Source organism: Schistocerca nitens, chromosome 6 (genome assembly GCF_023898315.1).
Source record: "Schistocerca nitens isolate TAMUIC-IGC-003100 chromosome 6, iqSchNite1.1, whole genome shotgun sequence".
Lineage (NCBI taxonomy): Eukaryota > Metazoa > Arthropoda > Insecta > Orthoptera > Acrididae > Schistocerca > Schistocerca nitens.
The window spans coordinates 489,978,985-490,206,245 of NC_064619.1; the positions used below are offsets into that span (position 1 = coordinate 489,978,985).

General features: G+C 40.5%; 2 protein-coding genes across 2 annotated transcripts; one reads left to right on the forward strand and one right to left on the reverse strand.

Moving 5' to 3' along the window:
* Nucleotides 1–96,613: 96,613 nt before the first annotated feature.
* LOC126263207 (dolichyldiphosphatase 1-like) lies at nucleotides 96,614–144,223 on the reverse strand. The gene is made up of 6 exons (XM_049960273.1): nucleotides 143,966–144,223; nucleotides 108,356–108,456; nucleotides 104,601–104,779; nucleotides 102,538–102,636; nucleotides 98,458–98,586; nucleotides 96,614–98,371 (listed from the first exon to the last, which is right to left on the reverse strand). The coding sequence occupies exons 1-6, from the start codon at nucleotides 144,099–144,101 to the stop codon at nucleotides 98,242–98,244; spliced, it is 774 nt and encodes a 257-aa protein (XP_049816230.1). The 5' UTR covers nucleotides 144,102–144,223; the 3' UTR covers nucleotides 96,614–98,241.
* On the forward strand, nucleotides 144,087–197,602 carry LOC126263206 (queuine tRNA-ribosyltransferase catalytic subunit). The gene is made up of 8 exons (XM_049960272.1): nucleotides 144,087–144,251; nucleotides 158,272–158,361; nucleotides 162,513–162,666; nucleotides 187,269–187,401; nucleotides 187,567–187,728; nucleotides 193,096–193,264; nucleotides 193,598–193,792; nucleotides 197,315–197,602. The coding sequence occupies exons 1-8, from the start codon at nucleotides 144,111–144,113 to the stop codon at nucleotides 197,462–197,464; spliced, it is 1,194 nt and encodes a 397-aa protein (XP_049816229.1). The 5' UTR covers nucleotides 144,087–144,110; the 3' UTR covers nucleotides 197,465–197,602.
* Nucleotides 197,603–227,261: the final 29,659 nt, after the last annotated feature.

A 227,261-nucleotide genomic window follows, 5' to 3' on the forward strand; every position in this document is an offset into this window, starting at 1 on the left:
TCGCACGTCGCTCAGAGTTAGTCCACTGTGTATTTTATATCCTTACAGAATATAACTTGCATTTTGTAAGAAATAAAAATAAATTGATCGCTTAATTTCTGCACTTTTAAGTAATCAAAGCAATTACTTTTGATGCAAATACAGCTACATGCAAACACAGTTTTGTAAAGGCCTCGTCGCTACTGATGTGGAGGTCGAGTTGCCACTGTCCTTACGGTAGGCCCAGTTTGTGACTTCGTGAAACGGCTTCTGTTGGAGTACACCGCTAATACAATTTCTCTCTGTCACTATTACACAGCTATGCCCCAGGGTCAGGTAACAGGGTAGGAGAAGTAAGGTTCTGATACTAAAATGTAGACTTTCACGGCCGGAAATGTCATGTCCATTTTAATTATCCGGGCTGTTAGGCCGTGGTCGGTTGATCAATTCTGTGTCAATTCCCAACGTTTCGTCCCCGTCTGCGGAGGACATCTTCAAGGGGGTCTGCAGCTCGATGGAAGGTCCAACGCACCCACTGGCTCGCTACTGACTGAGCCAGTGGGTGTGTTGGACCTTCCATCGAGCTGCAGACCCCCTTGAAGATGTCCTCCGCAGACGGGGACGAAACGTTGGGAATTGACACAGAATTCATCGCCGGCAGGGGTGGCCGAGCGGTTCTAGGCGCTACAGTCTGGAACCGCGCGATCGCTACGGTCACAGGTTCGAATCCTGCCTCGGGCATGGATGTATGTGATGTCCTTAGGTTAGCTAGGTTTAAGTAGTTCTAAGTTCTAGGGGACTGATGCCCTCAGAAGTTAAGTCCCATAGTGCTCAGAGCCATTTTTTTTCGAATTCATCAACCGTCCACGGCATAACAGCCCAAATAATTATAATGGACATAACTAACGTTCTGCAACACTCCAACAAATTAGTAACAAAGTCATAAAAATGAATTAAAAAGGATTACTTACCTTTGTGACTTGTCGAATAATGAAGTCTGCAACACTGCATGTAATATACCGCAAAATAGGCCCTCAGTCGCTAAGTGCAAATAATCGTAGGTAAATTTCACGGTACTTAGCAAATGCAATTTACAACTGTCCTCTTCTAAGAGTTCCCTAACGACGTTCCCTATGTCAGCCCTGGTCAATTATCCATAACCAAGTGGGCGAGGACTGCTCATCTGTCTTCCGAGTAGGTTTCTGTCCGTTGTCGTCCAATCATTGGCGGATTGTACTCGGCCGGCAATTGGCCGAGGCGAAGTCGATATCTTCATCCTCAGCGCCGCCCCTGGTGCTAGTGAAACTCGTGCAAGTGGCGAGTCTCTATGGCACTGGCACCAGCTCGCATCTTTACGCCTGTGCTGCTTTTGCCCTGGCTGTGTCCAGTTTGGACGGAACAGCACTATTGTTATTATTTTGTACTGAGCAGAATGTTCTTCATCACGATAAAAGGCAGGAGTTTCCTGTTATTAGCGATGAATGCGAAAGTTGTATATGAATAACAGAAATATGTTTTGTATGAGGTTAACGAAGTATTGAAGCTACGTCTGATACATTTTTGTTTTGCAATTTTTTTAATTTTACGATTTTTTGAGTAAATTACATTTTCTAGCGCTGTTTGATATATCTGTATTGTTTTTAGCGTTCTGTATCTCAATCGCTAAAAAATGGAACTTTTATAAGGATTACTTTGTTGTCTTTCTGTCTGTTGTGTCTGTCTGTCAGACTATTAAAACCCCTTTTCCTCAGGAATGGGAAGAGGTACCAAGTTGAAATTTATGTCACATCCTAAGATCTAAAATCCCTTGGTAGTATAAAAATGTTAAGCTTCTAGGTCAACAAAGTCAAAAGATACGGCCATTTTTTGACTCTCGCTAACTCACTCATCAAAATCTGTAGCGTACCTGCCGTTGAGCCAGAATCATGAAATTTGGCAAGAAGCAAGGTTTCAAAGTAAAAGTAAAGGGAAAAATCCATAAATTGTTAATCTGTAATTATATCACATAAAAATGTCTTTTTTTCACTACGAAATTACAATGAATTCTTAACCCGCCAAAAATCTCCGAAACTATGGTAGGGATTTTGATCTAGTTTCAGTAGTACGTAGAGTGATTCACGAGGAAGGTACGTGTGTATAATTAACGCATATTTTGCGCTAATTGGCTGAGCAACGATGAAGTGATGTCCCCTGCCTCTACCATCTAGAAGTGATACGTAAAGAATTATTGTGGGAGTTTAAGGATTTGTCTTTTCCACAAGGGCCGTTAGCAGCAACTCCATTAGTTCAACATGTTTACCGTAAACCATACAGAATACCGAGGAATTTGCAGCCGATTGTGGAGGATTTCATTGATCAGCAGCTTGCGGGCAGTATTATGCAGCACAGTAATAGTTGCTGGGGAGAGGGCATTGTAGTTGTGCCTAAAACTCTATGGATGGAACTAAGAAATACAGGTTCTATTGTGACTACCGATACCTTAATAATAAGACAGTAACGGACGCATAACCCATTCCAAACATATCGGAGACTTTGGATCACTTAGGGCAGTGCCAGTACTTTCATGCGATGGATTTGACAAGTGGTTATCATCAGAGGATCGTCCAAAAACTGCTTTCTCTACTCCTGGAGGCCATTACCAGTACATTAAAATGTCAATCAGTTTGAAAAACGCTCCCGTAACGTTTCAGATGTTGCTAGACAGTGTCTTGAGGGGTTTGAAACCACGGCAGTGTCTGGTCTTTTGGATGACATTATAGTGTTTTCAAGTAGTATGGAGTAACAGACAGCAGTTAAGGGAAGTCTTTAAGAGGTTAAGAGCAATTCGTTTGATGCTCAGGTTGGAGAAATATCATTTTGCATTAGAAGAAGTACAATATTTGGGTCATCTTATTAGTAAGGACAGAGTGCGAACAGATCCGAGGTTGGTACAATATGTAAGTGATTTTCGGGAACCGAAAACATATAAGGAAGTGCAGTCGTACATCGGTATTTTCAATTTCTATAGAAAATTCGTGAAGGATTTTGCAGATTTAGCACAGCCGTTGACGCGATTGTTACAGAAGGGTGTGAAATTTGAGTGGATGGAGGAGTGTCAGAAAGCGTTTGACAAACTGAAAGAAGTGTTAACATCAAGTCCGGTTCTCGTGTTTCCAGATTTTGAAAATGAGTTTGTATTAGTATGCGATGCATCGAATCAAGCATTAGGGTGTGATTTTAGTCAGGAAACTGATGGGAAAGAACATCCTGTAGCCTATGCGTCTAGGCAGTTGAATGCAGCAGAGAGGAGTTACTCAACAAGTGAGACGGAGATGCTTAGTGTAATCTATGGAATAACAAATTTAAATGTTGAAACTTTCTGGCAGATTAAAACTGGGTGCCGGACCGAGACTCGAACTCGGAACCTTTGCCTTTCGCGGGCAAGTGCTCTACCAACTGAGCTACTCAAGCAAGACTCACGCCCCGTTCTCACAGCCTTACTTCTGACAGTACCTCGTCTCCTACCTTCCAAACTTTACAGAAGCTCTCCTGCGAACCTTGCAGAAGTAGCACTCCTGAAAGAAACATGACATGGCTTAGCCACAGCCTGGGGGATGTTTCCAGAATGAGATTTTCACTCTGCAGCGGAGTGTGCGCTGATATGAAACTTTCTGGCAGATTAAAACTGTGTGCCGGACCAAGACTCGAACTCGGGACCTTTGCCTTTCGCGGGCAAGTGCTCTACCAACTGAGCTACCCGGGGCGTGAGTCTTGCTTGGGTAGCTCAGTTGGTAGAGCACTTGCCCGCGAAAGGCAAAGGTCCCGAGTTCGAGTCTCGGTCCGGCACACAGTTTTAATCTGCCAGAAAGTTTCATATCAGCGCACACTCCGCTGCAGAGTGAAAATCTCATTCTGGAAATATTTAAATGTTATTTATATGGGAGAAGATTTTGGGTAGTGACAGATCATGCGGCATTGAAGTGGTTGTTGAGGTTGAAGGATCCGTCCACTAGACTCTCTAGATGGGCTGTGAGGCTTAGTGAATTCGATTACGAGGTGGTGCACATGCCTGGGAAGAAGCACGGTAATGTGGATGCACTAAGTAGTAAGGTAGCAAAAGTAGAAGTCATAGGTTATGACCTAGCAGTATGGCAAGAATTACATTACGCGGACAACGATTGTAAATTGTATCTGACTCATCCACAATTTAATATGTACGACGGTCTTCTGTGCAGGGAAACGAAGTTAGGGCCAAGGGTAGTTGTGCCAGCGAAGTTGAGAGATGAGGTTTTAAAGGAAACACATCATCACTTGTTATCTGGTCATGGAGGGTGTATAGGTACTGATGGAGAGGTAGGAAAGTAGTTGTGGATCAGTATGTCAAGAATCGTATATCATGTGCACAGAGAGCAGATTTGAGCCGGAAACAGATACAGCTATAACGATTGCAGTAAGCGACATGTCCATTCTCTATGCTGGGATCGATGTCTTAGGACCTTTCAGGCGAACACCATCGAGGAACAGATTCGTTCTGACAATAATAGACCATTTTTCGAGGTATTTGGAGATGGTGGCTGTGCCAAATCAACAGGCAGCAATGGTCGCACTAGCTTTAGTAGACAACTGGATTTTGAAGTTTGGTGTAAAAATGTTCAAATGTGTGTGAAATCTTATGGGACTTAACTGCTAAGGTCATCAGTCCCTAAGCTTACACACTACTTAACCTAAATTATCCTAAGGATAAACACACACACCCATGCCCGAGGGAGGACTCGAACCCCCGCTGGGACCAGCCACACAGTCCATGACTGCAGCGCCTTGACCGCTCGGCTAATTTCGCGCGGCGAAGTTTGGTGTACTGGAGACTATAATTACTGACCAAGGGACCAACTTCATGTCGGATTTAATGAAGGAACTGTGTGAATTGTTGAACGTAAAGAAGTTGAGGACGAGTGCGTTGCATCCACAGGGCAACGGAAGGACAGAACGGGTATACAGAATAATCGGGAAGATGCTGAGTTTTTATGTGGATTCTCATCATGAGCATTTGAAGCATATTGTAGGCGCATACAATGCAAAAGTCCATACAGATACCGGTTTGTCTCCATATAAGGTAGTGTACAGGCGAAAAACGCCATCACTGTTTGATTTGGTGAGGTTACAGAAAAGAAGGACCGGTGAATATGTGCGTCACTTCGCAAGGACAATTCTGTATGTTTGGAAACGGGTACAAAAGGCGAATACAAAGACTTTGGAAAGGCAGGAAGACGCAGTAAAGCAGAAAGGAAGTTTACCACAGTATTGAGTGGGGCAATGGGTAATGCTGTCGAGCCCCTGTACGCAAAAGAGGAAAATGAAGAAGTTCCTCACGAGGTTTCAAGTGCGATACCAAGTTGTTGAAATCACATCCCCCGTTAGTGTTAAGTTTCAGCTGCCAACTGGAACAACGATAGTACACATTGGGTCGTTACGGCCATTTATGGGATGTCCAGATGTGATTCCAGGTGGGTCACAGGAAGGAAAGAGGAAGAAAGAGAGGGTGAAGAGAAGTGCTAAGTACAGAGAAAACCTGGAAGATAGAGTACAGCATGAAGTACCGTATGCTTTGTGATCCAGAAACTAGTGGAGTATTTGTAGTTTTTTTTGTTTTCTTGTTATGTATCATTAGGTTTGTGTCGATCAGGGCTTAACAACTGGCCGGTTTTGAGCGCGAGTACTCGCGTCTGCTCAGGCACGTGCTCGAGAGCAGGTGCAAGGTCGCGGAGTAGGGAGGGAGGGGAGGGAGGGGAAATGCGCGCGCACGTTTGAATAGGACCTATTGAATTCGCGCCGACTGTGTAACGTTTAAAGCACTACGATCAGCTCTAACAGTCACTTCTCTGGTTAAGAATCATGTCAAGTCGCCGTTGTGTAACCCCAACCATGCTTTCGCAGTTCAACCCCCATTGGGAGGAATTGTATCTGTTTACAGAAAAAGAGGGTGTTGCAAAATGTTTAGTATGACACAAAACGCTGAATTCTTTTAGGAAATTTAATTTGCAGCGACATTATATGTCGTACCACGCGAAAGACTACGGAAGTGAAAAATGTGATGGACCAGATCGTGCACAGGAAGTTATTAAACTTAAAATGAAGCCATCCGAAGAAGATCTGGACGACGAAGAAAAATCAACTGAGGCAACTCTCAGAGTGAGTTACAAAATTGCTTTGCTTTTAGCAAAATCCCTTTGCCCCTTCATTGATGGCGATTTAATAAAAGAATGTTTGGTAGTTGCAGCGGAACATTTGTGTCCATCTAAAGTTGAACAGTTTCAGATTGTGCCATTATCTAACATGACCATTATGCATCGCATACAGGATATGGCAGACGACGTCCAGAGCCAGCTTGCAAATATCTGTAAAGATTTTATGGCGTATTCTCTAGCTCTGGACGAAAGTGTTGATATACTGGAACAGCGCAGCTTGCCATATTTATTAGAGGTGTTAATAGAGATCTTCAGGTGAGGGAGGAGCTCCTCGTTGTAGTAGCCATGAAGAACACTACAACCGGAGGTGATATTTTAAGTAGTGTTGAAGAAAGTGTTGAAAATATAGGATTGTCGTGGAATTCTTTAGTTTCTGTGGCTTCAGACGGTGCACCAGCAATGACAGGGAAATGTCAGGTTTCTTTGCGCTGTTGAAGGATAAAATGCAAAAACTGACCATGCCGAATGAAACAAGGGGCGTTCACTGTGTGATCCACCAGGAAAACTTATGTGCAAAGAGTATCACTCTAAAAAATGTTATATAAGGAAGCAAGGGCTACAACACAGGCAATCTAAAAGCTTTCTTGAGGATGTAGAAAGCCAGTATGGTAGCCTGCCTTATTACAGCGAGGTCCGCTGGCGAATTATTAAATAGATTAGATGAGATAAATATGTTCATGGAAATAAATAACATTAGCGTTCCTGAATTGAAATAGCCTTCATGGAAATGTGATCTCGCGTTCTTAGCAGATTTAACTAGCCATCTGAATGCTTTGAACATTTCACTACAAGGTAAAGATCTGCTAATTACTCATTTCATAGATCGAATATGAGCTTTTAAAATGAAATTGACACTTTAGGTGAGTCAGCTGGAAACAGGAAATCTAGCTCATTTTCCTAAATTATCATCAATGCAAGATGTTCACAAAGACTGTGAACGTTATTCACATAGTTTAGTTGCCCTTAGGGAAGAATTTGATCAACGCTTTCAAGATCTGACAGCACTAGACAGTGATTTTGATCTGTTCTCCTCTCCATATTCAGCGAATATTGAAGAGATTCGTCCTGAGCTGCAACTAGAAATTATTGACCTGCAGTGTGAGAGAGAATACCGAGACAAATTTTGGAATTCTACAGACACTTCCCTCAGGATAGATTTCCTCGCTTGCACAAACTGGCGGCTACAATAATATCAATGTTCGGTTCCATGTATGTTTGTGAACAACTGTTCTCTGCAATGAAATGTAACAAGACGCGCCTGATAAACGCATTGTCTGATCGAAATTTAAACTGCACGCTGCGCCTACAATGCACAAGAACAATTACTCCGAAGATAGACGCAATTGTAAAGGGCAAAAGTACAAGATAACCGAGAATCCCACGCTTCAGTGACACCTTTTATTGTGTAACAGTTCACAAATTAATACGAATGTAGAGGTATACACTAAGCTAATAAAATTATGTGGCATGTGTACATTCTCCTTCATTTGTTTCATTTGTCGCAGTAATAATTCGTGAGGGATATCCCTGCAGGTGGCCGCGGTTTTACATTGACTGGCGGCAGCTGTTGTGTGCCCCACGTGACTGTGACTCTCCCCACTCTCCGCTCTGGTCCGGTAGTGGGGGTAGCGTGCTCGCGCTGCTCTGTGCTCGCGCCTTGCTGCTCACAGCTTGCTCCGCGAGCACGTATGTTGTGAAGCCCTGGTGTAGATTAATTTGGCAATGTATTTTCAGATGTTGTGTGTATTTCCGAGTATAGCCTGCTGCGGACAGCAGTCCTTTTGATGAGGGAGGAAGGGTGATGGTGATCCCTGACTTCAGATCACTGAAAGGGGGAGCATTGGTGGTGATTCATCTCTTCATCATTGGGATGGATGCCTTACAGTTGCAGCACTTGGATGCGGGTGTGCTGTACTCAAGTCAGGAATATGTGGTGGTTTCGAGTCTGCAGCGGGCATTAAGATTGCTATGGAAAACGCGGAATGAAGTAAGGACGGTTGAGGAAGTGTTCGAAGAGCTTACGCAATGATGGATAGAGGAAGCGGTGCTACGGGTAAGACGGAAACGATGATGGCTGAACGCAGGAAGTAACAACGAATCTGCATCACACATTGCAAGGCCAGATAAGTACCGATTGTTACCGTTGGACCAATATTTACGCGAGTTGGGCAAGGCATAGGAGGAACTACCGTTAGGGTTATATTTAGTAATGGAGCCCAGCGAGCAAAATTTGCAGTTTTTCTGCCATGTTGCAACAGTAAGGGTAACAACTGACCATGCATGAGTGTATATTTTGGTCCTGTTCCCGGTTATGGGGAAGAACGTGAGGTTTCAGTGTTACACGGTCCACCCATATCCAGTGAAGTTGGGAGCGTTGATCAAGTTTGTGGAAGTGAAAACTAAAGAGGTATTGCTGATCCTGATAACTAGAAACCAGCATGCCGAGATGGCAAGGGAGGAATTATGAAGCTGTCGTAGAGGAAAGGTAATGCTATATTCAGCCAGGGTGGTAAGTACCACCTGGATACATGCACGATGCAGTTATTTTTAGCCAGGGGAAAAAAGGAATATACTGTCCAAAGGACATTGTAGAGCCAAAATTGAGCTTGCAATGGGTCGGGATGCATTGGATCTTCTCCACCTACGAGAATTTGGTAGTAATAGCAAGTTGTTTTGAGCAGGTAGTATTTGCAGAAGGGAAACGTGTAGAGCTCGAGGGGAGCGGAATTTTTATCAATGGAACTAAATGTAACTAATAGGACCAACCTTCCACCTGTCAGCGTCAATTTAAGGAGTCGCACAATTGAATGTTACCCAGCCACAGCTGTACTGGCCAGAAGCTACTTTAGAGTTTTTGCCAAGGCAGAATCTGACCTTGTTAAATAAAACCCTGGAGCCAGGTCTATTGGGATCCGTAAACCAGTCCATTTTAGAGCAAGAGGGGCGCATTCAGCCAAACAGCTTGTGCAACATGTCACTCAGTATAGGGAAAGGCAACCGCAAATAATGATCATTTTGAGCACCTCTGTGCCATGTGTCATCGCAGCCTTAACTTTCTGATCAGGCGGAGAGCTAATTCCAAGAGGGAACCAAGGGTAGTCCAAGTCCCAGTGGATTGGATACCGAGGTAAGGGGTTGATCAAGCAGTGGTCGTCCAGTAAGGAATTTTTACATTTTGTTTCATGTCATGGTCTTAATTGGCACTAGACCACATTTAAGTTTTCTAATAGTAAGGAAATATGCCATAGGTGCCGACTCAAACAAGTTAATAGCTAGGTAAGGGTCAACTCGGGGACCGGGTCTTTCCAAAGAGGGGAATAATCTAGTGGCAACACTTTTTAGGATACGGAAAGTTAGTTTTGTGCAATATTCTGAGCAGAAGTTACAGCCAGGTGCGGGCCAGATTTCATCGAGTTACGCATACCAACAGTTGCGAAGTAGGATAGAGGCCACAGGGCCGTCAAATTGTTGAAAGAGTATACGTAGCGGTTATGCATGTCACAAATCACAGGCACAGCCAGAAGGGGCCCAATGGCCAACCTAGCGTGTTACGAGTACGTGAGGTGAAATGACACATATGGCAAAACAGAGGTGCACAGCCATGTATAAATAGGTGCGGGCTTCTAATGAGATTCATTCAAGTGTGGCAGCTCTCCTGGATGGCGGGGCATGTCACACCACCAGCTACACGCAGCAGCAGATGGGGCGCCAGTGTTCCAGTCCATGGCGGGTTGATGGTTCAACCCTCTGAGGCTGACGCGGGGTCCATAGCCAGCCAGCGGTGGGCCATTCCCCAGCCGCTACCACGGGCAGTCGTCCTGGCTTCCAACATACACCGGAGGCATCCTGAGGTGAGGGCTGCAGATTCGGACTCCGGATCATGGGCACTTGTTGTCACCATGATCTTAGCCACACCTGCAAGAAGCACACAACTGGCCACCTGCAGCTCATACCAAGCGGCGCTGAGTCGGCAGGGTCGCAGATTGCTGAGTCAACTACTGGCATCCTGATGATGCCGAAACTCTGCTGTCTTACAAGGCCGACACACTGCAGGGCATGCACGGGTCGCTGAGGCAGCAATTCTGCGGCCAGCCATTTCGCAGACAGCAAAGTGGTGTCCTCAGCATTGCAGGACCTGGTGACACAGACCAAGAGGAGTGGGGGCACTGTATCTGGAAACATTAAATCACTTGGAAATCTCAGACGAGTCTTAATATGCTGCCTTCTACCTTTTCCCGCTACATTTGGTGTTGCTGTTACATTAGGTGGCAGAAGTTGCCACTGCAATATAAAGACAATATTTGTAACGAAATCACCACGGTTAATGATGGTCCCCTGGTTATTACAAAAGGTGGGGCATGCTTCTTAATAGTATGTGTGATCCCCATAGGCAATAGATGGCAGTGCATGCTCTGCAAAATGCTTGCATGCTGGCTCACAAGACTGGTAAGGAGATCTTGTGGTAGGGAGTTTCATTCCTTCAACTGCACGATTGACGTCTGCTATATGGTCGTTGGTTGACGTGGGCATGCTGCAGTACGTTTCCACAACGCATCCCACATGTGCTCGACGGGATTTAAGTCGGAGGAACAGGCAGGCCAGTACGTCCGCCGAATATTCTGTCGTTTCAAGAGCTCCTCCACCTGTGCAATTCCCTGCGGTTGCGTATTGTTATCTACACTCCTGGAAATGGAAAAAAGAACACATTGACACCGGTGTGTCAGACCCACCATACTTGCTCCGGACACTGCGAGAGGGCTGTACAAGCAATGATCACACGCACGGCACAGCGGACACACCAGGAACCGCGGTGTTGGCCGTCGAATGGCGCTAGCTGCGCAACATTTGTGCACCGCCGCCGTCAGTATCAGCCAGTTTGCCGTGGCATACGGAGCTCCATCGCAGTCTTTAACACTGGCAGCATGCCGCGACAGCGTGGACGTGAACCGTATGTGCAGTTGACGGACTTTGAGCGAGGGCGTATAGTGGGCATGCGGGAGGCCGGGTGGACGTACCGCCGAATTGCTCAACGCGTGGGGCGTGATGTCTCCACAGTACATCGATGTTGTCGCCAGTGGTCGGCGGAAGGTGCACGTGCCCGTCGACCTGGGACCGGACCGCAGCGACCCACGGATGCACGCCAAGACCGTAGGATCCTATGCAGTGCCGTAGGGGACCGCACCGCCACTTCCCAGCAAATTAGGGACACTGTTGCTCCTGGGGTATCGGCGAGGACCATTCGCAACCGTCTCCATGAAGCTGGGCTACGGTCCCGCACACCGTTAGGCCGTCTTCCGCTCACGCCCCAACATCGTGCAGCCCGCCTCCAGTGGTGTCGCGACAGGCGTGAATTGAGGGACGAATGGAGACGTGTCGTCTTCAGCGATGAGAGTCGCTTCTGCCTTGGTGCCAATGATGGTCGTATGCGTGTTTGGCGCCGTGCAGGTGAGCGCCACAATCAGGACTGCATACGACCGAGGCACACAGGGCCAACACCCGGCATCATGGTGTGGGGAGCGATCTCCTAAACTGGCCGTACACCACTGGTGATCGTCGAGGGGACACTGAATAGTGCACGGTACATCCAAACCGTCATCGAACCCATCGTTCTACCATTCCTAGACCGGCAAGGGAACTTGCTGTTCCAACAGGACAATGCACGTCCGCATGTATCCCGTGCCACCCAACGTGCTCTAGAAGGTGTAAGTCAACTACCCTGGCCAGCAAGATCTCCGGATCTGTCCCCCATTGAGCATGTTTGGGACTGGATGAAGCGTCGTCTCACGCGGTCTGCACGTCCAGCACGAACGCTGGTCCAACTGAGGCGCCAGGTGGAAATGGCATGGCAAGCCGTTCCACAGGACTACATCCAGCATCTCTACGATCGTCTCCATGGGAGAATAGCAGCCTGCATTGCTGCGAAAGGTGGATATACACTGTACTAGTGCCGACATTGTGCATGCTCTGTTGCCTGTGTCTATGTGCCTGTGGTTCTGTCAGTGTGATCATGTGATGTATCTGACCCCAGGAATGTGTCAATAAAGTTTCCCCTTCCTGGGACAATGAATTCACGGTGTTCTTATTTCAATTTCCAGGAGTGTATAAAAATTAATATGATATTGCAGTGCCTGCATGCGGATCCGAAGAAACATTACGTTGTACTTCCGAACAACAAAGGCACGTCAATAGCGCAATTATCCGTCGACACCTAGCAAGCGATTTTCAATTAAAATGTGTCCCCTGTACAGGAATATACATAACTAGCTTAGCGCCCGCTGCTTTGTTCGTGTGGACTCTATGCTCTGCACAGACTTTGTGTTTTGTTTGTCTTTAATCGCGTTTTTGTATTCACTGATTTCATCGCCTTCTAAACTTTTCATGGTAATTAAGGCCGTAGAAGCGTCGTCTTTTCTGAAGGTACTTCTGAGCAAAACGCGATTCTGGTTGCTGGATTCTATGGTTTTTGTTAATCTTACCTTTTACGTTTTGTGGCGATTTTCCCATAGAAACTTTCATCCCCTAACGCATATTTCTTTGTACCTAACCGAGAAGTCCCAGTTTTCATAGATTTAGCTTTAAAAATTTTTTAAAATAACGAAATATTTTCTTAAGAATTTTCATCCCCTATTCCCCCCCTCCTCCCCCTAGGGGATTAAATTTCTAAAAATAGTGAAACATCTGTGTTTTTTTTTTATTTCGTACAGAGAAGCCAAATACAAATTTTCATAGATTTAACTTTGAAAATGCTTTCATATCGAAATAATTTCGTAAAACATTGCATTCCATATTTAATCGTATTAGATGTGCAATTTCGAAAAATGCTGAAACATGTATTTTTTAATTTCTCGCTGAAAAACCAAATATCAAAATTGTCTTAATACCGATATATTTTCAAGAAGCCTTTCAACCCGTATTTCATCCCCTTAGCAGTAGAATTGCGAAAAACGGGATTTTCCAGTGCTCATACCTCTGGTTCTACTCGTGATAAAAACCTAGGGTCAAGTGTTTCGGTTAGCCGTTGGGCTAGGGAAAATTTGTACACCCTACAGAAAGATCGTGTTAGTATCATTGTGCTAAGCAGAGGCTCAATGTATGGGCTGTTAGTTCATGGGCTCTTCCTCGGAAAACCCCAAAGGGTTTTTTATTATACTTTCGCCGTCACCAGCGGACCAAAGTTCAGCCAACCGAGGATTCCAAAGTAGCTATGGACAGCAAATGGTCGAAATTTTTACGATCCTTTCCTAGGATACCGATCTCGAGCAATCTTGAAAATTTTCTTTATATCTTTATCCTTTCCACAGATGCAGAGGTTCAAAGTTACCCTACACGTGCACGTAGACTATACACGTAAAAAATGAAATAGATTGTTTGATGACGGGTACACTAGTGACGAACCCGTGATGCACTTAAACTGACGGCTACACGCGTGAATGAATGAATGCATGGTGCATTCGCGTAAATTCATGAGCGGTTCCTGAGGAAACTTTTTAAAAAAATTTCACCATTTTTTCGCCTTCAGTAGCGGACCAAACTCCAGACGCGAATACCAAGACGACTATGCACAGCAAATGGCTGAAATTTTTACGATATATACCTAAGATCCCGATCTCAAATCTCTTTGAAAATTTTCTTTATGTCTTTATCTTTTTCCAAAACACAGAGGTCGAAGGTTACACTACTCGTGCACTTAAAATACACACGGAAAAATTATTAAATAAATTGATTGCGGATGACAGCTATATCCGTGATATCCCCTGATTAAATTGACGGTTATACCCGTGATGAATCAATGAATGAATGATCCATTTGCGTAAATGTTGCGGGTACAATTCGTTGACTAAAAAACTGTTGAAATTCCAGCCACGGATCCCAAAATGGCTGTGCACAGAAAGTGGCTGTAAATTTTACGTCGCCTTCTTAAGATTCCGATATGAAACAGCCTTGAGAATTTCGTAGAAATCTTTATCCATTTCCGAGATACCGAAGCTGAAACATGACATTTTTGTACGCTTCAAACACGAGCGCAAAATGCGGTGTGAGGCTAAAACGTAGTTAATAAAGTGACGTAGTACGGAGAAATATGATGTAAAGTGTCTCTATTATCATCAAAAGGATTCTGGAAACTCCAAGTTATAGTACTGAAGCACATGAAAAATTGTTGTGCGCGTGATATCCGGTCTGAGGTGTGAAATTAATTTTGTGTTATTTCAATTTCACTATAAAAATTTTACTGACTCATCAAGTTCTTTTCATTTGAGTAACATGCCCTGCTGTGGCAGGGAAAAGAAGGGAACCAGCGGAATATGCTCCCATTGGAGCACAAAAAAAAAGAATATGCTCCTCTTTATTAAAAGACTGTGAATGAAAAGTAAGGTACTAGGTGCCTCGTTCTACCTTCCTCAGCACCTTTAAAATTTTCGCAGAAATATTGGCATGTGATTCGCGCTTTTTTTATGTTGAGAGAGAAGGAGACAGTAGCAATGGGGAAGAGACGGAGAAGCAATAAATACTGGAAGATAGTAGACAGTGGTTATAGTATAAATAGAACGAAGTAGACAATGGCGTGTGAGAGAAAGAGAGGGACACAGTGACAGTGGAACGTAGCAGACAGTGAGAGAACAGTTCCAGAAAAAGAGTGAAGGAGACAGTACCAGTGGGAGAGGAATAGAGAGAAGCATAAAGTGTGAGAGGGTGACACCCAGTGATAATGAGAGACAGAGTCTATGACGATGACAACAAAGAAGAGAGATAGTGACAGTGAGAAGAGACAGCTGCAATGGGAAGGAATGACTGAGATACTAGCAGTAAGAGAAAACAAGAGGGGGTAGGGAAGACGTTAGTAGTAGGACAGAACGAAGGTAACTGCGGCTGTGAGACAGAAGATAGTGACAGTTGGAGAACCACAAAGAGATAATGACATTGCGTTAGGCCGAATGTGTGGGCAATTGGGAGTGGATGTACATGATAGACTTACAGCAGTGAACTAGTGGGTGTGAGCAAGTTACAGTGAAGGCAGCTTGTGAGATTGAGAAGTGAGTTGCATTTTAATAAGATTGCAAATGTGTTTACATGCCATTAGTTTTGCGAAAATTTTTGAAGGAGCTCAGGAAGGTAGCATAAGGCTGCAGGCACAGTGCACGCAGACTAACGCTGCCAGGAGATGCGCAGTCAGCAGAGCATGTGGGGGGAAAGCATTAGTGATGGGTGCAGTGGGCAGCCTCTGTAGGGGAAATGCCAAGCATTAGAGGGGAAGTGCTCTTGTAAACTGAAGCTTACATTCATATTTTTTGTAAATATTAAGTGGAGTCCCTTCACGCTCGCACTTGCATGGTGACCTTCATCAAGAGCTGCTTTGATTAGTACCTGAAAGGAATTCCGCTGAAAATCCAACGATAGCAGCTATTTATTTTCGCATCTCGCGGTTCTAGGCGCGCAGTCCGGAACCGTGCGACTGCTACGGTCGCAGGTTCGAATCCTGCCTCGGGCATGGATGTGTGTGATGTCCTTAGGTTAGTTAGGTTTAAGTAGTTCTAAGTTCTAGGGGACTGATGACCAAAGCAGTTGAGTCCCATAGTGCTCAGAGCCATTTGAACCATTTATTTTCGCATCTCCTGTGAATAATTTGTAAATTTCGGAGGAGCGTCATTAGTGGCGAATTTTGAGTAAAACCTCTATTTCTCTTGTACCATGTTAAAATTTGCATCGTTTTCAAAAACACAATGGAGTTCACACAATGTCACTTCACTAACATATTTTGCAGACGAAACTGCGAAATAGTTCTGAAAGAATGGTTTATTAAGTAAAAGTAAGGTACATAGCTTATGAAAAAGTACATCTACATCCGTGGTACAAAAATAAACGTTTAATGTCTTGAATTACGTTGTTCCAGAGCCCACAGCATTTCTCGACTTACCAACTATCGATGACCATTAAAACTTACATTCTTTCATCGAAAATGTCTGTAGTTAGTGGAATAACATGGTTCATAATGAAATTTTGCCTAATAGCCATATGGCAAAATTCTTGAATACTATGATTTGTCAGAATCTCATTTCGATATGTCAAACCTTTTATGAAATTTGAGGCATGTTGTGGGTATTTCACTCTGGCTTTATCACAGGCGTGCATGATCGCAAATGAATAAAATACACTAGATATTTTTTTTCTATTTTGTTGACAGGTAAAGACCTCCTCCCAAATCTAAAGAAAAATTCAATATGTAAGCTAAATTTCGTATGCAGCAATATATTATGTAATATGCATCAAACGCAAAATCATAGCGACCCGTCTTTTTCATTTCAAAATCTTCTAATTTCGCACAGTTTCTTATTTAAATGTATCACAGTAACTATGGCCATTAACGAAATGATGGCCACGTCATCATGATGCTGACATATAAAGCTATTAAGTGACACAAAAATGATTTTTTTCTACCAAATAGTTTTTATAAAATCGTTTGAGAGAGACTGCAGATCGTGCATCTCGATTCTAGCGTCGCTAACTGACCGAAATCAGGAAAACAATGTCAGCCTTCCATTATGTACAAACGAATGAAATCGTGCAGCACTTTGGATGAAAGCTGGTCACTTTGCATCGGTCACCGTATCCTGCGTGGACTCTATTCCACTTTTCAGCCAGAGTCTTTTAATAAAGAGGAGCATATTCGCCTTTCCTGTACTCCGATGGGAGCATGCTTCTGCTGTTTGAGAATAAATTGAGGGGGTTGGGACTTACTGGTTCAGGCATTTACCTGACAACAAAGGGAAACCTCCCAAAATCCTTTGTGGGAACCAGAGGATTGCAACTGTTTTAATTACAACTGAGAATATGTGTTTTGAGCAATAAAAACGAGACAGATTGAAAAAAGAAAGCAGGCGGGTCCACAAGTTGGACGTTGGATGAAGAAGTGCACGCCTGGGTACATTCATGGTTTCATAGCGAACCGCAAACATTTTTTGATGAAGGCATTGAGCATCTTGCCTGACAGTGGTTCAAAAATGGTTCAAATGACTCTAAGCACTATGGGACTTAACATCTGAGGTCATCAGTCCCCTAGACTTAGAACTAATTAAACGAAACTAACCTAAGGACATCACATACATCCATGCCCGAGGCAGGATTCGAACCTGCGACCGTAGCAGCAGCGCTGTTCCAGATTGAAGCGCCTAGAACCGCTCGGCCACAGAGGCCGGCTCTGACAGTGGTATAAATGCATTAACAGCTCGGTGATTACTTTTGAAATAATAAACACTTTACTTACTTTTCTCCATTTGTCTTTTTTTCATTTGTCTGCTCCTTACATGCTGTGTAGGAAAACGTTTATCATTGCAGGTGTTGTGTTTGTGTGGTGCCTTGATTGTAGTCAGATTAATTTCTTTTTTGTTTCTTTATTGTTATTTCATCCTTCTCGCCTCATATGGATACGGGATGGGCTGCCAGCGGTAGAATATTTGGCTCTTCAGCTAAAGGCCTTTACGATACAAATAAGAGACATGACAACAAAAAATTAAGGGTGCTCACTTGAAAAGGCTTTTAAAATCTACGAGAAGAGGATTGTGTGATGCCATTTACGTATACGTAGAAACTGTTTTTCTTTATGTTTAAAAAAATTGAAATAAAGAAAACTAACAGTCAAAGATAAAAAGAAAAGACAGACATTTCAAACATGTTGAAATAGGACAGTGATGCTCATTAAAAAGGAGCACTACTTTTTAATTAAACAGCTGAAGATTCTGTACTAGTTTGAGGAGAGTGGGTATTCTGTAAAGGGGGGGGGGGGGGGGGGGAGAGCGTAAAGCTAGGTCGTTGTGTGTTATGAATGAACATGAAATTAGGTGCTATGGTGGATAGTGGGAACATGGTAAGGGAGGAGTAGTTTTGTGAGAGGGCAGGGCTGTGTTATCGAGAGGGAAAAGGATGGAGAGATATGGGGAGGGAAGAGGGAGGGAGAACCTTATGTGGAATGGATTTAGTGAGAGATTATAACTGACAAGGCGTATAAATGTTGGGGCGACTTTCGTTGCCTGTGAGAGGGAGATGGAGTATGTGTAGGTGTAGAGTCAGTGGGACGTATTTGTAAATGCGTGACGGCTTTCCAGGATTGGTGGTCAGGGGGAAACATTGAGGTTACTGGAATCTAGCTTATGGATGAAGTTCAAAGATTTGGAAGGGCTGATAAAACTCAGTAGGAACGGATATCCACGCAACATTTACATAACAGAGAATGGGTCGGGTCAAGCTTTTGTAAGTGTCAGGGATATTGGACGGGTGTTGTATCTAAGTCCGGCCAGTTAGTAGTTCTAGCAGTTTTAGTCCATTGTAGGCTTTCTGTTGGATGGTTAAAGTTTGGTTGCTGGTTGCCATTCGAAGGCTAGTCCGAATATTTTAGCATATTAGTTATCTGGATAGGAAGGCTGAAAATGGTGAGACAGAAACAATATAATTGTGACACTTGGTTGTATAATGACTCGTAGTAGCAGACGACCACGAGTAGTAATTCCGTTTAGCCGGCCGCGGTGGTCTAGCGGTTCTGGCGCTGCAGTCCGGATCCGCGGGACTGCTACGGTCGCAGGTTCGAATCCTGCCTCGGGCATGGATGTGTGTGATGTCCTTAGGTTAGTTAGGTTTAAGTAGTTCTAAGTTCTAGGGGACTTATGACCTAAGATGTTGAGTCCCATAGTGCTCAGAGCCATTTGAACCATTTTGAAGTAATTCCGTTAAGCATGATAAACATTAGCTATTATTTTTTGGTTCTGTTTTTGCTATCTGTATGAAATAATAAGTGATACTGCAACTCTATTCAGTTTGAAATATTAATCGAATGCTGTACCATGCCGTCAGTCAAATATTCGGTCTCGGCAAAATTTCAGTGTTTACATTACGTAATCTCCTATCGTTGTTCTGTTATTATTTTTATTATGTGTATTTAAAAATAAGTTCTTCGTTGTAAGTGATAAATTTTTAACTTTTTACTAGCTTTAATTCTAATTCAGCTTAAGCAGTTATAAAGTGCATGCTGATAAATACACATTGACATACAGGGTTCTCAATAGATGCTTCACATTTTCGTCTCACCGCTGTGCTTCCTTAAAGACGAGAGAGATGTCGGACAGGACATACCTTGGGATGGCGTAGCCTCGCTGATGCTCCAATAAAATGTGCGACTGCGGTTACACCAGCGGTGGATCTTGGTAACGGCGTGTAGACAAAGTTTAATATCGATAAACAGCAGATCAGAAATCAACTTGCTGGAGTTCTGCAAATGTTCAAATGTGTGTGAATTCCTAAGGGAACAAACTGCTGAGATCATCGGTCCCTACACTTACACACTACTTAAACTAACTTATGCTGAGAACAACACACACACACACACATACATGCCCGAGGGAGGACTCGAACCTCCGGCGGGAGGGGCCGCGCAATCAGCGACATGGCGCCTCTAACCGCTCGGCCACTCCGCGCGGCTGGAGTTCTGTCCTGGAAGCCAACTGTTCGAAGGTTTGCGACAACAGTCATGGACGGGTGCTAGAATGGGAACTGGATGTCCAATTAGGGCAAAATACGGTTAATAGAGTCAAGTTTTTTTTTTTTTTTTTTTTTTTATCAGCGCATGCGCATTTGATTTATCCCGCACACACAAGACGTAAAATACACGAATGCTTTCTGCTCGCCGTTGTCTAAGGGTCCCAGGAAAATCAGTGCAATCAAATTGTGTCCAGACTTCGGCTCATGGTGTCAACGGCATCGATACCCGCCCCGTGACGTCACCTGTTTTCTGCGCCGCAAACTAGCGCGTATGGCAAGTGTCTCCCGCCGGAGAGAGACAACAGCCGTCAGAGCACTGCACGCTATCTTGCCGGTGCCAATAACAGCAGACGAGACGCAGAAGCACATGTTACAGTCGGAAATTAGTGGGGGAATGGCTGATTTCCAGTTGGACACTAGCATGGACGTGTCCCTGATTAATGTGCACGCGTGCCGACGCATTGGCTCTCCACAGATGTGGAACCCTCAGCGCAGAGTGGCGATGTAAAATGGACAGTCGATCCGGTTACGGAGTCAGATCGTACCCCTAATCCAAGATAACTATATAAACTTTGCTCGGTCATTAACCCCGATAGCAAAAAACTTTTAGACGATAGTTAACATTTTTCGCTTCGGCACTTTTGCGCTGGTATCCAAATTCAAGACTAAGTGAATCTAGTTTCAACTGCAACTCCATTTGCAGAACGTGATACGTTATGTGCGCAATTTAAGCAGTTGTTTGAACCTACTTTAGGTTGTGCAGCACCAGGCCCACGTATGTTCAACGCAATGAGTAGTGCCTACGTTTTGCAGAGTACATCCTGTGCCTTTTTCCACGTGAAAGGGAAACTAGACAGATAGATTGCAAAGTCTGGAACTAAGTTTCCCAGTATCGCTTATCAAATGAGCAACATCCATAATAGTAGTTCAGAAGGGCAATTAGAATTTGCAGTGATCATAAGTCCACCATTAATGTCGATCTGTATCCAATTACCAGGCCGGAGAAATCTCTGTCAGATTTGGCTGGGGCCATTATTTTTCAATGACAAAGCTCGCTGGCAACTACTTTCAGTTGCCTGTAGATGATCAGACACAACAGTTTTTAGAGATTAATACACAAATCGGCGCGTATCGTACCATTTGAGGCCACAATCATTCCAACAATTTTTCAGATATACCTTTAGCAACTCATCCAAGGTATCCTCAGCTGTAGGAATTAATTAGATTACTTACTGATTACTGGAGTTATGATGGAGATGGGACCTGGATAAACTAACTAAACCAGAGGTTGTACAGAGTTTAAGTGAGAGCATAATGGATCAATTGACAGGAATGGGGGAAAGAAATGCAGTAGAAGAAGGATGGGTAGCTTTGAGGGATGAAGTAGTGAAGGCAGCAGAGGATCAAGTAGGTAAAAAGACGAGGGCTAGTAGAAATCCTTAGATAACAGAAGAAATATTGAATTTAATTGATGAAAGGAGAAAATATAAAAATGCAGTAAATCAAGCAGGCAAAAAGGAATACAAAAGTCTCAAAAATAAGATCTACAGGAAGTGCAAAATGGCTAAGTAGGGATGGCTAGAGGACAAATGTAAGATACTGCCTACAGGATAATTAAAGACACCTTTGGAGAAAAGAGAACCACTTGTATGAATATCAAGAGCTCAGATGGAAACCCAGTTCTAAGCAAAGAAGGGAAAGCAGAAAGGTGGAAGGAGTATATAGAGGGTCTATACAAGAGTGATGTACTTGAGGACAATATTATGGAAATGGAAGGAGATGAAGATGAAATGGGAGATATGATACTGCGTGAAGAGTTTGACAGAGCACTGAAAGACCTAAGTCAAAACAACGTCCTGGGAGTAGACAACATTCCATTAGAAGTACTGACAGCCTCGGAAGAGCCAGCCTGACAAAACACTACCATCTGGTGAGAAAAATGTATGAGACAGACGAAATACCCTCAGACTTCAAGAAGAATATAATAATTTCAATCCCAAAGAAAGCAGGTGTTGACAGATGTGAAAATTACCAAACTATCAGTTTAATAAATCACGGCTGCAAAATACTAACGCGAATTCTTTACAGACAAATGGAAAAACTGGTAGAAGCCGACCTCGGGGAAGATCAGTTTGGATTCCGTAGAAATATTGGAACACGTGAGACATTACTGACCCTACGAATATCTTAGAAGCTAGATTAAGAAAAGGCAAACGTACGTTTCTAGCATTTGTAGACTTAGAGAAAGCTTTTGACAATGTTGACTGGAATACTCTCTTTCAAATTCTGAAGGTGGCAGGGGTAAAATACAGGAAGCGAAAGGCTATTTACAATTTGTACAGAAACCAGATGGCAGTTATAAGAGTCGAGGGACATGAAAGGGAAACAGTGGTTGGGAAGGGAGTGAGACAGGGTTGTAGCCTCTCCCCGATGTTATTCAATCTGTACATTGAGCAAGCAGTGAAGGAAACAAAAGAAAAATTCGGAGTAGGTTTTAAAATCCATGGAGAAGAAATGAAAACTTTAAGGTTCGCCGATGACATTGTAATTCTGTCAGAGACAGCAAAGGACTTGGAAGAGCAGTTGAACGGAATGAACAGTGTCTTGAAAGGAGAATATAAGATGAACATCAACAAAAGCAAAACGAGGATAATGGAATGTAGTCGAATTAAGTCGATTGACGCTGAGGGAATTAGATTAGGAAATGAGACACTTAAAGTAGTAAAGGAGTTTTGCTATTTGGGGAGCAAAATAACTGATGATGGTCGAAGTTGAGAGGATATAAAATGTAGACTGGCAATGGCAAGGAATGCGTTTCTGAAGAAGAGAAATTTGTTAACATCGTGTATAGATTTAAGTGTCAGGAAGTTGTTTCTGAAAGTATTTGTATGGAGTGTAGCCATCTGTGGAAGTGAAGCATGGACGATAAATAGTTTGGACAAGAAGAGAATATAAGCTTTCGAAATGTGGTGCTACAGAATAATGCTGAAGATAAGGTGGGTAGAGCACATAACTAATGAGGAGGTATTGACTAGAATTGGGAAGAAGAGAAATTTGTGGCACAACTTGACTAGAAGAAGGGATCGGTTGGCAGGACATGTTCTGAGGCATCAAGGAATCACCAATTTAGTATTGGAGGGCAGTGTGGAGGGTAAAAATCATAGAGGGAGGCCAAGAGATGAATACACTAAGCAGATTCAGAAGGATGTAGGTTGCAGTAGGTACTGGGAGATGAAGAAGCTTGCACAGGATAGAGGAGCATGGTGAGCTGCATCAATCCAGTCTCAGGACTGAAGACCACAACAACAACAACATGATGGAGAAGCACCTGCGCACTCTAAAGATGTTTTTTGAGGACTCCAAACCCATGGTCTGGGTTGTCACGACGACAGATTGTGAAATAAGTGGCATGTACTTAAGACATACATTATAAAGTAAATTAGGTTTCAAATCCACACAGTATCATGTGAATGCAATCGTAGACTTACTAGCTCCTACGAACCTCAAAGAACTATAGTCATTCCTGGGCAAAGTAAATTATTATGTAAAATTTATTCTTAATATGGCTCAGATTTTCAACCTGCTTAATCAGTTAGGTAAAAAAGGTGTTGAATTCGTGTGGCCATAGGTACCACAAAGCTGTCGCCTTAGGTCTGCTCCTTGTTTAGCAACGCGCCACCTGGGCAAACGCTTGATGCCTGCCACCAATGTGTCAGACTGTGACACTGGTGCAAGGCATTTAATCGTCTTGCGCGATGCAGCAGTTTTCGCTAATCTCAGTATTATGATGTCGTATCTTCTGAACTATGTGCCGAACAATGATGTAATTTTACAGATAGATTCAGTGGTATTGTCAATACTGTTTGTGAAACATGTACCAAAAAATGGTTCAAATGGCTCTGAGCACTATGGGACTTAACTTCTAAGGTCATCAGTCCCCTAGAACTTAAAACTACTTAAACCTAACTAACCTAAGGATATCACACACATCCATGCCCGAGGCAGGATTCGAACCTGCGACCGTAGCGGCCACGCGGTTCCAGACTGTAGCGCCTTTAACCGCTTGGCCACACTGGCCAGCGAAAACATGTACCAAATACTGTTGGTAGTGAAGAGGTAATAAATTAAAATCTTATACCTAATGCGGCAGTTTTACTGCATGAACAGCGAAAACGTAGCAAGCTATAACTTTTCTTGCTTTCATCAATTTGTGGATGGTGTCAGCGAGAAGAAAAGTTTGTTGCTAATGACTGGGTACTCTGATTCTCAAAAGCTGGATGAATATACTCCAGGTATTTCCGTCTCATAGACTACACATCTGCTTCGCCCGCGCCTACTTCCATTTATTCCTACAGTGGTTCCTTCTATACAGTAAGTCATATATGTACCAAGTTTGGCTGAAATCGAACCGGAGAAACATACATACATACATCAATTTTTATAATATAATGGATACTAGCCTTTCCCCATGGTTACACTCATGTACCGTTTCCATTTGCCCATTACCACTCTACACGTTTCACCTGCCTCCTGCATCTCCCCTCCTCTTCCCTCTCTTTGATAATCTCCTCCTCCCTCCCTCTATGTACAGTCGTGGACAAAACGAGCAAAACCCCTCGCCTTTTCGTTATGCTGATCTGCATAGCTTTAAAGTCTGCTACACACCATTACAGGCAAGGCGACGAAGTGCTGCCAACATACTATGCACAGGCGTAAAATTGAAAAACAATCCGAACTTCATCAGACTGTTTTCAATCGCGTGTAAGACTATATTAATGGTGATCAATGTGTTAAACATAACACGTAAATATAAGATATAAATGAAAGAAGAAACGCTAATTAGTATGAACAGTACTAATAAAAATGAATTTCAGCTTATCAAGATATCATAACTGTTTTAGTAAGATAAAGGACCCCAGATCGTTAGCAAAATATTATGCGCGTTCGGCCGCGAAACGGTCTGTGTCAACGTTCAGAAAAGTCGTACTGCATTACCGTTGCTGACCTACCATGAAAGTGTGCAAATTTAGAAATGCGTGAAGATTCAAAACGAAATTCAGTTAAAAAACATTCACTGCCACATTTAAGTCAATTCAGTTATTGACAGAAGTGGAAAAAGTAGGCAAGAGTTTCATATTGACATCCAAAGCGCGCCAGTACAGAATAAAGGTAGCAAGAAAATGGTTTGGGAGCCCAAGAATTTCTTGATATTGCTTTACTGATAGTCTATCTGCCTCCAACGAGATTAGAACTGAAAACAAACCAGACCTCCCTTGCAGTAGCAAACACCTTTCACTACACTAGCAGACAACCCAGGCAAACAATCCTATACAGGGTGTTACAAAAAGGTACGGCCAAACTTTCAGGAAAAATTCCTCACACACACTCGCCCTATTTGCCCAAGAAATTCACAGTGCCGTAGACACTGGCGAGCAGATTGATGCCGTATTCCTGGACTTCAGGAAGGCATTTGATACGGTTCCGCACTTACGTTTAGTGAAAAAAATACGTGCTTACGGAATATCGGACCAGGTTTGTGATTGGATTCAGGATTTCCTAGAAGAAAGAACACAACATGTCATTCTTAACGGTTCAAAATCTGCAGATGTAGAGGTAATTTCGGGAGTACCGCAAGGAAGCGTGATAGGACCTTTATTGTTTACAATATACATAAATGACTTAGTTGACAACATCGGTAGCTCCGTGAGGCTATTTGCAGATGACACGGTTGTCTACAAGAAAGTAGCAACATCAGAAGACTCGTACGTACTCCAGGAAGACCTGCAGAGGATTAATGAATGGTGCGACAGCTGGCAGCTTTCCCTAAACGTAGATAAATGTAATATAATGCGCATACATAGGGGCAGAAATCCATTCCAGTACGATTATGCCATAGGTGGTAAATCATTGGAAGCGGTAACGACCGTAAAATACTTAGGAGTTACTATCCGGAGCGATCTGAAGTGGAATGATCACATAAAACAAATAGTGGGAAAAGCAGGCGCCAGGTTGAGATTCATAGGAAGAATTCTAAGAAAATGTGACTCATCGACGAAAGAAGTAGCTTACAAAACGCTTGTTCGTCCGATTCTTGAGTATTGCTCATCAGTATGGGACCCTTACCAGGTTGGATTAATAGAAGAGATAGACATGATCCAGCGAAAAGCAGCGCGATTCGTCATGGGGACATTTAGTCAGCGCGAGAGCGTTACGGAGATGCTGAACAAGCTCCAGTGGCGGACACTTCAAGAAAGGCGTTACGCAATACGGAGAGGTTTATTATCGAAATTACGAGAGAGCACATTCCGGGAAGAGATGGGCAACATATTACTACCGCCCACATATATCTCGCGTAATGATCACAACGAAAAGATCCGAGAAATTAGAGCAAATACGGAGACTTACAAGCAGTCGTTCTTCCCACGCACAATTCGTGAATGGAACAGGGAAGGGGGGATCAGATAGTGGTACAATAAGTACCCTCCGCCACACACCGTAAGGTGGCTCGCGGAGTATAGATGTAGATGTAGATGTAGATGAAAATATGTTACGTGGACATGTGTCCGGAAACGCTTACTTTACATGTTAGAGCTCATTTTATTACTTCTCTTCAAATTGAATGAAGCCTCATCCGTAAAGAGAACATTTGTACTGAAATGAGGATTGACACATTGTTGAATGAACCATTGGCAGAAGTGTACCCGTGGAGGCCAATCAGCTGCTGATAGTGCCTGCACACGCTGTACATGGTACGGAAACAACTGGTTCTCCCGTAGCACTCTCCATACAGTGACGTGGTCAACGTTACCTTGTACAGCAGCAACTTCTCTGACGCTGACATTAGGGTTATCGTCAACTGCACGAAGAATTGCCTCGTCCATTGCAGGTGTCCTCGTCTTTCTAGGTCTTCCCCAGACGCGAGTCATAGGCTGGAATGTTCCGTGCTCGCTAAGACGCCGATCAATTGCTTCGAACGTCTTCCTGTCTGGACACCTTCGTTCTGGAAATCTGTCTCGATACAAACGTACCGCGCCACGGCTATTGCCCCGTGCTAATCCATACATCAAATGGGCATCTGCCAACTCCGCATTTGTAAATATTGCACTGACTGCAAAACCACGTTCGTGGAGCCGGCCGAAGTGGCCGTGCGGTTAAAGGCGCTGCAGTCTGGAACCGCAAGACCGCTACGGTCGCAGGTTCGAATCCTGCCTCGGGCATGGATGTTTGTGATGTCCTTAGGTTAGTTAGGTTTAACTAGTTCTAAGTTCTAGGGGACTAATGACCTCAGCAGTTGAGTCCCATAGTGCTCAGAGCCATTTGAACCATTTTTGAACCACGTTCGTGATGAACACTAACCTGTTGATGCTACGTACTGATGTGCTTGATGGTAGTACTGTAGAGCAATGAGTCGCATGTCAACACAAGCACCGAAGTCAACATTACCTTCCTTCAGTTGGGCCAACTGGCGGTGAATCTAGGAAGTACAGCACATACTGACGAAACTAAAATGAGCTCTAACATGGAAATTAAGCGTTTCCGGACACATGTCCACATAACATCTTTTCTTTATCTGTGTGTAAGGAATGTTTCCTGAAAGTTTGGCCGTACCTTTTTGTAACACCCTGTATTATTACCCAAGACATGAAAAGCCAGCAATTTCGGTATGAAAATGGCAATAACAAAATAGAGTTATTAGCGAGTAAATGTAGTAGGATAATTCTACATCTACATTTAAACTCCGCAAGCCACCCAACGGTGTGTGGCAGAGGGCATTCTGCACCACCCCAGGAAATAAACGGCGACATAGCTGCCAAACGTATTCTAATGTTTTGAGTTCTCCATTAGACTCGCCAGAGCCAGAAAACGTTCATTAACCGAAGTGTATCTTAAGCTAGCAAGCAATGGGAATGCTCGCACTTCTAAAACGCGGTGGTATTAATACTGGGATCTGAATTAGCACGTGTATAGGCAAATTGATAATATGCTGATGTATCGATTGCAAATAGAACATTTCGAATAAAGGATAGGGGGAATTATTTATGCAGCCCTCATCTTCACGAACTGTCGTAGCTATTTTCGTGGTTAGGATTTCGTCACCTAAATCGGTAAAAATGGAACCCTACTAATCTCACTTTCTTGGCCGTCTTTCTGTCTACCCAACCCTTAAAACCCGCTTACCTCGAGTACGGGTAGACATAATAAGCGGAAATGTATCGCACTTCCTGCGGTATACGGTCCCTTGGTGGTGTAAAAAAGCGAGCTTCTATGTCAACGCAATCTAAAGATATGGCCGTTTATGTAAAGAAAACTTACGCGAAAGGTCAAAGAATGGCTCTAAGAACTATGCCTCAAAACTGCTTAGGTAGTCAGTCCCGTAGACCTAGAACTACTCAAACCTACCTAGCCTAACACATATCCATACCCGGGGAAGGATTCGAACTGACGGCGCAAGCAGCCGCGCGGTCTGCGATATGACGCCGTTGAACGCACGGCTAACCCGCGCCGGCAAGCTGTTAATATCATCTGGTGTTGCTAAAAAGTTATTCACTTCTGGTGAATGATTTTCTGCACAGTTCAATTAAGATAGAATAACTAAAATATATTTGATGTTAAGGAAGAGGAAGGGCGCCTAATTCATTTCCATTCTCTTTGTTTATGATGTTAGCTTCGCAATCTGAGCATACATACTATCCATAACCACACTTTAGCGCCAAGTCATAGTCACAGGTATGCGAATACAACACATTGGCTTATACTTGAGGTATTTCGTTTCCCAAGAAGTGGTGGCAGACGATGCTGTGGCGTCTTCGAAGCGCGAGCTTCGCCAGCGCTAGCTATCTCAGCACATCAGCTGAGCGAATGTTTTCTTCCTGCTGCTACTGTAATGGACAATGGGAACCTCTTAGAATACGTCTAACAACTATTTGACCATCGATTTACGTTCTTGAGTGGTTCATAATTTTGTTTGTAAATGCACTAGATATTTTATGTCCTTTAAATCACATTTGCTACATGATTCGCCCTGAAGACGTAGGAAATGTATGTTATTTGGTTCAGGAAGCACGTTCCAAAAGAAATTGCTGCTTACATTGACATTTATGTTGCGAATTAGTCGTCTTATCCATCACATGGACAACGAGGATGTTCTGTTTTGCTACAGTTGATTCACAGCTTAGTGGTATTGTGTGTTGGTGGCGTTGCCAGTTTACATACTGCGCTGTAACATACAATAAAAGCGTTGCATGCCTACAGTAACCAGTCAACTTGAAAAACGTTTGTTTTCATCGTAATTTATGTAGCTCGTTCTTCGACTTCCAATCTGACAGTTTGTTGAAAAATGTTTTACCTTGATAGTCCTTGTTTCAAACATTGTCTGACAGAAAACGTAGGCACGAAGGAGTCAGTGAAAGCAATTTTTCGCTAGTATAGAAAACTTTTGAAACCGCTGGACACTTGAATTCTCTGCATTGATTCTGAGAATTTTGTTATTGCTTTCGTTTTTTACTGTCTCAGTGCCAGCCGTGAGAATAAAATTAAAGGCAGTGGGATTAGGTTCCTGATCTATACACTGTGTATTAATATTCTGCGCTGCTACGTAAATTTTTAAGGCTATATTCTTTACGTAAAACAGAGTATTCGTTTCAGTCCTAGGATCGACGATAAACTTCCAAAATACAATTACAGCATAGTGGCATATCGATTATGGCTCCTCAACAGTAGTTGTTACCCATAGTTTTGTATTTGCTATTTGACCGTCGTCACCCTTTAGAGACCAACCTGATCTTTCCACAATGCCATTTTGACTTGCTTCTTAATATGTAGTATAACTACAGATTTGTTGAAAATATGAACTGTTAAATACGCTATTCCACGAAATGGCTCTAAGCACTAAAGGACTTAGCATCTGAGGTCCTCAGTTCCCTAGACTTAGAACTACTTAAACTTAACTAACCTAAGGACATCACACACAGTCATGCCCGAGGCAGGATTCGAACCTGCGACCGTAGCAGCAGCGCGGTTCCGGACTGAAGTATTCCACAAATTAAAAACTTCCAGTTATTCTTTATATCTTGAAACTTACTGCCGTTCACTTTCAGTGAAGGAAAGATACATAATAATAAAATGAAATTATAGATTAGAGTCTCAAAGCGTGCTGTGAATGGTTAAAATGAAATTAACTAAAAATCATCTCCTTGTCTAAAACACGTTACTGTTCCAGAGCAGTTCGGCACCTCTCAAAAGTTTTTACACCTCTGATGTTTAGCCACATGTGGACAAATAGTGGGTCTCATGAAGCAGCAGTTTTTAGCCGTCACAAAATAAAGCCTCAAAAATCAGTAAATAAAACTATTTTTCTACTGTTGCTCCGAATCACTTATACCAACAGCTCTTGGCTGCGACAACGACTCGAAGTCTATTGGGTATTTGATTTTTCTCTTCTTTTTCGGGCCTCCTTACCTCCCATTCTAGCCTACCCTTCGCTCCCCAATTACGCCTTCATCGGCGAGCTTCTCCTCAATAATTTTCATTTGTGCTGAATTGATTTTTATCCTTTTTGCATATACACGTGTCTCATGTATTTTTTAGAGACTGCTTGAATATATAACGTGAGTATTTCTTCTCTTAGCAAATTAAATATTACATATCTTGTTGTGAATTAATTTGTTTGTCCAGATTCCACTTACTGCGTTTCCTTAAAATTATATAAAATATACATCTGTAAAAAAAATAACTTCGAACATCTGTTGCAGCTGATTGATTGAGGGCTGAAAAAAAAACACCTCTGCTGATGCTGCTTAGTATCGCTTATAGCCTCTGTTGGGCGTTGAGCCCACAACTCTAGCCACATAATTAGGAGAGTCAAGTAACTCATTCCAAGCGTCATGAATCACATCAGAAAGCTGCCGGCGAGTCAACGGTGACTGTTCCTTTTCCCGTATTACTCTGACAATTTTTGCCCAAATATTCTCAATGGGATTCATGTCAGCTCCTTTAGGTGCTCATTCCATCACAGTAATATTACTATGGTCGTCGAACCACCTCTTAACCACGCGTGCCATATGAATAGGCGAGCGATCTTGTTGGAACATGATCTGATCATCGCCAAATTTTGCTGTCACAGAAGGCAACATCACGTTCTCCAGAACTGATATGTAACTGGGCGCATTGAGCCTTCCTTCCACTTCCCACAGGAGCCCACACCCTTCGGCCGATATCCATGCACATACCGTTATCGACTCCCTGCCACTCCTTCGGCAAATGTAAATATATTTTGGATTATACCTAGCAGATTTTGGCCGGGAAACAAGTACTTTTCCGGTTAATGCCGTCGAGAAAACTTTTTCGTCCGTGAAAATCATTCGCCTCCAGAACTGGAGAGGTTTGTGGACATTTTCAGCAGCAAAAGCAAGGCGGGCTTCTCTGTGGGAAACAGTCAATGTCTCTTTCACAGCAGGGCTTCTTGCTCTCAGTCCACCTTCCCTTAAGCGACGAGTGACGGTCTTACTGCTAACAAGGAGACCCAAAGTCTGCTGAATTTGTCGTGCGTTGACAAATGGGTGGTTCTCACTGAAACGGCGTATCTGCCGATCCTGAGTTGCTGTTGTTTTGAGGCGGCGGCCATGAGGCCTCCCATTCAGGTTACCACTCTCTTTCTTCAGTCTAATCCACCTGGCTACCGTCAACTTGTGAAGATCCATAGTCCTTGCTATAAAGCCATTTGAAAATCCCTCTGCAAGGAGTGCTATTATAGCGACCTTGTCTGCCTCAGCCCGATGGGCCATTTAGCGTTGACTGAATGATTCGTCGCGGTTAATATCTGCTGCGGAAACAGCGCTAATGGGAGACAGACTGCCCGCATCTCGTGGTCGTGCGGTAGCGTTCTCGCTTCCCACGCCCGGGTTCCCGGGTTCGATTCCCGGCGGGGTCAGGGATTTTCTCTGCCTCGTGATGGCTGGGTGTTGTGTGCTGTCCTTAGGTTAGTTAGGTTTAAGTAGTTCTAAGTTCTAGGGGACTTATGACCACAGCAGTTGAGTCCCATAGTGCTCAGAGCCATTTGAACCATTTTGGAGACAGACTGCCTCCTCCATAATTGCAGCCACAACGCAATGGCCAAGTATTTGTAACACGGAAATCGATGGCATAAACGAGAGATCGCAAGCCCGTACCCGTGTCATTTCATAGTGGAGCAACGTAGAACCTGTAATTTTTCTCAGAAGGGACTGGTCCGCTCTTGTCATGTCTTATCCTGATAAATATTACATGAAATGAAATGTTTAAGTGTCATTTCATAGTGGAGCAACGTAGAACCTGTAATTTTTCTCAGAAGGGACTGATCCGCTCTTGTCATGTCTTATCCTGATAAATATTACATGAAATGAAATGTTTAAGTTTTGCATTTACGGCAGGCCTAACGCAAGAAACATTTCTGAAATATTTGAGGCAACCTAAAGAACACTCCGTGAATTTTAGCTGTAGAAGGTTGCCTTATAAGAAGGAAAACGTGTTTAACCTCGCTCGCCGTGTTTCCAAGTGGCGCAGTTTACTCTGAGGCATACATAGTTCTCGCCGGGCGTAAGAAGCGACTCGACTAACGAGGGGACCTCGCCAGGTGTCATACGCTGATTGTCCGGAAACTTTGCTCAGTGAAGGAGAGGACAAAATAAGCGAACATGTGTTTCGGCTTATCTGCACACACTTGACCGTTTTCGAGAAAACGACGGTCAAAGTTATCAACGCGCTGTTGCTGTAGTGTAGACACCTTTGGCGCCCGAGAATGCAATTGAAGCGGTGGCTCAGTGGCTGCCGTCGTTCCTTCGTAACTTTCTGTAACATCTGTTCTGAATGCCAAAACATTATTTCCTCGGGAACTAGCACAGGAAGAAATGGCCACAGTAATAAGGTAATTCAGGGCTCGTGAGAAAAGATTTAAGTGGTCCTTTTTCCCGCACGCTGTTAAAGAGTGGGACGGTAGAGAAATAGTCCGAAGGTGGTTCGATGAACCCTCTGCCAGGCACGTAAGTCTGGATTCCTAATAAATCCTAAATATGTAGTCATCTAGATGTAACAACGAAATTATGTTGTAATTGCGACATGAGAGTTACATTTGATTTGAACATCGAAGTTGTTTGCTGTTTATTTATATTTTGTTCATTATTTTCAGCCATAGACAAACACCTAGGTGCGGAAAATTGATGCTGAAATAAAGTGTCATGCATGGACCAATAGCAATAAATTCTTAACAGTTTTTATGGTACTGCAGTATCTGCCAGCGTCTTCAGAAGTCAATATCGCATACGACGTTACTAGGGCGTTTATAAATGGATATTGCAGACGACTTCCAAGAAAATTTGAATGTAGCTTCTTAAAAGTTCCGCGATAAAACGATCTGAGTTGCTGGCGAATACAGTTTATCCTCACTAGACAGTACATATTACCATTGTACATGAGGTGAAAAGGGTTTCGCCGGGTGCTGTGACGAGCGGTTCTAGACGCTTCAGTCACGAACCGCTCGGCTGCTGCAGTCACAGGTTGGAATCCTACCTCGGGCATGGATGTGTGTTAGGTTAGGTAGGATTAAGTAGTTACAGGTCTAGGGAACTCATGACCTAAGCAGTTTCGTCGCATAGTCCTTAGAGCCATTTTTTGACCTTTCGCGTAAGTTTTCTTTACATAAACGGTCGTATTTTTAGATTGCGTTGACATAGTTCACTTTTTTTTCACCGCCAAGGGACCGTCTACTGCAGGAAATGCGATGCATTTCCGCTTATTATGTCTACCCGTACTCACGGTAAACGGGTTTTAAGGGTTGGTTAGACAGATAGACGGTCAAGAAAGTGAGACTAGTAGGGTTCCATCTTCACCGATTTAGGTGACGAAATCCTAACCACGAAAATAGCTACGACAGTCATTGAAGATGAGGGCCGCATAAATAATTCCCCCTACTGTTTATTCGAAATATTCTAGTTGCAGTCGATACATCAGCATATTACTCGTAGCTTAGCTTTCGATCCCAATCACGTTTACAGGAATGCAAATAAAATCCATTTGCCTATACACGTGGTAATTCAGATCCCAGTGTTAATGCCACCGCCTTTTAGAAATGCGAGCACTCCCATTGCCAGCTAGAAACACTTCGGCTAATGAACATTCTCTGGCTCTGGCGAGTCTAATGGAGAATTCGAAACATTGTATAATACGTTTGTCAGCTATGTCGCCGTTTATTTCCTGGGATGGTGCAGAATGCCCTCTGCCACACACCGTTGGGTGGCTTGCGGAGTATAAAGGTAGATGTAGAATTATCCTACTACATTTACTCGCTAATAACTCTATTTTGTTATTGCCATTTTCATACCGGAATTGCTGGCTTTTCATGTCTCGGGTAATAATATAAGGCCCGCATCTCGTGGTCGTGCGGTAGCGTTCTCGCTTCCCACGCACGGGTTCCCGGGTTCGATTCCCGGCGGGGTCAGGGATTTTCTCTGCCTCGTGATGGCTGGGTGTTGTGTGATGTCCTTAGGTTAGTTAGGTTTAAGTAGTTCTAAGTTCTAGGGGACTCATGACCATAGATGTTAAGTCCCATAGTGCTCAGAGCCAATAATATAAGGCTGTTTGCCTGGGTTGTCTGCTAGTGTAGTGAAAGGTGTTTGCTACTGCAAGGGAGGTCTGGTTTGTTTTCAGTTCTAATCTCGTTGGAGGCAGATAGACTATCAGTAAAGCAATATCAAGAAATTCTTGGGCTCCCAAACCATTTTCTTGCTACCTTTATTCTGTACTGGCGCGCTTTGGATGTCAATATGAAACTCTTGCCTACTTTTTCCACTTCTGTCAATAACTGAATTGACTTAAATGTGGCAGTGAATGTTTTTTAACTGAATTTCGTTTTGAATCTTCACGCATTTCTAAATTTGCACACTTTCATGGTAGGTCAGCAACGGTAATGCAGTACGACTTTTCTGAACGTTGACACAGACCGTTCCGCTGTCGAATGCGCATAATGTTTTGCTAACGATCTAGGGTACTTTGTCTTACTAAAACAGTTATGTTATCTCGATAAGCTGAAATTAATTTTTATTAGTACTGTTCATACTAATTAGCGTTTCTTCTTTCATTTATTCTTATATTTACGTTTTGTGTTTAACACACTGATCACCATTAACATAGTCTCACACATGACTGAAAACAGTCTGGCAAAGTTCGGATAGTTTTTCAGTTTCATGCCTGTGCATAATATGTTGGCAGCACTTCGTCGCCTTGCCTATTATGCTGTGTAGAAGACTTTAAAGCTGTGCGGATCAGCGTAACGAAAAGGCGAGGGGTCTCGCTCGTTTTGTCCACCACTGTACATCCCCTCTTTCCCTATCTCTGTACATCTTTTCCTTCCCCAGCCATGCCCATTCTCACTTTTAGCCACTGAAAAACAGGTCGATAAAGCAGGCTGCTACTCCTCCAACTGCTTGTTGTACAGGGTGCCTCACACAACAGGGGCTTGATAACCGTTTTACAGCCAATGATTTTTAGGTTGCATGTAAAGCAGGTCGTTAAAGCAGGCTGACATTAGGATATTGGAGTGGCTGTGTTATTTTGATTACGACGCAAAGTTCCGTTGGACATGCGTGCATGCATGGGTCTTGCCGTGAGTCTTTCACGGATTGGCAAATGGTAAGGCGACCACTTACGATAAGCGGGAGGTTCGGGTTCGAGTCCCGGTCTGCCATAAATTTTCATTGTCGTTATGCCATTCTACAGCTGATGGTTTCTCTCATTCGCAATTGCAAACTCATGTAAGGCTAATATTACTCCAAACAATACCCCTGTCATGAATGTAGCCTACACATAAGGCGCAGGAGAACACCTTTTTCCCCGTATCACTGCTCTTATTGGAGCCAATAGGTTGTAAACACCACAATGGTGGTAATTGTGAAGTTTGCTGTTTGTATAGCATATTTGGTTGAAACTGATTCAGTGACTTGCGAGAACATCCCGTATACACATACCTACATGCTGCTTAATATATGCAGGGTGATTTGTAAATACTTTTACAAATTTTGGTGACAGGTTCCTTACACAAAGAAGAACAAGGAAAGTCACATTAACGTTCGCCAAAAAAACCTTCGTTTTCAAGCAATTGAGGAAAGCTGATGTTCAATGGCTTTCCAGGTACAACCCAACACCTTCACTTATCTATGCACCTGTTTCACTCATTGTATCCTAGATGGCGTTGTATTGCCAGGACGACTTGTTTACAATCGTCATTTGTCTGTCTTCAGCCCATCCATTGTGTACATGTACTTCATGTAGTGTGTTAACTGAATATTCTTCGTTCAGACATGGAAGGATATTCATTTTGTGAGCAGGAAGAGGTGATTTTTATAAACAGCCGCGTAACTAGTAATGGATATGAGGTGCATGGCTGTATCTGCGGCGTTTCCAGACTAAAGACAGCCAAGTCATCCTACTTTCGTTGCCGTGTATCGTCGCGTTGCCAAGACAGGATCTGTCGCACCATAGGCTGTTGCTCTTATGCCTGAGCAGGAAGAGCACGTTCTATGATCTTCTGAAGAAATCAGCAATCAGTGAACGGAAAGTGGTCCTGGCATGTGGTACATCTCCAAGTTCAAGGTGGAGGGTGCTTTACGGGCTACTCATGTATTTGTATCATCTACGTGTCGTGGCCTTAAGCCTGCAGATGACCCAGAAGGAGATAAATTCTATCTATCGTTTGTGCCACAAACTGCTAAGCCATTGCTTGCTTCTTCACTTTTGTTTACAGATGAGGCAACGTTTGGAAGAGATGAAATAACAAATTTCCACAACCAACAGATGTGGGCCAATTGAAGTCTTCATGCTACAGTACAGGCTACACATCAGCATCAGTTTAATGTGTGGACTGGAATTCTAGATGACTGTCTGGTAGACCAACGTTCTCCCAGCACATCTCACATGTACTGTCTACAGGGACTTTATTCGAAACACCCTCCAAGACCTACTAGAAGAAGTTCACCCACCAATAAGAAGAAATGTGCGGTTTATCCGTGATAGAGCTTTAGCACATTTCAGTATCTGTGTGTGAGCTGGCTGTTATCTACCATGATAGATGGATAGGCAGAGGAGGAGGCCTGCACGTTGCCCTGGCCTCAATCCTTTGGATTATTATCTCTTATGGCAACTTAAACGACTGATCTGTGCAGTATAGCTCCTGGATCCAGATACTCTGCATAGCCGTGTGATGGAATGCTGCAAAACCATTCAAAACCGCCAGGGAGCATTTGAAAGGATGCAAGAGTCCGTGATTCGACAAACGCGTGTGTGTTTAGAAGCTGGAGAAGGACATTTAGGTCGTTCAGTATGAGTTTATGCGCTGTTGAGCTCCAGTCACCTAAATTGTAAGCTTTCATTAATAACTCGAAAACAAAGGATTTTTACATATGTTTATATTAACTTTTTTCCTTGTTTTGATGTAAGTTTGTAGAAGTATTTATGTAACACCCTGTATACAGGGTGGCGCGAAAGTCACTGGACACTGGGCACTGATTTAAACACGGAGTGAATTTATGTTTTATTGCAAATACAAACAATACTTAGAATTATTTTTTATAATCAAACTGTTTTCCGTCTTCATTAGTACATCTCTGAAGTCTTTTTGGAACCCTGTTACATCTCTATGGCACAGTGTGGTATGACTGTGCAAATCGTGAAATGCGTCGCGTATGTAATCTTTTAGTTCAGCAAGAGTCTGAGACTTTTTTGAATAAACAGAGTCCTTGACGACAATGTCAATATCTGCCCTTCGATCAGTCAGTTTTCTTTGGAACGTTTGGATTAAATAATCGCGGGCGGCAGTGGCACAATGTGGTGGAGCACCATCGAGTTGAAAGTAAATTTCTTGAAAGTTTTTCGGCACACGTCATAAATCCTGGCACCACGTAATTCTCGAGCGTATCCAAATAGTTATCGATTGCCAGTGTTCCTTCAAAAACAATTGATCCGAGTACGCCAAATCATGATATTTCCCCACAAACACTCACACCAGGTTGATTTAGTTGTTGTTCTCACAAAAGATCTTGATTGTCAGTATACCAGTAAGTGCAGTTATGTCTTTTAGCTTGTCCGCTTAACTTAAAACTGGCCTCGTCAGATCACACAGTTTTATTGACTTGGTCAGGATCACGATTCTGTTGGCCAAGAATCAATTCACAAAACTGAAGACATCGATCTGGATCATCTTCAAGGAACCCATGTCGTAAACGTGGAATGTAAGCTTTACAATCCTGTTTGTGTAATATTCCTTGCACTGATCTTCGTGATAAATACAGCTCAGTTGCTAAGCGTCTGGATGATTTTCGCGGACTTTGGATCACACCTAAACATACTCGCAGTTGATTTCATTCTTGTCAATTATAGTTGTATATTCCATGGAAAGCTCTGATAGCCTACACTGTGTCTCGTAAAAGATTAATAAAAACTAATTTTCCTTTAACCATTTATTAATAATTTAAATATTTCATTCGCCAGTAAGATTACTTGTACTTCAGTTAATTCTTATTTTTGAATCATTTCCATAAAGGAAAAATTATGCGTCTCGTGGCAGTTCAAGTCGAAGATAGTTACGTGTATTGAAACACCAAGAACTATAGATGCTGCAGAAGAATGTAACGATCCATTTTGAGGCATCATTTACTATGGCTTCGCACTTAAGCATATCTATGGAATTAAAGAGATAACACAACTGTTTTGCATGCTAGCAGTTTATATTCAAAACAGTGACTGCATGTGAATAATGCTTCTAAGCAAAATGTTATATGTAAATAGATGTGAACAGTACAGTCGTTTGCCTGTGATCAAGTGGTGACGAGAATGTCGTGCCATCTAGCTGCCATGCCAAGAATCCATGACTGAGGTGTTCTGAGTCACGAGTCGATAAAAATACTGTATAACTAGCGTTCAGTTGAAATCGGTCGAATTGGTTGTGATGGTAGACTGTTCTGTAGCATAGCCCGAGATCTAGTTTAGGTTGAAAGGGGATAATCTAGTTGCGAGCAAAGTTGTAAAAGAACTCTAGACTACTGTAGACTATCGTAAGTATGTGTAGTCTACAGTAGTTTTTCTAGAGGACTTGGACAGTTCATATGCTAAGCACACAGCCTGTACATTAGGTGTGTCTCCAGCAAGTGGATCCTCTATGATCTGGTCCCCTTCCCCCAAATCCTCCTGTTCCTAGAACGAATACGAATCCTATATGTCTCCTGCAAAATGAATCCTCCCCATCCTTTGGTTTCCCCTATCATCACCCACCCCAGCCTGCTGCAGCACCTGTACCACAGTGTCCCGCCGGGTCTCCATCTTCACATGCTCCATACTCTCACCCAAGGTGGCTTCCACCAGCTACCCCTCCCGGATAATGTCCTCGTGCCTTCCATGTATCCCTCCTACCAGATACAATCCCCCCTTCTTCCCCCCACTCCTCAGAGCTCCCTCTCTTCCTCCCTCTCCCCCTTCCCTTCCATCTCCTTTTCCCCTGCCACCCACATTCTTTTTCCGTTCTCCTTCCCGGGCTTCCGGCTCCTTTTCTTCTCCCCTCCACTGCCCCCTCCTCCCCTCTCCTGGTTTCCCCCTACCGTCTCTCCCCCCTACCCTTCACCCAATGGTAGGTCCCCCCCCCCCTTCGATGCACTGATATTTCACGATTTTGTTGTGGTGTCAGTGTTTCTCCAGTGCCGTGTGCATTGCTATGTTTCATCGCCACCAACAGTGTCACTCATTTGTGTTCCCACTATGGTGCTTCTTTGTTTTCGCTTCGGTCTACAGTGCTCATTCTCTGCATGTGTGTGTGGCTCTCATCTATGTTTTTTAATATCCATTTTATACTCATCTGTTTTTGTTATTGTTTATTCACCCATTTTTACCATTCTCATTTATGTATTTATTTTCTCATGTGCTTATGTTTTTTGTAACTCTCTTGGCTGAAGAGTGGCGTATTGTGCCGCTGGCAGCCCACCACGTTGTGGGGAGTGAAATAAAAATAAAGGCAAAAAAATTAGGTGTGTTGCATACCTATCGGGTGTTATTTCAATTATATCACTTTGTTTACACATTAGATTTCCCTAGAAACTGAGTGAGGATACATAAAGGGCCATGTTGCCTACGGAACATTAGTACATGACTAGTGTTCTTTTGAATATGTCATCGTTTGGAAGTGTGGGAATTGTACAATACAAAGACCATAGGAAACAAGAAAGATACCATGTGCAAGTACTGCAGGAACATATATCACAAGGCAGTGGTTACTCTTCTAAGAGATCACCTCTGAAAGTGTAGACTCTGTCCACGATCTGTCAAACATGTGGCTCAATATGTTTGTGGTTCAGTAACCTTTAGAGAGATCAGAAAAAATTTCGAGGGCCACTTCTGAAACAATTAATGAAACATCAATGTCTACTACAACTGCGACCTCACCGGATGAGCAAAGTAGTCTCTCAAGCTTCACATCATCAGTTTCATTGGGCACCCCTACAACAGTTTCTAACAGAGATGACATCATCGCTAGAGGTGTTTGTGTTATAGGGCCTCATTACCAATGCTAGAGGCCCAATACTGGAGGAAAGTTTTGTATTTAATTAGTCCTGGCTATGAGCTACCTAAGCACCACGGTATATGTATAACGTAGTTCAGTGTTGAGTATGGACATGTTCACTCTGTTGTTACAGATAAGATTGAATGTTCAAATGCTGTCACTTTAATTGCTGATGGGTGGATAGATGTGTCTGGATACCAAGTGATTAATTTCATTGTCACGACATCGGAATCAATTTTCTTCAAGAGTATTGGTCCCGATAAGTGCAGAGAAACAGCATAATTTACTGCCTCGAGCCTTATCACAGTAATTCAAGAGATACGGAAGGAAAAGTTCATTGTGGTGATCAGCAATAATGCAAGGAATATGCAGGCTACCTGAAGAATAGTGGAAGAAAAGTACCAGCATACACCATGTGCATCTTTTAAAACTGATGCTGTTTATTCTAATTCCAGTTGCTTCTTTGTTAACAGAATTCCAGTATGGTGGGGTTTGATCCAAAACTTGTTTTCTCAAATTGTATTTTATGCTCATTTTCTAGGCAATGTTCAGCCACTGCCGACTTCTCAAGTTTCCTTTGTTTAACGTGTCGTGAATGCTCTGCACAAAGCTCGGCAACATTGCGAATGGTCTGACCTCTGTATGAATACTACCACATTCACAGGAGCACCATACATGCCAGGAACTCGAAGACCTATGTTGTCTTTAACGGGGTGCAGCATATCTCTTATCTCAGAGGTGGGCCAGAACACTGATTTCAGTCCATGTCTCTTTGGATGAAACTAAGGTCATATACTGAAAGGAAACAATGTTAATTACATTACATTTAAACGCAAATAAAGTAACATTGATGAGTAATTTTCATAATCTTTAGACACATTTCTTTTACTTCATATCAAGAAATGTGTATCCATATTAGTTATCTTTTTCAATACCACCGAACTGCAGCAAATGAAAAACTGTAACATTTTTGTTTTACGTAGTTATCTTCCTGCCTGGGACTTAAAAATGAACAATATTTATATCAACATTAAATTGTCAATATTTAATTCTGGTTTTATTCGAAAATTGTTGATCTTTAATGCAAAACAGAGGGATGCTGCAGTAAAAATAAAAGACCGGACAAGTTCGAGTAAAACTCACATACTCAGAGTTCTGTACAAATTTAATTTTGTATGTAGATACCTCATCCACCATGGGAACAGAGAATCTCGACCATTTTTGCGTATTATCTATATCGATACTGGCAACATATCAGCCCCAGGGATGATAAGACTTCGAGGAATCTTTGAATTGTAAGTTTAAGTTCTTTGTGTAATTTTGTATTCACCATTGTAATTTTTCATTTATTTTATTAATTTTGGAGCTATATTAACGTACATCTCCCCCCATGAACCATGGACCTTGCCGTTGGTGGGGAGGCTTGCGTGCCTCAGCGATACAGAGAGCCGTACTGTAGGTGCAACCACAACGGAGTGTTATCTGTTGAGAGGCCAGACAAACGTTTGGTTCCTGAAGAGGGGCATCAGCCTTTTCAGTAGTTGCAGGGGCGACAGCCTGGATGATTGACAGATCTGGCCTTGTAACACTAACCAAAATGGCCTGGTGCTGCGAACAGCTGAAAGCAAGGGGAAACTACAGCCGTAATTCTTCTCAAGGGCATGCAGCTTTACTGTATGGTTAAATGATAATGGCGTCCTCTTGGGTAAAATATTCTGGAGGTAAAACAGTCCCCCATTCGGATCACCAGGCGGGGACTACTCAAGAGGACGTCGTTATCAGGAGAAAGAAAACTGGCGTTCTACAGATCGGAGCATGGAATGTCAGATCCCTTAATCGGGCAGGTAGGTTAGAAAATTTAAAAAGGGAAATGGATAAATTAAAGTTAGATATTGTGGGAATTACTGAAGTTCAGTGGCAGGAGGAACAAGATTTTTGGTCAGGTGAATACAGGGTTATAAATACAAAATCAAATGGGGGTAATGCAGGAGTAGGTTTAATAATGAATAAAAAATAGGAGTGCTTGTAAGCTACTACAAACAGCATAGTGAACGCCTTATTGTGGCCAAGATAGACACACAGCCCACGCCTACTACAGTAGTACAAGTTTGTATGCCAACTAGCTCTGCAAATGAAGAAATTGAAGAACTGTATGATGAGATAACAGAAATTATTCAGATAGCGAAGGGAGACGAAAATTTACTAGTCATGAGTGACTGGAATTCAATAGTAGGAAAAGGAAGAGAAGTAAATGTAATAGGTGAATATGGATTGGGTGTAAGAAATGAAAGAGGAAGCCCCCTTTTAGAATTTTGCACAGAGCATAACGTAATCATAGCTAACACTTGGTTCAAGAATAATGAAAGAAGGTTGTATACACGGAAGAAGCCTGGAGATATTAGAAGGTATCAGACAGATTATATAATGGTAAGAAAGAAATTTAGGAACCAGGTTTTAAATTTTAAGACATTTCCAGGGGCAGATGTGGACTCTGACCACAATCTATTGGTTATGAACTGTATATTAAAACTGAAGAAACTGCAAAAAGGTGGGAATTTAAGGAGATGGGACCTGGATAAACTGAAAGAACCAGAGGTTTTACAGTGTTTCAGGGAGAGCATAATGGAACGATTGACAGGAATGGATGAAAGAAATACAGTAGAAGAAGAATGGGTTGCTTTGAGGGATGAAGTAGTGAAGGCAGCAGAGGATCAAGTTGGTAAAAAGAGGAGGGCTAGTAGAAATCCTTGGGTAAGAGAAGAGATAATGAATTTAATTGATGAAAGGAGAAAATACAAAAATGCAGCAAGTGAAGCAGGCAAAAAGGAATTCATACGTCTCAAAAATGAGATCAACAGGAGGTGCAAAATGGATAAGCAGGGATGGCTAGAGGACAAATGTAAGGATGTAGAGGCTTATCTCACAAGGGGTAAGATAGATGCTGCCTACAGGAAAATTAAAGAGACCTTTGGAGAAAAGAGAACCACTTGCATGAATATCAAGAGCTCAGGTGGAAAACCAGTTCTAAGCAAAGAAGAGAAAGCAGAAAGGTGGAAGGAGTATAAGAGGGTCTATACAAGGGCGATATACTTGAGGACTATATTATGGAAATGGAAGAGGATGTAGATGAAGATGAAATGGCAGATATGATACTGCATGAAGAGTTTGACAGAGCACTGAAAGACCTAAGTCGAAAAGGCCCTGGGAGTAGACAACATTCCAGTAGAAGTACTGACAGCCTTGGGAGAGCCAGTCCTGACAAAACAGTACCATCTGGTGACAAAAATGTATGACACAGGTGAAATATCCACAGACTTCAAGAAGAATATACTAATTCCAATCCCAATGAAAGCAGGTGTTGACAGATGTGAAAATTACCGAACTATCAGTTTAATAAGTCATGGCTTCAAAATACTAATGCGAATTGTAAATACTGACCCTACTACTTATCTTAGAAGCTAGATTTAGAAAAGGCAAACCTACGTTTCTAGCATTTGTAGAGTTAGAGAAAGCTTTTGACAATGTTGACTAGAATACTCTCTTTCACATTCTGAAGGTGGCAGGGGTAATATATAGGGAACGGAAGGCTATTTACAATCTGTACAGAAATCAGATGGCAGTTATAAGAGGCGAGGGACATGAAAGGCAAACAGTGGTTGAGAAGGGAGTGAGACAAGGTTGGCCGGCCAGGACGGCCGAGCGGTTCTGGGCGCTACAGTCTGGAACCGCGTGACACTACGGTCGCAGCTTCGAATTCTGCCTCGAGTATGGATGTGTGTGCTGTGCTTAGGTTAGTTAGGTTTAAGTAGTTCTAAGGTCTAAGTTCTGATGACCTTAGAAGTTGAGTCCCATAGTGCTCAGAGCCATTTCAACCATTTTGAGACAGGGTTGTAGCCTACCCCCGATGTTATTCAATCTGTATATTGAGCAAGTAGTAAAGGAAACAAAAGAAAAATTCGGAGTAGGATTTAAAATCCATGGAGAAGAAATAAAAACTTTGAGGTTCGCCAATGACATTGTAAATCTGTCAGAGACAGCAAAGGACTTGGAAGAGCAGTTGAACGGAATGGACAGTGTCTTGAAAGGACAATATAAGATGAACATCAACAAAAACAAAACGAGGATAATTGAATGTAGTCGAATTAAGTCGGGTGATGCTGAGGGAATTAGATTAGGAAATGAGACACTTAAAGCAGTAAAGGAGTTTTGCTGTTTGGGGAGCAAAATAACTGATGATGGTTGAAGTAGAGAGCATATAAAATGTAGACTGGCAATGGCAAGGAAAGCGTTTCTGAAGAAGAGAAATTTGTTAACATCGAGTGTAGATTGGAGTGTCAGGAAGTCGTTTCTGAAAGTATTTGTATGGAGTGTAGGCATGTATGGAAGAGAAAAATGGACGAAAAACAGTCTGGACAAGAAGAGAATATAAGCTTTCGAAATGTGGTGCTACAGAAGAATGCTGAAGATTAGATGGGTAGAGCACATAACTAATGAGGAGGCATTGACCAGAATTGGGGAGAAGAGAAATTTGTGGCACATCTTGACTAGAAGAAGGGATCGGTTGGCAGGACATGTTCTGAGGCATCAACGTATCGCCAATTTAGTATTGGAGGGCAGTGTGGAGGGTAAAAATCGTAGAGGGACGCCAAGAGATGAATACACTAAGCAGATGCAGAAGGATGTAGGCTGCAGTAGGCACCGGGAGATGAAGCTGCTTGCACAGGATAGAGTAGCATGGAGAGGTCCATCAAACGAGTCTCAGGACTGAAGATCACAACAACATCAACATTAACGTGCTATGCTAACTGGCAATTGCAGCTTCGTTGTTTTCGTCTGCTCTCGTCCCGGTTGCAATTACTGTAAAGTTTTGATGGACGTCAGCAGAGAAGAATGTGGCACAGCCAGCCATAGGCTACCGTTGGTACGAAAATGTTGAATTGTTCTGTGGAAAGCTCCAACGGATATTTTATGGGATATCGGAACCTCTTCCAGTCAATGGAATTGCAATCTTACTTCAGTTATCAGTATTACTTTGTTCTGAACATTACAGATGCTGCGTGCGTCGTAGCCATAGACGGCCAGGGAATGTTTGTATATAGACTGTCAAAGGGACCTCTAGTGGCGTCGTAGCACAGTAGTAGGGAGGTTTACTATCTTTGGCCCGAAAGAAGCATGTTCTTTGAGAAGTTTTTTCTCAGGCTGTGTTATAGATATCGATGACAAATTTGGTCAAAATGTTTATTGATATTTCCTCTAAAAGCTGGAATCTTTTCGACCGGAAATGTAAAAGAGCAAAGGCGGAAGTGCTGTCAGAACGAAACAAAATTTCGACGCAGACGCACGGTATGTCACAAGTCAGCCAACTCATCTGAAATCAAAATTGAATTGACGTTAGCGAAGTACATAAGATTCTTTAGGAGTTGTACCTCGCTTGAGTTATTTGGACCACAGGAAACAAAATGGCGGCCATTTGAAAAAAGATAGGTTTTTTTTCATCCATTTTTCAACTTCGTCGGCCAAGTAAAAATATTTATAGTTGATGGATTGGAACACTGATAGTATGAAAGGAAAAACAGAACGGATACCACTTCTTGTTGTAAATGTATAGATTAATGTTAACGAAATTATGCTTTGAGAAACATGAGAACCATATTTCATGCGAAATAGAACACAGTCGGACATGATTCCTCTACAAATGCTTTATAATAGTATGTATGTGATGTGACTATCCCATGGGGAGTTATCATGTTAATTAATTTACATGTTCTTGATTTGTTTTGGGAACAATGCGAGTGCATGAGCTAATATGTTGGTAAATTTTATTTAATAGATAGTGGTTGGAACCCAAAAGGGCCCCACTGTCATATTGTATGTGTATGTGTGTGAGTGAGAATGTATGTTGGTGAGGAAGTTACCAAGAGATCCATGACACACACATTGTGAATGTTAGGGAGGTACACAGGTGAAGCTATAGCAGTTTGACAATAATGCTGAATGGAAACTGTATCAAAGTGTCCTTATGTCTCAAGCCAATCATGAAATCAAAATTAAGACCTTGAGCTACTAATCACTACTCAGATTTACTTCAGAAGATAGATGTAAAACAGTAAGGCGAGGAGGATAAACGTGTTTGCTTACACAGAGCCATGGCATACTACTGTTATACTTAATACAACTGAATAAGATACAATGTAAAAAATAAAATAAAATGAAAAATTAAAATTAAAAGAAGCACTGACTGTAATGTGCCTACAAGGTGGATTGCCCTTCCTTAAGTATGATAAGGAAATCTGTAAATGTACATAATACACAAGTATTAAAAGGAGGCTCAGCCAGTAATACAAGATAATGTGTACTTCTCAGAAAAAAAAATTTTGTTTTAATTAATCAAATTCATGATTCGTGTTGTAAACTAATTTACATGGTTCTAAACTATTGAGAGTATATATACATAGTGAACATAATACGAGTCCTATAGGAATTTTAACATGTTGCACAAGCAACACAATGTGATGAAAAATGATGAAAACCAAGCTTGGTCATCCCATGACGAATGATGAATCAAGTGTAAAGAAGGTTACATGGTAACTTATTTGACTATGTTCATGCCACATCTCTCATGTCTGTGCCTCTTCGACTTTCATTGCAAGATTTGAGGGTTGTCATAGTCTCCCTGGAAGTGAATTTATTAACACACAAGACAGTTCAATAATGGCTGTGCCACTAAGTATGAATCACTGCACTCATGCCTGCTTTATGTGGCAACATCATATCACGTGACAATAACCCTCAACACTGGTATTAGTCACCTATAGCAGCTGATAACATTACCAACCTTGTAGCACAAATAGGTCACAGTCTGAGAATGAATAAATAAATTAGACAATGAGACTTTAGTATCACTCACTGATGACCTGCACAAGCAAAAGAATAAATAAAGAATATGTTGTTAACAGGGAACTACTTGCAAGAGTTGTGTAATTATGATTTTCCTTTTTAAAAGAGATTTGTATTACCTTTGTGTTTATGTTCTTACCTACCACTTGATTGAAGGCAAGAGCCTTAAACGCAATAAGAATTGTTGTATTGAGTAGAATAAGTATTTATAGTAATTTCTTGGTTTTTTTAATGTAATTGAAAATCTGAACTTTATAAACACTGTGCAATGCCAGACCAAATGTAAATAATGACAACAAATGGACTTATCACTTGTAAACGTATGCGAGGTATTTTCCTCACAGAATATGAAAGGTGAACTGACAGTAGACTCCTGGCTGCTGTAACCATTCATTAACAAATTCCTTTTTCCAGCAGCCAGTGTGAGAGAATGTTGTGTAACAAATAAACAGGGAGCAATAAAAGATGAGAATATTTTCTTATATGTTCATCTGAATCTTTTGTTATTTACTTTTCCTTTGTAACAGTAAGATTGCTTCAATGTTAATATAATGGCAAGGATAATGGTACAAGTGAATGTGTGCCTGTAAATGCCAATGAGGCGCTTTTTGGAGAAAACATGAGAGAAACCACCTTCAGATTCATTTTTAGATCAGAGTTCTACTATCTGTCTTCTTCTTCTCCTTCTTACCAACACATCCAATCTCAGATCCAAAAGAGGTACCTGATAAACTCAGTGTGTAATTTGCTAATACAGCAAATCAGTTAATTCAAAATCAGTATGAAGACAGACTTATGAGCCTATCGAATTATTTAAATGCTAACCATAAGTCTATGTTTCTTCAATCTGTCACAGAGACAGAGATGAAGTAAACAATGTCTCTCAAAACCAAATATTCATGTGAGCCAGATTATGTATTTAAAAAGTCCTCTTCCTGAGTCACAATTATTGAACTATATGAAATAAAATCATCATAACTTCTGAACAGTTAGTGTTAAGATGTTCAAACTGCGCAGTTGGCCAAAGGGCATGATGGGAATTAGTATGCACATGCAAGGTTTGGTTTAGCAATTAAGCCCACATTCATTTGCATGGGTTCATCAATAAGCAAAGTTGGAGCATTTGAGGACTGAGATCTGTATTTCATGATGTAGAAGTCTCTTCACCATCAACAGGTGACTAGGAGGTGTTCAATGTCCAGTCATGGAATAATCGGTGTGATATTCTTTGATTGCACAGTGACTACTGAATGTCACGTGAAGGTTTTGGAAGATGATTTCATCCCCATTATCCCAAGTGACACCCATTTCGACAAGGTATGGTTCATGCAAGACAGAGCTTGACCCCATCGAAGCAGGAGAGTGTCTAATGTCCTGGAGGAGCACTTTGGGGACTGCATTCTGCTGGCTCTGGGGTACCCAAAGGCAACTGACACGGTCCTCGAATGCCCACTGTATCCTCTGGATCTAAACACGTTTGACTCCTTTTTGTGGGGCTATATTAAAGACAAGGTGTAAAGCAATAACACTAAAACCATTGCTGAGCTGAAAACAGCCATTCAGGAGGTCATCAACAGCATCAATGTTCTGACACTTCAGTGGGTCATGCAGAATTTAGCTATTCATCTGCACCATGTCAGCATCAATAATGGCAGGGATATCAAATATGTCATAACCCAAATCTGAACATCAGTAGTGACACTTAACATGTTGAATAAAGTGTGTGCAAGCCACTGTTTGTAAATAATTTACATTTTTTCATGTAGTTCAATAATTTTCACCTTTTATATGTAATAAATTTACTAATGTATGTAATATACACATCCTTATTAACTGTAACCTGTCCATTGAGCTTAAGAACAGCTAAAGTAACTCCTCTGTTCAAAAATGGGGACACAGAAAATGTAAATAACTATCATTCAGTACTCCAATTCCTGCTGCTCCCATGCCACACAATGTCATCGCCAAGCTGACTGCACATCTCGAAGAACTGTTACACTGCAGTGTCAACCTGCATGTGCCACTCATGTGACATAAATACTGGTGTCCCAGCATCTGGTGCCAGACTCCACTGTCACCAGCACTACCACTGCTTCTGCCACCAGCACTAACATCCCTCCTGGTCTCAACACCCGATCCTCTATCACTCGGCCACTCCATCCAGCTGTGCCACAACTCATCTCCCCCCCCCACATCCCTCCCTCCCCCCAATTTATTGTGCAGGACTCATACCTATGGTTTTCTATGACAGATGCCGTCTTCATCAGCTGCGGCATCACCCAGGACATCATAAAGTTCACTATGGTGGTCAGCCAGCTAATGGAGGTCTACAATGTAATCTCATCATCCTCACCACTGACTGCTACAAAACACTCCACCGCTGCCTCATGACGCAACTCGTGTCATCCAAAATGCAGTGCATCCAGGCCCTCTTTGCCCTCGAGCAGCATGGGGGACCAGCAACCATCACAATTTTCACACCACCTCCAAAGCTTGACAGAGCCACATATGGTTTCTAATGGCTTCCTACACAACATCTCATTAGCACTCTCCTGGCTCAGATACAGATGGCTGTGGCATCACTTGCCGACGTCTCCTTCACTGATGCCACTTGCCTTGCTGTTAGAGTGCATGAGATGCTGCAACTGTAACCACCGGATTCCAGTCTCACCTCCACCTGGATCAGTCAGCTCGCCATCACTCAGCCACCCAACCCGCCATGAGGTCCCCTTCATTTCTCAAAGCCAATGACATCACTGGCTGCTCCCTTTCCCACCAACCCACGATGCAGTGCCCAGTAGCAGAAAGTATATGACATGCTTGTCTGCCTCACTAGCAACATGGCAACACTACAAACAACCGTGCCCTACCTTGATTCTGACTCCCACCCTCCATGCAGCCCCAGCCACCAGTGCAACAACAGCTACCTCTGCCGCAGCTCTAGCCAACCTGGTGACATCTCTGGTGACATGGCCAACGTCTGCTGGCACCACAATCAGTTTGGCCTGGGCACTGCAGACTGTAGGGAGCCCTGCTCATGACAGCCAAATGCCAATGACTGCCGGGATCAGGCACACCTGGCTGTTGCTCAGTCTCCCAGAATCTGTTCATCCACAACACTTATTCTGTCACGTCATTCCCGATTGTCATCAGCTCCGAGTTGTCTATCTTCTCACAGTGGCCCTGGTGTCACCTCAGCCATCCTACTGACAGTGGCGAATAACTCTATCATTGCCACCAGCTGCATATATCATTCTGTCCTCAATATTGGCCTGCACCAAGACCTCCCCTGGACCTTCACTGTTATCAGTGTCACTGACCCCATTCTTAGAGCAGACTACATTGGGCACTAGTGGCTCCTTTCTGCTTTCGCCAACTGTTGCCTCATTGACAGCAATACTAAGGGATCAACAAAGTGCACCACTCATTTCACTGTTTTCTTTGACGTGAAGCAGGTGGCATATTCCAGCCCATATGTTAACCTCATGATGCAATTTCCTGCTCTTACATACCTATCGAGCATACCTCAGGTGGTCTGCCATTCAACTGTCCATCACGTTGACACTAACCCTGGACCACCTAACTTCTGGTGGCCACTGTCCCTACCACCACATAAAATCAAGATCGACAAGGCTGAGACTGATAAGCGTCTCGTCACCAGCATGCTGTGTCCTTCGAAGAACCCATGAGCATATGCCCCTCACCTTGCTGAGAAGAAAGATGACTCCTGGCGCCCATGCAGAGATTACTGGAAGCTAAATGCCCTTATCATCACTGATCTGTACCCGTAGTCACTCTCACTGGCTGGCACTATCATTTTCAGCATAATAAACTGCACCAAGGCTTTCACCCTTATTCTGGCCACACCTAAGAAAATCCAGAAGACTGTCATTATCATGCTATTTGGGCTCTATGAGCGCATGTTCATGATCTTCGGCCTCTGTAATGCTGCCCAAACATGTCAGTGCTTCTTGAATGGCATCTTGAGAGGCTTGCCTGCTGTTTCGCCTACTTGGATGATATACTCGTCTTTTCCATGATGCCCTAGGAACACTGTGAGCACCATCACAGTATATTTGAATGCCTCCAGAACACCAGTATGAACATCAATACAGCAAAGAGCGTTCTCAATGCAGCAAGGTATTCCTGGACCACGTTGTCTCTGCTGCTGCTCCATGTCCTCTGCCCAATAAGATGCAAGCTATTCCTGAATTCCCAGGCCCAGACATATTCAAGGACCTCCACCACTTCCTCAGCATGTTAAACTTCTTCCATCACAATATGAGGAATGCTGCTACTATGCAGGAGCCATTCACTAGTTTCCTTCATGGTGCCAAAACTAACAGGAACAAGCCATGCCATGGATGCCACAAATGGAAGACAGCTTCTCTGCCACCAAGCGTGACTTGGCAGACGCTACCCTGCTCTCCCATCCCCACACCACCACCCTGCTTGATGTCATGGTTCACACCTGCCAGATGGCCATTGGTGCTGTCCTGGTACAACACACTGGCACACGAGATTGCCACTCACTTTCTTCTCCAGCAAGTTCTCTGACGCTGGAGCAAATATTACAGAGAGTTCCTCACCATCTAAGAGATAATCAAATACTTTTGGCTTTCGGTGGAGGCCTGTCAGTTCACGGTTGTCACCAACCGCAAGCCTATAACATTTGTTCTCACAAAAGACTTTGACCAGTACTCCCCATGTCAATTCCAGCAGCTCCAAATTCAATACTGACATATGTCATGTTACCAGAACTGATAACATCATCTCTGACTGCCTAAGCCACATCTGCGCTGTCACCTCTTCCCTGAACTACGAGGCACTTAGCGCACCTCAAGAGCATGACCCAGACCTTGGCCACCTGGTCCTCTATGCTACTTCCACACTTTGCCTTCAATGCACATCGCCTCCCAGTTCAAACAGAAGTACTTGGTGTGATGTAATCACTGGCTCACCATGCCCATTCCTGCCTGCTGCCTTCCACAAGGCCACGTTTGAGTAATTACCCAACCTGGAACCCCCTAGCTATGTGCGTCTGCCCCTCTAGTGACGCAATGTTCCATGTGGCCAGATATTTGGAGGGACTGCAAAACCTGGGTCCACACCTGCCTCACCTGTCAACACACCAAGGTTGTTTGCCAGGTACATGGCCCCATTGCTACCATCCAGACATCAGGCATTTCTTTGCCCGTGATCACATGACCATTGTCGGCCCTCCGTCTTCCTCTGATGGCTACCACCACCTCCTCACCATGGTAGATGGGTTCACACTCTGGCCTAGGGCAACGCCAATTCCCAGTGTCACTACACCACAGTAGCCACTGCCTTTATCTCCGTGGCAATTTCCCATTTTGGCTGCCAACACCATGTTACTATGGACCGCAGATGCCAATTTGCATCTGCCCTATCTGATTTGCTGACAGACCTATATGGGACTGACTTGCACCTGTCATCGAGCTACCATCCAGTCACCAATGACATGGTGAAACAGCTCCACTGTACCTTCAAGGCCCTCCTCACCTCCCACAGCAATGGGTGGTCCACTGCCCTGCATCTGGTACTCCTCGGCTTCTACGTCATCCACAAGGCTGATCTTGAGGAATCTGCAGCAGATCTTGATTGCAGCCAATCACTCACTATGCCAGGCAACTTCCTGCAGCCTGTTCACCTACCCATGCATGACATCATCCCTGAATTCATAACCAGCTTGCAGGACTGCATGGCTCACCTGCAGCCAAACCCTCCCTAGTTATGTTGTGTCACGCACCCATATTATGCTACGCATCGATGCTCACCAGCCGCCAGTTTGCTCAGACTACTCCAGCTGCCACCAGGTCCTGAAGTGGGGAGGTCCTCTTTCTTTTTTGGCTCTGTTGAGCACAATCAGTGGCTGACTGAATGAATGGTAACCCCCTTACATAATCCTTATTCTCTAAATTTTGCACATTGTTTAAATTAATTTTTGAAGTGACATTTCCAAAAGTAGCAATTTGAACTACAACAGCTAAGAAAAATAGATTGATAACTGTAGATGCTAGAAAGTCCTCACAGACACTTAAATTTCTCAGTTCTTTGCAAAAGTGCTGCACTAATCCACAGTTCCTCGAATAGGCCCTACTACGACATGTAATAAAAAAAAATAAATACAAGAGGGTGCACTTGTAGCAAAAAAATCATTCAATGAAAAATTAATATGTAATGCACAAAATAAAAGCAAAGTGGTGTGGGATGTAAAACACTAAACTGAGTAAGGTAGATACATGTATAATACCCTATAAATCAAAGATAGTGAAAGGGTAATAATAGAAAATTCTCAAGAGCTAGCAAATTTTATAAATGATTATTTCTCTGGTTTTGCAGAAAAGATGAAGCAAAATCTTCCTAAGATACATGTAGCACCTACAATGACTTACACACCAAGTACAAGGTTGTTTATTCCCACAAATTTTGTAAATGATTATTTCTCTGGTTTTGCAGAAAAGATGAAGCAAAATCCTCCTAAGATACATGTAGCACCTACAATGACTTACACACCAAGTGCAAGTTTGTTTGTTCCCACAATGGACCTGGAAGTTAAGAAGACAATACAATAACTAAACAGTAAGAAGTTAGCAGGCATAGATGAGGTTCATGTCTCTGTTCTAATGGGGTACATAAATAGCATACATGCCGCATTAATAGAGATAATAAATTAATCATTTACTTCAACAAAGCAGAGTGCTACTTATTGTAAAGAAGACAGACACAAGTAAACACAGCTACTGCACACATGACCACCAACTCCAGCATCTCGGGCCAGGGTGCAACTATCACGTGGGATGCAAGGGTCAATCTGGAGAAGGTGGGGAAGGGGAAGGAGAAGGGGTAGTAGTGTATGGATGGGAAGACGTATGATTTCAATTCAATTCAATTCAATTTTTATTATCACATAACATGCCTTATACAATCAAAGATTGTGACATAGGTGACTTGTCAGTTTTACACTATATACAGGGTGATTCAAAAAGAATACCACAACTTTAGGAATTTAAAACTCTGCAACGACAAAAGGCAGAGCTAAGCACTATCTGTCGGCGAATTAAGGGAGCTATAAAGTTTCATTTAGTTGTACATTTGTTCGCTTGAGGCGCTGTTGACTAGGCGTCAGCGTCAGTTGATGTTTCAAAGATTGTGTTTAGTGATGAAGCAACTTTCCACACTAACGGGAAAGTCAACTGTCACAATGTCTGTATATGGGGCACTGAGAATCCGCGGGAAACAACTCAGTATGAACGTGACTCGCCTAAGGTGAACGTTTTCTGTGCCATTTCAGCTAATAAAGGTTTTGGTCCCTTTTTCTTCGAAGGTGCTACTGTAACTGGACTACAGTATCTGGAGATATTAGAGAATTGACTGTTCCCTCAGCTCGAACAAGAAGCAGAACAATTCATATTTCAGCAGGATGGAGCGCCACCACATTGGCACTTATCTGTCCGTAACTACCTGAACGTCAACTACCCGAGGCGATGGATCGGCCGCCAGGCAGCCCGTGACAGAGCACTTCATCACTGGCCTCCAAGAAGCCCTGATCTTACCCCCAGCGATTTTTTCTTATGGGGGTATGTTAAGGAAATGGTGTTTCGGCCACCTCTCCCAGCCACCATTGATGATTTGAAACGAGAAATAACAGCAGCTATCCAAACTGTTACGCCTGATATGCTACAGAGAGTGTGGAACGAGTTGGAGTATCGGGTTGATATTGCTCGAGTGTCTGGAGGGGGCCATATTGAACATCTCTGAACTTGTTTCTGAGTGAAAAAAAAACCTTTTTAAATACTCTTTGTAATGATGTATAACAGAAGGTTATATTATGTTTCTTTCATTAAATACACATTTTTAAAGTTGTGGTATTCTTTTTGAATCACCCTGTATAACAATACTAAAAATAGACAATAAACTAATAATATACCTGGTGTAACATCTTCAAAGAGGTATTTTAATTACAATTATAATGCATTGTTACCATTCATGAAATCTTCTACACTATAGTAACATTTATCTTTCAGATATTTTTCCAGGTCGCTTTTGGTACCTTTTACATTTGGGTCATCCATATCTTTACATATTTTATTTACAAATTCCATGCCCATATAGTATGGGGTTTTTCATATGATTTTAAACAGTGGGTAGGTAACATGTAGCTCGTTCTATGTCTAGTATCATATTGATGCAAGAAGAAGTTGCCCTCAAAAAGTTGTGGGTTTCTTTTCGTGAAAGTGAGAGTTTCATAGATGTATATGCTTGGAATGTTCATTTGATCCAGTTTTACAAATAAAGGTTTGCAGTGTTGCTTTGGTTTTGTTCCCACCATTGCTCGGATGATTCTTTTTTGTAGTCTAAAAGCTCTAAGTAAATTTGTTTTTTCAGACCCCCAGAAAATTATACTATACCTAATGACTGAAACAAAGTATGCATTATATACCGTTTTTCTTACAGCTAAATCAGTAATACTATACAAGTTATTCATAATATATACAAGGCTATTCAGTCGACCCAGTATGTCGTCTACATGGTGACTCCATAATAGGTTTTTATTGACTAACACGCCAAGGAATTTGACACAGTCTGCAGTCTCTAATTTTTTGTCCATATATCTTATTTCACTTATAGACTGTGCAGATTGTTTTGTGGTAAAATGAACAATTTCTGTTTTTGTAAAATTTAATGTCAAGTTATTGTTTTTGACCCATGCCTCCACTTCCCCAAGTTTTTGTTCAATATGACGAATTAGGTCTACCTCATTTTTACAACAGACTACAGTTGTTGAGTCATCTGCATAGAGGATAGTATCAGACTGGACCTGACATGGGATATCATTAATATAATATAGAAAAAGCAGTAGCCCTAATATTGAACCTTGTGGAACACCTAATTGAGTGTTTTTCCAGCCAGAGAGAAATTTCTTGCCGTTGATGTTAATAAGTACTCTTTGTTTTCTGTTTGCCAAGTATGATGACATCCAGCTAAGAGATTTGCCCTGAAAACCATAGCGTGCCAATTTTTGGAGAAGCAGGTCATGATTTACCGTGTTGAAGGCTTTGGACAGGTCACAAAAGATGCCTGACACACACATTCTATCATCAAGACATCTGCTGACTTTTGTGACTAATTCATTTATTGTATGGACTGTGCTGCGGCCTTTTCTGAAACCATATTGATTGCCTAAGATAATGCTGTTAGATGAATTGTGATTTTGAATCTGATCACATGCAGCTCTTTCAAATATTTTGAGAAAATTGGTAACAGTGAGATTGGCCTATAGTTGCCCATTTCATCTTGTTTGCCTTTTTTATGTATGGGCCGAACTTCTGCATATTTTAATCGATCTGGGAAACATCCCTCATCAAATGATTGGTTGGTTATGAAAGAGAGTGGATATGCAATACTGTGACGGACTGTTTTTATTATTTCAGTGGGGACCTCATCCCACCCCGCAGATTTTGAATTTTTTAGGGACATTATGATTTTGATGACATCTGAGATGGAAACATGAGAAAACTTAAAACATGTGCAATTGCTATCTGTCATATTGGGCTTTGTGAACAGTCACCAAATTTGTTACAGTTTATGAAAAAGTCATTGAATGATTCACAAATGGCACTGGGTTCTGTAACAGCTCTACCATTTATCACTATTTTAGAAGGGCATTTTCTCTCTGCCTCACTGCCAACTTCACTTCTTATAACAGACCAAACAGCTTTTGATTTGTTTTTTGCATTTGAAATGAAGTCGTTATTTGCAGTACGTTTTACTAGTTTAACTATTTTGTCAAGTGTTTTTTTGTATGTGCTTACATAATTAAGAAATTAAGGGCTTCGATTTACTTTTGCCTCCATATGCAGTTTCCTCTTAGTAGCACTAGACACTCTAATTCCTTTTGTTACCCAGGATCTACTTTTTTGGGACCTGATCCTCACTGTTACAAAAGGGAAGCATTCATTGAATATACCCAAGAATTCAGTTAAAATGTTATTGTAATTGTCACTTGTGGAAGTGTGTTTGCTGACTGTCCACTTGATTTGGCTTAGTTTTTTGCAAAATACTTCCACATTTTCTTGACTGAAATTCCTACATCTTTTTGTTGTGCAGACTGGATTTTGCCTCGGTAGTGATACAAATAGTGCTTTATGGTCTGATACTCCTAAATCTAGAAGAAACGTTTCTTTTACATAATAATTATAGCTACTTACAATATTGTCAATACATGTTGCAGAGCTTGCTGTAATTCTTGTATACTGATCGAAATTGAGATTTAGCCCATTTGTGGCTACCAGGTTCTTTAAGTGTGAAGAAAATTTGTCATCAGTCCTTACATCTATGTTGAAGTCAGCACATATAACCACTTTCTTGTACAGTTTCTCACATTTTAATTTATGTAGCAATGTATCAAACTTATCTAAAAATACAGAGCTTATATGGTACCCAGGGGTGCGATATAAGCTGATAATTAGTGTGTTATACTCTTTAAGTTCTATACAACAACTTTCAAATGTGCCTTCTTCATTCAGATGACTAAAATTCTGTCTGATATCATAGTCTACCGTGGAATGAACTAGTATGCAAGAGCCTCCATACCCATTGGTCCTACAAAAGCTGGTAGCCAGTTTATAACCTGTATGTTTATTTAGGAGACTGATATTTTCAGATTTTAGCCAATGTTCATTGAGGCATATTACTTTCACAGATTGTTTCACACTTTCTAGCAAAATTTCTATATCATAAAGCTTCCTGATCATTCCTTCAGAGAGACCTCTTATGTTCAAGTGCATAACGAAATTACTACTGCATATATTATTAGGTAGAGGGTCTTTAAAACTAATTTGACTATAAAGTAACGGAACGTCCATCTGAGTGTTGAGTGCTTGTTCTGGATTCGTTGTATTGAGCCAAATTCGGAAAGAACTGGCCCCCTTCATCAGTTTCCCTGTGTATGAGCATCTGGATGATGAGTAGGTACAGTTTTCTTGACGACAATTTCAGTCTTTGCTGTATGTTCTGCGGCTGGTTCTGGCACCGTCTCATCTTCTGGACGTGATGTTCCTGTTTGAGCTGGCGCTGTGGCTGCGATTTTGAAATTGTTTTCCCGTTTATCCATTTCCTTGGTCGATACTGGTTGCACAGCAATTGGTTTTCTTGCAACGTCGTCGTCTTTTTGTATTAATTTCGCTAGCATTTTGCCAACGTATGACTTGCCAGCGTTATTATAATGTAGTCCATGTTTCGTAAACAAATCTCTTGCATCTGGAAGATCAAAAAATGTTACATTTTGTTGGGACTTGCATATTTTGTAGAACTATCTGTTTACTTTTGCAAGCTCCAGATTTGCGATGGAATTGTCTTGCAGGTCGTATCTGTGAGGCAAACTAGTAACTATTATGTTCGGAACTTTCAGATCAAGTAATGTAGTTTTTAAACACTAGGTCGCATGTTTACTCTCATTTCTGTATACATCATTACTTCCACCCATGATTATGACGGCATCATTCTTAGATAGCTCATTAAGTGAGTTGCTGCTCTTAATTATCTCAGTCAAAGGTGCACTGGGGTTCGTCATACCTGTTGCCGTGAATAACGTACTGTACTCATTTATTTTTTCGGCAATTTTCTTGGCGTGGCTATCACCAAGTACAACAACTCGTCGTTTGATGTTCACTGGTTTATTTTTCGTATTAGATGTTTTCTTGGCTGTGCACTCGATTGGAAGTTTCGTCACTGATTTTTGTTCGTCATTGTTCGTTGTCTTATCACAGTCTTCGTCTAGTGCTGTGAATTTATTTGCTAGCGGTATCGCCGGAACTGTACTCACTGTCTGTTTGTTTGTTTTTTTCGGCACACGCCACGTTTTTTGCGCAGAACGACGGTTAACAACACTGTCTTGTGCTAGACGATGATCTCGCTCTATCTCTTTGTATTTCGTTTCCAGTTCTTGATATTTCTTCCGAAGTTCTTCATATTTCGTATTCATAGTCATTAAATCCTCTGTAAGCACACTTATTATTTTTTCTTTTGATTTTATCGTGTCCATTACCTCGTTTCTCGTGACACTCACAAAGCACTGACGGCATGTCCAGTCATGTTCGTCTTTTATATATTTTAGATTCACTTTAACACATTTGTCGTGATACCACGACCTGCACTGGATGCATAGGATACCTCTCTTTACCTTTTTTACGCAGATTTTACACACGTCACTATCACTTTTTAAGGAAACTGAGACATCGTTACAGAACAAAGTTTCATTCGGCGCCATCTTGTAGCCTCAATATATGAACACTGTCTGGTGGAGTGTGCAAGGACAAGACTACTAACAGGTGCAGCATCAGGAGGTTGTGTGGTAGGACAGTGGGGAAAGGAGCAAAAAAGGAGAGAAGCAGGCAAAGATGGGCAGGTGTGTTGGCAGACTGCTGAAAATAAACAGGGTGTGAGGTGAGAATGGGAGGGTGTGGGTGAATGGTGTGTGTCTCTCTTTTACTGATGAAGGCTGTGGCCAAAAGCTTTATCTACGTGTCTTTTAATTGTGCCTGTTTGCAACGTGACATGTCTTCTTTTCTGTAAGTAGCAATCTGTCTTTTCCTCCATTGTTGATATTCCTACCTGTAGTTTCCACTGTTTAATCCTTTAGTTCAGCTGTTTTCATAGAGTACATAAAGCCTGCTTAGAAGCTTTATGTAAGTGTCTTTTAATTGTGCCTGTTTGCAACCTGACATGTCTTCTTTACGGTAAGTAGCAATCTGTCTTTTCCTCCATTTTTGATATTCCTACCTGTAGTTTCTGTTGTTTAATCCTTTAGTTCAGCTGTTTTCATAGAGTACATAAAGCCTGCATTAATGGTGCACCATTAACAAACATAATAAAATGGTGCAAATGGCTCTGAGCACTATGGGACTCAACTGCTGAGGTCATAAGTTCCCTAGAACTTAGAACTACTTAAACCTAACTAACCTAAGGACAACACACACATCCATGCCCGAGGCAGGATTCGAACCTGCGACCGTAGCGGTCGCGCGGTTCCAGACTGTAGCGCCAGAACCGCTCGGCCACCAGTGGCCGGCCCAACAAACATAATAAATGAATTCTTTAGTTCAGATGTTTTCCCAGAGTGCCTAAAGCTTGCTAAAGAAAGGTAATGTGGAAAGCATTGAAAACTGCATGCCAGTTTCACTGCTGTCTTCATTTTCAAAAATAACTGAATCAGTCTTGAAATAGAGACTGATAAGTTATATGAATAAATACAACCACTTTAATGAGGTACAGTTTGGTTTCAGGAGTAGAGGAAGTACAATATCACTCATTGAAAAATTCACAAAAGTAGTACTTGAAGCTCTTGATAGGGATGATTGTGTTACACGCATTTTCTTATACTAGTCCAAGGCTTTTGACACTGTCGATCATAAAATATTATTAAGCAAGCTAGAAGCATTAACTATAAGAAGAACAGGGAATGAGTTATTTCAGTCTTACTTGGAAAATAGGAAGCAAACGGTGGAGATTGTTCATCCTTCCGCTGATGATAAATTTTTAGTAACACAATTGTCAGACAAGAAATATATAAACATAGCTGTTCGTCATGATAGTGTATTGGGTCCAGTCCTGTTCTTAATATACATCAATGACATTCCAGACAGTGTAAGACATGGAGAAAAGGTTCTCTTTGCCGATGGCAGCAACATCACAGTCACTCATAAAACATCCTGACACCTGTTAGGGAAAGCAAATGAAACCCTCAAGGATGTTCACAATTCAGTGGTATGAAATAAATTGCAACTGAACATAAATAAAATGAACAGTACACACTTCAGCATAAAGAAAGGAAACAAGCCTGACATTTTGAGCATAGATGGTAAATCTATAGATTGTATAGCAAACACAAAGTTTTTAGGAATGAACATTGATTGCCAGTTAACATTGAGTGAACATACAAAGATACTGGCAACAAGAATGTCATCAGCATGCTGTGCTCTGAGGTTGTTAGCATCAGTTTGTAATAGCCAAGGTCTTGTGGAGACATACTAAGCCTATTCAGTTCTTAGCTACGTGATTATTTTCTAAGGACAGAAGGCACAAAACATGAACATATTTTTAAGCTGCAGAAAATGGCCATAAGAATAATAACCAGAATTAATAGTTGGGCTCATTGTAATGAGCTATTTAATAAACTGGGCATCCTTACTGCACCAGGTGACTACATATACCAATTTGTGGTGCACATCAGGGAAAATATTAATAAATACTGCACTAATAGTCCTATACATAACCATGGAACAAGCGCCAGTTTGGAGTAATATTTACCCAAGAAAAAAAAGAACAACAACAACTCAAAAGAGAATTTTATATCAGGGGCTAAAATTGAAAAGTAAGCTACCAAAAGAAGTGAAAAAGTTTAGTAAAACAATTTGTTTAAAAAGGCACCTATACAATCTTCACAAGTAATTCATATTACAGAGTTTAAGATTACTTAGAGAACCCAGATTGGTAGATAATAATGAAAGGGTATAACTACAGCAAATTGCTCTAAGCACTATGGGACTTAACATCTGAGGTCATCAGTCCCCTAGACTTAGAACTACTTAAACCTAACTAACCTAAGGACATCACACACATCCATGCCCGTGGCAGGATTTGAACCTGTGACCATAGCAGCCACGTGGTTCCGGACTGAAGCGCCTATAACTGCTCAACCACAGTGGCCGGCAACTACAGTATCTTGCTTCGTTTTAGTACTTGATTGTGGTTGACTGCTTTCTCAAGAAATATGTCTCAGGATGTATTATGCACAATACTAATGTCTATTGGCTCAGTTTTTCAGGTGGCAATTAACATATTGTTGAAAATGGACCCCATAATTGAGTCAAGGAGCACAGCAGCATCTTCTCAGTCCAGGAGTTATTGGTGGGTGTCTTAGTGTGGGTGGCAGTGAAAAGTGAACTGTATTTTAGATAGCAAGTGAACAGGAACAGTCCAGGAGTCATCAGGAGGTGTTCTTAGTGTGTGGGCAGCAAAGAAGAAAACTATGTTTTACTTTACAAGTTACATGAAGTAATTTGTATGTAAATGAAGAAGCATTATTCATTAGAGAATTAAAAAATGAAGCAGTGCAGCTGTTAGTACACTGACTTCATATTCAGGAGGATGGAGCTGCTCTGTCCGGCCAACCTGATTTAGGTTTTCCTGGATCGCTAAGGCAACTGCTGAGATGGTTCCTTAACCAAGGCCACATCTGTCCTATCCTCTTAAAGTATGTTATATATGCTGTGCGTTAAAATTTGGCCCACTGATTGGCATTATAGTATCGTGACAAATCCTATATCACTGATGAGATGATCCTTGGACGGATGACTAAATAAATAAACAATATTCACTAAGTATTCATAAAACATAATGTTTAGACAACCTTTTTCTCAATAACTAAACATGGTTTTAGAGATGGTTTTCCTGTGTTAAATATCTAATGTCACCCTAGCAACTTTGTGCAACACACTTTTTTTAATGCTACAGCCCGAAATACTACCTTTATATTGCTTCTGACTTTTGTTCTTCTATCTCTAAAGCTCATCCACATTGTTTTCATTTCATTTGCCTCCATAAAGCTGTCTCTAAAGCATCTTTCTGCTGCTTCTTTTAGCACAGAGACCTTGTTTTCGTTAAAAAGTAGTAGTAGTAGTAGTAGTAGAAGCAGTAGCAGTGTAGCAGTTGTAGTATCGTCTGTGAACAACACTTACTCTGCACCTGACCAGTGTTATGGAAAATCATTTACAAAAAAGGTCAAAAATAACAGAGTGCCCAACACAGAGCATTGAGATGCTTCATAACTACATTTCCCATATACTGATTAAGTCATTTCCAGTTTCATGATATACTTTTATCATCAGTTCCCTGACAGAAAGATACAACTTAAAACCAGCTGTAGGAGATTCGCTTGATACAATATCTGTAACTGCAGCAGATAATGGTTGCTTAGATCAAACACTTTAAATAAATCTAGAATAGCCCATAGTTTAATTGATGTTGTTTCTGTCAGAGTTGTATTTGTGACTCATCTGTTTGATAATTGATTTATTTGTTAACCATTCTGTTGCTTCTATAACTATCCATTATAATCCCTTGCATCTTCTGAAGTAGATTCTTTGTGTAAATTTAAGTTTTTTGTTAATTTTATTATTTTTGGAATTGTTTACCTTATACAGCTTCGAACTTTGGTCCATTTCTCAGATTTGGCCTTCACACAGTTCTAAAAATTTAGTTAACTTGCCTTGTTTTATTTGTAGGTTCAGCATCCCTGCCAGTAAACACTGAGATGGATCCGTATGAGCTGCCATGGGTATGATTGCGGAGTAGTGCAGAATGCTACCACGTAGGGGAAAGCACTGACCCGTATGTTTGGCTGCTAACAACAATAGGCATGGTCCAGCAGTTTTTGTATATAGACATCAACTACCTCAGAACTGGCCTTCACTTCATGCCATGTGCTATTTTCTGTGTGCTAAGTTACCCTGTCACTCACACTGGTCCTGTTGTGTTTGCTCTGTGCTCATCCCTACTTTGCATTTAGAAGCTCTGCTCCCCTGTAGATTGATTTTCAAGTTCAGTTTCTCTTCCTCTTCTCAGCTTCAGCTCTCCGGGCTTCTAGTTGAGCCGCCATAAGCTAGTATAGTAATATTATGGAGTGAAAGGGGTGGTTTGCTCTATTGTCAAGCCAGTGCAGATACAAAAGTAAAGCTGTAGGACATTCTCGTGAATGTAATGCTTTTCTTTTCATAGTGTTAAATTGTGACTAGCATGGTGGTGGGAGCCACTGTCCCTCCAACAGTGCAGGAACAGATGCAGGAACTACACAAACAGGATGCGGAATTCCTCAATGGCAAGCCAGGCACCTATCTTTGCTGCTATGATGTATCCTCAGTCCAGCTGACAAGACTGCCTAGTTGTAGTTCAAAGTGAGGGATTGTATGAAATCATGCAAAATTTGGAACCCTCACTGACCCTGAGAGATTCAACTTTGAGGATGTGTATCAGTCTCTCATATGGTATTTTGATCATGAAACCCCCATGATGGCAACACAGTTACAGTATAACAAATATCACAAGTGCCCCAGTAGGTGTATGCAGCATGGATAACTGACATGCCAGGTCTCTCACACAAATGTTCGTTTGAGTCTCCATCTTGTATGCCGGCTCACTAATTAGGGATGGGATCATTAGATTAACACCTGATTCTGAGGTCCAAACAAGGACACTGGTGTTATCTGACACTTCTTTTCCTGAAGTTGCTAAAATTGCAGAATCACATGAAGTTACAGCAACAGTAAAGGACGTACTGGCTGACAACTGGCAAATGGCAAAGTTAAACAAGTGTTGTAAACAGGTCCCACTGCCTGTGGGGAGATCCAAGCGGCTTTGCCTTCTGCTGAGCCACCATTGATGATTTGAGCATAGTGACATCACAGCTATAGGTCTGGTCCAGCAGTTCTCTTATGTGGACATCATCTACCTCGGAGCTTGCCTTCACCTCATGTCATGCCCGGTTTTCTGTGTACTTAGTTATCCTGTCAGTCACACTGGTCGTTTTGTTTGCTCTGTGCTTGGCCGTACTTTGCATTCAGAAACACTGCTCCCCCATAAATTGATTTGTAAGTTGAGTTTCTCTCCCTCTTCTCAAGTTCAGCTTCCCAGGCTGCCCTCCTTTGCCCACATTGGACTTGAAGGGTTCGACTCAGTCACAACATCGTAATCCCTGCTTGCAGCATTTTTCGAGTTCTCAGGATCACTCTGCAACATAGATATGTACATGCTCTTGGGCTGCCCTGTGTTGCTATGATCACTATATCAAGTTCTGTCTTCTGGTAAGTAGCTTATCCCTTTGAGGAGACAATTCTCTGTCCCCAAATTTTATAAGAATGTTGACTGGAAACTTTCATTGTTAGTGTTTAATTCCCATTGGAGCAAAATGTTTTTAGATTTTACATCTTCAGTTTTTGGTTTCCAATAGTTGACAAATGCATTTAGCATCTCAAGCCATTCGTTTTCAAGGCTTGGACTCTCTATTATTGTTATAACACCACTAGGTTTGAGGATACCCTGGGACAGGCAACAAATTTCAAAGCACGTCTCCCGTAGGCTGTCAGCAATACCTAAATTTTGTCAGCCCTGCCCCATTCCCTTCACCAAGCATGACAAGGACAAGGCAAAACCTTCGCATAATTTCTCCATTTTATCGAGCCAGTGGACCACCCTTTTGGTTGTGATTCAGAAGCCAGACAACACCATGCCCCTTTAGGATGATTTTAAACAGATGGTCAACGTACAATGTACCATGGACTCATATCCACTTCTGCAGCTGGAGGAGTTGTTGGGGAAGTTGTCAGGGTGCTAACAATTTTCACATATCTACTTGTGCAATTCTTACTGTAACTGCCAGTGGACACCACTTCTTGGAATTTCTTAGTGCTCAATATTGCCTTTGGGTTTTACCAGATTAATTACGTTCCCTTTTTTAATTTCATCTGTGCCAGGAATTTATCAACAATATTTGGAGCAGTTGATTCAGGACATTCCCTGTTGCACATGATAGGGGCAGTATCTGCACGTGGTTTTCCAATGAGTTTTGGCAAACAGTCTACATTGAAAACTGGAGAAATGTAGTTTTTTCACTCAAAGATGCATTTTTGAGACATGTGCTTAGCAAAGGTGGCCTTATCTCTACAGACAGGTATGTCAAAGCCGTCGTCAACCTGTTGACACCCAAGAACCTGTAGGAGCTCCACTCTTTTTGGGCACAATTTCTTATTATGCTAAGTTCATTCCCCAGGCTGCACACATCTATGATCCTCTTAACCCTGGACACCGATAGGTCCCAGTATGATGTTGATGCAGTTCTGTCTCATTAGAACCCAGATGACACTGAGCAGCCCATCGTTTATGCATCGAAGACATTTCGCACTGTGCAACATAACTAGTCGCTAGTGGAAAAGATGGTGCTGGTCATCATTGTCGGCATTAAAAAAACTCTCATATTTCTTTGAATGGAGCAAAGTTCTCACTTGTTGCTGGCCACAAGCCCCTGGTTTCTTATTTGATCCTTGCTCTAAGTTACTGGATAATTACGAACCAGTTGCAGAGATGGGTCCTCTTTCTCAGTAATTACTGCTACCAGTGCACCAATTAGAATGCTAAAGTAGGTGCACTTTTGTGGTTGCTGGCAAGACCCCCCACCTTGCAGCAGACAATGCCGGATTCTCCTGTGGTGGTGTGTAAGGTTGCAGCTGTCCTGTCCGCCATTCCACTTTTCTGGAAAGTTGTCTCAGCAGTCCAGTTAGGATGACCCAAGCACACTCCTTAGAGAGCAGATTCGCAGTGGTGAAAGTGTTTTCCACTGTGGGATTGGCTCAACGCAGTCCAGGGGCTACTTACGTTGGCCACAGAGGAGTGAAGTGGTCATTCCTCCAGCATTGAGTCCTCACACACTCCAGACCCAGCATGTGTCACACTGGGGTATGTTCTGTATGAAGGCTTTAGAGTAGCTTCACATCTACTGCTCAGCAATCAACGGTGATACTGAACATCTTGTGCAGGCTCCAGTGGCCTGTGAACGAAACCAGGCTGTACTACCACAGTAGTTTTCCCTGGCTGGTTCCAGAACACCCATAGGACATGGTGCTTGGCAACTTTGTAAACTCTTTTTTGGGAGACACATGGTTGTTGCTACTCTATGCACTGCCAAATTTCCTGTATGTGATCAAACTGTACTCCATGATCTCACCTGCAACTGTTCACATGTCGTTGGTCATTTTTGCTATCACAAACACACAAAACTTTTCAGTCCTGGTCACACTTATTTCTGATTTTGATTACATGTTTTGGCTAACCTCCATCATCAGAATTGTCATGAGTCAAAATGTATAAACATGGGATATACAATTCTTTGCACATTTTGCAAAACATTTTCATAAGAAAAGAAAATAATCATGGGATGCATGTTATTTTATAGGTCAGAAAATGAGACGTGTGCACAATTAATTTTATTCATGTTTGCACTTACACAGATAAGCTAAAACATTATGACCACTGCCCACTGCGACATTGGATGCAGTATGGTGGCATTTCGAGCACAAGATGTGGTAACAAAATTATGTGAATGGAGCAGAGAGGAACAGGGTATTACCCTAGCAAAGATATGAGCTACAAATGGCAAAATCAATTGAGCTGAGCAACTTTGACAAAAAGCAGATTATTATTACGCAGGGCCTGTAAATGGGTATCTCAAAAACAGTGAAACTGGTTGAATGTTCATGTGCTACTGTCGCGAGCATTTGTGGAAAGAGGTAGAAGGACAGTTAAACTACAACTAGGCACTGAATGGACATCCATGACTCTTCGCAGAACGTGGGGTTCGGAGGATTGTCTGATCTGTAAAGTATGATCGATGGTGATCTGTGGCATATCTGCCAAAAAAGTACATTGCTGGTGCATGTCCAACTGTTTCAGAGTACACCATTCATCATACATTTTTAACATGGAGCTCTGCAGCAGTCCACCCCTATGTGTTCACAAGTAGACCCAACATCATCAGAGACGATTGCAATGGGCAAGCAACCATTGATCAATGTAAACACATCGGCTCTTCAGGTTAAACACATTTTTGCTGTACTAGGTCAATGGTCATCTCCACAGGCAACATCATCAAGATGAACAGCGGCTAAAAATGTGCAGCATCCCACAGATGCAGGCTGGTGGGAGCAGCTATGGGAGACATTCTCCTATGCTTGCATGGGACCAGTGGTGGTAATCATAATGTTTTGGCTCATCAGTGTATCTGTCATCTATCAAATAGAGAGTGCTGTTAATGTGCTTTGAGCCACACCTGATGGTGGTTAAACAATTTACTTTCTTACTGGGGATGGTGCCAATATGAGTAAGTACTGTTTGATGATACACATTGTCTCATGTATATTACAGGTAAATGTGAGCACTTCTCATTTTGTGATTTATCACAGTAATGTGCATCCCACAGTTATTTTCTTTTCTTATGATAAAAAATTTGCAGTACGTGAAAAGAATGTTAAATCCCACTTTCATGCTTCATGACAGGTCCAATAATGCCAGTCAAAATGGGAAATAATGAAGTGGGACCAAGACTGAGAAATTTTGTGTTTTTGTGCATGATTATGGCCACTGACCTGTACAGTGTGTTTCAAAAATACTTTTACAAACTTTTGGAACAGTTTTCTTATCAAACAAGAAAAAAATTTCATACAACCAGATATCTGAAAATTCTTTGTTTTAAAGTTATTAATGAAAGTTTAAAATTTAGGTGATTGGTGGTCATCAACAAATAAACTCACTGTAAATGCTCAAACTTAAAAGGAGGATATAAGATGAACATCAACAAAAGCAAAAAGAGGATAATGGAATGTAGTCGAATAGGGTCGGTTGATGCTGAGGGAATCAGATTAGGAAATGAGACACTTAAAGTAGTAAAAGAGTTTTGCTATTTGGAGAGCAAAATAACTGAAAATGGTCGAAATAGAGAGGATATAAAATGTAGACTGGCAATGGCAAGGAAAGCGTTTCTGAAGAAGAAAAATTTGTTAACATCGAGTATAGATGTCAGGAAGTCATTTCTGAAAGTATTTGAATGGAGTGTAGCCATGTATGGAAGTGAAACATGGATGATAAATAGTTTGGACAAGAAGAGAAAAGAAGCTTTCGAAATGTGGTGCTACAGAAAAATGCTGAAGATAAGGTGGGTAGATCACGTAACTAATGAGGAGGTATTGAATAGGATTGGGGAGAAGAAAAGTTTGTGGCACAACTTGACTAGAAGAAGGGATCGGTTGGTAGGACATGTTTTGAGGCATGAAGAGATCACAAATTTAGCATTGGAGGGCAGCGTGGAGGGTAAAAATCGTAGAGGGAGACCAAGAAATCAATACACTAAGCAGATTCAGAAGGATGTAGGTTGCAGTAGGTATTGGGAGATGAAGAAGCTTGCACAGGATAGAGTAGCATGGAAAGCTGCATCAAACCAGTCTCAGGACTGAAGACCACAACAACAACAAATGCTCAAAATGTCCTCCTCTTGCTTTCAAACATGCATGCACTCGTCACGGACTGCCACCCCTTTCAAATACTCCCTGACAGATCCAAATGGTTTCACAAGGCTTAGATGGCAGGTCAATTAAGAGGTTCCGCATCTGGGTGGTCTGCTGCATGAAACAATTGTTTAAGGTGACCCCACAGGTAATGATCTACAGGACTGAGGTCAGGGGAATGTGCAGGCCATGGGACAGGTCCTCCTATCTATCTGCCATGGCAGATAACAGCTAGTGCATCTCAGACACTGAGACTGGAATGTGCTTGAGCTCCTCGTGCAAAAACTACATGTTTCTTCTTCTTTGCAAGGGCACATCTTCAAGTAGGTCTTGGAGGATATTCTGAATAAAGTCCCTGAAGACAGCAGCTTTAAGACAAGCTGTGAGAATGTATGGCCCTACTGTAGTAAGTGTACACAATAGATACACTGATGACAGATGAATGACAAAAGTAAACACAACCATATTCAGGACACAGTGAATCAAACAGAGGCATAGATAAATGAAGTTGTTGGGATGTAACTGGGAAGCTGCTGAAAATCAGTTTTCATTAATAATTCAAAAATGAAAGATTTTCGGACAAATGTTTATATGATTTTTTTTCTTGTGTTGGTGCAAGAAACCTGTTCCCAATGTTGGTAAAAGTATTTTTGAAACACCCTGTATAAATACATTCTGTCTGCCATTTTTACTTTCGAGGGCTCTTTGCATTTGCACTGGTATAGAGCATCTAACTATTGCACCATTTCACTCGGCTTCTAACTCAGAGTGGAGTGATTCGAGTCCATGTCTGCCTTGTTCCAAGATGATGTACTGACTAGCTTTATTGCCACACACCAGACAATACTGGTTAATGGGTGCAGTCCACTAGACGATTTGCATGGCCATCAGCTACAGAGTCTTTTGGATCTGTTGTGCCCATAGTCACATGCCCTAGACCAGGGCTTCCCAAACTTTTCAGCTGGTGGATCCCTTCTTCAGTTGAAAATCCATGGCGGACCCCTAGTCGGTCAAGAGCACAGTAACTTTAAATTTCAGAGCAAAATCCCTGGGAACTGAAAGCTTCGTAATGCAAGTGCCATGTTCCCAATGACCCCCCTCTCCCCGAAGTATCAATAGTCTCTGGTTTAGAGATGAATGAAAACAACTTGAAATTAGCGATCCAATTTGAACTTCCACTGTATCCAGTCACTTACTAGTGCTTTTACTCCCTTTGTTCAAAACACTATAGCCTGATTAAAATTACTTGGTAATGGAAATTTCACACGATGGAGCTGTCTTCCTCCAAGAGCAGTCAACGTCACATCCAAACTGTTTGCTGTTGACAAGCTGCCGCTTATGGTCTGTTCAGTTCCACTATTTGGCTACTGTCGTGTAAGGAGCATGCATATTTCGTAACAGGTGTGTGTGTGTGTGTGTGTGTGTGTGTGTGTGTGTGTGTGTGTGTGTGTGTGTGTGTGTGTGTGTGTGTGTGTGCGCGCGCGCGTGTGTGTGTGTGGTTTTTTGTGAAATCCAAAGTAAAATGTTCAAATGTACGTAAAGTCTTCCTTTGGTCGTCCTCCCTCCTCATTCATTTCAACTGGAAACTTCCCTTGTTGTGAAGGTGATTGAGAAACTGCACCCTACTTCAATGATCCTGACTTCAGCCACCGATCCACGTTAGAAGTAATAAACTGGTAAAAAATCGACTTATGAAATAGGTAGTGCACTGACAAAGCAAGTTTAACATTTAATGATGCCTGGGGCTGCATACGTGCCAGCCAGCGCTGTGATTGGTCGACAAAGCTCACTCCGCACATGCGTATTCTCACTTAGGAATCGCAAAGGCTGCTTCGGGATATGACCTGAAGTAAAAGTACACATGTTTTTCACACGAAAAGAAATAATGATGAATTTGATTTTCACATTTTTATTCAATAATTTTACTCATTATTTTACACGATTTGGTGAAAGGTGGCCACAGACCCCCTAGAAAGAGGTGGCGGACCCCTAAGGGGTCCGCGGACCACAGGTTGGGAAGCCCTGCCCTAGACCATCATGGCCTGCCACATTTTCCTCTCAGGGCAGCCATTTTGGACTGGTCTTTCAGCCAGCAGCAGGGTATGGCTGTCGGGTGTCATAGTGGGGCACAAAGGTCAGCGTTTATTTCCAGTGGATGCTGGTCAGAAGCAGGTGACCCATCATTCCAGTTAGTTGCTTCCATGATCTGTTGGACTATTGACACTGCTGTCTCCAAGCAAACTGGGTAATGAAGTGGTTGTGCCATTGTGGTGGTGGTAAACTGGGAAGCTCCCAATTATGGCAGAATGGTAACTCAACTGCTGCTCCCAGCCTGCCCTCCACCATCCTACCTTCAGCTGCATAATAGGTTGGGGCGGGGATAATTTCCCATCTCCCAAGATGGAGACCACAGAACCTGAACCAGCACCTCCTCCTCCACTCATTGATGGACGAGGTCTTGCCACTGCTGACATTGGTGGACCAACCATTACCCCAGCCTCTGCAGTATTCTGCCCCTTTAGTGGAGCCACCTGCATCAGCATTGTCTCCAGTGGTTGATCCACAGCCACAAGAGCTCATGCCCTCTCCATTTTTGTGCTGGAGGTTGCAGCACAAACCTGAACATCTTTGGTCCAATGTGGCCTTTTCAAAGGGGAGGGGAGTGATTTACGAGGGTGGTTTGAAAAGTTCCCAGAATCACCATGAGAAGTCAGCACTAGCACATGATATTCATTGGACTGTTGCCTATAAACATGTGCCACGTCAGTGCTCTTGGAAGAGAGCTCTGTTGTTGTTCCCACAGAGTGATTTGTGAAGATGGAAAACATCGAAATTTGAGCAGAGATTAAGCACTTCATTAAGAAAGGTATGAAAGCAAAGGCCATTTATGCCAATTTCTGAAATACATGGGGGGACTCTGCTCCTTCGTATTCAACTGTTGCCAAGTGGACAAATGAATTTAAATTTGGTCAGGAGAGCTTAGATGATGATCCACACAGTGGTCGGCCAAGATGTGACACTACTCTAGAAATCATTGTAAAAGAGCACAAAATGGTCACGGAGGATCGCTGACTGAAAGTGCATGAAATTGCTCACCCTTGTCAGATGTCATCTGAAAGGGTATATCACATTTTAACTGAAGAATTAGAAATGAAAAAATTATCTGCAAGATGGGTGCTGCTACTCATGATGCTGGATCAAAAACGCCTGAGAATGGACATATCGGAACAATGTCTGACCCATTTTAGGAGAAATGAACAAGATTTTTGGTGCCAGTTTGTGACCACAGATAAAACTTGGGTGCTCTACTATACCCCAGAGACAAAACAACAGCCAAAGCAGTGGAAATATGCCGATTCCCCACCAACACAGAAAGCAAAGACAATTCCTTCAACAGGAAAGGCCACGGCATCAGTGTTCTGGGATGTGAAGGGGATTCTGTTTGTAGATTATCTCCCCACTGGGCAATCAATTACCAGAGAATACTATGACAACCTCCTGGACAAATTGTAACAAAAGATATGCGGGGGAAAAAAAAAAAAAAAAAGAGCAGGTTTAGCAAGGTAAAAAGTCATCTTTCATCAAGACAATACGCGCTCGCACACATGTGCCATCGCCATGGCAAAATCACACGAACAACAGAATGAATTGTTGCCACACCCACATTATTCACCTGATATGGCTCCATCAGACTTCCACCTCTTTCCAAAACTGAAAATTTTTCTTGGTGGTCGAAGATTCACTTCAAACAAAGGATTGATAGCCAGAGTTGACAACTATTTTGCAGGCCTAGAGGAAACTCATTTTCGAGATGGGATCAAGGAACTGGAACATAGTTGGACTAAGTGGATTAATCTACAAGGCGACTACATTGAAAAATAAAAAAGTTTTAGTGATGTAAGTACTTTTTATCGATTCCGTTCCAACAACTTTTCAAACCACCCTCGTAATATCCCTACCTGCGGATACAGAGATCGATGCAGATTAGATGGTATGGGTAATGAAGTGGAAAAGTACAGAATGCTACCATGGAGAGCATCCAAGAGGCATTTCATGGGCAGAGCCACTGACCCAGGTGTTTTCCTGCAGGCATCAACAACCTCAGACCTGATCTTTGCCTCATGATGTGGTTTTTACCTTCTACTTATTTATCCTGTCTCTCATGCTGCTCACATTGTATTTTCTCCATGCTTGTCCTTAGGCAGTCTTCAGACTCTCTGCTCCCCCATAGATCGATTCACGTGTTGAGTTTCATCCCTCCTCCCACATTCAGCTCCCTGGGGTCGTAATCGAGCCACCACTGGCTAGTATAGTAATATTTTGTGCCAACAATGATAGTTCGTGGCTTTGTCATGCCTGTGCAGTCACTAAAGTGGGATATTTAAATTATGTTCATTGCAGTGTCTGAATATAATAAGTTATTATTCACTTCTTGTCCAAGGTATAATAATTAGATATATTATTCTGTTATTTTGGGCAAAGTGCGAGTCCTCTCTTCGGATGTTCAAGGACTACCAAAACAACATTTCTAGTTTCCATACAAATTGTCCCCAATATCTTGCCTTATAAGGATTTCATGTTGGATTTAGTGTCATTGACATAAACCTGCTTTCCTCCATTTGTGCTTAAAATTTTTATAAATAAATATGTTACTCTGTTGCTTTGAAAAAAAAAAAAAAAAAAAAAAAAAAAAGATAGAGAGAGAACCTTCAGGTCACCATACCAACAACTGACAAATGTGCAGTGGCACCTCACATAATTTACACATAGTGGGGATTGCACTGGTAAATTGTCTACTTGTATTTGTATTCCATGCACTGTACCGTACATTATTTGAAATAAACTTGGAAGATCATGCCCTCATTAAATTATGCCACGTTTCTGAACACCGATGCCCTAGGATGTGGAGGTATAGGTTTTCCTCCCACTGTGTTTCTTAGGAACATTTTCAGCATACAGAAACCCTGTTTAAGTACACTTGTTAGAGAAAGCATTCTACCTATTTTCAAAATTTTCACCAGTCATAAGAAAGTAGAAGTAAGATTATAAATTTAGAGCGACAGAAGCCCTACTTACTTTGTGTACTTCACATAAAAAATCCCTACAAAGATTTTACTTGAAGTTTGGAAATAATTTAACTTTTTTTTTTAAATATATTTTTCAAATTTAATTTCTACAGTTCTGAAACACAGGAACAGCTCTGTAAACCAAAAGTATGAAGTGTGTCCAAAAAGTACCAACCCTTCTCCTTTCTCATCTAAGATAATGAACTGCCAGAGTCCTTCTACGGTGGAGATAGGGTGGCAAGTCATTCATGCACTGCCATGAATTCTTCCGACCAGCAGAAAATGTAGTTGCTGGCAGTCATTCTTCGAGTGATGAGATAAAGAGAGCACTCATCAGATTAGAGTAAGTTGTAAAATGACAGAATAACACTGAGCATCAATATTAAATCAAATTTTACCAAAAGCTTGGTAGTACTCAATTGCAAACCATTCACAAGATTCAAAGGGCTTTCAAAGACAATGCCACAAGCAACTCAGGGGTAAAATAACAAAAGCTTCAACAATGGCCATGCATCAGTGAACAGCAAACAAAGTTCAGGCATACTCTCAACAGAGACGACAGTGTCACTGGGCAAGTGGGGACTTATGTCTTTGAAGACCATTATATCACAGCACAAGAGCTGGTGAACAAGACAGAGATAAGTATTTGATCAGTACATTCAATTTTGACTGACAAGTTATGCATAAAGAGTGTGTCCTTGAAATTTGTACCAAAACTGCTGATAATGGAGCAGACGCAACACCATATGGAAATCGCACAGGACATGTGCAGCGATGGAAATAGTGAACCCAACTTTCTGAACACCATAATCACAGATAATGAGATATGGGTTTATGAGTCACTTCTGCAGCAATGTCAAGGTCATGTCGACTGTTTTTGTAAACTCTGATGAGGTGATGCATCATGAGTGCACACCACAAGTCCAAAGCATCATAACAGAATACTACTATGAGGTTCATCATCTGCGTAATACTGTGCAGTGCAAATGACAGAATTTGTGGGCAGCAAAAACTTGGCAGCCCCTTCGTGATAAAGCACCTGCCAATTCTGCACATCTGATTCAGACTTTCCTCACAAACACAACATTCCCGTGGTTAGTCAGGGTCCCTACTTCCATAACAAGGATCCATGTGACTTCTGGCTATTTCCAAAAATGAAACTGCCCTTGAAAGGAAAATGGTATAAGACAAGAGAAGATATCATGCAGAATGCTGCAGCCTGGTCAATCACTATTCCAAAAGATGCATTCCAGATGTGTTTCCAAAAATGGTGAGAGTACAGGGAGAAGTGTGTGCATTACCAAGGAAACTACTTTACGTGGGAATGGAGTTCGGTACCTCCAAATCAATAAACATATTTCTGCCAACCAGAGGTTTGATTCTTTTTTAACACATATCACATATGTTTGTGGCATAATAATATGTCACACTTCATGCACTGTAACTTCCCTTGACTGTTTTTTTTCTTTTATTTTCTGTTACTATTTAACATGATCCTAGAGCTTCATTCACTCTACTGAGTTCAGAGTTGAAATTACATAGGTCTATCTGAACTTTACATGTATCAGTGTCATATAATATTATAGGAGTAAATGATTTTAATACTGTATTATGAATACTGTAGAATAAGTTCTCTCTCTCTCTCTTTCTTTCTTGCTTTCATGGCTGGTAATTTCAGTGTATTGACATTTGTGTTACAGCTATTGCCTGGAAATGGAATCTGACTGATATCATAGTTTTTACCTGTTGTATATTTATTAATGTTCAGCTTCTTTTTTTAAACTCAAAAAGCCATTTAGTCATACATAGTGCAAGCAACTGCTTTCTCTATAATGAGTGAAAAAGTTACACAAGACTGCAAGTGATCTCAATTTATAGACTGAGAATGTGTCTTCTCTATGCAAAGTACTTCAGTTCTCCCCTTAATAGGTCAAGGATGCAGTTCACAAAGGAGGCAGCTCTTCGGCTAGCAGAGTACTTGTGGAGTGCACATGAAGACTTTTAGGCTAGATGGTAGTTTGAAGTACTCTGATGAACACTCACTAGTCGATATGCAGCAAGGGAAAGTAGACCACATTCAGAGTAAAAACACTTTGACTCTCAAAATTTTATCAGTAAATTATCAGAGTGTTTGTAACAAAATTCCCAAATTTACTGCTCTCCAGGAACGTTCCCACACTCATATTATTCTTGAGACTGAGAGCTGGCTGGAACTCAAAGTGGAAAGCTCTGAGATATTTAACGAGTCATGGAGCATATATCAGAAAGACAGAGTAGAGGCCACAGGAGTGGGAGTGTTCATGGCAGTTGACAAAAATATTGTCTCTATTGAGGTTCAAGTTGAGTGTGACAGTGAAGTTATCTGGTTGCGTATAACAGGTGTTGGTGAAAAAAAGTTAATTGTTGGATGTTTTCACTGGCCACCTAATTCTACTGTGACAGTTTTAGTCATTCAAAGAAAGTCTATGGTCAGTAGTGTGTAGTTACCCAGATCATGCAATACTACCAGGTGTACCGGTATGAAATGAGCGTTAAGAACAAATGTGTCGATAGGGAACATTTGTTGTGAACGAGCCTTAATTTTTTTTGTTTGGTTGGTATGACATCTGTCAAAGATATTTAGTATACATCAACTCATGGAGCAAACAACGTCATATGTTTTCATCATGTTAACAATGTCGAATTTTGTACCAGAAAGTGATGATTTGCAGAAAGCATTAATTTTTTATTTACATTTGAAAAAAAGTGCTGCCGAGTCGCATCGAATGCTTGTCGAGCCATATGGTGATCATGCTCTATCAGAAGCAACATGCAAAAGATGGTTTCAACAGTTCAGAAATAATGATTTTGATGTAAGAAATGAAGAACGTAGAAGACCACCAAAAAAGTTAGAAGATGCCAAATTGCAAGCAATATTGGATGAAGATGATACTTTGAGTCAGAAGCAAATGGCAGCAATGTTAAATGTTGCACAACAAACAATTTCTGACCGTTTGAAAGCCATGGGAAAGATCCAAAAGTGTGGAAAATGGATGCCACATGAATTGAATGAAAGACAGATGAAAAACCGAAAAACCATTTGTCAAATTTTGCTTCAAAGACATGAAAGAAAATCAATTTTGCATTTTGCATCAAATTGTTACTGGCGATGAAAAATGGATTTATTTTAAGAATCCTAAATGGGAAAAATCATGGGTTAATCCGGGACAACCATCAACATCGACTGCAAAACCAGATCGATTCAGCAAGAAGACAATGCTCTGTGTTTGGTGGGATCAGAAAGGTGTGGTGTATCTTGAGCTTCTAAAACCCGGTGAAACTGTGAATATTAATCACTACAGACAACAAATAATCAATTTGAACTATGCATTGATCGAAAAAAGACCAGAATGGGCCAGAAGACATGGCAAAGTAATTGCTTTTACACGACAATGCACCTGCACACAAAGCAAAACTGGTTCAGGATACAATCAAAACTCTTGGCTGGGAGCTGCTATCCCACCCGCCGTATTCACCAGACTTGGTCCCTTCCGACTACCATTTGTTTTCATCAACGGGACACACATTGGCTGAGGAACACTTCGATTCCTACGAAGAAGTCGAAAATTGTGTGTTCGATTGGTTTGCTTCAAAACACGAACATTTCTATTGGCGTGGTGTCCACAAATTGCCAGAAAAGTGGTCAAAATGTATAGAAAGCAATGGTCAGTACTTTGAATTAAATGTTTTTACTTTTCAATTCAAAATTAGTGTTTCTTTTCACAAAGAAACGCTCATTTCATAACGGTACACCTGGTAAATGGAAACGAGAAGTACTTCTGAACAAATTTTCTGAAAACTGTCTTTAGCAGCTAGCTCAGCAGCCCACACACAATGGAAGTATCCTAGACCTTGTAGCTACAAATAGGCCGGACCTTATTGACAACGTCAGTATAGAAACAGGGATCAGTGATCACAATGTTGTTATAGAAACTATGGTTACGAAAGTTAATAATTCAGTCATGAATGCTACGAGAGTCTTTCTGCTACAAAGACGAGATAGGCAGTTGTCAGTATCTCAGCTAGGCAGTAAACCAACATCACTTAGTTCCAGCAAGAATTATGGGCAAAGTTTAAGCAGATTGCAAATTGTGGTCTGGAGAGTTATGCACCTAGTAAGTGGATTAAGGATGGAAAAGACCACCATTGTTTAATAAGGAAATTCAGAAATTTCCGAGGAAGCAGAAGCACTCTCAGTTCAAAAGAGAACGCACAAATGATGATAAGTTAAGGTTATTGGAGTTTCATGTGTCTGTGAAAAGATCTATGTGCATACAACTACCACCATTGTCGTAACTTAGCAAAAGATCTGGCAGAGAACCGAAGAAACTTCTGGTCCTATGTAAAATCGCTAAACAAGTCTTCTGTCTTCCATCCAGTCATTTATTGACCAGTCTGGTGTGGCAGTCAAAGATAGCAAAACAAAACCCAAAGTTTTAAATTTGTTGTTCAAGAAATCATTCACACAAGAGAATCGTACAAACATACTGTCATTTGACCATCAGACGGATTCCTGTATGGATAACATAGTAATAAGTATCCCTGATGTAGAGAAACTGAAAGATTTGAAAGCAAATAAGTCATCAGATCTTGATAGAATCCCAGTTCCGTTTATACTAAGAGTACTCTATGGCATAGGCCACTTACCTAGCTTGCATTTATCATGAATCTCCCACCCAGCACAAAGTTCCAAGCAACTGGGAGAAAGTGCACATTACTCCTGTATGTAAGATGGGTAAAAGAACAGACCTCCAAAATTAGACCACTATCAATAACTTCATTTTGCTGCAGAATCCTTGACCATATTCTCAGTCTGAATATAATAAACTTTCTTGAAACTGAGGCTTGTGTCCACAAATCAGCACAGTTTTAGAAAGCATCGCACGTGCAAATCTCAGCTTAGCCTTTTCTCACACAATATACTGAAAACTATGGATGAAGGGCAACACGCAGATTCCACATTTCTAGATTTCTGGAAAGCACCTGACACAGTGCCCAACTGCAAGCTGTTAACAAGGGTATGAGAATACAGAAAAGGTTTGTAGATATATGAGTGCCTCAAAGACTTTTTAAGTTATAAAATGCAGTATCTTGTCCTCGACGAGGAGTGTAAATCAGAGACAAGGGTATCATCAGGAGTGCCCCAGGGAAGTGTGATAGGACTGCTGTTATTCTCTATATACATAAATGATTTGGCAGACAGGGTGGGCAGCAATCTGCAGTTGTTTGCAGATGATGCCATGGTGTACGGTAAGGTGTCGATGTTCATTGATGTAGTAGGATACAAGATGACTTAGACAAAATTTCTAGTTGGTGTGATGAATGGCACTTAGGTCTAAATGTAGAAAAATGTAAGTTAATGTGGATGTAAAGGGGAAACAAACTCGTGCTGTTCAGATAGCCTTTGTAGTTTCCTGCTTGATACAGTCAAGCCATTTAAATAGCTAGGTGTAACATTACAAAGTTATATGATATGGAATGAGCATGTGAGGATTGTGGTAGGGAAGTGCGAATGGTCAACTTTGTTTTATTGGGAGGATTATAAGAAAGTGTGGTTCATCAGTAAAGGTGACCGGATGTAGGACACTTGTGCGACCTATTCTTGGGTACTGCTTGAGTGTTTGTGCTCTGTACCAGCTCAGAGTAAAGGAAGACATCGCAACAATTCAGTGGCAGACTGCTAGATCTGTTACCAGTAGGTTCAAACGACACACAAGTATTATAGAGATGCTTCAGGAACTCAAATGGGAATCAATGGAGGGAAGGTGACATTCTTTTTGAGGAGCACTACTGAGAAAATTTAGAGAACCAGCATTTGAGGCTGACTGCAAAACAATCCTACCACCACCAGCATACATTTCGCGTGGGAGGACCGTGAAGATAAGATTATAGAGCTTAGGGCTCGTATGAAGGCTTACAGACAGTCATTTTTCCCTCGCTCTATTTGCGAGCAGAACGGGGAAAGGAAATGACTAGTAATGGTGCACGATACCTTCCAACACGCGTCGTACAGTGGCTTGCAGATTATCTATGTAGATGTAGATGTCTATGGAATATGTCAGAGTCCAATGCAAATAACTTTTCTAGGTGCCTTTAATCAGTATTCTTAGACAGAACACACAACATCAAAGTCATGTTCTACAAACATAACAACAATTTGTGACTGCTTCATAAAATTAAAAATAAATATTGTAGGTGGTTTGCACAGCAACAGTATAGCTTGTTCTCTCTCTCTCTCTCTCTCTCTCTCTCTCTCTCTCTCTCTCTTTTCTAAGCACACTAGCAGAAAATGAAATCTCTGCAGGTTAGAGGAACAAAATTTAGCCTGAGCAATTGTCTTGGTAACATATTTCTTTGATTCTTTCTGCATGCTCGGATTTCACTTTCTGCCAGTAACAATATGGAGTAGAAAGTTTTTGATGACTCTGAGCCAGTCATCCAATACTTTCTAAAAAGAGTTAAACCACCACTTGACCATGTATTATTAAATTTATCTTTGTACAGATTTCAGTTTTTATGCCATTATCAAGTACAATGCTAAAAGTTGTTAGACCAGTAATAAGTCATGTCTTTTAAGAGACTACTTTAACAGACATGATAAAATAATGGTCTAACAACTTTTAGCATTGTACTTGATAATGGAATAAAAGCTGAAATCTGGATAGCACAAAAGATAAAATTAATAATATACTGTCAAATGACTTTTTACTCTTTTCCAAATAAAAAAAAATGGAGTGTGATTGAATTTTTTAAATCCTCATGGTTCCTTAAACAAGGCGACAGCTAATTTCCTGCCCCATCCTTGTACATGGGGAAGAATTCTAACCCAGAGAATTTTAAAAAATGGGGTACTGTCAGTTGTTGCATGTTAAACAGAGTTTGTCTTCTGTTAACTGCAATGACACCAACTCATGAACAGTATGCACAACACACACTTGGGGGGGGGGGGGGGGGGGGGAAAGAGAGAGAGAGAGAGAGAGAGAGTAAAAATCCAGAACAGATGAGCATCGTGAAGAATTCTTATCATCCCATGGGTTGAAAGATGTTGGAGGTTAAACACCTTGCCAATGTCATGGTCATTAATGACAGAGCCCTATATCAATGGACAAGGTGGGGGGAGAATATCAGACTTGAGACTTGTCCCAGTTAAAGTGTCTGAGCCACCTAACTAGGTCAGTTATAGTGCTATTTTACTGACTCATTAACACTCACTTTCTGCCACCCACAAACACTTTTGACTGCCACTCTTTATCAAAAGTGGACTGATAAGAAGGGACTATAAGGTTTTACTGTAGGCATCCTTAGCTGCTGTGTTCACCATCTTCTTTCCCTCAATTACTACTTGTTCACACACTTCGTTATAGCATCTCTTTGCATTATCAATGCAACAAAGAATGAGATCCTTTACATTCTAGGCCACTGTTTTTATAATAAGTGGCAAACAACTTAAAAATGCACAGAGTTGACTTGAGTGGTGATGAGTTTTTAAGACTATAATTAAATATCATGTCCATGGGTGTCCCAAAGGTTACATCTGTGTGTGTGTGTGGGGGGGGGGGGGGGTATGGATAAGAGTGAAACAAGCACATTTTGTGGATATATTCTGGGAGTATCACCAAGCAACTACTGTCGCCTCCTGCTTGGACTCATCTGTGTTAAGTACAAAATTGTTAAAAGTTGGCTTTAAAAACATATGCTCAGTAAGTCCTCGTGGTACTCCACGAATTCCAATGAAGTCTGGGTCCCTTATTCAGTAAAACAGGTGATAAGACTGCTTTGTTAGCTGAAGACTGTGATATGCTAGATAACTACTACCATAAATAGGAAGTACTTTACTTATATCTGAATATTTGTTAAAAATTTCTTCCACGTTTTGCTATATTTCTAGTTTTCATTTGCGAATTTAATTTCCAAACTGTATTTCAAAAAAATCATGTTTAATTCAACATTACACAACCATTTTAGAGACAACAACATTAGAACACACAAATTTTTCTTTTACAGCTGAGTGAGAGAGGGAAGAAATATTTAATAGTGAAACTTTTGGCATTGTATTATCGAACCCATTATAGGTAAAGGATACGAGAATACACTACAGTTTATACAAAACAATTCAAGCCATCTACAGCTATGATCTAATAAGGAATTAATATTTTTCTGTAAGTTAAACACGTTGTGCGCTTCTTTTCCAATAGAGCGAAGTCTTTGGTATTTTAACTATGCACAAAATTTGGTGTCAAAGCTATGTGATACACTTGCTAAAATATATACAGATAAATGCACATTTTCAAGTATATACAATCTTTAAAAATAGTTCATTAACTATTTGTATAAAATCTTTGCTGTTTGTCATTAACTTGGATGCAAAAAATTGATTTATTCTGTTATGAGGTTTTAACCTTCATTATTGCTTGCCTAAGAATGAAAAAGTTTTATAGAAAGAAAAACTATGTCTGCTTTTCAGCATACAAATATATTCTTAATTATCACGTGGCACAAACTGAATACCTGTCTAAAAATACTGTAAGTACAACCTTAATACAAATCCAGCTGAACCTAAACTTAAGCAAGTCCCCCCCCCCCCCCTTCTCTCTCTCTCTCTCTCTCTCTCTCTCTCTCTCTCTCTCTCACACACACACACACACACACACACACACAATTCTTTTCATTTATGAATATGTCACTGATACTATGTAAAAAGAGGGAGGGAGGGAAGGATGGAGCAAGAGACACAGAGAGAGAGAGAGAGAGAGAGAGAGAGTAATATGACAAGAATACTTTCTACTGTATGTTTTTGTTCTTCACATCCGTTTTCTTTAATTTTCTTATTAATTCAAAAGGAAGGACTTGTTAATACTGAAAGGGCAGGCTTAAGTTTTATCCATATTTTCCCTATCAAATCCCTCTTCACTGAATAGTTGTTAGGACATACTAGATGCAATACATATTTTATTTCTTCAAAATTACTTAAAGTTATAATGTGTGGAAAAACATCATGACAGAAAACAATGGGAATTAATTGTGTTATCAGCACACTTAACTGACATTTTTGCTGAGATATTCATGAATGAATAAGACATGTATTCAGCAACATACAGCTGAAATTTAATACATTTGTAAAAAATGTAACAGTAAAGAGGTAATTTAACAGCAATGACATAATTACAGTCCTCCTCAGTATTCAGTCTACATTAATCTCCAGTCAAGTCACATCAAAGAGTGTAATATACGTTACATACAAAACTACGTTTATATATCTCCATGGGCAATAACAGCAATGATCCTTCAGTCATTCGCTCACCATGTTGATAACATTTCAGCCCATCCCACAATATTACTTACAGCCACCCACTATGCAGTGTTTTCTGTTTCAGCTTGCTAATACAGCTCGTATCTACATTAATCTCCAGTCAAGTCACATCAAAGAGTTTATTATACATTACATACAAAACTACGTTTATATTATCTCCATGGGAAATAACAGCAATGATCCTTCAGTCACTCACTCACCATGTTGATAACATTTCAGCCCATCCCACAATATTACTTACAGCCACCCACTATGCAGTGTTTTCTGTTTCAGCTTGCTAATGCAGCTCATACAAAGAACAGTGGTATTCACACAAAACTTGCAGATCCAAGGAGGCACAGCTTCAAATTTACTGTCAAGTAGGCAATATTCCTACAGTTATCTCTTATTTGACTTAAAATTTGTAACAGTTTCTCTTTTAAGACAAAAATTCAAACATTTACAAACCAGGCCTGTAGAACAAAAATGAAATTTGGTTCATCTACAATGTAAATGCTTAGTCTCTTACCAGTCAAAGCTATGAATATGCAATGATTATTTTTCAATGACTGTGTTACAGTGTCCCTCTGATGAATTGGTCTCTACAAATTCTCTGCTATACATAATGCAGTTCCCGTGCAAATAATGGTACCTTTTCAATTTATTCCTGAAAGCTTAAATTTCAGTATCTATAGCTTTCAATTGGTTCTAATTACAATTCACTATCTTCCTTCACTGGGCTTCTAGTGCAGTCCACACCACCATCAAATTTTTGAGATAGTCCATGTAAATAACGTTACTGTAAACTGAAAGGAATGGCTGGCATAAAGGACATGAGGCCTAATTTTACATTTATTAATTGCTCTTAAACATATATAACATATACTATTCCACTGAAAGCATTTAATGTTCTGCTTTATCAGTCAAGCTCAGCTATATAGCCTATGACTCACCCCCACCTAACTCTTATATTGCTGTGTGAAATGGAACACAGAGTGTTGTATCATTGGCTGGTTGGTTGATTTGGGGGAGGGGGACCAAACAGTGAGGTCATCAGTCCCATCAGGTTAGGGAAGGATGGGGAATTAAGTCGGCCATGCCCTTTCAAAGGAACCATCCCGGAATTTGCCTGAAGCGATTTTAGGGAAAACCTAAATCAGGATGGCCGTTTTGAACTGTCATCCTCCTGAATGAAGAGTCCAGTGTGCTAACCAATGCACCACCTCACTAAGCAGTTGTATTATTCTGTTGTATCATTTTTACTGTTAATGTCTGTCAAGGTGAAATAAGTAGAGCACCCCTTACATTATTATGTAGTTATTTATCAGACCTGAAGTATAACAACAAACATGATCTGATTACTAACAAAAGTATGTACACAAAAAAAAAACATGAAGATTAGTTCATTAATGTGTCACCTCTTTTATGTTCCATTGAATAACAGCAATGTAAGACTGGATAACACAACTGGCATTGAAAAACTCCTGTATCAACAGAGTAAAAGACAAAAATGACAAATCTTAGAACTTATTAACTAAGAAACAGTGACATTCAGTAACAGTATTTTCATTGTGATTGTCTGCAGTTCAACATGTCATCTTTATGGTGAGTAGCAATCTATCCTTTTCATAATTGCTGATATTCCAACCTGGACTTTCCACTGTTAAACAACTAAGAAAATGTATGAAAGAAGAAATGGCAAATATCAGAAGTCCTCCAAAATATGAAGGGCATTAATCAGTACTGTTGTCTAACAACCATATTTCTCTACATCCCAAGTATGTATCACATGTTCTCAACTTCAGACTTGTTAAGTTCACATTTCATGCTTGAATTTCAATTATTCAGCATCAGAACAGAACAGAACAGATAGTGCCTTTCGTTTGATGTTTCTGTTCAATAACTGAAGCAATCTCCAGTGCTCTATGAACTGCATTTGTGTTCGAATACTTTTGATGTTGGTTCATTCTGATACTGTTGCCTTGCTCCAATACTATATGCATACATATGACTAGTGAAACTGAAGTTATATTACCCATACACATTACTTTTCAAATTTCGATGTGTAAGGGCTTTACAGTAACTCAGTAATATACACTTACTGACACACGAAAGTCTTTATAAAGCTAATAATGTTTCCTGGCGTTAAATGAATAATTAAACTTGTAGAGGGAGGGAGGGGGGAAACACCTGATTGTGAAGATATCAACTCAGGAGCTACTCTCCTTTTAAGCTGGCTTCAATTATCTGAGATATGTAAATCAATGAAATTCAGGTTACTATTGTTCTATTCAATAGAATATCATCTTTCACAAGACTTTTTTTTGAAGCAACTAAATTAAAATTTCATGTTCAGAAAAGAACTAAGTCATTTTTTGAATGGAATACAGGGTAATCCACGAAACATGTCAGTTCATAACACTTTTTTTGTAAGTGTGCTGTAAAAGGAGCCCAAATGGAGATATTACTTCTACGAAAAACCCTTTGCTGCTGTCACTAATTGCAACTCAACTGCTATCAAAATCATTTTTTATCTAAATTCAGGAGACAGCAACTGTGTGTCACCAAGAACTTCCACATCGCTCCTAATGTACAATAATGTACGAGATTTTTTAAAAAGATGCAAAACAGTTTTTTTGTACAAAATGAAAGCAGCTAGCAAACCTTTCTGGGAGGGAAACAGATTCATTTTAACATGAACAATGCATCAAACTGTGTGGTATAGGTATGTTTAATTATCTGACATATGGTGGTGGAATTTATAGTGCAGCAAGAATAATTGTTAACAATTTTCCTACTCTTATTAACGATGACAACCTGAAGTTTGGTGGACCTAAAACGACCATGGTGAAGAACACACTGACAATCTTAACAGTGATGAAGACTAAGACAGGTATGCCAAATGATGAAGTAATTCAACAACTGAAAGAATAAAATCATTATATAGTTGCACCATTTTTTTACATGAAGGAATGTAGATTTGGATTTAATGCCTTTGTGATAATGAGGTCACTGGAGACTGAGCACAAGCTTGTTGTGGATAAGAACGGGCTACGAAAGCTTTTAAACGAAACATACCAGCATTTGCCTTAAATGATTAGGAAGACCCAATGTGTAGCCAGATGGAGATTTGAGCCATGTTGTACCAAAAAAGCAAGTCTATGCCACTTCATTCAGTTTTTAAAAAAATTGAAACTGAGTATTTAGCATGATATATACATCTAGATAACTAAGACCAGAATGTCTGTTTAACATAACATCAAGGTATTGTAAATATAATAATAGTTTAATTCTCTCTCTCATGTATAAACACTAATGTTATTTCAAAAAGTTTGTATTTGCCATGATTACTTACGAACAGAAAATCAAATGGTCTTAAAACCACAAACCAATCTACATTATGCGAACACTAGTGGAACAAGGAAAACATGCAATTCGTTTGGCAAGAAAAGATGTAAGGAAAACTTGCAGTTCATACGGTAAGAAAAGATGCAAGTTACTACAGTGGCTGTTTAGCGTAGACCTCTGTTGTAGAGCATAAAAAAAATTAAAAAAAAAATGAGACATAGTGAGTTACTTTCTCCATATTGTAGAAATGAAAACTTAATCATTTTAAAGTAAAACATGCTCTTCATAAACTGAATCTTCATTTCTCTGTATCCTGAGTGATTTATACTTACATTTGCACATATTTATGTATGGCATGTAACATGCACTCTTCCTAGTGGAAGTACTGTGTATCATGGAAAATATGAGAAACAAAGCTGAAACTCTGTCCTTACATATATGTCTGCAAACTCCAATATAATTTGAAATATTCATTTTAACATAGAAATTTCTAATAGCCTTAGTTCCTCAAGAGATTATTAAATTTAAATAAAAATTATAAATTCAACATTATTTATACCACATCTATGTTTCAATTAGATTCCCAAACCTCCAGCTCCAGTGTTGATAGTTCCAACCCCGGTGAATTTACTTCCAATTTACAGTAATCATATTTTAGCAATTTTCTATGATACATATGCAACATTTCAGAGTTAAAATTATCATCATCTTCGAAGCCCACCTATTACAGGTGGTATATCATTGTCTTCCATTGACCTCTGAAATTAAACACTCAGCCAGCTGTCTGGGGATCTACTGTCACACATGGGCTCCAACCCCAGCACACTTTGCCTTTTTTCGTGTGTACAAATCATTGCCTGAAGCGAAATAAGCTACATATGATTCAAAAGTCGTAGGTCCAAATCAAGACTGAGCCCCAAACCTTTGGGATTTCCGACATGCATTTAGTAATTTAGTTACACAGATAGTCGCAAGTCAGCAATTCTAGAACATATTTGTCAATAGGAACTGAAGGGATCAACAGAAGAAACCGCTAACCTTCAACTTAGCAAATTATTAGTCTGTTCACAGTACAAACTGTTTTTATGAATGCACCACATGCTGGTAAAAAGTAGCTCCGTTTATACCACCAGAAAGAGCTGTCTGCTATGTAAATTGTTTTGTTTTATTTGTGTTCTTACACTTGAATTTATCTAGCCTATAAAATGCGAGTAGCTCAAAATGACACTCTGGTGGGTTATCATTTTCTTCTGCCACCTCATTCAATCGTTATAACACTACTGTGCCATGATACAATGGATTTTCTAGAGAATCCCAATGTTTCATCCCCCTTCTGCACAGGTATCTGTCAGTAGGATGGGGATTGGGGGGAAGGTGGGGGGGGGGGGGGGGGGGGGGGGGTGACTGGCACACAGTGGCTGAGTGTGACATTCAGCAAAGAGCCACTGTGTGCAATAAATCAAGGCCACTACACCCCTACAAAAGTCCTTCACAGAGACATATGAAATGTTGGGTTTACTAATAAGATCCATTCAACCATAGGATGACAAGTCACAAATATCTATGACTGTAACATTTCCATTTGAAAAGGTTTACACTTTAGAACTATCAGCAGCAGTTCCAAAACTTATAGGTGAAGCTCTGTGTTTGGAGAATAAACTCCAGGAGAATTATTTCCTGTTCCTCGGAAGTTAAACACTGTCTTTTTCCTCACAACAGGGTGTAAACACATGAGACCTGCCCACATAGCTGAGTGCATTCACGTACCACTGCTGAGATTCACAAAGGCACGCCAACCCCGCAAATTTACAGTGACATTCTATGTGCTGACCAGCCTGAATGTGGTTTTTATGCAGTTTTGTACTTCCATCTGGACAAATATCAGGCTGGTTTCCACATCCTGCCTCAGATACATGATGTGCAAATATTTTGAAAACATTCTCACATTTGAACATGTGCTTTAGACAAAGACAGATGGCGGTCCATGAATTCCACTCAACCACTGTCACTAACATTGCTTTAACCCTTATAGCAACGCCAACTGTGTTGCAAGGAAGAAGAAGAAGAAATGAACATTTGATAAGACATGAAATGCACTTGTTTCTTCAGGTAAAAAGTGTGAGGTAAGAAAGATGTCTACGAAAAAATTACCTGGAAAAGAGTAGAAATAACTGTTACTGTACGTGTTGATTCCAGAGTGCAATGCACTAATACGTTAATGGCACAATTGGCATAAAGCAAAAGCATGACAATTATAGTTCCATCTGAGAAAGTTTAACCCTTTCACGGTTACAAACATGCTCTTTGCAATCTGTGCTCAGGCGGCTTTTGTTATGGCTGCACCGTTCGCCAAATGCTAATGCCGTGGCGAAAGATGGTGTTCTGGCTGATAGTAAATACTTATCAACTGATATTTCAAAAACTATTATTAGGTGAAAAATATTGATTTTTGCACATTGATACCTTCATCACTCGATAAAGAATGGAATTTCTTTCTGTTAGCTTTCATTCTTACTGTGCTGCATTAAATTAAGTAAAACACTGCACAAAATTTTACAGAGTTAGCAAAGGTGAAAACGCATTGCGTAAACTTCGTGTGTGGTTGATTTTAGCTCACACACTGCAGTGAATGAAATGCAAATAAGATATTAACATTTTATTTAAAATTTATAGCAAAACGATTTCTCATTCTGTTCTTGAGTCATTGGGTTTTATATCCGATGGATGGTCAGGAGTGACATGGCCAGTTGTCCAAGTGGACTTGGCAGCTGCTATGAAATACTTATAATACATTTTAAAGAAAACTATTACGTGAAAAAAAAATTATTTTTGCACATCTTAAGTCTAATATCTTCACCTGATAAAGGACTAAATTTCTTTTCATTGTATGCCATAGTTACTGTGCTGCATCAAATTAAGTAAAACATTGCGTGAAATTTGAAAGGTTTTGCAGAGGTAAAAAAGCATTCGTAAACTTTGCATACAGTTGATTTTAGGTCAAACACTGCAATAGATAAAATATGAATAAGATATCAAAATTTTATTTAAAACTGAGAGCAGAAGGTTATCTCATTTTGTTCTTGAGTTACTGGGTTTTTATATCCAAAGGACAGTCACGTGCGACACACATTCACGTCCTTGCACATCATCAATCATGTAGTCATAACTATTACCATATCTCATAAATTATTCAAGGTATCGAAATGATGTTTTTTGCAAATGACAGCACACAATGAGGCACATATGTTGTATGATAAATACTAGATACTTTTTAATTCACCAAGATATGGAAGTAACTCATCCACAGCAGTGACGTTGGTGGCTGAGGACGCATTCAGACATGCACAACACTGCAGGAAAACCCAAGTGGCATGTGTATACACATCCACAACACCAGGGGAATGGCATAGCAAGATGTGTATACACACCCATAGTAGCTAAAGGCTTAAATAATAATTTACTCGAATATGTTTATGAAAATGTGAGGGTCATAAGAGTGACTAGCTTGCACTTCATCGCCAGATCACCATCAATTCTACCAGTTTACTTGAGGCAAAATATGTGGAGACAACACATCTACATTAAACAATGTTGGCAGGATCACTGAATATAGCCTTAAAATTACTTTGACAAATAACTAAGGAAACGGCATGAACATACAGGAAAACACATCATGATGAAAAATTTTGTAAGTGAACTAAAAAGTTAGATTGTTAAGCTCTTTAATGCGCCTCCCCCCATCCTGGAATCATCATCTAACACTTACGAAACTTTTTACTAGCAACACAAGAATGCATCTGATTGAAATTCAGAAATCTTACTAACCACTAACCACGAATCCTTCTCCAAAAGTCAGTTTATCTAGCTTAAGGAGAAATTCCACACTTTCTCTCGGCAAGAGAGCACACACAGGCGATAAAAGGGTCTCTATAACAAGCATTCTTTCCATTAGCAAACTGCATATCGTCATTTCATATTGTCCGCCCCTGGTGGCTGAGTGGTCAGCGTGACGGAATGTCATACCTAACAGCCCGGGTTCGATTCCCAGCTGGGTCGGAGATTTTCTCCGCTCAGGGACTGGGTGTTGGCCGGCCGAAGTAGCCGTGCGGTTAAAGGCGCTGCAGTCTGGAACCGCGAGACCGCTACGGTCGCAGGTTCGAATCCTGCCTCGGGCATGGATGTTTGTGATGCCCTTAGGTTAGTTAGGTTTAACTAGTTCTAAGTTCTAGGGGACTAATGACCTCAGCAGTTGAGTCCCATAGTGCTCAGAGCCATTTTGACTGGGTGTTGTGTTGTCCTAATCATCATCATTTCATCCCCATTGACGCGCAACTCGCCGAAGTGGCGTCAAATTGAAAGATTTGCACCAAGCGAGCGGTCTACCTGACAGGAGGCCCTCGTCACACAACATTTCCATTTCCACTGCACAACACATCAAAATATTTAATAAACATTGAAGCCAATGATAATTTTAGTATGCAACACTTCCTCACTCAGAATTAAAAATTAAACCTGTCTTCAATATGGACACCCTCGGGAGAGCCTGTAACTCCTAGAGGGCGCGTCCCCAGGTGGCGGATCGGGGAACGCCTCCCAGATATGGGTGGTAGGAGGGAAATCAAATACCTCCCGCGGACCAACAGGCCGGGCAGAGCAAGTTCGTTAGCTGAAGTGAAAGCAACTGCTCTAGGGGTAGGCATCCCCGAAATCAAGACCCTGGTCCTCCAGGTTGGGGGTTGTGCTTAGGGCCAGCGACCCTATCACAGGATCCTGTAGGAGAAAATGGATTGCTACGAATCAGAATGACAAGAATGCTGGGCCACCAAACTTGATGACGAACTTGCAAAATTTAAAGGTTATGAATATGGGAACATGGAATGTATTAAGTCTCTATAGATCAGGATCACTGACAAATGTCATACAGGAACTTGAAAGGTATAAAATGGATCTAGTTGCAGTACAAGAAACCAGATGGACGGGTAATGGAAGTATAAACAAAAATAAGTATACAATAATGTATGGGGGAAATGATACACAAATACATGCACTAGGGACAGGATTTATAATAAACAACAAATTGTTACCTTTTATTAGGAAATTTGAGGCAGTGAATGAAAGGATATCTCACATTACGATTCAATGCAAATATAAGACTTTAAATGTTATAAATTGCCATGCTCCAACAGAGGATAAAGAGGACAATATTAAAGAAGAATTTTACAACAAATTGGAACAGGTATATGATACATTCTCGAAAAATTCAATTAAAATAATTCTAGGAGATTTCAATGCCAAGTTAGGACATGAAACTCATTATAGACCTACAATTGGACCTCATAGTCTACATCAGCAGAGTAATGAAAACGGAACAAAACTTATTAGCTTTGCCACTTCCAAAAACATGTTGATCAAAAGTACATATTTTGCACATAAAGATATATATAAACAAACATGGGCTTCAAGAGATGGCATCACAAAAAATCAAATTGATCATGTATTAATCGAAAAACAACATCATAAATGCATACATGATATCAGAAGTCAAAGGGGAGCAGACTGTGATTCGGATCACTTTCTTGTAAAAGCCAAGTTCAAGATCTCACTCTCAAGACATAAATGGTCTAAATTAAATGGTGTTCCTAGGTTTAATACAATGAAACTGAAAAACCCAAACATTCTCAACCAGTACATTAGAGAATTAGAAACACACAAACCTGAAGTGGAAAGTAAAATTAACAATGATGATACTAATCAAGCTTGGAACGCTCTGAAAGAAAATATCATACGAGCAACTACCTCAGTTTTGGGACATTTTACTACAACTAAGAACCCCTGGTTTGATGCCGAGTGCTCGAACGCTATCGAAGATAGAAAATTAGCAAGGGAAAAATTCCTACAAAAACCAATAACACAAAACAAACTTATTTTTGAAGAGAAACAGAAACTTGCCAGGAAACTCATTAGGAAAAAGAAAAGGGATTTTATGAATTACAAATTAAAAAGAGCTGAGAATGACCGTACCACAGACTCCAGAGGATTTTTCAAGAGCATAAATATTTTTAAAAGTGGGAATATAAAAAATTATGGACAGTTCATAACAGACCCAGATGGCTCCTTGCTAACAGAAAGAAGTGACATTGCTAACAGATGGAAGGAATATTTTAATGAGTTACTAAATGCTCCAACTATAAACGTCTCTCAGGAAGATGACAATGAATATCTTACTGCTGACCCATCGGACGAAGAGCCCAGCTTAGCAGAAATTAAAGAAAGCATCAAGAAGCTGAAGAGACATAAAGCTCCTGGAAGTGATGGTATAGACACAGATATATGGAAGCTCAGTAAATTTCCTTTTGTAAACTGCTTACACAAAATCATCACCAACATCTGGAAGCAGGAACAGGTCCCACATGATTGGAAAGAAGTAGTTGTGTGCCCTATATACAAGAAGGGGGACCCAACAAATTGTTCAAACTACAGAGGAATTGCATTACTAAACACAACATATAAAATTCTGACAAATATACTGTTAGCAAGGATAAGCCCTTACGTTGAAGACTCCCTAGATGATGCCCAATGTGGATTTAGACCTAACAGATCGACTATTGACAATATATATGTCCTAAGGATGTTGGGTGAAAAGAAATATGAATTCAATCAAAATGTACATATGCTTTTCATTGATTTTAAAAAAGCTTTTGACAGTATCAACAGGGAATATTTATGGAAGTGCATGAGGCAGATTGGCATCCCTAACAAATTGATAAATTTAATAAAATCTTGCACTTTAAACTCAAAATACAAAATAAAAGTAGCCAGCAAACTTTCTGAAGACTTTGAGGTTAAAACTGGAGTCAAACAAGGGGATTCACTCTCACCAGTTCTTTTTAACATAGTAATCAATAGAATAATTCAAAAAGTAAAGCTACTACAAATTGGAGCACAACTGGAAAGCAAAATTAATATTGTAGCATACGCTGATGACATTGCATTATTATCTGACAGTGAGAATGATTTGAAGCTTCTTACAGCACAATTAATTAAAGCCACAAATGGCACAGGCCTCCAGCTGAATACAGACAAAACAATGTACTTTATCTTATCCCGCTATCCATCAAATAATAATGTACTGCAAATTAATAACACAGCTTTCACAAAGACAAATGAATTTAATTACCTTGGTACAATAGTAACCTCTGACAACTCCATAAAAATTGAAATAGAATCACGAATTCAGAAGGCTAACAAATGCTACTATAGTCTCTTGACAGTTTTCAAAAGCAAGTTAATTTCTAGGAACACCAAACTACAAGTATACAAATCATTGATTATACCAGTACTCACCTATGGATCTGAAACCTGGACTCTCACAAAAAAAGAGGAAAACAGATTAAGAGTATTTGAACGAAAAATTTTGAGAAAAATATTTGGACCCATAAGAGATAGGATCAGTGATGAATGGAGATTGCTATATAACAATGAAATTTACAAATTATATAAAGACTCCGATATAGTGGCCAAAATTAAAGCCAAAAGACTGAAATGGATAGGGCATGTCATCAGAGCACCACCAAACAGGACCATCAAGAAAGTGACTGAAGAGATTCCCACCGGAAGACGACCTCTTGGACGCCCACGCATGAGATACTTGGACAATATTCAAGACGATCTCAGAAAACTAGGACATGACAGACAGTGGCAAATTACTTGTAAAGACAGAGCAAAGTGGTTCAACATTGTCCATTCTGCAGCAAAAAGCCTTCATGGATTGTAATGCTTAATAATAATAAATAATAATAATTCAATATGGACAGCTGTTTCACACCACACTGCTTTACTAGGCATAATTCTATCGAATGTGGCACATCCTTGTCTTCCTCCACATTGTAAGCTAACTTACCCAAGCAATTCGAGGTGGACTTACAGTTAAGCATGTCAATCGAATTGTGATGTGACTTGGTATTATTCTCATGCAAAATATTTTGAAAGGTGAATGAATTGATAAGTGATGGGAAAAGTCCTAAGCCTAATACGAATACATAAAAAAATTACTCACTACGTGGTGGTAGAAGAAACCAAACATAAACAGAGATAGAAACGTATGTTACTATCCTGTTCACCACCACCATCATATAAATCATTCAGCGTCTTTTGTGGTGTCTTTGTAGTTTTTTAGCTAAGGCATGGTAGGGAGGTTTAAGTAACTTTTCACTCTTTGGAAGAATTTCACGTGCATATTGGGCACCTTCTTTATTTAGCCTCGGAGACCACCTCATGGATGGAATTTGCTTTCAGTGCGTGGAATGCAATTTTTCTCTGAACACACAAATTATTAATCAGAGATGACCTGAATTGTTTTATAATTGACTGTTCATGTGTTCCCATGTAACTGTTGAGGCTTCAAAAGACTTGACTCGTCCACTAATTTTTCTTCTACATCAACATTGAGGAGATTAGAGTTTTCCAAGATTGCAAGGCCTCACAACCACAGACTTTTTTGGTTTTACAAGTGGTACGGTACTTTAAAAGCTCCTGGTGGTCTTTGCATCAAGGACTACAGCCCACGTCTTGGTAGAAATGATGTCTTTCATGCACTTTTCCAGTTCTGAACATCCTTACATCATATTTTTTCTTGGCGCAAAGCACTGCAGTTACAATTGTCTTAGAAGAAAGTCCACCTCATATACAAGCTAAGCTCCTTGACACGTTTGTGAAAAGCTGGGTGAAACTCAAACTGAACTGACAGAGCTGAAAGACATTATTAAAAAATCTGTCTGGAAACCATATGTATAACTTGTTGATGTCACAGTATGGCAACAAATACTTTGGAACATAAAGTAGTTCAGGTCACCTCTTATAAACAATCTGTATGTGCAGAGACAAGCTGTGTTCCAGGCTCTGAAAGCAAATCCATCCAATGAAGGGGTCTCCAAGGCTAATTAAAGAAGGTGCCCAATGAGCATGTGGAAGATACTAAGAGCGAAAAGTTATTTCAATCTCCTTTATATGGTTCAGCTAAAAAAGCTAAACAGATACCAAAAAAGACACTAAATGATTTATAAGGACGACGAGGATCAACAATAGCAACAAGCATTTCCATACCTATTGTGTGTATTTTATTCTGCTGCTGCTGCTTGGTGAGTAGATCTTTTATCTATCCATATTACACTTTTACACAATGATTGTTTTTGAGGAAAAATACTAAGACTGGCCACAGATTGAACTTCAGAGCTTTGGATTTACGGCTTAACAAGCACTCACTTATCCCATCAACTCACACCACTACATTTATGTGATTTAATACCTACACAGTAAAACTGATTCTGGGAAAATGTCTTCACATTTCAACTCTTAAGCTAAAAATTTGATTTGCATTACAACGTCATACCATCCCAAAATGAGGAATATTTATCAATTGTTGGCAAGCTGACCTAAAAAAAGAAATGTTTTTGTGCCACAGGTTTCAATTTTTTGCACCCAAGAAATGATTAACAGACAGTTCATTTAGGAATTATGTTACCAGTAAACACATAACAAACAAATAAAGATTACACCTACCGCCTTTACATAACAAAATAGCTTTGGTTTACATATGACAATTACATAAAAGAGTATATAAATATAAAGAAAACAATTTCATCATAATGTACAAATGCATATCAGTAGAAGAGTTACATTGTCACTGTTAGCCACTGTCACAATCTGAGTATTGAACATACTGAAAAAAATGTGGAACTAATTTTAATTACAATTCATATCTAGTGCTGTATGTTATGGTAGTAAGTGTGGTTCATCAGTCACAGAGGTGATGAATGTACAAAAATATAAAAGTTTGGTACAGACTGTCAAAAAACTTCATCAAGCACTTACAATAAATATCCAATAATAATTAAGTACTTAAGTATAACAACACACTAATTTCTGCAAATATCAGTAATTAATTGAAACAATGGATAAATGCGAGTGTTCGAACTGAGCATTTGTTGAAAATTTACACATAATTTTAAAATTGTCTTTTAATTTCCTTACAGATAATTTCAAAACTTTACAGATGGCACATTCAAGTAAAATTTCTGAGTAAATGCTCATCTGATTATTTTTTTGAGTATATCTACAAAAAAAAATCACTGTAGTTCAGTAAAAAAGTCATCGTTCACACAGAAAAAATTATTTAAAATTGAAGCTAATTCATACTAAACACAAAAAATTAAACCTGGATGTAAACTATTTGGAGATAGAGAATGTAACTTTATGGGAAAACAAACATGGAGTCTACAAATCTTGGTTTCACTGCATGGTAAATATAATCACATTGTTCACTAAAAAAAAAAGAAAATTTAAACACAAAAATAAACTACAAAAATTCAGTCATTCATAAAAGCTGCCATGATCACATTTTTATTACATGGAAGTGTTCTGAATTTGAAATTAAACACACTATTCATTACTTTGTACATTTTTTGACAATGCTACAGATGGTTATATTGTCCCACTGCTCACGTATAAAAATATGTACCATTCAAAACTTGTAATACATCACTCCAATTTAAAATAAAAAAAGGACAATATTACAAACTCAATGCACCAATGCACAGTAGAAATCATCACAGAGTTATGGCCAACAATAATTTATACAACAACATGGCTAAAGGAACATACTTGTGTAAAGTTTTGTACATTGTCACTTGTAAGAGTGTTACAACAAAAAATGCAGTTAGTTCAATACAAGTTGGATAAACCTTATACTTTGTAAAAATCTCTGGTAAATTTGTGGTAAACACAATGTGGGCAAGACACATTAAAGACACCATCTTACATGTAAAGGGCAGATATTAGTTCTAAAATAATGTTATTACTGATGACTGGCATCTGTCAACAATCACAAATACAGTCTATTTTAATGCAATAAATTAATATTATTACTTATAAAAGCTATGGAGCTGCTGCTTCAGGCTGCACTGTTCATGATGATCTGCTCTGTCTATCAATTTCATCCATGTCTGTAATATAACAACAGCATATTGAAGTATCTTGTGTCCAGGAGACTGAACTTTGTAACACATACTTACTTGCACCGTCCACATTATCTTTTCCGTAACCAATAGAAGTGAATGAGGCTACTTAGTAAGCCACCATGGTGCAAGCCGCCGCCTCCTATGCCTAGCAGCTGTCATTGTGACTTCATGGATACCAGCTTCCTGCTCCTTGCCCTTGCCTCCTGCCTGCTGTTTTTGTATTCAAACCAAAGTACGTTTGGTATCAGTGTTGTGTCTCGCAGAAGCAAAAATTCCGATATTCTCCTACAAATGTGGAAATAAGAAACAAAAAATATTAACCACAATTCACAGATAACTTATGATGTAATGAACAATTTTCAAAAACTCACCATGAAGCAACAAGTGGAAACATAGGCGTGAATATCAAGTATGTGAGTGCAAACCAGAGAGATCCAAACAAGAAACCAACTAAAGCACCACTTAGCACCTGTTTCCAGGTATGGTACTGCAGGTATACTCTGGAAAGAAAAATACTTTTGCTTTAAGAACCTTCAACATCGCAGCGCATCATCAATCGTTGGTTAATACATTAAAAAACTAAAAACCCGCCTTGTAAGGTAACAGGGGATAATATGGAACTCTTTCAAGTAATTTAAAATTTAAAGCACGGCAGCAGAGATAATATGCTGGGCAAAATAGAGCGGAAAATACTTGTTTGTGTTTTGATGGACGTTGTAGTTCCGTTGGATAGTGTTTTGGTTTTCTTTTAATTGCAACGAATTATATAAGTGTGGTGATAATTTGTAAAATTATATAATGTATTTAGATTTAAGTATTTAAATATTATAAAATATTGTAAACGAATTGTGGCCATGTTTAGCAATTATTTTGACTACTGTGGTGTCATGTGACCCGACTCAGGACTGTGGATGTGAGCGGAAAAATCGGGGTCATTTTGTCGTTGGCCATTGTGGTGGTGAGTTGGGAGCGGCAAAGTGCCACGAGTGCAAGCATGGACGGCAGGGTATGCGAAGGAACAAAGTGAAAGTGTATGGGTGTGAGACAAACAGTGTACGAATTGCACCGATTATTATTTGTGAACTTAAAAATGCATGGCCACAACGTTAAAGTGTTTCTTTTGAATAAATAAGTTTCAATCTGAAAGTGTATAGTTCAATTCACTGCTCTTCAAAAGCCAGCCAATATCAGAGTCAATAATAGGGGCGCAAATGCAACCGTTTACTACCAACCCCCTTTACAGATGAGCCACGTGAAAAATAGGTAGTAAACAAGTCCGAGTTCAGTTGCAGCCTCTCTGCTTTTTTCGCAATCGAGGCGGGTTTTTAGTTTTTTAATACTTTTGCTTTAGATTTTGCACAACAGACTAATCTGTTTCACTAGTGTTCTGCAACTAGCAGTAAGTGGACAAGAATACATGTATTTTCAATTAATGGAAACACTCACTGAACAAGACGTTATCTATGTTGTGATTACTGATCATTCATAAATTGTAATTATTATTACTTCTTTTTACAATCAAGGATGTTGGTTCTAAGCTGGTACAGCTGGCGACATAAGGTGAGACACACAAGATAACATTCTTACTTTCAGTGGTCTCTAACTGGTGGACAATGACGAGTTGAAATAAGTGTAATGAGGACCGGTGATGTCATTCTTAGTGCACCTAACACTCGTATGTAATACGGCATGATTCTTAAGCAAAATGTCATTAGCCAGGTTTAATAGATTATGAAAATGAATTCTCAGTGCAACAGTCCCCTTCATGGATGAGTTGACAACCAATTACTATGCTCAATGTGAAGTTGATTGAGTGCCTGCAATGTTACAACTGATAATGGCTAACAAGAATGTCTCATTCTGTAGAGGTAGTTTTGCATCTATAGGATTTAACACATCTCTGGTCGAAATTCAGCATTCTTGTGTGTCTTCCTTATCACCATACATTAACATTATCATGCATTTCTATTTGACAATAAGAATGAATAATCCCATGCAAAATTCTTATGTCATGTCATACCTACTGTACGAGGAATGATACATAATTCCTCTGGAAGCAATTCATTTGTTGTACACATCCATTCTATGAAAAAATTAATCAGTGCTATCGAACAGAGGGAAATCAACCAACACAAATGCCACCAACAATTATCCCTTTATCCCAATGTGGATTCTAGCACAGATGATTGCTTTATTACTTTCAATCACTGTCTCAGTAATTTTATGCAGCTGTATTTTATTTGCCTTTAACCCTCTGCTTACCAGAAAATCTGTATAATGTTTCCTACCAGTCAGGCCTCTCAGGCCCATGTTGCTCAAACTGACATAAATTGACACAGCTTTAAAATAATTTTATATATTTAAATTTTACATATTAAAAAACATTGTTTTATACTTTGACTGGTGGCTTTTCAAGGCTATACACTTTATTCTCATTCTACACCAAATCTTTTTGTAATCTAATTCTTATTGAAAATTTGTGCAGAATCCACAGACAATACCAGAATATTCGTAGCATTCAGTTTTGGTGCACTTGTAACACATAATTTAACTTCTTCTATCTTTCTTCTCTGTACAATACACAAATCTTCTCCTTTTCTTAGTTCCCAACTTTGTGTTAGAAAGATTTCGCCCACGTAGAGCTCAGGCTGATTTTCTCGACACATTAGCTACCTATCGCTAAAAAAACTGGACTCATTTTGTGTGAAAACAATGTACAGAAGTCCTGGTGCTGCCTTCTGTTAATTTCTAGAATTATTTCACAACTAATGTCAGTGAACATAACAGCTGCCATTGTGAATGGCTGCACTAATATGATCTCACTGACTAATTAATACATGCACTCAATGAGTTTCGCAATCTAAGGTATTTCTGCAACAAATACATCTAGTCTGTTGGGTAAGCAAGAAATTTTGGGAGCTCTTGAGGAAAAAATTGCTCAACAACTCACCTTGCCCTTTTTTCTTGGGAGTATAATTATACTTCTAGTCATTATCATTTTAAAATTTGTAATCTATCACAGAACTAAAGCAAATACTGAAAATAAATTTTGAAGCTTGGTCCTTTTTTTAGTATGTATTACTCTCGAAGATACATCAATTACATATGTGCCAGTAATGCTTTAAACAACTGTGCAGATGACCAGTTTCCTAAGCTGGTCTCCAAAGTGTTAACACACTGTTTCTGTTCGAAGCCCGTACAGTCTTTGTACGCAAATCAGGCAGAATCACCACCACTGGCACACCAGATTGAAGATACCCAGTGATAAAACACCTCGTTTTGCTGCTCGAGTCTACTGCCATCTACATACATTTGGCATAAGGACTATGAAGATAAGATACAAAAAATTAGGGCTCGTTTGTAAGCATTCAATCACTTTTCCCTCGCTCTATTTGTAAGTGAAACAAGAAAGGAAAAAACTATTGGTGGTACAGGGTACCCAACTTCTATGTTACAATATTTGCAATATAGGGGTGTGTGTTATCATGAAGCAGCAACCCCTTGACACAGTTTTCCCAGATGTCTCACCTTAATTGCTGCCCCCTATACATCATTCATTCTCTGATGGATGTTTTCTGGTTTTCGCCCTTCGGCAACCAAGAACAGAACAGCAGCACGTAGGTCCAGTTTGGACACATTTAGTAATAATATTGCCATAGTTCACACTTCCGCATTTACCTCATGCACACCAGAAAGACACGAATGTCACACTAAACCCTTGCCTACATGTTGGTGTCTACAGACCTGCATTAGAGTCGTGCTGGGTTGCTAATATGTTGCAGCAACACCATCAAATGGAAACATTTTGGTTGTCCATAATTTTTTTATAATTATTTTCCAGAATTATGACTAAGAAGTCAAATCAGGCAGTCCTAAAATTTCATTAAAATAAAATGTAAAGGGAGTAACAGAGGAGATAATAAAAATCACAGATGGGGCTCTCAGACCCAACAGTAATTGAAGGGTTGAACTGTGACCAGTTACTTCTACCACATCTTATAGCTCCTATATTAGCTGCAAGACAATGCCGAGGAATTTGTTTATCTTGTGAAGATTATAGTCTGCTCTGAAAAAAAATTTTCAATAAAATGTCTGTGTACATTCTAAAGATATATTTCAGTAAATTATCAGTATTTAGTCCACAATAATTAATGTTTGAAAACTTCAGGAATTTACTTCTTGGCATAGGGCTACATTATAGCATTTTGACATATCTGAAATGACTAGTGATAACTTTAATCAAACATGTACAAATGGAAAGAAAACAAAAACAAATCACATTAAACACTGAGGTAAGAATTATTGCCATTAAGTATTAAAATTCAATGCTTTTATTTAATGGGCATGCCAACAACAAAAAGCCAAGTTAGTGCTTAGTGGTGAGAATCATTAAAATGTAAAGGGAACTTCCACAATTCATACAAATCTAAAGAAGTAGTTTTAATACATACCTGCTGACTGTAACGAGAGCTGCCAGAAACAGACTAGAAATAATTATTGCTGTCTTCCAGATATTTTCCAGTAGAGTACTATTATTCATATGGTGTAATCTGTGTAACACATTTGATTCGACATTAGTCAAGAAAATTCTACATAAAAATATAAGCTAAAGAAATAATAAACTTCAACATAAACATACTTGTGAACAGGAAATAATGTTAATGGATTCATCGAGCACTGCTTGGTAGAAAAATTTGATACTACAAAAATAGTGGACAGTCAGTCATGGGTGGAATACAAATGATGAAAAGAGTAAAGGTTGCCATTAATTGCATTACTGACGTGTTGCTTGTCAATTGGCACATACCCAGATTAAAAATAATGCTAAGTTTTCAGACAATGTCTCTCTACAGTGTTATTCATAAGCATCGACAGTATGTGGTTTTTCACTGCTAAACAGAAAACAGTTATTCTAAAAACAGTACTTTCAAAGTAAAAGGAAATTTTTCTTGCCAAAATGCAATTTATCTCATTTTAACTCTGTGGGTGCCAAAAATTTTTTAGGTTCTTCGCAAGAGAAGTTTTTCGGTCGCCCTTCTATTCAATATAAATTTTCTTCCGTCAAGCACTTCCTTCACAACTGAACACAGAAATAAGAGTGTTGGATGATACAGTAATTCATACCACAGTTCAACACATTTTTACCCACCACCTGACAAATGTCACTCGCCACTTATCCAGGATCCACGAAATCAATAAATGTCTTTACATGTGAATCCTCAAAATTACTGCCGTGGCATTTATAGCATATGGGATGGATATGTAATGTGCAAGTCACAATTTTGATAGTTCCTTGATCTGGTACTGGGATTAATGTATCCACATTTCAGCAAGCATAGAGCAGTTAACACAAATATTCACTAGTATGCTACTTGGACATGTCCAATCCATCACTGAGAAATGGTTAAGGCTTCTTTTGATCAGCTGGCAGCAACTGCACGACCCATTTTGCTGACAGTGAGCCTATTCCCAAATTTTGTTTGAAAAAATGAGGTGCTTATGAGCTTTACTATCTTGCAGACTTCTATTCACCTACTGTTCCAGAAATATTTTCACTTTTTACTTCCATTAGAAGGTCTAGATGCCTCACATCACATTCAATCAACCAATCATGACTTTTTTTGTGGCATACAATTTGACAGAGCAGAGTAATACTGGATCAAAACATGAGCTGTCATAGAAGCTTCCCAGCGTATGCTCTTCCGATGTCTGATGTGACAGCGTGTCCAATCGCATGTAGTTACCTCCCTGTGTAACTGTGATTAGCAGGAGAATATCTGCTTGGCTGACTACATTGCAGTAAGCCAAGACAAAGAGCCATACAGAGGTGTGTGTGTGTGTGTGTGTGTGTGTGTGTGTGTGTGTGTGTGTGTGTGTGTGTGGGTCTCTTTCTTTTGGGGAGGGATTGCGCACTTCAGACTTTACATAATAATAATAATAATAATAATAATAATAAACTGAAGACGAAAATCATTACAATGTGGTAACAGTGGCCTGCATAATGTGCTGATATTTGAAAAATGCAGTCACCAGATAATCACAAATGCAATTATGGCTTCAAATCTTTCATTCACTTTACACAATACCGGCTGAAATAAATCAATAAGAGTACTAGAGGAATGAAGGGCATTTGGTTTAAAAAAATTATAATGATACCAAAGGAAGTGAGAATGTAACAACCGAGTGTTCAAGGGTGACGCAGTAACTGTACTCAGTTCTTTAGCCACTGACTGTGAAAATAAGTCTGATCAACCGCTCATTTTCTTCCTATAACTTGCTAAATATCCCTTCCTAAGCAACTTTATAATACTAAGCACAAACACAAATTATCGACTGAGACAATATCAATAGAAAGCTTTATCATCAGTCATCATTTGAAAATTACACCTTACAGTTTCAGAAAATAAATCATATTAATTATATCTACACCATCAACAAAAAATTCACAATTGTGATGCTAATTACAAGCTGGAAGCATGCCTGTTAATAAGAAATATTCACATATCAGGCTCACCTTATACACACGAAGTATGCTATGTAAGTAGCAAAGAACCACATAAACTGTGAATGTGACGACGGCATTCCATATTCTGTATAAAGTGCATTCCTCTGCATAGGTCTAGCTTCACAAAATGTGTGCTTTAAGATGAGGTTCAGGAGTTCATTCAGTGTAGTGCCAAAGAAGAATGTTATCTACAAACAGAAAACACAAATGATTACCAAAATTATTTTAAAAAAGTTTGCTAGTGAAACTGTAAAGGTGTGTAATTTAATAGTAGTTCATCTTCTGCCACACAAATTTACAAATGGTCGTAGGAGGTTCTGCTGCTGATAAGAATAAACTGTACAGTTACTCTCTGCCAGATAAAAGAAAAAGGGGCACTAATATTTTTTTTCCTTGTTACTCTGTCAAATTTCAAAAGACTGCTGGGTAAGGCAACCCGAGGAAACACAAGCCAAAAATCAGTATGCAATCTTACTTTTCTGTCTTACTGTGTCACAACTAGCTGAGGGTCATGGATTACTTTCCTGCTTCATCCCAAAAAGTCTTGCTATCAAAACATTTCCCCCAGTTTTCCATACAAAAGAATAATGGGTTTTTTTGTTAGTATTTGTGTTCACTGCCACTTGGCTAATCAATTTTTTTTTAGTTCCTACAATTTCTAGTTATTTTCTTAATCTGCCTGACACAACTGCACAGTGGAAACTACTAGCAAAGCTAATTTGATATTCAGATCATAATTAACATTAAGTTTGCTCTTTACCACAAAAGAAGGAAAATGAAAGAAAGACAACTCTCCAATTTATATTATTAAACAACTAATCCAGTTCACGGCATCCGGTTTCAGTTGCAGAGGCTTCCAGGAGGGGAGGGGGGGGGGGGGGAATTGATTTTCAGCATTTCATAAAATTGATTAGAAAATTTAAAAATTGCTGTCATAATAAGTTCATTAAGGCATATAATTTTACATTAACAATTTAATGCAGCAGACAAGTATTACAGTTAGAATCTGTGTGTATGCCTTGAGGCAGCAGAACTCACTGCATGCCGGTACCTAGGCTACATTCTCACAATATTTGAGAATGAGAACACATATCAACTTACAACAAACTTTACACATCATTTCTAGCCTTTTATAAAAGTTTTCTCTGTAACATGACACACTAACTTATTTGTAAAGCAAACAGAAGTTTGAAACTGTTCTATATATGGGAGTTTGATCCTTTAAGGAATCTGGGGTTTACTGGTATATTGCACTAAATAGCTATAATCATACAGGCACTATGCTTATCTTCACGAAATACTGAAGTTGTTATGTTTAACAGCTAACATCATTTGCACCACACTGGGTAAATGTGAGAGACAAAACCTCTGCAATGGTACTCTGACACATGTATTCTTTTCACAAGTACAAAATGCAATGGACATTGAACATTTCTGAAAGAAGAGTTTAATGGAATGTTTGTCATAACACAAAAATTTAATTATTATGACACTCCTCCAAACAACGTCCTAGTCTAGCTGAGAAAATATTCCCCTTACTCAACCTGAAAATAACATCATTGTCCACCTACTGTTTTTGTAGACATTAGACATCAGGGTACACTAATATTCAAGTTAATACGGAATTTAATGCAAGGATGAATTCTATGAAATAATGGTGTGTTTTCTTACTTACATCAAAAGAGAAATTCACTTGAGAAAACTACAAAATTACAAAGGGGCAATGGTAGGACAACAATTACCTTTAGGAGGAGAACTTCTGAGTGCTGCTCAGATGCACATATTGAAGTATAAGAAATATCCTAGCATTTGAAATTATTAGTTCATTCCTTACAAAGGAAAGGCTTATAGATTAGGGAAAATTAGAAAGTAAGGGTACTTTATTCCAGTCCCAGTATGACAGTGAGACACTTGACATGAGGGTGATGGGAAACAAAGATTAAGACGGAGGCATCAGATAGAGAGGTGGTCAACGATAGCACGTTGGTATGCACTGTGCCAGCTTCAGTATAATATACAAGATTCACCTCCAAACAATATATTTGCAAACAACAAAAATGGCTACCTTGCACATCTTCCTTCTACTGACATAGGCAAAGGAAACTGAACATGTGTTTTGAGCTTTGTACACTGCAAAGTCAACTATACCAGGCAGAAATAATGAAAATTTAAAAGCACCATAAATATAATCAAAGTTACAGTTACTTTCACGATTACGACTGTGGAGCAACATACCAGAAAAATTGTAACTGTTTTTCAGGTCATGTATATGCAGAAGCACACTGAACAACATGTGGCCAACAACTACACTATGGCTACTACACTATGGTTTAATATTTTGGATGATTAAAATTGCTGATAAACACACCATATGTCAGTTTTTTACCAACAACCACCACCCAACCGCAGGTATAAAAATGTTCTAGTTGCTATTGCACAATGAAACAAAATCATGAGATAGTTGATGGTAACAGCAACTGCTTTCCTGTTCCTTTTTTCCTCAGTTTTCTCTCCATTTGGCTTGGTCATGTCACTTACAACTCACTCTTTACTTTATTTTTGCAGTGCATTTAAAATTTCTTGACTATCCCATCTGGCTTCATCTTTTGAGCCCAATTATACTTCCCTTAATAATGACTTCTCAAGCATTTGAATGGTGTTACCACTTTGCAGCAGAATATACTGTAATTAAAGATACTGGCAGATTACAACTGTATGCAAAACCAGTACTCAAAACCTGGACCTATCTTGTGTACTGTGTATTAAACCAAGGACCTAGAAGCGATGGAGAGGCTTCGTCCCACCGTAACACTCAGTGATTCACAACCCTACAACGGGCCACACCCGTCCATCCACCTCACCGCCGCCCCACACCGAACCCAGGATTATTGTGCGGTTTGCCCCCAGTGGACCCCCCCCCCCACAGGTGAACATAATATGCTTGATTTCAATGGCTTCTTCACAACCCATGCCATCAGGATCCTCTCCTCCACCATCATATTTTCTGAACTGCGCAAATGGAAGTTATACTTACAACACATTCTCTGCACCCGAAATTAGCCTGGCCTCAATATATAGTAACATTCTGTTCCCACACCCTTGACCTAACAGTTTCGTCCCCATCTGTCCTATCACCTCCTCCCACATCACATCCACTCACCCTCACTGTGCTCTACACTCTGCCAACACACACACACACACACACACACACACACACACACACACACACACACACCAGTCTTTCCTCCTTCCCTGTTCCTTTCCTTTTCTGCTACCCATCTCCCCTCCCCTCCCTCATCTGTATCCTGCTATCCCTCCCCATTCTCCAGCCTCCTCCAGATTGCTGCTTTTGTTCAATGCAACAGCTGCAATCTGGGCAGAGTGGCTAGAGATAGTGATTGTGTGTGTGTGTGTGTGTGTGTGTGTGTGTGTGTGTGTGTGTGTGTGTGTTTTCTTTTCTGAAGAAGGCTTTGGTCAAAAGCTCCTCATGTAATAGTCTTTTTGTTGTATCTGTCCGGAACCCAATGTGTCATCTTTATGATGAGTAACAATCTACCCTTTACATAATATTATTTACTTTGGATCTTTACCATAGCAGAATGTAAGAGACCCACATCACATCTGATTCTTTTTCTTGGCTGAACAACTTTTGAGCATTATTTCATTACTCAGACTCATCTTTAATTTTTGCAGTGCCAGTATCTTATTTTTGCATATTTTAAACATTTTGTTGGTCATAACTAAATCTATAACAAAAATCTTACCGTGTGCAAATCTCTCCTGAAGAGAATGAGAGCAACAAAACCAGATATGATTCCAAATGGTAGAAGACTTGAAAGGGCTAAAAATTTACCCAGCCAATCACCTGGAAAAGAAAGAGACAATGTTAACATAAAATTACTGCACAAGTACATGAACAATCTTATTTACTAGAACCATTTCTGTCGTTATAAGGATGACATAGCAAAAGAAAACAAAAACTATGGCATGAAATGACTAAATCATGTTTAGAGTTCAGCTCTGTGATAATATCAAGAAGCAACAACAGAACATAAACGGAGTTAATATGTACAAAATAGTCTCAGATATTTGGCACAATACTATGTGATAGAAAGATCATGGTGTGAACTCAGAGCATATGGGAATAAACAGTCGGAATATCTGTGGTGCACTGTAGATGAAAGTGGACTTTTAAAAATAGAGCTACTTTGGCAACTTCTTGTGTTTCAGTAACAACAAACCGTAAGTCATTCAGTTATTCTTCTTAGGCATTTAAGCAAATAAGTAAGATTATGATCTGGTAACACATTCATAATGAAATGATTAGCTATGTAGCATAGGTAATGACACTCATTAATTTGGACAGTGTGTCACTAAGGTGGTCTTAATATGCTTCCTTTGTTGTTCATCAACCAGTCATCAACATATTTTATTATGCAACACATTTATAACAACCACATCTCTCTTCTGTCACAGAGTGTTTCACACACACCACACACTGCACAAACACCTAAAACTGAACAAGATTAGTTGAAACCAGTATCATCCACAAAAGATTTGAGCCTCAGATCAACATACAGTTTTAATCTGTCAGTCTGATGTGTGCAGCAGTTTCACGAGTGTTGTATGTAGAAAATGACAGTAAACTGCTCCACTTAAGCCCGATGGCAGAAGTACAGTTCCTAGAAGATGATTAACAACCCTTCCAGAGCCAAAGTACATGCTAAATCTCTGCCAGTGAGATATAGAAGCAAACATGTGAGAGTTTTACAACTGTTAAAAAAAATAAAATAAAATAAAAATTTAAAAAAAACTGCATGCATAAAGTAGGCTTCACTCATGAGTAATGTGTGCATAACTAAGTATCATTACAACAATGGAAATTCCTGGATGGAACCACTCACCTGATGACTCATGTGTGGTGCACAGAAATACTCAATACAATACAGTATTTGCACTCGCTTTTGAGTTCTTGCTCTTGCTAGAGAAAGTGCAAGAGCTCAAAAGCCAGGGCAAATACAGTATTCTGCTGGGTGTTTCTATGCACCACACATCATCAGTCAGCTTAAGGTGAGTGGTTGCCTTTCTTTTCTTTTTGTTTTTCTTTCTTTCTTTCTTTCTTTCTTTACATATTATTCCATCCAGGAAGTATCATTAGTATTTTGTCACAGAGACTGCTGTTTACGCACCTCTTAAAGATTGTATTGCAGTACAATGCAAATGGTTACATGGTCTGTGTCCACAATACATGCCTCTATAAGAATCAACTGAAGTTTGCTGAATCACCACTCTGATTTGATCCTTGATGTAACTGTGTCGTGTTGTGTGGCATTATGGTTGTGCAGCACATCTGAAATGGTTCACATTTGCAGAGGGAATGTTGAAGTGTATGATGGTGCTCTCTAATGTGGGATGTTTATGTTTCAAAATTGTTTGTGAGTGAAGTTAGTGATTCACTGGATTACTTTGTTGCAGTTTGTAAGAAAAATATTGGAAGTGTTTGAGGTGGTTTGCTAGTGAGTTAGTTTGATTTAAATTTTTTTGGAGCATTGTTCCACAAAAATAGCAATTTATTCTAATACTGTAACTTATTTAATAAAAAAGAGTCTCAATCGCGTTGACGTTTTTATGTTTTAGATGACCAGTTTCACTCTTCTATAAGCCCATCATCAGATCTACATTCCTTGATGACAATAGGACTCTCTGGCAGACACACTGGTGTCGAGCAGGTCCGTCCCAGCAGACACAGAGAACACAGCATTTTTCTCCATGCCTGCACGGACCTGCTCAATGTCATAGATTCTTGCAATCATCAAGGAATGTAGCTCTGACTATGGTCTTATAGAAGACGAGAACCAGTCATCTAGATGTTGGCAATTATGAGAACAGATTAATTTTTGGATTTGGAATTATTAGTGCTTTGCATTGTTTATGGTTGGAGATTCAATTTATATATAATTTTTTGTTAGTTGCAAATATAATAGCAAAGTTTCCAAGTAGGCTGTGGGGAACAACATGCTGATCACTATCATATTTGTACAGTTGTTCAGTCTAACTGCCGAATACGTGAAATATCATCTGAGACTGACCAATGTTGGATGGACCATGGCGAGGTAGGCGGGGAAAACATATGGTGTTCTATCTGGAGGGTTCGTGGTTTGAGAATTCTATGCTGACCATTCAAGAGGTCATGTTGATGACATACTAGGATCATTTTGAAATTCCTGCACGTTGTGCATGTACAACCATTACAGTGGCATGATCAAGACGAAATTTGTGTCGGTTGTGAGTGAGTGAGACTTTAAATACGCTGGTCATATATATATGTTTGCTGGTTCGTGTGGCTGCATCAAGAGCAATTCAATTTTAAAATGGAAGCTTAAACCAAATCAGGTTGGACTACACATTTCTACATAAAAATCTAATCCTTATGTGGAAGCATGTGATTCCTGAAGAGGGGCAGCAGCCTTTTCAGTTGCTGCAGGGGCAACAGTCTGGATGATTGACAGAACTGGCTTGTAACATCAACCAAAATGGCCTTGCTGAGCTGGTATTGTGAATGGCTGAAAGCAAGGGGAAACTACAGGCGTCACTTTTCCCGAGGGCATGCATCTCTAATGTATGGTTAAGTGATAATGGCATCCTCTTGAGTAAAATATTCTGGAGATAAAATAGTCTCCCATTCGGATCTCCAAGCAGGGACTATTCAAGGAGAATGTCATCTACAGGAGAAACAGAAATGGCATTTTATGGATCGAAGCACAGAATATTAGATCCCTTAATTGGGCAGGTACATTACAAACTTCAAAAAGGGAAATGGATACGTTAATTTAGATATTAAGGAATTAGTGAAGTTCGGTGGCAGGAGGACAGGAGTTCTGATCAGGTTAATACAGGGTTATAAATACTAAATCAAATAGGGGTAATGAAGGGGAGGGTTTAATAATAAATAAGCAAACAGGAATCTGGGTAAGCTACTATGAACAGCATAATGAACACATTATCGTAACCAAAATAGACATGATGCCCATGACTACCACAATAGTGCATGTTACATGTCAACTATCTCCGCAGATGAAGAGATTGAAGAAATGTATGAGGAGATAAAAAAATTTCAGATAGTTAAAGGAGACAAAAATTGTGATGGAGAGCTGAAACTCAACAGTAGGAAGTAGGTGACTATGGATGGGGGAAAGGAATGGAAGAAGAAGTCGCCTGGTAGAATTTTGTGCAGAGCATAATTTAATCATCATTAATACTGTACTTGGTTTAAGAACCATAAAAGAAGTTTGTGTACATGGAAGAGTCCTGGAGACACCAGAAGGTTTCAGATTGGTTATATAATATGATAAGACAGAGATTTAGAAACCAGTTTATAAATTGTAAGACATTTACAGGAGCAGATGTGGACTCCGACCACAATTTGTTGGTTAACAACAGTAGATTAAAACTCAATAAACAGGAAAAGGATAGGAAATTAAGAGATGGGGGCTGGATAAGTTGAAAGAACCAGAAGTTGTTGACAATTTCAGAGGGAACAATAGGCAATGGCCAGCTGGGGAAAGAAATACAGTAGAAATGAATGAGTAGCTTTATGAGATGAAACAATGAAGGTAGCAAAGGATCAAATATGTAAAAAGACAAGGTTTAGTAGAAATCCTTGGATAACACGAGATATATTGAATTTAATTGATGAAAGGAGAACATATAAAAATGCACCAAATTATTCAAAAATGAGACTGACAGCAAGTGGAAAATGGCTAAGCAGGAATGGCTAGAAGACAAAAGTAAGGATTTAGAAGAATATTTCACACGGTGAAAAATTAGAGAGGCCTTTGGGGAACAGAGAAGCAGCTGTATATCAAGAGCTCAGATGGGAAACCAGTACTAACAAAGGAAAGGAAATCTGAAAGAACTCTTCCATCTTGCATGCATGATGTATGAGACACGCAAAACACCCTCAGACTTTAAGAACAATGCAATAATTCCCTTTCCAACAAAAACGGTTCCTGATATGTGGAAATTACTGGATAGGTGGAAATTACTGAACTATCAGTTTAATCAGTGAAGGTTGCAAAATACTAACATGAATTATTCGCAGAAGAGTAGAAAACCTGTTTGAAGCTGACCTCAGAGAAGATCAGTCTGGATTCTGGAGAAATGTAGGAACATGCGTGGCAATACTGACCCTATGACTTACCTAAGAAGATAGGGTAAGGAAAGGCAAACCAACATTTATAGCATTTGTAGACTAAGAGAAAGCTTTTGACAATGTTGACTAGGATACTCCTTTGAAATTCTGAACGTAACAGGGGTAAAATATAGGGAGCAAAAGGCTATTTACAACATGTACACAAACCAGATGTCAGAGTCAAGGGGCAGGAAACGGAAGCAGTGGTTGAGAAGGGAATGTACAGGGTTTTAGCCTATCCTGAAAGTTATTCAATCTGCACACTGAACAAGCAGTAAAGGAAACCAAAGAAAACTTTGTAGTAGGAATTAAAGTTAAGGGAAAATAAATAAAAACCCTGATGTTTGCTGATGCCATTGCAATCCTGCAGAGACTGCAAAGGACTTGGAGGAGCACCTGAATGGGACAGACATTGTCTTGAAAGGAGGATATAAGTCGGACATCAGCAAAAGCAAAACAAGCCTAATGAAATGTAGTCCAATTAAATCAGGTGATGATAATGGAATTAGGCTAGGAAACATACTTAAAGCAGTAGATGATTTTTGCCTTTAGGGTAGAAAAATAACTGATGATGACTGAAGTAGAGAAGATATAAAATGTAGACTGGCATTGACAAGAAAAGCAAAACTATTTGTATGGAGTCTAGCCATGTATGAAACTGAAACATGGATGATAAACAGTTTAGATGAAAAGAAAATAGATGCTTTCAAAATGTGGTGCTACAGAAGTATGTTGAATATTAGACGGGTAGATCACTAGATCACGTAACTAATGAGTAGGTAATGGACAGAATTGGGGAGACAAGAAACTTGTGGCACTACTTGGCCAACAGAAGGGATCAGTTGATAGGACACATTCTGAGATGTGTCTCCCCTGGTAGCTGAATGGCCAGCATGACGGATTGTCAATCCTCGGGGCCCAGGTTCAATTCCCGGCTGGGTCGGGGAATTTTCTCCACCCAGGGACTGGGTGTTGTGCTGTCCTCATCATCAACCTATCATTCTCATCGACTGCAGGTCGCCGAAGTGGCATCAAATTCAAAGACCCGCAGCACACGGCGAACGGCATGCACGACGGGGGGCCCTAGCCATACGATTAAATAAATAAAATTCTGAGATGACAAGGGATCACAGTTTTAATAGTGGAGGGAAGTGGCGGGGGGGGGGGGGGGGGTGAAAGAGGGAGACCAAGAGATTCAGAAGGATGTACGTTGCAGTAGCTCTTTGAAGATGACGAAGCTCACACAGGATAGAGTAGCGCAGAGAGTTGTATCATACCTGTCTTAGAACTGAAGACCACAACAACAACAACAACAACAATGTGGAAATAAACCAACAGAAATGTACACTTTGAAAGCGGTGTATGGAAATAGTTTGTAGCACAGAATAATCACTGTGGTCTGCTTGTTTTCGTAAAGGTCAGGTAAGTGTTGAGGACAATCCAAACAGGTCACAAAAGAATTTCAAAATTGCTTCAATGTTATGGAATAGAAGAAGAGTTTGACAGAGCACTGAAAGACCTGAGTCGAAACAAGGCCCCGGGAGTAGACAACATTCCATTAGAACTACTGACAGCCTTGGGAGAGCCAGTCCTGACAAAACTCTACCATCTGGTGAGCAAAATGTATGAGACAGGCGAAATACCCTCAGACTTCAAGAAGAATATAATAATTTCAATCCCAAAGAAAGCAGGTGTTGACAGATGTGAAAATTACCAAACTATCAGTCTAATAAGTCACGGCTGCAAAATACTAACATGAATTTTTTACAGACGAATGGAAAAACTAGTGGAAGTCGACCTCGGGGAAAGTCAGTTTGGATTCCGCAGAAATGTTGGCACGCGTGAGGCAATACTGACCCTACGACTTATCTTAGAAGCTAGATTAAAGAAAGGCAAACCTACGTTTCTAGCATTTGTAGACTTAGAGAAAGCTTTTGACAATGTTGACTGGAATACTTTCTTTCAAAGTCTGAAGGTGGCAGGGGTAAAATACAGGGAGCGAAAGGATAGTTACAATTTTTACACAAACCAGATGGCAGTTATAACGGTCAAGGGACATGAAAGGGAAGCAGTGGTTGGGAAGGGAGTGAGACAGGGTTGTAACCTCTCCCCAATGTTATTCAATCTGTATATTGAGCAAGCAGTGAAGGAAACAAAAGAAAAATTCGGAGTAGGTATTAAAATCCAGGGAGAAGAAATAAAAACTTTGAGGTTCGCCGATGACCTTGTAATTCTGTCATAGACAGCAAAGGACTTGGAAGAGCAGTTGAACGGAATGGATAGTGTCTTGAAAGGATGATATAAGATGAACATCAACAAAAGCAAAACGAGGATACTGGAATGTAGTCGAATTAAGTCGTGTGATGCTGAGGGAATTGGATTAGGAAATGAGACACTTAAAGTAGTAAAGGAGTTTTGCTATTTGGGGAGCAAAATAACTGACGATGGTCGAAGTAGAGAGGATATAAAATGATGTAGACTAGCAAATGGTAAGGAAAGCGTTTCTGAAGAAAAGAAATTTGTTAACATCGAGTATAGATTTAAGTGTCAGGAAGTCATTTCGGAAAGTATTTGTATGGAGTGTAGCCATGTATGGACGTGAAACATGGATGATAAATAGTTTGGACAAGAAGAGAATAGAAGCTTTTGAAATGTGGTGCTACAGAAGAATGCTGAAGATTAGATGGGTAGATCACATAACTAATGAGGAGGTATTGAATAGAATTGGGAAGAAGAGGAGTTTGTGGCACAACTTGACCAGAAGAAGGGATCAGTTGGTAGGGCATGTTCTGAGACATCAAGGGATCACCAATTTAGTACTGGAGGGCAGTGAGGAGGGTAAAAATCGTAGAGGGAGACCAAGAGATGAATACACTAAGCAGATTCAGAAGGATGTAGGTTGCAGTAGGTACTGGGAGATGAGGAAGCTTGCACAGGATAGAGTAGCATGGAGAGCTGCATCAAACCAGTCTCAGGACTGAAGACCACCACCACCACCACCACCACCACCACAGAACTGGAATCTCAATAGTCACAATTGAAAAGATCCAATTCTCCACATCAAAATACCCTCCGCCACCAAAAATCAAAGATGAAACTGATGATGATCTTTGTGTATGACATGAATGGAGGCATAGCTACCAGTAGAATGTCCCAGGGGACATCTCTATAACAGGCACATACTACAAGCTGTTTCTGCAAAACGTTTTGTATTCAAATATTTGTCAAAGGAGGCCTGACATGCTTGCAACTGGTGCCCACATTTTGCACGATAGTGCAAGATCACGTATTGCCCAACCATTGAGAGAAACACTTGACAAATATGGATGGGAAACATTTCCCCACCCACCCACCTTACAGTCATGATATGACCCTCCCCCGACTTTAATTTGTTTCCCGAATTGAAGGAACAACTCCATGGAAAATGTTTTGATACAATTGACAAAGCTTTCAGTGAGGTGACCCAATTAACAAGACAGCAAAACAATGAAGGTGACCTATCTGGAATACAATAGTTGTAAAACAGTGGGAATCTGTCATATGCAAGTACTTTCTTCAATTCTCTCTTAAAGTGTGCAGAACTTCTGAAACAGCCCTCATACTGTTTTTACCAGCACTTGTCAACTGGGCACTATCCAGTATTTCTACATGCAACCAAGACTCATTTCAGGCCCAGACTATGAGTACGCACCTAACGGCCATATACCATAGTGACATTACTCAAACATTCAACAACTCAGACACAAAATACTGAATATCTTTTTTCCAGGCAAATGGGAGCGGCTGTGGCAGCACAGACAGTTCAAAGCTATCTCAACAACAAATGTGGCCTCTAGGTGTCCATTACAAAAGAAACTAGTATCCAACCCAGGCACCATGATATGAGAAGAAAATAAGGTAAGCAAAATGAAACACCTGGAATGGAATCTGGATAGAGTCAGCTTTTCTTCACCGTCCAGTGCAGGTTTTGCCTGTTGCCCGATGATACTCATAAAAGAGTGTGGAGACAACACAGTAATAATGCACGTTTAAGGCATCAGTCCACAACAGGGAGTTGATACATTCACATATTGGGCTAGCGCCATGTGCAGGATCCTCCAGCCTATTATCCAGCCTTAGTTGCTGTTCACACTGTGACTCAGGATATGATGCAGGTGCAACCAGCATCAGCAGAGTGCATAGAAAGATAGTGGAAGTGAATTAACCGCATACTGGGATGACAGTCATACACCACCATCACATATCTCTGTCGTATCGCCCAGCACAATACGGAGTGCTGACAGCTCCATGCAACTTGTGTTGTATGATACATAGGTAGGGATATTTCAAGTCATCTGATGTGCCTCAAAAAAATGTTTTATGTAGGTGAAGGAAAGTTACATCGATCTCTGGTGTTAATTTCTCAGTAAAACTTTTACTTTTCATGTTAAAAATTTAAAAAAAGACACTGTTCTGGGATTTATGTTTGTTCTCTGCAATTCAATCTTTTTCGCCTGAATTTGAGTAAACTATTTGGTAAAATGCAGTCATTTTTCTGCATCTTATAGTCTGATGTCACAGCTTGATAACAAACTGGTTTTGTTTTCATTATTGCCCAAAGATATTGTGACACTTCGAAGTAAAGTAAAACATTGCACATAGTTTTAAAAGTCTGCAATGAAAAATGGTGTAGCTGGCCAGTTTACATTTGATGTGAAATATAGCAAACAAATCGAAATTGCTTTTGGCAGTTGAATGAGAGTCATAACTACTTCCATTCTTGAGAAAATACGTGAGGTATATTGGAGGTTGTCTGTAATAAGGATGGCAGCCATGCAACCCACACCAGGCTATTGCCACCACCTACGTGGAATGCGGAGCTGCCTCGTTTATATTTGCTGCTGATACGAGCTGAAGCTAGAAAAGAAAAACTTGTTGTTGCTGTGGTCTTCAGTCCTGAGACTGGTTTGAAGCAGCTCTCCATGCTACTCTATCCTGTGCAAGCTTCTTCATCTCCCAGTGCCTACTGCAACCTACATCTTTCTGAATCTGCTTAGTGTATTCATCTCTTGGGCTCCCTCTACAACTTTTACCTTCCACACTGCCCTCCAAAACTTATTGAAATGGAAAGACAACAGGAATAAACAGCTGATGATGCTGACTGGATGTTTTTTCAGTCGAAGCAACCCAATTTCAGGAATCTTTGTGACAGGCAAACAAAGAGTTCTGAAAGGTAAATTCATGTTACTTCTGCATGAGCAGTTGGGTGAACCAAAGGTGGACACCAGTATCCTCCTTATCATCATGGGCTTCTTACATTTATTCAAAAAATTGTCTGCCCCTACAAAGATTCCACCACCCACTGCTACACCACTGAAGGTAACTGATCTTACTTGAACTCCAGCAATGTTTCTTCTGAGAACTCATCAAACTGAATCTATACTACTCTGAAAAACTGAACAGTTATAGAAATACTGTAATAGCTTTATCAGTCTGTAACCATTATTTAAGTAATTACCACACTGAATGAAGAACCATACTGGGTGGTCTTATAAAAAATAAACTTCTGACGGCATTACTTTTAATGTCATTCACAAATTTACATTACTGTAATGAGTAGCTTGTTTCTGAGCACGAAAAATAGCAAGTAGAAAATCTGAGTCCAGCTTTGTCAGAGTATCTAACACCAGTTACTCAAGAAAGTGGAAACTGTATGGTGTCATTCTGCAGAATCCATAGAATTTGTGTTTGTGTTTGGAGATCTCATGAGAAACAACAGCATTGTAGAGGTGCTCCCAAAGCTTCTTTTTCTTTTTTAGTTTCTGGAGGTTTAAATAATGAAAGCCACAATAATGTCCTCTCAAAAGAACACATGACTGAAACTAAAACTGAAATGTGATCCATGCTATCTGTTGCTTATAGTATGCCAAGTCCCACTGTGCATTGTATCGCATATTGTACCATTCCACTGGGAACATAAACAGTAATGCATGAGCATGCTGCCCCTATCCGTGAATGCATTCCTCCAGGAGACAGGAATCCAACAAATGGAATGGTCTACACAGTACCTGCTGACATGACCCCCAACTATGCATGTTTGGGACCAGATGAAACTTGCACTGCATCATTGCAGGAACCCACCTGACACATTGGATTACATCAGAAGGGGCATGTCGAAAAATGAGAAAGGCTTCACCACCACATCCGTATCATGTTGTGGACAGCACACCAAAGAAAATACATTTATGTTGCAATGAATGTGGTGGATCATTATGGTATTGAATGTTACCAAACAGCAGATTTTGATTTCACAGATGTGAAAGACTTTATGTTAGTTATTGTTTAATTTAATTGTAAAGTTACCTGTTCCCACTGAAGCTAGGCTTGCTAAGATATGCAGTTAGTGCAAAACTTTTTTTTTTCTTCAGTTTAGCTTACAAATCTTGCCGTAGAAAATTACATGTTTCCATTTTCACACAGATAACCATGAACCTGCTGCGTTGACTATTCCATAGTATTTTAACTTTTGCAAGAGAATATCTTGATTCACTCAAGCCAAAGCCTTAACAAAGAAATCTGACTGATTAGGGTAGAACTGCCTTCAGTGATGAGCTCCACTTCAAATTGAGCCCCAATGACCAGTGAAAACATGTCTGGAGAAACCCCAGGCAATGGTGAGATAGCAACCTAATTGTCACCCACCATGTGGCCGGACAACCGGGGGTGATGGTCTGAAGTGCCATTTCATTATAATTTCATAGCAGTACCCCTTTGGTTGTCATCCTTGGCAGCACAGCAGTACATCGACAATATTCTACACCCTGTTATGCTGCCCTTTATGGCAAATTACATTTGACGTACATTTCACGAAGATAATGCCCACCCACAAATGGCAGAATTTCTACTGCCTGTTATCACACTTGCCAAACCCTACCTTGACCAGCAAGGTCATCAGATCTCACCCCAACTGAGAATATTTGGCGCATTAAGGACCAAGTCCTCCAATCAGCTCGAGAGTTTGATGATCTAACGCACTAACTGGACAGAATTTGGCAGCATGCTATCCCTCAGGAGGACATCCAATATTTCTGGCAATCAACGCCAAGTCGAATATCTGCTTTCATAAGAGCCATAACTGCTTACATAAGGGTCAGAGGTGGACCAACACATTATTAACTTGCTCAATTTGTGAAGCTCTTTCTCTTGAATAATCATCCTATTTTACTAAACTTGTAATCATTTGTTGGTCTCTACATGTACATCACATCTATTAATTTCCATTCCATTCAGATAATTCCTTCGTGGGATGTTGCTTCTTTGTGTTAGAGTGTATAATATAAATTGTAATTTGACTGCCCAGTAGGCCGCCTCAGTTTTGTATGATATTCTGATGTCATTTGTTTCCCAAGTTTAAAATCAATTTATATGACTTGGTTTATTTTTTTATGAGATTAGCATTCACAAAATATGGATAATAGAAAGATAAATTATATTTTCAAAGGTAATAGCAAATTAATTATATTTTCAAGTAGCTGGAGTGGACTGCTAATATCTTTCTCTTCACTTTACAAATAATTCTGAACTTTTACTTTCAGTCCCAGTCATGGGCACCTGCAGGGGAAGGGGCAAGGGGGCAGTTGTTCCTAGAGATAATTCATTGCGTTTACAAATATGATAAAATGACGTAATGTCACAAACATATTAAAGTGAGTTATAAAATGAACTAGAATAATGAAAAAGTTTGAAGAAGGTTCAAAAGTTACCAAAAGCGTAATTAATTTAAAATCGCTACACTGTTCTTTAAGAAATCTCATTCTTTACATATGTATGTAAATTGTTGTGTAACCGTCTTAAAGCTACTGCAGTGTATGACGGTCAGAATTCATAGGTTCTCGGACGTGAAGGAACATCTATTGACCGACAAATTGTGCCTATGGATAGAAACTTTAAAATATTTGCTCATACCAAAGAGGAGTGTGTGTGTGTGTGTTTTTTTTTTTTTTTTTTTTGGGGGGGGGGGGGGGCAATCTTATTGGCGCCCAACAAGGAGGTTTTCAGCGCCCTAACAGTGATTAAAATAAACGAATGTGGATAAGAATGATAACTGTCGTACACGCATGCACACAAAATGACCACACAATCACTCTATCGCACAGGCACTCCCACATGCACTAAAACCAATGAGGCGGCAAAATAGCTAATCAAGAAATTAAACAGAGGGAAAACAAAACACAGAAGAGCTAAAAGGACAGCACAGGGAAATGTAACTGGCTGACCACTTACAAAAAACTTGAGTGAGCCAGCCACCCTGTTGACACATTAAAAACATCTCCCCAAAATCTTGTTAAAAACGTGGGACAATTCACAAAATTTTAAAACGCGAACCACATTTGTTTGATCATTGCATAAAATTGACTGCAGATCTACTGGCGAATCCGCTGCAGTCCGCTGGTCAGCAAATAAAATGCAGTCCAATAAAATGTGGTGCACCATGATCTGCATGCCACAAGCACCACACATTAGAGGGTACTCTCGCCGGAGTAAAAATCCGTGCGTCATAGGGCTGTGGCCAATGCAAAGACGAGTAAGGAGGGGCTCGTCCCATCAACATGGCTGGAAGGAAGTATGCCACAGCCGAGTTCTGGGCTTGACAACATGGGGCTAATTGTCGGTCACTTCTAGCGACTCATGTTCCCAGCGACACAGGACTTTATACTACAACAGTGAGGTGAGGGCATGCAGAGGGATAGCACACTGACGGTCACAACACGCCTCCTTGGCTGCTCGATCAGCTGTTTCATTCCCCAGAATTCCCATGTGCCCTGGTACCCAGCAGAAAGACACCTCCTTCCCCAGTCGCAGTAGTTGGAGGAGGGCTTCCTGGATAGTCTGGGTTACTTTAGGATAGTCTGGGTACAAACATTGGAGAGAGTAAAGGGTGGTCACAGAATCTGAACAGACGAAAACTCTAACACTGGGAGAATGTCTCATCTGCTCCAGTGCCCGCAAGATTGCATATAATTCTGTGTCAAAGATGGTAAATTCGGGAGGCAGTCTGACCTTGAGGACACGATCCGGGAAGACGACAGAGCAACCAACGGAGTCACCCTGCTTAGACCCATCCGTAAAAACAGGTACATGGTCGTGGTGCTCAGATAAAATGGCAGAAAAGACCGCAGTAAAAACGGAAGCAGGAGTGCTATCTATCCTGTACCGCATCAAATCTACAATCACTCTGGGCTGCTCCAGTAACCAGGGTGGCAGACGGTTAAAACTCTGGACTTCGGGTCGCACTAGCGTCACACCGAGTGACTCCAACACATATTACACAGGAATCCGAAATGGCATCATGGCGAGTGGACGGTTGGAAAAAAGGTGCTCCAGATGTGGACAAACAACAGTATGGTGTGCAGGTGAAGTTGGAGCTGCGAGGAACTTACATGCTTGGCCCACAATGAGCAGCTGGCGCCGGATAGTAAGTGGCGGTTTCCCCACCTCAGCACAGAGGCTGGGTATGGGACTGGTCCAATAAGCACCAGTGGCCAGCCGAATTCCCTCACGGTGGAAAACATCAAGGATCCGCAAAGAAGAGGGTCTCGTTGACCCATACACCGTGCACCCAGTCCAGCCGCGAGCGCACAAAAGCCTGATAAAACTGAAGGAGACGTGCCCTGTCCACTCCCCAAGATCAGTGGCTAAGGCACTTGAGAATGTGCAGCACCTTCAGGGTTCGAGCTTTTAAGTCTCGCAGGTGTGGCAACCACGACAATCTGGAGTCAAAAATGAGGCCCAACACCCTATCAGCAGAAAACCGAAAACCAGTCTTTGCAGCCCACTCCTCTAGCCACCACACTGTAAGTTGCAGCTGACGACTCGCCGTTGCAACACTGGAGGAGGAGCAGGAAACAGCAAAATCTTGTACAAATGAGGAGCCCTGTACAGGACTCCTTACCGTAAATGTAATACTGTTGATAGCAATGGCAAAGAGGGTAACGGTTAAAACACTGCTCTGAGGGACACCATTCTCCAGCTCAAATCGATCAGAGAGTGTGGTACCAACTCAGGTCCAAAAAAGCCGCGGAGACAAGAAAGACCAAATGAAAATGGGGAGGTGCCCACGAAAGCCCTGCTAATGCAGTTGCGCGAGTATACAGTGTCTCCAGGTGTTATCGTATGGCTTACTTATATCGAAGAAAATGCCAATACAGCGATGTTTACGGAGGAAAGCCTGCTGAATAGCCACCCCCAGGAGGGTCAGGTTGTTGACTGTGGTCCGATATGGACGGAATCCACACTGAGAGCAGCTAAGGAGTTGCCTGGTCTCCAAGGATAGCACTTAGATATTTTCATTTAGTTTCAAAAACTAATCTACAAAATTGGCACGTGAATATCGATATTTACATTCCTGAGTAACATTTTTGCGTTATTTCTAGATGCACGTGCATCGCTCGTTCTTTTCTACATTATAAGTGTTAATTATCATGTCACAAATGGATGTTTAACAAAAACAATGGAAAAATGCAATAAAATCTTAAAAATGACATAATCTTGAAACATTAAATGAAGAAAAACGCTAAATTAAATTTACATTCTATTCCCATGGTGTTCGCGATTTTAGTTAATAGTCAACAACGTGCAGCTCTTACGGACATAAAGATTACACGCCAACATACTCCGAGCATTACTAAAAGGCTATAACAAAATAAATGAAGTTGCCGATCAACTGCGTGCTGGAACAAGTAAGTGTACACGTCCCTTTAAGGATACTCACAATGGGAGTTCCATATCGAAAATCACTATACTTACATGCGACACATCTTCCGAAAGACGAAAGCCGGATTTCGGAAACCGGTTTTCGCTGTCGTGTTTACATGTTAAGGTCTGAAGCGCATTTGCTAGCCCAATTAAATATGGCGCCTGGAAAACAGCTGTTACAGTTTATGATTTAGTCAGAACAATCGGTATTTCCCTTCAGTTGGACGAGGTATAAACAGCTTCAGTGTACTTATACATTCACAGTACGAAAAACCACTCCGTCCATATCAGCCGAAAATTTTTACAAACAATACACAACTTGCCAGCCCAAGCAAGTTCCAAAATCAATTGTCGTGGTGTAACGTCCGTTTGTAACGTCGAGGTGTAAGGTATGGACCTATAATGACAGCTGATTCTGAACTACTACTCTATTAGCAGCCGAAAGAAAGTGACATTTGATGATAGGGCGAAAAGGCAACCGATTCCTCCAGCGGAAAGCTCGTCTAGTGTGTCATACACAGCAATAACGACAGTAAGTGTGACATACGATAGTAATCTCTTATCAACGTATCTAATTTTTTACGCCTGGTAGGTGAATGAGATATGCCTCCATGCCCGATTTAGCTGTTCGTATGAATGTGAATGCGATCGTTTCCAATGAAATGGTGAAACATAATAGTTTGTCACATAATCTGCAACAAATGCATGCAACAGTTTCACAATCACACAGTTTTTCTGTACTCTGGCAAAACATATGTTTTTAATGGTTTTGAAATAGCATTCCGTTTTTAAAGTCTTGACTCTTGAATTCGTTTGTTGTAACATAGTTCATGCCCGTTTATTTATTATTTTCATTTCTGTGAGACGTCTATGTGGTATCTCGCCCGCTCTCACTATTCATCAAGTTTACTTGCGACAGTAACGTATTCTTACCACATGATTCATATTCTATATCCAATGTACAGTATGACAGTTGCGAAGGCTACAGAAAGAGAACAAACATTTCAGTGAGCAGATGGACAGTTCATAATGTTGTGAAAAGAAATAAAATAAATAACACGATGGAGTTTTGAACACGGCTCGTCCAGTTTACCCTGAAGGGGAGTTTCCCTGTATTTCAGGAACCACTGTAGCCATTGACATGAAACTTTTACAGGACATTAAACTATATGTTCTGAGTTTATTGAAATACAATAACTGATTTCAGCCACTGCTTTCTTTCGGAAATACAATTTTTTAATTAGATGGTTAAAATTTTGTGTACTTTTTTGTTCGTTATCGCAAATAATTTTAATTACAAATAACATAATGTTCTTCTTTTAGCTCAGTAGTCTTAGGATATGAATGTTATTACTCCCTAAAAATTTGAATACATACATTATCCTAAATAATTTTAATTATACATAACATTATGTTGTTGTTTTGGTTCAGTAGACACATGATATGTATGTTATTACTCCCTGAAAATTAGAATACTCTACTCGAAGTGGTTTCTGAGATTTAGGGAAAAATGCAACAGAAAATGTAAGTTTTCAGGAACGGCTTCTAAAGTTCCAAAAGACTGTAAATCACTTAATATATGCTAATTTTTTTATCACCCAGAAGCACCCTGCACCATATTTTATATCATCCTCTTGACCTTATTCCAAGTTTTTTCTTCTTTCTGGACTCCTTACTGACCAACTGTGTTGCATGCTCTGCTTTATCAATGCGAACCTCATCCATCCGCTCAAGTTCTCTGATGCACTTTGCCCCACGATTAATTCCCATATGCCGTAGCACTTTCACCCCACCAATGTTGCCATCATTAAAAGCAATAACATCATCACTGACCCCCCACTTTAGTGTCTTCATTCCAACAAAAATATTTTTTGGGAAGCGAGTCCATATAAGATTATTGAACGAATCATTGGGATTTTGAGTCTGACCATGCAGACACTTCTTCAGTAATTCAGGATTCGCTAGGTATCTGTGAATAGGTTTTGTGATAACCATGACTGCTGCTGGGACGGAATGTTTATGGCTGTATCCACTGTTTTGAGTACTGGGCATTGCAGTAATCGCACCATGAATCAGGTCCAAGAGGGCAAAGGTGCTGTACTGGTTTTTCATCAGGTGACAGTTTGTGGAAGAAGTTAGCCCATACTGCCTGCTTCATTTTCAACAAATCGTCAGTATTATTTCTAATGGCCACCCCACAACACTGCTGTAGTTCATCAATCATTTTGTCTGTCAGCCTGTCTCTTATGGTTTTACCATCAGAAAGTTTCTTTTCTCTCAAACTTTGTTTCAACTTCCTCAACCTGGTGCCCATCCTCTTCTGGACATGACCAACACACTCCAATTTGGTGATAAACCTCTCACCACAAAGCTGGGTGGCTACTACACTGTTATATGCTTTTGAGTCTCCATCACCTAAGAACTTAGTGTAACACACTCCCCTTTCGTTCACACATCGACAAAAATTTCAATAACTGCAGACGCTTCCATACCACCGCTTGCTCCTTCATAATTTCTGTGACATATATGCCCTTTTTCATTCCCTGATTTACACTTATAGCAATGTTTGGTTAAAATCGGGAAAACTGTTACCTCTCCAGTATCCACACTGACACCGTAGCAACAGAATTCTTAGAACTGTAGCCACACTTCTGCCAAGTGCCATCAAAAGCTACTGGTATGTCAGTCATGCCATCATTTATTTCAACAGCTTCGTTTGCAGCACACTTCATTCATTCTCATGCATCATATTCCACAGCAGCTCCAATGAATCCAGCATACTTGTCGATTTTATAAGGTGGGCGTGGCATATTCATCAAGGCACACATTGTTTCTGCTGCAGTGCCAATAGCTCTCAATCCATAAAACCATAATTAGCTTTAGACTTATCAGAATTCCAAAATGAATGAGACATACGGGAGAAGACCTGGGCTGCAGAAGGATATATCAATGGCCAAGAAAGTGCCACCAGCCACATTGAAATGTGTGGGGGCCCCAGTATTCAAGAGGCACAGGTCGAGTTGAGACAGGAAAGTTTCGACATCTCTACTTCGACCAGTAATCATGATGCCATCCACATGGGGTTATGGGCGTTAAAATCTCCCAAAAGTAGAAAGGTTTAGGGAGTTGATCAATCAGTGCAGCCAATGCATTCAGGGGTACTGCACCATCTGGAGGACGATATACGTTGCAGACAGTTATTTCCTGTGTCGTCCTTATCCTAACAGCCACAGCTTCATGAGGGGTTTGAAGGGGCACAGGTTCACTGCATACTGAATTCAGGACATAACACAAACTCCACCTGACACACTATTATAGTCGCTACAGTTCTTGTAATATCGCCTACAGACGCGGAGGGCAAGGGTCTGCATTGTTGGGAACCAGGTTTCCTGGAGAGAATGCTGAACGCAGGTGTAAAGCTTAACAGTTGCTGTAGCTCATCCAGGTGGTGGAAAAAACCGCAGCAATACCACTGGAGGATGATGTTATCATTAGGCTGGGAAGGCGTGAAGCGCGCAAGGAGGCAATTACACCTCAAGGTTACCTGCTGCCGCCGACTGAGAATTTGTCTCCATTCCTACTGTGGATGAGGCATCAGTGAGATCAAGGTCCTCAGGAGACGTTAAGATCTCCACCTCATCCACAGGAGAATTGGTAGGAAGTGGTGGTGTTGGGGCCTCCAGAGAGTCCTTTTTCTTAGCAGACTTCTTGGTTTGCTTGCTGGGAGGACTTCTCCGAAGAAGCTTCAGGCAAGGAAGAAGACCACGAAGCTCTTTGTCCAGCAGCTTTTGGCTCCTTTAACCACTGGTGAGTGTCCACTGTGGCATTAGTGGAGACCTTGGGAGAGAGTGTCCCAAGAGTCCCCTTCCACACAAGAGGAGCCGGAGGAGGCTGTTGCTTCTCTAGCTGGGGAGAGGGGACCAATGTCGCCTACGTTTGAGGGGGGGGGGGGGCGGCTTGTGCCTGAAGTAGGTACTTTGGGAGCAACAGAAGGGGATTTTCCCCCTACCACCAAGGGGGCGAATGTATTCTGGAGGTGTGGAGGGCCAGACAGAGTGGACACTGGAAGAATAAAATTATGAGAAAACATGTATGACAGGTGAAAGAAAACATGAAAGTATTACTGTGCCTAAAAACACTAGTTTTTCAACAAACTCGTTTATCTCGTGAATGTTCCTCTTACAGTTCAAGAGAAATCTCTCCTTTCAAAAGGATTAAACTATAATCACAAACCTGCTTTAGGTCAGAAAGATGTAAAGGGAATAATAGCAGATGTCAAACGCGCAAGTGGTGTGGCAAAGCTTTGGAAGCAAAATTATCAAAGCGTTGGAAACACAGTTGTGGTCAGAAAGTAGATATAATAGCAAAGTACGATTATATACGATTTAAATAAGTTAGCGTTAATTATTTGGCAAGATAAAGTAATACTTCTGTCATTATGAGTGGCGAAGAAAATGTAAGGGAAACTGAAAATTTTTTCTCCGGAACGGGGATTAATGGGGTGACAAAAGAGCCAGCAGAAAGTTTCCTGCACAACTAAAATGCAAATTTGACACTCTGATTTTGTTTTCGGATAAAGAAAAAAGCGACATATAGTCAGCGACCAGGAAATGCCGGACACGAGCGCACACTTAAAACTTCACAAAAAGGAGAAATACATGATTCTTAACGTCGAGCATGAGGCAGAGTCTTAATTTTCTGATAAATACTTGACTTCATTCCTTTGGCCCCTATGGGGGCAAAGGGCATCCAGGAGAACTCGCCATCTGGCTCTTGTCTTTGGCCATTTGCCTCAATTCTGGCCAGGTCTAGCCAACTCTTTTTGCTTCCCCTTCCACCGTCCTCTTCCATGTGCCCCTAAGTCTTCCTCTCTTCCTTATTCCCTGGGGATTCCATTCCAACGCTTTTTTCTCGATGGCTTCATCTAGTTTTCACAGTGTGTGCCCCAACCACCCCCACTTTCTCTCTCGTATCTGGTCTTCTATAGGTATCTGGTTTGTTGTTCGCCAGAGCTCCTCATTACATTTTTTTTCTGGCCACCATATATTCATGATGCATCGGAGACATCTATTTAGGAAGCTTTGTAACTGGGATGGTATCTTTTTATCTATTTTCCAGCTTTCACTGGCGTACAGGACAGCCTTCACATTGTATTAAAAATACAAATTTTTATTTTTTACCTGATATTTTCCATTTTCCCATATTGGATACAATTGTATGAAGGCAGCATTTGCCTTTTTAATGTGGTTTTGCACGTCATCTCCATCTCCACCATCTTCCGTCCCTATACTACCCAGATACAGGAATGAGTTGACTCTTCACCTGCTGCTCCCATATTAACAGTGGCACCTCCATGTCCCTGAATTCACTCTCATTTCGTTTGTTTTGCCTATATTTATCTTGAGGCCAGCAGTCTCTGCTTCTTCGCTCAGTAAGTTTAATTTAGCTTGCATATCAGTCAGCCTTTGAGCTAATAAAACTATGTCGTCTGCAAAATCCAAATCCTACAGACGTTCGTGGATCCCCCATTGGATTCCTCATCTCCTGCCTGCTGTGACTCTTCTCATGAGTGTAGAACAAGTAGAAAAAGTGTTGGTGATAAAATGCAATCCTGCCGGACTCCAGTTGTTACTTTTATGGGTTCTATCATATATCCCTTGTGGAGCACGCAACATTTGTAGCCATCATATAGATCTCTTATGATGTTTAAGATCTTCTTTGGTATACCATACCAGGTACGTGGTTGCTTGAAATTCTTTGCTTTGCTCTTAAATGATCCTAAGCGTGTTAATAAGATCAGCACAATTGCGTTGCGCCCTAAAACCGGCCTGTTCTTTACGCGGTCGATTTTCAATAGGCTCCATAATTCTGTTTAATAAATACTGCGCAGGAACAAAGGTTAAAATACTACACAGCGGTACAGTTTAAACAATACACATGAGTTTGTAAATAAACTGTTAAGGGTACGGTCATACAGCCGATTCTGTATTTACATTTCTTGATGTGGTGATTTATACACTTGACTGAGAGACAGTGGAAATAATCAATAACAAACTTACAGAAAACAAACAAAATGGCTATAGGAGAAATATAATTAATGGAATGATTAGAACTGACGTTATCCTACAACTATTTCACTTTGAGCGGCAAGATGGTTCACCAACCCGAAGGGCTAGCCTTGGAAAATTGCCTATCCAGCACTAAAGCCGAGATTTACCTTAGACATTTGGAACACCAAGTTTCATGGAAAACTTTGCAACAGCCAGCAAAATTCTCTGCTGTTGTCACAACATGAATGATGCCACTGTGTTAATGAAAGAGCAGGGAAGATGGGTGTTATTCACAGGATTAAAAAAAAAAAACGTGAATTATTATTTATTAAACTTGCAATGCTTTTCAATGGAACTGTAAGTTATTTCACAGAATGTACTACATTTTACACAGCTGCCAAGTGGTTCGTGTGTCTCTTTCTTATGTGATAATAAAATTAATCTTTCCTTTAATAGTCATCAATTCCTTTTTATTCGTAGGTCTTATAGTACAGGGTGACACGGAATAGCGGGAATGTTCGAAATGAGTAGTGGCAGCCATGGGCAGGTGGCAGCACTGTGGGTTCGTGGCAATTAGCGAGTAAACAGTCCGCCATTTCAGTAATCATGGATCTGTGGAACAGACAACAGCGCGCGTTAACCATAAAAATGTTTTATAAAAACAATGATAGTTTGACAGCGGCGCAGAGGGAGTTTCGACGTTTTTATAATTTTGGACGAGTTAAAATTGAGAATTCGGGATGCAATTCACCGTATTCCAGCTGAGATGTTGCATCGGTCAATGAGGAATCTCAATAGCAGATTTCACGAATGTATTCGTACCGGAGGACGCCATCTAAAGGACGTCATTTTTAAAAAATGATAAATGCTATCAATGCTTCATAAACGGCAAAGTTGTAAGGTTTCAATTACTATGAATGCAATTTCTTTCCTTCATCACTTCTAGTTTTATTGGACTGTGGAAATGTTCCTGTTTTTCTGTGGCACCCTGTATAACTTCAGGTACTTACAGTACACAATTTTTTTGCAAACTCGATGTGTCTATATAAGTGTTGTCAACAGCAGCACTGCTGATTACCATAACTCCTGTTATAAATTGTAAGAGGAAGGGTTTGACTATGGTACAGGGAAATGCCAGAGTAGTTCGTGATCCCTAAATAACTATTAATTCTAACATGAAGATCTTAATTTGGGCAAAGCGAAGCGAAACGACACAAAACTGCACAACCACGCTTAATAAGTAGAGAAACGTGTCGAAGCTATATTGCCACATATTGGTGCTAACCAGGCAGGCAGGCAGCCATGATGCATTCGCGAATCTCATGCTATCCATCAGACTGCCTGGGTTTCCATGCGATCATCGATCAACGACCGATCACTGATATTTGCTCACGTACGTGTGGTACACAAAGCGATCAGTTGCCTATGCGATGGCCCGCTCCGATCCGTCGCTCGTGTGTGGGTCCCTTACGGGACGTCATCTGACAATGCTGAAAGAAACAGAGATTTTTTATGTTGAACGAGCCTACACCGCCGTGTACGTCCCTTCCCACATCGCCGTATTCCGAGAACAGATGGTCGTTCGCGAACTAACGGGTCCAAAGGAACGGTTCTTCAAGATGAACGGAACGAGCGAGGAACGAATTCTAAGGAACGGTCGTTCATAGTTCGTTTCGGTTGCGGCTTTCTACTTCTAGTTCCCGGGAAAGGGAAACGGTCGATCTCGTTCCCGCAACGGCACGTCGCCCGGTCTCGTTCCAGTCTCTGTCCCGTTCCCGCCTGTCTCGGTCTCGCCCGGTCGGACTACTCCTTCGCGTGGCCACTCGTCGCAGTTCCACTGCCGACTGCTCATGGTTAGTTCAGTATCGAGGTGTTGGTCATTTCGTTCGCTACGCGCGCCTATTCCAGATCTGCTTCAAACCTTTTTTGAGCTCTGAACCTCTGGCTCTTTGCGTATTCTATTCAACGTCCATTACTGGTAATTAAAATGTATTTTATAATTACGTTAATTACGTAAAAATTACATGGTATGTAATACCTACAACTTTTCAGGTAACAAAACGGCATATCAGTTTACTTCACTATTTCGATAAACAGCAGAAGAAATATTTATAAAAAGGCAAGGTTTTTTTGTTTTTACACATGCAAAGGAAGTCGGCACGGCACACAGGAGTGGCTATTTTCCGTCTTTTTTTGATCCAAGGTAAAAGAGCATGTTCATTGTTATGGAAGGCAGACCGACTTACAACCGAATGAAGGCCGCGCTCCATAATCGAGTGTCTGGTGTCACATTTTGTAAAGAGAATACGATAACTTCTACAATATTATTTCAGTGGTACAGGGTGGCGCACGAAAAATCAGCCCCGAGTACTAGACTGCTCATTGTCGCCCACCCATCGTCATTCTATTGTTTCGAAGTTGTTGTTTGCATTAGCTTATTTGTTATTTCTTCACTGCCTAATTATTACATGTTTATCTATTCTGCTCGTAGCAGTCAACAAATCGTGCTTAATTGGAGAGCAGTCTCAATTCGGGGCCGGTTTTTCATGCACCACCTTATATTATTTCACTGTGATCAGCCGCATAACGCTACAGTTCGCTAAACGAGAGGTTTTGTAGAATCACGAAAATTACAAGTGTGTGAGAATTCTGTTATGAATAAAAACTATGTACTCCAGGGGGGAGGCAAGTGCCCCCTTTTGGCGCCTTCCATCTTCAGTCACCTATGCTACTAATTTTCAATTTTTCATAAGAACCATATACCAAGTGCAAATGACCGGTGAACGAGTAAAAATGAACGGTTCCCAAAAAAAGAGCCATCACCAGTGAACTAGTTCCCAAGGATGAGAGAGTATGCCCATCTCTAGTTCCGAGAGGCCGGCCGTGCCTGGGACGCAGGGACCAGCGCCATTCCAAGAACTGTTCAACAGGGATCATTTTGGGCGGAGGAACTACTTTGGCCGCAACTCCTGCGGTGTCAATACCATCACCCAGTCAGAAAAGCCAACCAACGACGGTCTCGCTATCCCTGATACCGGCGACCAATCATGTGAGTCTACTGTATTCACCCAGTGCGGTATTATAACCTTCGACCAAGAGTTGCAGTGGCAGTCCCATCACGGATTCAAATCCTGTAGTTACATCATGAATTCGCGATCGGCAGTACTTCAGTCACCATGGATTAATTGCGTCGCCATTCTGGATACGTCGTACCCTTGACGAACTTGTAATCAGCACAGTCAAACACTGTATCGCTATTTCGACTCGGCCTCAGGCAGAGATTGTACTAATGGAAGTATTATTACTTGTGTTTACAGTTGTTATCAAGGCAGTTATGAGTTACAGTAAACTAGTTTCTTCTGGACTCAGACTAATTTATTGTGTAATGATTTCAGAATACTACAATGGCAGTCAGACAGAGTGCTGTACCTCACCTGAAATCATTACCTTCACAATAGTGGCGCAGTCGGTATTGTGATTTCACACTTATGCATCCACAACGTTTCTTCGGATATCTGAAAGATTGCAGATTCCCATTGTCGTAATTCTGCTTCATAAACATTGATTGGATCTTGTGAATAAGGTATGGGAGACGTCCAGAAAGTAAAGTTACAATTTTTTTTTTACACATACACAAATTAAGATATTGTGAAGCCTACAGGAACACGACAATATGGGATTTGTGAATCCGCCTTGACGCAAAACATTTTTTTTTAAGTTGTTTACGTATTTATTCCCCAAATTAGATTCAGCGACAAACATCATCAGTGGGCTCTTGAAATCTAAAGCATGCGGGAAATAGCAGTTATATAAACACAGTAACACATTATCAAACTTTCACGGTTTGTTTTTGAATATAGTTTTCTGTGGATACTTTCATACTACCTTATTTATTATTTACGTTTCATGGCCTTCATTGGACCACTCTAGCCAACTTCATACACAGAATTTTTCAGTTTCCTGTCAGCCCAGTACTTCTTCATTCTCTCTGATCTCATCCTTCTTTCTTCATCGGAAATCACCCTTCCTACTGTCTGTTTGTTGATTCTCGTTTGCAGCCTGGTTTGTTTCTCTGTGAGTTTCCTGATTTATTTATTGTACGTTATAGCTTTTTTTAAAGAATTGTTGTCGTTGTTTGTGGCACATTTCTGTGCTTTTCCTGTTGCCACTGTTCTCGGTATACATCATGTCATCTGCAACTATGCAACTATGTGAGTGGCTGTTAATAAACAAATACTAAATGGTGAACGTCACACCTTAGCGGTGTAAAAAAATTGAAGTTTCAGAGTCAAAAAAGTTAGGTCCCTTAAAAAAAACTTCGAAGTCAATGCAATAAAAGGGTACGGCCATTTATTTCACACATTTTGATACTAGCAAACTCACTCAACAATACCTACAGGATACTTCCCGTCGACCTAGAAACACGATATTCGGCAATAACTGTACAAGTAAAGGAAAAGTCCGAAAAGAGATAATTTGCAATTATATCACACGAAAAAAATTTCTTTCGTCATTTGTTATGTGACTTCGAAGTTAAAATTAAAACATTCTCGAAAGTCTACAATTCCCGCGCTCGATATCTTGCTAGTATCAATGTCGATTGCAGGCAAAGATCATCGAGATTCTCGATTCCCGTGATGAACTGTCTGTATATCTAATTAAGTTTGTACTGAACTCTCAGAGCGTCAGTGCTAGTCCTACCGCACATAATCAACATTTACTTCAATGCATTTTGTCAATCGTGGGATAAGTTATTTAGTACCAGCGTCGCAAATTTCTCTCGCAAACCCCTTAAACCACTATCAGAAATGTGTTTTCATCTACGTATTCCTTCAAATTAGAAAATAAATTATAGTCGCTAGGTATGAGATCGGGACACTGGGAGGATGGTTTAGCTGTTTAGCATATTTCAACTAAAAGAGCTCTCTTGCGCTGCTAGAGCAGCGGCGACCTAGCGTTGTCACGAAGGAGGCAGACTCCCTTCGTCAGTATTCTATGGGGCCAGAAAATGGTTCAAATGGCTCTGAGCACTATGGGACTTAACATATGAGGTCATCAGTCCCCTAGAACTTAGAACTACTTAAACCTAACTAACCTAAGGACATCACACACATCCATGCCCGAGGCAGGATTCGAACCTGCGACCGTAGCAGTCGCGCGGTTCCGGCTGAAGCGCCTAGAACCGCTCGAACACCGCGACCGGCTCCATGGCATCAAATCGTTGGAAAAAAAAAGCCTATGCCATGCAAAAGGTGGAGTAGAAGATTTTTTTTTACAGCTGTTTCATATGGTCGGAAAGACTGGAAAACCAAGTGTTGCCAACAAAATTTATGTTGGCTTCAACTTTCTGTAATCAAAAAACTTTGAAATTTTCGAACTTTGACCTCAGTTTCTTGAGCTCCTAGCGCCTTGACGCCTATTTCTTTTTTTTTTTTTTTAAAGCGCACCAAATTCTCTATAAATTTGATTACTACAATTCTTTCCTGCGCCCAATACGAAGGGCCCCTATATTTCGTCCAAAAATAATGACTTTCAAACTTAGTGCAAAATGATAAAACACAATTTATTTCAGTTTCCGTTTATATAGTACAAATATATTTCATGTTATGTTACACTAAGGAACTGAACAACTCACTTTGCTGCACGATCAGCTGACATGTTTAATGAAACAAAGTGAAGAATTAAAAACGTTTCTGAAATACGAACTTACTCCTTATCCAATGTGTCTATCAGTAAAAGACACCTGAAAAGAAACAAATTCTTCATTCTACAACGCCTTTGTTCCAGTGAACAATGTGAATTCAGTTGCACAGAATAAATTTTTTGTCGCTGATGGAGGGTATTTTATACACCTTATACCTTTGCTTTGAAATGTTTCCTTCAAATCAATAGCCCAATGTTAAGTTTCTGACCTACAGCGTTAGTCCGGATCTCAATTTGCTATTGTATTTGATGGACACCCACGTGTGGGAGAGTAATGTAGCACAAAGAGGGCTGACAGAATTCGTAGGTCGGTTTGAAGTAGTTGTTGAATCACAGTAAGTATTCATCCGCCAAACGAAACAAGATCAGGAACAAGAAGATGGCGCCATTATGATTGTAACATGTACAGTTTCAAGAAGTTTGAAGTTCTCAGTCATAGTGAAACAAGATACTGACCTCCTTGTGCTCATGCTTTATTTAACACAATGCATCGAAAACTTATTTTTTCTAATACCTGGAAGAGGAAGTGTAGACGACAAATGGTTCTGCAATCCAATCTGTAAGTTCGTCAGTGGGCATATGCTCATCGCTCACGCCGTTGGTGAATGTGATACAATAGCAGATTTTTTTCTTTTTTGTCACAGAAAAATGAATTTTTTCAGTTTAGTAAGAAACACGAACACTTACTCAGCACACATGCAAGAAACCAGACGCTAACCGTGAGGAAATAACAGCTGGAGAACAGTTTATCATCACACTGTACAGTGGAGGTGTCAGCAGTTTCCAGACGACAGACGATTTGTCAGCCATTCACAAAGACTGCCACAAAAAGCAAGTTCATTCTTGCAAGGCTGCCACTCGCAAAAGATGCTGCGCAACATCACTCTTTACGGACTTGCCAGTAAGTCCAAAATCGAATGGGAAACTGGAAACTCCTGAGCAATGGAGCTGGACTGACAGTAACCACAGGCCGAGGCCTGTTGTAATGAGCCAAGCTAAAACACCTGAGTCAGTTCTTCACGTTGTTTCATGCTCATGTAGCGAAGGTGTGGCGAAGCATACCTCTGCAGAAAAGCAGGTTTGAATTGTTCTATTTGCAAGAACTGCAGTGGAGTCGCCTATGAAAACGTGCCAGAATTCTTATATGAAGAAAGATAAGAAATGTTTTATGGATTTTTTATTAAGGGAACAGGCACCAGAGTCAACAAACTGGAAGAGGCTGAGTCACTGTTGAAAGAACAGGTCGATGTAGCACCCACTAGATCTGCTTACCCTGACCCCACTACTAAATGCATTTCTGGTGACAGAAGAACGTTGACCATCTCAAGTGCACCGAACGTTGAAGTAGGCCTACGCTGTTGTAAGTGTTCCGCATCCAGAAGCAGTAATAGTGAGTGTTAGCAAATGTTAATGTCTTTTTAATTATAATAAAACTACCTAAGTTTCATTTGTATTGCATGATTTTTTTATACAAGTATAATTAGCTGCCTATTTTGGTTTGACTATATCATCTAATTATAATTCAGTTTTCTGGTTATTTTATATATAACACAATGAGTAAGAGCTGTAGTTTTATAAATGTGCATGAGTCAGGGCTGAAATGCCCTGAAGCTTAAATTCGACAAATAATGTACGTATCACAATAACACATGGGGTATTTTGTCATTTTGCACGAAGTTTGAAAAATCATTTTTTGACGAACTCTGGCACCCGTCATACTGGATACAGAAAAAAGTGTAAGAATTTTTTTAGAGAACCTTGTTCCCCTTTAAAATGAAAATCGACGTCAAAGGGCTAGGAGCATAAGAAACTGAGATTTTTTTTGAAAAAACTGAGAAAGTCCTATATTCTCAGTTTTTTTACTACAAAATGTTTGGCCGACATAGGTTTTGTTGGCAAAACTTGGTTTTCCAATCTTTCCAACCATATGAGCAAGTAAAATAAAATCTCGCACCTCATCTTTTTCGAGTTTTATCTGTCTGGGCTATTTGTTCCACACTGCTCTGCGAAGTTTCTTGTGGGTCTCTCAGTATCGTGCAGAGTTGATTGTTTCGCCTCTTGGTAAGATTCCAACCCCTTTTATGTCACAGAAAACGGCTGACAGGACTTTTCGAGCTGAATGCTGAGTTTTGAATTTTGTTGTTGTAGGGGAATGACTGTGGCACCAATGCACTGGGTATTGTCGTAAACCAATGTTTCATCCCGTCACTGGTGTCGAGAAAAGTAAGAGTATATCTTATCATTCGAAAAACGACCAAAAAACTCTTACGCGACTCGGACTCTGTTGATTTTGTGTTCTGCAGTAAGCATCTTTGGAACCCACCACAAACATAAATTTGGATATCCAAGTCGATCCCTCCCGATTTCATGTTCGAAAAATTTGTGGCAGTTCTTGCAGGTCATCAATGATCACGCGGTGATCCGAACGGATAATCTCTTCAAGATTTTGCACCAACTCGTCATGGAAAGGCATCCAAATCTCTCGTCATCGTGATTTTCCGTTCTTCCGAAAGTGCAATTCCGTAACCATTGTGTCACGTGTTGCCGTGACATAACCTCCTCCCCATGCACTGACACGATTTCGCGACGAATTTCGGCAGCAGTCACACCCTTTGCATTCAGGTAGCGCATCACAGAGCGCTCTTCGTCTTTGATGGGGGGCAATATGACAACGCTCTTCTTCAACCGTCAACCGTGGGAATCGGGACGCTACTGATGACCGTTAGTCCTTTTCCAGTCATTCATTTCAGTCTGTGCTACCATACGTAAGTGGTACCGACTATGAAAATCTCAATTCCCTGGCAGAACTAATGGCCTCGTAAACTTGCTTTCCGGATATCCTTCATATTTTCTGCAATATAGTGCCCTACGATTCCTCTGCCTTCTCACATTGTTCTTGGAACATTCAGTGTGTTTTTGGGCAGAGTTGCCACCATTTCTCTGCACTTGGTTATTTCTGAAAAGTTCCTTGCATTCTAGCCTCATTGGTGGACATTTTGGACTAAATTTTTTAATTGTCTTGTGATTCTTACTGAATGTGTAATTTTCCGGATGACCCACCAAGTTGATTTAACGGTTCTACTTTTTATTCATCTCCATTCCTTCTGGTCATATAAAAAAGCAACCATTTCTCTTATTACTAACGCTAGTGCTTCGGTTTTTAAACTAGTTCAGAAACTTTTCCAGTATAAGTATCTGAGTGAACTTATATAATATTGTCGAAATCAAATTAGCTCTCTATTTTCAGAGTTCCTGCTCATGGCGACGGCGTATCACAGTTCCCATTGTACTTAAGGCACCTGGTCAATCGTACACTGACTGGATTATAATCTCGCAGGGTCTCTCCCACAACTGTAATTTTAAATGTGAAAACAAAGATTGTGCTCTTTCTTATGTGGTCGGTGCTGTGAGGAATATGTCAACTGAGTACACCTCAGATGCTGGGCTACACAATGACCTCACCTGTCTGGACAGTTCGACATTACAGGAATGCTTATCAGCTGTGCAAGCCTTCGAACAAGTCAAACTGCCAGATCGGATGCTTCACTGAAAGGAATGTGAAGTCTTTCAGACGATTTTTCAGTGTTCTGTGTCTCCCTCTGGTACAAAGACCAGTTACCACATCAAGCACCTAGACATTGAACTACATTCCCCCCCCAAGACCAGTGCTCACCCCCGTCAAACATCGTTCTCAATGTTTTGTAACTCATGACAGAGTCTTGCTATTACATATGCACAAAACTCTTATTTTACCGTAAGATGGGTCATAAGGCACAAAGAGTGCCTCAAGAAATTATGTCACACTGACAAGTGCTCCATTTTCATCACAATCATAGATAATTCAGTGCATTCCAAGGAATTACCTCGCACCAACAAGTGTTCCATTTTTACTACAAATGGAGACAATCCCGTGATTCCGTTACCTCACAAGACATATCTCCTTGTGAAAATTTTGATGCTAATGCATAAAGTATTTACTCTAAGGATAACTGTGACTTGATGTAGTTAAATCTAGCAGTGGGGACCACGTTTCTTCACATTCTGCTAACATTATGTTTGTGGATATCATAATGGTCAAATGATTCAGTTTCAAATAGAAACTGGTGCATCTAAGTCTCTTATCAATGCTGCTACTTATGCTTCCATTGGATCTCTCAAGTATTCAAATTTACTAGCACTCTCTAAAATTAGAATCAACATGCAGTGACAATCAAAGTTATTTGTCATGTACATGTCAGTATAAATAAACTTGAGTGCCAGCCCACTTCCTCGTGATGTGTCACCAAAACAACTGTCAATAGCATGGGCCTTGATCTCTTCCAGCATCTGCATTTCAGGATCCACAAGTCTGATCCCTTCCCACGCCACTGTTATTCAGGTGGCCGACCATGCCTGCAATGCAGTGAGCAACACCAGCCCAACAGTTGCTCAATAGGGGTGATTTTCAGCAGAGGAGCTATTTTGGCCACATCTCCAGCAGGAGACATTTCAAGACTATGATGGCAACAAAACTAATCAGTGACGTTTCGCTATCACTGATATCAGAGGCCAATCATGCATCTCCACCGTATTCATCTGCGCGGTATTATAACCTGTGACTGAGGGTTGCAGAGGCAGTCTCATCAGAGTCAAATCCTGGAGTGGTATCACTGCCACAACTGCCAGTTCTTCAGTTACCATGGATTAATAAAGAAAACCATCCTGAAATAGACCACAGCTGTGACAATCCCGCCGTTTAACCAGCACAGTCAAATACTGTGTCATTATTTGGACTCAGCCTCAGATAGAGATTGTTCTGTCAGAAGTGTTGTGTAGTTGTGGTCAGAGTTTATATCAACGTATTTGTACTTTCAGAACACTAAATTGGACAGTCATTCAGAGTGACACACACTCATCTTCACTGACAGCATGTCACAAAAGCTTACAAGAACCTGCCAATACATTAAATCAGCAGAGCCATTTTATTGACAGTGCATTTTTTTTTTTAGAAAAAGGCCTCTTGCAATCATCCACCTTGACATATTGCTCATATGAGAACAACCTTACTCACTGGGGAGAGATGACAGTGCCACTTCCACTCGCACACCATCCTAGCAGAAAACCAGTTACCTTCCATACTCACTGTACTGCATGCCATAAAATGTCATCAAGAAGCAGCAAATGCAATTAACTATGACTATCACATTCTGTTCCCTGTAACTTAAGTTGCATCACAAGAGTTCATTTTTATAATTTTATTGGTTTCTGCCTCTTACAGTTCTACAATTCCAATAGTTTACACTTTTACTATTTTCACAGCCCACTACACTGTCAATTAAAAGTGAAACTGACCAAGAAAAAATTAGACTGCATCTATGTCAATTAAAGTTAATCATGGGAGTTGATCGCTATTAAAGTCGGCCGAAGTCGGAAGAGATCGATTATCTTGAATTGATCACGATTAAAATAAACACATTCCTTCTCAAACAGAACCACACTCCCCATGGCACAGTAACAATACAATAAAAATCTGAAGAGGGCACATAAGTATCACAGACCAAGGAGGTCACGGTATTTTGACCTCCTTGTCACAGACAGACAGTAATTACCATTATCTTTGCATGTACAATGGGCAGTTTTCTTTGTAACACACGGAGTTAACCATGGTCAAATTCCCAGTTACCTGAATGGGTTTTGATAATAATCATTTAATACTGGTGCAGCACAGACAATTTTAACGCAGTGAAGCTTTGACTACGATCACAGGACTTTTTGTTATCTTGCTTATTTAATTGACAATGATGCAGCCGGCTCAAAGCTATTAAATTCAATTTTAGTTACTGCACTTAATTCCACTTTCACTTTCATAATTTTGCTATTTTATACCTTAAACTGTTTACACTTTCACTGTTCGTTACCCATAACATTTTATGCTATTTTTTACACAGTTTTACTTTTTATAATTTTAATATAAGACACTCTTTACACAAGTTACTATAATGTTTACCAAATGTAAATCCATTATGCTCATGACATCCCTCCCATTCCCTGTCTTCTTTGCCCTTTCCCAAGCCCCCCTCATTCCAATTTTTCTCCCATACCCCACTATTACCTCTTCTCCCCTCCCTCAACCTGTTGCCTATCTAAAACTTAGACCACAGTTACATACCACAGTGTGTTGATAGACATACAATGGACTACTGACATCCATTTTGATAAATTCAACAGCTGTACAACACACTTGTGTTTTTGCAAAGTATCTGACAGTAAAGATTTTGCTTTACTTTATTTTGGATCTGGCGGTGATCCAGGGAGATAGAAATTAGTCATACTGCACTGGGACTAAAATATAAACAATATTAACAAAGTTTTAGATATCAACTGCTGAATGTTCTCACAATGAATAAGTCAGTCATAGCGACTTCAATTCCTTAGTTGCCTTTTCAATTACTGCCTTGTCATTTTATACTTAACCATGTCAAGATCAGTGACATTAACAGGCCTCAAGATTTGAAAGTAATTTGTGTCAGGATTTAAATATAACTATCTTTCAATACTGTTATGAATAAACATTTAAAGATTTTATGAGTTATTAGACACCTATTCACTGTTCAACGATTGCCAAAAACTCTGGAAGAGGATGAGGACTGAAACAGCTTCCAGTAAATTACTTAAAACCATGTGAATTCTTCGAAATCAACTAACTCAGCGTTGCAAGCACGTGCTTGAAGACCCACCCCCACAAACACACAAATATCCACAGTCATTGTGGCACAAGCCTTGTAGCTCTGTGTCAAAGCCCTTGCAGCCTATCTTCCAGGAAATGTGGATCAAATATCTGAAGATGGGCAATGCAGTTCAGAACAATCTGCCTCCATTAAGTACAAAAAGAGAAACTGTCAGACACAGAGCAACCTTCAAATGGTTCAAATGGCTCTGAGCACTATGGGATAATATAATTTGCAGTGTAACAAAGGATCAATCCTCCTCTCCCCCCCCCCCCCTGAAATCAATAAATAATTAAATTTACTTGGAAAATTAAGTTTAATGATTGTTAGAAGACTGTCAAAACATCCAGATCTTAATAGAAAAAAATTCCTATGAACCAACTGTGTTCACCATTCATCCATGCATAGCTTACGATAGCTTAATATCAAAAATTATCTCAAATACCCTAATTTAAAAATTTCAGAAGAAACAACCAGATTTCTGTATTAAGATCCTTCAAATTTGAATTCTCTTATGATTTATAATGGATGCAGCAATAAATCAGAATCATTGGCAGTCATCAGAAATCTTAAGAGTGCCCACATTAAATCACTCTTAATGTACAAGCACAAAGAAGAAAAATGTTATCAAAAACTGTTCAACAACGTGTTCAAGGAATTTGGATGAAAAGAAAACTTTGCAGAGTATATAACAAGAAAAAAAAAAAAGAAAAACCAACAACAGAGAATTTAAATTCAAGTCCTACAAGGTAAACGTGAAACTTTGTACACACAGGGGCACCTGATAATTGAAAGTGAAGCATACTTTAATTCTTTTTAAAAAATCATACACATCACATAAGAAACCTAATTTCAAAAACTGCCCTCAATCAGTTTGCATAACTCAGTATTAGGATCAATAAATCCAATGGAAGAATGTAAAAGAAATCAGAGAAGAATAAATCTGAAAAGATGACTCAGAACAACAGCTAAACAAATCAGTCACATCACTTGGACATGATAATGAATGTAATGAATAAAATGCTGTTTCTTTCTGCAAGTTTTAACTTGATCCAGATCCCATTATTGTGGAATTCACATCGGTTATTACTTCTGGGAATACGAGAGGAAAGAAAACTGTTGCTCACGATAAAAATGAGGCAAACATCTCATCTCAGCTAAGACATAATACTGCAAAAAAATTGTGTGCAATTAAGGATTATCGAAGGAAAGGTACAGGGCACAGAGGGGAGGAAAAATATCTGGAAAGCTGAATGATGTTACAAAAGGGTAAAGTTACCTGCAGGTTATTGAAGAACACAACAAAGTGGGATGTGTCCTCTCAATACTTGTTATTAACATAGCTATATCAAAAAAAAAAGAAGTTGATTACTTTTAGTAGTATTCTTGGCTAATAACACTATTTTAAATTTGTGGGTTAAGTAAATTAAATTGTAGTTCTCAGATTCGAAATTTTCCGTACTGTGTGTGTTTTTTTTTTTTTCCAGTCTATTAAGCTAACATATAACTTGGAGCCTATGTGAAACTCGTGTAAAATCTCTTAACTGAGAATTAAGGCTTGTACAGACTTTCCATCCAGTTCTTACAAGGCTACTGGCAACACAGTGTCAATCTCCACGCTGTGTCAGATCCTTAAACGCGCATGGACTGTAACTGAATGCCACTAAATGCTATGTATAATTTAATTTATTGTTAGGCAGAGCCCCAAGTGTCTTACAATACTGCTGACCCACAACAGCACTCCAGTTCATGAACATCAGTAACCCGAATTAAGTAATCTATTTTACAATGAATTCCCGATGTAGGGAAAATACTATCATTTGCATATGCTAAAATATGTTTAATTTGACAATAATCACTGCATCAACAAACTTATTTGGTACACGAGGCAGATGTCTTCACAACAGTTAATATTCTTCGATAACGTTTGTTAACGGAGATAGTGTTAAAGAAATGTTTTAATATATATCTCGAAACGAAGTTACTTGCCTTGTGGATATTCAACTAGAGTCAGCGAAAGAGGAACCCAAACAAGCTTGTCATCCGTCGAGAGTTTGGCTGTGTGTATTACATGCTCTTCTTCTGAAGCTGCCATCTTTGTTGCTGTGTATTCCCGGCATTCCATACTGGCAAAATGTCAACATGTGGCACAAGCAAGCCGGCGCTGTCTTTCAACATACTTGCAAAATGTGAAAAGTCAAAGGCACGGACAAGTATAATGAGTTTACCACACTATGACGTTGAAACACCAGTCTTTATGCCGGTCGGAACGCAGGTAGGAAATGTTGTAAACGTTTACATACGTTTTGCCACGTGCACTAATCCATCGAAGCTAGGTTATTGCAGCACCGACGTGCGCAATGTATGAAGTTTGTTATAGATTTTTTTTCTAGAAAGATATACAGCGTACCCAGAATACTGGAGTGTCGACTTTTGCATGTACCAGAATGATGCAAACAGGGTATTTTTGCCATTTAAAGTAGTGAAAAACGCATCGGATTAAAACTAATGTGTTTCATAATGAATGTGAAGCCAACAGCCCATCAGTAATTATGTGAGCAATTTTGTTTTTGCGCAGAAAACATATCAGCAAAGTAAACAATGCAAGAATTACATGTGTCTACTAAGAGAATTATACTTTTATAGTTGTACCATTATAGTACAGTAATAATACGTTACTATTCAAACAGAAAGTGATATGGCTCTATGTTTAACATTTGTCTGTTCTGCAGGGTCTCTCTTGCGGCAACACTATCTTTGCCGATGTGTTAGGTTAAATGGATTATATAGCGAAGCGTTCGATACCGCGTCTCGTATTTGACCTGTGATGTCATCAAAATGGACACAGGCGACTTCTAAATCCAATATGGCGCCCATAACTTGACGTCACCCATATTAGACTGGAAGGTGACAGGGTTTGTTTGTTTTTTTAGCTGTCGAAGTCAGCAAATGTGTCATAGCCCATCTGGGGGGGGGGGGGGGGGGAGACAGAGACAGAGAGTAGCCGCTAATATTATGGTACAGTCATGTAGCTTGCACATTTGTCGCATGATTCCCATGTCACTGGTCACGACCGACGAGTACTATCGAAAGTTCCTCTTTATTCCTCTTTTTCAATATGAAAAGGGATGGAGAGCATAAAAAAGTTTCTCCCTTGATCATGCTCTCCCCCACCCAACTAACCATAAAGCATATGCTATCAAATAATATATAAAACAGGTCTTTTAAAATTTTCACATTAGATTATCTCTCTTGCACTTACCTCAGTAAAATCCTTGTTCCCTTAGCATGCAGCAGTATGGACATCAGGTGTTATCTTAGATATATTAGAATTTGAAATGCAAAATTTGAAACTAGTGTAACTTTCTCACAATTGCCAGGAGACACAGCATAAGTGCTACACTCTCTCAGATAGATATAGCTGATGAACTATACCTAATTGGTTCATGCTTCAACACTCTCCTGCTAGTTTTGTCCAGTGGAGTTTCCAAACATGGTCAGTGAAGGCTGGTGCTACAGTTCACTGATCAGAGACAAACTACCACGCATTTTGTGCTAGCTTAGAAATTTGGACACCATCACTTTTTATTGCCAGTGAGATGCTAGTCATACAAAATAATAGAATCTAGTGAAAATTGACAGCCATCTATATAGTGTTTGATGTGTGACGTTATGTGTTATGCAGATGGTGTCTGGGATGTATTTGTTTGTATGTTTCATTGTCTATGTCCACCATAAGCTCTGTTTATAGTCATTTATTTCTTGTGCATGGTGTATAGGTCCAGTGAGACAGCAGTTCATTGAGGGAAACATTAATTTGAATTGTGTGTATTACACCTCTCATTATTATTATTCTCTTACTTTTTTTATATACATTGAGCATCCTGTAGACACATTTGTGCCCCTGATCGAAATCCCATGCTTTCTCACTCTGATCCGATATCTTCAAGTCTTTAATATACTTAAAGGCATCGAAAAGGGAAAAATTCATGTCCCAAAATGTAGTATTCCTGTTGAAGTTCCATTATTTTGCCAAATTTTACTTACTACCAAAGAAAGAAAGTGAGTCAATAAATAAGTTGCAAGATATGGGAGCACATCAGTTCTGCGACTACCACCATTCAATTTACTTTCTATAATATTTCCACTGGAAATACATACATTATCCCACTATTTCACAAGGCGTTGAAATCCTATAGCTGTTGCATCAAATGAGTGACCTCTTGGGCTACTGTCACGTTGCCTTCAAATTGCTGCCCATCAAGATGCTTTTTAATGGGTGCAAGCAGATGGAAATCACTGTGGGGCTACAGTCAGGGCTTTACAGTGGATGATCTAGATGGCCTCAGTGAAATGTTTGTAGTAGCCCCTATGTTTTTCTTTTGTGAGGTGGGCATTGTCATCCAGAAGAATCACACCCTCTGTAAAGATTCTATGTAGTTTCCATCATATGCCCTGTTTCAGTTGCTGCACAGTGCTACACGATTAACAGTCTCACTACAAGGCTGGAATTTCAGTGAGATAACACAATCACCATAGCCCTGTGTGCCAGTGGAACAATAATATGAAAGCTTTTCACACAAATTAATACATTATAGCATTAATGACAACTGTCTTATGTTGTTAGCATTTCACCTTTGTAAAAGAAATCAGACTGGCTGTCGCAAAAGAATGAAATTAACCTCTGATTGAGGGAGCATAACATTTGGACCCCCACCAAGATCACTACTGGATTCACTATCATTCTTAACCTATACAGCTGATTCTCTAATGGCTTTAAAGTATCATTCAGAAACTATAATGTTTGCTAATGATACTAGCATACTAATCAAGGGTCCAGTTCAGTGTAAGGAGAAACAAATCTAGTGATAGCTGAAGGGTTTAGTTCTAATTTCCCAAAAACTCACATTTTACAACTTCAAAAAAGGTGTATTACCAATATACTGTCATTTGGAACAGCGACCAACACAATCAGTAAAAAGTATTCGCTTGAGTCTGCATATTTGGTTACACAGCACAGTACCATCGTCAGACCATCCGTTGGCGAGCATTTGCCACACTTGCTTCCCAAATAGGTTAATAATGAAAACGCTTCAGCTGAACTGTGATTTGCATAGTCACAACACTAGATATAAAATTAATTTTGTTCTTTATTGTCGAGGGTTCAGTGTAGAGTTGTGTACCCTAGAGTAAAGATGTTCCACAAGCTCCCAACTAACATTGGAAAGCAAGTGCTCTCACTAACCCAAAGGTTTGAACACCACAGTTCTGTTCTAGTTATCCTGCTGGAAACAGTATGCCCTTGCTTTCCTCTGACCTTTGTACTGAGTTACCAAATTAGTTATAGAAGGGCATACTCTTTAATGTGGCTTCAGACCATAATGTTACTTGGTAATTTTCACATTAACTAGTAGTTGCCACAAGTGAAAGAAGCCACAGATAAAAGTGCTAGGGCTGATTGGGGATCAAATCCCATACCTTTTGAATTAGTAGTCTGGCATTGGCCCCCTTTACAAGGTAAAGCAAAAAATGGGATCCCTTCAAATTCAAAAGAAAGTTATTAACTTACTTCATTAGACACTTCTTTGTCACGTTACTATTGTCTAGATTCATAATCATCAGTATTTGCCCAAAGGCAGGTTTTCACACGATAACTTGTCATACTCTTTTTCCTTCCGCCATCCTCTCCAGGTCCGCATAATCTCCACTTCCCTTTATGTCATCTATCATCTCTCAATCTCTTCCCATGAATTAGACCTTGTCTCAGTGAATGTCACAGCCAGTTCTTCTTCCTTTGTCCTCTCACCAGCGTTTTTCAACACTCTTTCTTTACTCATTCTTTCCACATCCACTATTCCTTTTTGGTCTGGACTCATGTTTCCACTCTCCCTTTTGTTTCTGGTTCACCTTGTGGTTTGACCTCCCTTTCTAAATTGTTTCCATAGTGTGAGCCATTTGGGAAAGAACTTCCTCTTCTTCTCCCTTCCTTCCCCACTGTAGACAGACACCCCCCCCCCACCCCCCACCACCCCCCCCGTTCCCCGGCCACCCCAACCAGGTGATAAGCACATGTAGCCGGTCATTGTGATGGGGCTGATATGTACCCTTCTGGCTGAGGCCCCAGACAACATGTAAATCGCACTTTTGGTACCAGAGCTGTCACCGCCTCTTATGTGCCAAGTTGTGGTCGCTTGTATTTTTGGGGAATTGGAACCCCCGGGAATGACCGTCATGCCACACAGCCCTTGTGCCGACTGGGTTGTGCCTACGGGTTGAGCCCCTGATCAAATTGGGAGGCACCAGCGTGTATGCTCTGCACATAAAGTGTACTAAGCTCCATACTTCTGGCTGCTCTTCTGCAGTCATCTCTTCAGTCAGGAATGGTTCTCTCTCTCCTCCTACTTTTGCTTCCTCGGCTTTCACTTACCTGGTCGCCTGCCTGAGAGGAAGGCCATTTGTCAGCATGGGGTGAAACCCTTTCCCCATTACTTAGTTGGTTTTAGGACAGATGGAGAGACTTTCACTGATACCAAACTGCTCTTTTTTGTAGAACATGTCAGAGATAAGTTAGGTGAAGTTGACTCTCTAATTAAAATACAATCTGGTTTCATATTGATTAAAATCTCTTCTGCCAGTCAGTCGGCGTCCCTTTGTGTGTGCGAGCACTAAGGAGACATCCCAGTGAACATCATTCCTCACCGGTCTTTAAATATGACCCAAGGCATTATCTTTGACAGGGACCTCCTCCCTCAATCGGACGAGGAACTTGTACTTATATGGAATGGCATGGCATTTATTTCATCTGGAAAGTCCAGAGAGGACATTACGATAATCGTGTTGATACTGGTGCTTTCATCGTGGCTTTTGAGAGGAATACCCTTCCAGAAAAGTCAGAGTTATGGTTTACCATTACAGTGTGAAGACCTATAGCCCAACTCGCATGCGCTGTTTCTGGCGTCTACATTTTGGTCTGATGTTTTCACAATGTGAAGTGAATCCTGCTTGCAGTGACTCTGGCCGCCCTTGCAGGGAGGGATTCCTTGTACCCCACCACCCCAGTGTGTGAACTGTTGTGGCCCACATTATCCTTACTTGCCAGATTGCCCAATCTATAAAAAGGAAAGGGAGATTTAGGATTTTAAAACTCTTGACTCTCAGTTATTTATTGTCCTCTGAGGCCTTATAGAAATTAGATCATCTCCATCTGGTACTTTTAACATCTACCTTTGCTTCTGTTATTCTTTTCCTCCTCCTTACCTCCATCCTGTCCTGCTTTCCCTGTCCTCATCCCTGGTGGTTCCTGTTCTCTCCTCTCACAGAAATCCTCCTTCACCTCACCTAGAGAAGGAACCCTCTTCTCTGGCACCCTTTTGGGATAAAAGAAGCGTGTTGCTTCATGTCAGATAGACTGCCCATGCTCAGTGGGCCACAACGACGCTTGTTCTCTTTTGGATTCTGGTATTGCTGCAACTTGCTTTCTTCCCATCCACACCTCTTCTCACCCTCAAAAGAGGAGGAGGAGCAGAATAAGAAGAAGAAGAAGAAGAAGAAGCAGCTTAAGTCTTGGGATGAGCCCCCCCTCCCCTCGACGTCCCAGGCCATGTGGCTCCCTACCTCTCAATCAGGGTCTGATCTTACATTCATGCATATCATTCCGTCATTACTGGTGACAGCCACTTATCGCCAGTGCAACTCTAATGGTTATTATCGTCATCTTCCAGAATTGCATTCTCTTCTTCCTCTCTACTCTGTAGCTTCTGCTGTTTTTCAAGACTTACATTTTTTGGATACTCTTTCACCAACTCTTCACAGTTTCCAAGTCTTCTGCTGGAACCGGGTCGGCCCTTTGCGAGCTTCCGGTGTTGTCTGTACATTGGTCTGGCATGGATGTTATTAGTCCCCGGGTTCTTTGTACTGCACTGGTAGCGGCGGCCATTCAGATTCCTTTAGACTCTGCACTAACAATATGTAATCATTATCTCCCCCAGATCTAACGCCATCTGGAATGACTCCCTTTATCTATCATTCCCCACCACCTGCTGCCTTATAATGCCCCATTTCGCAAATGGGAATTCACCGGCACCTTTGCTCTCTTCCATGACAATGCTTCTGGACCAGACCGGATGTACAACTAAATATTTCAACATTTATCAGTGGCCAGCCAACTTTATATACTTGCCCTTTTTAACCGTCTCTGGAGCAAGAGGGTATTCCCTTCCCAATGGCAAGAAAGTTCATTATTCCAGTTTTGAAATAGGGTAAACCGCCTCTTCAGATGAACAGCTAGCATCTGATCAGTTTAACCAATGTCCTCTGCAAGTTACTTGACTGTGTGGTGAGTTGTAGGCTGTATTGTATCTTTGAATTCTGGGACCTTTTTGCTCGATCCAGGGTGGTTTTCACCGAGGCCACTCTACTTAGGTAATTTAGTCCATCTGGAGCCTGTTATCTGAATGGCTTTTTCCCATCAACAACACCTTCTCTGATCTGCTTGGTGCCACAACATCCTCGCCACCTTACATGAGTGGGGCTCCAAGGCCGGCTCCCATTTTTTATCCGGAACTTACTTTCATGTCGCATTTTTCAGGAGCAGGCTGGTGCCTCCCATAGATCTCTCATATGCAAGAGAATGGGGTTATGTTTGGAGCGTCCCTCTCTTTTTTGTGGCTATCAGTGATCAGGTAGTGGTTGCGGGGCCTACAGTGTCCCAGTCTTTGTGTACTTATGATTGTTGCATTTATTTTTATTCAGCCGCGATGGGAATTGCTGAACACAGACTGAAGGGAGCAACCGAGCACAGTATTGGGCTCTCACTCATGGCTTCCATTGTTTGCCTGCCAAGACTTGTGTAATGCACTTCTTCCCTCACTGTAAAGTCCATCCCCATCCAGATCTGTACCTTGATAGCCAGTCCCTTAGTGTGATGGACTCTTATCATATGATGCCCTGTTGACATGGTTTCCCCATTTTTGTCAACTAAAGCAGACATGTTGGTCACACCTCATTGCCCTTCTATGCCTCAGTAACACCAACTGGAGGATGGACTGCTCTACTGTGATATGGCTCTATACTGCTTTGGTCCAGTCCTGTCTTGATTACTGGAATCTCACATACGGCTCGGCCTGTTACAGAGGCTGGACCCAATATACCATTGTGGGGTGAAGGCAGGGGTTCCACCATTGTGGGTTCTGTGCCAACAACAGTTGTCATTTATACATTATGCATCATCTGCTCCCTGAAGCACTCAAACTACCGTCTACTCTTTCCAGATACGGAGATCCACCTTCTGTGATGGCAGCCCAGGTCTGGGGTTATGATCACCATCTGTATACAGTTCCTTTTTTTCTGAATGCCAGCTTTCCCCTCTACCATCCATTCTCCAAGCCCACTCCTGTACATGTCTGTGGTGCATGCCTCACCCACAGCTCTGTTTTGACCTGTCACATGGCTCGAAAGACTCAGCTCACCCTAAGTCCCATTGCCACCAATTCTTCTCCATTCTCGGCTCGTTTCAGGGTTCGGAAGTGGTCTGTAGTGATCCCTATATGGTTGCTGGTCATGCTAGCTTTGGTTACATTATTGCAAGATGTAATGAATGCCACTCCTTGCTGGATAGCTGCATTATTTTCACTGCAGAGTTGGTAGCCATATCTTGGCTCTTGAACATATCCATTCCTGCAATGTTGAGTCCTTCTTCATCTCTAGCAACTCTTTGAGCAGTTTACAAACTCTTACCTTTGCCATCCCTTAGTCCTGACTGCCCATGATTCCCTTTTCTTCCTTGAACAAGGTGGACACTCTGTGGTCTTTGTCCAGACCCCGGCTCATGTTCGGATCTGGGGGGATGAACTCACTGACAGGCTGGCTAAATGTCTCTTTAGATCAGTATTCTGGTATTGGACCTTCGATTGGTAGTATGCTGTCAAGTTCTAAGGATTTGGAATACAGAATGGCATACTCTGAGTCTGCTAAACAAGCGGGTGATAAAGGAGACCACGACTTCGTGGAAGCTCTCCATGCAGGCAAGGACCTCATCGTCCTCTGTTGGCTCCACATCGGCCATACTTGACTGACTCATGGTCATCTACTCCGTCACTGTAGTGCCCGTTTGATGGTGTTCCCCATTCTGCTGGACTGTCCTAATCTAGCCACTCTGTGGCGGATTCTTAATGTTCCTGACTCGTTACTTCTGATGTTAGCTGACAATGCCTCAGCGGCTGACCAGGTTTTATAGTTTATCCATTCTCTATAAGGGATGGCGCCTGAGGCTTGTCAGCCCACAAAGGGATTGACTGGACACTGTGTTGCCTCCTCTGCCCTGAAAGAGCAGCAGCTTGCTGGGTTTGGTAGTCCACCCCAGCCCTCGCCCTACCCCCCTATTTTGCTCTTGTTCTACCTTTTTGCATGTTCTGTATGACTTGTTGTTCTTCCTCAGTTTTCCTGTCTCACCCTGTCCATGTTACTATTCTGTTTTGGATGTTGTTGGTTGTGGTGTCTGTGGTATTTGGCAAGCTGTCTGCTTTAGGGGGCCCCGGCTGCTCCCTGGAAGGGTACCTCACGGGCCTTTCTTCCTTTCCCCCTTTTCTTCTTCCTTGTTCTTTTCTTAGGCTTTGTTGACCTTTGGTAGACTAAGTACCTGGGTGTTAAAATTACGAACAACTTCAGTTGGAAAGACCACATAGATAATATTGTGGGGGAAGGTGAGCCAAAGGTTGCATTTCATTGACAGGACACTTAGAAGATGCAACAAGTCCACTAAAGAGACAGCTTAAATTACACTCGTTCGTCCTCTGTTAGAATATTGCTGCGTGGTGTGGGATCCTTAGCAGGTGGGATTGACGGAGGACGAATATTGCTGCGTGGTGTGGGATCCTTACCAGGTGGGATTGACGGAGGACATCAGGAAGGGTGCAAAAAAGGGCAGCTCATTTTGTATTATCATGTAATAGGGGAGAGAGTGTGGCAGATATGATACGCGAGTTGGGATGGAAGCCATTAAAGCAAAGACGTTTTTCATCGCGGCGAGATCTATTTACGAAATTTCAGTCACCAACTTTCTCTTCCGAATGCGAAAATATTTTGTTGAGCCCAACCTACATAGGTAGGAATGATCATCAAAATAAAATAAGAGAAATCAGAGCTCGAACAGAAAGGTTTAGGTGTTCGTTTTTCCCGCGCGCTGTTCGGGAGTGGAATGGTAGAGAGATAGTATGATTGTGGTTCGATGAACCCTCTGCCAAGCACTTAAATGTGAATTGCAGAGTAGTCATGTAGATGTAGATAGACAACTACATCAGTTCTATTAGGCTTGCCCAGATAATATGGGCACTGTATGTGTTGATGCTTATTTCCACATATTAGCTGTTTATTGGAGTGAAATTATTCACTATTTACAGCCTCCTAACAAGTTACGTCTGAAAGTTTAGCTGCAAATGGCTACTTCCCTTCAAATGTAGTAGACCCATAATGCCAAACTGCTTGGCAGCAACATAAATGGAAGCTCCTTCTTTTGTATGAGTGATTTACATGCAAGCCAGCATGAACTTGTCCCACTTTATTTACAAGAGATATATACAGGTTATATCTCAGAAACAGGGCTAGCTAACTTGTGTCTGTATTCCACAGCAAAGTCCAGTCAACAGTGTATAAAAGTTCTGCTTATGACCAACAGAGTCCATGAAAATAGCACCTAACCCAAACTGCTAGCACACTCACAGCACATTCCACAGCTTGCATAATTTTTGGGACGTGGATTCACCATTGCCTGAAGCATCTGGTGATGAAATTCATAACAGCATGTTGTGGCATCTCACTTCATGTGTTAATGAAATTCCCCTTCTAGAACTTCCATAACTTGATATATAAAGCAGAATAGTTCTCAGACTTCTGGAAGGAAGCAGTTTTAATTTCCGCATCACACCAGGGAAAGACTATCTGCCCCAAGTTGTTGTCATAATGTTGTTCTCACTGCTCTGTGAGAGGAACTCCTAGGAATTTTACAGTAGTTACTGTTTCCAGTGATTTATCACTGGTATTGTAATGATACAGTAATAGATGTCTTAGCCTATTTATGTGCAGTACATTACACTCCGTAGTAATTTTCAATATGGTTCGTGTCAGCTTATATGCCAGATTCTGATGTGGTCCGATCAGAGGTAATGGTGGTGAGCAACTGTAATGACATACCAGCTGATCGTTTTCCATAAAGGCATCTGTTGGTGCTACTGCACTTTCAGTTCTAGCAAGGATATAGGGGGTGAAAGAGATTTAATGAGTATTATGTTACAAGCAACAAACAAAGAGTGGATATCAGGAGGATTAAACTTGAAAAACACCAGGAAGCAAGTGGATGGCAATCTCATTAAGACAGGTGCATTTATTTTCACCTTCAGTTCTCTATCATTGCCTAAATATTAAACAGCACTGTTTATTTACGCTAAAGTGACACCATACATGCCAAACCTTACGCACTATTCCTAGTTCTAGCACTATGCTCTCACCACCAGAGGCTTTCAAGAGATGTGTACAATGTCGAAAATGCAGCCGACCAACATACAACTAAAGAAACGTATATAACATAACCTCACCATTCTGTCTGAACTGGTTGGTCAGTCACACCACTTGAAGTCGCGACTGTGCATTATTCTTTGATAAAAATAAATTAAGGTTTCAAGGTGAATATCATACTTTGAAGCAAAGAAGTCGTGCATGGCTCAGAAACTGCCTACGTTTGCCTAATTGTTTGCATCAGTGGCCGCATCAGAGAAATGGTTACTGTTACACAAATTTTAGTTGCTAAAAGATCTATCTGCAATTATTCCGGTTGGAGCTGCCAATGGTAGCAGTCATGAGTGTGATTTGTGCTTGCTTGTGTGAATGGGTGTGTGTTTTCTATGCTGAAGAAGGCTTTGGCCAAAAGTTATAACAGTCTTTTCATAGTGCCTATCTGCAGCTCAAGCAGGTCACTTTAATGGTGAGTAGCAATCTATCCTTTCCCTAACATTAACATTCCAACCAGGAGTTTCGATTGTTCAATTGAATAGTATAGTTTTACTAATCTCTTCAGTTTCCCCACCCATTGCTTGTCTGTGAAGATTTTCTCTACACTGTGGCTAAGGGCTCCATTTCCATGTGCCCCAGGATTTGAGCTGTTGAGAGTCTTTTCTTGGTAGAAGATTTGTGTGTTCTGAAGATGCAACACAGTGCACTCTACAGGATCATTCCGCACCACTCTTTTATTACGCTCTTGTGCATCCACACACATAACACATTGGGATGTGGTTGACAGTACAAATCTACCAGAAATAGTAGTGCCTGAAAGAAAGCCACCCAGATGGATACATACACTCAGCAAGGCAAACTAGACACTTTAAATCCAGCTGGCTGTGTACTTTCCTTTTGTTGGCTGGCACTCTCCACAAATATAATTCATTGCAGTCTCAAATTCTTTGAGGCTAAGAATACAAACGGCTCCTTGTTGGAGAGAGAAATGTCTCTACGGAGAAGGAAACATTGTCCAGACCATGGCAGAACACTTATTTCTAACTATTACTACCGTCAATGGGGATCCAACCTACTTCTGAAAGTGAGCAGTCACTAAGAGAAGTAGTTGGGATTTCAGTTCTGCAAATGGTAAAGTATGTAACCAGCCCGTTATCATGTGGGACATGGATTCAGCATTGCCTGAAGCATGTGACACTTCACCAGGCCACGATAATATTCACAACTGTGTGTTGTGGCATCTCGCTCCACGTGGTAGTGAAATTCTCCTTCTAGAATTTCCATAACATCATTTAGAAAGCAGAACAGTTCTCAGGCTCTTGGAAGGCAGCAGTTTTAATACCTATATGAAACCAAGGAAAGACTATGTGTCCAAGTAGTTATAGTGTTGCTCTCGCCAACTAAATGAGAAAAGGTCTCAGAAGCCAGACAACTCCTCAGTAATTTTCAGTGTGCATCAGGGGATATCACTCCACTTTTGATAACTGGTACTGCTGTAGGCTGTTGTACAACAGTCTTTCCTATGCAGGTATCACCCCATACATAATCTCTTCCTTCTGGTAAAGGCCTATGATACTACTGAGTCATAGTATCCTTCAACAGCTCCACACCGGGGGACTTCTGTGCTCATCTTTATCTAGCCATTCCTTTCCTAAGTTTATTTTAAATATGTAATCAGTGATGTCCTGACAATTGGTTTGTACCAGAGAATAGTGTCTCTCAAGGTAACTTTCAAAGAGAGACTTTCTAATTCTGTAATTAGTTCAATATTAACAGTAACTTTCCTGATCTGAGAATGGGGAATATCATTTTAATGAATCCCTGAGATTTCTGGGTCACTCAGTGATAAGTTAACTACTCATCCAATCTAAGGAATCTGAAAGTTCATTTCTCAAAGCTCTCAACCTTTGAAAAAATGTTAGCCACAAGACGTGGGATGCAACTGCGGCATCTGACCCCCTTTTACAGTCTTCCTATGCTCCCAGGGTTTCTTATGCTCCCAGTGTGATTATCACTGCACATTGTATTGTTTTGATCATTCATCCTACCAGGGGATCCAGTTCGCTCTCTCTCTCTCTCTCTCTCTCTCTCTCTCTTTTTTTTATTTGGGGGGGGGGGGGTGATACTAGCCTCCATATTCCATTCTTTGTGTTAATGTGGGAAACTTGCCACTTTCCATTCATGTTGTATGTAATCATATTCTCACAAACATATATAATGGAGCAGTAGTTTAACAAGTGTTTGGGAACAATAAGGCCATTTGGAATTTGTGCAAAGAACTATATTTGAATATTATGTGACAGATATTTGTGCCAGTGTGTCAGAATCTCCGTGTTGGCTGCTTACAAAGCCCAGAGACAATTTAGATTTGACAGCTTTTAAGAGAGAAAGCACTGCAAATGTCATTTTCAAAACTTTCTACCAAAAGAGGCAGGGATGATACGTAGCAGTTAATTCAGAAATAAAAAAAGTTAACCAGATAATAAAACAAAGCTATTCAAAACCGTTGACATAGTCGCAAGAAGTCCGGATCAAATCTGTACTGAAACTAGGTCATTGCACTGTATACTGCTATGCTTTGATGATATGTTTCACAGAATAACAGCAAATGAAGGGTTGTTTTGTAGCCCCATCATTTATACAGTGCTGGTTGTTTTGTAGCCCCATCATTTATACAGTGCTGTTGACAGGATTGTGTCACTGTCTTGAATGCCGCTTGTAAGATGGAGTGGGGTTCTTCTGTTTGACAGTAAGTTTGTCTCTGACATGCTGTCGTGGTTGATAAGTGGCGATACTAAACTTTTGATAATATTTTAGAGTAACACCACAGCTTTATCAATGCAGAGGGGCTCTCTTGGCTGCGCAATAATTTTTGCTGGCCATCGTCATCAGGATCCACCTGCTAGGTAAATTTATAGTGTACATGGAGATTTTTTTGTTGTTCTATAGGCATTAGAGGAGGTGGGACATGCTTGAGAAAAGGTTTTTCTCTTTTCTGTGATTCTCTCGGTGGCCTCCAAGCAATTCATCAGATTTACCTCAGGGAGAAAGTAGGACAGATACTCGCGGACGTTTCCTCCTCCAGAAGTGGATAGGTACCAGGACGTTCCGGGACGCAGTGATTGAAAAAGCTGAAGTAGTGGCCGAGGAAAGGTAGAAAGTGCCAAAATTGTTCCACTACCCTGCAAAATATTGCCACACTGTTACGTCAAAAGGTCACATGTCAACAGGAGGACAAGGTGGTACTGACCATTCCTATACAGCATTGTCCTCTTACCCATGGCTACGTACTTTGGAAGAAGGGGTCACAAACATGTTGTGCTTTTGGCATACAAGTTTTAGTACACCAGTTTTTAACAGTTGCGTACTGTATGCCAGTGAGAGGACAACAGTAAATTTAGGTAGAGACTTGCTTCAACTTTAGTTGATGACAAGATGAATTTCGTAAGAATTTTACAATTTTGGCTGAACTCCCAACTTGCTTTCTCTTGTCAGATTTTTCTTTGTTGACCTGAGATAGTTGCATAATTTAGGCTTAAGTTGCCACTTTTTCAGGTTTCTTGATTTCTCTTTTCTTCCTGTCAAGTGAAAGAGTGAACTTATCCAACTTTCCAGTGTTTAATTTTATTACTACTTTGTGGTAGGAAGATCTTTTCTTGCATCAAAGAACATCAAAAGATAACACTTGTTGCAAACACTGCTTATATAATTAAAATTCCAACATTTGTAATAGTGTTAAAATAATAAAATTTATATGTTTAAATTTTTATTAATTAGTTATTTTTTTATTGTAGGGCACACTGAAAGGATTGCTGCCAGACCAGCTGGAAAAGCTTGATTGCCAGATTATTCTTGGAAATACTTACCATCTTGGTACAAGACCGGTAATTAGCACTAGTCTACAGTAATTTAATAAAACACAACTTGTCAGTTAAAACCCTTTTGAACTCAAGTACTCTAAATGGGTGGAAATATAGCAAAATTTGATCATATTTTGATATAGGCTTAGCAGAAATTTATTGGTGGAAAACATTACACATGATTAAATATGTCACTATTGAGTTCAGGTGAGGCATGAAATTGTAGGTCAAATATAGAATTCCAGCATACAGAATTGAAGCAGATTGGTTTCAGAGCTGCACCAGCTGTCAAATGTGACATTTTTCCAACATCGTGTTTGGGACTGTGTTATCCATTGTCAAGTGCTATGAGACAAGGAAAGGAATCTGTACATCACTGTTGTGGACTGTTAAGGCAGCCAGTCCACAGTGAAGTAGCCGAAAGGGCACACGTCAACTCACACCGTCTGGCGTTAAGTCTGGAACAGGATACGTGATGAATGTGATAAAGAAAAGAACATAGCTACTAGAACACTTAACTTTTATCTCGTCCTTTGGTATACAGCATTCTTGATGATACAAGTGAGACTCTTTAGATTCATGAAATGGTACAATTGGCGCCTTGCTAGGTCGTAGCCATTAACTTAGCTGAAGGCTATTCTAACTGTCTCTCGGCAAATGAGAGAAAGGCTTCGATCAGTGTAGTCGCTAGCAATGTCGTCGTACAACTGGGGCGAGTGCTTGTACGTCTCTCGAGACCTGCCTTGTGGTGGCGCTCGGTCTGCGATCCTGACAGTGGCGACACGCGGGTCCGACATGTACTAATGGACCGCGGCCGATTTAAGCTACCACCTAGCAAGTGTGGTGTCTGGCGGTGACACCACAATCACAATATGCATGTATTGATAACCATATAAAATTATTTACATTGTCCTTAGAATAACATACCTTAAAGCTTCCATACAATTACACACCAAAAGCAAAAACCCAGCAGCAAACATGCATTGTCAAAAATAAATGTCTTCCTAGAATGTCTCATGTTGCATGTTATATTCTCAAGTCATAGTTGTAAACTTAAAGACAGCCACTTTCACCTGCCAGAGGTAGTTCTTTCCTCCAATGCATATGTCACAGCCCCCAACGATGCTACTGTCTATTATAAAATCTATGATTGTTATATGTCAGGTCCTATTAATTCTAAAAACCAATACTACACATGTGTTGCAACGTGTGCATCCATATAGAATGATCATCAGAAAACATTAAATCTAAAGCTGCTATTGAAGGCTGCTTCCTAAGAAGGACATCACTAAAATGGGCCCAGTAATAACCCTTGGATACTTCTTTATTCTCATTTAACATGCTGACACATTCATTTTTACAGTACCAAATATTTTCACTTTCTCTAAACTTGACAACCACCATCCTTTATCCTCAAAGTGCAATACCGTTATGCTCTCAGTAATGTTACCCAACGAATGCTGCTTATTCTTGAGGTGCTTCGCCACTGACAATGAGCCATTCTCTTCATTATTACGCTTTTCCCCAAACCTTACTGTAAAGCATGTGCTTGTTCTGCAGGATCACGTGACCACAAATAGATCCAGTTGTAACCTGGTGCTGCCAGGGTAGTTAAGCAAGTGCCGAGCTGTGCCAGGGTAGTTCATTCTTTGTAGTCCACTGGGCCTGGTATTGAACACAGTAGCGGTCCATCAGTCAGAGCTCTCGCGGAGGAAATCATCAGAATCTCCAGTGCCTTACCACCGCCAATTGCCGCAGCAATGTGGAACCGCCAATGACTACCTCAAGCATTGTCAGAAAGTGGCCTCTAAACCGGAGACTACAGTCGAGTTTTGTATTGGCTGTTGCCGTTATGTGTGTTGCAACTTTTGAACTCCAAAGTGTACTCAGTCTTTGTTAGTTGTTGGGGCCATCTTCCCAATTATGGACTTGCATCATTCAAGTGATAACTTAAACTTTACCATGATAATTCTTGTAAAAACTAACTCCAAGAAGGAGCTCTTGGTTTGTGTGTTCTTTAGTAAACTTGTGTTCTCATTGCAGCTCCACTGGTGTGGGACATTCACATTTGCTTCTGTAAGGTATTGTTACTGGGACATTACAGTTGTTTGGATGAACAGGCCTACTGCTCACCCTAATATTGTTTTGCAGTTTAGTTTTCTACTCATTAATTTTTTGTTGCAAACTAACTGTGATGTGCAGGCAACTAAAGCATGAAGCACAGTTTCAAGATACTTTGCATTTGCAAAACATTTACAGTGCTGCAAAGATTTCACAAAATCCAGATGGTGTCTCAAGTATGATTTGAGAAAAGTACAGTATGGTAACATATGAAATAAATTTTATGCGGATATTAAGTAATAGATGCTGTTGTTACTCCAATAACTTCAGACATAGTAACACACAGTAGTGAAATGCAAAAGTCAGATTTGAATAGAGATAAGAACTAATGTATGTGACACATTACTTCATTTATAAAAATTACAGCTACTTCTTTAGTATTAACATGTTAACTGCTGTATGGCTACCAGTGGCCACAGCAGGCAGCTCTGCTGTGCTGGCGGCATACTAAGGCACTCAGCGTGTTCAAGTTATTTCGTTGTTTTAGAATATACCAGTCTAGTGTGTCTTGCATTCACCAGTTGCAGAGTCTAGTAAAAATAGGAAAGTTTGTAAACTTTTGAAGCATATTCGCCACACAAAAAAATTGGCATTTTTATGGAGAGCAGTTGCTCAAGAAAATTTCAGGTTGCTTCCCAAGTGCAGTCACCAAAGTCCACAGCTGCTTTTTTCCCTTTTTTATGTTATTTGAGTGCTGTATTTCATACAGAAAATGTACAGCAAATTTGTGGCACAAGCTGCATTTGAACCTAATACACTTTATTTCAAAGGCTGCTTCACTACCTGAGCCATCTGGATCTTTCCCTCCATCACCAGCTTTTCTGAACTGTGCAGATGGGTGTTATCTTTACAAAACATTTTCCGCTCCCATCATTATCCCAGCCTCAGCTTAGGGTAACATACTGTCCCCAACCCTCATCCCTCTGTCCTGTCATCTCCTCCCCATTCTCATCTTCCACCCTGTTTATTTGCAGCCCTCTGCCAAAGCATCCACCCGTCTTTCCTCGCTGCTCTCCATTTTTCCTCCTGTTTTCCTCCATGTCCCTGCTCCGCAACCTCCTGATGTTGCGCCTGTTGGCGGTCTCATCCCTGCACACTCCACCAGATAGCATTATTTTCTCTCTCCACCCATACACTATTATCCCTTCCCCTTCCCCACCTCCCCGAGATTGCTACTTCCATCTCACATAATGATGCATTTGGGCCCCGAGATGCCTGCGTGTATAAGCTTTGCTTGCTTGCTTGCTTGTGTGTGTGTGTGTGTGTGTGTGTTTTCTTTTACTGGTGAAGCCTGTGGTTGAAAGCTGTATATGAGTGTCTTTTCATTGTGCCTGTCTGCAACTTGACGTGTCTTCTTTATGGTAAGTAGCAGTTTGTCTTTTCCTACATTGTTGATATTCCTATCTGGAGTTTTCATTGTTTGAAATTTGTGGGAGAAGAATGTATGATATACGTTACAATAAATACTGCATGCACAGAGGCATTCAATCAATCCTTCTGCCATGCACATCACAGAGTATAGGTGTAGATGTAGACGGAAGTGTTGCCCATATTTAGGTTAAATGAGTTTGAAATCGTTCCATGGCGTATCTGATTTTTATCATTTTTTGCCAGGTCATTCTTGCAAGCAGTTGAATACTGTTGATGACTCCTTCACTCCTTTCTATCCAAACAACAATAGTTCCATCTCTAGTACATTTCTGGAGATAAAGTGCTACATTGAAGTAAAGGGAAAGTATATGATGCTAAACTTTTGGTGTGTATTGTGTTGCTATTGTTTTCTTAATCCAAAAACACAATTTCATGTTAAATTATAATAATCATATCTACTACAAACACTCAGATATGAAGACCTTCATACTGTTGTTATAGGGATTTGACTTTGATCCACTTTATTTACAAAAGCATTAACTACATATTTTCAGAAGCTTATTTTTCTGTTCTGCATGTTACTAAAGAAGTATTCCCCCACCATTTGGGATATGGTAGTAGGCACTGCTCATTTTGTCAGTTGTTTTGTGTCTTGTTATATGTGTGTCCTTATTGTTTCACAGGGTCCAGATGTTATTAAAAAAGCAGGAGGCCTGCATAAATTTATGGGCTGGAAGAGAGCCTTGTTGACAGATTCTGGTGGATTCCAGATGGTCTCACTGTTGAAACTCGCTGAAATCACTGAAGAAGGCGTAAAATTCAGGTCTCCATACAATGGTTGGTATCTTCAGTGATAGTTTCTAGTGAAAGATTATCAGTAAAATGTGAAACTATCTGTTTATCCAGCAACAGTTACAGAGAAAAATATTTGTATTTAACATTTACTAATCATAGCAACAAAACATTTACAAAGATTGAACTGAAAAAACTCTTAGAAACAGTTCTTTGTGTGTGCTTTTTCTTGAACATTAATAGAGGGGATACAGAGAGAAGAAGTTACAAACCCTGTGTTGCTACAGGAACACTTCATATTGAGCATCTACTTAAATTTTCCTGATTGATAGTAATCATACTTTTTCTGAGAACTCATAGGTTGGACCCAATAGATAGTGCCCAATGGGTGGTGCCCATGAAGATCAGGGAAAGCCTCATCACTCATTTCACCTCAAAGAAACTGAATGCATGACATGCCATTCACCACTGGCTACCACTGTGGATCTGCGCTCAGTATGATAGCTGAAGATAAAGCGAAACAGTACTGGTCCAGAGTCATTCGACTCTACCAATTCGTAACTGGTAATCCAAGTGATCATGACAAAATACACAAAGATAATGTGTTCATAGCAGCAAATTTTCCTCTCTCTGATGTTTACCTCTTTTTTTAATCTCTATTTCTGTACTGCAACCGAGCGAGGTGGCGCAGTGGTTAGACACTGGACTCGCATTCGGGAGGACGACGGTTCAATCCTGCGTCCGGCCATCCTGATTTAGGTTTTCCGTGATTTCCCTAAATCACTCCAGGCAAATGCCGGGATGGTTCCTCTGAAAGGGCACGGCCGACTTCCTTCCCCATCCTTCCCTAATCCGATGACCCCGCTGTCTGGTCTCCTTCCCCAAAACCAACCGACCAACCTGTACTGCAGCATTCTGTTACATGCAAGGTTTGTTCTAAAAATTCATTTATTTAGTTACTTGCCAATTCCTCTTGCCCTCGCCTGCATATGCTTTCAACACATATATTATAAATAGTACTACTCCTCCTCCTCCTCCTCCTCCTCCTCTCTGAGTCTACCATTTCCTCCCTCTGTCCATTCATCCTCCTACCTCTGTCTGTCTATCCCCTCCTCCCTACTGTCTCTCTCTCTCTCTCTCTCTCTCTCTCTCTCTCTCTCTCTCTCTCTCTTTTCGTCTCTCCCTCTCTTTGATCTTATCCTCCACGCCCTCTCTCTCTGACCATACCCTCCTCCCCCTTTCGCTTTCCATCTCCCCTCTCCCTCTTAGTTTTCAACCTGTCCGCTACCCCTCTACACCTTCCTCCCCTCCCTTTGTCCATTTCCTTGCCCATCTTGCTCAGTCCATCCCCTCCTCTGCCCATCTAAACCTGTCCCCAGCCATGATAATCAGCATGAGTAGCCCCATAATCAGCATGAGTAGCCCCTGCAACGCAGTTCAGTAAAGCAGTCCGATACTATTCCCACAACATCACTGTCATGCAGGGCAGGCTACTCATCAGGGGCTTAAAAAGTTATTCATTTGCCCCCTGACATACAGGCTACCATGTAAAGCAGGCTGATAGTACTCCAACTCGCACGTCATGAAGGGCAGCGTATGTGTCAGGATGGAAAACTGTTTCTTACCCCAGACATGTAGGTTGCCCTGTAAAGCAGGTTGATTTGTTAGGCTAATACTGTTCCCACACAACATGCATGTCATGCAGGGTAGCTTATGAGCCAGGGTCTGGAAAAAAATGCTTTTTCCCGTATCCCCATTCCTATTGGAGGCGGAGATTATAAATCCCACAGTGCTGATTCTCGTTAGGCCTGCTGTTTCTGTGCCAAATTTAGTTGAAGTTGATTCAAGGGTTTGGGAGGACATCACACACACACACACACACACACACACAAAGATGTAAAAGGCAAGATTAAAAATACATTCTACAACAATTTTTGTCTTTGTCACTGAGTTAGTTTTTTGAATTTATGTTATTTCATTATTTGTTTTTCTGCATGCTGTACCATACTTCATCATATAATTGTGCATTACTATGAAACATGTACAACCAGAATGCTGAAATTGCCATCAAATGGAGCATCAATATGTCCTCACTCATATGCTGTGCATAATGCCATTACGGAGATGAGAAAAACAACCCTTAGGTGATACTACAATATGCAATGATTGATATATGTAAACATGTCCAGACCAACACATATGGCACATCTGTGTGCAAGATAATGTTCATCCGTGAGTAAGAACTAAGAGAATGGCCAGCCAGCATTCCTTTTTCAGTCTCAGTTCTGTGCTGAATTATATTAAAAATGTAAGAAGTTATGGAATTCATACAATAAGACTAGAGTATCCTTAATTTGGCACTTTGGTTGTATGTATTTTGTGGCAATGTAAAGTGAAATGGTAGTTCTTGCATACAGTCATGGGTGTTCACATCATCACATATTTGGTTGTTCCATTGAAGTCTGTGAACTGTACTAAGGTGGTTCAGGTAATTCTAATGTCATTCTTAGTGTATGAGTTGTATTTTCGTAATTCATGTTTTAATTTTTTAGGGTATTGCAGAACCACTTGAAACTGTATATAGGTCAAAATCCACAGTGGAATAAATCAATTGTCGTACCACTGACAGTCACCTGGTGAAAATGTTGCAATTTCATAGTACAATGTGACTGTGTCAACAACCAAAGTGAAAACATTTCTGTCACCCTTTCAGGAGCTACACTCATTTATTGGCTACTTTCAGTGATTCTTACATCAGTTATCCACATGGACTGACCACATAGAATTTATCACTCTCTCTTCAATACCTTCATTTGTTTTTGTTGTTACTTCACGTTTCCCTGTTCATTTAGTAAGGTTTTTTTAACGCTTGAAAGAACATTCTTCTCCATAAACAATGGTGAGAATTACTTGCCTAACATGTCTTCACCTTCCTCTTTTGTACTACACAAAAATCCTGAGAATTACATGGGTAGATCAGATAACCAATAAGGAAGTACTGAATAAAATTGTGCAAAAAAAGAAACTCATGGCACAACCTCACTAAAAGAAAATATAAGTTTATAGAATACAAGCTGAATCATCAAAGAGTAGTTAATTTGGTAACGGATGGAAATGCGGGAAGGAGGGATTAACATTTTAGAGGGAGACCAGTATTGGAATAGAGTAAAAGATATAAAACTTGTGTAGGGTGCATTAGTTATTCAAAGATAAAGAGATTTTCACAGAATACACTAAGAACTGTATCAAACCAGTCTTCGGACTGAAAAATACAACACCAAATAACTGAATATCATTCCTAACGTACGCGCTCCTTTTTGTCTGTTGGTTTTGAGTTTTTAAAAGTGCTTTGAGTATGACTTGCTTTTTGCAGAACTACAGCTTGAGCTTGATTTAGCTGCTTCTCTGCTACATCTAATATGCATTTGTTGACAAAATTATTTAATTGGACAGAAAAAAAAATGTACTTACCGGGGGGGAGGGGGGGGGGGTGGAAGAACACACACATAAGACAGTTGTAATTGGCAAGCTTTCAGAGCCATTGGCTCCTTCTTCAGGCAGAAGTGTTGAAGGGGAAGGAAGAAGGGTGAAGGAAAAGGACTGGAGAGGTCTAGGAAAAGGGGTTCATTTCGGGAAAGTCACCCAGAACTGCGGGTCAGGGGAGACTTACCATATGGGATGAGCAGGAGAGACTGATTGTTGGGGACAATCTGGTAGCAGAATACATGAGGTGTGATCAAAAAGTAATGAAAATTTTTGTTTTCCTTGCAGAATATTTCTTTATTTATCAAAATCAACTTTGTCCCCTTCAGAGTAATCCCCCTCAGATGTAATACTCTTTTGCCAGCACTTTCTCCCATCTTGGAAGCATTTCTGAAGGTTATTTTTTGTTATGGTGTTCATCTCCCTCAGTGATTCTGTTTTTATTTCATATATATCCGGTAAATACGATGACTGAGGCAACATAATCGGTTTTGTGCAGGAGCATTATCACGATGGAATTTCTACTAGTGGTTTTGCCACAATTATGGCCGTTTTCTGTGGATGACTTCACACAAACAGTGGATAACTTCCAGGTAGTATTCCTTGTTGACCATACAACCATAAGGCAGAAACTCGTGATGCACTATCCCACTGTAATTGAAGAAAACAGTGAGAAGAACCTACACATGTGATTGACTTGTCAATCCCCCCCCCCTTCCCCCCCGTCTTCACCCTTCAGGCAGTTTCCATATGGAGAGGTTCTGGATCGTTGTCAACTTCACTCAGCAATTCCTGTGCGATGTCTACGCAACATCGTTTATGGTCAAAAATCGAGCATTTCAGAGCAAACTTCACTGCTAGATGTTTTGTGCCCAAAACATCTGAAAAAATTGCGTGGAATGAGCCAAAGGATATGCCAGCATCATCAGCAACCTCTCTGATGGCAATTCAGCACTAAATATTCAAAATAGCTGAAAATGCAAATATGTGTAACAACAAGTAAAAAATAATAATAATAATAATAATTTAGTGTGATGAGTTGGTTCAGGACAGAACTAAAGAAGCCTCGGACAAGCGCCGTCATGGTCGGGGACAACGCTTGAACCCTATGCCCGCCCACAATGGTAACGACACTGCTAGCCAACTGGAAAATGATTTAAATCCAAATAGAGGTGTTTTGCAGGATATGCTTCCTACAACCACCCTAGAAAGAAAACAAAGGCAGAGGATGAGATGGTCAGATGAAGTTAATCGACACCTCATGTTCTGTTATTACCAAGCAACAAACTTAGGAACCATCACAACTGGATACAGATCACAAGTATACACAACATTTATTACCAGATAGCCAGAATTAAAATTTTTAACAGAACAACGACTAGCTGATCAGATCCGTGTAATAATCAAAAATAACAGGATATCCCAGTCAGAATTAGAAAACATCAAACAACAAGTACAACAAATACTGGAACAAAATAATGTGCAAACAGAAGAAGAAGAAAATAGAGTAATGGACTCAAACATCCCAGAGCAAACAAACAAAGAACAACACGCATCAATTAAACAATCAGAGGAAAACGAAATCTTGCGACAGCCACCAGAACAAGTACAAATAGAACACGAAGTGACACACATGTTAGATATAGAAGAAAAATTTCAGCTGACATATATAGAATACAAAGACACAAATACAGACATTAGACCATTCTTGCATAGACTGCCAAGTAACCCACAAGTCGAAACAACAATAAAAACTATCAACACAATCATACACAACAAAATAAATGAATATACAACTATGGAAGAGTTACAACTACTGGTTTATATAGGAGCACTCACTACACTAAATATACACACTAGGCAGAGATCAGAACCAACCAACACACAGAAGAAACTCACAAAACCAGCATGGCAACACAGGCTACAGATCAGAATAGAAAAACTGAGAAAGGACATCGGACAGCTAACACAATTTATAAGAAATGAAATGTCAGAAAAAAAATGAAAAACGTTACGTAAAGTCTCACAACAAGAAGCGATAGAGCAATTAGATGAGAAGAAGCAGAAATTACAAGCATTGGCCAAACGACTTAGGAGATACAAAAAAAGTGAAAATAGAAGGAAACAAAACCAAACATTCAACGCAAACCAAAAGAAATTTTACCAGACAATAGATAACACACACATTAAAATAGACAATCCACCAAACATAACAGACTTGGAACACTTCTGGAGCAACATATGGTCAAACCCGGTACAACATAACAGGCATGCACGGTGGATACAAGCAGAAACAGACACATACAAGATGATACCACAAATGCCTGAAGTGATAATTTTGCAACATGAAGTCACCCAAGCTATTAATTCTGCTCACAATTGGAAAGCCCCTGGAAAAGATAAAATAGCAAATTTCTGGCTAAAGAAGTTCACCTCAACACATTCACATCTAACTAAATTATTTAACAGTTACATTGCAGACCCATACACAATTCCTGATACACTTACACATGGAATAACGTATCTGAAACCTAAAGATCAAGCAGACACACCAAACCCAGCTAAATATCGCCCCATAACATGCCTACCAACAATATACAAAATATTGACTTCAGTCATTACATAGAAATTAATGACACATACAACACAGAACAAAATTATAAATGAAGAACAAAAAGGCTGTTGCAAAGGAGCACGAGGATGTAAAGAGCAACTGATAATAGATGCAGAGGTGACATATCAAGCTAAAACTAAACAAAGGTCGCTACACTACGCATACATTGATTACCAAAAAGCTTTTGATAGTGTACCCCACTCATGGTTACTACAAATATTGGAAATATACAAAGTAGATCCTAAATTGATACAGTTCCTAAACATAGTAATGAAAAATTGGAAAACCACACTTAATATCCAAACAAATTCAAATAATATCACATCACAGCCAATACAGATTAAGCGTGGAATATACCAAGGAGATTCATTAAGTCCTTTCTGGTTCTGCCTTGCTCTGAACCCACTATCCAACATGCTAAATAATACAAATTATGGATACAATATCACTGGAACATACCCACACAAAATCACACATTTGCTATACATGGATGATCTAAAACTACTCGCAGCAACAAATCATCAACTCAACCAATTACTAAAGATAACAGAAGTATTCAGCAATGATATAAATATGGCTTTTGGAACAGACAAATGTAAGAAAAATAGCATAGTCAAGGGAAAACACACTAAACAAGAAGATTACATATTGGATAACCACAGTGACTGCATAGAAGCGATGGAAAAAACAGATGCCTATAAATATCTAGGATACAGACAAAAAATAGGAATAGATAATACAAATATTAAAGAAGAACTAAAAGAAAAATATAGACAAAGACTAACAAAAATACTGAAAACAGAATTGACAGCAAGAAACAAGACAAAAGCTATAAATACCTATGCTATACCAATATTGACCTACTCATTTGGAGTAGTGAAATGGAGTAACACAGACCTAGAAGCACTCAATACACTTACACGATCACAATGCCACAAATATAGAATACATCACATACATTCAGCAACAGAAAGATTCACATTAAGCAGAAAGGAAGGAGGAAGGGGATTTATCGACATAAAAAACCTACATTATGGACAGGTAGACAATTTAAGAAAATTCTTTATAGAACGAGCAGAAATCAGCAAAATACACAAAGCAATCACTCATATAAATACATCTGCTACACCACTGCAGTTTCATAACCACTTCTACAACCCTTTAGATCACATAACATCAACAGATACGAAGAAAGTAAATTGGAAAAAGAAAACACTACATGGCAAGCACCCGTATCATCTAACACAGCCACACATCGATCAAGACGCATCCAACACATGGCTAAGAAAAGGCAATATATACAGTGAGACGGAAGGATTCATGATTGCAATACAGGATCAAACAATAAACACCAGGTATTACAGCAAGCATATTATTAGAGATCCCAATACCACAACAGATAAATGCAGACTTTGCAAACAACAAATAGAAACAGTAGATCACATCACAACCGGATGTACAATACTAGCAAATACAGAATACCCCAGAAGACATGACAATGTTGCAAAAATAATTCATCAACAGCTTGCCTTACAACATAAACTTATAAAACAACACGTTCCTACATATAAGTATGCACCACAAAATGTACAGGAGAATGATGAATACAAATTATACTAGAACAGAACCATTATAACAGATAAAACAATGCCACATAACAAACCTGACATCATACTCACCAATAAAAAGAAGAAATTAACACAACTAATCGAAATATCCATACCCAGTACAACAAATATACAAAAGAAAACAGGAGAAAAAATTGAAAAATACATCCAACTGGCTGAGGAAGTCAAGGACATGTGGCATCAGGATAAAGTTGACATTATACCAATTATACTATCAACTACAGGAGTCATACCACACAATATCCACCAGTACATCAACACAATACAGCTACATCCAAACACATATATACAACTACAGAAAAAAAATCCGTAATTATTGATACATGTTCAATTACCCGAAAGTTCCTAAACGCAATATAACATATACCGTACAGTTAAAAGGAAGTCACGCTTGATCAAGGTCCGCGTCACTTTCATTTCGAACCAGACCTAAGGTCTGAGAAAGGAAAGAAATAATAATAATAGAAAATTGACTTATGAAGCCTGCAAAACTAAAAAATAACCATTATTTTTTTTTATCATACCTCTTACACTTTTATCATACCTCATAAACCTGAGCACAACATACTTGACTTCAATCTTTACTTCACGACAAACACCATCTTGACCCTCCATCCCATCCCATCTCATTCCATTCCACTCCGCCACAAATACTATCTTCTCTGACTGACGTAGATGGGGAATTGTGCTTCGGATCCCGCAATCTTCCTTTCTTCCATCTCTGCTAGCCTCTGTCTTACATCCATCTCCATCCGTGACCTCGTGCAGCCCAAGTCACAGCATTACTCCACACCCATAGTGTCTTCTCAGTTGTCTCCCTCTTCCTCCGTGTGTGTGGACACTATTGCCGTCTCCAGCACCTTAGGCTGCCATTCAAAGAGATTTCGAGCTCCTTCCACTATCACCCTGTCTTCCTCTATCAGAAACAAGCGGAGGAAACTCAGACGATACCCTGCTCTTCTCAGAATCATGATTGCTACAATGCTGCCTTTACTATGAGGGAGCTAGATCATGCTCTCACTTCATCCCGATCCTCCGCCCCAGGGCAAGACGCTATTCACATTCAGATGTTGCAGTACCATACCTAAGCCCGGTAAGGACAAACACCTTCCTTCTAGCTACCACCCCATGTCTCTCACCAGCTATGTTTGCAAGTTGATGGAACGTATGATCCTTTCCCGGCTGGCATGGTGGCTCGAGTCTTGCAATTAACTAACCACTGCACAGTGTGGATTTCAAGCGCACTGTTCTGCAACTGACCATCTCGTCACTTTGTCCTCCCATGTCATGAATGGTTTTCTGCAGAAATTCCAGACTGTGGCCGTGTTTTTCAATTTGAACCTGCTGGAGGATTAGTATCCTCCATATTCTTTACACATGGAGCTTCTGTGGTTGCATGCCCACTTCCTTCAGGAATTTTTAAAAGGTGAGTTTTCAAGGTACTTGTGGGTTCTGTCTTGTCAGACACCTTTATCCAGGAAAATGGTGTGCCTCAAGGTTCTGTCCTGAGTGTCGTTCTCTTTGCTATTGCCATTAATCGAATAATGGCTTGTCTCCTGCTGGGCATCTCCGGCTCTCTTTTGGTTGATGATTTTGCCACCTATGGCAGTTCTCCATGGACATGTCTCATTGAGCAGCATCTTCAGTGATGTCTTGATCATCTATACTCGTGGAGCACCGACAATGGCTTTAGTTTTTCCACTGACAAAACTGTTTGTATGAATTGCTGTTGGCATAATTGGCTTCTTCCACTGTCTTTACATCTTGGATCTGTTGCTCTTCTGTTCATTGAAACTATGAAATTCCAGGGGCTCATGCTTGATAGGAAACTTTCTTGATCCTCCCACTTGTCTTACCTGGCAGCCCGTTGTACGTGGTCCTACAGTGTTCTACATGTCCTCAATGGTACTTCCTGGGATGCAGATCGAATCCCCGCCCTCCTCCGTTTGTTCTGGTCCCTTGTCCATTCGAAACTAGACTGTGGGTGTTTTGTTTATGCACATCCGTCCCTCATATGCCATCTCAATACTATCCACCATCGTGGCATCCGTTTGGCCACTGGCTCCTTTTACAATAGCCCGGTTGAAAGTCTGTATGCAGAAGCTGCCAAACTACCGCTGTCCTACCACCGTGACTCCTTAGCAGATGTGCATCCCATTTGTCTGCCATGTGTGGCCACCCATCTTCTGCCTCCTTCTTCATGGACTCCTTTGAATGCCAGTACGAGATACGTTCATCTTCTCTGTTACCTCTTGGAGTTCACTTCGGCTCTTGCTCTGGCAGCTTAACTTCATACTACGTGCAACTTTTTTTTGGTGGGTGTGAATCCTTCACCACCTTGGCTTCATGTGGCAGCTTGCGTTCACCTTGACCTTCATCTACTTTCTAAGGACACTACTCCGCCTCACTGTATTACCTTCAGTTTCACACCCGTAGCATGCATCTTCATGATAGTACCTTTGTGTACACTGATGGCTCTTGGACTGACCGTGGTTTTGGGTGTGTCTTCGCCATTGGTGCCGACATTTTTCAGTATTGGCTTCCAGAACACTGCTCAGTATTTACAGCAGAGCGCTTTGCCCCGTATTGAGCCACACAGTACATCCAGTGACACAGGCTTTTCAATTGTGTTATCAGCTCAGACTCACACAGCACCCATCAAAGCCTCTTTGTGGTGCACACCATCCATCCCTTAGTGCAACTGGTCCAGGAAAGCTGTCACTTGCTCAGTCTTGATGGAGCCACTGTGATGTTTGTGGGTTCTTGGTCACGTTGGTTTGACAGGACGTGAGGCCACTGACGTCGCTGCAAAGGCTGCAGTCCTCGTACCTCCACCTGATAGCTCTTACATTCTGTCCAATGGTCTCCGTGTTGCCATCTGTTAGCAGATCGTGTCACTTTGGCATCACCACTAGTCCTCCCTTCATGGGAACAAGCTCCAGGTTATTAAGCCTCTCCCAGTGGCTTGGATGACTTCCTCTCGCTGCAAGGGGATCATTTTAACTAGGTTGAATATTGGGTGCTGTCCTTTAGCCATCCAATTGTTGTTAAGTGGTGCTTCTCCACCACTTTGTGCACATTGCACCCAACTTTTGACTGTCCACCATTTCCTTACAGTATGCCTTTTTTTAACCGCTTACATTCCATTAGTGTTTGCCGTCTGAGCTATCGGCCGTTTTAGCAAATGACGCACACACTGTCAAATACGTTTTATTTTTTTATCCATCATAGTAATATGGTGAAGGCCATTTAATTTTTAGTTCTGCACCTCCATTTTTCTATGGCATATTTTATAGACCTTTCTCCACATCCCTGTTTTTAGTGGTCTTTTCTTCCGTCAGTTGGGATTGACATGTAGTCATTTTTAACTCCTCTCTCTGTCTTCGTGTTCTACAGTTTTGACATGGGCACATATGGCCATAGTTGTTTTTGTGCACTAAAAGAATATTCATGGTAACCAATTGAGTAGACCTTGATCATGGTGTGCAAGCCACTACACGAAATGTCACAGATGCACCTCTGACATGAATTGTTAGGTTGGTGCATACGCTTGTAGTGTTTTTGTTTTGCGTGTTGGTATTTTATTAGCTGTGGGTTTATTTATTGATTGTTAATTTTTATCTGTAGTTCACTGTTGCTATTTGAGTTTACATATTGTCATTTGGAGATAGTGAGTGGAGCTGTGGATGCTAGAAAATGGAGTGCTAAGTAGAGAAATCGGTACTTTTCTGATGTATTCTTTTGTTTGAGTTCAACTGAGGGGGACAGCAGCGGAGGCAAACTACAAACACTTGCACCATGTTACGGGGATGATAATGCCATTGGACAGAGCACAGCAAGAAAATGGTTTTCTCAGTTTAAGAAGTATCATTTTGACTTTAGCGACTCACCATATTCAGAAAGATGTTTTGGGTTTGATGAAGATCATTTAAATGCATTAATCAAAATAATCCATATCCCCGGGGGGCTCATGATTCTTTCATGAGTTCATGCGTGGATCACACAGGGCTCCAAGCTATTGCAGTCCATTCTTCCAAGACCACCTACAATAAATCAGACCTTAAGGCAGATATCGATAGTTGACAATATGGCGGCAATCGTGGGGGAAACAAACATGCGTGCTTGTGTTTCCATAACGCGTGTGTGTAACATTGTATAAGTGACGTTCAAGAGAAGCGAAAGCATTTATTACTAGCTGTTATTTGTGCTATATGCTGTGAATGTCGTCAAAAGTGCTACGCTAGTATTTATTTTCTAGATTCTATAGTAAGTTCGGCATAATTTAAAGTGTAAACTGTTCTTGCGATGGGTCGTAGCTGTTGTGTACCAAGATGTAAATCCAATTACGGCAAAACATACGATACCTCAACATTTAAGTTTCCCAAGGAAACAGCATTGAGGAACAAATGGATTAAACTAATTCATAGAGATAATTTTGAAGTGAACGATAAAGCTGTGGTATGCATTAAGCATTTTGAACCTAAGTTTGTGGTTAGGGAATACATTTTTCCTGTGGAAAATAGCGAACCAATACGTGTGCCACGAAAAATACCAAAACCAACAAATTATGCAATTCCAGCCATCTTTCCTAATCAACCTTCTTATCACACAGTACCAGTTCCTAAGCAAAGGAAGAATCCTGAAGATCGTGTTCAACAGCTACTGGAACGTGATGAATGTAGTTTCAGTAAGTGGTGCGAAAATGACAATATACCTGACTTTCAGCAGTTTAAAAGCGAAGTGCAGAAAAGGAATGTTTGTCCATTTACAATTTTAGTAAAGGATGACTACGTATCTTTCATTAAATTAAAGGATGATTCAGTTAGTGATGTGCCATTAGTTTCAGTGCGCTTCAAGATATCAAGTTCCTTGGAAGTAAAAGTGTTTCACAAAAATGTGTGTTTGCCTACGGAAACCTTGAAATGGATTCGACAGTCTGGGGAGGAAGAGAACTTGAAATGTGGCAAGTGGACGAAATTTGATATTCTGGTGAGTCACCTAAATGGTTTCACAGATAACTCTACTGGCACCATTGACAAGATTATAATTTTAGTCAATGTTCTCAAACAAGCACTAAAAGCTGGTAGTGATTTTGACGCTGAAATAGCACCTAAAATAGAATTTGTTTTGGAGCAATTACAACTCGCAATAACAAAGCAAAGTAGATATTCTCCTGAGATTTTGATATGGGCAGCAACCATTTGCTTTTCATTTCCTGGTGCCTACCATCACTTGAGAAAAACAAATGTGTTAACATTACCTCATCCTGTCTGTTTAAGGCAGTTTCTATGCAAAATGGGTCCAAATAAACCTTCTATTGGTCCATCACAGGTAGCTTTTTTGAGGGAAAAAAATAAATTTCTTCAGGGATGTGACAAGGTAATTTCAGTGATGCTAGATGAAGTTTATGTTAATTCAAAATTCTCTTATAAGGCAGGAAAGATACTTGGTGTTGCTGAGAATACTTCAGATACTACAACAGCAGGTACAATGCAGGTTTTCATGGCATCATCTTTACATTCTGATTATAAAGAAGTGATAGCTCTCTTTCCTGTAAAATATGTTAATTCTGATACTCTACTGAAAATGACAATTGATGTATTAAAGTTAATGCATGAGCTTCAGTATGATGTTATATGCCTGGTAACAGATAACCATAGCACTAATAGAAAAATGTATCAGCTTATGTGTGGTGGCACTTTACAGCCGTGTATTACAAATCCAGTCGCTCCATCCAAATTTCTCTTTCTTCTGTTTGACAATGTGCACTTGCTTAAGTGTATCAGAAATAAATGGTTGAATGGAAAAAAATGAATCCTTCATAATGCCAAATATTGAGGATACATTTGCTTTCATCAATACCTTTCTACACAGTGATGAAGGGAATACTGCATGTGAATATACTCTCAGTGAAGCAAAGTTTTCAGATTTGAGGAAGCTGTTTCATTCTGAGAAAAATAAACTGTTGAAACTTGCCCCAAAGCTAGTGAGAAAGGCAGTATATCCAACTTCTATTGAGAGACAGAATGTTACCCTTGCTCTCAGTGTTTTTGATTCTAAAAATGTGGCAGCACTAGAAATTTTTAAAAGTCAGGGGATTGAGATTTCTGATGGCACTATTCAGTTTTTGAAATTAATCATTAAATGGTGGACAGTTTCTAATGTACAGCATCCCATGAAAGGCAAATACACATCAGATGATAATTCTAGCCCAATCACTGGATCTACTGAATCCAAACTTGTGTTTCTTGAAACTTTGAAAACATTTCTTGATATCTGGCATGCATTGCCTACTCATGGAAAATTAACCAATGAAACATACACTGCTTTCTCTCACACACTTGCAACAACAGTTCAGTTATGCAGATACATTTTTAACACTTACAACTGGTCCTATATTCTTACAGCAAAATTACAAACTGATGATTTGGAAGCAAGATTTGGAGCTTATAGAAGGCTAAGTGGCTGTACATATAGTGTTTCAGTTGAGCAAATCTTGGAATCTGAGAGGAAACTGAAAGCAATAAGTCTACTAAAGCTCAGATCTACTAAACATGGTGAATTTACATTAAATGATTTTGCAGCAAAAGTAAATTACAGCATAAAACACCAAACGTATGAAAATTTAGATAAATTAGAACCTGCTCTAGAGAAACTAGCAAACATTCCCATGATGGATGAAGACTTGAAAGTCTTGGTTTGTATTGCTAGCTACACCAGCAAAACAGTGCTTGAGAAGCTGCAAAAAGGTGGAAAATGTTCAGGCTGTGAAGAAATGTTGCAGACACAGGATGAAATTTTGTTGCAGTGTGAAATCAAAGAACTCCTTTCCTATTCCAACCAACTGAATCGTGGGGGATTGAAGTGCCCTTCTTCTATAATGATTTCCTTGTGTTGTAATATATATAAACTTTTTCAAGTTCTGATTAGCAGCACATATGAACCATAATTCCTAAAACTTGAAAATCAGAGAGATGCAGTACTTGCCTTAGGAACTGAATTGTGTGAAAATACTGTTAGTAACCTCAGTGATGTATGCAAATGTGGCATTCCTTTAAAGACAGTAATCAAGAAAAGTATTAAAGTGCTTTCAAATATTTTTATTAATAATTACACAAAATTGTTGAATGAAAAGTGTATTTCAAAGGAAATTGCTCGAACACTAGTCAAACAAAAAAGAGGAAGTCATGAAGACATTGCAGCAAAAATAACAAAACGCAAAGTGGCCAAGCTGAGCAGCAAATAAATCCAACAGGTACTCAAAATCAAACACTTCTAACATATTACGTAATGACAGTGACTAGAATTAACTGCATATTGTTTAATACAATTTTGAGCTTTAGTTACACGCTTCATTTATTATTGTTATGTAGCTTCTATTGTGCAAATTATTCTTAATGTCCAAATATGCTATTTACATGAGTTTTGTAGTAGTTTTTTGGATTTGAATTTGAGTTGCATCTCATAATTTTACTTCGTCATAGTTCTTATTACGTAATTTGTGGTTTTAGTGACAACCTTTTATTTAAGTTTGAAGATTGAAAAATACATACCAATACATTTCTTACGAAATTTAGCATCTACTTTCCATTTATGAAGTTTGTAAATTATTCGTATTATGGTAGCGCTGAAATACTTGGCCTAAGACGGCCGCCATCTTGGTTTCTGTGTTGTGGTCTGATGTATTGTAGGTGGTCTTGATTCTTCCTTCCCGGGCTGCATTTCCTTCACCATGCCCCTTCCTCCCCCTCCCCACCTTGTCTCCTTCTCCACTGCCCCCTCCTTCCCCTCTCTTGGTGTTTTTATTTATGTTGACCAGGTTATCCACCTTGTTTCCTGTATTCCTTGTGATTTCGTTCCTCTATTGTCTTTTCTCTTTCATCCGTTTTGGTGTTTTTGATCTCCCTTTTGAGTTTGACCTCCACTTCTGAATTTTCTGTCTTTAGTTTGAGCCATCTGGGGAAGAACTCCCTCTGTAGTGTATACAACATGGATTCCTCCCACCCCCCCCCCCCCCCTGCTTTTCCTTCCCCTCTACCTCCCACGCCATAGTCCCCCAACACCCCACTAGGTCACAAGCACGTTGTCAGTCTGTGAGATGGGGCTGTTATATACCCATCTGGATGAGCCCCCTGACAACACAGGTATCATACCACTGATACCTAAGCTCTTCCCTCCCCAAGTATGCCAAGGAGTGGTTGTTTGTCATCCTGGAGCAGCGGAACTCCTGGCAACAGCTGCCATGCCAGGCAACTGTTGCTGTGGCTGGAAGGCACCTATGGAGTATATCATGGTGGATGCTTGGTGCAGGAAGTGTATCAAGCTGCAAAAATCTGGCCATTCAAACGACTGTCTCTTTTGAGTGCTAGCAGATCACTGGATGCTGCTTCATATGACCCTACACCTTCCCTCCCCTGGCTTCACCCTTGGACGAGGGCCAGGTTCGCCGTCTCGAAAGGAAACACTTGCCCCACTACCTGGTCTGCACTAGGACGGACAGGGACACATTCACCACCACAAAGCCTTTCTTTTTTGTGGAGAATATCGAGGACAAGTTTGGTGAAGTGGAATCTTTCAGTAACATGTGGTCAGACTCCCTGTTGAACAAAGCTGCTTCTGCCGCCCAGTCTGCAGCCCTTCATGCTTGTGATAACCTTTGTGCCGTCCTGATGTCTATTACCCCTCACTAGTCTGTGAATATGGTCCAGGGATTGATTTTTCATAGGGACTCATCCTGCAAACTGGCTAATATGGAGCGACGTGTCATGCATTTTGTTCAACGTGTGCAGAAGGGACTTATAGACAACCGCATCGATACTGACACCTTTACTCTGGCTTTTGAGGGGGATACCCTCCCAGAGAAGGTCAGGGTTATGTATTACCAGTGTGTCATCAAGCCTTATGTCCCAACACCCATGAGCTGCTTTCAGTGCTCGTGTTTTGGACATATGTCTTCCCACTGTATGATGGACCCTCTTCGTGGTGACTGTGGCCACCCACTCCATGAGGGAAGGTCCTGTGTTCCGGCACCTTTATGTGTAAATTCTCCACACTCGCCAGATTACCCAGTTTACAAGAAAGTAAAGAAGATCCATGTGTACAAGTCCCTGGATTGTGTGCCTTATGCTGAGGCTAGCCAGAAATACGACAAACTCCACCCAGTTTGAATTTCTTGTACTTTTGCCTGTTACATCATTTCCCTTGGAGATGAAGAAGCTTGCACAGGATAGAGTAGCATGGAGAGCTGCATCAAACCAGTCTCAGGACTGAAGACCACAACAACAACATCATTTCCCCACCTATCTCTTCCTTATCCCAGCCCTGTCCCCTCATTATCCCCCGTCCCCTGCGGTTCCTGTGCCCTCCCGTCCGGGTGCTTTTCCTCCTTCCTGGCCAAAGAAGTGCCCTCTTCTTAGGTGCCCCTCGGTGATGGGGCTCCCTCCAGGCTTCCCCCTGGCGTCTCTCATTCCGGAGGCCTGTCACCACAACTCAGCCATGGGACACACCATCTGTGCATCCTAAGGTCACCCGCTCTCTTTCGGTTCCAAGATGTTGAGAAGCCTACTCTCCCTCTGTGCCCTGCCCTCCTAGACCTCCGAAAGAGGAGGAGGAGAAGAAGAAACACAAGTCCCAAGACAAGGCCACCCCTGGTGCTCCCAGAGGTGCCATCTCTCCCATTCACAACCTGAGTCCCACATCGTATTCATGGGTGTTGCCACATCCTTGTCGGTGACAACCACTGACTTGGTGACATGACCTCTCCTTGGCAGGTTATGTCTAACCTGGACTCTCGCCACATGATGATCCATTGGAATTGCAATGGATATTACTGTCACCTACTGGAAATACTACATGTTTCCTCTTATTCCATGTTGTCTTGCTCTTCAAGAAATGCACTTCCATAATGACTGTTCACCAATGTTTTGTGGTTATCGGGCGTTGTGTTGTAACTGTGCCAGCCTCAGTACAGCATCTGGGTGGGTCTGCACTTCTGTTCACACTGATATCATTAGTGACGAGACCCCTTTGTACCAACATGGAAGCAAAAGCACTATGAGTGCAGATAACCCAAGCAATCACCATCTGCAATGTCTACCTCCCTTCAGGTAGGTCAGTTCCTTATGTTGACCTGCTTACCTTAATACAGGAACTCCTGGCCCTGTATCTCTTCCTCGGGGCCTTCAAAGCACACAACCCCCTGTGAGGAAGTGCCACTTCGACAGGTAAGTGTCTTCTAGTTGACGAACTTATTACAGACTTCAAAGCATGTCTCCTCAGTGACAGTTCCCCCATCTATTTCAGTGCTGCTCCTTGGCACCTTTTATGCTGCTGATCTCATGATGTCCTCCTCTGCTGTCGTGGCTTCTCTACATTGGCCACCTCATATGACCTTTGCCACAGTGACCACTTTCTGCTGATCTCTCCCCCACTGCCACCAGGCAGACAGGCCCCCACGTTGGGCATTCTGCAGAGCCAGTTCACCTTTATATATGTCTGCTGTGCACTTCAATATCTCACGTCTCTCTTGGATTGCATTGATGCGGTCATGTGAGATGTCTGCCACTATTCTTCGTGCTGCTGCTACAGATCCCCCTTGTCATCGGCTTGTACCATGGTGGACCAAGAATGTTGCAGTAGCTATCCAGGACTGCCAACGTGCACTGCAACGATTTAAATGACACCCTTCACAGACTAACTTTATCACTTTTAAGGGAGCACTAGGTTTCCTCCTTGGGGACGTATACCTCTTCATCACAGGTTTGGTCCAAGCTCCATAGCCTTCTGGGCCGCTAGTGAAAATAGACTGTCCAGGGTCTTATCCTACAGGGTGCTCTGTGTACTGATCCATCGGTCCTTGCAGAACTTCTCATGACACACTTTGCGACAGCATCAACGTCCTATTCCTATCCTGCTACCTTTCTCCAGTAGAATCACTAAATTCAAGAAAGTCCCCTCTGTTTCAACCCCAACAAGCTGAATCCTTTAATGAGCCCTTCACTAAATGAGAATTCTTGCTGGCTCTTACTTTTTCACATGACATAGCCCCATCCACAACCAGATGATCCAACACTTGGAAATTACCCAGAGGCATCTTCTACTCAGGGCCTTCAACCGTATTTGGCTCATGGGTTCCTTCCCTTCACAATGGCGAGACAGCTTAGTTATCCCCATCCTTCAGCCTGGGAAGAACCCAACATCTCTCGAGAGCTACCACCCAATTAACCTGACCAACGTACTTTGTCATCAGGATGGTTAGCTTCTGATTATGTTGGGTACTTGAATCTCGGGGCCTTTTGTCCCTGTATCAGTGTGGCTTCCGGGAAGGACAATCTACAGCTGACCATTTACTGATTGGAAACAGCAATCTGATAGGGGGTTTTATTAACCACCGACCTCTTCTTGTGGTTTTCACTGACCTGCATAAGGCATATGACACAGATTGGCATTGTCACATTTTAGTTACCTTCCATGACTGGGGCTGTCACAGCCCCTTCCGATTTCTATCCGCAATTTTTTATCCCACCGCCTCTTCTGGGTTCAAGTTGCACTTCACTCAGACCCCTTGGATCCGAGCGAACAGTATCCCACAGGGTTCTGTGTTAGTGTCACATTCGTCCTCATCGCTATCAGCGGGCTTGTAACTTCTGTTGGACATCTGGTTACCCTGGCTTTGTATGTTGAAGATTTTTGCATTGGTGTAGCTCTCACTCGGTAGCATCTGCTTCCACTTTTCTCCCTCGCAAAATGCGGGTTATGCATTTTTGCTGTCCACCCTGATCAAGAACTTTATTTAGGCAACCAGCTCCTTGATGTTATCTGCAGTTCCATTTCTTGGGCCTTATTTTTGATGGAAAGCTGATGTGGCTGCGCCATATCCTTCACCTGAAGACTACCTGCATGCAGAAGCTTAATTCTCTTCCCCTCCTGGCCCAACATCGTGGGACACAGCCTGTTCTTTCTTCTCCATCTTTACTGTGATCTGATTTTGTCAAGACTAGATTATGGTTGTCACGTGTATGGCTCAGTGGCTCCTTCCACTGTGAAATTAATTTACCCTGTTCACCATTATGAGGTGCGTCTGGCTGTTGGTGCCTTTCACACTAGTCCCATCGACAGTCTCCTTCCAGAAACAGGATTCCCCCCTCTACAAATATGACAGAGGCAACTCCAGATTTTTTTAGGGAATCTCCATTTGACAATTCCCTGGCCATTCTGTTTACCTCTACAAATATGACAGAGGTAACTCCAGATTTTTTTAGGGAATCTCTATTTGACAATTCCCTGGCCATCCTGTTTACCCCGTCCTGTTTGCAAACAAGGGATGTCTCCCTCCTAATACCCGCCCTTGGGTGGGACTGCTGGTTGGAATGCATCTCACTTCACTCTATCAGAATCTCCATCTCCTTTCACTGGAAAGTGACCTTTGTACCTTTGTATTTCCTCCTCCCCCCCCCCCCCCCCCCCTTTGGATGGTGCCTCAACCACAGATTAGGACCGACCTGTTCCAGTGTCTTAAGGTCTCTGTCGCTGCTATGATATTCTATCATCTTGTATGTTCTACCCTTGAAGAGTTCCAGGGTGCTATCATCTTCTACACTAATCTTTCTAAAACGATCGCTAATGTGGGGTACGCTTCTACGTCTCCTACTGGCATGGAACACCATTGACTGCCGGGATTATGTAGTGTGTTCACAGCAAAACTGCTCGCCGTTTTGTTTCTCAGGCTTTCCTCCACAGTGTTTTAATATGTACTGACTCAATGAGCAGCTTGAGGGCTACAGACCAATGCTACTCTCGTCGCCCTGTGGTCACTGCTATGCATGGCCTTCTCTCTGCCCTTGGCCATGCTGCCTACTTTGTTGTCTTTCTCTGGGTCCCAAGTCTGTAGGCATCCCCGCAAATGAACTTAACCATTTGATTAGAGAGGCAGATACTTAACTCCATTCCCTTTCATGAATCCAGGTGACGATATGCAGATACAAATCAAACTCTCTTTGCCCAAAAATGGAATGACATCCTGTGCACTACTGCTCTCAGTAATAAACTCCCCACAATTATGGAAACTGTTGCAGTTTGGCACTCTTTGTACAGCTCCTCTTGGAAAGAGTCAGAGTCCACAGTCGTATTCCTTCTACACATCGATTGTACTAGGCTCACTCATTGTTTTCTCTTGTGTAACAAGACCCCCCCCCCCCCCCCCCACACACACACACACACACACACAATGTGGCAGTGAAGCCATACTGACAGTACCCCATATATTGGTGGAATGTCGCCTTCTTTTGGCCCTTCATACTAAATATAGCCTTCCACATTCCTTGCCTTTAATATGAGCAGACAATTGGCAAAAATCAAGCAATGGAAACTCCAGGTGGGAATATCAACAGTGTAGGAAAAGACAGATTGCTACTTACCATAAAGAAGACTTATTTACAGCTAGTAGCAATCTGTCTTTTCCTACAGTATCGATATTAGCAGACGATTCACGGATGGTTGAACTGGTCCTCAGTTTCCTACGGTAAAGTGGCTTTATTTTCATTTATAAGGTTTTACTTTCCCTTCAGAGCAGAGGCAGGGTGTGGGACCCACAACTACTCTCTCACGCAGAGACCACTCTTTTATGCCTTCTACTTTGTGTGGTTTTAGCTTCCTTGCTTTATAGTTTGACTCGTCTGACTGGATCCGCCCACTTCTAGCTTACTTCTAAAGTAACTTTTGAATCACGGGATTGATGATTTCGCCATTTAGCCCCATAACCCACCCCAATCAATCAGTCACAATGATCCATGTCAGTGTACCCAAAAATGGGCAAATGTAATCAACTGTGATCATTCCACCATTGTGTGACATTTGCATGCACTGGGGAAGGTTAAAATATCAGGTGTTTGAGTGCCACATGCCCTAAGCCAAAATCACAAAAATCAGCAGATGGCCACATGTGCACCTCAGTGCCAAAATCACAATCAGCAGATGAATTCATGTGCATCACTGCTTGTTTGTCATCAATTGGCTAATAAACAACACTGATCATTCCTATACTGAATTGTCACTGGTGATCAGAAATTGTTTCTTTAGGCTAAAATAAGGAAAACAAAGGAATGGTTGAGCCCAAACAAAGCAGCAGCTCCCCATACAAAGACCTGCATGCAGCCACAAGAGAGAACTGACATTTATTGTCAACAACTGAGACATCTTGCAGGAGCAACCCAAGAACAACAACCAGGAAGACTGTGTGAAATGATGCTACTCCATAATAAATCCACCCGCATTCTGCTGGACCGACAACAAACGCTATACAGAAGTTGAATTGGGTAGTCATTCTGCACCCACCTTATTCACCTGATCTTGCACCCGCAAATTTTCATAGGTTGGGGTAAATAATATAATACAACAGCATGAATTTTCATGTGCCATGAGTCACTTTAATGTAATTAAGTTTTTATACCAAGAGAAATATTAGAGATAACATTACCTTGTTCAGTAAATTTACTTCTTAGTGTGAATGTGTAACTAGTATCACTACTAAAAATTTCCTAATTTTAACCAATATTGTAAAAACAGAAAATTAAATGTGTAACATTGGTCACATACTCTGAGTCATGGCTGTATTATTTCGAGATGATGCCTTTAGCAGCAGTAGAAAGACAGAGTAGGAGGAGGGAAAAGTTGAAGAGCGTAGTAAATTATGAAGAATTTAAGAAAGAAGCTCGAAAAAGCCAGCTGAACCAGAAACAAAAGTTTCTACAGTTGAGTCAACATAAGCAAGGACTGTTATTAGAAGAAAGAAGAAGATTTAAAAATAGGGAGATAGAGAGAAAACATAGGTAACATAAGATGCAAGATCAGCAACCTAGTAAAGCAAGTTTTTGCCGTATAAGTCACATAGTGCTCTGGATAAAGCCATGGCTTGAGTGCTGCAATTGCTTACATTAGCAAGGTACTGTCAACTGTACCTCAAAATGTGAAGGTAGTTTCAATCTGGTCAGATGGACCTGCCTCCCAATTTACAAACAAATATGTTACTGCTGCTGAACCTGAATTTCAATCATTTCGTAATGAGTAAATCTATTGGAACTTATTTGATACATTTTATGGTAAAGTAGCCATAGGTGGAATTGGTGCATTTGCAGAACAGCTAGTGGGGAATGCAGTAAAAAAGCAAGAATTCATAGGAAAATGCATCAACTTTCGCTCAGGTAGCTGCAAGTACCTGAGCGATGTTGTCAGTGCAAGAGGATATTTTCAGTTCTCTGACTTCATTGAATTTACAATTCATTTTCCCAGATGTCATGCTCTTATAATTTTTCAGAGTGTTTGAAAAATGAAAAGTTAATGTTAAGTTTATCTGATTTGGCACATAATGTCACTTTTTCTTTTCTCTGCTTGCAGGAAAAAAGTTTTTCCAACAAGAAGTAGCAAGTAACACGAGTCACGTTACATTGAGTCATGCACCTTTTCCAGTATATTACAGTATTTCACATGGTAGAAATATTTTTAGAAATCTGTAACACTGCCTATCTAATATGAATTTTTATGATAAAAACCAGATTCATACTCCTAATAGTTGGAGGACACTTTCGACCTAAGATGCACATTAGGAATAGGATGTCCCAAATTTGTAACATGAGTCACAACATAAATTACATCTTGTTCTTTAATTTTAGTGCTCTTCCCTGATTAAAGATCTTTGCCTGAATGACACAATTCATAATGATGACATACAAAAGAAAATATGGGTTTTATAGATTGATAACAAGTCAGCATAATAAAACACTGATTTCAGAATGTAACATGAGTCACCATGCAATCTCCCTAGGCTCATTTGTGGGTAAAGCAGATGATAGACTTTGTTTTATGGGTAGAATACTGGGGAAGTGCAGTCAGTCCACAAAGGAGCCTACTACAAATCACTCATGTGAGCAGTTCTGGAATATTGCTCAAGTGTTTGAAACCCATACCAAATAGGATTAACAGGGGATATTGAATATACACATAGAAGGGCATCGCAAATGGTCACAGGTTTCTTTTATCTGTAGGAAAATGTCACAAGAGACACTGAAGGAACTGCACTGGAAGACTCGTGAAGATAGGCATAAACTATCCCGAGAAAGTCTATTAACAAAGTTTCAAAAAACGGCTTTAAATGATGACTCTAGGAATATACTACAATCCCCTATGTATGGTTCACATAGTGATTGTGAGGATAAGATAAGAATAATTACAGCATTCACGTAAGCTTTCAGACAATCGTTCTTCAGACAATCATTCTTCACACTCTCCATATGTGAATTGAATGGGAAGAAACCCTAATAACTGGTACAATGGGACGTACCCTCTACCATGCAGTTAATGATGGTATAGATGTAGATGGCGTCAAAACAGTCATAAAAATGTACACGACTGTATTCCTGAGAATGACAACATGGAAGTTGGGCTTGATACTTTTGATAGAAAAAAAATTAGTGAATATTCTATATGTAAATAAAAGTCAGTTCTATCTCAAACCCTCCTTTCGCAAATGTACTTTCGACACAGTGAGATTGTTATGCATTCTTCTCATCACAAGTAGGAAGATGAAGATTCAATGTTCTATGAGTAAACATAGCATGACCCCATTAAAATAGTTCTTTTCTGTTAATAGCTGTAAATTGAGTCATAGTTACTAGTTTTTAAGTGAAATAGAAAACAGCATTCATTTTTTTTCCATGAATTTGGCAGATATACCTCAACGAATAGTAACTGTTGCGAAAGTATTTAATTCCCCGTTATTTTTGCCTACTGTATGATAATATGTTAAAAGTTTCTTTACATTAAAAGTTTAAATTTCACAGAATTCACTATTTTACTGATAGTCACTTACACCATGATTTTTGTAACCTTTTCACTGTAATATTGGTTGTGAAGGTATGAGATCTTTTCAGACTCAGAAGTTATGCTCTCACCAGAGAATTCCATTCACATACAAAATGCAATTGGAGCTGATATCATTATGCAGTTGGATGACGTTGTGAAGACAACAACAACTGGACCTCGTGTAGAAGAAGCTATGCATCGGTTAGTGTTTGGGGCATTCGTATTGCCAAGAACTGCCAAATATCTCTTATGGGAATGTGTTGATTAAGTAGATAAAGCTCCCACTTCAGGACCACAACTTTGTAATATAAACTTCACATTCTCATTATATCTATTTGTAATAAATAATTGTTTTGTTACTCACAGGACTACAAGATGGCTTGATAGATGTCTGAAAGCTCATAAAAATCCAGAAAGCCAAAATATATTTCCTATTGTACAGGGTGGTTTGGATCCTGATCTGCGCAGTGAAAGTGCTAAGCAGCTCATCCAACGTGATGTTCGTGGATTTGCAGTTGGAGGTTTAAGGTACTGTTGTTTATAATTTTATCGTGCAAATTCTTTAAGATAAGTCACACCACTTTAAATATAATTACTGAACAGCTTTGGAAATTTTGCATTATTCGTGGTTGCTTTATTAAGAAGTCCTTTTCTCTTGAGTATTACTTTTGTTAAAAACACATTGAAAGAAATCATAAGTGTCATGCTCAATTGTACAGCAAGAATTTTGTGTAGATGTTATTAACATGAATGTTATTAACATCAATATTGTTAACATCAATTGCTCTTTTTATCACCCACCAGAAGTAAATGCTCTATATCACCAATGTATATATTTGTCCACATTCATTGCCATTCCGTATCCACCCATCTTTGTACTTCATGTTCGCTGTCCAGTAACACTTCAGTTCTCATCTGCGCATCATTTCTGCTTCATAACTAGTACTAGCACAGATATCATCATTTTTTTTATGAGCAAGTCTATGATGCATTCCAAAATTCACAACTATGAATACTATGGGCAAGATCTGTGTGCACTTGTCAGTCAAGAGTATTCACCTTTGAATTTTTATATACTTTCCTGGCTTCCCATGCCTCAGTCTGCATGCCAAGACAATTGTTCAAATTTGACTTTATATTTTAGGATTGATTAGTGATACTGCCTTACTTAATTGGGTGTTGATTTTGTGCTTAGTTCTCAAGGCTCTTCAGATACTGCTTTTATACATTCTCCAGATGTTAGGTTCCCATAGAGATAGAGCTCCAGATAACAGCAGACAAGTGTTTGCCATATCAGATGATAATTTTTCTCTGCAATGCTTTTAGGAAACTAAATCAAATTTTTCACATGAAGTTTCCAATGTGTTTGAAGAGGAAATTTTAGCATTGGTGTATGTTCACACTTTTGACATAACAGCAGCGAAACATGAACTTTCAATTTAAGAATCACCCAGGAACTGAGAAATAGATCACTGTAAATGAAACGGAGGTAGGCAGTATGTGTAAACAGACACATCAATGGCAGGTGGACCAAGGAAGTTCTGTGATGCTGGATTGTGAGAGATAAGGAAAGACCAAGGCAACAGCCCCTTGGAAGGTGAGTAAATGACATTAGAAAACACTAGTGGTGTGTTTAGAGAAATACCACAATGCATGTAGAAGTCTGAAGGAGCCCTGAGCCAGCTGTGGACATCAAGTGGCTGAGGAATTTTACATAAAATCTCATAGTTTGTATTGATAACACTGCTCAGGATTTATATTTTTAAAAAACTAATTAATTTGTTATACTGTCTTTTAACCTTCTGTACTCCATAAGCTCTTGATATGTGGTGTATGACAAGATATGTGGCACACCAGGAAAGTTTTTCCCCCTTTCCTGTTCCATTTTTGATGGCATGTTGAAAGAAAGATTGCTAGTAGCCCTCTGGATGCAACTCATTTTACTCATTTATTCATTGCTTTGTTGTAAGTAACAAGTTCCATGGCTTTCATTGGAATATGGCTCACAGAATATTAAATGTAAGGCTTTCTGTGATAGTGTCCAATTAGAAATTATTGAGAAAGTATGTGTTACATTCTTGCTGACAAATCCATAAACATGGTTTGTGTGTGTTTGTTTTTTTTCTTTTTTTATCTGACTTTACTTGTGGCTTGTTCAAGCATATGTTTAGTAATTGACATCCTTCATGCATTATAGTTCTGTTGGAGTCTCCTAATAATCTCTACCTTCCCCATAGCTTGATTTAAGCATTTATTTCATTTTGAATTGTTCCATGCTATTACACACCTGTGACTGATATTAGTGACTGATCATTGATAGAGTGGTCAGAGGATATTGAGACTTTCCGTCTACTTACAGGTATTACGTTTCATTTATTTATGTTGAAGGATTGGCTGCCAGTCTTTGCACCAAGCACTATCATCAAGTCTTTGAACTTTTCATTAACTATGTGACTTGCTTGTGTATGACTGTGTCACCTTTTGTTGATAATGTGTTGTGAACAGTAACAGTCCGTACACTTTCTTGAGTTACAATGGATCTCCATTTCACTTCCTATGTCATCTCTTTAAGGACAACCTGTGGGGTTCTGCTTGCTAGGAATTCTTCAAGTCAAGCACATATCTGTTCGTGTACTCCATAACTATGCAGGATGATTCATATTAACATTTGAAAAAATCTGAAACGATAGATGACACTGAGACAAGTAATTTAATATAAGACACATGGAGCCACAAATGTTGAACATGTAACTTAATCAGATGGCATACCTCTTTGCATGTGCAGCGGTTGGGCTTGTTGATCCTATCCTCACCAGTAGAGGGCAGTGCTACAAATCGCTCCACTAGGCTACCCTTTTTTTTGTTCTTGCACTGTCTGATGTGATAAGGTAGTGCTTGCAATAGCAACAAAGTAGAAATCATGTCATAAATTAGACGTTATCTGATAATTAACCTTGATTTCAGAACATATGTGTGACCACTGTGTTACCTTCCCTCAATACATGTTTTGCCTTCAGTGTTCACCTACATGCCGGGTCTCTGTTTTGCGCATTCAGTGATCGACAACAGCAAACAATGTGTGAGAATGTAAATACAGTGTGCAATCTGCATAAGTATTTCTTGCTGAAAGTGCACTGGAATTAGCAGCACTATGACATGACGCATATTGGCTCATTAAATGTGAACTCATTCATCGTAATATTGTATTACCACTGTCACGAGCACTACTGTATCAAATAGATAATGCAAGAACAAAAACACAGTAACCTAGCAGAGTGATGTGTAGTGCTGCGATGGTAGTCTCAACAAGACCAACCACTACAAGTGCAGTAAGGTACATCATCTGGTGACGTCACGTTTGAAATTTGTCATCAATTTTTTGGGGTATTTCCCAACATTTGCGCCCCCATGTGTCTTATATTAAATTACCTGTCTCAGCATCATCAGGGCTTTTTAAAGGTTAATAAGAACCACCCACTATATTTGGTTTACTAGGTGTTGCTGCAGAACTGCATTCAAAACTTTCCAGAGACCAAAAACACCTGGAATAAACCCAGTCTCCCCTCTGCAGCATTTAGATCTTGGGAACAATCAGACCAAACTGAATTTCACATGATTCGTGCTTGCTGAATTTGTGTTTATTTCTACAGAAAAGTGTTTGGGCTCCAGAAAAGTATTTATATGGAAGCATTAAATAAGTTTCATAATTCTACAGCAAAATAGATCTGTAGCTCTATCTGTGAACCTTCTTGAAGACTGGAATTGTGCACATTCGATTGTTTCAGCTTACAAAGATAGACAGCTGCTGGAATAGCAGCTAGTTCTTTCGCATATTCAGTATAGAATGTAAAAGTCGTTTGTGAATTCTGCACTGATTTCTACTTCTGTCTTGGTATCTGTATAACAGTCGGACAAACTCTGTTGTGATCTTCTATGGACAAAATTTCATTATATCACCTTACATTTCAGTTCTACTATATTCAGTAGACATCTGGACAGACAACTTCTCTAATTTGTGGGATCCAGAAAAACTCAGCAAGATTATATCAGAAGGAAAAAGTTCAATTGCATTCATGTTACGGCAGATGCTTATTTTGAGATCACTTTTAGACTTCAAATAAAACTTCAGGAATAGTTATGGTTGATGAATCCTTCCCCTGGCACCAGTCTCTTTCCCTACGGTAGCAGAGGAGAAATATACAGCTTCAAAATTTCATAATCTTCCACTATTAAATAAGTCTATGAACTTTATCCATTTTTAAACAGAGATTTCTTAGCAATAATTATTTATGTTATTTTATCCATGCTGGATATCTAGGACACCATTGCTAGTAAGGATTGTTGGTGGATAATGGAACCAGCCACAAAAACTTTTAAAATGTTTTATTTCTATGCCATAACTAGTTTCAGACCATCGCACCTATCTTCAGATAGCTGAAATTTCCAGTTAAAATTAGATTTTCGTCAGCAGCATGTCATCCGCTCATACATGTTCCAGTGGACAACGCTTTGTCTTGCTTTACAGTCCTAACGCTGTTACAGGACACTGTGTAAGCCGGCTGTTAAAGTGCAAACAGCACACTTATTCTAAAAACACAGTCCAGTCACATTAATGTGACCATCACATGTGATACCCACCAGTATGTGGCAAGTGGCAGCACTAGCAGTGGAGGGTTTATAAACTTTCAGGGGGATGTGGAAAACAAATCAGTCATTATAATTACGCATAAATGCAGAGTTTATCTGACACCCGAAAGGGCACGATCATTGGCTTTCAGCCTAAGAGTGGAAGCATTTCCAAAACAGTTACGTCTGTACACTGTTTACGTGCAGACTTGCTTAAACTATATCATGTGTGGACAAATGACACTATCCAAAACTAGACTGAGGCAGCTGTGGTGCACCGCGGGCCATTGACGACAGGGGTGAACAACAGTTGTGGAGATGTATATGGATGAATAATGAGCAACTGTTGGACAACTGACTCCCCAGATGAACCAAGGGGCTACCAACAGTGTCTCCTCAGTGACCGTTCAGAGAACATTGCTGCGTTTGGGTCTCCACAGCAGGCGCCTGGTTCGTGCACCCATGCTGACTATTGGTCATAAGCAACAAGAGCTAGAATTTGCACACCAATAGTGCAGCTGGACATCCACTGTGTGGCGATAGGTAACCTTTTCAGATGAATCGCATTTCACGCTCCATCAGCAAGAATCTTCTGAAAACAAACACCTTACAATAGTCGTTGGAAGGATCCAGGCCAGAGGAAAGTGTGTTATGGTGTGAGAAAAGTTTTCGTGGCATTCATTGGGTGGTTCTGGAAGGCACAATGGATCAACACTAGTATGGATCTATCATTGGGACATTTCCACCTCTACATGCTGTTTGTTTTTCCTCGGCATGGTTGCATCTACCAGCAAGACAATGCAACGTGTCACATATCTCGCAATGTATGAGCGTAGTTTGAAGAGCACCTAGATGCATTTAACTTTCTCCCGTGGCGACTAAATTCCCCAGATTTAAACCCAGTTACAATTACCTTAATTGAGCTGTTTGCGCAATGGTTCCTTAGCCAAGAAACCTAGTGCAGCTGGCCGCAGCACTATGCTGTTTGCACTGCTACAGTTCTCTCCTGAAAAGGCATAAGGATCCCTGCAAGACAAATCACCGTCCTTCGAAACAGATTGCAAGAGTGGGCGACATGCTGCTGACAAAATGGGAAACATTGGCCATCAGAAGATGGGCATAATAGGTCATAACACCAATTTAAAATATCTATGGCTGGTCGCATCATCCATCGACAATAATTATTTATGTTTCAGGCTATGATATTGACTTCCATATTTATCTGTTCTATTAGTGTTGTGATATTATTATTATTATTTTCTTTTTCAGTGGAGGTGAAAGCAAGGATGAATTTTGGAATATGGTTCATTTGTCAACAAACATACTACCTGAAGATAAGCCTCGGTATTTGATGGGTGTTGGATTTGCTACAGATCTTGTAATTTGCTGTGCGCTTGGCATAGATATGTTTGATTGTGTGTTTCCGACAAGAACTGCAGTGAGTAGCATAAAAATAATGGGAAACTACAGTTTTAATACCTTTATGGGATGGTTTGTGTAGATATAGTTCATTTGTGCTAATGTTTATTCAATTACGGTATTATTCAACATGTAGTTCTCAAAATTCTTTCGTTGCAATATACAGTATTTTTCAATTTTGAAAGTATTCTCAATGATTACCAAGTGTTAAGTTAGTTGTCATGTCTCAGTGTTTGTTTTCTAATGCTACTTTTTTTTCATGCAAGGAATAAATATGAAACATTTACTTAGATGATACCATATGTACTGGTTGTGTGTGTATTATTCTTATAGCTGTGTTGCATGTTTCCAGAGATTTGGATGTGCTCTTGTGAACACTGGGCAGCTGAACTTGAAACAGAAGAACTACAAGACTGATTACAGACCTATAGATGAAAACTGCAACTGTTCAACATGTCAACGATATTCTAGAGCATACCTTCATTCCATTGTTACTGTTGAAACAGTTGCTTGCCACCTCCTTACAGTGCATAATATTTGCTTTCAAGTAAGCAATCATTTTTGTTTTCATATTAAATTTCTTTTATTTGATAGCATCCGAAATTTGTCTTACTGCTCATCTTCTAAAAAGACATGAACAAACACCAGCAGCCATAATGCAGCCAAAGGTTCTTCAGTTGTCTCCTAATCTTGCCTTTCCATGTATAGCTGTCGTGTTGAATGGTCGACAAGCATTTAAAGAAGATTGAAAATATAGCTGAGTTTATAGGCAATGTTCTTCTTTGGAACTACTTGATACAAAACCAACATATGAGCTGGTACCCAAAAAAAAAAAAAATTATTTTTTAAGAACTATATTTTCAAAACAACCTTACCTCCTTCAAAATACTCTCCATTATAACTAATAAATTTGTCCCATTGGAGTTTCCACTGTTTGAAACATTTTTTTTATAGTCATATTTAGAAATGGCTGACAGCTCCGTCCTCTTTTCTTTCTTTCTTTGTTATCAAATCGGTTTCCTTTCTGGGTCATACCGTAGCACCAGGACTCATCACCAGTAATGATCTTTGGCAGAAGATCTGGATCAGTTTCGAGCTCTTGTTTCAAAGCACAACATGTTTCAATGCTACGTTCCTTTTGATTGTCAGTCAGAACCCAAGGAACAAACTTGGCCATTTCATTCCCAAATCTTCCATTAAAATTCACTTAACCAAGCTCCAAGATTACTCACTAATCTCTGACAGTTGATCGACCGTCTATTGACGGTCTGTGAGCACAAGCTCTAGAATTTTTTCAATATTTTCGTCAATTCAGGCAGTTGATGGACATCCAGAACAAAGTTTGTCATCGATGTCGACATGTCGCCCCATTTTTGAATTGAACGTACTACTTGTACACTTGAGTTTTCCCCATAGTGTCATCTTGGTAAGTGGTTTTCAACATTAATACAGTTTCAGCATCATTTTGATCGAGTAGGAGACAAAATTTCACACAGCTGCACATTGTTCGCTCAAACTTGCCATCATAAAAAACAAAACAGTGCTAGCAAAAACAATCACTGCAGATGAACAGTACAAGCCAGGTTGACAACACAGATGCCACTGAACTGGCAAGGGGCTGCACTATACATGCCTAGCAGCAGAAATGCTTACCACACAAGCTCTGCCCACGGCAATGTTTATCCTCCCTGGGCTAGTGTGCCACAACTCTGTGTGTGTGTGTGTGTGTGTGTGTGTTGTGTTGTGTGTGTGTGTGTGTGTGTGTGTGTGTGTGTGTGTGTGTTGGGGGGGGGGGGGTATTATTATACTGTAGCGTGTATAGGCGGACAAGAGAGGGGGGGGTGTCCCAGATTTCCCAGTTAAAACAGTTAAAAACACACTCTTTTTCCCACGTGAAGATACGCTTCTTCCAAGGTGAAAAATACTTTTCCCATAATAAGTGACAGTATACTTTTCTTGAAACTGTAAATATGTCAATCCTTTGAATGGTAAAGGTTTTATGCCTGGAACTACAGAGAACGAAAAAACTCGACAAAAAAAAATGTTTTGGAAAGATATGTGATGTGCAATAACATATTTTTGTATTCGTATTACAAAAGTATAGATTCGAATTCCACCACACAGCACATTAGATTCTGAAGCACTGAAATCTACATTGAAATGCACTTTTGTAACACAATCATAGCTTATCTCACTTGATCTCACCAGCCAATGACAGCAGATATTCAGAGCATAGGACATATGATGTAGTCAGCCAATAGCAATGCCACTGCTACATAGTGTGAACACACACTGTACACCAAAAGACTGAAGAGGGAATGAACAACTCTTTAGTGGCGCAATCATTTTATTGTTTCAGCAAAACCTTCCCATTATACCATGCTCCACACCTGCTGATGAACTTAATACGTGCTTCAAATTGCCAGTCTTATGGTGACATGTACAGATTGACTTTAAAATCCAATGTGCATGTACAAATACAAACTGATACATGTGATCAATGTTTCGCAAAACAGTTGTTGGAAGTGGGGAAAATGGTAGTCAGTGAATCCACACAGTGCCATCAAACTTTTGTAAAATCACAGCAACCAGAGATGAATTGATGCACAAAGTTTTCCCAAATATCATACAGAAACTACAAAAGTCACCAGTGGCCCGGTGAACATGCTGTAATATGAGCTAAAAACACCTGTCAGTACTATCAGTTACATCATTCAAAACAAAGCTGTTAATTATCTGTCTGAATACTTGAATTCACTTGATTTGCCGAGCATGCCGCTGAACACGTATAGTAAATACTGGTGTGCCTCTCATTATTCTCATAAATATCAACCTACCATGGCTTTGCAACAGTACTAGACTTTCAGTAAAAAGGATGATGAACAATATCACCGGAGCTACAGTATTAAAAGGAACAGATATGCCAATAGAGTTCAAACACTGGCAGTTTCCGGTGCGGCTAACATTTGCAATAACCATCAATATGCCACAGAGAGAACCCCTGCCAGTGTGTGGACTAAATTTGGAAAATCCAGGCTTCTCACATGGACAACTATGTTCCTTGCTCTCACTTTGGGAAACCGTCTGACTTATTCTTGTACCTATCAGACAGAAAAGCCAAAAATATTGTGTGTCCAAAAGCACTCCCATAAACAGGGTTATAAAACCACTTTTTTTATCCCATGGTGCTGCAACACATGGCAGGTAAAGCTAGTTAATAAAATAAAATTTTTGTGACTTATGGATCTCTGTCCGTTAAACATTTAGTCATGCTTCAAGATCTTGTAAGCTGGGCTTCCATCCTGACTTTCATTTAGTTACTCAACCAGCTGATAGTTTTCTGTTGTAGCAAAAGTACAGAAGCATGCATTTATAATGTACAACTATCAGAGTTTAATACTAATCTTCATAAGTGTTCCATGATACTTCTCATTATCTTAGTTGCTACAAGTCACATAATTTTCAAACAGCAAACTTCAGAATTTTTGCTTCAAATTAAATGTCTAGCAAAGCAAATTTTTTAATTGTATGGATAAAAAAAAATATACTCACCCAGCGACTGCAGAACGCACACATAAAAGACGGTTGTAATTAGGCAAGCGTTCAGAGCCAGTGGCTCCTTCTTCAGGCAGAATGGTTGAAGGGGAACAAATAGGGGCGAAGGAAAAGGAGGACTGTCGAGGTATAGGAAAAGGGGTAGATTTCACCCAGAACTGTGGGTCAGGGGAGACTTCCCTTCTCATCCCACATGATAAGTCTTCCGACCCATGGCTCGGGTGAATTTCCCGAAATCTATCCCTTTTCCTAGACCTCTCAAGTCCTTTTCCTCCTTCACTCTTCAACCCTTCTGCCTGAAGAAAGAGCCACTAGCTCCGAAAGCTTGCCTAATTACAACCCTCTTTTATGTGTGTGTTCTGTCGCCACTTGGTGAGCAGGTTTTTTATCAATCCAATTAAATTATTTTGTCAAAAATTGATTGTTTTTGTTGTTATGGTAAAACAAATTGTTATATAGTCAAATCAGCTGGCACAGTGGCGAATTCTGTAACTTTGTTGTCTTTTTTTTCCAGATGCAGTTAATGAAGTCAATTAGAGAAAGTATAAAAGAAAAGAAATTCCCATTGTTTGTGAAGAACTTCTTCAAGACACTGTATCCGTCTGGGACTTACCCAAAATGGATAACAGATGCTCTTTCAGCTGTTAACATAGAGCTTGACTGAAATGTGCTGATTTAATGTCGACATTCTCAGGATTAACAGATATGAAATGAAAGAAAAAAAAAGAGAGAGAAATTTCATCTCAAAATGTGAGAGATAGGTACGGTTATTGATTAATTTATGACTCAGTAAATACATATTTTACTATGAAACCCTGCCCACTTTGTGTATTTTATTATTATTGCTCACTAGACTCATGCGTGTAATATTCAAAGTATAAACGTCTCAGCAAACAGAATTAACCTTATGACTGGAGCGAACAGCTCCAGCTGCCTTGTGCCAGGTCTCTCCATTTGCATTTGACTGCTGTAAAATTTTTGAAATTGAGACTTGTTTTTCACTTGGGTGCAGTGTATTTTAGTGCTTTTGCTATCATAGCAATATTAACAGATTCTCACCCAACTATGTTTCTGGGATTTGAACCACTTCAGTGTCAGGTTATCATCTGACTCATTACACAATCTTTTGCTGTAAACCAAAAAGGTGATGTTTCAAAAACACATGTCCTTCGGCAAATAATCGGGTTTAGTGTTGTTAATGAGTTGATGTGTCTCCAGAATGAGTTTCCACTATGCAGTAGAGTGTACACTGATTAGAAACTTTCTGGCTGGTTAAAACGGTGCCAGACCAGGACTCAAAGCTGGGATGTTTGCCTTTCATAGGAAAGTGCTTTACTGACTGAACTGTTCAAGCACAACTCCCTCTAAAGGTTCGTTGTTCAAGGTGCAAATGGGGCTGCCCTGCTCGTGAATGCGCAGTTTGAGTTTGGGCTGCAACGTGTGGCTGCAGTGGACGCCACCGCAGCACTACCAGTGCTGCAACAGAAGCCGTGCAACTGAGCTGTTGTCACATGATGTCTACTCAATGAGTCACTCACAGAAAGTAATAATCTGTGAGTTTGTCTCCCAGCATCAATGTCTTTACATTCAAAGTAACATATGTACAAGACCACTTTGTTCCAGCACCATCACAGTTGGAAAACTGCTGTTTCGTAAAAAAATTCCTTTGTACATTCCTAAAGATTTTTTCAACGGGGACTGGGAAATAAATAGGAGACAGTTTGTAGACAAATGCATACAGTAGTACTTACACCATTCTGCTGACATATTCTGTAGAGATTTGAAATGAAAATAGTAGAGATGGGTACGATTCTCCTGTTGCTAAAAACCTGAAAGAAAAGACAATTAAGCTATACTATTATTTAAACTAGTTGTCACTTGACAGGCAATGGGCTGCAGGGCTCCCGCCACCAATAAACCAATGGCAGCCAGCACTGTTGGCTGCCACTGCGTTGCCACTTCACTCTGCTAAACTGACTAAGGCACTGTGCCAGCCAGTCCTCAGTGAGCCGTTGTAGACATGCGGGCGAGAGATTCGACTGACTTGTAGCTTCGCGTGTTTACAATGTCTGATGAGAGCAGTCGCAAGAGAGGGAGGCCAAGGCTGCACACTCCTCGGAAACCTCCAAAAAGTGGCGGACATGGCGTCGTTATACGCAGTCAGGCATGTGAATACGTGTGTTCCTTAAGGGAGTATTTTGAGAGAGAGAGAGATGCAGGAGGGCCTCTCGTTCCTTTGGATAAGGTGATGGAGCGAACTGCAGCTGCTCTGCAAGTTAGCAAACGATCAGTAATAAGAATCTGCAAGGAGAAATTCATGAAAGATGGCCCAAGTGAATCATCTAAATTGGAGACACCTGGGGAAAAAGAGGCGACTAGAGAAGAGGGTCACAAAACTTGACTCTTTTCAGGAAGATGCCATTCGTCGTCAAATATACACATTTTATTTGAGGAAGGAGTATCCAACACACAAAAAACTACATGCTACCCTCACAGCGGCTGACCTGTTTCAGGGTAGTAAATCATCTTTGTTACGAGTCATGAAAATGTTAGGATTCCGCTATAAATCCATCTCGGGCAGAAAGTTACTAATGGAACGCCAAGATATTGCAGCCTGGCGATGCCGCTTTCTTAGAGAATTAGTGGGGACAAATTTTGATGATTCAGTTCAAACAAAACCTCCGACTACCACGAAGAGATGAACCACAATAATTTTGTGAAATGGTTTGAAGACTGTGCGCGCCAGAACTTAACAAAAAACTCTATCGTTGTTATCACTCAGTAATACAAGATAAAGCACCCACAAACGCAACGGGGAAAAAAGACATTGTTAGCTGGTTGCAGAAACATAAGGTACAGTTCGACAGTAATTTGACAAGGGCAGAATTATTAGAACTTATAACGCAACACAAGCCAAAGGACCCTATTTACATTGTGGATGAAGTAGCAAAAAAATACAGGCATAAAGTGCTCAGATTGCCTCCTTACCATTGCCATTTCAATACAATAGAGCTGATTTGGGCTCAGGTTAAACAGCATATTGCTGCAGAAAATAAGAAATTCACATTAACCGAATTGGAACGCCTTTTGAAAGAGGCAGTTGAAATTGTGACACCGGAAGACTGGCAGAAGGTAGTGCATAGTGCATCACGTGAAAGGAGTGATACAGGGTGCATGGAACAATGAAGGTATCTTACAACAAAGTGTCGAAGACTTGATTATATCTGTCAATATGAGCAGCGACACGGATAGTTCCACTGACTCTGTCTCTGAATTAAGCGGTGTTTTCACATTGTCTGGTTAGTGTGTAGTGTTCTTACTGCCATTAAATATTGTGTTTGTGAATTTATTTTAATTAATTCTTATTCTTATTTTGAGACTAAGAAATACTGTTTGGCCAGTTCTCGTCATCTCCTTACGGTAAGTTAGACTGAATTTTAATTCTATTTCATTTTGTATATACATCAGGATGTTATTCAATGTGTGTAATAGTTTTCGAGATTTGCAATTTAAAGAAGAAAACTTTTCCGGACACGAAAATTTCTCACACTTCAATAGTTAATGTAACAACGGACCTAATTAAGAAAAGATATTTGATATGGTTATAGATACCACTGAGACCGATAATGTACGTAAATTTCAAAATATTTACTTAATATTTATAGGAGATAGAGATTTTAAATGTCATACTTGTTTCGAGTTTAGTATTGATAGGGTTGCTTAAAAACGCTGTTTTCAGACATATATATACAGGAAACGTAATGCACTACGAAAACTTTTAAGGATTCTTTGCCAAGTGCATTATTTTGATAATGAAAAAAAATTTTTTGCTGTGACACCAATAGTTTTTTAATAATGACGTGATAAGTTAGAAGCTGTTTGCGAAATCGAGAATTTAAATGGTTTCAAACAAATTAACGTAACTCTTGTCCTAATTAAAATTAAGAATAGATATTTGACAGATTGAGAGATATTGTAGAGATATACATCATATGTGGGTTTGAAATATTTTACTTACTTTTTGTAGAAGATACAGGCTTTAAAGCCATTTTCTATCGCCGGGGATAGCGATGCACTGAGGCGGCTGCCGTCCAGCCAGTGCTTGACGTGACAACGCCGCAACTTCGCAGCGCAAACGTCAAGTGACAACTACTTTAAATCAGACTTTAGTATGTATGTATTTCATGGAATTTTAAGTGATATTTTCAACAACATACGGAGAAACATTGGGGACTCATGTCGTTGAAATAGAAGAGAGAGAATACTTGAATAGGATCAAATGTCTCTGTGATACCAAAAAAATGGGTTCCTTATTATCAGTAGGTTTTCCTGGGGACAGTTCAACACAGAAAAGTCACGCGGAGTGGCCACACAGTTTGAGGTGCCACGTCCCGAATTGTGTGGCCCCTCCCACCCGAAGTTCAAGTCCTCTCTCTCAGGCACGGGTGTGTGTGTTGTTCTTAACATAAGTTAGTTTAAGTAGTGTGTAAGTCTAGGGACTGATGACCTCAGCAGTTTGGTCCCTTATCAATTCACACATACCACAGAAGACAATAAGTAAATTTCTTGATTTTAAGCATACTACTTTCATGTGCCAGTCATTTCAGCTTCTTTACCTTTGTGAAAAATTAATTTCGGCTGTTAAAGTGCCTGCAGGAAATTTAAGGACAGGTCTAAATTTCATTGAATGCACATGTGTCCCTAAAGTACGAGGGTAATTCCAAAAGTAAGGTCTCCTATTTTTTACAAGTACATAGACCTGTTTATTTCTACAGTGATTTAGATCAGTTTACAGCTTGAACATTTACCTATTTTTCGACAATCACCATTTCTGTCGATGCATTTTTGTAGATGCTGTGGTAGTTTTTATATGCCCTTGTCATACCAGCTCGCCGCCATGTTGTTCAGAAAGTTATGAACCTCTTCTTCCACCTCGTAGTTGGAGCTGAATCGCTGGGACAACAATTAACGCTGACAGGTACTGTGAGACTGAAAAAACTCAAACGGGCAATTCAGAACCGGAGAAGAGGAATGTTGAACAAGGGCATACACATTCTCCATGACAACGCTCACCCACACATCGCTCAGCAAACTGTTGCTCTCCTGCAAAGTTTCAGTGGAACATAATCACCCACCCATCCTGTAGTCCTGACTTGGCACCCAGTGGCTATCACCTGTTCCCTAGGTTAAAAGAACATTTGGCCAGAAAGCGATTCAGCTCTGCCGACGAGGTGAAAGAAGAGGTTCATAACTTTCTGAACAGCAAGGTGGTGAGCTGGTATGACATGGGCATACAAAAACTGCCACAGCGTCTACAAAAATGCATCGAAAGAAATGGTGATTATGTCGAAAAATAGCTAAATGTTCAAGCTGTAAACTGATGTAAACCATTGTAGAAATAAACAGGTCTATGTACTTATAAAAAAAATAGGAGACCTTACTTTTGGGATTACCCTCGTAACAGAACTTCAGTCAATGTTTTACATGATGTTATTAGTCATTTTAATTACAGGTTTTTCACTGCTGTACCCTAATGCCTTGGAAGATGAAATGTTTCACTGTTTTGTAAGCAGAGCAAAAAAAAATCCTGTTTCTGTGACTGAAATGTCCCCCACCCCCTCGAAAACTGCTACTCCTACAGCTATGAAACTTTCAATGATGTTTTATTACAGGGTAGAAATTCATACAAATACTAACTACTCATTTTGTCACATTTCAAGCAAAATGTTTCGCCAATAATTTTGGTGGCAGAATTTATCAGTTTCATTCCGTGGTAATTTCTGACTGGCAACAGTCTCACCTATTTTAACAGCAGATCTATTACAAACAAGATACGGAGAAAACAAATGCATAGTTAGTATTCTTCTAAGTATTACCAACCGGCAGTTATTGTGGAATGAAACTGACCATTTTTGTCACCGAATTTACTGGGGAAAAATAATCTTGCTTCAGAGGTAACCAAATCAATAGGAATTTCTTCCCAATGTTGTATTCTTCTTTTTGTAATTGCTATGTTGTAATGAAGTGGCATTGAAAATTTCATAGCATTAGAACTTTTTAGAGAAGGAAAACATTTTAGTTGGAAAAAAGGACATATGTGGATACAATGAAATTTAGATGTTTGTCTAAACTTTCTGCAAGCACTGCATTGATATATTCGGCAAACTAAAATCGGAAATATTTTGTTGCATTTCTGTCTCCAATATTTGACTCTTTCAGTCAGAAGATAACTAAAGTTCTGAGAGAAGGTCATGAGTCTTGCTTGAATAGCTCAATCAGTTGCAATCTTACCCACGAAAGGCATAGGTTCCAGGTTAGAGTGCCAGCGCAGCACAAAGTTTCAATCTGTTTGTGTCTATTCGGTAAAAATATGAACTGTCTGAAGTTTGGAACAAGAAAAGATGATGATGATAAAAATTAACTAATTGGAAGTATTCATCCCACCTTAGGGAGTGAAATGACAATGCAGCACCTGGGGTAAGGCTGTCATATCTTGTTCACAGCAACTAGAAGAGTAATGTAACATTAAACTACCTATATCTTGTTGAAAGCCATGTCATTGTGGAATGAATATTGCAACCTTAGAATTGTTTGCATATTTATTTCCAGTTATCGTGGAATACTACAAATAGTTGGTAATTATGTTGGAGTCAAGTGTATGGACAGACAACAGAACAGTTTTAAAGGTCATTCATGTGTCTGTCAAACCAGGCCTAGAGGGACCAAACAGTGTAAATTGTGATATTGTAATCTGGGAAATATCTCTGCACTAAAAATCATTTGGTCGTCTAAAAGCTTATTCTTCTTCAGGCTGGAATAATAGGACCAACAGAACATGGTGAAACTGGCATAACTATCGCAGGCTGTGATTAATGCATAGAAGTAAGTAGGTTGACGCATAAATTTATCGGGTGGTTGTCATAAGAATGGTTCATTACTCCATATTTAATGCTGTGTTGCAGTAGAAAGATGCTGGATTCATATTCAATAAGAGTGGAGTTCTTTAAATGGCCATTTCTTTCCTTCACCTGATATCTGCAGAAATCTTTCCACTTCTTTTCCCACCATTGATGGTTCATTCCGCGTCTTGGTAACAATAGTGTGTCTTGATACCATTTGCTTTGTAGTAAGACACACTGCGATGAACGAAAATTTAGAGTGCCACATGGCTGTGTTTATTTAGTTTGTCCAGCTGTCAAACTTTGAGATTCTGGTTGATTTTGACACTTCATCTTATTTTTGTTGGTGACCTTAAAAATACATATTCATTTAGCAAATGCGTAGCTTTGCACAAATTCCAGTCTTCATTTACTTTGAGATGAAGATACACTCCATTGTACCCGTGTGGCTAACCTAATCCTTTCAGGTTTGACCACCTAAATCAAGCAGAATTGTACAGATATGTACTAGGTCTGCAGCTACGTATTACAGTTTGCTATAACATTTCATGGTATTGAATATCTTTATGTATTTGATCATAAAATCCATTTGGTATGGCAACCAAGTACACTTTCCACTGCAAGTGAGGGCAAGAACTCTCAATGCTTTATTAAAAAAATTTAATTGCTACTCATATGAAAAATCAACAAACTTAGAAATGGAAAGAGGAATAGGAATCATTAAAATTCCCACAAATTTATATTTGAGAAGAAAATCTAAAGGCCCTACTGTCTGCTTACTTCTCCGCTTAGGCAGTTTTAAAGGTCATTCATATGTCTGTCAAACCAGGCCTAGAGGGACCAAACAGTGTAAATTGTGATATTGTAATCTGGGAAATATCTCTGCACTAAAAATCATTTGGTCGTCTAAAAGCTTGATAAAACTTGACCTTAATTCTTCTTCAGGCTTGAATAATAGGACCAACAGAACATTTAGAGCTGATCAGATGTGGAACAAAATAAGCACTCTTTATGCAAGCATACACAGTAATTAATCTGCCGTGTAATACCATATACTTAAAATATATGCTTATACTAAGTTTTCTGAACAGGTATGATTGTGTTTTACCAATCCCAGCACGATGATGCCAGTAACAGTGTGGTACCCCAATATTTCACACTGAAACCACTTTTGTTGAAGAAAGTCTTTTGCACAAGGCTAGCAAGAACGATGCTGTGATGACTACAGAACAATATAAAATGGTTTAAGTTGATGACGAATCACAAGTCAAGAATGTGTCTTGTCAATCAGATTTCATTAGAAAGAGTTAGAAAAATTACTTTTGCTTGCCTCATTTTCCAGGTATCCCAACTAACAGTATTAAATATATTCATTTTCAATTGATGTTTCAGGAAATTCGGGCAGTTGTATTATGCACTGTTGCTAAAATCAAAATACCACTCTCTATCCAGCAAAAACATTGGTACTGGCACAATTCTACACCTTTGTATTTAGGGCAGTGACAGAATGACACTGGGTGGTGTTGAAAACACCCTTACTTCAATACAGCAGGTGGCAAAGTTACGGCAACAGTTCCCTATACATCTTCTCAGCTAGTGCATGTTTCTCAGATTAAATGTCATCCTTCTGCCTTCCTGGTCCAAAAGACTGCAAGGTTTTCTCTACAATAGTTAATATGAGGACTTTGAAGTATACCCAAGAGCATTATTCTGGGGCACCTAGTGTGATGAGTGGCTCAACGACCTGGTGCAACTCTTTCAGTTAGATTGCCGTTCCAGCCAACTTGCATGTCACTAACTTATCTTAGTGATCTGGGAAAGGGGCTTACAATTCAACATGAAATCCGAACCACTTGTCGTTCGTGGCAAATCTTCGCATAGTTGAGAGGTGAAGGGTAGGTTGAAGGTGGACTAAATATTCCACTGTCCAACTAGGATTCATTCCCATGACTGAGGTAGTAATGATTGTCAGTGATTACATAGTAAAGCCATTCCCATTTAACAGGTATTGTGATGCTAGGGAAGTGAAGTCAGTAGCTGGGAACATACGTATTGTGCTGCTGAAGTGAAGTTGACATCTGTAAATCAAAAAAATAACTTGTATTTTGACAAGAGACTCTTACCTATTGAAGCTCTGAGGCACATGGCCATAGTGCATTAAGGCACGTGTGTGTGTAAACATCCTAGAATTACTAATATATCCTGAAATGCAAATTTATATCGGTGTGTGTCTGTCTATCCTTGGTTTCTGTGAAAAATAAATGGTACTTATAACACCAACAAATGAAATATGCATTTGTTTAGTAACACTCGGAATATCTCTTCTGAGAGGGGCAGGTGTATTTGAGATAAATGGCCACTCATATGTCTCGTTAAAGTTTTTGCTCAAGAGCCAATACTGAGAATGTGGGATGGCACCTCGGGCCACATATCACTCTTACTGTTAATTGGTAACCTACATATATTACTTTGTTGTGAGCTCCCAACAAAGTAGCTATAGCAAGGATGCTGCAAGTTGTCCACCGGGCCTCGTGTGCTGATCATTAAAAAGTTGTCATCATACGGAATACTTCGCATTGACTGTTCTCTCTTTGAATGCTGCCAACCTCTGTGATCTCCATCACTTGTGACACTATAGTTGCATGGTGAATTGTCATTGGTTTTACTATGTGTGCAGATGACTCTGATTAATAATACTATTTGTACTTACATTTAAGCCGGCCACAGTGGTCATGCGGTTCTAGGCGCTTCAGTCCGGAACCGCGCGACTGCTACGGTCGCAGGTTTGAATCCTGCCTCGGGCATGGATGTGTGTGATGTCCTTAGGTTAGTAAGGTTTAAGTAGTTCTCTAAGTTCTAGGGGACTGATGACCACAGATGTTTTAAGTCCCATAGTGCTCACAGCCATTTGAACCATTTCAACTTACATTTAAATGCAAGTTTTCTTCTACTCACTGACTTGTATTACAACAGTCTCATTAATTTGATGCTCATTGCTACAAATGCTAAATACTGCATCTGAAGATGACTGTCTTGGTAAAGTGCACTCACAAATCCTTGTCAAAATTTATACTATAACAGCTGATCAGTATGAGTCGCACGCAGTGGCCACACTACTTGCACTTATGACTCTGACGTAAATGGCCAGCTTCACTTACTCCTCAGCCAAATTCGCAAATGTTAATTAAAATTAAGCACATCATAATATATTGGTGTCTGTATAAGCATTTTTGTTTGTTGCTGATTAACAGAACTACACTCTTAAGAAGCTCTAAACATTGGTTGACATTTGGTATTCAACTATTAGTTGCTGAATACCTATTGCTATAAATAAGCCTGAGAACCATGGGTCATACAGATACTTGTTTTGTGTCACAGATAACGACTGCTGATCTATGGCCTTGCATCCGGAAAACTTGAAGGGCTTCTTCGAATGTGGTTAACATGGAGAAATAGTTGTTGTTACAGCACATTTCATAATTCAAGCAGGGAGCACCTCACTGGTTTCCCACTACAGCAACTTGTACTCAGTTCTTTAATGTTTTTATCAAACAAAAGATATTTTTTTAGATTTCTGTAACACCATTAGTGACAGTTTCCTTAATCTTACAATTTTGAATTTATTGTGGATACAAATACTGTATTCCAACAAATGTTCTGCTCTATGGGAATACATTGGACAGAGTAACATTACTTCACAGCAAAATATTTCTATTTGTTGCCAGATTTCACATACTCTTGAGACATGTGGGTTGCAGGACAAATTATCCAAAAGACAATGCATTCAGGTATACCAGGGGGAAAACCTGTCACATAGTTTTCAAGATACTGAAGATTTCTTAACTTTCCCACACCAAATTTTGTCAACCATTCATTTTAAGAATTGCTCTAGTTTCTGGAGAAAATTGTTTCCTAAGCTTTACAAATGTGCATTATCAAATAAACACAATAAATAATGTCTGTGCTCAAACAATGTAAAGTCACGACTAGTCTGGTGCCCACACTACTTACAGATCTCTTGGAGAATTCAACTTGTCTACTATTACAAAAGCAAATCATGTGTAGAGCCTGAATTTTAATGACCTGTTCCAGATGTAAATGATCTAAAACTTAGGGAAGTATGACTTTATATAAATATATACTTTATCTTTTTATATCCCATCACTTCTGGACAAATTCAGAGTATACTACTTAGTATTTGAAATGTCTGCATGTGTTTGGAGAAAAAGAAGAAAAAGTTGTAAACACATCCTGTCAATCTTCAGTTGCTACTGGATCACAAGATGCATTTTCTGGTCTTCCATTTTCAAAGATCTACAGTTGTCACAGAAGCCTTTTTGAAGGCAGTGAGGTCACTGCAGGCTAACATTTGTTCATTGTCTTCAAATATTGTGGCCATCCCCTGAAAGACTGCCACTAATTTTGCACATTGAAGGTTACCCAGGATTCCACTAGAACACTTCGTCAGCCACGTGACCACTAGCTCAACCCAATCGAGGGCGGCAGCACACAAATGAGAACCAACAGCTTCCAGTTGTGTGATGGCTTTTGAAATCACTGAAAAGTTGTTGCCAAGTCTTCCAGACAAAGTATCTATTTACAGACCTCTTTCACAGTTTTGATAACACTTGATTCACCACTATCAGGTTCACAAACAACTGTCTTTATTTTGGTGTAGTTAGTGCAGTAATACTCTATGTGTAAGAACAGGCTGAAGGGGCAGTGGCAGTGGAAGTGCTTGCTCCTTGAATTTGTGTACCCATAGTGGAGCTTTCACCTAGTTTTTGTAACAGGAAATTAATTTGTCCCCGTAAGGGCAATTTGATCACACTTCTTATGGAACTCTGTGAAACCAGATGTAAGGCAAGTGGTGTACACCATGACACAATCATCTCACCCACCTCCTTGAAAAATGATTGTACAACTGAAGAGGGACTGTCTGCTCATAAGACTTTGTCTACTGTTGTTTCAATTCTTCTCATGGCACAGCTGCCGTCTTTAGCAGTACTACAGTGTTGTTACACATTAAAATGCTTTTCTGCACTAACTTCACATCATATAGTTTGCAAAATACTTTCGGCATTTTGAACCAGACCGAGTCTGGACTCAAACTGAGTAGTATGACCACATGAGGGCCTTGTTGGCTCTGAGACCATTTTGTCAACTCTGCACAATGTCTTACACAAGCGAACTGATTAGTGTGTTATGTGGTTTATCTACTATAGTCCTTAATAAATGAACTCCCTTTGTAGTAATTGGTGTGTTTATTTTTGACAATATCACCTGAAACAGTTTCATGTTTCTTTCCTTGTGCCCTTAAAGGTACAGTAAATACATGCATTTTTGGCAAAAGTTGGCCAAAATATGACTTCATATGCACAATAAAAATATATTTTTCTATGCTAAAACACCTGGATTCGTTCATAAATTATTGTAAAATTAACACCGAAAGTTTAGGGGAAAAAATTAGATTTGTTATTAAAATCTGGGACCTAATCACGAGTATCCTGTTATTTGGACAGTAATTCCTCTCTTGCAGAGCACCCCTGATCCTGCTTTGAACGTGTGTAGTGTCACACTCTGCAGATGAAACTTATACTGCACATAGGTCCAGGTGAGATATATCAATATTACACATCAACGCCTAGTCTTTAAGATATTTGTAGCTTCCCATAACTTTTGCCCTTTATTCTTCCATTCTGGGAATTATTCCTCTCAGAATGACTTTCAAATGTACATTTAGGGTGTTTTATATTAACTATAAAGGGGAAAGAATTGGTTACAAAAATTATTCAACTTTGCCAGAGTGAGAAAATGCTTTTTAAACACGATAGCATTTTCTGCTTGGCAGTCACTGTATGTTTCATGTTTAGCATACATTGTTTCAACTGATTTATAAAAATAGATCAACTAACTTTTATTACTGATGTCTACGAACATGCTACACATACACATTTGAATATACTTATGCAAATGGGGTATTTATTTTCAAAATTAGCCAAGTCTACAAATCGTAAAGTGTTCAGCTCAAAACCAGACACAAATAAATCCAAACTGGATGCCAATTTCATCATTTGTCACAACTGAAAGTGTCCTCCACAGAAGTAGAATATTTTTATAACAAACTACAGGACTCGCACTTAAAATACCAGTGCTCACACTCTTGCTTGTCCTCTAATAACTAAGTGACACACAATCCAACCAACAAGGCCCAAAAGTGAAATTGTAACATACAATGTGACCGATGTATGAGATAAATATGGTGTACTGAGATGCTTTTAATAGAATACTTGTAGCAAAGTACAAAGGTCTGTGTGTGTTTTGTTGGATTAAAAAGTACGGCCCTGCCAAATTTGAAAGTAGACATGGAGATCAACTCAAGTCATATGCACAAAAACTGAAGAGTGCAAAAATTCAGACAGAAGTTAAAAGGAAATTATCAGTGTTAGTCACAGCAAATGTATCTGTGAATACAACTGCCATGTAGCCACCAGCAGTCACAGCAGAATCACACGTCTGACATGGTGTGGCTGCTGCCAGCCATAGCAGAGCTCACACCTAACACCATGTTCCTGGCCTGGCAGTAAAACATCAGTCACTAAGCATGCAGCAGTCAATATGTTAAAACTTCCATATTTACAACATTTTGAATATGCTTCAGTTAATATGGGATCACAGATAAAGGAATGCTACTTTTGAATGGTGTTAAACCCAAATGTCCATATTGGCTTTGAATGTCAGGAAAGGGATGTACTCTCAAAATGCGTTTAACTTACCACTGACATAGAAAAGGAGCATAGTACTGTGAAAAAAGACAAATCTGATGATACAGAAAAGGAGTCACAAACTCCAGTATGTGTCAGACTGTTTGGGTAAGCATAGCTCATGATGCACGTCAGCCATTATCCCCCCTCCAAAGCATAACACAGTTGCACACACAGAGGGGGTCACAAGCAGGAGTATGCCTCGTGCTGTTGAAGTAGATACTTGTTACACAATACGTAACTTATGCAACAAACTTAATAATTTTTAATGTGTGTGAGGGTGTCCCCCCCCCCCCCCACTAGGAGTTCAAGCTACCTCTTTACAAAGCTGTGACTTATTAAACTGATAGTTCGGTAATTTTCACATCTGTCAACACCTGCTTTCTTTGGGATTGGAATTATTATATTCTTCTTGAAGTCTGAGGGTATTTCACGTGTCTCATACATCTTGCTCACCAGATGGTAGAGTTTTGTCAGGACTGGCTCTCCCAAGGCCGTCAGTAGTTCTAATGGAATGTTGTCTACTCCCGGGGCCTTGTTTCGACTCAGGTCTTTCAGTGCTCTGTCAAACTCTTCACGCAGTATCGTATCTCCCATTTCATCTTCATCTACATCCTCTTCCATTTCCATAATATTGTCCTCAAGTACATCGCCCAGGTATAAACCCTCTATATACTCCTTCCACCTTTCTGCCTTCCCTTCTTTGCTTAGAACTGGGTTGCCATCTGAGCTCTTGATATTCATACAAGTGGTTCTCTTCTCTCCAAAGGTCTCTTTAATTTTCCTGTAGGCAATATCTATCTTACCCCTAGTGAGACAAGCCTCTACATCCTTACATTTGTCCTCTAGCCATCCCTCCTTAGCCATTTTGCACTTCCTGTCGATCTCATTTTTGAGACGTTTGTATTCCTTTTTGCCTGCTTCATTTACTGCATTTTTATATTTTCTCCTTTCATCAATTAAATTCAATATTTCTTCTGTTACCCAAGGATTTCTATTAGCCCTCGTCTTTTTACCTACTTGATCGTCTGCTGCCTTCACTACTTCATCCCTCAGAGCTACCCATTCTTCTTCTACTGTATTTCTTTCCCCCATTCCTGTCAATTGTTCCCTTATGCTCTCCCTGAAACACTCTACAGCCTCTGGTTCTTTCAGTTTATCCAGGTCCCATCTCCTTAAATTCTCACCTTTTTGCAGTTTCTTCAGTTTCAATTTGCAGTTCATAACCAATAGATTGTGGTCAGAATCCACATCTGCCCCTGGAAATGTCTTACAATTTAAAACCTGGTTCCTAAATCTCAGTCTTACCATTATATAATCTATCTGATACCTTTTAGTATCTCCAGGATTCTTCCAGGTATACAACCTTCTTTTATGATTCTTGAACAAAGTGTTAGCTATGATTAAGTCATGCTCTGTGCAAAATTCTACAAGGCGGCTTCCTCTTTCATTTCTTCCCCCCAATCCATATTCACCTACTATGTTTCCTTCTCTCCCTTTTCCTACTGATGAATTCCAGTCACCCATGACTATTAAATTTTCGTCTCCCTTCACTACCTGAATAATTTCTTTTATCTCGTCATACATTTCATCTATTTCTTCATCATCTGCAGAGCTAGTTGGCATATAAACTTGTACTACTGTAGTAGGCATGGGCTTTGTGTCTATCTTGGCCACAGTAATGCGTTCACTATGCTGTTTGTAGTAGCTAACCCGCACTCCTATTTTTTTATTCATTATTAAACCTACTCCTGCATTACCCCTATTTGATTTTGTATTTATAACTCTGTAATCACCTGACCAAAAGTCTTGTTCCTCCTGCCACCGAACTTCACTAATTCCCACTATATCTAACTTTAACCTATCCATTTCCCTTTTTAAATTTTCTAACCTACCTGCCCGATTAAGGGATCTGACATTCCACGCTCCGATCCGTAGAACGCCAGTTTTCTTTCTCCTGATAACGAAGTCCTCTTGAGTAGTCCCCGCCCGGAGATCCGAATGGGGGACTATTTTACCTCCGGAATATTTTACCCAAGAGGAAGCCATCATCATTTAATCATACAGTAAAGCTGCATGTCCTCGGGAAAAATTACGGCTGTAGTTTCCCCTTGCTTTCAGCCGTTCGCAGTACCAGCACAGCAAGGCCGTTTTGGTTAATGTTACAAGGCCAGATCAGTCAATCATCCAGACTGTTGCCCCTCTTCAGGAACCACATGTTTGTCTGGCCTCTCAACAGATACCCCTCCGTTGTGGTTGCACCTACGGTACGGCCATCTGTATCGCAGAGGCACGCAAGCCTCCCCACCAACGGCAAGGTCCATGGTTCATGGGGGGGTCAAAAATATTATAAAGTTCAAACATGAAAGAGTAAACAGCTATTTTCTAACTGTAAATATGTTTCCCTAATTCATGTAATAAGATTCAAATCAATAAATATCTTGTACTACTTTCTATACTAGCCTTCTTCCTCAGCATTTAAGCTATCTCAATATTAAATTTCATCAAAATTGGTTCAACAGTTTAGTCATGAAACTGTAACAGAGAGTTAATTTTGCATTTATAAGTATGGATTTGACAGATTTCTGCAGAAAGGGTTTACAGGATCGGGCTCAGCTGTTGGAAGAAAACACAGATAACACCCATCTGCAAGAAGGGTAGTACACTGTGGCAGTTAACTTCCACACCGCAGAAAACCTCCATCCTGCAAACCCTGTTTTCACTATCGAAGGAAAAAATATGTCGGAGGTCAGTCATACAAAATTTCTAGGCATTCATGCCCAGGCAGATCTGACGTGGGAGGTGCACCTAAACAATTTAAATAAGAGGCTGAATTCATTGGCATATGCTGTTGGGCTCCTCACTCAGAATACAAACTGCTCATAGTGCTGACAATGTACCATTGTGGTATACAGTCTCCTGTTATGTACTGAATTATTCTTTGGGGGAATTCTACAAAAACATTTAAAATACAGAAAAAGATTATCAGGGTAATAAAAAAAGCTAAATGCAAAGATTCCTGTAGACCCGTTTTTTAAAACTCTCAAAATATTTCCACTGCCTAATTTTTGCAAAAGGAAGCAGCTTAAAAAAAGTAAAATCTCTTCAGACAGAACTATGGTGCACATACATATGACACTAGGCAGAAGATGAACCTACACATGAACACAATAAATACAAACTTATGCAAAAGAAGAGAGTATCATACTGAAGCTACGTTATATAACAATTTGCTTTCTTATCTGAAATGCATACCAACATTAAATGCATTTAAAATAAAGTTAAAACAGTTCTTGCTTGACCACAGCTTCTATTCTTTGTCTAAATTTATGGGTCATTGTAAAAAGTAAACCACATTTAACAAACTTTACGAACTGTCAATTCATAATACAGTTTACATTGTGCTTGTCATGTCGTATCACTTAATAACTATTATCACATGTAGAAGCAATGTAGTACACCAACCTACATTATTATGTATTTTGATTATGTCATCAATGTAGCCAAAATGACTACTGTATTGTAAATAAACTAGGTTTAACACTGTCCTATATCACATGTACAAACAATATAGTAAAATGATTCTTGGACAAATAAATAAATAGAAGTGATCCACAAAACTACCATCCAATACCTTTGACATTGATTGGTTGCAGAATCATAGAACATAGTCAGAGTTGTAACATATGAGGTATCTTGAACAGTATTGATTCCGGAAACTTCGATCATGTGAAACCCAACTTGCAGTTTTCTCACGACATACTGAAAACTTTGGATAAAGGCAGTCATGGTAGATACAGTGTTTCTTGTTTTGCGAAAAGCATTTGACTAGTACAGACTTACGCTTATTGTCAAAAGTATGATCATAGGGGTTATTGATTGAAATTTGTCACTAGACTGAGGACTTTTTGGTAGGGAGGACACAACATGTTATCTTGGATGGAGAGTCATCGTCAGATACACAAGTAATGTCAGGGAAGTGTGTTGGGACTCTTGCTGTTCACGTTGTACATTAATGACGTTGCACACAATATTAATAGTAAAATCAGACTTTTTTTGCAGATGATGCAGTTATCTATAATAAAGTACTCTCTGAAAGAAGCTGCATAAATATTTAATAAGATTCTGATAAGATTTGAAAGTAGAGCAAAGATTGGCAACTTTCTTTAAATGTTCAGAAATGTAAAGTTGTGCACTTTCCAAAATGAAAAAACATGGTGTCCTATGACTATAATATCAATGACTCACGTTTGGGCTCTACCAACTTGTACAATACTCAGTAATACTTTGAAGGGATATGAAATGGAATGATCATATAGGCTCAGCTGTGAGTAGATGGTACACTTCAGTTTATTGTAGAATACTGGGGAAGTGCAATCAGTCTACAAAAAAGATTGCTTGCAAATCTCTCTTGCAGCCCATTCTAGAATACTGCTCAACAGTGTGGGACTCGTATAAAATAGTGTAGTGCCTCCAGAATTTCCGGGTAAATTCTAGAGATACGCGTTATTTTAAAGATGTGTGTGCAGGACTGGCGTGTATTGGTAGGGCAGGTAGTCACAGTGCTCACCTCAGAAGTTACATGCCCAGTACAAGCAGCAAATGCGTCGTACTCCGTGACAATGCTACGTCAGTCATTACTGAGAACAGTTGAATGTTGTTAAAGAAAAGAAAAGAAATTACTTTCATGAGGTCCGGATGGTGGACTTGCTAGAGCTTTCTAGATTGTATTTGTTATAAAGTATGTAAGAGTATCTGTCGGACCAGTAATTGTTGGGTTTACAAAAAATGAATCATTTATATGGTGTCTTGTTTGTGGAAGTGAAAATATAGTGAGATTGGTTTTAAGTATCCTGAGTGTACGGAGTTATTTTAAAAGTATAAAAAATTCCTCCAAAACAGCATCTTATCTTCGGAGAAGAAGTTGGGCAGACAGTCGCAGCCAGCTATGCTGAAAAGAAGATCAGCGACACAACTCTACGTAAGTTCAATAATAAAGTGGGAGTGGGAGTCTGGCACACACTCCAGTACCACACTGCTCCCTCTAGTCACCGTAAACTGCCAGAACAGGACTAAAACCGCCTATCTATTGCTCACATGGGCCTCTGACAGAAGTTTGCAGAGTATGGATGTAGATTTAGATCATTCTCATTTGCTGGCAAAGCTAAGCTTCCATATTAGGAACACATTACCATCAGTTAAATCTTTACAGCTGTTCATGGCACTTCCAAGATTACTATGCCTAGATATTTAGTGCCAGTGGAGAGCAAATCAATGTACACAAATGAAAAATGAAATGACTGTTCCCTATGACGACTTGCAAAAGGTAATTTAAATAATACTCTTAACTGGTGCTGCCCAACAGTTTTTGGACAAGTAGAGGAGTTGAAGAGCATTCAATTGGCTAAGTATTGTGACATTTTCTCCAATCATAAAACTGTAAGTTTGTAGGGCAGGACTGGAATGTATGTGACAGGGAAGTGTTAAGGAACCTAGGTAGTCATTTCCCTCAAATATTTCAACAGCATGAAGGTATGGAAAATGATGTTTGAATTAGGTACATAAAAATTATGTAGCTGTGGAGAAAAATTATGAGGAAAGGAGTGGCACTGTAAATCCTACAGCACTACAGAATGGTGTATTTCAGTCTGGATATGTGGAAGGAATTTTTGATTAGGTCCATGAACCAAACTACTTGCATATGAACAGTTCCAATAGACTGTGAATGTTTAGAAACTATATAATTCTGGATGTGTCACACTGGATTTTCCTGTCACTGATACTTTTCATTTATTGCTAATACTGTATCAAAAAGTGAAATTTGATAAATGCTGTAACTGAAAATATTAGAGACTGTTTCTGAGGAATAATCCTTCTCCATGTAAGGTCGTCATAGCAAGTTTGAGAAATGAACAAGTCCAGTCATGTGATTTATTAATATCACCCATCATCACTTATAAGCTCTCATTTTTACTTCTTGTTAATGTAACAGTAACGATTTAAATGACCAGTTAACACTAAATTAACTATGTTCTCCAAGAACCTGATGAACTATTTCACAAGTGTTCAATATAACTGCCTTCTGAAGTTGCAAACACAGTGAAGCATGCAGTTTTAGGTTCTGTAGGCTCTTCAAATTTTTCTTTGGATCAATAATGGTGACCAGTATTACCACATGGATGAGAACTGACATCTGTTTCCTCATGATTTTTACCTGCCAGGTCCCTGTTTGTGTCATTGCAAATTGTGAGTGTTGATGGCTCTAAGGAAAGTGGCTTGCTCAGCTTTATTCACAACATATTGTTTTCTGGTTATTGTGGTGCACTTCCAGTAAATTTGGAAGTTTCATTTACTGCAACAGTGGGAGGATCCACAGCTGAGGTCATAAGCACCTATATTTCAGAACCTTAGAACACCAATAGTAATGAAGTTAAAAGTGACTATGTGTTAACACAAGAGTGCACGTGCGGGCTACATATGTATTACAAGAAATTAAGTTATTTACAAATTATGACTTTTATATAAAGAAAAAACCTTGTATTAATACCAAACATCCTGATTTTTATCACCTTTACATACAATATTACTTACATTTAACTTTTTAACTATTGTCGACAAAGAAATAAAAACTATTTGAAAAAATCAATGTTCAAGCATCAGTTTTGATGATGATCACACAATTTTAGTTTCAATATATTACTTATTAGTTTCCTGATTTCTGATCTTCTAATGGAACCAACAAACAATTTTTCATAATCATCTTCATTCAACTGGCATACATTCAAGGCAATACACAGCCTGATCATCACATCTGCTGCATTGTTTACATGTTCTGCAGTGGCAAGACCTGCTACATAAAGAAAACTGGCCAACTCCTCGATGAGTAAGTGTAACAGGCTGCATGAGTTATTCTGGAAGTCCAAGGAGTAGTCTGCCTTTCAGTCTGATAGCTCCAAGTTTGTTTTGCTATAATATTCGACGCTCAATAGAAGGTCTTGCTAGTGCAAATCCAACTTCTTGTAGGTAGTGATAGCAGACGACTTTCAGTTTAAAGCTGTTCATCTGGTATACCACAAGACCATTTATGCCCGCCATGTTGACAACACTGTAAAACAATGTGACAGGCCATCAGCAACTGTTTCGAGTAACACTGTTGCGTACACATTTTACCAAAAATATCGACACCTCACTTTGTTTATAAAATGTGATGATTTCTGGTTTTCTAGCTTCGCGACTAGCAGCATCGATTTTGTCATCATTGTGAAGTGTATACAACAAGAAAAATACTTTATTTCGCTTTGGCACGTAACTTACTAGCTTGCAATTATGTTGAAACCCGAAAATGGATTCATTTATTTCTCGGTTTTGTGTTGGTTTGAACAATTCAGGTACTTCTGGTTTATTCTTTCTTAGTGGTCCTACGGCCATAATCTTGTGAATCAACAGTTCTTTGAGTGTAGGCACACTAGTAAACCATTTGTCCACAGTGATATTGCATCCCAGGCCATATAATGGACTTGGAATTTGATAGACGATATCACGCACTTTATCTGATTCTCTCTCTGGTTGCATGCCTATGTAAATCTCAAAATTATTGGCATGTGGACACTTGATGTCCACCACCATAATGATCTTTATACCCAACTTTGCTGGTTTGTTTCGCATGTGCATCATGAAACCTCAACGTCCCTTGAAAGCGACTAACTGCTCATCAGTCACAAGATTTTTGCTTGGAGTATAATATTTCTTACAGTTCTGAAGCATTACGTCAGGGCCCACAGACTTCAATTAAAATTTATTTACACATTTTGCGCCACAGGAGTTGACACACCCTAGTGAGAACTGGGATTCATACATGAGGAAAACATGAAACAATGGCATTGTAGCACGTCAACTGTTGAAAATAAATGACCGTTTTACTCGCTGGGCTACACATGTAGCCCATGTGTGCACTATAGTGTAAAGTCCGATCAACGGGAGGAAAGAAAGCAAAAAATGACGATTTCCCCTTGGAGGAAGGTCCACAAAATAAGCTTTAGAGACAATCAACAGCCTATACATTATTCGCTAAAATGACCGATACCTCAAATGTCAAACATACATTAGAATGTAAGTGATTAAAAAAAGGGCACTAGGTTAGCAAATGGTGAACCGTCATAGGTTGATGACAATGAGCACATTGTGGTGGGGGATCACCAAGCAACAAATGGCGATGGCTTACTTGACAGTGCCCAATACGCAACCTCGCTAAAATGATCTCCTTGCAATCAGAGGGGCGAGAGGTGGTCAACCAAGCCGTTGAGAAAGGTTTAATTCCCCATAGTTCATTCCCGTGAAGAGAAGACCAGTGGTGATGCCAAAGTGATGCCTTCTGCCGGCAGTCAGCAACATTAGGATCATCCAAAGGAATGGAAGAGCTAGCAGGCTGAGGCAGAAGCACTGTAGCTTTGGCAGCAGCCTCATTTCCCGTCAGACGGATGCAACATGAGCATGATAGCAGCTCCCTCAACAGTGAGCAAGTGGGAGCTTTCTTGGACTTCTTGCATTAAGGGATGGACTACGTACAGCACACAGAGGCTCTGAAGGGCACTTGGAGAATCAAAGCACATGCACAGTTGAAAATCCTGTGTCGCCGGATGTACTGTATGCCCTGATACAGGGCAAAGAGGTCTGCTGTAAAAATTAAGTAGTGTCAATGATAAAGGCACACCCGGGCCACGGTCAGTCTTAGAGCAATCAGGGTACACAAAGGCGCTAGCGGTAAGTTCCGTGCGAAGGTTGGGAAACCTACAGTGATAGATCAAATCTGGAGTACTGTCCATAGTCCAAGATGAACACGAGCCATCACACAAAGCCAAGGCAGTGAAGGATTCAAAAAGCGAACTCCAGGAGGTAGCAGAAAAGAAGGGCACTGGCTGTCAAAGGGAGTCATCAAAAAAGGTGTACAATGGGTGGCTGAGCAAGGCAGACAAACTGAATGTGCATCCGTTGAGGAGGATGACATTCCAATACAACAGTGGTAATTCAGCAGCTCCTGCATAGACTCTCAGTCGAGCTAGCACAAAAGGCAAATGTATTCCACAATGGTGAATTGTGTTAAGATGGATGGATGTGCAGATGAATAAACGAAATACCCATAGTCTAGTTTCAAATGGACAAGGGATCGGTATAAGCAGAGAAGGGTGGTCTGATCCAGTCTGCAAGAAGTAACGCTTAGGATGTGTAGGACATTGAGGGACCAAGTACAGTCATGTAAGACACGTGGCAGGACCAAGAAAGTTTCCTATCAAGCATGAGCCCCAGGAATTTCACAGTTTCAGATAACAGAAGAGCAAGAGGCCACATGTACAAAGATGGTGGAAGAAAGCCATTGCACAGCCAGAAATTCATACAAGATTTTCAATAGTGGGAAAACGAATGACATTATCAATGCTCCACAAGTAAAGATGATTGAGGCATCACTGAAGACACCACTCAAGGAGACAAGTCCATGCAGAACTGCAATAGCTAGCGAAGTTTCCGAAAAAAAGGGAGCTGTAGATGCCTGGCAAGAGACAATCCATAATAGGGTTAATGGCTATAGCAAAGAGGACAACACTCAGGATGGTGCCTTGAGGCATCCCATTCTCCTCGCTAAAGGTATCCAACAAAGCACAAACCACATGTACCTTGAAAATTCGGTCTCTTAAAAATTCCTGAAGGAATTGGAGCAGGTAGCCTCGGAATCCCTGCATGTATAGAGTATAGCAACAGGATAGGGTTCTCTTCCCTTCACCCAGACCTCCTGGATGGCCTGCTCATCGAGATACATGAGGCAAACATGCATCTGATACAGTGGAGATGGGGGAGGCAGCAATTGCCCTCATGAGTACCTCTACCACAAGTAACGCATATCTGGGCGTATTCTAATAGGACATTGACACTGGTAGCAACGTATCGGGTTTGGGATGTACGATTAGACCGTGATGACTTCCTTAATCTTCGATGGAAGCACTACTCGGTCAAATGTGAGACAGTGAGTGTGTGTAGGCACTAAGTTTGCATCAACTTTCGTTACCGGATGGACCACAGTGACACCCTGATCAGAGAGATAATTTTGGATTCCCCTCTCAGTCACACCACCAAGCAGCTGAGCATAAATAGCACCATGCAAAGAACTCAGCATACAATGGATCACGATTGCTGTGGAGGAGCGAAACTGTAAGCAGTTATTGGGCTTGAAAATCACAATTAGTTTCCAGGAAAATGAACAGGATGGCCATGGATGAGCAAAGCCATAAACAGTTGCTGGGCTTGAAAAATCACAATTGGTCTCCAAAAGCAAAGTGCCATTACATAGGCAAGAACAGGATTTCACAGGGCCTGCAATTGCATCAACACTGTATTAACTGTAGCAAAAGACTGACCTCCTTCAGTGTGAGAAACCGAGGACCGCATGAAGAGTCATTGAATCTATAGTTTAATTTCGTTTATATTTAGTATACGTAGACTGAGATGAAGATGATTGACTCATTGAGAAAAAAAAAGTCTCCATTACTGCCAGCATCTCCGATGGAGTGCTCCTTCCAACAGGTGACCCCCCACAGAGGGGGGCTCAATGGCCTTAAGTGACTGTTCACATTTCCTGAGCTCTATACAAAGGGACCAACTGGCAATTGGGAAGGTAATAGCTCAGACTATCACCCCTCCCTGGGCCTGGCCTGTACCAAGGGAGCATGCGAACCCTACCTATCAACATGATCTTGCGACAAAAGAGCCAAGAGGCCGGTAGACATTTAGTACCCCCGAGGCTTATTTCCATGAAGGGAAGACCAGTGATGATGCCAAAGTGACGCCACCTGCTGACAGACAGCAACACAGAGATCATTGGAAGAAATGGAAAAACCAGCGGGCCGAGGTAAGAGGACTACAGCCTTGTCAGCAGCCTTGTTTCCAATCAGACCAACACGACCAGGAACCTGCATAAACATCACAGTGGCTCTCTCAAGAGTGAGCAAGTGGAAGTTTTCTTGGATCCCACTGGACTAACGGACGGATTGTGTACAGTACACAGATGCTCTGAAAAACACTGAGAGAATTGGAGCACTGACACAATTGAAAAGCCTGTGTTGCTGGAGGTACTGGGGGGGGGGGGGGGGAGGGGGGGGTTCTGATACAGGGCGAACAGCTCTGCTGTAAATATTTAGCAGTGTTGCGGAAGCCGATACCGAAAATAGTCAGTGCCAATGACGAATGCACATCCGACACCATGGTCAGTCCGAGAGCCATCAGTGTTCCACAAAGGTACTATCAAAAAGTTTTATGTGAATCTGGAGTAGTGTCCTTAGGAAGATAACGAAGCCCAAGTCATACACGGGCCGATGCTCAAAGCCAATGTGGTGAAGGGTTCACACCCATCAGGAAAGTGACAGACAGCATGAAGTTAAGCTGCCAAAGCAATAGCTGAAAGCAAACTACAGGAGGTAACTGAGATGAGGGATGCACCCCCATATTTGCAGTCAAAGGAGGAGGCACTGGATGGGTGGCCAGGTACAGCAAACAAACAGTATGCATATCCACTGGGGAGAACACCGTGTCAGTATGACAGCAGGAGTTCGGCAGCTTCTGATTACTCTCTCTCAACCGGGCTAGCGTAAAAGGTGCCAGTGGCCAAATGGATTCCACGATGGTGGATTGTATTTATATGGCTTAAGATGTACAGGTGCATAAACGAAACACCAATAGTCTAGTTTTGAATGGACAAGAGAACTGAGGAGAGTGGTCTGATCCGCTCCCCAGGGAGTACCGTTTATAACATGTAGGGCGCTGAGGGACCGAGTACAGCAGGTGGCGAGGTAAGACATGTGGGAGGACCAAGACTGTTTTCTATCAAGCATGAGCCCAAGAATTCCATAGTTTCACCAACCGGAAGAGCAACAGGCCCGTAAAGATGGTGGAAGAAACCCACTGCACCACTAGAAATTCATTCATACTGTTTGTCAGTGGAAAAGAAAAAGCCACTGTCGATACTTCACAAGTAAAGATGATCAAGGCATCGCTGAGGACACTGCCCAAGGAGACTAGTACATGGGGAACTGCAACAGATTACAAACTCTTCGACAAAAGGGGAGCAGGAAATGCCCAGCAGAAGACAGGCCATAATAGGGTTAACGGCTATTGCTAAGAGGACGAAGCTCACAAGAGAGCCCTGAGGCACCCCATTTTTCCAGATAAAGGTGTCCAACAAGACAGAACTCACATGGACCTTGAAAACTTGGTCATTTAAAAATTTCTGAAGGAAACTGGGCAGGCAACCTCGGAAGCCCCACATTAAGAGAGTATAGAGAATACCAGACCTCCAATAGGTGTCATAGGCTTTTCCAAATCAAAAAACATGGTCAGTCTGCTATTTCCACAGAAAACCATTCATGACATGGGTTGACAAAGTGACGAGATGGTCAACTGCAGAATGGCGCACTTGAAATCCACACTGTGCTGTGGTTAGTAGATTGCAAGATTTGAGTCACCATAGCAGCCAGGCATGAATCATACTTTCCATCATCTTGGCAAACACAGCTGGTGAGAGAAATGGGGCAGTAGCTAGAAGGAAGATGTTTGTCCTTACTGGGCTTACGCATGGGTATGAAGGTGATGACAGCATCTGGGAAACAGGCCAGCTGCCTAGATGCAATTGTATGTATGAAGGGAAAAGTGCTTGCCCACAAGAGAAAGGGGCTGCAACATCTGAATATGAACACTGTCTGGCCCTGGGACAGAAGATCAGGGTGAAGTGAGAGCATGATCTAGCCCCCACATAGTAAATGTGATATTGTGGCATTCACGATTCTGAGAGGAGAAGGGTATCACACGAACCTCCTCCACTCGTTTCCGCTGGAGGAAGGCAGGGTGGTACTGGGTGGAGCTTGAAAATGCCACAAAATAGTGGACCAAGGTGTTGGAGATAGCAATAGAATCCATAATGACAACATCTGATACAGTCTAGCTGGAAACTGGGAAATGAACCTAGGTCCCGAGAGCCATCCTAGGTTGGCCTACATAACGGAAGAGGGAATGGAACTATTGAGAGAACTAGTAAATTATATCCAGCTAGCTTTTTTTGCTATCCTGAAGAATGCAACGACACTGTGCACACAACTGTTCATAATGAATGCAGTTTGCAATCGTAGGATGACTGTTAAAATCGTGGAGAGCATGTCACCCCTCACGAATTGCGTTGCAGTACACCGCAGTCCACTAAGGGACCAGGGCATGGTACAGTAAACCTGAAGTACGAGGAATGGAATGTTTTGCAGCAGCAAATATAATGTTTGTACGATATTCTACCTAATAATCACAACTGAAGAAATGGTGTTCGTCGAAGGTAACCAGGGAGGTGTAGAGCCTCCAGTCGGCCTTAAAAGCTGCCAATTGGGTTTAAATGCAGGTCGGGTATAAGTTAGCAAATGGAGAGCACATAGGAAATGGTCACTCAAGTATGTGTCAGAAAGAAAGGACCACTCGAGATGACGGGCGAGCTGGGCAGTGCAGAACAAGAGGTGCAAATGGGAATAGTTGTGAGAAGTCTGAAAGGAACATGGCTGCTTCAATGTTAAGACAGTTGAAGTTGATTTGATTGAAAATGTCAGCCAAGAGGGAAACACTCGGACAAGTTCTCGAAGAGCCACATAGGGGAATGGGAAGGAGGGAATAAATAAAGGGCAGTCAATGGCAGCTGCCAGAGCCAAACTTTGAAGACTCACTGCTACAGCAGAGGCTGGAGAACCCTGGTTCATGAAATCTATGGAGATGTCAGCATTCTCCCTGGGTCAGACTGCGACTTCAAGTGCAGAAAAATGATAAGCGGTGCACATCATCAGTGAAATGGAAGTCAGCTGAGAGAGGTTATCACGTGGCGATGCTACATGAGAGGATCTCCTACACGGGGCGGAGAAGACTGTTTGCCTTTGATTAATTTCTTAAAAGCCTTTATGGTTGGCAGACGAAGTCTCAAATGTTTGTTGGCTGGAGGGACAGAAAAAGTCTTCGCACGAGTATTTCTTCTGTCTTTTCTGGACTGCCAGTTATGCAGCAGGTGATTTTGCCACTGGAGGTGAAAATTTGGGCACTTGTTGCATAGCTGGAGGAGAAAGAGATGGGGATACTACCATGACACAGGGCAATTTTACAGCTGCTGTGCTGTTGAGGCCGCAAGCATGCATGGCCATGTCCTTAATGTAGCAAGGTGTAGCAAGAACGGTACTGTTAATTGGCAGATGGTAAAACGCAGGGCTTCCGACTAGCCAACAACTTGCGAGTTGGACAGTCCGCTCATCGAGACACACAGGACATTTTTGGCATGACACTCCATGGTCGCCATTGCAATTGATGTAGTGGTGAGGAGTAGGCAATCGCCTTCCTAAGCATCCCTACCAAAAGTAACACATTTGGCCGTGGTTTTACACGACATGCAAGTTTGGTTGTAATGTTCACACTGGTAGCAGCGCATCAGTTTCGGAATGTATGGTCAGACTGATGACTTCATAGCGTGCATTGATCTTTGATTGAAGCACCACTATATCAGACATGAGGAAAAGAGTGCGTTTAGGTACTACGGTTGCATCGACCTTTTTCGTGACCCAATGGACTGCAGTGATGCCCTGATCAGAGAAGTAAGTTTGGATTTCTCCATCAGTCAGATCATCGAGAAGCCGAGTGTAAATAACACCATGCAAAGAATTCTGTGTTCAATGGGCCTCGATACGAACACAATAGCTGTGGAGGAGCAAAGCTGCAAGCAGTTGTTGTGCTTGAGAATCACAATTAATTTCCATAATCAAAGTGCCATTATGTAAATGGCAACAGGATTTCACAGGGCCAGCAATTGCATCAACACCTTTCTGTATAATAAACAGATTAACTGTAGCAAAGGACTGACCTGCATCAGTATCGGATACAACAAGGAACCGAGGTGCAGCTGGAAGAGTGTCAGAATCTTTAATCTCATTCCATGCTGACTGAGAGAGTGATTGGCTCATTGCCAGAAAGTCCCCCCATGAGTGCCAGCATCTCCGATGTTGCGCTTCCCAAACTCCTGATGGAGGGACCAATTGGAAATCTGGGAAGGTAACAGCTCAGGTGCCTCCCCCTCCCGGGCTTGGCCTGTACTAGCTGATATGTGTGAACCCTACCTGTCGACTTAGGGCTGGGTACTACACGTTACCCAGTCACCTGTTACGCGGGGGATGCGTGGACTGGCCTCCAGGTGTGCACAAGGAGGAAGAAGAAACAAAGAGGAACCTCAAATGTCGAAGCGGAGGAAGGATAGGACAGCCTGACATCGTTCTCTAACGAAGAAAGAAAGAAAGAAAAACCAGCGGAGCGGCTGTTCTGATGTCAGGCTACAGAAAATTCAGAACACATTCCCCCCCCCCCCCCCCCAAAAAAAAAACAACCGGACATTCGCCGAAGGAGGGGAAAAAAAATAGGAGGAGGATAGACATGCAGCATGGAAGGGAAAAGGTGCTGCAAAGGCTGGAGGCCCATGGTAGCCAAGCATGAACTTGCCAAAGGATAGTGCACCTACTGGGGGAACTGTTCCTATGCCGGGCTACTGAAACTTCAGAACGCATTCCCAAAAATTATGGTATTTTTGATGACAGTTGTTTAAGTGTAGATACTGTTTGTGGTTTGTGGTTGGTGAGTTTAATGTGGACAGAGATGAGGATACAGCCCTCAGAGGGGAGGCGGCCAACATCCAGGAAGGTGGCATGTTAGGTCAAGGGAACCAAGTGAAGCTGACGGGAGAAACACGTTAAGGTTGTGAAGAACTAATGGTTTAGGCAACATTTAAGAAACAGGCTGTGCGACTGGGTTTTAGTCAGGGAAGGTGATACATTTCTGAACTGGTGCAAAAAGATGGAGCACAGGTCCATCGAGGCAAAAAAATGCAAAAGTGCATGAAACCATGTAAAAATACACATAAATATGTTAAAAACCATACAGAAATGAGGGAGAAAAGGAACAGATGATTTATGGAAGTATGGGTGTGTTGGGATAAGTGAAGAGAGGGGGAGAGGTATCAGTTAGGTCCAGGATGATCACAAGTTCGTGTGGCACAGGTAGGTGCGGAGAATGAAATGTTAATATATGTAAGAATGAGACAGGAAGTGAGACTGAAAGGAATAAATAAAATTATAGGTGGAAAGAAGTTGGGGCATCAGATGTTGCATCGACAAGCCACGCGGTTATGTAGCCGTTTACTGTGTTTGGACAAGATCATTGATATAGTTTGGTTCAGAAGTGTTTGCAGTTTGGAAGGCGGTGAGGAAACACAGGAAAGAAGAGAAAGAACTGACACTGAGAAGAGCAATGCTATAGAGAATAGTAACAAAGGAAAACAGTACAGTGTTGTAGGACTGAAGACAAGCCGTTAGGCAAAATCAAACAATGGAAACTCCAGGTTGAAATATCAAGAATATAAGGAAGACGGATATTGCTACTTATTCTAAAGATGACACGTTAAGCTGCAGACAGGCACACCGAAAAGACGCTAACACATTAGGTTTCACCCAAAGCCTTCATCATCAGAAAAGGAAGCACACACAAATTCATTGACGGCCAGCTCCAGCAGTCCAGACTGGAATGCAACTGCCATGTAGAGCAAAAGCAGCAATCTTGATGGGATGGGGAAGGAGAAGGGATAGCAAGGTACAGGTGAGGGGGAGAGAAGAGTGCTGCCTGGTCGACCTATCCCTAGACACTAAATGTTAATGAAATTTCTTTTGTGCAGAATGGAAAGTGAAAAACTGCCTACAAACAT

Coding starts and splice junctions, on each gene's coding strand:
- LOC126263207 (XM_049960273.1), bottom strand. CDS start 144,101: ATGGAATGCCGGGAATACACAGCAACAAAGATGGCAGCTTCAGAAGAA. Junction 108,457..143,965: donor TCTAGTTGAATATCCACAAG/GCAAGTAACTTC, acceptor TTTCTTTTCCAG/GTGATTGGCTGGGTAAATTT. Junction 98,372..98,457: donor TTTCCACTTGTTGCTTCATG/GTGAGTTTTTGA, acceptor CCACATTTGTAG/GAGAATATCGGAATTTTTGC.
- LOC126263206 (XM_049960272.1), top strand. CDS start 144,111: ATGTCAACATGTGGCACAAGCAAGCCGGCGCTGTCTTTCAACATACTT. Junction 187,729..193,095: donor TTTGCAGTTGGAGGTTTAAG/GTACTGTTGTTT, acceptor TTTCTTTTTCAG/TGGAGGTGAAAGCAAGGATG. Junction 193,793..197,314: donor TGCATAATATTTGCTTTCAA/GTAAGCAATCAT, acceptor TTTTTTTTCCAG/ATGCAGTTAATGAAGTCAAT.